The 288,358-nt window shown below is 41.7% G+C and overlaps 2 protein-coding genes across 6 annotated transcripts; both read right to left on the bottom strand.

The window, feature by feature from the left end:
• Positions 1-86,407: 86,407 nt before the first annotated feature.
• On the bottom strand, positions 86,408-200,458 carry ZWI (kinesin-like calmodulin-binding protein (ZWICHEL)). Of its 4 annotated transcripts, XM_086780739.1 has the most exons (25): positions 199,700-200,230; positions 199,242-199,558; positions 153,321-153,419; positions 152,889-152,961; positions 151,840-151,971; positions 151,479-151,717; positions 150,650-150,977; positions 149,913-150,012; positions 142,309-142,490; positions 142,049-142,164; positions 141,831-141,933; positions 141,554-141,706; positions 141,132-141,278; positions 140,833-141,042; positions 140,044-140,208; positions 139,788-139,934; positions 139,149-139,286; positions 132,171-132,365; positions 131,823-131,949; positions 131,427-131,629; positions 103,269-103,451; positions 103,071-103,166; positions 87,414-87,611; positions 87,061-87,332; positions 86,408-86,973 (listed from the first exon to the last, which is right to left on the bottom strand). In XM_086780739.1, exons 2-25 carry the CDS (start codon positions 199,379-199,381, stop codon positions 86,799-86,801), a joined length of 3,921 nt encoding a protein of 1,306 aa, XP_086636865.1. In that variant the 5' UTR covers positions 199,382-199,558; positions 199,700-200,230; the 3' UTR covers positions 86,408-86,798. The 4 variants fall into 4 exon arrangements, with proteins under 4 accessions (XP_086636865.1, XP_086636867.1, XP_086636864.1 ...); XM_086780741.1 differs by lacking the exon at positions 153,321-153,419 and having other exon boundaries at positions 199,700-200,359; XM_086780738.1 differs by having other exon boundaries at positions 199,242-200,354.
• Positions 200,459-249,311: 48,853 nt separating this feature from the next.
• Positions 249,312-257,499, bottom strand: LOC147614199 (uncharacterized). 2 transcript variants are annotated; one of them, XM_086780736.1, is made up of 7 exons: positions 255,738-257,499; positions 255,045-255,153; positions 254,614-254,728; positions 253,682-254,521; positions 252,500-253,582; positions 251,494-252,391; positions 249,312-250,657 (listed from the first exon to the last, which is right to left on the bottom strand). In XM_086780736.1, exons 1-7 carry the CDS (start codon positions 255,943-255,945, stop codon positions 250,173-250,175), a joined length of 3,738 nt encoding a protein of 1,245 aa, XP_086636862.1. In that variant the 5' UTR covers positions 255,946-257,499; the 3' UTR covers positions 249,312-250,172. The 2 variants fall into 2 exon arrangements, with proteins under 2 accessions (XP_086636862.1, XP_086636861.1); XM_086780735.1 differs by having other exon boundaries at positions 251,494-253,582.
• Between the last annotated feature and the right edge of the window lie 30,859 nt (positions 257,500-288,358).

Below are 288,358 nucleotides of genomic sequence, written 5' to 3'. Positions count from 1 at the left end.
TATTTATAGAATACAAGAGAATTCTTATATTTGATATAAGATTTCTTTACACATTTATTTATGCATAAATTCTATTTAAGGAGATTAATACTTTCGAAGTAAAAATCAATCTTTTATGCATCTTTCTATGCATAAATTCATTTTAAATGAAAATGACACTTTTGAATTAAATTTCAATCTTTTATGCATTTTTCTATGCATAAATTCAATTTAGATGAGAATGACACTTTTGAATTAAAAATCAATCTTTATGCATCTTCTTATGCATAAATTCAATTTGGTAGGAATTACACTTTTAGAATAAAAGAATTTCTCTTATGCATCTAAGTTATGCAGCATAAAATCCATTTATGATGAAAAATCACACTTTTAGTATAAAAGAATATCTTTTATGCATACCTCTATGCATGAATTCCAATATGATAAAAGTAACACTTTTACAATAAAATAATCAACTTTTATGTATACCTCTATGCATGAAATTCAATTATGATAAAAGTAACACTTTTATATTAAAATAATAATCTTTTATGCATACCTCTATGCATGAAATCTAATTATGATAAAAGTAACACTTTTATGTTAAAATAATAATCTTTTATGCATACCTCTATGCATGAAAATCAATTATGCATAATATAAAAATCAATTTCTCTAGGATTACAATGAATATCTTTCAATTAATCTAGGATGATAATTCCTAGAATATGGTAGGAAGTCCTCTTTTTATGCTTTGAATGAAATTATTTTATGCGTAATTTTTATAAAAATTTTGCCATAGCTCCGCTGCTATGACTGATAAATCTCAATTTTTCTAAGGGATAAAGCTTATCATCAAGGAAATAATTAGAATGATCCCTAATTGGATCATTAATCCATAATGGATTGAATCATCAATATACATAAACTAAAAGCATAGAAAAAAGCCATTAATTTGGCCTCAAGCATAGATTAATCTTGGATTAAGGAAAAGCTTTATGAAAAGCTTCATTTGGATTGAGAATGGGTCATGAGTATGACCATTTCTTGAATGAGAGAGAGAATTTACATAAAAACCATTTGAATTAAGCATAAATGGAAATTTATGTAATTCTTAACTATCATTAATCAATTAACTTCAATAGCATTCATCAAATTATGTAACTCTTCACTACCATTCATCAATTAACTTCAATAGCATTCAAAAACCATTCCAATTAAGCTTCTGAAGCTTGAGAGGGGTTGAGAAGAGAGAAGCATTGAGAAATTATAGAAAAGATCAAAATTCACCATTTACCTTACAATTTGCTTGATTCTTTGTTCACGGTAGAGGCCCCCAACCAATCAATTGGTTAAGTATGTTGATGGATCCACCAATGGGGATTGAAGAAAGAGGGAAGCTCCAATTTCTTCAATTTGGAGAGAATTTTAGAGAATAGTAGAAATTAGCAATATTTCAGCATAACTCTAGTATAGTAAAATTCTTCTATATTTTTTTCAAAGGACTCATGTTCTATTTATAGGAGAGGGAAGCTCTAACCAAAGCTAACTGAATTCTAGAAATTTCCAAATTCAGTTTGGTTGAATTTGGACTAGATTTGGACCTAGTTTGGTTACTTTTTGATTCGGTTTGGTTCCATTTTGATTTGGTTTGGTTCAAGAGAGAGGAGAGATAAAAATATCACATTATTTTTGAGTTTAAAACTCATTCAAGCATGTGAAATATGCACCTCCTTTAAAGAACTCCCCTTCCTTACATATGTGTCAAAATGGAATCATTATACCCAAGATATCTCATATTTTTAATATTGCTCATAGTTTTTTACTAATAAACCTTGTACATTTTCAACTCTTCATCTTATGTGAGCATTTACTCATTTTTGGATACCCAAAATATCTTATATTTTTAATATTGCTCATAGTTTTTTACTACTAAACCTTGTACATTTTCAACTCTTCATCTTATGTGAGCATTTACTCATTTTTGGGTATCTTCTTTTACAAATTGGATTTATCTCCTCCCTACACATGGATTGATGCTATTGGCCCATAGGAACCTTAATTGGACCATAATCCAAAAATTTCTGAAAATCTAGACCCTTAGGCTAAGGTCCTTTATACCCATTTCCAATTAATTCCAATTGCACATTGGAAAGTTCTTTTTGAATTTCTGTTTTAGGGGAACTTATTTTAATAAGATGAGATAATTTTCTATCCAAAAATATTAAAAATCTGAATATTCTCTCTCTAGAATATTTTCTCTCTCTAGGTTAAAACAGTTAGAAACAAGGTCTTTTATATTTCTGAAGAGGGATTGATTACAGGGGAAGATGTTGGACATTTTGAGAGGCTGGGGAGGAATCTTACATTCTCTCCCACTTGAAAAACGCGAGATGCCCTCATCTCGCAAACTGGGGGTAATTTCGCAAGATGCACAAATATGAGACCGAGAGAAATTTTTTAATTAAGATTAACCACCAAGAAAAGTCTCAAAGAGAGCAAGACTCAAGACAAGAACAAAGATTTCAACTTTATTCATTCTTGGAACATATACAGTAAAGATAGAAGAACTCTTTACACTTCCATAAGCCCGTCCATCATATGGTCACAAAAGCAGCACTCACAAGCTGCACACGTATAAGGTAACTCATCTATGGGAATAATTCGGCTGGTTATTGCAGCACCTACCTCAGTGGTATGAGGTGATCTAACAAAAGGACCTCTAAGAGGCAAGCCAAAAACGGGATAAAGGCATATCTTCTGGTGAGGAAGAAGGCACGCTAGTAAGAAGACCTGCTCAGAAAATCCACCATGCCTTGATCTCATCACGCAGTAGTATCGGGGACCCAAACCCAAAGCTTCAATAACCATAGCCAAGTGGACATTGTTACGGAAGTGCTGTCGCCCCCACAGTGTTACCCTAGTTATATCTCGACAGGTCCACCATTTGGTCTGAGCTACAGAAGTTCCCAAGTGAGGGAAAAGTGAGCGCTCATACAGTTCTATAAAATCCTTCTTCACAGACTCGCTTGCATCTTGAAGGTGAGAAATCATCATGGATAAAACCAATTCCTGCTGCCGACCCATAAAGGAGATTAAGAAAGAAAGGAGATCGATGGAAGTAAGATTACTGTGAGTGACAAGTAAGCGTTACGACTTATATAAAGGAAGGAGCTAGCGTAACCTAGAAGCCAACGGGGTATCTTGCCACTGAAGTTTTACCATCTTTCCATGATTTGGTTTTGGCACATATTCCTATAGAAGGCTTCCATGAGATACATTATGAACTTTGAGATGAGGAGATAAAAGAAGCTCGTAGGCTAAGTCACCTACTTTCTTTGAATTCAGATAAGGCCCACAATATCTGGGGGATAATTTCTTATACTTCCTAAGAGATAAAGAACTTCTTTTGGGCCGTACTCGAATGAAAACCAAAACCTTGATATCCAAACACCGATTTTCACTTCTGAACTCATTGTTCTGAATCCCTAAAACAGGTGGGACTCCTGAGAAGTATTCTAGGGAAAGGGTCTTCCTTTTTTAAACAGAATCTTTCTTTTATTTTAGAGAGGGAATAATTATAAGATCAAAAAGGGAGATTCTTACTCCTGTATACCTCGAAGGCTGGAGAGGAATCTTACATTCTATCCCACTTAAAAAAGTGCGAGATGTCCTCATCTCGCAAGGTAGAGGACAACTCTTTTTCTTAAAATCCAATTTTATTCTGGGGTTCCTTATATTCTGGTCAACCCAACAGAATACTGGGATAAATATCCCTCATATAGAACTCATCATTAAATAACAATTCATTCAGATCATATCATTCATATCTTTAACATGATAATGGTCCATTAGACCGAAAAATTTCCTTTTGAACATTCCTCCACGGGAATTTCAGTCAAGCAAGTTCTCAATTTGTCATCCCTTAATTTGATCTACCGTGAGTGACAAGTGTTAACAGTAGCAATTTGACAGCACAATCCACTAATCTCATAGTGATTTGCTGAAATCATTATCATCATTCTAGTTATGAGTATCATCACAGGACTCGTCCCATTCATCCTCATTGAGGTTTCGCTCAGCTTATTATATTTCAACCAAATTTCAGGGATCAACATTTTTCAATCAGAATCCAAATCAATTCATGAGTTCTCAAACAGAATTAAAAATCATATCAACCACATTCGAAATCATCATCTGGATAGCATTAATGCTTATAATTTCAAGTCTTAGATTTACTCGTATATACTGCCGGTAAAGAGCTGCAGTTATACCCTCGGTATATACGGGTAGTCATGATACTTGGAACTATAAGGTAAATACCATCATGTCTAGGCCTCAAGCAAGTCAGGGTTCCATACAATTGCGGTACTTCCATTTGAAGAACCAATTACTAATTTACGAATTTTCAGTTTGAATATCAATTTGTATGAATTATATCACACAATTACAAACCTTTTGTGATTCTAGATAATTTTTTTAATATATTTAGCTTCTCGGTTGATCCTCATTAACCAAATGCTCTGATACCAACTGTGAGATCCCTATTCCCACCGCACAACGGATTTGGGGTACTAGCAGCGGAAGTAGCACTTCATGCGCGAGGCAGGGTCCCACACTCGGGGCCTCGTCCACAGATATCCGGACAAAAGACTAATCCGTCGGTTTTTTCAAACCGAACTCGGAAAAACTTCCCTTATCCGGAAAGCACGGGCGATTCCTCCAGGATAACTTTTTACTCTAACATAGTCAAGACCATTAGTGATCAAACTGATCCGACTGCACCTATAAAGATACTCGGTCAGATCAAGGAAGAACTTGTACTTGGATCATTGGGATCAACGCTTCTTTTCCCATCAAGAGGCACAGCCGTTGATTCCTATCCATAGAACAATTACTATCCGGGATTTACTTTATCTATCGTAGTAACAAAAATTGAGTCTCGATTTACGGATCCATCAGTCCAGCCTAACCCCATCCGATCCCATGGGTTAGCCAACCGCCCAACCACTGTAGTGATGGGATCCAATTTGGAATTTGGTTAGGTTTTGTCCCGGGTACCAAGGAAAAGAGTTCCAAGGCCTCTTAGCCGGAAGTTCATGCAAACATAAAACTAGCCACACCACTTACACACCCAATATGAAATTGCCTTTTTCTTAGCATCAGCTAACTTTAAAACAATCCTTTAATGAAACCATAGTACCACTGATCACAATCTTCCAATTTATCCTATTGATTCATAACTTCCCATCATTCCTTCATCAGAGTATCTATGGCATCATTGGCAACTAGAACGCTCACCACCTGTCCACTCAGGGGCCTTTTCAATAGTTCCTAGCCCATAATACTCGGCAATGTAATCACTTATAAAAATCAAGATGGACTCTCGTTGAAGATCAGCAAGATCAACCAACAGATCCATAAAAAGAGCCATGCACTCATCCATTGAAGACTAGCAAGGTCAATCAACCAGATCCATGCCCGGTTTCAGAAAACAACTCTTACTCCTTGTTCCAATATCTTCCTCGACACACGCGTGGGTATCCTAGGCGACCCAGAGCCCGAGCACCGTATGGTCAGCACCCTTTAGGATCCTTCGTAGGTGACCTAGCGCTTCACTCATAGGCCGCTTCCTTGGTCCCTCATCCACCATACCGGAAGCTCACCATTTTAATCGAACCGAGGCTGGTCAAGACCTCGGCCGACCTTGCTACGCGAGACGTCCTCCATTGACTCTCCGTCAGCAGTTGCAACTTTATCAGTTAGGTCTCCACGACCTTAATCACAAGACGGTCAAAATGCTTCCCCAGCATTCTTGACATAAAACAGCCATTTACAAACAGCATTTACAAACAGTTTACAAATATAATTTCTATATTAACTCTCATTTTTCCACATTATCCCTCATTAATCCACATTACTTATTCCACATTCCATTTATATATGTACTCATCCAATCACATCATTTTTCATCTCTTCACTTTAGATTCCTTCACATCACATATCATATATTCACATCCATATCCATATCCATACATCCACATCCACATTCACATCTATATATCCACATCTACATGCTTACCTCCGTTTTCACATTCTCATTTATACATCCAAATCCCATATCCACATTCATACATACACATCCATATCCACGTCCATACATCCACATCCACATGCATACATCCCACTATCACGTCCTCATTCATACATCCACATCCACATACATACATACATCCACATCCACATTCCACATGCATACATCCACTATCACGTCCTCATTCATACATCCACATCCACATACATACATACATCCACATTCCCATTCACATCTATACATCCACATCTACATCCACATACATACATACATCCACACATCTACATCCACATACATACATACATCCACATCCACATTCCACATTCACATCTATACAGCCACATCTACATCCACATTCACATCTATGCATATACATCTTCATGCATACATCCATTTTCACATTCATACATCCACACTCCCATCTCCACATCCACACATCCACATACATACATCCATTTCCACATTCCCATTCACATTTATTTATGCATAAATTCTATTTAAGGAGATTAATACTTTCGAAGTAAAAATCAATCTTTTATGCATCTTTCTATTCATAAATTCATTTTAAATGAAAATGACACTTTTGAATTAAATTTTAATCTTTTATGCATTTTCCTATGCATAAATTCAATTTAGATGAGAATGACACTTTTGAATTAAAAATCAATCTTTATGCATCTTCTTATGCATAAATTCAATTTGGTAGGAATTACACTTTTAGAATAAAAGAATTTCTCTTATGCATCTAAGTTATGCAGCATAAAATCCATTTATGATGAAAAATCACACTTTTAGTATAAAAGAATATCTTTTATGCATACCTCTATGCATGAATTCCAATATGATAAAAGTAACACTTTTACAATAAAATAATCAACTTTTATGTATACCTCTATGCATGAAATTCAATTATGATAAAAGTAACACTTTTATATTAAAATAATAATCTTTTATGCATACCTCTATGCATGAAATCTAATTATGATAAAAGTAACACTTTTATGTTAAAATAATAATCTTTTATGCATACCTCTATGCATGAAAATCAATTATGCATAATATAAAAATCAATTTCTCTAGGATTACAATGAATATCTTTCAATTAATCTAGGATGATAATTCCTAGAATATGGTAGGAAGTCCTCTTTTTATGCTTTGAATGAAATTATTTTATGCGTAATTTTTATAAAAATTTTGCCATAGCTCCGCTGCTATGACTGATAAATCTCAATTTTTCTAAGGGATAAAGCTTATCATCAAGGAAATAATTAGAATGATCCCTAATTGGATCATTAATCCATAATGGATTGAATCATCAATATACATAAACTAAAAGCATAGAAAAAAGCCATTAATTTGGCCTCAAGCATAGATTAATCTTGGATTAAGGAAAAGCTTTATGAAAGGCTTCATTTGGATTGAGAATGGGTCATGAGTATGACCATTTCTTGAATGAGAGAGAGAATTTACATAAAAACCATTTGAATTAAGCATAAATAGAAATTTATGTAATTCTTAACTATCATTAATCAATTAACTTCAATAGCATTCATCAAATTATGTAACTCTTCACTACCATTCATCAATTAACTTCAATAGCATTCAAAAACCATTCCAATTAAGCTTCTCAAGCTTGAGAGGGGTTGAGAAGAGAGAAGCATTGAGAAATTATAGAAAAGATCAAAATTCACCATTTACCTTACAATTTGCTTGATTCTTTGTTCACGGTAGAGGCCCCCAACCAATCAATTGGTTAAGTATGTTGATGGAGCCACCAATGGGGATTGAAGAAAGAGGGAAGCTCCAATTTCTTCAATTTGGAGAGAATTTTAGAGAATAGTAGAAATTAGCAATATTTCAGCATAACTCTAGTATAGTAAAATTCTTCTATATTTTTTTCAAAGGACTCATGTTCTATTTATAGGAGAGGGAAGCTCTAACCAAAGCTAACTGAATTCTAGAATTTTCCAAATTCAGTTTGGTTGAATTTGGACTAGATTTGGACCTAGTTTGCTTACTTTTTGATTCGGTTTGGTTCCATTTTGATTTGGTTTGGTTCAAGAGAGAGGAGAGATAAAAATATCACATTATTTTTGAGTTTTTATCTCCTCCCTACACATGGATTGATGCTATTGGCCCATAGGAACCTTAATTGGACCATAATCCAAAAATTTCTGAAAATCTAGACCCTTAGGCTAAGGTCCTTTATACCCATTTCCAATTAATTCCAATTGCACATTGGAAAGTTCTTTTTGAATTTCTGTTTTAGGGGAACTTATTTTAATAAGATGAGATAATTTTCTATCCAAAAATATTAAAAATCTGAATATTCTCTCTCTAGAATATTCTCTCTCTAGGTTAAAACAGTTAGAAACAAGGTCTTTTATATTTCTGAAGAGGGATTGATTACAGGGGAAGATGCTGGACATTTTGAGAGGCTAGGGAGGAATCTTACATTCTCTCCCACTTGAAAAACGCGAGATACCCTCATCTCGCAAACTGGGGGTAATTTCGCAAGATGCACAAATATGAGACCGAGAGAAATTTTTTAATTAAGATTAACCACCAAGAAAAGTCTCAAAGAGAGCAAGACTCAAGACAAGAACAAAGATTTCAACTTTATTCATTCTTGGAACATATACAGTAAAGATAGAAGAACTCTTTACACTTCCATAAGCCCGTCCATCATATGGTCACAAAAGCAGCACTCACAAGCTGCACACGTATAAGGTAACTCATCTATGGGAATAATTCGGCTGGTTATTGCAGCACCTACCTCAGTGGTATGAGGTGATCTAACAAAAGGACCTCTAAGAGGCAAGCCAAAAACGGGATAAAGGCATATCTTCTGGTGAGGAAGAAGGCACGCTAGTAAGAAGACCTGCTCAGAAAATCCACCATGCCTTGATCTCATCACGCAGTAGTATCGGGGACCCAAACCCAAAGCTTCAATAACCATAGCCAAGTGGACATTGTTACGGAAGTGCTGTCGCCCCCACAGTGTTACCCTAGTTATATCTCGACAGGTCCACCATTTGGTCTGAGCTACAGAAGTTCCCAAGTGAGGGAAAAGTGAGCGCTCATACAGTTCTATAAAATCCTTCTTCACAGACTCGCTTGCATCTTGAAGGTGAGAAATCATCATGGATAAAACCAATTCCTGCTGCCGACCCATAAAGGAGATTAAGAAAGAAAGGAGATCGATGGAAGTAAGATTACTGTGAGTGACAAGTAAGCGTTACGACTTATATAAAGGAAGGAGCTAGCGTAACCTAGAAGCCAACGGGGTATCTTGCCACTGAAGTTTTACCATCTTTCCATGATTTGGTTTTGGCACATATTCCTATAGAAGGCTTCCATGAGATACATTATGAACTTTGAGATGAGGAGATAAAAGAAGCTCGTAGGCTAAGTCACCTACTTTCTTTGAATTCAGATAAGGCCCACAATATCTGGGGGATAATTTCTTATACTTCCTAAGAGATAAAGAACTTCTTTTGGGCCGTACTCGAATGAAAACCAAAACCTTGATATCCAAACACCGATTTTCACTTCTGAACTCATTGTTCTGAATCCCTAAAACAGGTGGGACTCCTGAGAAGTATTCTAGGGAAAGGGTCTTCCTTTTTTAAACAGAATCTTTCTTTTATTTTAGAGAGGGAATAATTATAAGATCAAAAAGGGAGATTCTTACTCCTGTATACCTCGAAGGCTGGAGAGGAATCTTACATTCTATCCCACTTAAAAAAGTGCGAGATGTCCTCATCTCGCAAGGTAGAGGACAACTCTTTTTCTTAAAATCCAATTTTATTCTGGGGTTCCTTATATTCTGGTCAACCCAACAGAATACTGGGATAAATATCCCTCATATAGAACTCATCATTAAATAACAATTCATTCAGATCATATCATTCATATCTTTAACATGATAATGGTCCATTAGACCGAAAAATTTCCTTTTGAACATTCCTCCACGGGAATTTCAGTCAAGCAAGTTCTCAATTTGTCATCCCTTAATTTGATCTACCGTGAGTGACAAGTGTTAACAGTAGCAATTTGACAGCACAATCCACTAATCTCATAGTGATTTGCTGAAATCATTATCATCATTCTAGTTATGAGTATCATCACAGGACTCGTCCCATTCATCCTCATTGAGGTTTCGCTCAGCTTATTATATTTCAACCAAATTTCAGGGATCAACATTTTTCAATCAGAATCCAAATCAATTCATGAGTTCTCAAACAGAATTAAAAATCATATCAACCACATTCGAAATCATCATCTGGATAGCATTAATGCTTATAATTTCAAGTCTTAGATTTACTCGTATATACTGCCTGTAAAGAGCTGCAGTTATACCCTCGGTATATACGGGTAGTCATGATACTTGGAACTATAAGGTAAATACCATCATGTCTAGGCCTCAAGCAAGTCAGGGTTCCATACAATTGCGGTACTTCCATTTGAAGACCCAATTACTAATTTACGAATTTTCAGTTTGAATATCAATTTGTATGAATTATATCACACAATTACAAACCTTTTGTGATTCTAGATAATTTTTTTAATATATTTAGCTTCTCGGTTGATCCTCATTAACCAAATGCTCTGATACCAACTGTGAGATCCCTATTCCCACCGCACAACGGATTTGGGGTACTAGCAGCGGAAGTAGCACTTCATGCGCGAGGCAGGGTCCCACACTCGGGGCCTCGTCCACAGATATCTGGACAAAAGACTAATCCGTCGGTTTTTTCAAACCGAACTCGGAAAAACTTCCCTTATCCGGAAAGCACGGGCGATTCCTCCAGGATAACTTTTTACTCTAACATAGTCAAGACCATTAGTGATCAAACTGATCCGACTGCACCTATAAAGATACTCGGTCAGATCAAGGAAGAACTTGTACTTGGATCATTGGGATCAACGCTTTTTTTCCCATCAAGAGGCACAGCCGTTGATTCCTATCCATAGAATAATTACTATCCGGGATTTACTTTATCTATCGTAGTAACAAAAATTGAGTCTCGATTTACGGATCCATCAGTCCAGCCTAACCCCATCCGATCCCATGGGTTAGCCAACCGCCCAACCACTGTAGTGATGGGATCCAATTTGGAATTTGGTTAGGTTTTGTCCCGGGTACCAAGGAAAAGAGTTCCAAGGCCTCTTAGCCGGAAGTTCATGCAAACATAAAACTAGCCACACCACTTACACACCCAATATGAAATTGCCTTTTTCTTAGCATCAGCTAACTTTAAAACAATCCTTTAATGAAACCATAGTACCACTGATCACAATCTTCCAATTTATCCTGTTGATTCATAACTTCCCATCATTCCTTCATCAGAGTATCTATGGCATCATTGGCAACTAGAACGCTCACCACCTGTCCACTCAGGGGCCTTTTCAATCCTAGCCCATAATACTCGGCAATGTAATCACTTATAAAAATCAAGATGGACTCTCGTTGAAGATCAGCAAGATCAACCAACAGATCCATAAAAAGAGCCATGCACTCATCCATTGAAGACTAGCAAGGTCAATCAACCAGATCCATGCCCGGTTTCAGAAAACAACTCTTACTCCTTGTTCCAATATCTTCCTCGACGCACGCGTGGGTATCCTAGGCGACCCAGAGCCCGAGCACCGTATGGTCAGCACCCTTTAGGATCCTTCGCAGGTGACCTAGCGCTTCACTCATAGGCCGCTTCCTTGGTCCCTCATCCACCATACCGGAAGCTCACCATTTTAATCGAACCGAGGCTGGTCAAGACCTCGGCCAACCTTGCTACGCGAGACGTCCTCCATTGACTCTCCGTCAGCAGTTGCAACTTTATCAGTTAGGTCTCCACGACCTTAATCACAAGACGGTCAAAATGCTTCCCCAGCATTCTTGACATAAAACAGCCATTTACAAACAGCATTTACAAACAGTTTACAAATATAATTTCTATATTAACTCTCATTTTTTCACATTATCCCTCATTAATCCACATTACTTATTCCACATTCCATTTATATATGTAATCATCCAATCACATCATTTTTCATCTCTTCACTTTAGATTCCTTCACATCACATATCATATATTCACATCCATATCCATATCCATACATCCACATCCACATTCACATCTATATATCCACATCTACATGCTTACCTCCGTTTTCACATCCTCATTTATACATCCAAATCCCATATCCACATTCATACATACACATCCATATCCACGTCCATACATCCACATCCACATGCATACATCCACTATCACGTCCTCATTCATACATCCACATCCACATACATACATACATCCACATCCACATTCCACATGCATACATCCACTATCATGTCCTCATTCATACATCCACATCCACATACATACATACATCCACATTCCCATTCACATCTATACATCCACATCTACATCCACATACATACATACATCCACACATCTACATCCACATACATACATACATCCACATCCACATTCCACATTCACATCTATACAGCCACATCTACATCCACATTCACATCTATGCATATACATCTTCATGCATACATCCATTTTCACATTCATACATCCACACTCCCATCTCCACATCCACACATCCACATACATACATCCATTTCCACATTCCCATTCATATAACCCCATATGCCTTCACATCTAATCTTTTACATCACGTCCATTCTCGCCCTATTACAACCCATATACATCTTATCCTATCACATACACTTCTTACCTCATCCCATACACATCTTATCACATCTTAATTCATCTTATCACATCTTAATTCATCTTATCACCTCCTAACTTATTTCATAAGTATCTTATCACCTCTTATCACATCTTATACACCTCTTATCACATCCTATCACATCTCATATCTATTTATAGAATACAAGAGAATTCTTATATTTGATATAAGATTTCCATTCACATTTATTTATGCATAAATTCTATTTAAGGAGATTAATACTTTCGAAGTAAAAATCAATCTTTTATGCATCTTTCTATGCATAAATTCATTTTAAATGAAAATGACACTTTTGAATTAAATTTCAATCTTTTATGCATTTTCCTATGCATAAATTCAATTTAGATGAGAATGACACTTTTGAATTAAAAATCAATCTTTATGCATCTTCTTATGCATAAATTCAATTTGGTAGGAATTACACTTTTAGAATAAAAGAATTTCTCTTATGCATCTAAGTTATGCAGCATAAAATCCATTTATGATGAAAAATCACACTTTTAGTATAAAAGAATATCTTTTATGCATACCTCTATGCATGAATTCCAATATGATAAAAGTAACACTTTTACAATAAAATAATCAACTTTTATGTATACCTCTATGCATGAAATTCAATTATGATAAAAGTAACACTTTTATATTAAAATAATAATCTTTTATGCATACCTCTATGCATGAAATCTAATTATGATAAAAGTAACACTTTTATGTTAAAATAATAATCTTTTATGCATACCTCTATGCATGAAAATCAATTATGCATAATATAAAAATCAATTTCTCTAGGATTACAATGAATATCTTTCAATTAATCTAGGATGATAATTCCTAGAATATGGTAGGAAGTCCTCTTTTTATGCTTTGAATGAAATTATTTTATGCGTAATTTTTATAAAAATTTTGCCATAGCTCCGCTGCTATGACTGATAAATCTCAATTTTTCTAAGGGATAAAGCTTATCATCAAGGAAATAATTAGAATGATCCCTAATTGGATCATTAATCCATAATGGATTGAATCATCAATATACATAAACTAAAAGCATAGAAAAAAGCCATTAATTTGGCCTCAAGCATAGATTAATCTTGGATTAAGGAAAAGCTTTATGAAAGGCTTCATTTGGATTGAGAATGGGTCATGAGTATGACCATTTCTTGAATGAGAGAGAGAATTTACATAAAAACCATTTGAATTAAGCATAAATAGAAATTTATGTAATTCTTAACTATCATTAATCAATTAACTTCAATAGCATTCATCAAATTATGTAACTCTTCACTACCATTCATCAATTAACTTCAATAGCATTCAAAAACCATTCCAATTAAGCTTCTCAAGCTTGAGAGGGGTTGAGAAGAGAGAAGCATTGAGAAATTATAGAAAAGATCAAAATTCACCATTTACCTTACAATTTGCTTGATTCTTTGTTCACGGTAGAGGCCCCCAACCAATCAATTGGTTAAGTATGTTGATGGAGCCACCAATGGGGATTGAAGAAAGAGGGAAGCTCCAATTTCTTCAATTTGGAGAGAATTTTAGAGAATAGTAGAAATTAGCAATATTTCAGCATAACTCTAGTATAGTAAAATTCTTCTATATTTTTTTCAAAGGACTCATGTTCTATTTATAGGAGAGGGAAGCTCTAACCAAAGCTAACTGAATTCTAGAATTTTCCAAATTCAGTTTGGTTGAATTTGGACTAGATTTGGACCTAGTTTGGTTACTTTTTGATTCGGTTTGGTTCCATTTTGATTTGGTTTGGTTCAAGAGAGAGGAGAGATAAAAATATCACATTATTTTTGAGTTTTTATCTCCTCCCTACACATGGATTGATGCTATTGGCCCATAGGAACCTTAATTGGACCATAATCCAAAAATTTCTGAAAATCTAGACCCTTAGGCTAAGGTCCTTTATACCCATTTCCAATTAATTCCAATTGCACATTGGAAAGTTCTTTTTGAATTTCTGTTTTAGGGGAACTTATTTTAATAAGATGAGATAATTTTCTATCCAAAAATATTAAAAATCTGAATATTCTCTCTCTAGAATATTTTCTCTCTCTAGGTTAAAACAGTTAGAAACAAGGTCTTTTATATTTCTGAAGAGGGATTGATTACAGGAGAAGATGCTGGACATCTTGAGAGGCTGGGGAGGAATCTTACATTCTCTCCCACTTGAAAAACGCGAGATGCCCTCATCTCGCAAACTGGGGGTAATTTCGCAAGATGCACAAATATGAGACCGAGAGAAATTTTTTAATTAAGATTAACCACCAAGAAAAGTCTCAAAGAGAGCAAGACTCAAGACAAGAACAAAGATTTCAACTTTATTCATTCTTGGAACATATACAGTAAAGATAGAAGAACTCTTTACACTTCCATAAGCCCGTCCATCATATGGTCACAAAAGCAGCACTCACAAGCTGCACACGTATAAGGTAACTCATCTATGGGAATAATTCGGCTGGTTATTGCAGCACCTACCTCAGTGGTATGAGGTGATCTAACAAAAGGACCTCTAAGAGGCAAGCCAAAAACGGGATAAAGGCATATCTTCTGGTGAGGAAGAAGGCACGCTAGTAAGAAGACCTGCTCAGAAAATCCACCATGCCTTGATCTCATCACGCAGTAGTATCGGGGACCCAAACCCAAAGCTTCAATAACCATAGCCAAGTGGACATTGTTACGGAAGTGCTGTCGCCCCCACAGTGTTACCCTAGTTATATCTCGACAGGTCCACCATTTGGTCTGAGCTACAGAAGTTCCCAAGTGAGGGAAAAGTGAGCGCTCATACAGTTCTATAAAATCCTTCTTCACAGACTCGCTTGCATCTTGAAGGTGAGAAATCATCATGGATAAAACCAATTCCTGCTGCCGACCCATAAAGGAGATTAAGAAAGAAAGGAGATCGATGGAAGTAAGATTACTGTGAGTGACAAGTAAGCGTTACGACTTATATAAAGGAAGGAGCTAGCGTAACCTAGAAGCCAACGGGGTATCTTGCCACTGAAGTTTTACCATCTTTCCATGATTTGGTTTTGGCACATATTCCTATAGAAGGCTTCCATGAGATACATTATGAACTTTGAGATGAGGAGATAAAAGAAGCTCGTAGGCTAAGTCACCTACTTTCTTTGAATTCAGATAAGGCCCACAATATCTGGGGGATAATTTCTTATACTTCCTAAGAGATAAAGAACTTCTTTTGGGCCGTACTCGAATGAAAACCAAAACCTTGATATCCAAACACCGATTTTCACTTCTGAACTCATTGTTCTGAATCCCTAAAACAGGTGGGACTCCTGAGAAGTATTCTAGGGAAAGGGTCTTCCTTTTTTAAACAGAATCTTTCTTTTATTTTAGAGAGGGAATAATTATAAGATCAAAAAGGGAGATTCTTACTCCTGTATACCTCGAAGGCTGGAGAGGAATCTTACATTCTATCCCACTTAAAAAAGTGCGAGATGTCCTCATCTCGCAAGGTAGAGGACAACTCTTTTTCTTAAAATCCAATTTTATTCTGGGGTTCCTTATATTCTGGTCAACCCAACAGAATACTGGGATAAATATCCCTCATATAGAACTCATCATTAAATAACAATTCATTCAGATCATATCATTCATATCTTTAACATGATAATGGTCCATTAGACCGAAAAATTTCCTTTTGAACATTCCTCCACGGGAATTTCAGTCAAGCAAGTTCTCAATTTGTCATCCCTTAATTTGATCTACCGTGAGTGACAAGTGTTAACAGTAGCAATTTGACAGCACAATCCACTAATCTCATAGTGATTTGCTGAAATCATTATCATCATTCTAGTTATGAGTATCATCACAGGACTCGTCCCATTCATCCTCATTGAGGTTTCGCTCAGCTTATTATATTTCAACCAAATTTCAGGGATCAACATTTTTCAATCAGAATCCAAATCAATTCATGAGTTCTCAAACAGAATTAAAAATCATATCAACCACATTCGAAATCATCATCTGGATAGCATTAATGCTTATAATTTCAAGTCTTAGATTTACTCGTATATACTGCCGGTAAAGAGCTGCAGTTATACCCTCGGTATATACGGGTAGTCATGATACTTGGAACTATAAGGTAAATACCATCATGTCTAGGCCTCAAGCAAGTCAGGGTTCCATATAATTGCGGTACTTCCATTTGAAGACCCAATTACTAATTTACGAATTTTCAGTTTGAATATCAATTTGTATGAATTATATCACACAATTACAAACCTTTTGTGATTCTAGATAATTTTTTTAATATATTTAGCTTCTCGGTTGATCCTCATTAACCAAATGCTCTGATACCAACTGTGAGATCCCTATTCCCACCGCACAACGGATTTGGGGTACTAGCAGCGGAAGTAGCACTTCATGCGCGAGGCAGGGTCCCACACTCGGGGCCTCGTCCACAGATATCCGGACAAAAGACTAATCCGTCGGTTTTTTCAAACCGAACTCGGAAAAACTTCCCTTATCCGGAAAGCACGGGCGATTCCTCCAGGATAACTTTTTACTCTAACATAGTCAAGACCATTAGTGATCAAACTGATCCGACTGCACCTATAAAGATACTCGGTCAGATCAAGGAAGAACTTGTACTTGGATCATTGGGATCAACGCTTCTTTTCCCATCAAGAGGCACAGCCGTTGATTCCTATCCATAGAACAATTACTATCCGGGATTTACTTTATCTATCGTAGTAACAAAAATTGAGTCTCGATTTACGGATCCATCAGTCCAGCCTAACCCCATCCGATCCCATGGGTTAGCCAACCGCCCAACCACTGTAGTGATGGGATCCAATTTGGAATTTGGTTAGGTTTTGTCCCGGGTACCAAGGAAAAGAGTTCCAAGGCCTCTTAGCCGGAAGTTCATGCAAACATAAAACTAGCCACACCACTTACACACCCAATATGAAATTGCCTTTTTCTTAGCATCAGCTAACTTTAAAACAATCCTTTAATGAAACCATAGTACCACTGATCACAATCTTCCAATTTATCCTGTTGATTCATAACTTCCCATCATTCTTTCATCAGAGTATCTATGGCATCATTGGCAACTAGAACGCTCACCACCTGTCCACTCAGGGGCCTTTTCAATCCTAGCCCATAATACTCGGCAATGTAATCACTTATAAAAATCAAGATGGACTCTCGTTGAAGATCAGCAAGATCAACCAACAGATCCATAAAAAGAGCCATGCACTCATCCATTGAAGACTAGCAAGGTCAATCAACCAGATCCATGCCCGGTTTCAGAAAACAACTCTTACTCCTTGTTCCAATATCTTCCTCGACGCACGCGTGGGTATCCTAGGCGACCCAGAGCCCGAGCACCGTATGGTCAGCACCCTTTAGGATCCTTCGCAGGTGACCTAGCGCTTCACTCATAGGCCGCTTCCTTGGTCCCTCATCCACCATACCGGAAGCTCACCATTTTAATCGAACCGAGGCTGGTCAAGACCTCGGCCAACCTTGCTACGCGAGACGTCCTCCATTGACTCTCCGTCAGCAGTTGCAACTTTATCAGTTAGGTCTCCACGACCTTAATCACAAGACGGTCAAAATGCTTCCCCAGCATTCTTGACATAAAACAGCCATTTACAAACAGCATTTACAAACAGTTTACAAATATAATTTCTATATTAACTCTCATTTTTCCACATTATCCCTCATTAATCCACATTACTTATTCCACATTCCATTTATATATGTAATCATCCAATCACATCATTTTTCATCTCTTCACTTTAGATTCCTTCACATCACATATCATATATTCACATCCATATCCATATCCATACATCCACATCCACATTCACATCTATATATCCACATCTACATGCTTACCTCCGTTTTCACATCCTCATTTATACATCCAAATCCCATATCCACATTCATACATACACATCCATATCCACGTCCATACATCCACATCCACATGCATACATCCACTATCACGTCCTCATTCATACATCCACATCCACATACATACATACATCCACATCCACATTCCACATGCATACATCCACTATCACGTCCTCATTCATACATCCACATCCACATACATACATACATCCACATTCCCATTCACATCTATACATCCACATCTACATCCACATACATACATACATCCACACATCTACATCCACATACATACATACATCCACATCCACATTCCACATTCACATCTATACAGCCATATCTACATCCACATTCACATCTATGCATATACATCTTCATGCATACATCCATTTTCACATTCATACATCCACACTCCCATCTCCACATCCACACATCCACATACATACATCCATTTCCACATTCCCATTCATATAACCCCATATGCCTTCACATCTAATCTTTTACATCACGTCCATTCTCGCCCTATTACAACCCATATACATCTTATCCTATCACATACACTTCTTACCTCATCCCATACACATCTTATCACATCTTAATTCATCTTATCACATCTTAATTCATCTTATCACCTCCTAACTTATTTCATAAGTATCTTATCACCTCTTATCACATCTTATACACCTCTTATCACATCCTATCACATCTCATATCTATTTATAGAATACAAGAGAATTCTTATATTTGATATAAGATTTCTTTACACATTTATTTATGCATAAATTCTATTTAAGGAGATTAATACTTTCGAAGTAAAAATCAATCTTTTATGCATCTTTCTATGCATAAATTCATTTTAAATGAAAATGACACTTTTGAATTAAATTTCAATCTTTTATGCATTTTCCTATGCATAAATTCAATTTAGATGAGAATGACACTTTTGAATTAAAAATCAATCTTTATGCATCTTCTTATGCATAAATTCAATTTGGTAGGAATTACACTTTTAGAATAAAAGAATTTCTCTTATGCATCTAAGTTATGCAGCATAAAATCCATTTATGATGAAAAATCACACTTTTAGTATAAAAGAATATCTTTTATGCATACCTCTATGCATGAATTCCAATATGATAAAAGTAACACTTTTACAATAAAATAATCAACTTTTATGTATACCTCTATGCATGAAATTCAATTATGATAAAAGTAACACTTTTATATTAAAATAATAATCTTTTATGCATACCTCTATGCATGAAATCTAATTATGATAAAAGTAACACTTTTATGTTAAAATAATAATCTTTTATGCATACCTCTATGCATGAAAATCAATTATGCATAATATAAAAATCAATTTCTCTAGGATTACAATGAATATCTTTCAATTAATCTAGGATGATAATTCCTAGAATATGGTAGGAAGTCCTCTTTTTATGCTTTGAATGAAATTATTTTATGCGTAATTTTTATAAAAATTTTACCATAGCTCCGCTGCTATGACTGATAAATCTCAATTTTTCTAAGGGATAAAGCTTATCATCAAGGAAATAATTAGAATGATCCCTAATTGGATCATTAATCCATAATGGATTGAATCATCAATATACATAAACTAAAAGCATAGAAAAAAGCCATTAATTTGGCCTCAAGCATAGATTAATCTTGGATTAAGGAAAAGCTTTATGAAAAGCTTCATTTGGATTGAGAATGGGTCATGAGTATGACCATTTCTTGAATGAGAGAGAGAATTTACATAAAAACCATTTGAATTAAGCATAAATGGAAATTTATGTAATTCTTAACTATCATTAATCAATTAACTTCAATAGCATTCATCAAATTATGTAACTCTTCACTACCATTCATCAATTAACTTCAATAGCATTCAAAAACCATTCCAATTAAGCTTCTCAAGCTTGAGAGGGGTTGAGAAGAGAGAAGCATTGAGAAATTATAGAAAAGATCAAAATTCACCATTTACCTTACAATTTGCTTGATTCTTTGTTCACGGTAGAGGCCCCCAACCAATCAATTGGTTAAGTATGTTGATGGATCCACCAATGGGGATTGAAGAAAGAGGGAAGCTCCAATTTCTTCAATTTGGAGAGAATTTTAGAGAATAGTAGAAATTAGCAATATTTCAGCATAACTCTAGTATAGTAAAATTCTTCTATATTTTTTTCAAAGGACTCATGTTCTATTTATAGGAGAGGGAAGCTCTAACCAAAGCTAACTGAATTCTAGAATTTTCCAAATTCAGTTTGGTTGAATTTGGACTAGATTTGGACCTAGTTTGGTTACTTTTTGATTCGGTTTGGTTCCATTTTGATTTGGTTTGGTTCAAGAGAGAGGAGAGATAAAAATATCACATTATTTTTGAGTTTAAAACTCATTCAAGCATGTGAAATATGCACCTCCTTTAAAGAACTCCCCTTCCTTACATATGTGTCAAAATGGAATCATTATACCCAAGATATCTCATATTTTTAATATTGCTCATAGTTTTTTACTAATAAACCTTGTACATTTTCAACTCTTCATCTTATGTGAGCATTTACTCATTTTTGGATACCCAAAATATCTTATATTTTTAATATTGCTCATAGTTTTTTACTACTAAACCTTGTACATTTTCAACTCTTCATCTTATGTGAGCATTTACTCATTTTTGGGTATCTTCTTTTACAAATTGGATTTATCTCCTCCCTACACATGGATTGATGCTATTGGCCCATAGGAACCTTAATTGGACCATAATCCAAAAATTTCTGAAAATCTAGACCCTTAGGCTAAGGTCCTTTATACCCATTTCCAATTAATTCCAATTGCACATTGGAAAGTTCTTTTTGAATTTCTGTTTTAGGGGAACTTATTTTAATAAGATGAGATAATTTTCTATCCAAAAATATTAAAAATCTGAATATTCTCTCTCTAGAATATTTTCTCTCTCTAGGTTAAAACAGTTAGAAACAAGGTCTTTTATATTTCTGAAGAGGGATTGATTACAGGGGAAGATGCTGGACATTTTGAGAGGCTGGGGAGGAATCTTACATTCTCTCCCACTTGAAAAACGCGAGATGCCCTCATCTCGCAAACTGGGGGTAATTTCGCAAGATGCACAAATATGAGACCGAGAGAAATTTTTTAATTAAGATTAACCACCAAGAAAAGTCTCAAAGAGAGCAAGACTCAAGACAAGAACAAAGATTTCAACTTTATTCATTCTTGGAACATATACAGTAAAGATAGAAGAACTCTTTACACTTCCATAAGCCCGTCCATCATATGGTCACAAAAGCAGCACTCACAAGCTGCACACGTATAAGGTAACTCATCTATGGGAATAATTCGGCTGGTTATTGCAGCACCTACCTCAGTGGTATGAGGTGATCTAACAAAAGGACCTCTAAGAGGCAAGCCAAAAACGGGATAAAGGCATATCTTCTGGTGAGGAAGAAGGCACGCTAGTAAGAAGACCTGCTCAGAAAATCCACCATGCCTTGATCTCATCACGCAGTAGTATCGGGGACCCAAACCCAAAGCTTCAATAACCATAGCCAAGTGGACATTGTTACGGAAGTGCTGTCGCCCCCACAGTGTTACCCTAGTTATATCTCGACAGGTCCACCATTTGGTCTGAGCTACAGAAGTTCCCAAGTGAGGGAAAAGTGAGCGTTCATACAGTTCTATAAAATCCTTCTTCACAGACTCGCTTGCATCTTGAAGGTGAGAAATCATCATGGATAAAACCAATTCCTGCTGCCGAGCCATAAAGGAGATTAAGAAAGAAAGGAGATCGATGGAAGTAAGATTACTGTGAGTGACAAGTAAGCGTTACGACTTATATAAAGGAAGGAGCTAGCGTAACCTAGAAGCCAACGGGGTATCTTGCCACTGAAGTTTTACCATCTTTCCATGATTTGGTTTTGGCACATATTCCTATAGAAGGCTTCCATGAGATACATTATGAACTTTGAGATGAGGAGATAAAAGAAGCTCGTAGGCTAAGTCACCTACTTTCTTTGAATTCAGATAAGGCCCACAATATCTGGGGGATAATTTCTTATACTTCCTAAGAGATAAAGAACTTCTTTTGGGCCGTACTCGAATGAAAACCAAAACCTTGATATCCAAACACCGATTTTCACTTCTGAACTCATTGTTCTGAATCCCTAAAACAGGTGGGACTCCTGAGAAGTATTCTAGGGAAAGGGTCTTCCTTTTTTAAACAGAATCTTTCTTTTATTTTAGAGAGGGAATAATTATAAGATCAAAAAGGGAGATTCTTACTCCTGTATACCTCGAAGGCTGGAGAGGAATCTTACATTCTATCCCACTTAAAAAAGTGCGAGATGTCCTCATCTCGCAAGGTAGAGGACAACTCTTTTTCTTAAAATCCAATTTTATTCTGGGGTTCCTTATATTCTGGTCAACCCAACAGAATACTGGGATAAATATCCCTCATATAGAACTCATCATTAAATAACAATTCATTCAGATCATATCATTCATATCTTTAACATGATAATGGTCCATTAGACCGAAAAATTTCCTTTTGAACATTCCTCCACGGGAATTTCAGTCAAGCAAGTTCTCAATTTGTCATCCCTTAATTTGATCTACCATGAGTGACAAGTGTTAACAGTAGCAATTTGACAGCACAATCCACTAATCTCATAGTGATTTGCTGAAATCATTATCATCATTCTAGTTATGAGTATCATCACAGGACTCGTCCCATTCATCCTCATTGAGGTTTCGCTCAGCTTATTATATTTCAACCAAATTTCAGGGATCAACATTTTTCAATCAGAATCCAAATCAATTCATGAGTTCTCAAACAGAATTAAAAATCATATCAACCACATTCGAAATCATCATCTGGATAGCATTAATGCTTATAATTTCAAGTCTTAGATTTACTCGTATCATTACTGCCGGTAAAGAGCTGCAGTTATACCCTCGGTATATACGGGTAGTCATGATACTTGGAACTATAAGGTAAATACCATCATGTCTAGGCCTCAAGCAAGTCAGGGTTCCATACAATTGCGGTACTTCCATTTGAAGAACCAATTACTAATTTACGAATTTTCAGTTTGAATATCAATTTGTATGAATTATATCACACAATTACAAACCTTTTGTGATTCTAGATAATTTTTTTAATATATTTAGCTTCTCGGTTGATCCTCATTAACCAAATGCTCTGATACCAACTGTGAGATCCCTATTCCCACCGCACAACGGATTTAGGGTACTAGCAGCGGAAGTAGCACTTCATGCGCGAGGCAGGGTCCCACACTCGGGGCCTCGTCCACAGATATCCGGACAAAAGACTAATCCGTCGGTTTTTTCAAACCGAACTCGGAAAAACTTCCCTTATCCGGAAAGCACGGGCGATTCCTCCAGGATAACTTTTTACTCTAACATAGTTAAGACCATTAGTGATCAAACTGATCCGACTGCACCTATAAAGATACTCGGTCAGATCAAGGAAGAACTTGTACTTGGATCATTGGGATCAACGCTTTTTTTCCCATCAAGAGGCACAGCCGTTGATTCCTATCCATAGAACAATTACTATCCGAGATTTACTTTATCTATCGTAGTAACAAAAATTGAGTCTCGATTTACGGATCCATCAGTCCAGCCTAACCCCATCCGATCCCATGGGTTAGCCAACCGCCCAACCACTGTAGTGATGGGATCCAATTTGGAATTTGGTTAGGTTTTGTCCCGGGTACCAAGGAAAAGAGTTCCAAGGCCTCTTAGCCGGAAGTTCATGCAAACATAAAACTAGCCACACCACTTACACACCCAATATGAAATTGCCTTTTTCTTAGCATCAGCTAACTTTAAAACAATCCTTTAATGAAACCATAGTACCACTGATCACAATCTTCCAATTTATCCTATTGATTCATAACTTCCCATCATTCCTTCATCAGAGTATCTATGGCATCATTGGCAACTAGAACGCTCACCACCTGTCCACTCAGGGGCCTTTTCAATAGTTCCTAGCCCATAATACTCGGCAATGTAATCACTTATAAAAATCAAGATGGACTCTCGTTGAAGATCAGCAAGATCAACCAACAGATCCATAAAAAGAGCCATGCACTCATCCATTGAAGACTAGCAAGGTCAATCAACCAGATCCATGCCCGGTTTCAGAAAACAACTCTTACTCCTTGTTCCAATATCTTCCTCGACGCACGCGTGGGTATCCTAGGCGACCCAGAGCCCGAGCACCGTATGGTCAGCACCCTTTAGGATCCTTCGTAGGTGACCTAGCGCTTCACTCATAGGCCGCTTCCTTGGTCCCTCATCCACCATACCGGAAGCTCACCATTTTAATCGAACCGAGGCTGGTCAAGACCTCGGCCGACCTTGCTACGCGAGACGTCCTCCATTGACTCTCCGTCAGCAGTTGCAACTTTATCAGTTAGGTCTCCACGACCTTAATCACAAGACGGTCAAAATGCTTCCCCAGCATTCTTGACATAAAACAGCCATTTACAAACAGCATTTACAAACAGTTTACAAATATAATTTCTATATTAACTCTCATTTTTCCACATTATCCCTCATTAATCCACATTACTTATTCCACATTCCATTTATATATGTACTCATCCAATCACATCATTTTTCATCTCTTCACTTTAGATTCCTTCACATCACATATCATATATTCACATCCATATCCATATCCATACATCCACATCCACATTCACATCTATATATCCACATCTACATGCTTACCTCCGTTTTCACATCCTCATTTATACATCCAAATCCCATATCCACATTCATACATACACATCCATATCCACGTCCATACATCCACATCCACATGCATACATCCACTATCACGTCCTCATTCATACATCCACATCTACATACATACATACATCCACATCCACATTCCACATGCATACATCCACTATCACGTCCTCATTCATACATCCACATCCACATACATACATACATCCACATTCCCATTCACATCTATACATCCACATCTACATCCACATACATACATACATCCACACATCTACATCCACATACATACATACATCCACATCCACATTCCACATTCACATCTATACAGCCACATCTACATCCACATTCACATCTATGCATATACATCTTCATGCATACATCCATTTTCACATTCATACATCCACACTCCCATCTCCACATCCACACATCCACATACATACATCCATTTCCACATTCCCATTCACATTTATTTATGCATAAATTCTATTTAAGGAGATTAATACTTTCGAAGTAAAAATCAATCTTTTATGCATCTTTCTATGCATAAATTCATTTTAAATGAAAATGACACTTTTGAATTAAATTTCAATCTTTTATGCATTTTCCTATGCATAAATTCAATTTAGATGAGAATGACACTTTTGAATTAAAAATCAATCTTTATGCATCTTCTTATGCATAAATTCAATTTGGTAGGAATTACACTTTTAGAATAAAAGAATTTCTCTTATGCATCTAAGTTATGCAGCATAAAATCCATTTATGATGAAAAATCACACTTTTAGTATAAAAGAATATCTTTTATGCATACCTCTATGCATGAATTCCAATATGATAAAAGTAACACTTTTACAATAAAATAATCAACTTTTATGTATACCTCTATGCATGAAATTCAATTATGATAAAAGTAACACTTTTATATTAAAATAATAATCTTTTATGCATACCTCTATGCATGAAATCTAATTATGATAAAAGTAACACTTTTATGTTAAAATAATAATCTTTTATGCATACCTCTATGCATGAAAATCAATTATGCATAATATAAAAATCAATTTCTCTAGGATTACAATGAATATCTTTCAATTAATCTAGGATGATAATTCCTAGAATATGGTAGGAAGTCCTCTTTTTATGCTTTGAATGAAATTATTTTATGCGTAATTTTTATAAAAATTTTGCCATAGCTCCGCTGCTATGACTGATAAATCTCAATTTTTCTAAGGGATAAAGCTTATCATCAAGGAAATAATTAGAATGATCCCTAATTGGATCATTAATCCATAATGGATTGAATCATCAATATACATAAACTAAAAGCATAGAAAAAAGCCATTAATTTGGCCTCAAGCATAGATTAATCTTGGATTAAGGAAAAGCTTTATGAAAGGCTTCATTTGGATTGAGAATGGGTCATGAGTATGACCATTTCTTGAATGAGAGAGAGAATTTACATAAAAACCATTTGAATTAAGCATAAATGGAAATTTATGTAATTCTTAACTATCATTAATCAATTAACTTCAATAGCATTCATCAAATTATTTAACTCTTCACTACCATTCATCAATTAACTTCAATAGCATTCAAAAACCATTCCAATTAAGCTTCTCAAGCTTGAGAGGGGTTGAGAAGAGAGAAGCATTGAGAAATTATAGAAAAGATCAAAATTCACCATTTACCTTACAATTTGCTTGATTCTTTGTTCACGGTAGAGGCCCCCAACCAATCAATTGGTTAAGTATGTTGATGGAGCCACCAATGGGGATTGAAGAAAGAGGGAAGCTCCAATTTCTTCAATTTGGAGAGAATTTTAGAGAATAGTAGAAATTAGCAATATTTCAGCATAACTCTAGTATAGTAAAATTCTTCTATATTTTTTTCAAAGGACTCATGTTCTATTTATAGGAGAGGGAAGCTCTAACCAAAGCTAACTGAATTCTAGAATTTTCCAAATTCAGTTTGGTTGAATTTGGACTAGATTTGGACCTAGTTTGGTTACTTTTTGATTCGGTTTGGTTCCATTTTGATTTGGTTTGGTTCAAGAGAGAGGAGAGATAAAAATATCACATTATTTTTGAGTTTTTATCTCCTCCCTACACATGGATTGATGCTATTGGCCCATAGGAACCTTAATTGGACCATAATCCAAAAATTTCTGAAAATCTAGACCCTTAGGCTAAGGTCCTTTATACCCATTTCCAATTAATTCCAATTGCACATTGGAAAGTTCTTTTTGAATTTCTATTTTAGGGGAACTTATTTTAATAAGATGAGATAATTTTCTATCCAAAAATATTAAAAATCTGAATATTCTCTCTCTAGAATATTTTCTCTCTCTAGGTTAAAACAGTTAGAAACAAGGTCTTTTATATTTCTGAAGAGGGATTGATTACAGGGGAAGATGCTGGACATTTTGAGAGGCTAGGGAGGAATCTTACATTCTCTCCCACTTGAAAAACGCGAGATGCCCTCATCTCGCAAACTGGGGGTAATTTCGCAAGATGCACAAATATGAGACCGAGAGAAATTTTTTAATTAAGATTAACCACCAAGAAAAGTCTCAAAGAGAGCAAGACTCAAGACAAGAACAAAGATTTCAACTTTATTCATTCTTGGAACATATACAGTAAAGATAGAAGAACTCTTTACACTTCCATAAGCCCGTCCATCATATGGTCACAAAAGCAGCACTCACAAGCTGCACACGTATAAGGTAACTCATCTATGGGAATAATTCGGCTGGTTATTGCAGCACCTACCTCAGTGGTATGAGGTGATCTAACAAAAGGACCTCTAAGAGGCAAGCCAAAAACGGGATAAAGGCATATCTTCTGGTGAGGAAGAAGGCACGCTAGTAAGAAGACCTGCTCAGAAAATCCACCATGCCTTGATCTCATCACGCAGTAGTATCGGGGACCCAAACCCAAAGCTTCAATAACCATAGCCAAGTGGACATTGTTACGGAAGTGCTGTCGCCCCCACAGTGTTACCCTAGTTATATCTCGACAGGTCCACCATTTGGTCTGAGCTACAGAAGTTCCCAAGTGAGGGAAAAGTGAGCGCTCATACAGTTCTATAAAATCCTTCTTCACAGACTCGCTTGCATCTTGAAGGTGAGAAATCATCATGGATAAAACCAATTCCTGCTGCCGAGCCATAAAGGAGATTAAGAAAGAAAGGAGATCGATGGAAGTAAGATTACTGTGAGTGACAAGTAAGCGTTACGACTTATATAAAGGAAGGAGCTAGCGTAACCTAGAAGCCAACGGGGTATCTTGCCACTGAAGTTTTACCATCTTTCCATGATTTGGTTTTGGCACATATTCCTATAGAAGGCTTCCATGAGATACATTATGAACTTTGAGATGAGGAGATAAAAGAAGCTCGTAGGCTAAGTCACCTACTTTCTTTGAATTCAGATAAGGCCCACAATATCTGGGGGATAATTTCTTATACTTCCTAAGAGATAAAGAACTTCTTTTGGGCCGTACTCGAATGAAAACCAAAACCTTGATATCCAAACACCGATTTTCACTTCTGAACTCATTGTTCTGAATCCCTAAAACAGGTGGGACTCCTGAGAAGTATTCTAGGGAAAGGGTCTTCCTTTTTTAAACAGAATCTTTCTTTTATTTTAGAGAGGGAATAATTATAAGATCAAAAAGGGAGATTCTTACTCCTGTATACCTCGAAGGCTGGAGAGGAATCTTACATTCTATCCCACTTAAAAAAGTGCGAGATGTCCTCATCTCGCAAGGTAGAGGACAACTCTTTTTCTTAAAATCCAATTTTATTCTGGGGTTCCTTATATTCTGGTCAACCCAACAGAATACTGGGATAAATATCCCTCATATAGAACTCATCATTAAATAACAATTCATTCAGATCATATCATTCATATCTTTAACATGATAATGGTCCATTAGACCGAAAAATTTCCTTTTGAACATTCCTCCACGGGAATTTCAGTCAAGCAAGTTCTCAATTTGTCATCCCTTAATTTGATCTACCGTGAGTGACAAGTGTTAACAGTAGCAATTTGACAGCACAATCCACTAATCTCATAGTGATTTGCTGAAATCATTATCATCATTCTAGTTATGAGTATCATCACAGGACTCGTCCCATTCATCCTCATTGAGGTTTCGCTCAGCTTATTATATTTCAACCAAATTTCAGGGATCAACATTTTTCAATCAGAATCCAAATCAATTCATGAGTTCTCAAACAGAATTAAAAATCATATCAACCACATTCGAAATCATCATCTGGATAGCATTAATGCTTATAATTTCAAGTCTTAGATTTACTCGTATATACTGCCGGTAAAGAGCTGCAGTTATACCCTCGGTATATACGGGTAGTCATGATACTTGGAACTATAAGGTAAATACCATCATGTCTAGGCCTCAAGCAAGTCAGGGTTCCATACAATTGCGGTACTTCCATTTGAAGACCCAATTACTAATTTACGAATTTTCAGTTTGAATATCAATTTGTATGAATTATATCACACAATTACAAACCTTTTGTGATTCTAGATAATTTTTTTAATATATTTAGCTTCTCGGTTGATCCTCATTAACCAAATGCTCTGATACCAACTGTGAGATCCCTATTCCCACCGCACAACGGATTTGGGGTACTAGCAGCGGAAGTAGCACTTCATGCGCGAGGCAGGGTCCCACACTCGGGGCCTCGTCCACAGATATCCGGACAAAAGACTAATCCGTCGGTTTTTTCAAACCGAACTCGGAAAAACTTCCCTTATCCGGAAAGCACGGGCGATTCCTCCAGGATAACTTTTTACTCTAACATAGTCAAGACCATTAGTGATCAAACTGATCCGACTGCACCTATAAAGATACTCGGTCAGATCAAGGAAGAACTTGTACTTGGATCATTGGGATCAACGCTTTTTTTCCCATCAAGAGGCACAGCCGTTGATTCCTATCCATAGAACAATTACTATCCGGGATTTACTTTATCTATCGTAGTAACAAAAATTGAGTCTCGATTTACGGATCCATCAGTCCAGCCTAACCCCATCCGATCCCATGGGTTAGCCAACCGCCCAACCACTGTAGTGATGGGATCCAATTTGGAATTTGGTTAGGTTTTGTCCCGGGTACCAAGGAAAAGAGTTCCAAGGCCTCTTAGCCGGAAGTTCATGCAAACATAAAACTAGCCACACCACTTACACACCCAATATGAAATTGCCTTTTTCTTAGCATCAGCTAACTTTAAAACAATCCTTTAATGAAACCATAGTACCACTGATCACAATCTTCCAATTTATCCTGCTGATTCATAACTTCCCATCATTCCTTCATCAGAGTATCTATGGCATCATTGGCAACTAGAACGCTCACCACCTGTCCACTAAGGGGCCTTTTCAATAGTTCCTAGCCCATAATACTCGGCAATGTAATCACTTATAAAAATCAAGATGGACTCTCGTTGAAGATCAGCAAGATCAACCAACAGATCCATAAAAAGAGCCATGCACTCATCCATTGAAGACTAGCAAGGTCAATCAACCAGATCCATGCCCGGTTTCAGAAAACAACTCTTACTCCTTGTTCCAATATCTTCCTCGACGCACGCGTGGGTATCCTAGGCGACCCAGAGCCCGAGCACCGTATGGTCAGCACCCTTTACGATCCTTCGCAGGTGACCTAGCGCTTCACTCATAGGCCGCTTCCTTGGTCCCTCATCCACCATACCGGAAGCTCACCATTTTAATCGAACCGAGGCTGGTCAAGACCTCGGCCGACCTTGCTACGCGAGACGTCCTCCATTGACTCTCCGTCAGCAGTTGCAACTTTATCAGTTAGGTCTCCACGACCTTAATCACAAGACGGTCAAAATGCTTCCCCAGCATTCTTGACATAAAACAGCCATTTACAAACAGCATTTACAAACAGTTTACAAATATAATTTCTATATTAACTCTCATTTTTCCACATTATCCCTCATTAATCCACATTACTTATTCCACATTCCATTTATATATGTACTCATCCAATCACATCATTTTTCATCTCTTCACTTTAGATTCCTTCACATCACATATCATATATTCACATCCATATCCATATCCATACATCCACATCCACATTCACATCTATATATCCACATCTACATGCTTACCTCCGTTTTCACATCCTCATTTATACATCCAAATCCCATATCCACATTCATACATACACATCCATATCCACGTCCATACATCCACATCCACATGCATACATCCACTATCACGTCCTCATTCATACATCCACATCCACATACATACATACATCCACATCCACATTCCACATGCATACATCCACTATCACGTCCTCATTCATACATCCACATCCACATACATACATACATCCACATTCCCATTCACATCTATACATCCACATCTACATCCACATACATACATACATCCACACATCTACATCCACATACATACATACATCCACATCCACATTCCACATTCACATCTATACAGCCACATCTACATCCACATTCAAATCTATGCATATACATCTTCATGCATACATCCATTTTCACATTCATACATCCACACTCCCATCTCCACATCCACACATCCACATACATACATCCATTTCCACATTCCCATTCACATTTATTTATGCATAAATTCTATTTAAGGAGATTAATACTTTCGAAGTAAAAATCAATCTTTTATGCATCTTTCTATGCATAAATTCATTTTAAATGAAAATGACACTTTTGAATTAAATTTCAATCTTTTATGCATTTTCCTATGCATAAATTCAATTTAGATGAGAATGACACTTTTGAATTAAAAATCAATCTTTATGCATCTTCTTATGCTTAAATTCAATTTGGTAGGAATTACACTTTTAGAATAAAAGAATTTCTCTTATGCATCTAAGTTATGCAGCATAAAATCCATTTATGATGAAAAATCACACTTTTCGTATAAAGGAATATCTTTTATGCATACCTCTATGCATGAATTCCAATATGATAAAAGTAACACTTTTACAATAAAATAATCAACTTTTATGTATACCTCTATGCATGAAATTCAATTATGATAAAAGTAACACTTTTATATTAAAATAATAATCTTTTATGCATACCTCTATGCATGAAATCTAATTATGATAAAAGTAACACTTTTATGTTAAAATAATAATCTTTTATGCATACCTCTATGCATGAAAATCAATTATGCATAATATAAAAATCAATTTCTCTAGGATTACAATGAATATCGTTCAATTAATCTAGGACGATAATTCCTAGAATATGGTAGGAAGTCCTCTTTTTATGCTTTGAATGAAATTATTTTATGCGTAATTTTTATAAAAATTTTGCCATAGCTCCGCTGCTATGACTGATAAATCTCAATTTTTCTAAGGGATAAAGCTTATCATCAAGGAAATAATTAGAATGATCCCTAATTGGATCATTAATCCATAATGGATTGAATCATCAATATACATAAACTAAAAGCATAGAAAAAAGCCATTAATTTGGCCTCAAGCATAGATTAATCTTGGATTAAGGAAAAGCTTTATGAAAGGCTTCATTTGATTTGAGAATGGGTCATGAGTATGACCATTTCTTGAATGAGAGAGAGAATTTACATAAAAACCATTTGAATTAAGCATAAATGGAAATTTATGTAATTCTTAACTATCATTAATCAATTAACTTCAATAGCATTCATCAAATTATGTAACTCTTCACTACCATTCATCAATTAACTTCAATAGCATTCAAAAACCATTCCAATTAAGCTTCTCAAGCTTGAGAGGGGTTGAGAAGAGAGAAGCATTGAGAAATTATAGAAAAGATCAAAATTCACCATTTACCTTACAATTTGCTTGATTCTTTGTTCACGGTAGAGGCCCCCAACCAATCAATTGGTTAAGTATGTTGATGGAGCCACCAATGGGGATTGAAGAAAGAGGGAAGCTCCAATTTCTTCAATTTGGAGAGAATTTTAGAGAATAGTAGAAATTAGCAATATTTCAGCATAACTCTAGTATAGTAAAATTCTTCTATATTTTTTTCAAAGGACTCATGTTCTATTTATAGGAGAGGGAAGCTCTAACCAAAGCTAACTGAATTCTAGAATTTTCCAAATTCAGTTTGGTTGAATTTGGACTAGATTTGGACCTAGTTTGGTTACTTTTTGATTCGGTTTGGTTCCATTTTGATTTGGTTTGGTTCAAGAGAGAGGAGAGATAAAAATATCACATTATTTTTGAATTTTTATCTCCTCCCTACACATGGATTGATGCTATTGGCCCATAGGAACCTTAATTGGACCATAATCCAAAAATTTCTGAAAATCTAGACCCTTAGGCTAAGGTCCTTTATACCCATTTCCAATTAATTCCAATTGCACATTGGAAAGTTCTTTTTGAATTTCTGTTTTAGGGGAACTTATTTTAATAAGATGAGATAATTTTCTATCCAAAAATATTAAAAATCTGAATATTCTCTCTCTAGAATATTTTCTCTCTCTAGGTTAAAACAGTTAGAAACAAGGTCTTTTATATTTCTGAAGAGGGATTGATTACAGGGGAAGATGCTGGACATTTTGAGAGGCTAGGGAGGAATCTTACATTCTCTCCCACTTGAAAAACGCGAGATGCTCATCTCGCAAACTGGGGGTAATTTCGCAAGATGCACAAATATGAGACCGAGAGAAATTTTTTAATTAAGATTAACCACCAAGAAAAGTCTCAAAGAGAGCAAGACTCAAGACAAGAACAAAGATTTCAACTTTATTCATTCTTGGAACATATACAGTAAAGATAGAAGAACTCTTTACACTTCCATAAGCCCGTCCATCATATGGTCACAAAAGCAGCACTCACAAGCTGCACACGTATAAGGTAACTCATCTATGGGAATAATTCGGCTGGTTATTGCAGCACCTACCTCAGTGGTATGAGGTGATCTAACAAAAGGACCTCTAAGAGGCAAGCCAAAAACGGGATAAAGGCATATCTTCTGGTGAGGAAGAAGGCACGCTAGTAAGAAGACCTGCTCAGAAAATCCACCATGCCTTGATCTCATCACGCAGTAGTATCGGGGACCCAAACCCAAAGCTTCAATAACCATAGCCAAGTGGACATTGTTACGGAAGTGCTGTCGCCCCCACAGTGTTACCCTAGTTATATCTCGACAGGTCCACCATTTGGTCTGAGCTACAGAAGTTCCCAAGTGAGGGAAAAGTGAGCGCTCATACAGTTCTATAAAATCCTTCTTCACAGACTCGCTTGCATCTTGAAGGTGAGAAATCATCATGGATAAAACCAATTCCTGCTGCCGAGCCATAAAGGAGATTAAGAAAGAAAGGAGATCGATGGAAGTAAGATTACTGTGAGTGACAAGTAAGCGTTACGACTTATATAAAGGAAGGAGCTAGCGTAACCTAGAAGCCAACGGGGTATCTTGCCACTGAAGTTTTACCATCTTTCCATGATTTGGTTTTGGCACATATTCCTATAGAAGGCTTCCATGAGATACATTATGAACTTTGAGATGAGGAGATAAAAGAAGCTCGTAGGCTAAGTCACCTACTTTCTTTGAATTCAGATAAGGCCCACAATATCTGGGGGATAATTTCTTATACTTCCTAAGAGATAAAGAACTTCTTTTGGGCCGTACTCGAATGAAAACCAAAACCTTGATATCCAAACACCGATTTTCACTTCTGAACTCATTGTTCTGAATCCCTAAAACAGGTGGGACTCCTGAGAAGTATTCTAGGGAAAGGGTCTTCCTTTTTTAAACAGAATCTTTCTTTTATTTTAGAGAGGGAATAATTATAAGATCAAAAAGGGAGATTCTTACTCCTGTATACCTCGAAGGCTGGAGAGGAATCTTACATTCTATCCCACTTAAAAAAGTGCGAGATGTCCTCATCTCGCAAGGTAGAGGACAACTCTTTTTCTTAAAATCCAATTTTATTCTGGGGTTCCTTATATTCTGGTCAACCCAACAGAATACTGGGATAAATATCCCTCATATAGAACTCATCATTAAATAACAATTCATTCAGATCATATCATTCATATCTTTAACATGATAATGGTCCATTAGACCGAAAAATTTCCTTTTGAACATTCCTCCACGGGAATTTCAGTCAAGCAAGTTCTCAATTTGTCATCCCTTAATTTGATCTACCGTGAGTGACAAGTGTTAACAGTAGCAATTTGACAGCACAATCCACTAATCTCATAGTGATTTGCTGAAATCATTATCATCATTCTAGTTATGAGTATCATCACAGGACTCGTCCCATTCATCCTCATTGAGGTTTCGCTCAGCTTATTATATTTCAACCAAATTTCAGGGATCAACATTTTTCAATCAGAATCCAAATCAATTCATGAGTTCTCAAACAGAATTAAAAATCATATCAACCACATTCGAAATCATCATCTGGATAGCATTAATGCTTATAATTTCAAGTCTTAGATTTACTCGTATATACTGCCGGTAAAGAGCTGCAGTTATACCCTCGGTATATACGGGTAGTCATGATACTTGGAACTATAAGGTAAATACCATCATGTCTAGGCCTCAAGCAAGTCAGGGTTCCATACAATTGCGGTACTTCCATTTGAAGACCCAATTACTAATTTACGAATTTTCAGTTTGAATATCAATTTGTATGAATTATATCACACAATTACAAACCTTTTGTGATTCTAGATAATTTTTTTAATATATTTAGCTTCTCGGTTGATCCTCATTAACCAAATGCTCTGATACCAACTGTGAGATCCCTATTCCCACCGCACAACGGATTTGGGGTACTAGCAGCGGAAGTAGCACTTCATGCGCGAGGCAGGGTCCCACACTCGGGGCCTCGTCCACAGATATCCGGACAAAAGACTAATCCGTCGGTTTTTTCAAACCGAACTCGGAAAAACTTCCCTTATCCGGAAAGCACGGGCGATTCCTCCAGGATAACTTTTTACTCTAACATAGTCAAGACCATTAGTGATCAAACTGATCCGACTGCACCTATAAAGATACTCGGTCAGATCAAGGAAGAACTTGTACTTGGATCATTGGGATCAACGCTTTTTTTCCCATCAAGAGGCACAGCCGTTGATTCCTATCCATAGAACAATTACTATCCGGGATTTACTTTATCTATCGTAGTAACAAAAATTGAGTCTCGATTTACGGATCCATCAGTCCAGCCTAACCCCATCCGATCCCATGGGTTAGCCAACCGCCCAACCACTGTAGTGATGGGATCCAATTTGGAATTTGGTTAGGTTTTGTCCCGGGTACCAAGGAAAAGAGTTCCAAGGCCTCTTAGCCGGAAGTTCATGCAAACATAAAACTAGCCACACCACTTACACACCCAATATGAAATTGCCTTTTTCTTAGCATCAGCTAACTTTAAAACAATCCTTTAATGAAACCATAGTACCACTGATCACAATCTTCCAATTTATCCTGTTGATTCATAACTTCCCATCATTCCTTCATCAGAGTATCTATGGCATCATTGGCAACTAGAACGCTCACCACCTGTCCACTCAGGGGCCTTTTCAATAGTTCCTAGCCCATAATACTCGGCAATGTAATCACTTATAAAAATCAAGATGGACTCTCGTTGAAGATCAGCAAGATCAACCAACAGATCCATAAAAAGAGCCATGCACTCATCCATTGAAGACTAGCAAGGTCAATCAACCAGATCCATGCCCGGTTTCAGAAAACAACTCTTACTCCTTGTTCCAATATCTTCCTCGACGCACGCGTGGGTATCCTAGGCGACCCAGAGCCCGAGCACCGTATGGTCAGCACCCTTTAGGATCCTTCGCAGGTGACCTAGAGCTTCACTCATAGGCCGCTTCCTTGGTCCCTCATCCACCATACCGGAAGCTCACCATTTTAATCGAACCGAGGCTGGTCAAGACCTCGGCCGACCTTGCTACGCGAGACGTCCTCCATTGACTCTCCGTCAGCAGTTGCAACTTTATCAGTTAGGTCTCCACGACCTTAATCACAAGACGGTCAAAATGCTTCCCCAGCATTCTTGACATAAAACAGCCATTTACAAACAGCATTTACAAACAGTTTACAAATATAATTTCTATATTAACTCTCATTTTTCCACATTATCCCTCATTAATCCACATTACTTATTCCACATTCCATTTATATATGTACTCATCCAATCACATCATTTTTCATCTCTTCACTTTAGATTCCTTCACATCACATATCATATATTCACATCCATATCCATATCCATACATCCACATCCACATTCACATCTATATATCCACATCTACATGCTTACCTCCGTTTTCACATCCTCATTTATACATCCAAATCCCATATCCACATTCATACATACACATCCATATCCACGTCCATACATCCACATCCACATGCATACATCCACTATCACGTCCTCATTCATACATCCACATCCACATACATACATACATCCACATCCACATTCCACATGCATACATCCACTATCACGTCCTCATTCATACATCCACATCCACATACATACATACATCCACATTTCCATTCACATCTATACATCCACATACATACATACATCCACACATCTACATCCACATCCACATTCCACATTCACATCTATACAGCCACATCTACATCCACATTCACATCTATGCATATACATCTTCATGCATACATCCATTTTCACATTCATACATCCACACTCCCATCTCCACATCCACACATCCACATACATACATCCATTTTCACATTCCCATTCATATAACCCCATATGCCTTCACATCTAATCTTTTACATCACATCCATTCTCGCCCTATTACAACCCATATACATCTTATCCTATCACATACACTTCTTACCTCATCCCATACACATCTTATCACATCTTAATTCATCTTATCACATCTTAATTCATCTTATCACCTCCTAACTTATTTCATAAGTATCTTATCACCTCTTATCACATCTTATACACCTCTTATCACATCCTATCACATCTCATATCTATTTATAGAATACAAGAGAATTCTTATATTTGATATAAGATTTCTTTACACATTTATTTATGCATAAATTCTATTTAAGGAGATTAATACTTTCGAAGTAAAAATCAATCTTTTATGCATCTTTCTATGCATAAATTCATTTTAAATGAAAATGACACTTTTGAATTAAATTTCAATCTTTTATGCATTTTCCTATGCATAAATTCAATTTAGATGAGAATGACACTTTTGAATTAAAAATCAATCTTTATGCATCTTCTTATGCATAAATTCAATTTGGTAGGAATTACACTTTTAGAATAAAAGAATTTCTCTTATGCATCTAAGTTATGTAGCATAAAATCCATTTATGATGAAAAATCATACTTTTAGTATAAAAGAATATCTTTTATGCATACCTCTATGCATGAATTCCAATATGATAAAAGTAACACTTTTACAATAAAATAATCAACTTTTATGTATACCTCTATGCATGAAATTCAATTATGATAAAAGTAACACTTTTATATTAAAATAATAATCTTTTATGCATACCTCTATGCATGAAATCTAATTATGATAAAAGTAACACTTTTATGTTAAAATAATAATCTTTTATGCATACCTCTATGCATGAAAATCAATTATGCATAATATAAAAATCAATTTCTCTAGGATTACAATGAATATCTTTCAATTAATCTAGGATGATAATTCCTAGAATATGGTAGGAAGTCCTCTTTTTATGCTTTGAATGAAATTATTTTATGCGTAATTTTTATAAAAATTTTACCATAGCTCCGCTGCTATGACTGATAAATCTCAATTTTTCTAAGGGATAAAGCTTATCATCAAGGAAATAATTAGAATGATCCCTAATTGGATCATTAATCCATAATGGATTGAATCATCAATATACATAAACTAAAAGCATAGAAAAAAGCCATTAATTTGGCCTCAAGCATAGATTAATCTTGGATTAAGGAAAAGCTTTATGAAAAGCTTCATTTGGATTGAGAATGGGTCATGAGTATGACCATTTCTTGAATGAGAGAGAGAATTTACATAAAAACCATTTGAATTAAGCATAAATGGAAATTTATGTAATTCTTAACTATCATTAATCAATTAACTTCAATAGCATTCATCAAATTATGTAACTCTTCACTACCATTCATCAATTAACTTCAATAGCATTCAAAAACCATTCCAATTAAGCTTCTCAAGCTTGAGAGGGGTTGAGAAGAGAGAAGCATTGAGAAATTATAGAAAAGATCAAAATTCACCATTTACCTTACAATTTGCTTGATTCTTTGTTCACGGTAGAGGCCCCCAACCAATCAATTGGTTAAGTATGTTGATGGATCCACCAATGGGGATTGAAGAAAGAGAGTTGGGCAAATCGAGGAGTTGCATCTTGTGTTTCATCAGGTATTATAGAACTCCAATTTCTTCAATTTGGAGAGAATTTTAGAGAATAGTAGAAATTAGCAATATTTCAGCATAACTCTAGTATAGTAAAATTCTTCTATATTTTTTTCAAAGGACTCATGTTCTATTTATAGGAGAGGGAAGCTCTAACCAAAGCTAACTGAATTCTAGAATTTTCCAAATTCAGTTTGGTTGAATTTGGACTAGATTTGGACCTAGTTTGGTTACTTTTTGATTCGGTTTGGTTCCATTTTGATTTGGTTTGGTTCAAGAGAGAGGAGAGATAAAAATATCACATTATTTTTGAGTTTAAAACTCATTCAAGCATGTGAAATATGCACCTCCTTTAAAGAACTCCCCTTCCTTACATATGTGTCAAAATGGAATCATTATACCCAAGATATCTCATATTTTTAATATTGCTCATAGTTTTTTACTAATAAACCTTGTACATTTTCAACTCTTCATCTTATGTGAGCATTTACTCATTTTTGGATACCCAAAATATCTTATATTTTTAATATTGCTCATAGTTTTTTACTACTAAACCTTGTACATTTTCAACTCTTCATCTTATGTGAGCATTTACTCATTTTTGGGTATCTTCTTTTACAAATTGGATTTATCTCCTCCCTACACATGGATTGATGCTATTGGCCCATAGGAACCTTAATTGGACCATAATCCAAAAATTTCTGAAAATCTAGACCCTTAGGCTAAGGTCCTTTATACCCATTTCCAATTAATTCCAATTGCACATTGGAAAGTTCTTTTTGAATTTCTGTTTTAGGGGAACTTATTTTAATAAGATGAGATAATTTTCTATCCAAAAATATTAAAAATCTGAATATTCTCTCTCTAGAATATTTTCTCTCTCTAGGTTAAAACAGTTAGAAACAAGGTCTTTTATATTTCTGAAGAGGGATTGATTACAGGGGAAGATGCTGGACATTTTGAGAGGCTGGGGAGGAATCTTACATTCTCTCCCACTTGAAAAACGCGAGATGCCCTCATCTCGCAAACTGGGGGTAATTTCGCAAGATGCACAAATATGAGACCGAGAGAAATTTTTTAATTAAGATTAACCACCAAGAAAAGTCTCAAAGAGAGCAAGACTCAAGACAAGAACAAAGATTTCAACTTTATTCATTCTTGGAACATATACAGTAAAGATAGAAGAACTCTTTACACTTCCATAAGCCCGTCCATCATATGGTCACAAAAGCAGCACTCACAAGCTGCACACGTATAAGGTAACTCATCTATGGGAATAATTCGGCTGGTTATTGCAGCACCTACCTCAGTGGTATGAGGTGATCTAACAAAAGGACCTCTAAGAGGCAAGCCAAAAACGGGATAAAGGCATATCTTCTGGTGAGGAAGAAGGCACGCTAGTAAGAAGACCTGCTCAGAAAATCCACCATGCCTTGATCTCATCACGCAGTAGTATCGGGGACCCAAACCCAAAGCTTCAATAACCATAGCCAAGTGGACATTGTTACGGAAGTGCTGTCGCCCCCACAGTGTTACCCTAGTTATATCTCGACAGGTCCACCATTTGGTCTGAGCTACAGAAGTTCCCAAGTGAGGGAAAAGTGAGCGCTCATACAGTTCTATAAAATCCTTCTTCACAGACTCGCTTGCATCTTGAAGGTGAGAAATCATCATGGATAAAACCAATTCCTGCTGCCGAGCCATAAAGGAGATTAAGAAAGAAAGGAGATCGATGGAAGTAAGATTACTGTGAGTGACAAGTAAGCGTTACGACTTATATAAAGGAAGGAGCTAGCGTAACCTAGAAGCCAACGGGGTATCTTGCCACTGAAGTTTTACCATCTTTCCATGATTTGGTTTTGGCACATATTCCTATAGAAGGCTTCCATGAGATACATTATGAACTTTGAGATGAGGAGATAAAAGAAGCTCGTAGGCTAAGTCACCTACTTTCTTTGAATTCAGATAAGGCCCACAATATCTGGGGGATAATTTCTTATACTTCCTAAGAGATAAAGAACTTCTTTTGGGCCGTACTCGAATGAAAACCAAAACCTTGATATCCAAACACCGATTTTCACTTCTGAACTCATTGTTCTGAATCCCTAAAACAGGTGGGACTCCTGAGAAGTATTCTAGGGAAAGGGTCTTCCTTTTTTAAACAGAATCTTTCTTTTATTTTAGAGAGGGAATAATTATAAGATCAAAAAGGGAGATTCTTACTCCTGTATACCTCGAAGGCTGGAGAGGAATCTTACATTCTATCCCACTTAAAAAAGTGCGAGATGTCCTCATCTCGCAAGGTAGAGGACAACTCTTTTTCTTAAAATCCAATTTTATTCTGGGGTTCCTTATATTCTGGTCAACCCAACAGAATACTGGGATAAATATCCCTCATATAGAACTCATCATTAAATAACAATTCATTCAGATCATATCATTCATATCTTTAACATGATAATGGTCCATTAGACCGAAAAATTTCCTTTTGAACATTCCTCCACGGGAATTTCAGTCAAGCAAGTTCTCAATTTGTCATCCCTTAATTTGATCTACCGTGAGTGACAAGTGTTAACAGTAGCAATTTGACAGCACAATCCACTAATCTCATAGTGATTTGCTGAAATCATTATCATCATTCTAGTTATGAGTATCATCACAGGACTCGTCCCATTCATCCTCATTGAGGTTTCGCTCAGCTTATTATATTTCAACCAAATTTCAGGGATCAACATTTTTCAATCAGAATCCAAATCAATTCATGAGTTCTCAAACAGAATTAAAAATCATATCAACCACATTCGAAATCATCATCTGGATAGCATTAATGCTTATAATTTCAAGTCTTAGATTTACTCGTATATACTGCCGGTAAAGAGCTGCAGTTATACCCTCGGTATATACGGGTAGTCATGATACTTGGAACTATAAGGTAAATACCATCATGTCTAGGCCTCAAGCAAGTCAGGGTTCCATACAATTGCGGTACTTCCATTTGAAGACCCAATTACTAATTTACGAATTTTCAGTTTGAATATCAATTTGTATGAATTATATCACACAATTACAAACCTTTTGTGATTCTAGATAATTTTTTTAATATATTTAGCTTCTCGGTTGATCCTCATTAACCAAATGCTCTGATACCAACTGTGAGATCCCTATTCCCACCGCACAACGGATTTGGGGTACTAGTAGCGGAAGTAGCACTTCATGCACGAGGCAGGGTCCCACACTCGGGGCCTCGTCCACAGATATCCGGACAAAAGACTAATCCGTCGATTTTTTCAAACCGAACTCGGAAAAACTTCCCTTATCCGGAAAGCACGGGCGATTCCTCCAGGATAACTTTTTACTCTAACATAGTCAAGACCATTAGTGATCAAACTGATCCGACTGCACCTATAAAGATACTCGGTCAGATCAAGGAAGAACTTGTACTTGGATCATTGGGATCAACGCTTTTTTTCCCATCAAGAGGCACAGCCGTTGATTCCTATCCATAGAACAATTACTATCCGGGATTTACTTTATCTATCGTAGTAACAAAAATTGAGTCTCGATTTACGGATCCATCAGTCCAGCCTAACCCCATCCGATCCCATGGGTTAGCCAACCGCCCAACCACTGTAGTGATGGGATCCAATTTGGAATTTGGTTAGGTTTTGTCCCGGGTACCAAGGAAAAGAGTTCCAAGGCCTCTTAGCCGGAAGTTCATGCAAACATAAAACTAGCCACACCACTTACACACCCAATATGAAATTGCCTTTTTCTTAGCATCAGCTAACTTTAAAACAATCCTTTAATGAAACCATAGTACCACTGATCACAATCTTCCAATTTATCCTGCTGATTCATAACTTCCCATCATTCCTTCATCAGAGTATCTATGGCATCATTGGCAACTAGAACGCTCACCACCTGTCCACTAAGGGGCCTTTTCAATAGTTCCTAGCCCATAATACTCGGCAATGTAATCACTTATAAAAATCAAGATGGACTCTCGTTGAAGATCAGCAAGATCAACCAACAGATCCATAAAAAGAGCCATGCACTCATCCATTGAAGACTAGCAAGGTCAATCAACCAGATCCATGCCCGGTTTCAGAAAACAACTCTTACTCCTTGTTCCAATATCTTCCTCGACGCACGCGTGGGTATCCTAGGCGACCCAGAGCCCGAGCACCGTATGGTCAGCACCCTTTACGATCCTTCGCAGGTGACCTAGCGCTTCACTCATAGGCCGCTTCCTTGGTCCCTCATCCACCATACCGGAAGCTCACCATTTTAATCGAACCGAGGCTGGTCAAGACCTCGGCCGACCTTGCTACGCGAGACGTCCTCCATTGACTCTCCGTCAGCAGTTGCAACTTTATCAGTTAGGTCTCCACGACCTTAATCACAAGACGGTCAAAATGCTTCCCCAGCATTCTTGACATAAAACAGCCATTTACAAACAGCATTTACAAACAGTTTACAAATATAATTTCTATATTAACTCTCATTTTTCCACATTATCCCTCATTAATCCACATTACTTATTCCACATTCCATTTATATATGTACTCATCCAATCACATCATTTTTCATCTCTTCACTTTAGATTCCTTCACATCACATATCATATATTCACATCCATATCCATATCCATACATCCACATCCACATTCACATCTATATATCCACATCTACATGCTTACCTCCGTTTTCACATCCTCATTTATACATCCAAATCCCATATCCACATTCATACATACACATCCATATCCACGTCCATACATCCACATCCACATGCATACATCCACTATCACGTCCTCATTCATACATCCACATCCACATACATACATACATCCACATCCACATTCCACATGCATACATCCACTATCACGTCCTCATTCATACATCCACATCCACATACATACATACATCCACATTCCCATTCACATCTATACATCCACATCTACATCCACATACATACATACATCCACACATCTACATCCACATACATACATACATCCACATCCACATTCCACATTCACATCTATACAGCCACATCTACATCCACATTCAAATCTATGCATATACATCTTCATGCATACATCCATTTTCACATTCATACATCCACACTCCCATCTCCACATCCACACATCCACATACATACATCCATTTCCACATTCCCATTCACATTTATTTATGCATAAATTCTATTTAAGGAGATTAATACTTTCGAAGTAAAAATCAATCTTTTATGCATCTTTCTATGCATAAATTCATTTTAAATGAAAATGACACTTTTGAATTAAATTTCAATCTTTTATGCATTTTCCTATGCATAAATTCAATTTAGATGAGAATGACACTTTTGAATTAAAAATCAATCTTTATGCATCTTCTTATGCTTAAATTCAATTTGGTAGGAATTACACTTTTAGAATAAAAGAATTTCTCTTATGCATCTAAGTTATGCAGCATAAAATCCATTTATGATGAAAAATCACACTTTTCGTATAAAGGAATATCTTTTATGCATACCTCTATGCATGAATTCCAATATGATAAAAGTAACACTTTTACAATAAAATAATCAACTTTTATGTATACCTCTATGCATGAAATTCAATTATGATAAAAGTAACACTTTTATATTAAAATAATAATCTTTTATGCATACCTCTATGCATGAAATCTAATTATGATAAAAGTAACACTTTTATGTTAAAATAATAATCTTTTATGCATACCTCTATGCATGAAAATCAATTATGCATAATATAAAAATCAATTTCTCTAGGATTACAATGAATATCTTTCAATTAATCTAGGACGATAATTCCTAGAATATGGTAGGAAGTCCTCTTTTTATGCTTTGAATGAAATTATTTTATGCGTAATTTTTATAAAAATTTTGCCATAGCTCCGCTGCTATGACTGATAAATCTCAATTTTTCTAAGGGATAAAGCTTATCATCAAGGAAATAATTAGAATGATCCCTAATTGGATCATTAATCCATAATGGATTGAATCATCAATATACATAAACTAAAAGCATAGAAAAAAGCCATTAATTTGGCCTCAAGCATAGATTAATCTTGGATTAAGGAAAAGCTTTATGAAAGGCTTCATTTGATTTGAGAATGGGTCATGAGTATGACCATTTCTTGAATGAGAGAGAGAATTTACATAAAAACCATTTGAATTAAGCATAAATGGAAATTTATGTAATTCTTAACTATCATTAATCAATTAACTTCAATAGCATTCATCAAATTATGTAACTCTTCACTACCATTCATCAATTAACTTCAATAGCATTCAAAAACCATTCCAATTAAGCTTCTCAAGCTTGAGAGGGGTTGAGAAGAGAGAAGCATTGAGAAATTATAGAAAAGATCAAAATTCACCATTTACCTTACAATTTGCTTGATTCTTTGTTCACGGTAGAGGCCCCCAACCAATCAATTGGTTAAGTATGTTGATGGAGCCACCAATGGGGATTGAAGAAAGAGGGAAGCTCCAATTTCTTCAATTTGGAGAGAATTTTAGAGAATAGTAGAAATTAGCAATATTTCAGCATAACTCTAGTATAGTAAAATTCTTCTATATTTTTTTCAAAGGACTCATGTTCTATTTATAGGAGAGGGAAGCTCTAACCAAAGCTAACTGAATTCTAGAATTTTCCAAATTCAGTTTGGTTGAATTTGGACTAGATTTGGACCTAGTTTGGTTACTTTTTGATTCGATTTGGTTCCATTTTGATTTGGTTTGGTTCAAGAGAGAGGAGAGATAAAAATATCACATTATTTTTGAGTTTTTATCTCCTCCCTACACATGGATTGATGCTATTGGCCCATAGGAACCTTAATTGGACCATAATCCAAAAATTTCTGAAAATCTAGACCCTTAGGCTAAGGTCCTTTATACCCATTTCCAATTAATTCCAATTGCACATTGGAAAGTTCTTTTTGAATTTCTGTTTTAGGGGAACTTATTTTAATAAGATGAGATAATTTTCTATCCAAAAATATTAAAAATCTGAATATTCTCTCTCTAGAATATTTTCTCTCTCTAGGTTAAAACAGTTAGAAACAAGGTCTTTTATATTTCTGAAGAGGGATTGATTACAGGGGAAGATGCTGGACATTTTGAGAGGCTAGGGAGGAATCTTACATTCTCTCCCACTTGAAAAACGCGAGATGCCCTCATCTCGCAAACTGGGGGTAATTTCGCAAGATGCACAAATATGAGACCGAGAGAAATTTTTTAATTAAGATTAACCACCAAGAAAAGTCTCAAAGAGAGCAAGACTCAAGACAAGAACAAAGATTTCAACTTTATTCATTCTTGGAACATATACAGTAAAGATAGAAGAACTCTTTACACTTCCATAAGCCCGTCCATCATATGGTCACAAAAGCAGCACTCACAAGCTGCACACGTATAAGGTAACTCATCTATGGGAATAATTCGGCTGGTTATTGCAGCACCTACCTCAGTGGTATGAGGTGATCTAACAAAAGGACCTCTAAGAGGCAAGCCAAAAACGGGATAAAGGCATATCTTCTGGTGAGGAAGAAGGCACGCTAGTAAGAAGACCTGCTCAGAAAATCCACCATGCCTTGATCTCATCACGCAGTAGTATCGGGGACCCAAACCCAAAGCTTCAATAACCATAGCCAAGTGGACATTGTTACGGAAGTGCTGTCGCCCCCACAGTGTTACCCTAGTTATATCTCGACAGGTCCACCATTTGGTCTGAGCTACAGAAGTTCCCAAGTGAGGGAAAAGTGAGCGCTCATACAGTTCTATAAAATCCTTCTTCACAGACTCGCTTGCATCTTGAAGGTGAGAAATCATCATGGATAAAACCAATTCCTGCTGCCGAGCCATAAAGGAGATTAAGAAAGAAAGGAGATCGATGGAAGTAAGATTACTGTGAGTGACAAGTAAGCGTTACGACTTATATAAAGGAAGGAGCTAGCGTAACCTAGAAGCCAACGGGGTATCTTGCCACTGAAGTTTTACCATCTTTCCATGATTTGGTTTTGGCACATATTCCTATAGAAGGCTTCCATGAGATACATTATGAACTTTGAGATGAGGAGATAAAAGAAGCTCGTAGGCTAAGTCACCTACTTTCTTTGAATTCAGATAAGGCCCACAATATCTGGGGGATAATTTCTTATACTTCCTAAGAGATAAAGAACTTCTTTTGGGCCGTACTCGAATGAAAACCAAAACCTTGATATCCAAACACCGATTTTCACTTCTGAACTCATTGTTCTGAATCCCTAAAACAGGTGGGACTCCTGAGAAGTATTCTAGGGAAAGGGTCTTCCTTTTTTAAACAGAATCTTTCTTTTATTTTAGAGAGGGAATAATTATAAGATCAAAAAGGGAGATTCTTACTCCTGTATACCTCGAAGGCTGGAGAGGAATCTTACATTCTATCCCACTTAAAAAAGTGCGAGATGTCCTCATCTCGCAAGGTAGAGGACAACTCTTTTTCTTAAAATCCAATTTTATTCTGGGGTTCCTTATATTCTGGTCAACCCAACAGAATACTGGGATAAATATCCCTCATATAGAACTCATCATTAAATAACAATTCATTCAGATCATATCATTCATATCTTTAACATGATAATGGTCCATTAGACCGAAAAATTTCCTTTTGAACATTCCTCCACGGGAATTTCAGTCAAGCAAGTTCTCAATTTGTCATCCCTTAATTTGATCTACCGTGAGTGACAAGTGTTAACAGTAGCAATTTGACAGCACAATCCACTAATCTCATAGTGATTTGCTGAAATCATTATCATCATTCTAGTTATGAGTATCATCACAGGACTCGTCCCATTCATCCTCATTGAGGTTTCGCTCAGCTTATTATATTTCAACCAAATTTCAGGGATCAACATTTTTCAATCAGAATCCAAATCAATTCATGAGTTCTCAAACAGAATTAAAAATCATATCAACCACATTCGAAATCATCATCTGGATAGCATTAATGCTTATAATTTCAAGTCTTAGATTTACTCGTATATACTGCCGGTAAAGAGCTGCAGTTATACCCTCGGTATATACGGGTAGTCATGATACTTGGAACTATAAGGTAAATACCATCATGTCTAGGCCTCAAGCAAGTCAGGGTTCCATACAATTGCGGTACTTCCATTTGAAGACCCAATTACTAATTTACGAATTTTCAGTTTGAATATCAATTTGTATGAATTATATCACACAATTACAAACCTTTTGTGATTCTAGATAATTTTTTTAATATATTTAGCTTCTCGGTTGATCCTCATTAACCAAATGCTCTGATACCAACTGTGAGATCCCTATTCCCACCGCACAACGGATTTGGGGTACTAGCAGCGGAAGTAGCACTTCATGCGCGAGGCAGGGTCCCACACTCGGGGCCTCGTCCACAGATATCCGGACAAAAGACTAATCCGTCGGTTTTTTCAAACCGAACTCGGAAAAACTTCCCTTATCCGGAAAGCACGGGCGATTCCTCCAGGATAACTTTTTACTCTAACATAGTCAAGACCATTAGTGATCAAACTGATCCGACTGCACCTATAAAGATACTCGGTCAGATCAAGGAAGAACTTGTACTTGGATCATTGGGATCAACGCTTTTTTTCCCATCAAGAGGCACAGCCGTTGATTCCTATCCATAGAACAATTACTATCCGGGATTTACTTTATCTATCGTAGTAACAAAAATTGAGTCTCGATTTACGGATCCATCAGTCCAGCCTAACCCCATCCGATCCCATGGGTTAGCCAACCGCCCAACCACTGTAGTGATGGGATCCAATTTGGAATTTGGTTAGGTTTTGTCCCGGGTACCAAGGAAAAGAGTTCCAAGGCCTCTTAGCCGGAAGTTCATGCAAACATAAAACTAGCCACACCACTTACACACCCAATATGAAATTGCCTTTTTCTTAGCATCAGCTAACTTTAAAACAATCCTTTAATGAAACCATAGTACCACTGATCACAATCTTCCAATTTATCCTGTTGATTCATAACTTCCCATCATTCCTTCATCAGAGTATCTATGGCATCATTGGCAACTAGAACGCTCACCACCTGTCCACTCAGGGGCCTTTTCAATAGTTCCTAGCCCATAATACTCGGCAATGTAATCACTTATAAAAATCAAGATGGACTCTCGTTGAAGATCAGCAAGATCAACCAACAGATCCATAAAAAGAGCCATGCACTCATCCATTGAAGACTAGCAAGGTCAATCAACCAGATCCATGCCCGGTTTCAGAAAACAACTCTTACTCCTTGTTCCAATATCTTCCTCGACGCACGCGTGGGTATCCTAGGCGACCCAGAGCCCGAGCACCGTATGGTCAGCACCCTTTAGGATCCTTCGCAGGTGACCTAGAGCTTCACTCATAGGCCGCTTCCTTGGTCCCTCATCCACCATACCGGAAGCTCACCATTTTAATCGAACCGAGGCTGGTCAAGACCTCGGCCGACCTTGCTACGCGAGACGTCCTCCATTGACTCTCCGTCAGCAGTTGCAACTTTATCAGTTAGGTCTCCACGACCTTAATCACAAGACGGTCAAAATGCTTCCCCAGCATTCTTGACATAAAACAGCCATTTACAAACAGCATTTACAAACAGTTTACAAATATAATTTCTATATTAACTCTCATTTTTCCACATTATCCCTCATTAATCCACATTACTTATTCCACATTCCATTTATATATGTACTCATCCAATCACATCATTTTTCATCTCTTCACTTTAGATTCCTTCACATCACATATCATATATTCACATCCATATCCATATCCATACATCCACATCCACATTCACATCTATATATCCACATCTACATGCTTACCTCCGTTTTCACATCCTCATTTATACATCCAAATCCCATATCCACATTCATACATACACATCCATATCCACGTCCATACATCCACATCCACATGCATACATCCACTATCACGTCCTCATTCATACATCCACATCCACATACATACATACATCCACATCCACATTCCACATGCATACATCCACTATCACGTCCTCATTCATACATCCACATCCACATACATACATACATCCACATTTCCATTCACATCTATACATCCACATACATACATACATCCACACATCTACATCCACATCCACATTCCACATTCACATCTATACAGCCACATCTACATCCACATTCACATCTATGCATATACATCTTCATGCATACATCCATTTTCACATTCATACATCCACACTCCCATCTCCACATCCACACATCCACATACATACATCCATTTTCACATTCCCATTCATATAACCCCATATGCCTTCACATCTAATCTTTTACATCACATCCATTCTCGCCCTATTACAACCCATATACATCTTATCCTATCACATACACTTCTTACCTCATCCCATACACATCTTATCACATCTTAATTCATCTTATCACATCTTAATTCATCTTATCACCTCCTAACTTATTTCATAAGTATCTTATCACCTCTTATCACATCTTATACACCTCTTATCACATCCTATCACATCTCATATCTATTTATAGAATACAAGAGAATTCTTATATTTGATATAAGATTTCTTTACACATTTATTTATGCATAAATTCTATTTAAGGAGATTAATACTTTCGAAGTAAAAATCAATCTTTTATGCATCTTTCTATGCATAAATTCATTTTAAATGAAAATGACACTTTTGAATTAAATTTCAATCTTTTATGCATTTTCCTATGCATAAATTCAATTTAGATGAGAATGACACTTTTGAATTAAAAATCAATCTTTATGCATCTTCTTATGCATAAATTCAATTTGGTAGGAATTACACTTTTAGAATAAAAGAATTTCTCTTATGCATCTAAGTTATGCAGCATAAAATCCATTTATGATAAAAAATCATACTTTTAGTATAAAAGAATATCTTTTATGCATACCTCTATGCATGAATTCCAATATGATAAAAGTAACACTTTTACAATAAAATAATCAACTTTTATGTATACCTCTATGCATGAAATTCAATTATGATAAAAGTAACACTTTTATATTAAAATAATAATCTTTTATGCATACCTCTATGCATGAAATCTAATTATGATAAAAGTAACACTTTTATGTTAAAATAATAATCTTTTATGCATACCTCTATGCATGAAAATCAATTATGCATAATATAAAAATCAATTTCTCTAGGATTACAATGAATATCTTTCAATTAATCTAGGATGATAATTCCTAGAATATGGTAGGAAGTCCTCTTTTTATGCTTTGAATGAAATTATTTTATGCGTAATTTTTATAAAAATTTTACCATAGCTCCGCTGCTATGACTGATAAATCTCAATTTTTCTAAGGGATAAAGCTTATCATCAAGGAAATAATTAGAATGATCCCTAATTGGATCATTAATCCATAATGGATTGAATCATCAATATACATAAACTAAAAGCATAGAAAAAAGCCATTAATTTGGCCTCAAGCATAGATTAATCTTGGATTAAGGAAAAGCTTTATGAAAAGCTTCATTTGGATTGAGAATGGGTCATGAGTATGACCATTTCTTGAATGAGAGAGAGAATTTACATAAAAACCATTTGAATTAAGCATAAATGGAAATTTATGTAATTCTTAACTATCATTAATCAATTAACTTCAATAGCATTCATCAAATTATGTAACTCTTCACTACCATTCATCAATTAACTTCAATAGCATTCAAAAACCATTCCAATTAAGCTTCTCAAGCTTGAGAGGGGTTGAGAAGAGAGAAGCATTGAGAAATTATAGAAAAGATCAAAATTCACCATTTACCTTACAATTTGCTTGATTCTTTGTTCACGGTAGAGGCCCCCAACCAATCAATTGGTTAAGTATGTTGATGGATCCACCAATGGGGATTGAAGAAAGAGAGTTGGGCAAATCGAGGAGTTGCATCTTGTGTTTCATCAGGTATTATAGAACTCCAATTTCTTCAATTTGGAGAGAATTTTAGAGAATAGTAGAAATTAGCAATATTTCAGCATAACTCTAGTATAGTAAAATTCTTCTATATTTTTTTCAAAGGACTCATGTTCTATTTATAGGAGAGGGAAGCTCTAACCAAAGCTAACTGAATTCTAGAATTTTCCAAATTCAGTTTGGTTGAATTTGGACTAGATTTGGACCTAGTTTGGTTACTTTTTGATTCGGTTTGGTTCCATTTTGATTTGGTTTGGTTCAAGAGAGAGGAGAGATAAAAATATCACATTATTTTTGAGTTTAAAACTCATTCAAGCATGTGAAATATGCACCTCCTTTAAAGAACTCCCCTTCCTTACATATGTGTCAAAATGGAATCATTATACCCAAGATATCTCATATTTTTAATATTGCTCATAGTTTTTTACTAATAAACCTTGTACATTTTCAACTCTTCATCTTATGTGAGCATTTACTCATTTTTGGATACCCAAAATATCTTATATTTTTAATATTGCTCATAGTTTTTTACTACTAAACCTTGTACATTTTCAACTCTTCATCTTATGTGAGCATTTACTCATTTTTGGGTATCTTCTTTTACAAATTGGATTTATCTCCTCCCTACACATGGATTGATGCTATTGGCCCATAGGAACCTTAATTGGACCATAATCCAAAAATTTCTGAAAATCTAGACCCTTAGGCTAAGGTCCTTTATACCCATTTCCAATTAATTCCAATTGCACATTGGAAAGTTCTTTTTGAATTTCTGTTTTAGGGGAACTTATTTTAATAAGATGAGATAATTTTCTATCCAAAAATATTAAAAATCTGAATATTCTCTCTCTAGAATATTTTCTCTCTCTAGGTTAAAACAGTTAGAAACAAGGTCTTTTATATTTCTGAAGAGGGATTGATTACAGGGGAAGATGCTGGACATTTTGAGAGGCTGGGGAGGAATCTTACATTCTCTCCCACTTGAAAAACGCGAGATGCCCTCATCTCGCAAACTGGGGGTAATTTCGCAAGATGCACAAATATGAGACCGAGAGAAATTTTTTAATTAAGATTAACCACCAAGAAAAGTCTCAAAGAGAGCAAGACTCAAGACAAGAACAAAGATTTCAACTTTATTCATTCTTGGAACATATACAGTAAAGATAGAAGAACTCTTTACACTTCCATAAGCCCGTCCATCATATGGTCACAAAAGCAGCACTCACAAGCTGCACACGTATAAGGTAACTCATCTATGGGAATAATTCGGCTGGTTATTGCAGCACCTACCTCAGTGGTATGAGGTGATCTAACAAAAGGACCTCTAAGAGGCAAGCCAAAAACGGGATAAAGGCATATCTTCTGGTGAGGAAGAAGGCACGCTAGTAAGAAGACCTGCTCAGAAAATCCACCATGCCTTGATCTCATCACGCAGTAGTATCGGGGACCCAAACCCAAAGCTTCAATAACCATAGCCAAGTGGACATTGTTACGGAAGTGCTGTCGCCCCCACAGTGTTACCCTAGTTATATCTCGACAGGTCCACCATTTGGTCTGAGCTACAGAAGTTCCCAAGTGAGGGAAAAGTGAGCGCTCATACAGTTCTATAAAATCCTTCTTCACAGACTCGCTTGCATCTTGAAGGTGAGAAATCATCATGGATAAAACCAATTCCTGCTGCCAAGCCATAAAGGAGATTAAGTTAGAAAGGAGATCGATGGAAGTAAGATTACTGTGAGTGACAAGTAAGCGTTACGACTTATATAAAGGAAGGAGCTAGCGTAACCTAGAAGCCAACGGGGTATCTTGCCACTGAAGTTTTACCATCTTTCCATGATTTGGTTTTGGCACATATTCCTATAGAAGGCTTCCATGAGATACATTATGAACTTTGAGATGAGGAGATAAAAGAAGCTCGTAGGCTAAGTCACCTACTTTCTTTGAATTCAGATAAGGCCCACAATATCTGGGGGATAATTTCTTATACTTCCTAAGAGATAAAGAACTTCTTTTGGGCCGTACTCGAATGAAAACCAAAACCTTGATATCCAAACACCGATTTTCACTTCTGAACTCATTGTTCTGAATCCCTAAAACAGGTGGGACTCCTGAGAAGTATTCTAGGGAAAGGGTCTTCCTTTTTTAAACAGAATCTTTCTTTTATTTTAGAGAGGGAATAATTATAAGATCAAAAAGGGAGATTCTTACTCCTGTATACCTCGAAGGCTGGAGAGGAATCTTACATTCTATCCCACTTAAAAAAGTGCGAGATGTCCTCATCTCGCAAGGTAGAGGACAACTCTTTTTCTTAAAATCCAATTTTATTCTGGGGTTCCTTATATTCTGGTCAACCCAACAGAATACTGGGATAAATATCCCTCATATAGAACTCATCATTAAATAACAATTCATTCAGATCATGTAATTGAGCCACAAAAGTGCCTCAGGGTCTCATTTAGGCTATCAAAAGTGCCTTAGGGTCTCACAAAAGTGCCTCACGGTCTCATTTACGCTATCAAAAGTAGGAATACGTGACCATATTGAAACTTAGCACATATAGATGAGCTCCCCTAACAAAGTGCATCATATGGGAATTTTGTTTTACCCAAAAAGTGAAATTTTAAAACTAAAACTTTACTAAAAATAGTAAAAAGCCACAAAAGTGGTTGAAATATTCAATAGGACACTCTAATTAGAGGGCTTAAAAATGTTATCAACTTTGATTCTATCATCATTTTAAGTGGATACATACATTGTGTACATGTTGATATATTTTTCAATGGGATTTTTGGCATGTGTAAAAATTATTGGATTGGGTTTTAATAAGATATACAAACATTTAGCACTACTTGGTAGGTTCCACCTAGTTTATGACTATTGAAAAATATTATATTTGATTCATCCTTTGTGGCTTTATTTTTTTCAACTCCATATATGTGTTAAGAAGAGTTTCTTAAGAGGATTTTGTTTGAAACTCAATAACTTAAGAGATTTGAATTAAAAAAAACCTTCAAAAAGCCACAAAAGTGGATTTTTTAAAACAAGAATAGTATTAAGGAAGGAGATACAGTGCTGTTGTTCATTACAAAGATGGGATCACACCTAGGGAAGCTAAAAATGAGATGGACCGGACCATACCAAAACTTAAAGAAGTTTGGTACAAGAACATTTGAATTAGAAATTTTGGATTGCAAAAGACTATTGCCAAAGCCAGTCAGAGCTAAAGCTATACCATGGACTTAAAGAAGCTCAAGAAAGTGGAAGATCTACATTAAGAGGCAGTCTAATCCAGAAAGATGTGCTTATGATTAATTTGATCATGGGTGAAGAGGTTCTGGTGGTGATATGCTAAAGGAAATGTCTATAACTAAGTGAGCATAGGGAAAAAGGGTATGGAGATCTCATCAATAAATTATCACCCTTACCACCTCATGATTTTTTTAATTTTGTGTGCCTTTTCCAACAGGGAAAGATCCCACTCAAGCATGAGGAGCTTGGTGGCACTGCATGACAAGTCATTAAAAAGTGCACCCAAAGCCAATGGTGCGGCCTTTTGATTGTAACCCTTCTTGATGATATGTAGTAGCTCAAAAAAAAGGTAGGACACCATTGACTCCTATCATTCTTCAACAAAACCATTTGAGAAATGGGGAATAAACTTTATGTAAAGATTATTATTTAGAGATAGACGTTAAAGAGACACAAAAGGCTGATGCTAAGACTATAATTGCAAAGTTCTTATTTGAAAATTTGGGAATCAACTTTGTAGGATCCATTACCCACCCCTATAATAAAAAATATGCAATCATTGTGTAGAGATAGAAGTTAAGCGAGACACAAGGTTGATGCTAAGACTACAATTGCAAAATTCTTATATGAAAAATTGGGAATCAAGTTTGTAGGATCCGTTAGCCCTAGTACAAAAAAATATGTAATCATTGTAAAGATAAAAGGTAAAGTGACACACAAGAAGGCTAATGTTAAGGGCCAAAATCTTATATAACATCATTTCAAGGTTTATCTATTCACATCAAAATTAGTGTGAGTGACAAAGGATCTCATTTTATCAATGATATACAATTAGTCACTTGCTATCATTTTTGGTAGTGCTTCGAAAACCATCACCTTATTACCCACAAGAGAGAGAATGGAAGCTAAGAGCACTAATTAGACATTATGTGCTATTTTACAAAGACAATGTAATCAAGTAGATCATAATGGAAGCACAAGCTTACAAGTGCTTTATGTACTTATCACACTTCTTACAAAGTTGTAAGCGACCAAACACCCTTTTGATTGTCCTTGGGTCTTAAAGCAGTGATGCCACTAGAATATAAGTGCTTTATGTGATTCACACTTCATCAAGTCATTAATGTCACACTAGATGCTGGCTATTTCTATACATCTCTTGGAGTGGCTCTTACTGGCTCTAACACATACCCTGTGTGGAATATCTTTTCCACTAAGCTTGCGAAGGCGTCATAGGCTCTCAAGAAAAGGTCATTGGTGGTCTGCATCACATGAACTTTATTCAATTAAGAGGAAAACTGAAGAAACCATATGAGATTTAATCCTCTAAATAAAAAATCTAGATTCATGGTGTGAACCATGGGAGAAGTTGAAGGAAGCTCAATTGAAATGATGTTTTATGATGGGGCTAAATAAAAATGGCTTACACAATTTGATCCTAATATTAAATCCTTTTACTAATGTTGTGCAAAGAGGCTATCTGATTGGATAACAACATGTTGGATGATAACCTAGAAGTGGGGAATCCCTCAACCAAACAAGGGGTTGTAAATAAATTGATTTTGGAGCTCACCACACTCAATAGCTTTACACTGATTTTGATGGGAAGAGAGAAATACAGGAGCATAAAAAAGGAGCTAAATATCAACAGAATCTGAAACCTTTTCCACCTGGGGGCCTAAAATCAATGCTTTTATATTGCAATCATTGCAAACAAGGCCATGAAACCACACTTTGTCCTAAATTTTATGCGACCAAACCAAACCAATCACAAAGACAAGTCATGCAACAACCTTGTTTGATTGGTACATCATCTTTAACTCAGCGAAATACTATACAAATGAACCAACACAAAACACAAAACCCTCAAGCATTGGAAATACAAGAACTCACATTAGAAAATCTAGCACCCTTAGCCCATAATGAGACCAAACAAGGGGTAGAAAAATTTTAGGGGTGTGACAAGACCGTTATTCCAGTAGTTTTACTGTCATGGACCACACAAGCTAGTAGATTGTCCACCATGAAACACCCCATATCCAACAACTACTAACACTTTGAAACCCCTATGTGAGTAATTTTTTTTACACCCCTTTTTCAAAGATTGTCCAAAACAAAAAATAGCAATACCAAAACACAATAGAAGCTACACCACTTAAGATTGTTGGTGTGCATAGTGGATGGTTAACCACCGTACCATTAAATGTGTTAACATGATTGTAAACCAAGGTGTAAACCAAAAAAAAATCTACCAACATTGAAACTTAAAAATTGGTTGATGAAAACATTGTGACACATCAAAACAACAATCCAAAGCTGAAGGACGAATCCCAAAAATCAAAACAAAAACTAAATGGAGACAAATAATCCTTAACCAACCAAAAGCTCAAACAAAGAAAAGGGATCAGGAAACCAAACAAAACCAAGGACAAGAAAAAGGTGGAGGTCGAAACAAGCTCAAATGAGCATAGGAGAATCAACATAGTCTCACCAAAGGAACTCAAGTCATCTCTTGATGTCGAAACATTCGCTGCAAAGAAACATCAAAACTTTCATGTGAAACTACTAATGTTGATAGCAAAAAACAAGTTTCTTTTTTACTAGTAGCAAATAAAGAGACTAGGATGCAATTGCTACATTGAGGGACACAAACAAAAACCTAAAACAAAACTTTGTCTTGTGCCACCACATAAAAAAAGAAGGGATTAGAAGCATGTACACCCTTGCAACCAAATGAAGAAGAATTGCCTCCAACTAATAATTATGAGGGTGAAACATAGGATAGAATGTGAGAATGGTTGAATGGTGGAGTGAGTCACCTGTTGACTCCTTCCCATTGACTTTCTAAATTTTCACACTAGAGAAACAAGAACAAACGAAGAATTATCAATTTCCCTTTTAAAATGAGCCAGATTTGCCAAATGAAATTCAATCTATTGACTCCTCCCCATCAACTTTCCAAATGTTCACACTAGAGAAACAAGACCAAACGGAGGATTATCAATTTCTTTAAAAATGAGTCAAATTTACTAAATGAAATTCAACCCCCGAGAAAAGCAAACTAGAGAGAACTCAATTTGTTGTATGGAGGCAAAACAATGTCATTGGCTTATTGTGGTGATAAGCTGGAAACAAATAAAACTGAAAGTATCCACACAAATGAGACTTATTGTGGCTTATTGTATGGAGGCAGAACAATGTCATTGGCTTATTGTGGTGATAAGCTGGAAACAAATAAAACTGAAAGTATCCACACAAATGAGACTTATTGTGGCTTATTGTATGGAGGCAGAACAATGTCATTGGCTTATTGTGGTGATAAGATGGAAACAAATGAAACTAAAAGTATCCACACAAATGAGACTCAAATGTCAATACACCTAACGGAAAGGGGCAAACAACTTAATGTAGCTTTGTACACACTTAATGTTTTGGACTGAGATAGTGACCTTTGAACTCTTGATCCACCTTTCATGAATAATTGTAGGCTTAAAAGTTCCCTAGGAGAATTTGAGCTGAGAGCTGAAAATCAAATGAATGAATCTGAAAGTGAGTGGAAATCATTTACTGAAACATCTATGGTACCTCTTGAGGATCCAATCAACATTTGGCTAGATTTCCTAGAGGGAATAAAAAAAAGCAGTGATTAGCCTAGGGGGTAAAAACAAGTAGTGATTAGCCTCAACGTCACAATACTGTTTCGGCGGCGGGAAGAATTTGGGCATCTTTAGGAAAACCCATTCTCACCCTAGGCAAATGAATGTGCTAGATGCTGAAGGCCAAGACCTTTAAGTTTGGGGCTATCTCACATATAATTCTCACTGAGGATGATAACATCGAATGTGAATTTCAAGTTTCCCCTAAGTAGTTAGAGGAGATTGTCCTTGGTGTTGATTAGGTGGTCAACACCTAGTGCTCCATTAATTAAAGCAACCAAACTATCCTCTTGGAAACTCTTGAAATATCCTTTACATTGCTTCTATGACTATAGGAATATGGAGTTCAACCCCTTCAAATGTAAGATTTGTGTGTTAAACTATGTGTGCTGGAAGCAGATTATATCCTAGGAAGGGATTGGGCTACCTTGGTGTAAGCTATAGTAGACTTCGTTAGCCAAACATGTGCCATGAAGATTTCTAACAAAGAAGTGGTGGTGCCATTCTGTCACAAGGATGAAATAACACTTAACACTCTTTATGAACTTATTCAAAAAAGAGATGATAAGCCTCTACATCAGAAACCGCTCCTGCTGAAGACCCACCCTCTCTATCAAAGATCCTTTGTGATGGACTCTCTAAATGAGCCATATCCCCAAAGAAGTAACCAGTCCCAAATCTACATATTTGAAGTCCTCAAACTGCATATCTCCATGAATTCACTAAGGCTCAAAGTAAGGGCCACATCTTTTAAAGGAAGAGCCACCGAGGATATAGCCACTATGTCTCAAGAATCTCTCCTACAAGTGTCACCCAAGATATAGCCACTGTGTCTCAAGAACCTCTCCTACAAGTGTCACCCAAGATATAGCCACTGTGTCTCAACAAGAACCTCTCCTACAAGTGTCACCCAGGAGGCAGCAAAATCTCAACCACAAAACCTCATCTACAAAACAACTACTCCTAGAAATAACTCCTAATCGCCAATGGTTAAACCCATGTCTAATAAAGAACCCACGGATGAAAATTATACTACAAGGAAAAATCCTCAATTGACATCATCGATGAAAGAAAACACTCACACTAAGGGATCCTCATCATCAATAGCCCCTCTATTGCCAACTCCACAACCCTTGACCATAATAACTAAAGTTATCACACTGGGGCAACTGTGCATCAACAAAGGCAAAGCTATGATTGTGACCTCGTGATAACCCCTCTTGATAAGGTTCCTAAGTCTGTATAATAACAAAAGAGATCGAATTCACAATTGGATCTCGTAAAATTCAACACATAGCCTCTACCTCAATAACCCCTCCTTTATTGAAGACCCCAACCTCATCAATTTTTCCACAATCCATAACTAAAGCCTCTCCAACTCATATCAAAAGAGGTACAAAAGCTTTAATTCCAACGAGGAAAGCTCGTTCTCCACCACCAAGAAGACCATCAAGATTGTTGAGATATCGAGCTCGTCTAGTGAGGCGATGGACACTGATGACCCGCTTGGGGGATAGGCCCCACACTTACACCACTGGCATGGTTGGTGAGATCTTGGGTGATATGCGGCCAGTGGGATGACAGGCTGTGTGACAGCCATTCTAGAGACTGGAATAGTTATAGCGCCAGCTCATTTAGTCGAGTTCACACTATAGAGAACCCGTGTATGTATTGGTTGAGTACCTTTCATATTATTGTGTACTCTTATCTTGTATATGTTGTGTTGAGTGTTGAGTGAAGAAGAAGAAGATTTTCAGCCTCTTACCTTGTGTGTTCTCTATTAGGGTTTTGTGAGTGTGTGTGTGTGCTTGCAAGAGCTCAAGCTCTCTTCCCTCCTACATCTTTTCATGGTATCAGAGCCTGGTTCGTGCTAAGGGCTGAGCTGCAAGCAAGAGAACCACAGGAAGCGGTACGAGGGTAAGAGCTACAACTACTCTTCCCTATTTGTGTTGGTGACTACACCCTTGTCGGGAGCTCTACAGGAGGCACCGGCAACGATCTCTAATTGAGGAGCTTTCTTCGCGGGAGTAAAGCTATAGGGCAACTATACTGTCCTATTCGGACGACATTTTCTGGGCCGAAAACGCGTTTCGGGCGCGTCTGGACCTCCGTTTTTCAGAAAGTAGGCGATTTCGAGCACTGCGGGTAAGTTATCGATTCTTTGCAGAACTCTGTTTTAAGAACTGCAGGAAGACAGATTGACTGTGCAGACACTGTGGGTGCTGCAAAGAGGTCTACAGTTGCCATTGGGTGTATGTATGCACATTGAAGTCACTGGTTGTGACATTTGAGAGTACTACAGTACCGCTGTGCAGAAAATACAGCAGTTTGTGCAGAAAAACCAGAGTGCAGTTTCTGGTAAAATTGTGTGTTTGGCAAGATGTCAAATGATGGGATAACCCAGATTGTGGCTGAGAAGCTGGATAAGAATAACTTCCATGCTTGGAGGTTCAGGTTGACGAATTTCCTGATGGGAAAGGGCTATTGGGACTACATAGAAGGTGAGCATGAAGAGGCACCGGAGATACCGGATATAAATCCGACTGCTGCAGATGTGAAAGAGTTTAAAGACTGGAACCAAGGAGCCAGGAAAGTCATGTATTGGCTCTCCATTAGTATACAGGACACCATGATTGGGCACATTCAGGATGCCAAGTCCCCCAAGGAGGCGTGGGATACGTTGGTTAAACTCTATGCAACAAATAGCAAGGCACGCAAGATACAATTGAAGAATGAACTTCATACTGCGGAGAAAAAGAGCATGTCTGTGAATGACTATGCATTGAAGATAAAGGGTATTGTGGAATCCCTTGCATCTATTGGTGTGTCAGTAGATGATGATGATAAGGTGGAGGTCTGTCTACGTGGTCTCGGGCCACAATACAAGGCGTTCAAGACGTCTATTCAGACTCGGGAAAACATTTCCAACTTTACAGATTTGGTGTCTATGCTGATTATCGAAGAGAAGAGCTTGGGTGAAGACCAACAGTCTTCACAAAACAAAAACAGTTCAGAAGCAACAGGCCTTCTACACGAGTTCAGGAAGAGGACGAGGTAGAGGTGGCCATGGCCGAGGTAGAGGAGGCCGTGGATGCGGTCAAGGAGGTGGCCGAACAGGTAATCAGAATTATGGCCAGCAGCAGCAGCAACAACAGTCCCAGAATCAACAACAACAACAACAACACGCAAGTGGAAGAGGCAAATTCAGAGGCAGGGGGAGTCAAAGAGGACGTGAAAATTGGCAAAAGCAATATAATGATGCACGTGAATGCTATTATTGTGGTAAGCCTGGACATGTGCAGGTAGAATGTTATAAGAAGCAGGCTGACATGCAAAATGGGAAAGTGCAGCAAAACAACTATGCATCCTCAAGCAGAAATAATGAGGTAATGAAAGGTTGTTTGTTATGCAACATGTCATGAATGCCATGTCTGAAAATGTTGATGCAGCACAAAAAGATAATGTATGGTATGTGGATTCAGGTGCTTCGAACCACATGACAAGTCATGGGGAGTGGTTCAAGGAGATGAAAAACCCGGAAAGACCAGGTTTTGTGGAAACAGGGGATGACACTGCTCATCCAATTGCCCATGTTGGAGATGTGCCATTGTCTATGCAGGATGGCAAAGTGAAGTACCTTGCAGATGTACTTCATGTACCGAACATAACAAAGAATCTGGTTTTAGTTGGCCAGATGATTGAGCAGGGTTTGTAGGTTTGGTTTAACCCTGATGGTTGTTATGTTGAAGATTTTAAAGACAAGTGCAGGTTGGTTGCAAAAGGCAACAGAGTGGGCAGAATGTTTACGTTGAATGTAGACATGCCTGAAATGAGTGCTGCGATGTTTGCAAATGGTTCAGGGATTGTTGCAGACACAGACATTTGGCATAAAAGGATTGGACATGTGAATGTGCAGAGATTGAAGTCTATGCAGTCTAAAGGAATTGTGATAGGGCTGCCAAAATTTAAAGTGGAAGGTATGCAGAAAATATGTGAAGCATGCCAATTTGGGAAGCAAACAAAGCATGTGTTTCCACGTAATAGATATGTGAGCAGAAATGCACTAGATGTTGTGCATTCAGATGTATAGGGTCCTACGAAGACCATATCTATGGGAGGCTGCAGGTATTATGTGACTTTCATTGATGACCACACAAGGAAAGTGTGGGTATATTTCATGAAGGAGAAGAGTGAGGTGTTCACTCACTTTCAGAATTTCAGAGTTTTGGTTGAAAAGCAAACAGGGAAATATGTAAAGTGCCTAAGGTCAGATGGAGGGGGAGAGTACTTCTCCAATGAGTTCTCTGAATATTTGAAGAAGAATGGTATTCGGAGACAGTTTACATGCAGATACACTCCGCAGCAAAATGGAGTTGCTGAGTAGAAAAACAGGCACATTGCTAAGATTGCGCAAGCATTGATGGAAGAGAAGAATATGCCGCATTGCTATTGGGATGAGGCTATTTCTACAGCTGTATACATCATGAACAGGACTCCAACTGTAGCCATACATGATGTAACTCCAGAGGAGAGGTTTACTGGCAGAAAACCAGATTTGTCTCATCTGAAAGTCTTTGGATGCACTGCATATGTGCATGTGCCAGATGAGCTGAGAATTAAGCTGGATCCGAAAGCTGAAAAATGTGTGTTTATTGGATATTCCCTTGAGCAAAAGGGATACAGGTGTTATAACCCTGCTACACGTGAGTTGAGGGTAAGCAGGGATGTTGTTTTTTATGAGATGAGCAGCTGGTATGCTGCTGAAAAAGAAGCTGTTGGGGCTGATGTGAGTGGAAGTGTGGTTGCACAGAATGCAGGTCAGCAATCACAGTCTTTGAGTGGACCAGGAGAATCCTCATCTAGTGGGTCTGTTGATAGACCATGGAGTGGCAGGCTGCGTCATAATACCAGCCCTGCAAATGTGATTACTACATCACGTAAAGGAAAAGAGAAAGTGGTTGAGCCCCTTGGTATGCCTGACATTTTTGCAGGGCATTCTCATGTTGATGGAGAGTCTAGTGGCTCAGATATGAGCCTTGATGAGGAGCTTGGGATCCCAGCTATGAGAACACCTGGTGTAAAGAAGGCTATGGAAGCTATGAATGAAAAGCTGCGAAGATCAGGGAGAGTGAAGAACACTGTGCAGCAGAGATTTACATATGATGGTTATGTGGCACATCACTATGCATATATGGCAAAGGTTGTGCAGGTTGTAGAGCCCACATGCATTGATGAGGCTGTTGGAAATGTGTGTTGGGAGAAAGCTATGGATGAGGAGATGGATGCACTATATGGAAATGAAACTTGGGATTTAGTGCAATTGCCTGAAGGCAAGAAAGCCATTGGATGCAAGTGGGTGTACAAAGTTAAACATAACAGTGATGGAAGCATAAACAGGTACAAGGCTAGATTGGTAGCCAAAGGATATGCGCAGACATATGGCATTGATTATGAGGAAACTTTCAGCCCATTTGCCAAGATGGCAACAGTGAGAGTTGTGATAGCAGTGGCTGCGTCAAAGCAATGGTCTTTACATCAGATGGATGTAAAGAATGCATTCTTGCATGGGGATTTGCAAGAAGAGGTGTATATGTTGCAGCCACCTGGATATGAGGATGTAAGTCACCCCGAGCATGTTTGCAGGTTGAAGAAAGCCTTGTATGGCTTAAAACAAGCACCAAGAGCATGGTTTGACAAGATTTCTGAATATCTTGTCACTATTGGCTTTCATGTAGCCAATGCAGATTTCTCATTGTATGTGAGACATGGTGATAGAGGGGTTGTGCTTGTTGTCATCTATGTAGATGACTTGATCATTACGGGGGACCTTGATGCAGAGATCTTTGATGTAAAGATCTTGCTTAGACAGAAGTTCGAGATGAAGGATCTGGGGGAGCTTAGATATTTCTTGGGCATTGAGGTGATTAGGTCACCATATGGTATTGGATTATTGCAGAGACAGTATGGCTTGGACATGTTGTCCAAGTATGGTATGACAGGCTGTAAGCCTATTTCTGTGCCATTGGATCAGAATGGCAAGTTGAGTGCAGATTCAGGAGAGATCTTGGAGGATCCTACTATGTACAGACGCATAGTAGGAAGTTTGATCTACATGACGATCACCAGACCAGATTTGAGCTATGCTGTTGGGTTGGTGAGTCAGTTTATGCAGGTTCCACGGAAACCGCATTTGGATGCAGTGAGACGCATACTGAGGTATGTGAGGTCTACTTTGCATTGTGGACTATTCTATGAGACTGGGACAGAGATATGTGTACATGGGTACACAGATGCTGATTGGGCTGGTAGTATCTCAGATAGAAGATCTACCAGTGGATTCATGTTTTCTTTGGGGAGTGCTGCTGTGACTTGGAGTAGCAAGAAGCAGCCTACGGTTGCTCTATCGAGTACAGAGGCCGAGTACAGAGGAGCTGCTATGGCAGCATGTGAGGTAGCTTGGTTGAGAAAGCTACTTGCAGATTTGGGTCTATCAGTGGATAGACAAGTTGTCATTTTTTGTGACAACATTAGTAGTATACAGTTGGCGAGGAACCCAGTCTTTCATGCTCGTACGAAGCACATAGAGGTTCACTACCACTTCGTCAGAGAGAAGGTCTTGGCAGGAGACCTTGACCTTGTTTATGTCAGCACAGAGGATCAGGTAGCTAACATCTTCACCAAAGCATTGGGTACAGAGAAGCTCCGCAGATTCAGGGCTTCACTTGGTGTACATGAGATGCAGTTGAGCTCGAGGGGGAGTGTTGAGATATCGAGCTCGTCTAGTGAGGCGGTGGACATTGATGACCCGCCTGGGGGATAGGCCCCACACTTACACCACTAGCATGGTTGGTGAGATCTTGGGTGATATGCGGCCAGTGGGATGACAGGCTGTGTGACAGCCATTCTAGAGACTGGCATAGTTATAGCGCCAGCTCATTTAGTCGGGTTCACACTATAGAGAACCCGTGTATGTATTGGTTGAGTACCTTTCATATTATTGTGTACTCTTATCTTGTATATGTTGTGTTGAGTGTTGAGTGAAGAAGAAGAAGATTTTCAGCCTCTTACCTTGTGTGTTCTCTATTAGGGTTTTGTGAGTGTGTGTGTGTGCTTGCAAGAGCTCAAGCTCTCTTCCCTCCTGCATCTTTTCAAATATATTTCTAAAGCATCAAAAGGTGGGTGGAAAAGCAACTGCCTGAAGCACAAGGATTCTATGAGGGTAGCAATCCTATTTGGCTACCTAGTCAAACTAAGCTACATTCACAAAGATAAATTCAAAGGCTCAAAAAAGAGAAGCAAATAAAGCAACCTCAAGCATGGCATTCACAACAATTACACAAGAAAATGCCAGTATAGGAAGTGTGGATTCCATAGGTAATAATGCAAGCCCAAGGCTATCATGAACATGCAACCCAAGTTTGGATCCCAAAAAGGCGAACCATGCTCCCAAAGAAGAGAAGGTATGCACCCAAGAAGAAGTATGCACCAAAAAGGAAAACTCATCAATCAAGGTACAATGCTCAAAATCAAAGAATTCATCAAATGTGGATACCCCCACAAATCTCCTTCAGGCTCAAGGATATTATGATGGTAATAACCTCATATGGGTACCTAAAGCTATCTTACAAAATCAATCTTCATCATCAATTTTAGCTACCCAATATGTGCAAAAGTGTTATATGGTTTAGAGATCAAAGCAACCAGAGACCCACCCCATGGAGGAGGACTCTACTTGCCTACTCAAGGATGACTTTCCCATCACTTTATCCAATGAAGGGATCCAATTAGAGATGTCCCCATAGATCATCTACATGGACCCACTTATGATCCCTAATCAGGCCTCAAGGAAGTCATCAAAATTGATTGTTGCCATCATAAATATGCTTGCCAAACCATCAAAATAAAGAAAAACACAACACCATTTGTTGTGACTTTCCTAAAATTCACGCTTGTGATTCCAAAAATGACATCACTTCAAAAGCATTCATTGGTCAAGGGAGGAGTGTAAGATGTCTCACAATGATTTGCACATCACCACAAGTCAATATCATTGTATTTTAGTAAGTTCATCGTGATTCTTTTTCATCATCATGATTCTTCAACAACAATCACGCCTGTGATTACTTCACCTGCAAAATCATGGTTGCAAGGACATGTCCAAATACACTCAAATCATGATCAAGGCTTGACAAATGCATTCCATATGCATATTCCACATTCATTTGTTGTGTCACATTAATTCTCACGGTCATGATTTCTCCAAGAATCACACCCATGACTCCTCAGAATCACGCCAATAAATCTTCATTCAAATGTTCAATTGCACAATATTTTGGCATTCTACACTCTTAAAGTCATCTCCTCTTAGTTTACATGCACATTTATCACCATAAATTTTCCAAGAATCACGCCCTTGATTTTTATCTTTGCATAATCACACTCATTTAAAAATGCATGCAAGCCATGTCAAATAGGTGTTTCTACTCATGGGCTAATGCATATCAATCACTATTAAGTGCAAGCATGTGTTTTCCATCACCGTAATTCTTTACAATCACGATCATGATTTCTAACACGTGCAAAATCATAGAGGCTAATTGTGCAACCACATGACCACAATGTTTTCTCATTATGTTTTCACTCCTACAAACCATCCTTTTGCAATTTTATAGAAATTTCACCACCATGATTCTCAAAATCTTACCTATGGTTCATAAAGAAGAATAGTCTTCAGCTGCCCAATCATCATTGTCTACTACAATCAATAGAAGTAGCTATTCAATGAGCAAACCTTTACTCACCCATTTGTGGAAACCTCATCATCTCGACATATTATAGGTATATCTATAGATGGGGGGACCATGGTGGGTGTATGCCTGACCTATGGTATGACCCATCACTTGGAATTCCTTAAAGTTTAGCCTCGTTATTTTACAGCAGCCAATGATCTTGTCCAAATAGCCTCTGCCCCTTTACAACAAATGGCTCCACAACCTCACAAGTCGACTAAATCCTTTCAATACTCTCCAAATATTTTCACTGCAAAGCTCCAACAAGAGCTTAAGGACTCACCCCTTTTGTGCTTCATTTTGTATTCAGCTTGACCAATGGTCAAAGAGAACCTAATTGTTGTTAATAGATAAAAAGAACATGGGAAGTAAAGCAAGTTAGGTCACTACAAAATCCTGTGACAATCTACAAAGGGACACATTAAACTACAAATATGTGCCCATAAGGGTTGCTTGTCAATGTTCCTCCAGACCTCTACCTCTCTTCTTCCATTGCTACTAATAGCCATAGAATTCTCGCTAATCTCGATAAATATTGTAACCTTGCATATGATTGCCAAGACAAATAAAATAACAATAAAATTTGAAGCAATCATAATGGCCCCCACCCTAACTAGGATACCCTAACTAGGATCCCATCTTCTATTAACATTTTCATTCACTAACTAGCTTCTTTATCCCTCTAGAGGATCAAAGACATGCACCATTTACTTCTCACATGAAGCATACATCTACCCCTCGACAAAGTCTTCAATCCGATCATGATCGACATCAGGAGAAGGGGGGAATGTTAATCTATTTTATGGTTAACAAGGTTGCAACACCCAATTGTATACCAAAGCATGAGTAATCTATATCAAATTTGAAGGATGGGTACACCAAACTGAGACATAAACAAGCCATGAAGCAATGGAGTCTAAATTTCAAACTTGGACGAGCAATGCTTAATAAAGGTCCGATGGGATAATTAATGGCATTTCCCACTCCAAGAGCATGTGGTGATGATGAGTTAAGATATGCTCCTTAGTGTTGTAATGCATGAATGTATGTATTATGAGATGAAGCAATGTACAACAATAGGCTAAATAAAAGCTTTGGGTGCCTGCTTTGGCCACAGTTTAAGTGTGTGTAAACACTTATGGCCATGTATATAAGGCAATTTCTCTCATAATGCAGGTACACTCTCCTCCCATTGTGCAATTTAGCATTCCCTCTTGCTAAACCTCTCTCTAATCTTCTCTCTAATACATTCTAATGAGTGTCTTTAGCAGGGTTAGTGAGATTATAGTTGATATGCCACCAGTGGTTGATATGCCACCAGGGTTAGTGAGATTATGGTTGATATGCCACCAGTGGATAATAGGTTATGTGACAGCCATATTTGGATTACTACAATATATCATAGTTATAGCGCTAGCTTATATAGTCAGGTTCACACTATGGATCGAGACTGTTTGTATGTTATAGTAGGAGAGCAATTTCCCTTATAGAATGTACTCTTATCTCTTTAGTTTATGGTTGTAAAGAAGAGAAGAAGCTAGAAGAAAATTCAGCCATTCATCTCTCACTTGTGTCTTACACACATGAATTACAATGAAGTACCTCGTACCTTTACCTTGATGTCCCATACCACCAAGAGGTATGACTCCAATCCAGCAGCATGTAGCTGTAGTGTGAATGGTAGGTGAGAAGATACAATCCTCTACACAAGAGAACATAACATATCCTAGCCTCCATGATCCCCCTTGAGTGTGCCCCATGCCCCTATTATATAGGAGGGCCCTCAATTGACTCTTGACTCTCCATTTCCCATGTGTGACCCTAACCTCAACCCTTAAGGTTAGCCCTAACCCATGCTCCACTAGAGCTTGTTCCCATGCTCCCATGCTCACAAGCCTAATGTGGGTTAGCCTCCTAGCATATGCACATATAATGTGCACATAACATACTTCCCTTCTCTCAAAACATTGCACTCTTGCAATGAAAAGAAAGAAATATACGCTGAACATTCTCAACCGACTCCCAAGTCGAATCCTCTATTTCTCTATCTTTCCACCCAATTTCCATGAATTCAAGTACATTTTCAAGTTTATGTGGAATATAGAATAAATCTTTGACTTTAATGAGTTCCTGAGGAGTAACTGTGTTATCCTCACCTCCCAGTTTCTCTTTCAATCTACTGATATGAAAGATTGGATGAACTCTAACATGTAGAGGTAGTTTTAGTTCATACGCAACTGTGCCAATCTGATGTATAACTTGAAATGGACCACAATATCTAGGAGATAATTTCGAGCATTTTCCTGTTGGAAAAACATTGACATTAAAAAAAACTCTGAGGAATAGTTTTGTGAAACCTCTAAGCCATAGTTTTTCATTAAAGAGAAAATCCTATTGTAAAATAATTATGATAACACCTACTCAAGACCATATATTATTCTATTTATGTTGTTTTGAGACAGATGCTTTTATTTTTGGTGAGACTATGTTACTACAAAGCACTTCATGTACGTATTCAGTCATCTACTAATTCCAAGTTTTGATGTTTTTTTGCATAGTGTTTTACTCTTCTCCTTTCCTCTAAATAAGCTAGTTATATCAGATTATTCATCTCCTAAAAGGAGTGCCAAATTTTACAATATTTGTTCCTCAAAATTGTATAAGAATTGTATTTGTCTACTAAGGAGTGCCAAATTTTACAATATTTGTTCCTTAAAATTGTATAAGAATTGTAAAGTTTTAGTAAAATTTGAAATAATTAGGTCTATTTATTGCCACAAAAACCAATGTGGTACTTGGGAACTCGTGGGAATTTGTTGTTTCAACCTCTTCAATTCAGTGTGGGAGATTCCGATTTTTCCCTCCATCCAATTGAAAAGTGCATCCACCGAATCTTGTGGAACCTGTTTTGTTTCTTGTGAGTGCACGTCTTCTTTTCCCTTATCCACAACTTTGTTCAGCTTTTCTCCTTAGTGGATGACATTGGCAATGTCGCACTTTTCTGTTCACTTGGTTGAACATGCTTCTTTCTCCAGACCAAATTTTGTACCGTCTTACTACTTAATTTAACTGGGAATTGTTCCTGTTTATGTTTATGGTCCTTTTCGGTTCTCCTGAAGGTGCATGCAGTATTGGATCTTGGGTTGAACTTGGGTACCCATACTGTTGTATTGCCTTAATAATAGCCTTGTGCAGCTAGTATATCCATTCAAACCCATTGCTTTTGAATACTTCGAGGATGGCGGTTCTGTTTGGAATACCGCTTCTTGTCTTTGGTTAACTCTCTTGGTTCCATGCCTATAGCCTAATTTTTTTGCTTTAATCCCCATGAGACCTTGTTTGTATCATAGTATCCTTGTGGTTGAAGTTGGGCTTAGGAAACCCACTGTTGACATACTAGACACTTTTGCTGTTGTTTTTGTGGTTCTCTTGTATGGAGGTGAGGTTGTGAGGTGGACGCATTCTCTGGTATGACCACTGCTTTTTGTGGCATTGGTGGTTCCATGTCACCTGTCATTGCCTGTTTTCCTTTGTTTAAGGGGCTCCATAATGGCACACTAACGATATCCTTGCCATCATTGAGTTGCGACGCTGCCCTCTCTTCCCATTGGATATGATAATTACTGGAGTAGATCCAGGATCGTCCAAGAATCATCTCTTCTTCCATGGTTCCTATAGGCATGAAAAATACCTTTTTCACCAAGGGGTTATTTAGAAATATTAACATTTAAAAACCCCAAAGCTTTTGTAGTTGATGCATGCACACCTCGGACTTGTGCATTTGTGAATTCGAGGTGAGGTTTGTCTAGAGCTACCCATGTTTCATAGGAGATCAAGTTATGACTTGATCCCATATCAATTAATGCAATGCTCTTGACGTGATTCTCTTTCGTAGAAACTTTTACACTGAGATGTGTTGACTCAATGTCCAAATCATCCTCATCAAGAAGGGTGAGTGAAGCCATGTTCACATGCAACATTTTCCCGTGGAATCTCTGTTTGGCCTTGGCTTCCCTTGCCTTGGCTTCTTCTTGAGCTTGTTTGATTTTTTCTTTGGCCAACTCTTTCTTTTGTTTTAGTAGATGCTCTTGTGTGAGCATCTCCTGGGTCAGTGTTGGTCGATAATACTTCTTGAGTTTACTCCCATTGATGTATCCTTCCATTTTTACTCCCTCGATGGTTTCAATTCAGGCCGACACTTGAGGGGTGATTTCAGAGACTCTAAAAGGTCGGAACCCGCTGTATTTGAGTTTCTTTTTCTTGGTGCTTCTGACACCATACATAAGGACAAGATCCCCCGTTTCTAGTTCCTTGTGTTTCAGGTTATGGTCAAACCAACGCTTTCTCCGCAATTTCTCAACCATAAGCCCATGTGATACAATTAGCCGAGTTTCATCAAGTTTTTCTAAATCACTCAATCTCTTGGCCAAAGCATTTCGGTAAGGCTCTCCTGTACTGCAATTCGCAGGCTTGGAACTAAGTACTCCATAGGCATCACCGCATCAACGCCATAAGTAGACGGAAGGGAGTATATCCCATCGCTACCTTATACGATGTAGATACGCCCATAGAGCTGCAGTGCATTGAGCTTGGCTAGCTCGTCCATGGAAGCAGATGTAGAAGCTACCATCAGGACCAGAGGAATAGTTGGAGGAGTCAAAGACATGCCGAGGATAAGTGGAGACGAAGAGGTACTGCACTCCGCCATGAGGCAAGAATTCTCCACTTGTGTATCTCTATCTTGGAGGGTGCCTTGGGGTGGAAAGGTCTCTCTCATCTTCATCGTTGTTTTTATAGGGAGTTCTCAAAACACCCATTGTTACGGCATGTAGTTTCCAGGATCTTGGTGTAGCTGAGCAACCAAAACTTTAGATCTTGCGTGACAAGTTGGGCCACTGACTCCCCCGTCTTCATGGAGAGTTGGTTGAGCTCTTGAGTAATGAGGTCGAAGTATTTTCTAGGCCGAAAGGCAGCCAAGAATTGTAACCTGAGGGTGGCCCAATCCGGGAAGTGGTTGACGAGAAATTGACTGTACCACCGGTCGACACTTTCTTCCAGCATTGTCGGGAGCAAGACCAAGCGTGCATCATCTCGGTTGAGACCTCTTGAGTCACACATAGTGAGGAACCATTGCACATGATCTTCTGCATCTTCAGTGATGGTACCTTTGAAGGTTGGTAATTTAACTTGCACGTGGCGGTTAAGGACAGTAGCCAATGGCTCTAGCTCTGGAGCTGCCATAGGGTTAGAAGAGGAAGATGCTGAGGGAAGAGTAAGGGAACGAGGAAGAACCCTGCAATGACTAGTTCGAAGAGGAGAATGAAGGGGTGAATCACCTCCAAAAGCTCTAGTCTTCAAGGGCATACACAACACTCCTCTCACCATGAACAGAAATCACCAAAAAGATAAAGAAATTTTTTTTGAGACTATCCTTGACCTCTAGGAGAGTCCCATCGTGATCGCCAAATTTTGTCTTAAGCTGTGGATGACTCCGTCGGTCCTCTTCGCTAGGGAACTCACGGACTACTGACACAAACACTAGGATTGGGGAAAAGGGAGCATGGATCCTCTCAGAGAAGTATACCCGCCAAGGATGAGTCAACCTCACTGGTGGCTAGACATGCAAGACCTATGCTCTACATTGTCTACCATGATCTCCAACCACCACCTAGCACCGTAGTATCCCTACAGGCCTCTCACTTACACCACACCCACCACTGATCACTCACTCCCTCACTCACACAAAGAGATAGACAAAACACCACAAGAGGACAACACTGACAGAGAATGTGCTCCATGCCTTAAGGTGCTATAGTAAATGTGATAAAAGAGAGAGAGAGTGTGTCCTCAACTGCCAAAATGTGCTACAATGAATGTCCTACAAGAGAGTGTTTGTCTGCTGCCGAGAGAGTGCTCCCCTTATCTCCTCGGGTGTCCTCCTTCTCGAAGTCCCAACCCTCATCATGTAGTGTAGAGGGGATATCTTCAGTCGAGAAAGAGAGATTAAGAGATCGAAAGAAATGATACAAGAGAGACTCTGCTCCAAAAGAGAATGTGCTCCCTGCCTCAACAAGGTGCTATAATAAATGTGATAAAAGAGAGAGAGTGTGTCCTCAACTACCAAAATGTGCTACAATGAATGTCCTACAAGAGAGTGTCTGTCCTACTACCGAGAGAGTGCTCCCCTTATCTCCTCGGGTGTCCTCCTTCTCAAAGTTCCAACCCTCATCATGTAGTGTAGAGGGGATATCTTCAGTCAATAAAGGGAGATGGTGCTCAAGAGGATCTTGAAGAGGGTGACGGGCGGTCGGAGATGTGGAAGGGCACCGGCAGTCAGAGATGTTAAAGGGGCATCGGTGGTGACGACCGTCGGAGCCGAAGGGGTGTTACATTCATGAGTGCCATCGGAGTTGGCCATGCACGTCGGAGCCGAAGGGGTGTTACATTCATGAGTGCCATGCACGTCGGAGATGTCAAAGGGCACTAGCGGTGATGGTAGTCGGAGCTATCGAAGGGCATCGGTGGTCGGAGTGGTCAGAGGGCACCTCTGGTGATGATGGTTGGAGGGCATCGACAATGACGGCGGTCGAAGATGTCGAAGGGGCAGCACTAGTGGTCAAAGATGTCAAAGGGCACCAGCAGTCGGAGATGTTGAAGGGGCATTGGCGGTGACAGCGGTCGAAGTCGTCGGAGGGTACCAGCGGTCGGAGGGCATCAGCGGCGTCAGAGCGGTCAAAGATGTCAGAGGTGATGGTGGGAAGCTCTTGGTGTGGAGTGTGGAGGACCTGGCTTCCCATCCACAAGATTGAATACAAATGAAACAAACCTCGTACCCATTTGTTGGGGAACGGATACCTCTTGTAATTCTTCCGTGTTTATTGCCACAGAAACTAATGTGGTACTTGGGAACTCATGGAAATTTGTTGTTTCAACCGCTTCAATTCAGTGTGGGAGCTTCTGATTTTTCCCTCCATCCAATTGAAAAGTGAATCCACTGAATCTTGTGGAAGCTGTTTTGTTTCTTGTTGTGAGTGCACGTCTTCCTTTCCCTTATCCACAACTTTGTTAAGCTTTTTCTCCTTGGTGGATGACATTGGCAATGTCGCACTTTGCTCACTTGGTTGAATAGGCTTCTTTCTCCAGAACAAATTTTGTATCGTCTTATTACTTAATTTAACTGGGAATTGGTCTTATTTATGTTTATGGTCCTTTTTCCGGTTCTCCTGAAGGTGCATGCAATATTGGATCTTCGATTGAACTTGGGTACCCATACTAATGTATTGCCTTGATAATAGCCTTGTGTAGCTAGTATATCCTTTCGAACCCATTGCTTTTGAATACTTCGAGGATGGCGGTTCTTCTTGGAATATTGCTTCTTATCTTTGGTAAACTTTCTTGGTTCCATGCCTGTAGCCTGAATTTTTGCTTTAATCCCCATGAGACCTTGTTTATATCATAGTATCATTGTGGTTGAAGTTGGGCTTTGGGAACCCACTACTGACGTACTAGACACTTTTGCTGCTGTTTTTGCGGTTCTCTTATATGGAGGTGAGGTTGTGACGTGGATGCTTTCTCTAGTATGACCACTGCTTTCTTTGGCGTCGATGGTTCCATGTCACCTGTCATGCCTATTTTCCTTTGTTTAAGGGGCTCCATAATGTCACATTGAGGGTATCCTTGCCATCATTGAGTTGTGCTACCCTCTTTTCCCATTGGATATGACAATTATTGGCGCAGATCCAGGATTGTCGTCCAAGAATCATCTCTTCTTCCATAGTTCCTGTAGGCATGATAAATACCTTTCCCACCAAGGGGTTATTTCTGATAGAAATATTAACATTAAAAAACCCCACAGTTTTTGTAGTTGATACATGCACACCTCGCACTTGTGCATTTGTGGTATTCGAGGAGGTGAGGTTTGTCTAGAGCTACCCATGTTTCATAAGAGATCAATTGTCAAACTAACACTTTCTCTGCAATTTCTCGACCATAAGCTCATGTGATGCAATTAGCTGAGTTTCATCAAGTTTTTCTAAATCAATCAATCTCTCGGCCAAAGCATTTTCGATAAGGCTCTCCTGTACTGCAATTCGTAGGCTTGGAACTAAGTACTCCATAGGCATTACCACATCAACGCCATAAGCTAGACGGAAGGGAGTATATCCTGTCACTACCTTATACGATGTACGATACGCCCATAGAGCTACAGTCAACTTATGTTCCCAATCTGTGCGATTGGCTTCTAATGTTTTAGTCAAGATGGTACATAAAATCTTGTTTGTGCTCTTTGCCTGACCATTTTCTTGTGGATAATAAGGTGATGAATTTCGATGGACTACAAGGAATTCGGCAAGTAAATGTTCAATCACCTCATTAATGAAATGCGAACCCCAATCATAGACTAATTCAAGTGGACAGCCAAATCTAGAAATGATCTGTTCATATATAAGAACTTGGTCGTGGTTCGTGCATCAGCTCGCTTAGAGGCTCTTACCTCTGCCCACTTTATGAAATAATATGTGTCCACAATTACATATCAGGCGACGGATGCACTGCTAGACTAATGGGTCCAACAAAATCAATCTCCCACTTCTCAAAGGGTTGTCTTACAATCACAGGAGTGAGCGGAATCCTGTCTCTTTGTTGTGGAATAGCAAATCTCTAACACTTCTCGCATTTTCAAACTCTATAGTATCCCTGAATAACGTAGGCCACCGCAGTCCCGCTTGAAGCACTTTGTGACTGTAAGTTCTAGCGAAGTGTCCTACGGCTATTCCTAAGTGTGCTTCTTCTAGTATTGTGACAAATTCATCTTCTCACACACGTCTTCTTAAAACATCATCCTTTCCTAAGTGTGCTTCTTCTAGTATTGTGACAAATTCATCTTCTCACACACATCTTCTTAAAACATCATCCTTTCCTAGCTTATATAATTCTCCACCAATCAATTGATAAGGTGCGGTTAGCTTAATAAGCCGACACATTTTATCCTTATTCAATGGTCGTTCTTGGTGGAAAGCTAGATAGTTAGATATTTCCTCACTCCACTCAGGCACCATGTCAGGTTTGAATAGATAAGCATCTGGAAGGTCGTCATCAATACTAGTTGCACATTCTCCATTCAGAATTCTAGACATGTGATCGGCCAACACATGTTGTGTCCCTTTTCTTACTGTGATCGTAAAGTCGAATTCCAAGAGTAAAAGTAACCAGCGTGTGATTCTTCCCCTAGTGCAAGACTTGTTCACCAAATATAATAGGGCCTGATGGTCCACATAGAATACAAATTGGTTGGCCAGTAAGTAATGTCGCTATTTCTTTACAGCATAAACCATGGCCGGTTACCCTTCACGCTCCGTGGTAGTGTAATTTATCTTTGCATTGTTTAGTTGATGAGACTGGTAAAGCAAATTGGGTAATCCGATTTGAATTCCCTAGGCTGTGCTACCAATACACAACCTATTGAGAAGTTTGATGCATCAATGTGCATGTGGAATATAAGATCCCATTTGGCTGGTCTCAATATAAGTGAATTGGCTAGTGCTTTCTTAAACTTATCGTATGCTTCTTGGATTTCCTCAGTCCATTCAACAAAGACGATAAGTAGTCTATACAATGGTCTGGCAATTTCAGCATAGAAAATGATAAAGCGATGATAATACCCAAAATGGCCCATAAACCTCTATACACCTTTGTAATTAGTGGGTGGGGGTCATTCCAAGATCAGTTTTACCTTGCTCTCTCATCCATGGAAATACCATTTTTAGACACAATGTGCCCTAAGATTTACACCATGTTTAACCTAGAATTGACATTTCAAAGGGTTTAAGGATATACGATATAATCGATATCGATTAAACACCTTTCTCAAGCAAGTCAAATGTTCAGTCCAGCGTGAGTGTGCACACAGATCATCAATGAATACCTCCACCCACTTTTGCAAGTAGTCCTTGAAGGCTGTGCACATCAATCATTGTTGGAAGGTTGCTGGGGCTATTGGTGAGGCCAAAAGGCATAACCTTATAAGCATATGTTCCCCACATCGTGTTGAAGGCTATTTTGTCATGGTCTTCTGGTGCTATGGACACCTGATTATAGCCTGAAAACTCGTTTAAGAAGCTGTAAGCTTCTTCACTTGCTACCCACTCCAACACATGTTCGGTATATGGAAGTGGGTAGTGGTTTTCCTGGTGGTTGCATTAACCTTTTTGAGATCAACACATACCCTTAATTTTCCATTCTTCTTCAGCACAATCACGATTGGTGAGAGCCAATCTATGTGCTCAACCTCATAGATGAAATTTGCAGCGATAAGTTTGTCAATTTCCTCCTTTACAATCGCTGCATATTTCAGATTCATTTGGTACGGCTGCCTGGATGGCCTTATCCTTCCATGATCAAAATCGTGTGTTATACCACTTCGGGTGTGGTACACCCTTCATCTCTGTGTATCTCTAGGCAAAGAAATCCTTGAATTCCTTGAGGAGAGCTATGAGTTCGTCTTCCTCACCTATAGTTAAGTCCTTAGCAATATAGACCGGTTTGGTTTCCTATCCTGGCTTTACAATATCATTTTCCTTAACTTTGGCTAGACCGTCGTATGACGTGGACAAACCATCTTCCTTTACTCTTATAGCTGTTAATTGGACCACTTTTCGTTCGTCAATTGTGTATGTTTTGAAATGGTTCGGCACTGAAAGTAGGTCTGGCTTATCTTTTCAGCCTCTTTTTTTTGTCTGAGCCATAGCCTTCTTAGCCTCGCACTCAGCTTCCACGCCAGGGCCTTATTTTGTTTTGCCTTGCTTTCATGAGTTTAGGCATTTTTTACTCTTGAGGTATAATTTTCTCCTCTTGTTTTCCTTCTAGGGATATCTTACTCAACTCTTCACCCCAATTCTTAGAAAACTCCTCATGCACCTTAGTGACCTCGAGATATCTCAGCCACCACTGGCGTCCGTGGGTTTACTTCATACCAAGGCATTTTGTTGAGAGATATACCTCTTTTGTTTTCGCCATCTTCTGAGACGTTGGGTACTGGTGCAGCCTTATGACCCATACCCTTCTATGCTAGAGGCTTAATCCTCTATATCTTCTTCTCTTGGTTACACATTTAACATGCACACTAAGGTGGTAGGAACATTCCCTAATTTAACATATTGGGTTCCTCCTCTGGGTTGCAACACATCTATAGTGGCAAGCACATGCATCCAGTTTTCACTGAAATCTAGAGATGGAAGCGATGCGTACATTGATGCCTCTTCCTCTTCCCTTGAATTCTCCTCCATTGGTTGGCAGACTTGTAGGGACATGTTTCACTCAATGTGGTGACCGAATAATTCCCAAACAATTGCCCTTCCATTGGGTGTGCCTTCCATGTTTGTAGAGAAATCTTTAGAATCTGCGAATCTTTTCAAACATACACCTGATCTAACACCTAATCATACACCAATTTGGCTTCCCTCATGAAAGGTCTGCCCAAGATAATGTCGTATGAATCCGGTTAGCATAGAAAGTCCATTACAACAAATGTATGATGGTAATGGAATGAAAAGAGCTTAAGTCTAACATTTTTCAATAGCCCCATAGGTCTTAAAGATGTCTTGTCTGCCATTTTAACAATTAGATCTACTCTTTCCAAATTTGGTTTACTAGTTTTTCCAACATCGTTTTGTAATGATGCTCACCCTTGATCCTCTATCCAGGATAGCCACCAGTGCTTGGTATCCGTTATGATAGATTGGGATTGTAGCATTTGTGTCATCACTCTCATAATATTGGCCCAATTGATTAAAAGGTATTTTGACGAATCTAGGAGTTCTCACCTCCACATGCTCTAGGTTTTCCTCTGCTAGAGGTGATTGAGTCTCCTCTTAGTGGACATTGGTTTTAATCTTCCCTCTACCCAATCCTTTATGTCTGCCCACAATGCCGGAGTATTGCGTAACAATGGCCCTAGTGGCATTTTAACGGTGGTGGATAGTATGGCTGCAAGACTGCCTATGTCTCTTGGCTCCCTGGCAAGTGAGAGCTCCTTCCATGTGTTTTGTCGCGCATGTACCCACCCCTAGGGAATGAATGATGGACAAACTTGCTCTACTTCCTCAAACATTCTTGCTATGAATTGAGTGTGTGAGTCCCTCCCTTAGACTCTTCTAGAATTGGAGTAGGCACATTTAATTTCCTTTTCTTTATCAGCTCATTTCTTGTATACATTGTATCCCTAGCCCTGTTAGCCCTTAATTTAGCTTCATGATTTCGTTGGCACTCCTCAACCAGGGCCTTAGCTTCTTCAAGCTTCCTACCATAGAAATTCTAGTCCCTCCTAGAAACACATTCACAAGAGAAAAAGCAAGAACAAAACTCAACATGTATTGGGAAACATACCAGTTTGTCACAATGGGTGCAATCCTCTCTTCTTTTAGAGAGCTCTACGTTGTCGTGCTCCTCCCGACGATCGGTTATCACACTAGCTCAATTGTAGTCCATCGGGTAGCCACATACTCCTTGCTCTCACACCTATGCTAGCTACACAAGCATAATGATAGTAGAGAAGCAAGAGAAAGACTCAATTTCATAATGGGAGAGTGTGTTGTATTATGAAAGAAACTGATTTATATGCAAAGGCATAAGTGTTCACACTACACTTAAATTTTGGTTCGGTCGGGTGCGTCCAAGGCTCATAAGATTAATCTCATAATACATCCGTGAAGTACATTCATAGGCAATTCATCCTAGCTTACTACTACCATATGCTCCTGGATGTGGGAATCTCCATTAGTATTCCGTTGGACCACTACAAGCGCCCATCTATGTTGTAGATTTGGATATCATACATTCGTACGAGATTCATCCTACCTTACTACCACACGCTATTGGAGTGGGAATCTCCATAAGTATTGCATTGGACCATTATGAGCACCCGTCTAAGTTTTAGATTTAGACACCATTTCTTCAAATCTTACTAGTACATCATTTTGGTGTGTTCGTCATTTTTGTAGATTATTAGTGGCTCCTCTTAATTTTGATCCAACTATTGATGATCAATTAGAAGACTTTATTGTAGGGAGATTGAGAAGCTTATTATTCTTAATATTGAGAGAATGCTCAATGGTCATTGTTCGTCCCCCCACATAAGAAATAGACAAGACTTGTTAGCAAATGAAGCAGTTAGTGATTGTTGGTGGCGGGAGTACCTAAACAAGGTGAAGACCTCTACAAGCGATTGCTTTTTTTGTGAGCTCTTGTTTTGTGTGTTTTTGAGTTTTTGCTCACTCCCCTTTTTTGGCAATCACAAGCAAGGTTACAATGATTTATTGTTGAGGTTAGCAAGGGATCTAAGTTTGGCTAGAAATGGAGAAGAAGAGATGAGAGGTCCAAAGGAACGTAAATACAAGTATAGATATTTTGACCCATTTTGAGAAAGGGTACCATTTTGGCATTAACATCTTACACCACTAATATTCTACATCAAAGAGCAAAGATGGACACACCGAAAGGATATACAACAGTGTCCAAATCTATAACTTGGATGGGCACCTAGCAACAGAATACTTAGGGTGAATCACACTCCAAGATCATGTGGCAGTAAGCTAGGATGAATCCTTAGTGAATGTACATGCATGTATAATGAGATCAAGCATTTTATAAGCAATAGGCCACTTATGAGCCTTGGGCATACGGTCAACCATAGTTTAAGTGTGTGTGAAGATGTATGGCCTTGTATATTAGTCAATCTCTCCAAAATACGACACACTCTCTCATTGTGCACCCATTGTGCAATTAAGTCTTGCTCTCGCTTCTCTACTCTATCCTTATGCTTGTGTAGTCTACCATAGGTATGTATGGATCTCTCTAAAAAAAGAAGACAGGGATACATCTATTACTACACATTTGTAAGTCCCCCCATGACATATTGGGTTTCGTTCTTGCTTTCTCTTGTGAATGTGTTTTTGGGAGAGAGCATATCATGCCATAACATTTTTGGTGCAGTTGCTAAGGAGGAGTGCCATTGTGCTTCTATTATTTTGCTTCTTGTTTTGTTCTCTGAAGTATTCCATAGCCCAATGTGGTGAGTCATGTGCTCACTCCCTGCATATTGGAAAGGTGTGTGAGGAAGAAGAAGAGAAAAAGAAAAGAAAATTGTTTTCCAGCATGTATTTAGATCTATTGGGAATGCATTTATTTAGTTGGTTTTTGTTCTCGAAGCATGCTAGGAACTAGCTAGGTGCATTTCGAATGCATAGTTAGATACATTAATCATGCCGTGATTACATGGCTACCAATAGAGGGTTTATCTAAAAATTAGTGTTTTTCACGCCGTGAAAAGATGCAATCCAAAAATCACAGTTTTTCACGTTTGTGAAAAAGAGTTTTTCATATCTGATTTGTTTATCGTACGGCCAATTCACGATGTTCAAGTTTTTCACGTACAACAAGTATGAGTGTTTCGCGGTTGTAAATAAATTTTCCACACTGTTAAGAAACTAAAGCTAAGGTCATGAAAGGGTAATAAAGAGCTTGGAAATGTGGGGAGAATCTTTAGAGAAGTGGGAAAATACCCTCACTTTGAGACCTCAGAAGCTAAGGTCATGAAAGGGTAATAAATTTCTTGAAGAAGTGGGGAGAAGCTTTGGAGAAGTGGGAAAATACTCTCCAAGAGTACGACTTTGAGATCTGAATTGGAGGTGGAAAATACTCTCCAGAAGTGTGACTTTGAGATCTAAATACTCTCCAGAAGTGTTTCACTTTAAAAAAAGGCTATTTGCATGCAAATTAGTCTCTTGTCCTACCAAGCCAACACAAAAGAACCAAAAACATCTAAAAACTTAAAAAATCCAAATGAATTAGAAAACCCAAAAAACATTTGAACAAATTATAAGTTTCGAAAAATCAAACAAATTATAAGTTCCAAAAAAATCAAACAAATTATAAGTTCCAAAAAAAAATCAAACAAAACAAAAAATATAAACCCAAAACAGTATCAACTTGTTGGAAATTATATACACCAACTCATCAAGAAGCATTCTCGGCATAATGCAAGTCATGGCCAACCCAGATCAGACTTAACACTCAACAACCCTTTCAACCCCTAGATGCTAAGGAGTCTAAAAAGGGGGGTTACACAAGGAATAAATAGTGCTCTAAACTCAAGAGGACATGCACGTGGTGCCTAAGCGAGTCATTCGAGAACCATAACTATCAAGATTTCCCACTTGTGGACAAAATGTGGTGTGTACATTTCCAAACCCAAACCCACATTGTTAGTATCTTCAGCCAGTATATATTATTATGATTATTGCAAAATTATGGGTCATGACACATCTCAGTTGTGCAACAACAATACAAATGTTACCTCAAACCCCATACACACAACAAGTTTCCTTGTCCCAAACCAGAATAATCCAAGGGGTAAAAACTAAATGCTTCTATTATTGTGGATCCCACAAGGTTAAAGGTTGCCCTAGTACTTAAATATTTATAGTACTTGCTGGACAACTTACAACCCCTATGTAAATGATGTGCCATCGATCACATGTTCATAGACTGCCCAAGGAGAGTTTCTTTATTACAAGCTATAGGCCCGTAATACTTAAAAATCAATATCTCAAATATGCAAGCTATCATGTTCATATGAATGATGTGCCATCGATCATATGTTCATAGGCTACCCGAGGAGAGTTACTTTATTTCAAGCTACCTCATAATACTCAACACTCAATATTGTAAGTATGCATAACAAATAGTAGTCCATGGTTTTAGTGAATGTGCTACTTGCAAGCGAAAAAAATTCAAAAAATCTCCAAAAAGGACTCTATACAATGTGTAAAAGAAATCGGCTAACAATAGACATCCAAAAAAGACCCACATGCTCATAAAGAACTAAGAAAACATAAATGACAGGGTTAAGGCACCTCAAGAGGACAAGGGAAAGATGCATGTAGAAGACCCAACTCTAAAAGATGTAAAGGCTACACATCCACCTCAAAATGTTTCCGTAAAACCGCAAAACCCACATGCAACGCTTGTTACAAGTGTTCAAAAGAAAGTTTGTTCTCATCTCGCATGGGCAAGAACAATGGGAACATGGTAATACAAAGGAGAATTAGAAGATGAAACGATGTCCAACCACCTCACTCAGTGCCCCTAATAGTCCAATCTAGACACTAAAACCTAACCCATCACCCCAAGATGAGAACATTCTTATCAAGGGCCACAAGCAGCAAGACATTCTTCAACAACAAGCAGAAACCATGCTTAGGATTGTTAAATGTCTAACTAGATCACCTCTTATGATTGAACACATAATCTCAAATCCATAAAGGCAACCCAAACATAAAAGAAGAGGATTTCCCTTTTAAGAGGAAGAAGTACTATTTACCAACGCCAATCCTTTGAAACATGGGTAATAGTCGCAAGAAGAATCTATGGATGAGGATTTCTATGGATTCATTGTAAGATCTAGAAAGTCTAGAGGTGTTGCTACACCTAATTATAGATCTGTATTGAGAGATAAACTCTTACCGTGCAAAGCTGATGCTAGAGTTTCTAGCTTTGCACCCCCTACAATCTAATCGTGCCTTGTACCAAGACCTAAAAAGCTACATAGAATCTAATTGTGCCTTGTACCAAGACCTAAAAAGCTACATAGAAGGTTATTCTAATACCACATGTGAACCTTCAAAGGATTCACAAGCATATCAAATCTCCATTATAAACTTCTTTAGTTCATAAGAGAAGGCCACAACTAACACCTAATCGTGGTGGTGCTAGAGGGAGTAGATAGGTGAAGGAAGGTACACTAGACATGGCACTTTCTAGATCTTCAGAAGTGTTAATATATATTTCTTTCTCATGTTTGTGTTGGCACATTTTTTTGCATGACCTCACTCATAAGCAAGATACGCTCTTTCTTTTTTCCTTTCTCTTACTCTTTTGTCATTCTTATTTTTCCTTAATTGCAAAAGGTTTTTAGGACTACAAAAGCTATTATGTTATTTTCAATGGTTTCAAATAAGCTTCCAAGGTTTTCTTTTGTTTTTTGCAAATAGCTACCTAGTTGAGTTTTACTCTCTTTTTTTTAAATCTTTGCCTAAATTGCAATCTTAGTGTGACATTTTGTATGTATTTGTAGGGGCCATATGAGTGACTCTTTGTCCACGGATGTGGACAAAGAGGTGTTATTGTCAAATCCACAACAAAGTAAGCAACCATAACAACTTGCATATATGAAGCTAGGAGAGAACCAATGAGATGCACAGGCATCCACATAGTGATTAATGCACTCTAGTCTGCAATGTCGATTTGCCATCTTGGACTAAGTGCAAGTCTTTCACACTATATTACACAGACCATGGGTGAGTACATGCTTGGGGAAGGAACAAAGCATTCTTTCACACTACATGACACAGACCATGGCTGAGTGGATGCAATGGTGCTGCATGCTTTGGGAAGGAAAACAGCCACAGATTGGGACCCCTAACATCTCATGAATGAGCAGATGCCAAGGAGAAATTTAAGCAAACCTCACAGCCACCAGGTGGGGTGCCAAAGTAGCTTTTGGATGCTCAAAGGACAAAAGCTGATCAAAGACCAATTCTTGTTGGGTGACCTAACAGATCCAAGAGCAGGTGAAGGCACAAAGAAACCACAAAGTTATCACGCGACCTGATGGAAGCCGGGAGACATAAAAACATCAACCTGAAAAGCAAGCTAATCCCCCCCTTAAGTATATATTGCTGAACACAAGTGGCATGATTCTGATATTGCCATCCAATTTTTAACGTGTCACAGCAGTCTGTAAAGTCAGTATGTATAGAGAGAACTACATATTTGAGCTTGTGCCTCCAAATGGGCACCATGAAGCATACACCAATTCTACAATAGAGGGCCACAAGCAATAATTGAAAGGCTTGATAAAAAGGTGGGAGAACAAATGCTTGAGATCTGCATGGGCTTGGAAATTGGAGCAAAGTGGTAAAATAAGCACCCCCCGAGCCTGAATACTTGACGAAAATGTACATTTGATCCACGATGCGACACATTTACAAAAACAGTCTTCATGTTGTGATACGTGTAGTAACCTCAATGTGCTCCGCGTCCTCCATCGCGATATATGCATGTACCTCATGCTTTTTCCTTTACATGACGCTCATCCTGAATGTCCTCAAGGTCTTCATCTTCAGGCCTTTTGCCTGCCTGCTCCTTCCAATAAGCAACTAGCTTCTTTAGCCGTACTACCTCCTTCGACGATACATTCTTGGTAGCATCATTGGTGATGGCTCGCACACGGGATGCATACCTGAAGCATTCAAGTCAAGCAGGTGAACACCTATATTTGGGATTCATTTGGGGAAGAATTTTAATATTAATATCAGGGAAACCCTACCCAAGAGAGTTGTATGTCTCATCAAGGTTCGACTCCGCCGGAGAGATGTTTACGAACATTAGCGTCTTTGCGTTACCACCGAGCGAGTCACTCATCAACATTGTGAGCTTGTGGTTCCGGTATGGAATGTGTTGCTCCTCTGTTGCCAAGGCGCTAATCACATCACCGAGTGCGGATAGTGACTTGTTGATGCTTTGAGCTTCCTTCAATTGTTCTCCACTTGAGCCTGACTTCTTGATCCGCTCAGAACCAGCCAAATCAACAAAACTAAGCTGCACAAAACAGTGGCTCCCATGAGCAAAGATACTCAAAAGGAGATCGGTGTGTCTATGTAATGCAATGAGAAGACTTACCTTTCCTTTCACTTGAACTTGTGTTTGAAGGTTTGTGCTCTCGATGATTATAGAAAGAACCAGATGGGAACGTGAACTTTCAGCATTCATCTGGGTGCCTGAAATGTGCCGTCTGTCTAGTCCTTTCATAACAATTGCTTCAAGTTCATCCAATGTAGAAACTGGAACTACAGTACAGTTTTCAACCAGAACCATGCCCTGCAGGAAGTTTTCTGTTATAACAAAAATTTCACTTGCAAATTAAACACCCCTACCCCTCCTCTCCCCCCCAACAAAACAAAAAAACAAAAAATCCAAGGCTTCACAGAAAATTAGAGTTCTTTAATTGTCTCTTAGTGGCTTTTTTTTGTTTTTCTTAGACCCAAGAAAAAGCCGTGTAATAATCATAGAGAAGATAGAGGCAGGGCGCCCCTGGAGGGGTAGAGAGAGAGAGAGAGAGAGAGAGAGAGAGAAAGTTAAATTAAGTCTTCAAAAGGCCCAAAAGGTCTATGAGACCAAAATGACGTGTACACAGTGTCCATGAAATCTCGTCATGGACGAAATAAGAAAAAGCAACAGTAAACTAAAACTGAAAACTGAAAGCTAAGATCTCAGACTCTGAGATTATACAAGATGAAAAAATCTAGATCCCATTATGCAAGGTATAGGTTACAATAAGTGATGGGATATGGGAGTGCTGAATAAAAACAGTTGATCAACCATGTATATATCAGGCAAGGGCCCATCCAGGATATCCATCATGGGTGATCCAAGAAGGCTAGAGACATCGATAGTCTTCTGTGAGGATGAGGCTGCTCAATAGCGGGCCAGGATCTCCTAAATCCGGGGCTGATGAGCTGGGGGTGGTCTGGGTCTGAGGGGACGAGGGCATATAGCTCTCTGCAGTGTGTGCGCCTGATCTGATGTGACTCCCATGGTGGTATAGGCTCCCGTATTCATTGTGGTGGGCTCTCGTGCCTCCCTATCCACCCCTCTAGGCATAGTTGTCAGGTACAATACTGCACGATACGATACCGTACGGGAAAATACGGTACGATATAAATTTTTTTCTTATCGTACGATAAGATACGGTGTTTTAAAAAAATACTTATAAACTTAGGTATTTCCAATTTCGAGATATGGAGTATTTTAAAAAGGAGGGAAGCATCATAATACAAAGGAAGCTCAAACAACCATAGACAAGCAAAAACAAGACCATTACCCCCCAAAAAGAATATTTTTTTTAAGAAAAACAATTTTTTAAAGAAAAAAAAATTCGTACCGTACGATATGATGTTGTACTATGCCGTAAAGAAACAACTATGCCTCTAGGCTAGAAAAAATTGGTGATGGTAAGCTGTGAGGAGGGCTGTTGGGGGCAAGGATATCTGAGTAGTGACTCTCTGTGTTGGGTGAGTTCTAGTAGGAAGAGTCCAAGGCACCTTTGATCTGGGTACTCCATGATCCAGGATAAGGGTCCAAAGCCCTCTCTCAATAGACAGTGAAACCTCCCTCTGATCTCATAGTAGACTAGGCACTGGCAAACATAGTGCTCCTACGACTCAACCCCCGTCAAATAGAGTCTACATGTCTTGTCCTCTCTGGGTATCCGCTCAGCTTTGTCAATCTCTATCCTTAAGTCTATGGGATGATACCCTAAGCTGGCCAATGGCTACCTCATAGCGTTGGACATGAAGGCATCGAGATAACTTGAGTTATCTTGGTCTCTGTATGAAACCATCTGCTGTGAATCTTAGGAACTGATCTCTGTAGCACTGCATCTTGGTAGGCAATGGCCTACCAGTGTGATCAATGTGTTACATGTGTATAGCCCCAGTCGATCATATCAGATCACCCAGTTCCTATCCTCATGTGAAAGCCTAATGTATGGGGAATTTGGATCATACTGAAATGGAGGGAGCTGATCCATCTGTAATCCATGTGCCTGAAACCACGTGAGTATTGTGGCATACCAAGATGCAATTCGAGGGAGTAGAAGTGGATCCATCTCCCTCACCCTCTACATATAAGTGACTATCTGGAACATGGCGTCCATCAACATAGGGGCTGCAACAAACTCTGCTTGGATGATCTCGTGGGGAACAGATGGCTTGCTCCGTATCATTCATGATAGCATCATGATCTGAGGACGCTCTATGCGTTGCCAATCTTCCGAGGATAAATCTGTGAAAATGTGCCTAGAAACACTGCTCTCGAATAAGGCTAGAGCTGCATATCCTCTAGTGAGTCTATCCTCTACTGCCTGTCTCATAGAGAATCGTGGACTCGTGAAGGTAGCTCAAAGATAGACATATGAGTGCACCACCTCAGCCCTGCTACCCATGTAAGTGATCTGTGTACGGCCTGCAATTGGGTAGAAGGTGTGGAATACAATAACCTTGGTTTTCGCAAGGTTGACTAAGAGCCCCCTTTGTGTTCAAAAATCCTATAAAGTATCCATGTGCTTCTGTAGCCCCTCCTCAAAATCTGCAATGAGCACAATATCATCAGCATATAAAAGGATGGAAACAAGAATACCACCTAGAAAAGCTCCTCTGCCTCCGGTTCTGTCAATGAAATCTGAGATCTTATCTATGTAAAGTCCAAAGAGGGTCGGAGATAGCGGGCATCCTTGTTTCACTCCGATGATGCTAGAGACCTCACATAGTCCTCTAGGGCATCTCACCCTGCCAATAAGTGACTCATATAAGGCAATGATAGCCTACATCATGTCAAACGGGGGACAAGCCCGAGGCACTATATCAAAAGCTTTGCGGAAGTCCACAAAACAGCAGTATAGTCGGCGGCCATCAGCTTTGGCCTGCTCAATGATAGCCTGAAGCGTGAATATGTGATCCAACGTGGAGACCGTCCTCCTAAATCCTGCCTGCCCCGGTGCCCTCTCTGCCAGTGTGCTAAGCTCAGACTCAAGTATAGATCCATAGAGCTTTGCGAAGATATGGCCGATCATGATGGTTCAGTAGTTATTAGGATCCAAGGGGTCTCCCACCTTATGGATAGGCGCACTAATGTGTGAAGACCAACTGGGAGGGAAGCCCTCTAAGAGGGCCCTATTAAACATATGGGCTGGGAGGGGTGCCAAGGTGTCGTGTGCATAAGAGAGATGCTCAGCCATAAGCCCCTAGTGATCTTGTGATCAGCCATTCTGAAGCCTACGTATAGCCTTCACTCCTGTGAAGAAGGTGGATGTGATGGGACATGAGTGAGGTGGATGTGGGAGGGGGAGGGGGGGTGGCTGGGGGGGTATGTGGTATAATGCATGTGCATATGAGTGCCATATGTGTGGGTCTATGATGGGGGTGGGTAAGCGGCATTCCCGGATCCTATGCCAAGCCTCGTAAGAATTCCCACTCAGGAAAGGCTGGTACAAGTCCTCGTGCTATTTACGACAATGTGCTCATTTCTTGCGGCAGCGAGTAAGGTGTTGGTTAGTCTGTTCAGCTTCACACTTCTGGATTTGGCCAGTAGCTACCTCATGCAAAAGACGTGTACGTGTGATACGGCATTCGTCGTCATACAAACAATTTTGAGGCATGGTACCTGTGCAAGCTTTGGCAATGGACCAAAGGGGGTGTGGAAAACTGTCGATGGCGGATGTGTGGATGATTGTTGTGAGCTGTGAGGTGAGGGTGGTGAGGGGTGCAGATGAATCTACATCCAAGAGGCGATGGTAGGGCTGATTTGCATAGATAAGATCACAATCATCGGTGAAATGGATCTGGGTGGAGTGTGAGATGGGCAGTGCATGTGCTGGGGTAGGTGGTGTGCAAATGAGGGCGAAGTCAGGGTAGCTGTGGTCGGCACCAATCGGGCATGGTGAGATTGTAAAGTCAAGTATCAACGAGGCTAGTTCTAGTGATCCCATAAGATAATCGACTATGCTGGTGCCCCCCTTGTGCGGAAAACTAGTAAGCCCTCTTGATGCAGGCCACCGTGCCATCTCATTATAGATAGCAAGGCTGTGGCATGAGCCAAGCTCTAGGCGGCATCTCCCATAAAAAGTGATGGCTCCATGGTCCTGTGAGATCCCCTGTAGCCCTATGCCATTATGGTCTATCACTTGCAACCTAATAGGGTCCTCAAAATCATATATCTGTATCTGCTCACTATTGTTCCTAGCATTGAAGTCCCCAAGTAAGAGGACCTTGCCTAGTCCCAAGAAGACACTGATATCCTCGGAGAGAGCTGTGTATGGAGACTCCCTCCGCTCCTATGGGGGATATTGTGAAGAATCCGGAATGAAATAGCATATTGCCACATAAATACATTTGGAGGTTGTAATCTGCAACCGAACCCACATGTAGCGGGCCTCCTCATCCCTCAACTATGCTAACATGTAAGTGTGTTCTGAATAAAACCGCTACTTCTCATCCCCTGACCCCTCTTGCTGTTCAGGTCTCCCCTTGGTAAGCTCGACTCCCATTGGTATCCTGATACATGTGGTAGTCCCTCTCCTAGCTCTGGTGCATCTCTGTGTAGAAGATGATGTCCCATCCTGTGAAAGTCTCCCTGAATCCCCCAATAATTGACCACAAAGTCCAATTGCAGTTTCAGACTGACATCCTCAGATGTGTGATCCCATAAACCCCATGTCCCTATTTGGGACGTCTATCTGTGATGATGACTTTGCCATCTATATAAACTACCCACTTTCCCACCTTACGAGCTTCAAGCACTTGCGGCATGCTCATTTTTCTATGCTCCTCCTATGTGGGTGTGAGGTCATTACCAAGATAAATTTTCTCACCTTTGAGGGCAGCTCTATGATCCAAGAATTCTTTCTGGCTGGTGGTGTCCTTCGGGCAGTCTCTTGTGAGTGGAACATCGGGTCATTAACACAGTGTTACGGTCTGCCCAGCCAAGAATTTGAGGAGTAGTGGGCAGGCATGTGTGGTGTCCTTACCTGCTCTCCATGCATCCATATATGGTGTGCCTTCAATGCCCATTTTCTGACATAGTATAGTGGTGTCTGCCTTGGCAGACTCTCCTTCTTACAGCCCAACCACCCACACATAAAATGCCTGAATCTCCCTTCTTTTATCCTCCTCAATCGTGTCATGAATAATAGTGGGCGTGTGTGGTGTCATGTGTCTCTTCGTGACCTCTGTCCACTCCTCAACTTCTTTCTTCACTACTACAGCCCACCCTTGTTCAATCTCCCTTTTGGTCTCCACAATGTCCTCCTAAAGCTTCACCTTGAGGTCTGAAACTTCAAAGAGGATGGAGATTTCTCCTTCTTCCTTCTTGCAGTCCTATATTTCTCCATTCAGCCTGGCAATCTCTTTCGCCATTCCATCTGAATGTCTAGCATGTTATTCTTTCATCTTGGCCATCTCCTCTCGTATTTCTGTCGTCTCCCGTTCGCGGTGATCTTCCTAAATAGTCAAAATTTCTTTCAGCAACCGTAGGCAGTCTCTGGTAAGCACACTACGTCCATTTGGTTCTGTAGTTGCATTGACCTAGGCATCAATGTAGTCGAGCATGTTTTTCAATTCCCCTTGCAATCCATCCCACCTGCTCGATTTGGCTCTTGCCTTTCTCAAGTTAGGCAAGGACACGGGTGAAGACGGGAGCCCGGCCCGATGAAGTAAGTGTTGGGTTTTATGCTGTGTATGCACCCAGGGGAGTGCTAGTGATCATCAGTAGGTTACTGGGGCACTTTTTACTTCAGTTAGTGGAGGTTTTTTCCCCTAGTTTAGCTTAGTTTCATTTATAAGTGGTTTGGTCCACCTGGCACAGTTTATGGCCGGACCATGTGAACACACTTTAGGTCACATCTTTTATATGTGGCTATTGTACTCCTTTTTATCATTATTAGTCCACATCTACCCACTCCTCTTAGAGTGTTCACACTATGGACCGCTTGTATATACTCTATTATGTGTGTTCCTGAGACACAGTTTGTATCCACCATCTTAAACTCTTTGCCAAGATCCTACTTGGCTTTTCATACCTCTTTGAACCTTAGCATGAGGAATGCTATTGAGCCCCTAAAGTATCAAGAACTTGTTGCTCTCTTGTTACAGGAAGGGCAAATCAGGAAGAACATGAACATGAACACAAGTGCTGAACAAGCATTTGTGACAGGTCAAAAAGGGAAAGGCAAGTCTCAGCCAAAGAGTTCAAATCAGAATTCAGGTGATGGTGGTTCATCTCACGATACCAAGAAAGGTGATGGACAGCCCAAGAAGAAGGGCAAATGCCATTACTGTAAGAAGCCAGGTCACTACATCACAGAGTGTAGGAAGAGGATTGCCAAAGAGAAGGAGGAGGAGTCTGGGATGTCTATAAAAGATACCTCTAAAGCTCCTCTAGAGACTGCTTCCTTTGTTGAAGATAGGGATTACTGTTTCTACACATGCAGTTATGATGCCTCTTGGTCTTCACAAGCACTCAGTGTGACTGAGCATGCATGTACTTGGTATTTTGATAGTGGTGCTTCAAAGCATATTACATCTCGCAGGGATTTGTTTTGTAATGTATGCCCTGCCCCTGTTGGCAAGTCCATTCAGTGTGCCAATAATGCTTCATATCCAGTTCGTGGCATTGGGGAGATTCAGCTCACAGCCATTGATGGCTCTATTCTTCGCCTTACAGATGCCTTATATGTACCAGGGATAAAGAAGAATCTGTTGTCCATTTCTTCTTTAGCACAGTGTGGTATGCAAGTCAACTTTGATGATGACAAATGCATGGTCAGAGACAAAGCTAATGCTTTGACCTTGATGCTTACTGGTACATTATGTCATGGACTCTATCAGTTGGATGCATTTCAGCCAGTGGATCAGTCTGCTTATCATGCATTCACTCTTACTCCAGCTATGGTTGATGCGGAGTTATGGCATGCTCTCATGGGGCATGTAAATTTTGGTAGTCTTATGCTTATGCAGCGACATAACATGTTGACAGACCTACCTCTTATGGAGAAGCCTCCAGATCACATATGTGAAGGATGTATTTTGGAAAAAATGCATCGGTTTTCCCTTCCACGTGATCAGGCTCTACGAGCAACTGCAAAGTTGTAGCTTATACACAGTGATCTTTGTGGTCCCATGCAGACGAAGTCATTAGGAGGTTGCGTCTATTTTGCTACATTTATTGATGACTTCTCTCGTATATGCTGGGTCTATCCGTTGACACGGAAATCACAAGTATATGATGCATTTTTGGCCTTTGTAGCATTTGCTGAAACAGAGTCAGGATGCAAGGTTAAGACCCTCCGTTCTGACCGAGGGGGGGAATATGTGTCACACATGTTGAATTCCTTTCTTGAGAGTAGAGGTATCAAGCATCAGTATACTACTACTTATACTCCACAACAAAATGGGGTTGCAGAAAGGAAGAATCGGTCACTCATGGAGATGGCCAGATGTATGTTAAAGGCAAAGAAGCTACCACATGTCTTTTGGGTGGAAGCTGTTATGTGTGCTTGTCATATTTTGAATCGATGTCCCACAAAGACATTGGTTTCCATTACTCCTTTTGAGGCTTGGCATGGCCGCAAGCCTTCGGTATCACACTTTCGTACTTTTGGGTGTCTTGCATATGCACACATACCCAAAGAGTTGAGGAGGAAGTTGGATGATAAAGCCACAAAATGTATTTTTGTTGGGTACATCCGTGAGAGCAAGGGCTACCGGTTATATGACCCACTATCCAAGAAGATATTCACTAGTCGGGATGTGATTTTTGATGAAAAATCAGAATTATCCATGGCTAGTTATGATGCAAATCAAGCTGAAAATGATGTGTTTGAAGGCCTACTACCTATGGAGTTTCATTCCTCAGTTGGTGATCCAACCCATGAGGGTGCAGGGCAGCCAGCTAATCATGAAGATGGTGCAGAAATTCAGCAGGATATTGAGCCAGAAGTTGAGCCAAATATGGGGCAACAGGCTCCACAGGTCAGACATATACCTAGATGGTATTTGAGGACATTACAGGACAGGCATCTAGATGCTCCTCTTGCTGGCCGTACTCGTAGGGAGACACGGACCAATGAGCATGCACACATCATGGATTTAAATATGGTTATGGCATCTAGTTTACAGGATGATGATGAGCCTGATTCATTTGTGGATGCACGAGACAATGTGCATTGGAACAAAGCCATGCAGGATGAACTTGATTCTATTAAAAAGAATTAAACATGGGATTTGGTTGATCTGCCCAAAGGCAAGAAAGCCATTGGTACTAAGTGGGTCTATAAGTTGAAAAGACATGCAGATGGATCCATTGACAGGTACAAAGCCCGTCTAGTTGCAAAGGGCTATGCACAGAAGAAGGGCATTGATTATGAGGAGACATTTGCTCCTACATCCCGTATGTCAACACTTAGGAGTGTCATTGCATTGGCTGCACATCGTGGTTGGGTTGATCATCAGTTGGACATCAAGACTGCTTTCCTACATGGGGACCTCGAGGAGGAAGTTTATGTACATCAGCCCATAGGTTTTGCAGAACATGGTCATGAAGGGAAAGTATGCAGGCTGAAAAAGGCCTTTGAAACAAGCTCCACGAGCTTGGTATGCAAAGATAGATGCTTTCCTGCTTACTCAAGGCTTTGTGAACAGTCCATCAGAAGCCACTTTGTATGTAAAGAAAGAAGAGAAAGATCTGCTGGTCATCAGTCTTTATGTAGATGATCTTTTGCTCATGGGATCAAAAAATGACAAAATTGCAGCTTTTAAAGAGATACTGCAAAACAGACATTTGCCATGTCTGATTTGGGGCTCGTACACTACTATTTGGGCATACAGTTTGTGCAGGATAACAGAGGCATTGGGTTGTTGCGATCTCGCTATGTTGCTAAACTTCTGGAGAAGTTCAAATTTCAGGATTGCAAGCCTATCAGCACTCCTATGGAGCCTGGGATGAAACTGTCACTACAAGATGACAGTATTTTATTTGATGCCACTATATATGCTCAGGCTGTTGGGTGCCTTATTTACTTGTGTACTACACAGCCAGATGTTCAGTATGCCGTATCTCAGTTGAGCAGATTCATGCACAGCCCGCGATTGTCACATTGGCAAGCTGTGAAGCGTATATTTCGGTATTTGCAGGGTACCTTGTCTCTTAGATTGCTTTATCCTGAGGGGGGTGACATGCGGCTATATGCTTACAGCGATTCAGATTGGGCTGGTGATTTTGATACCAGACATTCGACTAGTGGAAATTGTTTCTTTCTTGGCTCTTCATGTATTTCTTGGCTAAGCAAGAAACAGACCACAGTGGCCACTTCCTCTTGTGAGGAAGAGTACAGAGCAGCCTATACTACTACCGTTGAGTGTGTATGGCTGTGTCGTCTTATGACTGATGTGGATATTTCAGTGGAGGAGCCTACACCTATCTATACTGATAGTCAGAGTGCCATTGCCGTGGCCAGGAATCCTGTGTTTCATGCTCGCACGAAACACATTGAGATTCACTATCACTTTGTTCGGGAGAGTCTAGGCAGGTGATATCAGTCTGATTTACTGCCCTACAGATCAGAATGTGGCAGACATCTTCACCAAGGCACTACCACATCCGAAATTCGAAGCATTCCGCACTGCTTTGAATTTGTTTCCTTTTGGTGGATGATGTACAGTGATCACATATCACTCCAGGGGGGTTTGTTGGGTTTTATGCTGCGTATGCACCCAGGGGAGTGCTAGTGATCATCAGTAGGTTACTGGGGCACTTTTTACTTCAGTTAGTGGAGGTTTTTCCCCCCCAGTTTAGCTTAGTTTCATTTATAAGTGGTTTGGTCCACCTGGCACAGTTTATGGCCGGACCATGTGAACACACTTTAGGTCACATCTTTTATATGTGGCTTTTGTACTCCTTTTTATCATCATCATCATATGAGCAAACGTGTTCCTCTCTCTCTCACACACGCTTCCTATTGGTGTGCCTTCAAAAACCCTGACCCTAACCACTCTTCCCCACAGTTAAGGGTGGGAGTAGCTTTTGGTTGATGGTTCAACCATTAGTCCGGGCACGACACAGACAGCATGCCAAGGAACAGAGAGCAGCCGCGGAAATGGGAGGCGATGGCGTGGCGCAGGCGGTGGCGGACAGAGCAGGACAATGAGGCAGAAGCAGGGCAGTGGTGGAAACCAAAGGCAATGGCACAGCGTGCCTGTGTCAGAGGAGTATATTTCTAATCTAAAGCTGAGGGGTAGAGGGTCTGGATCTCCGAGGCGAGGCCGACTAGGTCACTGGAGCAACTATGCCTTCTCCCCACACCACGGGTCCATCAAATGCCCATAACATTGGGTAGTTCCCGGAAGAGATCAATAAAAGGGGACTCTAAGCTGTAATCAAAAGAGGGGGAGGCGATCCATCTAATGACCACATGAGGTGAACCTTCTCGTGGTGCAGAAGCCAGGAGGCGATCTCTATCTTGTGTAGATAGGTGGTGTATATAAGTAATAGTCTGAAAGAGACATCCTAGACCCTAGGTGAAGCTGCTCCAAACTCAGCCAGTATGATCTTGTGTAGCACCAAATGCTTAATCCTAGTCATACATGAGAACATCAATCCTTTTCCAATTCTCCTCATCAGCCAATAAAGAAGCTCCTTACATCCTGGTCAGTCTCACCAAGGTGTCAGAAAGCCAACTCTTGGTCTTAGAACTGAGCCCAAAAGCACTGTCTCTCCAAGCGGACCAGGGTAGCATATCCTCTTGTCAAGGGGCTTCAGCAGCTGGCCTCATAATGAGAATAGTGTGGAGGTTCAGGGTTAACAGTCCACCAGCTATGGAGGATGATGGACCTCCATGGTGTATGTGCAGAAGAGACAGGGAGTGTATGATGTACAAACTGAAAGCTGATGATTGCACAGTACAATGTAGTGCTTGTATTGATTGATATGAAGTTCACAAGTTACAATGCTTTTATAGGCAAAATGCCATCTCTCTCTACTCACTAGGGCAATGACACTTGGCTATACCAACGACATCACTGCTTACACACACAAATGTTAGGTATTACTGCTTACAGAGTTAGTCTGGAGTCTAGTCAAGTATCCTTAGTGGTGTGAACACATTAGGTGTGAACACCCTCTTATTTAGGGTCAAAAGATAAGGCCCTTGTGCCTATAAAAGCATTGTACATGGTGGTTGTTTTATCAATCATAATACAATCATTGTGTTGTGCAATCTTTTGCTTGATTGCTCCATCTCTCTCTCTCTCTCTCTCTCTCTCTCTCTCTCTCTCTCTCTCTCTCTGCGTTTTCAGAGCCCCGCCATCCCTCCCCCACCCTTGCATTTTCAGCCTCCCGCCATCTCTTTCTCTCTCCTCATAGCCCCCTCCCGCCACACTCTCTCTCTCTCTCTCTCTCTCTCTCTCTCTCTCTCTCTCTTTCCCTTCGCTGCGCTGGCTGTGTCTCTGTTCGTCACCCACTAGCCCCCTTCTGTTCGCTGCGCTGGCTGCCCTAGCCCCCTGCGCTGCTGTTCGCCGCCCACTAGCCCCCTTCCCTTCGCCGCCCACTGGCCCCCTGCGCTCCTTCTGTTCGCTGCGCTGGATGCCCCCTGCGCTGCTGTGTCTCTGTTTGCATCAGTAGCACTACTCTTCCCTTCCCTTCGCTGCGCTGGCTGCCCTAGCCCCCTCCGCTGCTGTGTCTCTGTTCGCCGCCCACTAGCCCCCTTCCTTTCGCTGCGGTGTCTCTGTTCGCATCAGTAGCACTACTCTTCCCTTCGCTACGCTGGCTGCCCTAGCCCCCTGCGCTGCTGTGTCTCTGTTCGCCGCCCACTAGCCCCCTTCCCTTCGCTGCGGTGTCTCTGTTCGCTATGCTGGCCCGCCTCCCTCCCCGCTAGGCGCTGTGCCCCGCTTTCCCCAACCACTCTTGCTCAGGCCCCCAAGGCAGCATGCGGAGTGGACGATGCACACCATTGTGCCGATTCACAAAACAGGGGATATGCTCGATCCGAGCAACTACAGGACGGTTATGGTTGGCCACGTGCTGGCCAAACTCTATGGTGCAGTGTTGGAGCAAGAGCTTAGCTTATATGCTGAGCGAGCAGGTTTACGCTCATCAGGGTAGGCAGGCTTCAGGAGAGCTTTCTCTACCACTGACCATGTATTCACTTTGAGATGTATGACTGATCAGGCCAGAGTGAGGAAGACAAAGCTCTAATGCTGCTTTGTGGATTTCCACAAGGCATTTGACACAGTACCACGAGAGAGGCTCTTTCAGCGCCTGCAGTCTCTTGGCATACCAGCAGATATGACATGGGGCATCTATGCATTATATGAGCAGGTTTTTGGGCGAGTCAGATGTCCAGGAGGTATGTCTGAGACTATTGCTAGCACCATTGGTGTGAAGCAAGGATGCCCACTTTCCCCCACGTTATTTGGGTTATACATTGATGAGGTGGCTAACTTCATTACACGGGGAGGCGGAGATGGAGTTGATTTAGCAGGTACCTCAGTACATATTATGCTTTATGCTGATGATATTGTATTAGTGTCTAAGTCTCCAGGTGGTCTACAGCAGCATCTACATGCACTCCATGATTTCTGCACACAGAGGGGTCTTACTGTGAACCTTGGAAAAACCAAGGTTATGGTCTTTCATCATACATCGAGACAGGGCAAGAGTCAGCTGACATTCACTCGCAGGATGCCAGGTGGAGGTGGTGACATCATACGTGTACCTAGGGGTTACCGCTTCACCATGGGTTCAGCAGCCAGAGCTAGATTGACACGGGGATATGCAGCATTGGCTATGCTAGAGAGATAGTGCCACCATGCGCATTTTCAGGAGCCCCGGACGAAGGGGTGACTATTTGACACATTAGTCACACCGGCATTGATGTATGGAGCAGCGGTATGGGCGCCAGGCCTTGCTACCCATTGGTGGACACAGATAGAGAGACCACAAGCCCTCATGATGGCACGCATGATACGCAGCAAACCGTCAGTACCTCATGACATTATCCGAGCAGAGTTTGCTGCGCCTCCTATGATGGTAGAGGCCATATTTCAGACTATATGCCTGCTAGACAGATTCAGAGAGATGCCACAGGACAGATTGTCATACAGAGCTTTTGAGGCATCTAGACAGCTGGCTGAGGCACGAGACAGAGGATCATGGTATGCACAGGTCACACATTGGTTCTCACAGCATGGCCTAGACATGGATCATCTACCACCATTCCAGTATGACAGGGATGCACCACATATCCGTCTCTCTCATAGTGAGAGGAACAGAGTATTGAGACAGGACCTATGGCATCTCTATACACGAGAGACATGGATATCGCCTACACAACCTCTTCCACCGAAGATGCTATACTACAGAGATCACTTCATGAGTATCACTGATGATGGAGAGGCCTAGATACTACAGTGATCACTTCATGAGTATCACTGATGATGGATTTATAGAGAGGCCTAGATACATGGAGGGCTTTTTACCACACGGCTCCCGAGTGGCTATTGGTCAGCTTAGAGTTTCATCACACCGATTGGAGATTGAGACTGGCAGAGCAGCACGGATCCCCCGAGAGGAGAGGGTATGCAGATTGTGCAGAGAGGAGGTGGAGAGTGAGGAGAATTATGTATGCAGATGCAGAGCATATACTGCCATCAGAGAGAGAGATCCCATTTTATTCAGAGAGCCACATTCCCTACGCCAGATCTTTGAGGCAGCAGACCAGCGCATACTAGGGAGATTCATTCTAGACATACAGCGCCACAGAGAGACATCATTACAGGCTCAAACAGCTCCAGAGGGGGGACGACAGACACAGATTACTACATTTTTTCAAAGATCCATCCCACTCCCAGCCCCTACACGGCAAGGAATTACTCTCCAGAGAGTAGAGACACTCACAGCCCGCAGGGGACAGAGGACACCTGGCTTTCGGACACCACACCTATACCAGAGAGAGATGACAGAGATCAAAGCTCAGTTTCACAGAGAGGGTGCGGAGCGACTGGCTCGCTTCAGAGCACACCCAGGCATGTTCTTCAGGGAGCTGTGGACACCCCCTTCATTGATGTATACCATTTTATACCCCCAGTATGGTACAGGATGGAGCTAGCTAGGTTGCATATCATGATTGTATACTCCATGCATATAGCTTTGCATTCTCCTAGTAGTAGAGCTCCATCCCCTCCCCCCACTCATTGTACTTATTGCACACCCAGATTCAGCTTTTTAGTTCAGTACTTTCTCATTTTGTTGGGATGACAGAGGATACCCCATACAGGTACACCGATTTGTCTCATAGGCCGAGTTCGGTCTTTTGGAAGACGTTAATAAAATCTTTCTTTCTTTCTTTCTTTCTTTCTCTCTCATCTTGGCACCATGGAAACCAATATGGTATCAAAGCATGGGTGAAGTCCTCTCAAGCTGCATTTTTTACATCACCCACATGAATTCCAGCATCACCCTCTCCTTCGCATTTTTTTCTTCGACTTTTCTTTCTGGTTTTGGGCCAAAAAAAACCTTTGAACTTTTCCCCCTTTAAGTTTAGACAAAACAGCATCTTGGCCAGGAAGTTTTTCCTTGTTTCGAAACATTTCGGCATAGAAATGTTTCATAGGCTTTGTAGGGAGCAAAACGAGTTTTTACGTTACAATGCATGCAACCCATGTGATGAAACATAGTGCTGCCCCATAGATATCTTTAAAGCAGGAGATAAGTGAGCCCCGAAGTATCCTGGCAATGAATCCCTACTCTATCAGCCTGACAAAATGGTATCTATTATATGGATTCATTCTGGATGGGAATGTCAGGATGAACCAACATCCTAGAGTAACCCAAGGTCATCTCTTATAATTATGCCTCACTCTCCTCTGATCAATACGGCTGCCTGTCATGGTGTATATTGAAAAGGTGGTAATGTATCCTTAGAAAGTCCATGAGATGTCATCCAATGTGCACTCTGTGCTTACTATCCCTCTGTGATACCCTGTGCAGCTAATTGCATAGAGGACGGAAGGGCATTCCATGGTAGTCTCTGTCTGCCCTCAACCGTGTCACCATGTGATGGATCCTCTGCATGTACATAATCAGCTAAAATGATGCATCTATGTACCCTGGGGAATCTGCAACTTGGCTAATATAATGTGATGTGGGAAGGAAGATTTACTGTGAAAAACTGTGAATAAAACGTGACAGCATCATAGAATGTAGTCTCTATTTGGCTCCACTCTAGCTGAGGAAGGTCCACATCCCAAAAGAATGTACCATACATCATTGCTGGCCTGAAAAGGGAATTAAATGGAGTGCCTTGGTTTGAACAACATTGTCACTCAAGACCAACCAACTATGCAACCACTTGCCAGCAGTGCAGAGTCGATTGATTTGTGTCCTCTGCCAGAACCTTGCTCATAAAAATCGTCCCCAACTCTAAATTGTAGTGCTTAGGCTCCCCACACAATTCAGGCTTCAAAAGATCCCTCACCTAAGTGTTTGTACCTGAACTCTTCAGTTCCAACCAACTATCCAACACATAGATATCATTCAGTGGTAAAGCAGCTCACCCTAATGCCCCATACCGCCAGAGTGGGTGCAGGGTGACACCTCGGTTATAACCTAGCCTCCTCAAATGTGATGTCCTAGTTATGACCGTATGGAAGTAACATAAGTCCATGCCTCATGTTATTATTAACCATGCTTATTCTTATCCATCCATATCAGAAAACGTGAACTAAATACCTTTGAATCCTTCTTGACCTCAAGCTTCTGGCGCTTTGCATTCTTAGGCAACAGTAAGTCCACAAGTGTGTCCTGATATAGTTCAATCATATAAGCCTGTAATATTTGATGAAACAAAACAAAAAATGAGTGGCTCATATTCTAAACTACAAAAAACAGAGTATAAATTGAAAAACTCGATCAAAGACCTCGATATACCTTCAATGAAAAAGAGAACTTATTGCCATCTCTTTTAAGAATGCTGAAAAGTTCTTGGGTGGCCCTTGGTGTGAGGCCTGGGTTACTTTCTGAGCCATAGATTGTGAAAGTTTTTCCAGAACCAGTTTGACCATAAGCAAATATGCAGACATTAAAACCATCAACCGCTGACTGCACCAGGTACTGAAAACAACTCAAAACAACACAGCCGATCCACATGATTTTAAGTATTTAAAAATGCGATGCTTTGCAAACATGTGGGTGCATGCATGCATGTGTCATGGTATGTGTGTGTGTGTGTGGGGGGGGTGGGGGGGGGCAGGGGGCGGGGGGCGGGGGGCGGGGTGTGTGTTGCGCAAGAGACTTGTGTTTTTGTGCGCACTTGAAAATTGTGGGGGGGGTGCGTGGCGGAGCGTTGGCGAGGAGAAGTCTCAAGCGAAGTCCTGTGTCATCTATGCCCTGTGCACGCGTCACACGCGTGCGCGTGTGTTCGTCACGTGTGTGTGTGTGTGTGTGTGTGTGCGCGCGCGCGCGCGCGCGCTTTTGTGTGGCTGTGAGGTGGTGTGTAGCGCCTTACCGTTCGAGAAGAAAGTTGGAGGATCGAAGGTCGATTTTCACAAATAGCCTAATTTTGTGATTCCATTTGCGTTATCATGCTTAGATAACCTATTTCACAAATTTTAAGTACCAAGGTGACCCTCTTTTGATGCAATTTATAGACGTTATAGAGCGATTTGTAGATGTTACACAAAAGGTACTTACAATCAGGCCGTTCGTGAAAATCAACCTCTCCTCCTGTAACTCACTTCTTTGAAGGATCTGAAACTTGATGCAAATCATCAAGTTTTGTGGTAAAGTTAATGTTTTGGAGTCAACAAGGCAGCACCGTGGGCAGCAAGACTACCAGCACTAGCAGCATCGAGCAACAACGAACAGCAGGTGGTCATGCAGCGAGCAGAGTATCTCAGCACTAGCAGCATTGAGCAGCAGCGAATAGCAGGTGGTCATGGAGCGAGCAGAGTATCTCAATTAAAACCAACTAAATAAGCAGCATTTGCCACGCGAGATGGGTGGGCTGAGTGAGCGGGTACAGCAGTTCTGCAGCAATCAACGTTTTTTTTTTCTAGTGACTGTACAGAGATGGGTTCTATTGAGTAGATTCATATGTGTATACGAGACACCACTATGATCCCAAGGAAACACACGTGAAACGAGCCAAACTTGCAGAGAATCCGGAAATTCAATTTCTATATGTTCTGCACAAAGATTATGAATTCGCACAAAACAAGTGGAGTAAAGCAAAACCGTCTGTGAAAGTGGTAATGCAGAGAGAAATCATAATGCCTAAAGTGAGAAAATTCCACAACAAGCTCCAATATTGTTTTTCCCAGGACATATGCCCTCAGCGAGAAATATTCGTCAATAGGTCAACAATCTTTTGGCTAAAGAATGTGTTGATGGAGTTTATTATGCAGCGAAAGGCTTCTCACAAATCCTGCTTAACTCAGTGTAGGCAAAGCAAAAGTTGCTTGAGATTGCACCTCTCTTTTACACCAGTCAAATGGTACATGTGCTGCCATGGGTGCCTACTGCTGACTATCAAAGGCTGCTGAAACATCAATGCCCAGTATGGGTTGAGGTGGTAGATTTTCCCACTGATCTACAAGATGCATTGCCGCAGATAGCTCAGACATTGGGGAAAGTAGTTTGTGCACCTACAATCATGGGCAATAGAAAAAAATTATGTGTGATGTGGGATACAGATCTGCCAACGTTCCCATGGGGGAAAAGCCATATGAATTAAACTAGTCTCCTTTTGCTGGGCCATGTTTTAAATGTCACAAGTTTGGGCATTTTGCATCTGGATGCCCAACACTCAAATTGCAACCCCCTCAGAACTCAATCCCTCCTCCATTGGTGCAGAAGCAACCAAAACTGCACGTGGTGAAAGCAAATGCAAAGCAAAGTATGGCGCAAAAATAAAGAGAAATCAGTGCAGAATAAAGGTAACGTGCAAAACAGACAAATCAACCAAAGAAAAGATGTTGATGGTTGATGCTCTAAAAACAGTGGTCTTAAAAAATAAGCCATTGATTGCAAGGCACTAGGATAAAACATCTATGGCCTCCACCTCGGGTGAATCAACCACATTTATATCCATGAATTGGTTGAACGCACTGAAGGGAGGGATAGAATACTTGCAACAACAAATGCATGGAGAGCTACAAAGAGATATGGTATTAGCAAATGATTACATGCAAGATGCATGATGGATATGACACCATGTAAATATGTAACATATAATGTACAGGGTTTGTCTAATCCAAATAAGTGGAGGTTGCTTTGGGATTATGTTGCTTCGGCAAATCCGGATGTGGTTTTCTCGCACAGGAACATAATCGACATGCTTTTGTTGAAAAAGTAGGTTGTTTTATATTTTATGCAGGAACTACTGATTATTTACGCACATGCATAACAATACGAGCAGCTTTGAGGCCAATGCTTGCCTATAATGATCCTTTTGGTAGATAAATTGTGCTGTAATGTATGCTGAATGAGCAGATGCATGAATTTCCAAGTGTATATGCACCTACGGCATCAGCTAAAAGGGCGGAACTCTGGACAAGGCCAGCTATCTATCCGTGGTTGACAAATACGTTTGTGTTGGGAGACTTCAATAACTCTCCATCAGTACAAGATAACACATATGGGAATTCACACATAATTGCAGTGGAAAAATTGGCCTAGCAAACATTTATCAAAGATATTGTAGCAATGGACATGTGGAATGTGAATTGTCTTGACAAAAGAGGATTCACATTTCAGCATAATGCTAAATCACAGTATCAAGCGAGGCTTGACAGATGCTATATGTTAAATGTTCACAATGGGGATCCGAGCCCTGCAAAGGCATGGGTGGATTATACATCACAATTATCTAATCATTATCCATTATGGGAGGGGATGCATTTTGAAATTGTTATGGACAATGCAATACTGCCATGTAAACGACTATGTATAGTCAATAACTCATACCTATCACATGATAATTATCAAGCGAAGGTATACAAAATCATTGCATTACTTAGAGAAGATGCCTGTTATGATCTGGACTCGGCAAGAAGGATGCAATCTATCATTATCGAATATGGCACATCGTATACGGGGCGGCAAAGAATGGAAATAAAGTAGATGTGCAAGCATTGCATGAGATTGCACAAACAAGGCAATTAAATCAGGAGGAAGAAGAAAAGCTTTTAAATGCACGATATATGACAGATTGCAACAATCAGAGGAAATTGAAAAAATGGCAAATACGAGCTAGGCAAAAGCCTCTACTAGATAAAGGCTGCTCGTCAGAACAGTTTTTCAAATGCTTGCATGCTAAGAGACAAAAGCAAACTGTGAAAAAGCCTAATGGTCAATGGACCTCCGACCAATAATGTAAATGATCTAGAAAGGTAATGTGTGGCACATTTTCAATCACTCTTTGCTACACCAAGGCATTTCTCACGAGAGGAGCTAAAAGCGAAAGCCAAGATGCTTATAACTATGACACCAATTCTTGATCAACAAGAAGCTGTACAGTCGGAATACCCTTTCATGAACATGGAATTGCAAACTTCTCTTGTCAGACTAGGTAAGTGGAAGTCACCAGGATCGGATTGGCATAGCATACTGTGGCCACGAGATATACTACCCCCAAGCCAAATTACTAGGCATTTGGGATACCCTTTGGGTTGGAACATATCTTTCAAAAAATCAATTGCATGGGTGCTCACAAAAGTCAAACAAAAGGTTGATACTAGCATTTGTCTACATGGCCTTTGCATGTCAGGCATAGTTGTTATGAGGTGCACCTCTAACAGTTCGAGGTGTACGAGGCATTCGATTACTTGATCGAGGAGTTCTCAAAAAAAAAAGTTGGTTTGAGTCTCTTGACTGCGGCTTTAAGGGCCCAAGGAAAGCCCCTCTCACACACTCTCTCTCTCCCTCTCTCATAAATTCTCTCCCTCCCTCCCTTAAGCCTTTCTTAAGAGCCAAACACACACACTAGGATGATGATGTTTTTTATACCCACTTTTGGAGCTATCTCTATACTCTACCATGTACTTTGTAGTTGGATCACGGTTTTGGATCCGTTACTACCTCAGCTCATAGACTTTAGAGCCTAGATAGCTTAGCCCCCATCATACCCTACTCAGGTTTATCCCAGTTCATTTCATTTTACTTTGTACCCTTGATGATGTATCCAGATGATGAAGATGTATTATTTTGGTCTCATAGGTCATTTTGGCCTTCAGCAGACGTTTAATACAGCTTTCTTTCTTTCACACACACACTCTTTCTCCCTCTCTCATGCACACCCTCCCTCTCCCTCCCTCAAGGCTCATACATACACACTCTAGTCTCTCCCTCCCAACTTTCACTATATATCTATCTATCACTATATATATACCTCTGATGCCTCTAACAACCTTGATATCAGGCTACAAACAGTACAATCCATCGAGATGGCTTATATACAGTTCTTCTTGCTGCTATTGATTTGGGACAAAACATCGATTGACATATTCATGTCATCGCCAATGGAGTTGTTATGGAAAGCTAGCTCTGATAAGAAGGCTTTGAGGTTATTGAGAATGGAGCATGTTTGCAGCCCTAAAATGCATGGAGGGCTGAATATCTTGAGTTTGCATTATCATGTACTCGCTCGGAAAAGTACCATGATAATAACTTTCGTAGAACAAGGACAACCATGGGCGCAGATGCTTGCTGCAATGTGTACGAGTTACAAGGTTGATTCGTTTGGACATTGGAATCTTTCCTACTGGGATATCTTGGTAGGTCAGGCACAAGGAAAAATCCCAGGCTATTGTCCCTACTCTTTCAGATTGCTCCAAGACTGAAAATCTGTGCTTGTACATTTGCATTGGGCACATAAGCCAATGCCTCCTAGAAACACACTAGTAGATGAAAATGTGCATTGGGCACAGCATTTGATACGCCATTGGCTGTGGCTGAGCCAAGAAATGCTTACTATTTAGCACAAAAAGGAATTCGCACAATCGGAGATGTCATATCGACTGAAGGCCGACCATTGTCATTTCCACAAGCACAATGACGATGGCAATTGGGAGCTCATTAGCGCCATGTATGGAGACTTGTCGTTGCGCAGTTAGCAAGACATGGGGATATGTCCAATATATCGGTTGGGCAAAAACAAGATCATTGGCTCCTAAAAAACACCCGACCAGGTTATATTATGCAGCTTCCTCTTTATGGCCTAACAACGGCAAGGGCATATAGATTACTGCTTCCACAGCCATGGATAAACGGACATGCAGATCAGGGGTGGCATATGAATAAATCATTAGGCTGGTGGAAAGGTAATTTGGGGAAGATATGGAAAAGAAAATTGCTTTTAAAACGAATTGCATTTAAAACATAAGGTTTTTTTATGGAGAGGTTTGCCATTTGGCCTCCGGGAAGTCATGGTGTGAACACCTCTACCCACGGGCACTTTTTACTCTAGCTGAACAGAGGTTTTTTCCCGTGGGAACACACCCTTGTGTGTGGGGCCTTGAACCTTAGAGTATTTAGTACTTTGTACTTTCATTCCACATTATCAAGTGTGTGTTGGGCCCTGAGCCTTATGAGTATTTAGTACTTTGTACTTTCATTCCACATTATCAAGTACATTTTCCAGCACGACACTCTCTCTCATGTTTTTTCACTGAGCGCAACTCTGTGTGTGTGTGTGTGTGTGTGTGTGTGTTTGTGCCTGTTTTCTTGTAGAGCTCCCCCACCATAGCCAACATTGGTACCAGAGCGACACATCATGTGCTCCTCATCTTCACGCACAGATTTAACACTCAGCTCGCATAGCAACTTCAGCTCGTTTCAGCTCTAACCTCCTGTTTTTAGGGTTTCAGCAGTTTCATGCAGTTGCCTGCCACCTGCAAACTGCAGTACAGCCTGTTTTTAGGGTTCTGAAAATTCTGTACCTGCTGTTTTTAGGGTTACTGCTGCTGCAAACTGCCATACATAGTGTGTTCGGCACTTTGCCCGCCTGCCTGCTGGTCGCCCTCCATAGCAGCCGCCCACGCAGCAGCTGCAACGAAGAACACCAGCGCCGCCTGCTCCAAGGGCTTCACCCAGCATTGAATGTGCAAACCCCCGAATCAATCTTTTGATTTGGTGATTTCCGCCAACGCCGCTTCCGCCACCGTTGCAGAGCCAAAATTTCAAACCAAAAATTTTTGCACATCTATATTCCTCCTCCTTTGCCGAGTCTCCCAAGCCGAAGCACACCTAAATCGGGGCCCATTTAGGCCATCAAATCCCCTCTGCAAATTTTCATCTTCTCCAAAAACAGAGCTGAATCGAGCCTTGGGTTAAATCCGGAATTCCTCATGCTCTCTCAGTGCACTCGGCATGGAAATACAACATTGCCACACCCATCTTTGGGGTCTATTTTGGTCATCAAGCCTCTATTCAGATAACTTTTCTATCCCTACACTCTGTCATCTCAATACATTTGTAGGTCTTTGTCATCAGTGAATCATTGGGCATCACTTTGAGTGGACATTAAGGGTTTGCAGTGCATTGTGCAGCGAGCTTGGGAAAGATTGTTAGTTACCATTGAGACATGGCTAATAATGATGTATTTCGGATGCTCTCTGCCGAGGACAAGCTTGATGGGACTAACTATCCCATGTGGGCATATATGATGAAGCGTGTACTGGTTGCAAAGAATTTGTGGATATATGTATCTCGTGCTGAGTTAAGGCATGCTGGTCCCACATCTGCAACTAGCACGTTAGTGGGATCCATTGTTGGAACGAGTGATTCTGGTTCCAATGGAAGTGCACCACCTACACCTGTTCCTTCTACACAAGAACGACTCAGATTGGATGCTAAAGATACACACGCTCATGCCTTAAATTGCTCTCTTGTGTAAACTGCAAGTCATTCCCCATATTCGTTCATGTACTTCTCCTAAAAGTGCATGGGATATACTTGCCTCTTTATATCAGATCCGCAATGAAGCTCGTGTAGCTCATCTCCGGAAAAAGCTTGACTTGGAGCATATGACTGGGTGATTCTATGGATGGATTTCTCACCCGTGTTAAGGATTTGCAAGCAGTTAATTAATATTGATGAGGTGAAACCTGGCAGTTCACTTGTCTCCACGGTTCTCAATGGTTTGCCTGAATCCTATCAAGGATTTGCTACCGCTCTTCGCCTCTTGACAAAGAGAAATACAGATTTGTACACACTTGATGATTTGGTAGCTCTCTTGTTACAAGAAGAGCAATACCGATCCAATCCGAACAGCATGATTGCTATAGATCACGCTTTTGCTGACTCCTATCATGACAAAGGAAAATCTGGGACTGGTTCTAGTGCTAAACCTAAAGGCACAACACAAACCCATTAGATCCTCCTAAGTCTAAAGAGGAGAAGATTGAGAAGAAGAAGAGATGCAACTATTGTTGGAAACCTAGTCATGTAATTGAGGAATGCAGGAAGTGTAAAGAAGAAGCACGTCTTGCTCCAGCTACAGGTGACAGTGCCGAGGAGGCAAATTTTGCACATGATGGTTATGCCCTAACAGTCACATGCAGTGATTTGCCTGCCTCTTCTTTGTCATTGTCGGATGCTGATTGGTATTTTGATTCAGGTGCTACAAAGCACATCACTACGTGCAAGTAGTTGTTTGCTACCTTTAGAGATGCACCATCAGGTGATATAGTTTTGTGTGCTAATAATGCATCATATGTCATTAAAGGCATTGGCAATGTGGAGTTGACGTCATGTAATGGGGACACATTTACTCTTACAGATACTTTGTATGTACCTGGAATTCGCAAGAATCTTATTTCTCTCCCAGCACTTGCAAAAGCTGGTCTCAAAATCCAATTTTCTGATCATTGCTGCTCCATTTATGACAAAACAAATTCTGATGTGCTTATACTCTCTAGTACATTGAGCAATGGCCTTTATAGGCTTGACATGTATGACAGGAGTAGTGATTCTCATGATGATGCTATGGTTGCTTCCACATTACAAGTTATGCATGACACTGAGCTATAGCATGCTCGGTTTGGTCACCTTAATTTCCCTTCTCTTATGCGTTTACAACGTCAATCTATGATTCATGAGTTGCCACCTTTGTAGCTCCCACACAAGCATGTATGCAAGGGATGTATATTGGAAAAGATGCATCGTCATTCCTTTCCAAAGGATGGCACTATGTAAGCTACTACGCAATTGCAGCTTGTACATAGTGATCTATGTGGCCCTATGAGGGCATCATCTTTTGCAGGACATCTGTACTTTATGACCTTCATTGAACGATTACACTCGTTTTTGTTGGGTGTATGGTTTGAAAGCTAAATCAGATGCATTTTCAGCTTTCCAACAGTTTCTCCATATGGCTGAAAACGCTTGCAGCCATAAGCTCAAGACATTGCGCACAGATCGCCCGGGGGGGGGGGGGGGGGGGGTGGAGGGGATATATTTGACACGTGTTTACAGCTTTTATGCAATCACGTGGTATTTCTCATCAATGTACTACTCATTATACACCACAACAAAATGGTGTGGCTGAGCGTCGTAATCATACATACACTTATGGAAATGGCCAGATGTATGCTTAAAGCAAGGATTTGCCATCTAGATTTTAGCTTGAGGTGGTCATTTGTGCTGACTATGTGTTGAATCATTATCCCATTAAAGCATTGAAGTCTATGATAGCCCATGAAGCTTGGAATGGCAGAATTCCTGTAATTACTCGTATATGTGTTTTTGGATGTCTGGCTTACATGCACGTACCAGCACAGCAGAGACATAAACTTGAAGCAAAAGCATTGAAATGTATTTTTGTGGGGTATAGCAGTGAGAGCAAGGGATACAAGCTTTATGTACCTTCCAGCAGGAAGATTATTGTGTCCAGAGATGTCATCTTTGATGAATATGCATCTCAACCCATGCTTTCATGTAGGCTACAACCATCAATTGATGCCCCACTTGTCTTTGATACATTGCTGCCATTATTTGGTACACGTGCTAAACTTGTTGAGCCTAATTTGGCTCCAAATCAGCCCCCTGTTGCTGCTGAAAATCAGCAAAATCAACAGCCCAACATTCCCCATATTGCTCCGGATCTGCCACACTTTGATCAGGATGCCATGGGTGATGCATTGGTTGAAGAGGTTGCAGCGATTCACGACACACAGAGAGTTCCCCGCTAGCTCATTGACACCTTGCATGACAACAAGCTGCCTACACTTATACCAGGTCATACACGCGCTGCCTCTCGACATGATCTCATTTTGTTCACACAGCCCTTGTTGCTACTACATGTGATGAGGAGCCACTTTCTCATTTTGATGCATTGGAGAATGATATTACAGCCATGTGTTCGGAGTTGGCCTCCATTGAAAAGAATGCTACATGGGAGTTATGTGGCTTGCCTGAAGGCAAGCACGCCATAGTCACAAAGTGGGTGTATAAATTGAAACGCAAGCCGGATGGCTCAATTGATCGCTATAAGGCGCGTTTAGTCGCCGAAGGGTATGCCCAGCGAGACTATGAGGAGACTTTTGTGTCTACTTCATGTATGGCTACCATACACACTATTGTTGCATTGGTTGCACATAAAGGTTGGAATGTGCATCAGTTGGATGTCAAAACTACTTTCCTGAATGGTGATTTACAAGAGGAGGTTTATGAATCACAACCTCCTAGCTTTGTTCAGAAAGGTGCAAAGCATTAAGTATGCAAATTGCGTAAAGCACTTTATGGCCTTAAACAGGCCCCTCGTGCTTGGTATCAAAAGATTCATGCATACTTGATCTCTCATATTTTTCACAATAGGCCTACTAAGAGTACTCTCTATGTTCGCAAACAAGGGGATGATTTCATAATCCTAAACCTTTACGTGGATGATTTATTAGTGATTGGCCCTAATGAGAAGCGAATTTCAACTTTCATAGCTGAATTACTGAATGCATTTGATGTTACAGACATGGACCTTTTGCATTGATATTTGGGTATTCAGTTTATACCAGTTGTGGGGGGCATCATGCTATCTCACAAAAGATACATTGAGCAACTCTTAGAAAGGTTCCAAAAGACAGATTGCAATCTTGCTTCCACTCCTATGAAATAAAGCTTACGACTATCACTTGAGGACTCTTCCAAGCCATTTGATGTTGCCACTTATCAACAGGCTGTGGGATGCCTTATTTACCTATGCACTACCCGTCTTAATATTTAGTATGCAACGTCACAATTGAGCAAATTTATGCATTGCCTTGGCACTAAGCAATGGCAAGCAGTGAAGCGTGTCTCTCGTTACCTTAAAGGCACTCAGGACTTTGCATTGTTTTATGGCAATGCATCTTCTTTATGCTTGGCCGCCTACACTGATAGTAACTGGGCACGATGTTATGACACTAGGGTGTCAACCAATGGTAATTGTTTCCTTCTTCGAAGTTCATGCATTTCATGGCTCAATAAGAGGCAGCTAACAATGGCCACTTCTAGTTGTGAGGCTGAAAACAGGGCACCATTCACAGCTACTCTAGAGTGTGTATGGCTCCGCCGTCTATTGGCAAATCTTGGTATTAGACAGCCGTCTTCTACCACCATTTTCACTGACAGCCAAAGTGTATTGGCAGTGGCGCTCATGCATGGACAAAGCACATTGAGGTGCATTATCATCATGTCAAGGAGAGGCTCCATGCAGGAGAGAGAGCCTTGACTTACATGCCTACACAGGCCAATGTGGCAGATGGGTTTACCAAGTCTCTTTCGAGAGAGAAGTTTGAAGCTTTCCCCAAAGCTTTAAACTTATTACCTCTACCAGGGTAGTCTGCTACACCTTGTACACATTCACACCATTTACTTCAAGGGGGTTTGTTGGCCTCTAGGAAATCCTGGTGTGAACACCTCTACCCGCGGGCACTTTTTACTCTGGCTGGACATAGGTTTTTTCCCGTGGGAACACATCCTTGTGTGTTGGGCCTTGAGCCTTAGAGTATTTAGTACTTTGTACTTTCATTCCACATTATTTAGTACATTTTCCAACATGACTCTCTCCCACATTTACGTGCTCCTTTCAAACATTCCCTCCCTCTACAATGGGAGGATCTGTAGATGACAAAATCAGCCAGCTTGATCATATCCTTAGGGATCTTATCAAGGACCAGAAGAAGACATTGGACAGCACCATCACCGCCATCAAGAAGGACTTATTGACGCGCATGGGAAAGCTGGAGGCCGAAGCAGAAATATGGAAGACCATGCAAGAGGAGTGGGAGAAGGAAAAGCTCGCCATGCAGGAGGAAATCAACCTTTTGAAGGACGAAGTGGCATCCTTACGCGATCGTCCACGGGAGGAAGGAGAGACTCTTGAGGTGGACAAAGAGGCAATCAAAGAAGAGATCACCAAAACCCTCACCCACACAATCGAGGAGAAAATGGAGGCGGCCCGCGAAGGATGGGTAGAAGTGATGAAGAAGAACATCAAAAAGGAGGTGCAAGAAGATGTACAAGTGATGAAGAAGAACATCAAGAAGGAGGTACAAGAAGATGTACACATGATGCAGTCTACTCTTGATGAAGAGAAGATGCGACGGACCCGGCGCCTAAACATCCGAGTCACAGGGATACCAGAGAGCACTGCCTCCACGCCCGAGATTGACGGGCGGAACCTATGTACCAAGCTGGGACTAAAGGAGGATGAGCCGCTCCCATTCACTAGAGTATGGAGGACAACCCCAAAGGACTCCACCAAAGGCAAGGCCTTAGTGCTACAGTTCCCGGACGACGAGAGTAAGATGAGCTTTATGAGAAGACGTGCTATCTTGAGGAGCTTGCCAGGGGACCCCATCTACTTCGATGATGACCTCACATGGATGCAGCTGGAGCACAGAAGATTATGCATGCCGAAGATCAAGGCGGCAGGCAAAGAAGGGAAGAAGGCACATTATAGGGATGGTCACATCTACATTGATGGGAAGAGGGTTGAATAGCGCCATCTGGCCTATGAGACACGGAGGAAACAACATGAAGACAAAGAGATACACATAGCAGTCTGGAACTATAATGGAGCCCTATGGACACATCCAGGGAGACTTGAGGAGGTGATGGAGGGCCGGGATATCATCTTGATGACAGAGACACATGAGAGCCCGGAGAGGGGCTTACCACGGGTTGAGGGTTATCAGTGGGAGTCAGCTCACCGACAGGGGATGAGACAAGCCACCTCCCGAGGTTCAAGAGGTATTGCAGTGCTTTTCAAACATGGGTTACATGAGCATGTTCGAGTCGTAGCACGAGACTCGGAGGCGAGATACATGTGGATTAGCTTACGCCTCTCGGAGACCAGATGGATTTATATCTCGGAGACCAGATTCCTTCAAAGGGGTCGCGGTTTGCCACCACCGAGGAGCCGGGTGGAGGAGAGGCTAGTGAGTCTCCATACTCTGTCTTATCTGAGGAGATCTTACACTATTCGACACTGGGAGAAGTCTTCTTGATGGGGGACTTCAATGCACGGACTCAGAGCAGACAGTGCGAGATCTATGACTTTGATGATCCCTTGAGACTAGAGCCGCTAGCTACAGAGGATACAGGGACCACACGGATCTCCGCTGACGGAGGAGCTGACAGCACTGGATATGGGCAACATTTGCTGGAGCTTGGGACCTGACACCATCTCGTTATTTATGACAGGATGACTCAGTGGCCAGATTCAGGTGGGTTGACTTGCTTTCCAGTGGGGGGTGGCAACAGTACTGTGGACTATGTGATGGGATTCCGGGAGGCAGCAGATATGGTGTCTCACTTTACCGTACCACCATGCCCCATTGGGGCGGATCATACATATCTATCCCTCACTTTTAGGAGCTTACTGGAGACCCACCCACCCATCATACAGCCACCACGCACTATTTTCCACTTCACTCAGGACCTAGCCGATGTGTATGACTATCATGTTCATGATCAGCTATTTGCCTTAGACCAATATCTCTCTTTTTTAACTATTAACCTTGTCCTTAGTCAACTCTTCATCTTATGTGAGTATTTACTCATTTTGGGGGATTTTTCCTTTTATTCTTCTATTTATCGCCTTCCTACATTTGGATAAATCGTATTGGTCCTTAGGAACCTTAATTTAAAATTTTTCGAAAATCTGGACCCCTAGGGTAAGACCTCTTGAACAGATTATACTTAATTTCTAATGCGCCTTCTTCTTGAAATCTTTTTGAACTTCTGTTTCAGGGGAACTTATTTTAATAAGATGAGAAATTTTTCTATCCAAAAATATTCAAAATCTGAATTACCACTCTCTAGAAGATTTTCTCTCTCTAGGCCTCTCCAAAACTGGTAGAAACAAGATCTTTTATATTCCTAAAGAGGGATTTGATTATAGGGGAAGATGCTGGACATCTTGAGAGACTGGGGAGGAATCTTACATTCTCTCCCACTTGAAAAACGCGAGATGCCCTCATCTCGTAAACTGGGGGTAATCCCCCAAGCACCCATGGCTATGCTCACCTCCCAGCTCTCACATGTACTGCACTCCGCAACTGCGAGGAGTTTCCCATACATATAGACAGGACAACCACCTACATCTGGGAGCATGCCCCAGAACCGATGGTATGATGATGAGTGCAGAAACCTTTACCGCAGTCTCCGAGTGCAGAGGGCTTGCGGGGAGATCACCCAGAGCAGGCAGGAGGATGCATACTCTCACCCGCCGTAAGCGGCGAGCTTATGAGGAGACTCAGTACTGGGACACATATCACATGCTCATGAGCAGAGATGCTGCTGCTGCTTGGAGGAGACTCAGAGAGCCCCGTCCTCCCACACCTATTACCAATCCTCAGACCTGGCAAACATATGCAAAGAGACTATGATGTGCCGCCTGCCGACTCCAACATGGACGGGCGACAGATCATACAGGATTACAGGGAGAGCATCTCATCTATGCTATTGATACATTGACACCATTTCTTGCTCATCTCTTCAACAGAGCTCTGTCAGAGGGGTTTCCGGCTGAGTGGACGATGCACACTATTGTGCCGATCCATAAAGCAGGAGATGTACTAGACCCTGGGAACTACAGGACCATCATGATTGGCCATATATTGGCCAAACTATACGGGGCAGTTTTGGAGGCAGAGCTGAGCACTCATGCAGAGGATGGGGGATTGAGAGCAGTAGGCCAGGCAGGCTTCTGACGAGCCTTCTCGACCATCGACCACATTTTTACATTGAGGTGCCTGATTGATCAGGCCAAGGCACGGAGGCAACGGCTCTATTGTTGCTTTGTGGATTTCCGCAAGGCATTTGATACTGTGCCCAGAGAGCGCCTCTTTCGACGACTACAGACACTAGGCATACCCTCAGACATGATGTGGGGCATATACAGGCTATATGAGCAGGTCTTTGGGAGAGTCCGATGCCCAAGAGACTTGTCCGACACAGTTGCTAGCACCATTGGTGTGAAGCAGGGGTGCCCGCTCTCCCCCACGCTCTTTGGGCTCTATATTGATGAGGTGGTCGACTACATCACACAGGGAGGAGGCTCTGGGGTTGAGCTATCAGGTATTACCGTCCACATTACGCTTTATGCTGATGACATCGTCTTGGTATCCGACACGCAGGTTGGGCTTCAAAGACACCTTGTGGCTCTTGATGACTTCTGCGCACAGCAGGGTCTCACAGTGAACCTTGGGAAAACCAAGGTTATGATCTTCCACACCTCACCCGCAGCCAGGAGCCACACTACTCTCACATTAGCAGGAGGGCGGGTCGAGGTGGTGAGCTCTTATGTTTACCTTGGCATCACATTTACTAGCTCAGCTGGACGCTTCTCCATGGCTCAAGCAGTCCGAGACAGAGTGACCCAGGGGTATGCAGCTCTTGCTGGCCTTGAGCGTCAGTGTCATCAGGCACATTCTCAGGAACCCCGCACGAAGGGGTGGCTCTTTGATACATTAGTGACACCAGCCTTGATGTATGCAGCAGCGGTTTGGGCACCAGGGCTTGCAGCCTCCACATGGGTACAGCTGGAGAGACCACAGATCTTGATGCTCTCGAGGATGATACGCAGCAAACCATCCGTCCCGCCCGACATTGTTCAAGCTGAGTTTGCTGCACCACCTATGGCAGTGGAGGCATTGTTCCAGACGATCTCCTTTATATACAGGATGAGGGAGATCCCACAGAGAGATTATCCCGCCGAGCTTTTGAGGCATCCAGACAGCTGGCCGAGGCTGGACACACTGGATCTTGGTATGCACAGATGCTCCAGTGGTTCTCACATCATGGGATAGACATTGAGCGGTTGCCACCTTTTCAGTATGATCAGTCTGCTCCACGGGTTACCTCTCTCTCAATGAGAGGAACATAGTGATGAGACAGGACATAGGGCAGCGCTACATACAGGAGACATGGACAGCACTAGAGAGCCCACTACCACCGAAGATGCTATATTACAAAGACCACTTTATGAGCATCTCAGGGGATGGGTTTATACAGCGACCACGATATATGGATGTATACATGCCACACAACTCTCGCGTTGCTATTGGACAGCTACGAGTCTCATCACATCAGCTAGAGATAGAGGCTGGGAGAGCGGCACGGGTTCCCAGAGCCAAGCGGATATGCAGATTGTGCCGCGAGGAGGTGGAGACTAAGGATCACTTTGTATGTAGATGTAGAGCCCACCAGGGGGTCAGAGATAGATATGCAGGATTGTTTGAGGAGCACTCTTCACTACATCAGTTGATGGAGGCCTCGGACCAGCGACAGCTTGGCAGAATACTACTAGAGCTTCATAGTTCTCGAGAGACTCCTCCAGACACCCGCTCCCACTAGGGGTGGGAGACAGTCCCAGCTCACAGATTTCTTGCAGAGAGCTATGCCAGTGCCAGCTGATGTACCACGTGGGGTGACCGCACAGAGAGCAGACGAATTGAGAGCCAGGAGGAGACCTAGACAGACTGGACACAGAGCACCCCGACTACGTCACCGAGAGATAGCAGCTATCCGGATGAGACCAGCTGGAGACACAGGAGAGCATAGCTCGCTTTCATTCAGACTCAGGGTACGTATTCACGCCACTCACAGCCTCAGCATAGGCGATGTATGATATCTTATATCCCTCTTATGGCACTGGATGGAGTTAGACATAGATCTGCATAGCATGCTTGTACTACCCCTTCAGCATATAGAGATGCATCTTGCCTTAGCACTCCATCCACATTCCCACCCCCCTTTATATTGTTTGTATATGGGCTCCACCGATCCATGATGATTCATGGTTGTATCCAGACACATGCACACTTTTTCTTTTCTTTCTTTTCCTTTTCTTTCTTTTTCTTTTCTTCCGATGACTGGAAGAACACAGTTGTATTATTTTTTGTCTCATAGGCCGACTTTGGCCTCTCGTAGACGTTAATATATCTTTCTTTCTTTCTTTCTTCTTTCTCTCTCATGTTTTTTCTTTGAGCTCGACTGTGTATGTTTGTCTCTCTGTGTGTTCTCTTGCATTTTGGATATGCAAATAAGATTCCTCGAGGTGACATTTGGGAAAATGTTTTTTATGTTTGGAAGAATACGCTCTTTTCTTTGGTTGGGCAAGATATTGGGATTTATGGACAACATGGATAGATCGTAATTGTGAGGTGTTTGCACAAACTCGGATCGACAAGTATATTTACTTCTGTCGACCATTAGGTCATTCATTGCATGATAGTTTTGAGCTGCAGCAGATTGCTCGACAAAACTATATAAAGTGTTTTTCCACTGTTTTTAGATGTACTTCAATAAGAGCCTCTCGCTTTGAGGGTTCTCCACTGTAAGATAAAATAGTGGTTTCAAAAAAATATATATATATATGTGTGTGTTGCCTAGATACAATTTTGGACACTATGGACTATATGGATTGCTCACAATCAGATGGTTATCCATTCTACTTCCATCAATCTTTACGACAATCTTGGCATGACAGCTATCAGCTACAATAGATTGATCAAGCTCAGTTTGAATTGCTTTTTCACTGTTTCTAGATGTATGTCATAGTGAAGATCTCTCTGGCTTCACTATGTACATTAATATAGACAATGTTTTAACCCCAAAAGAAAAATGTGTGTGTGTGTGTCAACAATTGACTATACATAGTCGTTTACATGGCATCCTTGCATTGTCCATAGCTATTTCAAAATGCATCCCTACCCATGATGGATAATGCTCCGATAATTGTGATGCATAAACCATCCAAACCTTCGCAGGGCTTGGATCCCCATTGTGCATGCACATTGAACACAAAGCATCTGTCAAGCCTCGCTTGATACTTTGATCTAGCATTATGCTGAAAAGTGAATCCTCTTTTGTCTGGACAATTCACATTCCACATATCTATTGCTACAGTGTCTCTAATAAAAGTCTGTCAAGTCACTTTTTCTGTTGCAATCATGTGTGAATTCCCACGTGCTATCTTGCACTGATGGAGAGTTATTAAAGTCCCCTAACACAAATGCATTTGTCAACCACAAATAGACAGCCAATCTTCTCCAAAGTTTTGCCCTTCTAGCTGGCGTTGTTGGTGCATATACACTCACATATTCATGCATTTGCCCATTTAGCATACATTGCAACAAAATGTATGTACCGAGGGATCCTCATAGGCGATCACCGGCCTCAAAGCTACCTGTATCATTATGCACGTGCTTGAGTAATCAGCAGTCCCCGCATAAAATATACTAAAACCTCTAAAATAGCCTACTTTTCCAGCAAAAACATGCTGATTATGTTCCTACAACCACGTCCGGATTTGCCGAAGCAACATAATCCCAGAGAAGCCTCCATTTATTTGGATAAAACAAACCCTGTACATTATATGTTACATATTTACATGGTGCCATGTCCATCATGGAACTTAAAATCATTTGCTAATTCCAGATCTCTATGTAGCTCTCCATGCATTTGTTGCAAGTCTTCCATCCCTCCCTTCACTTCATTCAACCAATTCATGGATGTACATGTGGCTAATTCACCTGAGGTGGAGACCATAAATGTTTTATCCCAGTGCCTCGCAATCAATGGCTTATTTTTTAAGGCCACTCTTTTTCGAGCATTTGGTGTTGCCCAACCATCAGCATCTTTTCTTTGGTTAATTTGTTTACTTTGCACATTGCTTTTATTTTTTGCTTGTTGCATTACTTTCCCTTTATTTTTTGCCATACTTTGTTTCGCATTTGCAATCACCGCATTTACCATTGGTATTTTTTCTGGCAGTTTTGGTTGCTCCTACACCGATGAGAGAGGAATTGAGTTCTCAGGGGGTTGCAATTTCCGTGTCGGCCGGGCATTCTGATGCAAAATGCCCAAACTTGTGACATTTAAAACACAACCCACCAAAAGGAGACCAATTTAATTCATATAGCTTTTCCCCCATGGGAACATCAGCAATCTCGATTTCAATGCTTTCTCGTGTTTGCACATCCATATCCCACGGGCCACAACACACAAAATTTGTTTCTATCGCCCATGCTTCTTGGTGCACACAATACTTTTCCCAATGTCTGAGCTATCTGCGACAGTGCATCTTGTAGATCAGTGGGGAAATCTACCACCTCAACCCATTCCGGACATTGATGCTTTGGCAGCCCTTGATGGTCAATAGCTCCTACCTATCATATGATACGTATCGATAAAAGGTGTATAGAATCATTGCATTACTTAGAGAAGATGCCTACTATGACCTAGACTTAGCATGGAGAAACTTTGCAAGAAGGATGCAATCAATCATTATAGAATATGGCAGATGGTATATGGGGCTGCAAACTTTTGTACGCATCCCTCATCATTTGTTCTTAGATGCAGAGCTTGATATTTGGAGATCTCATGATTTCTTACAGGCCTCGCAAAGCTTGGCCTTCGCTCTCTGTATGATCTCTCCCCAGTGATACAGCGCAAATATCGGCATAGGATTCGGCATTCATACAAAAGGAGCCGGATCTCTCATTTCTTTTGGTTATTTTTACATGGTGGTCTCCCCACCAATTAGTGGAGATCGGTTTTCAGTGTAGCACCTACCTACCCGAGATGTGTGGCAGATTCTGAGACTATACAGCATTGTTTATGGGGATGCAGCATGGCACAGCATATTTGGGGTTCTATAGCCCAACTTATGGGCAAATTGAGTGGCCGCGCCATGCATGTGACTTGGGGGGCAGTTGCTGGGCTTTCCTAGTCTGGTCCGTAGCTTTTTTACGAGGGCAGTGGTACAGACTCTGCTATTTTCATTTGTAGAGGTATTGCCCAGCATGGTTTATTGCAGGATGTCCCTCATTCTGATTATACACCCCCCAGACAGAGGATTGACACCAATTGGGAGATTGTTGCCAGGGCATGGCAGATCTCGAGAGCTAGATGCATGGAGGCCATTGAGGGTGTCCAAATTTTTGGGTCTCAGTGCATTAGTACTATATGGGGTGACATCATCCATACTCTCATGGCTACTTGGGCTCGTATTCACGGGTCCTCTCGTTCCACGCAGGCAAAGCGCGTTGTATTTATGCAGGAGTGGGACCATGGTATTTTCTTTTCCTCTAGTCCCACAGGTCTCTCATGGCATCATGATGCTCCTTAGTGGTTGAAATCACCTTACATATTGGGGTGATTGCATTCTACTCTCGCTTATAGCCGTGATTGTTGTATGCCTTTTTTCATACTTAATAGAAGTCTCTTTCTTGAAAAAAAAAAAAAAGGTCCGTGCACGCTCGTGCCATGGCTAATCTTTAGCATGAACATCATTAATCCATGATTAGTTAGCAGTTAAGTAGCATCAGCAGTACATCTTCATCGCATCATCAACACCATCTGCAGCAGCATATCATCATCGACATAATCATCATCATCATGCCTAGGAGGGCAGCAGACCCTGTCGGCAGGCAGCAAAGGGTCCCATGCAGTAGGCGGCGCGGCACGCAACAGCTTGCATGGCAGCCGATTTGGACAGCAATAAAGAGGGCACAGCAAATAGGATAATAAGCACATAATTAAAGGCAATTAAATGCCCATTTTCAGGTCCAAGCATCTGGCCGACTGCAACTATGCTGACCGACCAACTTCCTAGGATAAAATATAAGCTTCAGTCATTTCAGCAAGTCTCATCCATCATTCATTCATTATTAGCTCAGTAGAAGTCATGTAGAAGGGCGAGGGTCACCCCTATGGGGCTAAGTCATGTACAAGCAGTCATGTAACCTTTTTGTACCATATGAATAAAAGAAAACCCTGACACCTAATCTCTCTCTTCTTCTCTCTCCTCTGTCTTAATTATCTCAGTAATTAACATCAATGTTCTTAATCAAGCTTAGGGTTGTGGCTCAGTACAGCAAGGCTTCCGCGCATGCAACATTGGTATCAGAGCATTCAAACTCAGCCCACTAAGCAATTTCCCAAGGATGGTGCACAATTCCAATAGAAAGAATGCAGCAGGGTAGCAGATGGAGTGGTCTGCAATAGGCAAAGCCAGAGGAAGCATTCCCTGAGGGTAGGTACGCATACCTAGTACCTCGTTAAGCTCTCGGATCAGTCCAAAGGCCTAGCAGTAGGCGTGATCAATTTCAACAGGTGACCTAGACGATGTGTTGAGGGTAAGGGAAAAGCAGGACTGGTAACAACAGTGAACAAATGCTCAGTTCTTCAGCAAGACTTGGAAGTGGAGATCAGGAGTGAAGGTGTTCAGACAAAAAGATCAGTCAAAGTCAATTAAGTAGAAGTCAAAGTCAATAGCAATCCAAGGAGGAGGGATGATAGAGTGTCCACCTTGTCACCAAGCTTAGCAAAAGGGAATGTCACGTGCACGCCCGTGCCATGGCTAATCTTCAGCATGAACATTACTAATCCCTGATTAGTTAGCAGTTAAGTAGCATCAGCAGTACATCTTCATCGCATCATCATCAACACCATCTGCCAACAACATATCATCATCGACATAATCATCATCATCATGCCTAGGAGGGCAAGGGACTCTGTCGGTAGGCAAGAGAGGGTCCCATGCAGCAAGCGGCAAGCAACAGCTTGCATGGAAACCAATTTGGACAGCATTAAAGAGGGCACAGCACACAAGATAATAAATGCACCATTAAAGGCAATTAAATGCCCATTTTCAGGTCCAGGCATCTGGCCGACTGCAGCTATGCTTGCCGACCAACTTCCTAGGATAATATATAAACATCAGGCATTGTCAAGTCATTTCAGCAAGTCTCATCCATCATTCATTCATCATTAACTCAATAGAAGTCATGCAGAAGGGCCAAGGTCACCCCTATGGGGCTGACCATAGGCCTAAGTCATGTACAAGCAGTCATGGAACCTTTTTGTACCATATGAATAAATGAAAACCCTAACACCCAATCTCTCTCTTCTTCTCTCTCCATTGTCTTATTTATCTCAGTAATAAGCATCAATGTTCTTAATTAGGCTTAGGGCTATGGATCAACACAGCAAGGCTTCTGCGCATGCAACACTAAGAGACAAAAGCAAAGCATACATCGTGTGCAGAAGCCTGATGGTCAATGGACCAATGATGTAAATGATCTCGAAAGGGAATGCGTGGCACATTTCCAATCAGTCTTTGCTACACCAGGGCACTTCTCACAGGAAGAGTTGAAAGCGAAAGCCAACATGCTTATAAATGTGATGCCAATTCTTAATCAGCAAGAAGCTGCACACATAGAATCCCCTTTCACGAACACGAAATTGCTAAGTGCTCTTGCTAGACTGGGTAAGTGGAAGTCACCACGATGGGATGGATTCGCTATGGAATTCTTTCCACATTTTCGAGAGGAATTGGAAGACATTCTCTAGTTACAAGGAGTGATGCCTACTTCTTGGCAAGAGGGCCTTGTGAAATTGGCTCCGAAAAAGAATGCATGCCTAAATTTGGCTGATTGGAAACCTATCACTTTAATGCCAGTGATGTACAAATTGGTGACAAAGATGATCTCCAATAGAATAGCCAATGTTCTTAACAAAGAGCATCTTGCCCAATACGGGTTCATTCCTAGACGACAAATATCAGACAATATATGTAATGCTTATGTGGAAATGGAGTATGCCAAATATACTAGTCAAGGGGTGTTGCTACTGCAAGTAGACATTGCCAAAGCATTTGAAATAGTGTATCGGGACTCTATTGCTGCCACCATGAAACATTTAGGGTTTAGTCCGAAAATGACAGAAGTCATCTACGTGTTGTATGCACGCAGCACAACTAGATGTATTATTGGGAAAGTCACCCTGAACTTTGGGAAAATCGGTTAGGCAGGGCTTCCCACTAAGCACAATGTTGTATGCAATTGCCACTCATCCTCTACTAATGTATATGGATATTCTTACTCAGAAAGGAAAATTACATGGACTGGTGTAGCCAAACAGGTCATCAATGGTTGCATAGGCATATGCTGATTCCAAGTGATTTGTTTGGGATAGCAACGAGGCTGAAAATCAGCGTTAGAAAGTCAAACTTGCTACCACTAAAACAGGCGGATTGGGCATAGTATACTCTGGCTAGGAGATATACTATCCCCAGGCCAAATCACTAGGCATTTGGGATATCCTTTGGGTGGGAACATATCTTTCAAAGACACGATTGCATGGGTGCTCACAAAAGTCAAACAAAATGTTGATTACTGGCACTTGTCTACATGGCCTTTGCATGTCAGGCTACAAACAGTACAATCCATCATAATAGCTTACATACAGCTCTTGCCGTTCCTGATTTGGGACAAAAATCGCTTGACACATTCATGTCATCAACAATGGAACTATTCTGGAAAACAAGCATTAATAGGAAGGCTTTAAGCCTATGTATGTAACCCTAAAATGCATGGTGGGCTGAATTTCTTGAATATGCATTACCCTGTACTGGCTCAAAAAAGTACCATGATAATAACTTTCATGGAGCAAGGACAGCCATGGGTACCGATGCTGGCTGCAATGTGTGCGCGTTACAAGGTTGATCCTTTTGGGCACTGGAATCTCTCCCACTGGGATATCTTGGTAGGTCAGGTACAAGGAAAAATCCCAGGCTGCCCCTACTTTTCCAAATTGCTGCAAGACTTGAAGTCTGTGCTCGTACATTTGCATTGGGCACATAGGCCAGTGCCTCCTAGAAACACTCTTGTAGCTGAAAATGTGCATTGGAGCAAAGCATTTGATATGCCATTGGCAGTGGCTGAGCCAAAAAAAGCTTATTTTTTAGCACAAATGGGAATTTGCATAGTGGGAGATGTCATATCAACTGAAGGCAGACCATTATCGTTTCCACAAGCACGACGACGGTGGCAATTGGGAGCCCATTACCGCCTTGTATGGAGACTTGTTATTACTTAGCTCTAGTAGGACATGGGAATATGTCGTATATATCGGTTGGGCAATGACAGGATGATTGGCTGCTAAAGAACAGCGAAGTTTCCTCTTTGTAGACTGACAGAGGCAAGGGCATATAGATTACTGCTTCCACAGCCTTGGATAAAGGGACATGCAGATCAGGTGTGGCATATGAACAAGTCCTTAGGCTGGTGGAAAGGTGATCACAGTGGGAGATGTCATATCGACTGAAGGCAGACCATTATCATTTCCACAAGCGAAACGACGGTGGCAATTGGGAGCCCATTACCGCCTTGTATGGAGACTTGTTATTACTTAGCTCTAGCAGGACATGGGAATATGTCGTATATATCGGTTGGGCAATGACAGGATGATTGGCTGGTAAAGAACAGCGGAGTTTCCTCTTTGTAGACTGACAGAGGCAAGGGAATATAGATTACTGCTTCCACAGCCTTGGATAAAGGGACATGCAGATCGGGTGTGGCATATGAACAAGTCCTTGAAAGGTGATTTGGGAAAGATATGGCAAAGCAAATTGCCTTCAAAACACAAGGTTTTTCTATGGAGATGTCTCATGGCAACACTCCCGGTAGGAGAGTATTTGGCAAAGTGGAAAATTGCAGCTCCGTATTTATCCTTTGCTATGGGCATGCACTGACACAAGGGATTTTTTGAATAGTCTATTTTCGGATATGCGAGCAAGATTCCCTAGGGTGACATTTGGAAAAATGTTTTGGATATTTGGAAGATATCCTTGCAGACTGCAGGAATATGCTCTTTTCTTTGCTTGGACGAGATATTGGGCTATATGGACAATATGGCTGGATCGTAATTACGAGGTGTTTGCACAACCTTGAATCAACAGGTATGTATACTTCCGTCGATCATTATGTCACTCATTGCATGATAAATTTGAGCTGCAGTAGATTGATCAACAAAACTATGAAGTGTTTTTCCACTGCGTAAGGACTTTTTAGCAAAAAAGGCTGCATGGATAAGCCTACACCCACTTTAAAATGCAAAATTCCCATACAAATGATTTTGCCGAAGGTCTCGAAATTTTCAAAGGCAACAGTGATACTTTTCTTTCCTAGCACAAAGCCTTCTGCAAATGATTTGGCTCAATGGCTGAAAAATCTACTAGGAAGTTGCTTTGTTGAGGGTGTGTATTATGCTGCTAGGGGTTTTTTTGAGGTTATGTTATCTAACATGATGCATAAACAACAGCCCCTCTGTTCTATGGCACGCAGATGGTTCATGTGCTTCCTTGGACCTCCACCAGGATTATCAGACATTGGTTGAGCATGATTGCCTTGTATGGGTAGAAGTGGTGGAGTTTCTAGTAGTTTTTAGTGATGTTTTGCAACAACCTATTGACTCTATCCCTCCGCCTCCAATTGTCTTGGCAAATACAGTTACCCAAAAGCCTCCTACAGACTCGAGGCAAACCTGTACAACAATTGGACACTCGAGGCAAAGTTGTACAATAATTGAACACTCAACCTGAGTCAACTCAAAAATCCTCTTAACAAGGACAAAAATGTGCCAAATGTAGATGGATGGCAAACTACAAATGCACATAAAGTAGTCATTGTTAAACCTCGACCATTGCAATCTCATACATGGACAAAATCCACACCACCTCATGGTAGAGCTTCCACTTCTACAAATGATGAGGGGGAGGTTTTTGGGCTCAAGCGGTCAAAGGAGGAATGCTGAAATTGCAGGATTTGCAAAATGATATCGATATGGCCTGCACTTGACAGGCTCATATTGATATGAATCACATTTGGTTCTGCTCCCTTCATCATGATAATGAATGTCACAATAAAATGCATGTGATATAATGTACAAGGTTTGAATAATCCAAGAACTTGGAGACTATTTTGGGATTATGTATATAAAATGAAACCGGATATAGTGTCTTTGCAGGAACATAATCAGCATGCTCTAGCTCGGCAAACTGATTTCTTCCATGATTATGATAGATATTATGAAGGAATCAACACTTTTTTGGGGTTTCTATGCTTGTAAGACATGAATTACAGCCAATGGTAGCTCATAACGATCATGATGGTCGTCTTATCATTGTACAATGCATGCTGAATGGAATAGTTTATGAATTTGGATCAGTTTATGCTTCATCAATTTCAGCACGAAGAGCTAGACTCTAGCAAAAACTCTTATAGAACCCATGGTTGGCAAATGCATTTCTATGCAACAATTTTAATAACTCGCCATCGCCAAAACAACACTAGAGGTGTTTTGCATGTGATTGGAGCTGAAAAGGTGTCATGGAAAAATGCAAAGTGTAACTAAATGAATGGATATGTGGAAAGAAACATGTGCAAACAGGAAAGGCTTTACTTTCCATCATAGCTTTTATTGAATATCGTGCCAGATTGGATCGTTGGTACTCTTTGAATGCTGATCACTCTAATCCTATTACATGTCGTACGTGGGTTGATTATTCATTGGGACTCTCAAATATGCTCCTCTATGGATGGGTCTCTATTTTGGTACTCCTATTGCTGATGAGCAACTCCCAGTAAAGAGGCTATGTTTAATAAACAATAGCTATCTCACTCACCCTCTGTTTCAAAGGATACTGATGTTGCTTTGTATCATTTTGTTGTTTGCGAGGAGTTATAACTGATTATGGAAAATGGTACTTTGGGGAAGAAAGAGAAAGAATCCATGGATTGAAAAGACAATTGCAAGCTCTTGAAGAACTCGCCCATATGTGTATGTTATCCCCTCAAGAAGAAGTAAGAATGCTTGTGTAATGTCATTTATTGGCTATACTAAGATAGCACGGCAAGATGGATTGTCCTCTTCTTGACAATTGGGAAAATCAGTCAGGCAGGGATGCCCTTTGAGTGCCTTATTATATGCGATAGTGACTCATCCATTATTGCAATGGACTTCTACATGGGTTGCAATTGCCACATCGTCGTGTCTTGGTTGCTCGGGCTTATGCTAATGACTCCTTTTCAAAAGATAACCCGAATGATCTATCTATACTTATGCAAGCTCTCGAGGTATTTGGTGAGGTTGCAGGGCTATTTATAAACTTCAAGAAATTGAAATTGTTACCTATGAAGGAAGAAGACTGGCACAGTATTTTAATGGCCTGGGCAATCCCTGTTGGCACATATTTGGCAAAAAGAAAAATTCCTACTGCTAAATGTGTATGGTGCTCACGCTTGATTGAGACTATTCCACATTTGTTATGGAATTGCACAAATTCCAAGGAGTTCTTACATCACCTATCAACTTTTCGATCTTAGGCAGATTGGCAAGGAAATAGATAGAGAAAGCTCCTTTCTTTGCATGGACAAGATTTTGGACACATCGGTCACAATCCGCTAGTTTTCTAGTCGCCTCAAATTGACAACAAGTACTTCCGCCGTCAATCTTTATATGATTGTATTCAACTACAACAGCTAGACCAGTTGCATCTAGACTTGTTTTTTCACTGCTTTTAGTTGTACATTGTATAAGAAGTGCCCTCACCTTGGGGACTCCTCTTTTTTTTTCCTTTTTTCTTTTTTTTTTCCTTTTTTTCAAGTGGCCTTTGGCCCAAGATCCTCCCAAGTTACCAATTTTTCACCATACGTAGGCGGCCACCCGTAGGTGCTTATTTTTCCACCCCTTGGTGATGCCACCGAGGAAGCACCAAGGGGGGTTTTGAACCCAAGACCTCTTGGTCCTAGGCAAACACCTTCACCACTTGAGCTATCACCTCATTGGCTGGGGACTCTTCCCTTTATACATTAAAGAAATAGAAAGTGTGGTTTTACCCAAAAAAAAAAATGTCAGATTGACACCCAGGATTTCTTGCATAGTTTAATTGTGCATTTGACTACCAGATTTCCTGGTACACATTTCTCCAAGAACTTCTGAATCTTTAGCAGATATGAGAGGATGCTAGCAAGAATGGCTCCTTTTTTTGAATGAACAAGATTTTGGGATCTCTCGTCACTTTAGACTGCAAGCAATCGATTGGCTTTCCAGTCCATGGTCACAAGAAACGGCTGTTTCAGTCCCTAGAAACGCGTTTTTCCGTTTCAAGACCTCATCCGTTTCCATGGCCGTTTCTTGTTTCCCAAGTGATATTGTCACAAGAAACGGCCGTTTCCACCCCTAAAAACGCCCGTTTCCATTCCTCAAACGTTTCCTTTCCCGATTCTCGTTTCTGGTGACTATGTTCCAGTCACCCCCAATTGACTAGTGTTACTACTTCCGTTAATCATCGCAGCAATACTTATATGACTGCCATCAGCTTCAATAGCTAGATCAGATATAATCTAGATTTGTTTCTCCATTGTTTTTCGTATTGTGAATTAATTAGAAACACTCTCATGAGGGTGCTTCTCTCTGTACAGTAAGTAATAGAGTAATGGATTTACCAAAACAAAAAAAAGTGTGTGTGTGTGTGTCAGAGTGCATGCATGCATGTGTGTGCAAGCATGCTTGTGCAAGTGTGAGCACCATGTATGCAGGTGCACAGGTGTGTGTGTACGAGCATGTGTATGCATGCAGTTACATGTGCATGTGTGCATGAATAAGTATTACAAGAATTTCATAACCTCATGAGAGAGTAAGATACTTGAATGAGAGAATAGAAAAGTGAGAGAGCATTAAAATACAAAATAATAAAGATTGCAGAGAAGTACGATACAAATCCAGTTAGCATGTGTGTGTGTGCTGCGCTCTTAATACCTTTGTATCTTCAAAAATCTGTTCTTGTGTGCTGTATTCATCGAATACATGATCAAACTGAAACTGTTTGGGCTTATCATCCTTCCAAGGATGTTCTAAGGTGAACTCATCAGGCGCTGTAAGAACTAATTTCTGCTTTTCGTTTCTTTCTTTCTCACAGAGTGGTCTCCATCGAGCAAAAACTCTGATTTTTCCTTTCATATCTACAATAAAAACACACAATTACTTCAAAATTCAGGTGCAATACCAAAGGAGCAGATATATATATACAAGGCCATTCACCCTTTGTAAAGGGTAAATGGCCTGCCACTACAAGAGATGATGGTCATCACTCTTGCTGTATGCATACACAAGCTTTTTATGGATGGAGAGAAGGTAAGTTCCCATGCATGTTACCTTCCATCATGTTAAAATAACGCTTCCTTAGTATTTGCTCCTCCTTGTAAAGGACTTCAAGCCCTGCTAACTGATCAGCTTGTCTCTTCAGAATGGCAGCCGTCTGCTCGTTTTTCCTATCAATGTCCTGAGAAAAAATAACAAACAAACAATAAATTCAAGCAAAAACAATACTCAATTGTGAAAATTGTGGTTTCCTGAATAGTCAAAAAATAAAATTAAATGAAATTTATTTTTAAAAAACAATGTAAAACTAATCAAAACCATACTCAATCGTGAATCATGTAGTTTCCTGAGTAGTCAAAATTTTAAAATTAGATGTTTTTTTTTAAAAAGCATAAAACTAACCTCCTTCATTTCTCGAAGCTCCTCTAACTCCTTCATACTCCCTTGCAAGGCTTCGAGCTCAGAATTACGATGTGCTAATGCAGACCCTGCCAAGCTCAGTTCTTGAGTGCGATCTGTCAGCTTCTTCTCCAGATCAGTAAGGCGGCTTCTCAAAGTATCTCGCTCCTGTTCAAACTTCTTCTCTAGTGCTTTTGCCTGTTTCAAAACATAACTTTACTTAAAACTTTATAGCAGAAATGAGATCCTTCCATCAGTAAAAAGGAATGCATCAGACAAATCTGATAACAAATCTCTACGCAGGCAAAGGACTGAGAAGAGAGGGGCTCCTTCTATTTCTGGACACTCTAAGGAAGACAACATGTCCACATGTCTGGGTGTGTGTCCTTCAGAGTCCTATGGAGAAAATAGAAATTTCTGGGGAAAGGGCAGGCCATGTAAAACCACTCAAATCCAGAGTGGTGCTGTGACATCTCATTAAGGCAGGACATATATAGGGAACCACCCCCACAGAGGAACCGCCCAAATCGAGAGTGATGCTGTAATATCTCGTGAAGGCAGGAAGGTGACTTTCTTAAAGAAAAGGGTGGCTCTACAAGGCACCAAGATTTACATTGTTGTACAAGTATAGCATCACCCCGAATAGGGTGCGGGATCGATGAGACCACCATAGTGCTGATGTGAAAACCCTCTTTGGGTATGAACAACCCTTATTTGGTTTTGGTCAAAAGATACAGCTTGATGCCTAAAAAATCATGTACCAACTCGTCATGGCCTAGACCTCCATCTCTCTTTGCACATGCTCCACGCCTGGCACCATGAATGCTAACATGGTATCATAGCCACCTTAGCTATGTTTCATATGCCTTCAATGATGCGTTTTTTTTGCTGCCACCATCATCAATGCTGCATTTTTCTCTTGAGCTGTGTGTTTCTCATCCGCTGTCACAAACGGGGGCGTGGTTATACAGAATTTAATACTGAAATCACAAGACTTATCATCCTTTGATCACTGCCATATCCCACATACATAGCCATAACAATTGATTATACAATGTGGAAGTACCGAAAAGAAATGATACTGCACTAGGGACCAAAAGATGGGCTGGTCTCCCCCCCCCTTGAAGGATATGTATTGCCTTGAGTCAGAATTTTACAAGTACATAAAACGGGTGGATTGGCCCAGCCATACACCACCGTTTCTTCCAAAATGATTGAATATGAAAACAACTTACAAACGCTATACTTGCCTACAAGTAGCCCAGCTACAAATTAGCAATATGGTGCCCAACACCCTTCACCAAGATTGCCCAACAATCCGATTTCTTCAAATGTAACTTAACTTCAATAAAATCAACCACCTAATGGCTGAAAATCAGCCTTAGGAGAATGCCTAGCACTTCCCAAGGGTTCTCCCGCATAGAACTTATAGCAACAGGATCCAAGATGATTCTTCCACAGCTTCAATCTTGGGAATAGTCTTCTTCTTCTTCTTCTAGCTTGAATGGAGACTTTCAAGTCTAAAAATCAGAATTCAGCCAGCTTCTAAGTGTTTTGGGGAAATAAAAACACTATGGTATGGCTGGAAAACTACTCTAGAATAAGTGCATTAGATAGAGCAATAAACAAAGGCCAAGAAGTACTCTTGAATGAGGCTGGAAATCTGAATTTATAGAGTTCTATTCAGCCTAGAAGGCGGCGCCTAGATGAAGAGGAGGAGTGGAGGTTATTGCTCATGAAAAGATGTGGTAGGGAGAGGTTTGTGCAAGACTTTTGGATCAAAGAATGGCTATTAGCAAAGTAGCAACTTGTGTAGCTAAAAGAGGAGGAAAAGTTTACTTTTTATCTTTTTCTTTTGAGTCAACTAGCTTGCATGACTCTTTTGGAGAAAAGTGAGCTTGCATGCTTTACTTTTAAGAAAAGTAAGCTTGCATTGCACACTTTTAGATGCATGAAAAGATAAAGCATTGCATGATGCATGCATGTAGCTAAAAAAGCTTGTGTCACATGCATGAGGATTTTTGACTATGCATGTCGCATGCATGGGGGTTTCTGGCCATGCATGTCGCATGTATGGGGGTTTCTGACTATGCATGTCACATGCATGGAGGTTTCTCATCTTGGAGAAGAAGTTTATCAACAATACTTAGCTAGACTATCATGCATGCATGCATGTATGCATGCATAGAGATAGAAAACCCGCATACGAGTGGGCTGCCTTCAAATGTCAATTATTCCTGTACAAATCCATCAATACAAGTTGATTGAAGACAAGTTATGCAACATACTAACCCATGGGTGCAATCCAGGCGTCCCCAAATCCATGAGCTTCTCATGCAATAAAATACAAGCATTGTCCAAGCAAACAAAACAATACACGCAAATAAAAATAAGCCATGCACACAAATGTATGCATTTAAACACATATTTTGGAAGAAACCCATCTATTTATATGTACTTGATATTTACAAGGGCTATGGTATTTGGCTCTCCAAGATCCATCAAATATCCATGGCATTATATATTGCATTTGGTTCTCCAAGATCCATCAAATGCTTAACATGCTTCTATGCAGCCAGGATCTTGTAGATACAGCTAGCATACACATACATGGGAAGCTTAACCATAAACATTCCATGGCTACATGTAGTGTCCAACACCCATGTCCATGGATAATAGAGAATTTACAATATGAATCCCGAGAAATTAGGGAGTAGTTACATCAATGCAGCCATCTCTCATCATTCTAGCACGTCCAAGGTTGATACCAGTGCTTGAGGTAGCCCTCAACCATTCATACAAGCTACACAAAAGTCTATGTGTAGTCGACAGCGGCTATGAAGCAAAACGCAGGTCTAACAAGCATGTAGAAGCATAAACGCACATCACAAAGCTGTCCAGCACATGCTACATCAGAGGGACAGCATTCAACCCAAGACACCAGCTTTCTACAAGTCATATGGTCACTATTTTCAGGGTTTAGCAGCCCGCAAGCCCTAGGACAAGCAATGGGAGAAAAACGCACGCATCATGTGAAAGAGGACAAAGGGCAAGCAATTGGAGCAAAACGCAGGCAACATTGAAGCTTGTGGATCTGCAAGGCATGTGCAAAAGACAATCTGATTTATGGATTCTTAGAATCTATTTTGCAATCATGGAATTGGCTTTATTGCCTATATTCTCTTCTATATGGAGTTAGCTATTTATGCCTAATTTATGGTGATTTATGGATCTTATTATCAAGCTCAAAGGCAACCGATATGGGAAAATATCTTTTGGCTGGCATGGTGGGTTCATAACCCTCATGTCACAGGATCGAACCTAGAAAAGTAAAGCTAAGTATACTTTGAGTTTGCAAAGTTGGTGCTTTTGCTTCTTATTATCAAGTGCTTTTGATGTTCACTAACCCTTGTACACATGTACAAGGAGAATAGTGTGTTGTTGTTTGCCTTGAGATGGTTTCAAGGAAACATTGTTTATAGCTCTCTTCATTTGGATGGATTATGTTTTTGGCTCCCTTTACTTGGGATACATTAGACTTATGGAACTCATGACAACTCATGGATTGAGGATTTTCTATTGGCAGCCAAAATGCTTGTAAAACTAGTGGTGGCCGAAATGCCTCTAAACTATGTGTAGCAAAAATGTTTATGGAGTACCTAGACATCTATGCCTTGAGTGATTCTTATCTTATGTTACACACTTGAGCCCACCTCTCCTGTAATGTGTGTGGTCAAAGTACCAACACGGAGTGCAAGTGGTAGAGTGGACTTGACGCCTCATCTATGCCTTGAGTGATTCTTATCTTATGTTACACACTTGAGCCCACCTCTCCTGTAATGTGTGGTCAAAGTACCAACACGGAGTGCAAGTGGTAGAGTGGACTTGACGCCTCATTGGCACAGGACTTATGTCTACGCCAAGGGTCATGTGGACTGACACCTTGTTGGCACGGGACTATGTCTATGCTAAGTGTCAACACATTGGAATCTGGACTTGATGTCTGCGCCGCTCAGATCTAGTGGACGTTCTACATCTGCATACATGGTCAATCGGTCTTCTATTTCTCAGCCTGGTGTTTGCATGTGTAAGCATTAAATCTAGTGGAGAGTAGCATGCGTTTGAAAAGACAATAGGGATTGGGGAATGAGAGATTGCTCCTTCGAGTTGGTGGATACGACACCAACACTTATTTGTTTGGATTCGACTTGGAGTATGGACAGAGAGACATGATTAATGATAACTGGACTTATGGGACTGTTTTGTCTCGCCCATTTATTTGGTACATGGATTCTTTCAATTATATTGGATTTTTGAGACTGTCTCGTCTTGCCCACTTGATGGACATGATTATATCTTGGATATATGGCTTGGATCACACTCCTAAAATTTAGGAGAGTTGCTATTTTTGGCCCGACTGTGATCGACTTTCGTTCGCGTCATTATGTCTGGAATTGAGAAAATACCAAGAGTTGCCAAAGTACCTATGACAAATGGACTACCAGTTAGGGATATTTTTAGAAATGAAGTTTATGGAAGGACCCATCTCTTAGATTGGGACATGTGGCAAGAAAGTGGATCAAAGTGAGATAGGTGGCCTCACACTTGTCACTTCAACTCTTGTGTCACTCTCCACTTGTCATTTTCACTTTCCATTTTTTTACTCATGGGAGCCCCAAATCTATAAATTGGAGCCCCCTCTCTTCATTTGGAGAGGCTCTCTTACTGCAAACTAGCCTCTACTATGATGGTTGCTTGCATTCTTGTCTACAACACTTTATGGAGAGTTCCTACACTCCTTCACTCCCCTCAACAGAAGGTTTCTCTATTTCTATAGCTTCTTGATGATTGTACCGAGCTGTACCAGCTGATTTAAGTCCTATACCGGTTGCATTAAGTGATGTACCAGTTGATTTGAGGGTTGTATCTGTTGTACCATCCCATGTACGTTTTGTACTAGCTGAATGGAGGGCTATACCGGCAGATTTGAGAGTTGTATCTGATGTACCAGCCCATGTACTTGCTAGACTAGCTGAATGGAGAGTTGTTTGTGTTGTACCAGCCCATGTACTTGTTGTACCGGCTGAATGGAGGGTTGCACCTGCTGTTTCATATTCTCTAGCTCTATTGTTGCATGAAGACCCGTGGTTTTTGAGGAAGAATCAATACCCACACGAAGGTATATGGATTATATTGTTGGCTAAGCATTTCTACAGCTTGTGTACCGGCTGAATTTTATGGTTGCCTCGTGTTGGGCTGTGTTATGGCATTTGTATTTGGATAACCTAGCATCTCCCATGCCAAGGGAGGGAGAGGGGGAGGAGGGGGATTTGTTGGCCCATTATGGCCTCTATGCGTGTCAGTTGTGCACATCTCTCATTTACAGTTTTGTGGATTAAGTGGCATATGTTTAAGGATGTGGCCAATTTCAGTGTTTAATTGCATTAATGGTCAAGTGTTTTGCGAAACCCCTGGGCCTAGAAGGTACACAATCGTTTCTTCATGTCCTCCCTTTTCACAGAAGAAGTAATACCTCCTCTTTGGGCATTCGTCCCAAAGGGGCATACGGCACACCACAAGCCCTTCTTGGCTTCTTGTTGGGTCTTCAGTTCCTCAATATCCTTCCTGAGTTGTAGCAGAGTGCTTTCCTCACTTTGAGATTTCTAGCTCACTTTGAGTGCCTCCAGCTCCCGCTTCAATTGGGCCAGTGGATCAACTAGTGGTGTTGTCGTTGGATGTATAGAGCCCACATCACACTCAAACATGAGACGTACATTTTCTAGTTGGGATTCCAATAGGGTGGTTGGTGGTGGCCGACTCTCTCGAATCTTTTGCTGGGTGGTCCTGGGCAAGGCCTATGTCACCCATTGCACACCATGAAGTCGCCAAGGTAAGTCAGTAAGTGAGCCACTAGCATTGTGATCCATGTCGTTAGCTCTGACACACTCTCCCCTGATAGTAGTTGTAGTTTCCCTAGCTCCTGGAAAAGGCAGTCCTCATAGTTACCAGGATGGAAGGTGATGTCTGTTCCATGAGGGGTTTGGCCCACTTTCCACGATCATTGACTTCCTAGACCTGTATTGCCTAGGGCTCTTTGTGCTCAAGCTCCACAAACACATGGACACATTCTTGAGAGAGCTTAGGAGTCACCCGCCCCCTCCCTTGCCAGCCAACCATCACCAACTTCTTCCGGACCTAGTAGGAGGACACTCTCACAATGGATCCCATGGACCCACCTCGATCTATTGAGGACCCACCTCACCTGAGAGGAGTTACCTCGGACCACGCATGCACACTCCAGCGTACCTGGCATCCACAACCCCCGGACAACAGTCACTATCCACTCATCAGCTCCAGATCCAGGACATGCTCCACCGCCATCAAGCTACCTTTCCGCGTGACGTAACTGAGGGAGACCTCTCGGCCATACTCATTAGCCCCATGCTTGATATTTTCGAGAGTGGTATACCATCTATTGGGGGCTGATGCTCCTTTCATGTTTCATGTTCCTGGTATTCCATGATGAGATTTCCATGGACAGTTTTGTATCACTCCAGTGAGATAGTTTGTTTCGTTTCTATTTTATTTTCCATTCCATGATGAGATATGCCACGGACATTATTGTATCACTTTGGTCTCATAGGCCCATTGGGTCTTCAGTAGATGCTAGTTCAGTACTTTTTCATTTTGTTGGGATGACAGAGGATACCCCATACAGGTACACCGATTTGTCTCATAGGCCGAGTTCGGTCTTTTGGAAGACGTTAATAAAATCTTTCTTTCTCTCTCTCTCTCTCTCTCTCTCTCTCTCTCTCTCTCTCTCTCTCTCTTAATAAGCTTGCATGCATGTGGAGAAACTTTAGCTGCATAAATAGTATTTGCTTGATTTTTTCTTATATATTTAGCATACAATCTTGAATCCATGAAAACCAAGATACAAAACTTGACATATTATTCTAAAAGCCAAGCACACTTTCTTACTTCATCGCTTTTATTCTTTTCCAGGCGATTGACTTTTTGCTCGAGTAGCTGCTTGTCAATGGCTAGCTTTTTAGCGTTCTCCTCCAATGATCGAAGCTCATCCGTCCTTGCTTTTAGATCGTTCCGTAAAGCATTTATCTATGAATGCCAAAACCAAAAATTAATAAAATCGTCTTGATACGAGGCCAGCAAAAAAATTGCATTCAGAAATACATGCACCATCTTAGGCTGGGTACTGAACAGTCCCTACCACATAGGATAGGGTAGGTGGTTGGACGGGTAAGACTGCACGTACATCCCTGATGGGCAGTCAAGATGAGGCCATGCTGACAAGGGGGCTGCTCTGTACCCAGCCTTACTTTACTATTCAATACTTTCAAATTAATAATAATTCAAAGAACATTCCACTATAGAATCCATCGTACAATATCAAAACATTACACATGCCTGAATCATCATGTTGTGTGTCCAAACTGAGTTTCTTTTTTTTATGGGATGGGGGAAGGGGTGCAACTAAGCATAAGAAGACTCTGCAAACTTCAAGGACAATGTGTGACGCATTAACCTTACAATTTCTTCACTCAACCAGATCCATGACACCTTGACACAGAAAAAGCAAAGGCTGCATTGAATAATAACCTGTGCCTCCAGGTTACGAATCTGTGAAGCTTTATCCTTTTCTGCAGGTGGAAGGTCTCTATCTCGTCTACTTGATAGAGAACTGCGTGCAGACCCCGGTTTTTTTGCATACGCACTGTCAGCATCAATAACTCCTGTCTGCACCACCTACAAGTGTAGAGCAGCTAACATTTTAAAAAATAATAATTTCTATAACTGCAATAGGTATGACCTCATTGCTGATAAAATCTAAAAAATTAAGGTACAAGAATAATACTAGAAGGGCAGACTCTTTTTCCTCCAGTGTCTTGCGTAGCCTTTCCCGTTCTTCAGTAAGCTCAGTTATGGCTTTTTGCTCAGCACGAAGAGAGTCCTTGAGTCCTTCAAGTTCTTCTTGGACCTCCCTTTCCTTCTTCTCCTTCCCCCGTATTTCTTCTGCCAGCTGTCTTAAAGCATTAAGCAACTCTTAATATAGAAAAAACAAAACCTACAAGGAAAGAAAACCCGACAACAATAGCAAAGACAAGTGCAGAAATGGCAGTGGCATACACAGCCCATCCAGAACATAGTGTGGGAAACAAAAATTTGAAGGGGCTGAAACAGGGAAACATAGGATGATGCAAGCAATGGAGGTGCAAGGAGAAGGAGGGAAGGGAAAGGAATGGAGAGGAAATAAAGCATAAAAGTAAAGGAGATGAGCGGAGAGAAAATGAGATGGGCGGGAAGATAGAATCCCACTTGACCTAAACTGGACTTAAAATCTAGGGTGCATAGGGAAGCGATAGGTGTTGAGGGGAAACGTCTGTAAGAGCCACGAGGAAACAGCCAATACAAGGGGGAATGCGGGCTGTCCTGGAGATAGAAATAGGGAGACACGGAAGCGGCCAAAACATGTTTTGGGCATATGTCTCCCCCGAAACAGGAGCTTCAGCTTTTGAAGTGTTTTCCATAACTATGGTGTGATTGACTACTCTACAAAGCATGGAGCTGAGCTCAAGTCTTTGCACACAGGAATCCTCTCAATCTAATAAGAAGTTCGAGGGGTTCAAAAAACTGTAAATTTTACCTGATCAATTTTCTTCTGAGAGTCTTCTAGAAGCTTTGACATCTCTTGCACATGTTTTTCATAAACCTCCATACCAGGCGGCTTGCTATTAGCCGGAGTTGCATCCCCATTGTTAACTGCCGTAAGGTTTGCACCCACACGACTTCTAGAATACCGGCGCAGCATGACGTCATTTATGTGAGTCTGCAGAGCTACACAAATGTCTTCTCCCTGCAGTCAAGATACCAGACTGCTTGAGTTGACATGTAGAAATCAAGCCTTGAAAAGAATGAATTGACATAAATTTGTAGCAGTGAGACCTGTTTTGTTTCAAACTGGAACACATGAAGTACCCCTGCAACTCGCATTTTGAAGAAGACTGCTGTATTGCTGCTACCAAATTGCATTATGTCTCTCAGTTCTGCTGAATGGAGGTACTCCTTAGGGACTGGGCGAAAGAAGTGGACCTAGTAAACAGAGATACAAACCATTAATTGACATCTATCTTAGGGTCTTTACACAACATTGGGCTAAGCCCCGACCAGTGGGCAAGCTATGGAACAGTGCAACCACTTGTCCACAAGCAGCCTGCCCCCACCCCCCAACCACCACCACACCCCACCCAGCCACCCCCACACACACACATCGTCATGCTCTGACAGAAAAAGTGCGAACAGCTGATGGGTGTAAGAGGACTTGGTGAAAGAAAAAATGTATGCTAGCAGAATAAGTTCATGCATACCCCACGCTTGTTGATTCCTAAAATGATGCGTCCTGGCAGGAGACCAATAGGATCTTCAATTTTGCGAACATTGAAAAATACAGAATTCCCATAGGGAAGAGACCGCAATATTCGTAGTAGTTGCTGCCTTGCATCATCTTTGGACAAGTGTGCCTGCTCATAAACAAATGCACATGTGTCTGACTAAGCTTCCGTGTCCATGTAGCTTCACAGTCACCAAAACCATTCAGAATTTTGCTGTAAAGTAAGGAATTTGATCATAAAACATTAGCCATACCATAGCTCGATACCTTGACAGAATATCAGACTCCCAATCCTTTTTGGGTCGGGTGATGGTAAGTTGTTTTGGCATGTACTTTTCCAAGAGTACTGGCCATTCTCTACATAAGAACGAGATACATCATTGTGATTCTGAAACCTTGTGGTAGTAGCTTATAAGAAACCCTTTATTTAAGGAAAATAATACATGCTTTCATTCATTCTTAAATGACTCACAAGCTCATTTCTGGGTTATCAACACAGCCAATTTCCACTAGAATTTGCAAAGCCGCCAGTTGCGCTGCATCATCTTTTCCTACGGGATAGTTCCCAAGGAGGTAATCATACTGTGACTGCATTATAAAGTGTTTAGTGTAAGCCCCAGCATCTTCTTCAAAACAAGGCGAAACTACATATACCTACATACATGCATGCAGGGATCCATCCTTCCTTGCATACATACAAGTACACATACACAATTCACATATAGGTACAACCTGAACATATGTCAGTTGGATAAACATTGGTTCAGTTATGGCTTCATCGGCTTCTCGGAATAGCCTTTTCTTGAACAAAAGCTTGCACTGCAAGGCTTCACCTTTGTTCCGCTCTTTAAAAGCCTTAAAATCAGCAACAAGATCCCCAAGATATTTGTTTTCATCCAGGCTAATATGCTCATCTGCAACACCAAGTTATAGTTCTTTGAGAAAAACCATAAGGCGCAATTTGCAACTTAGCGACAGCTAAAATCACACATACATACACACTTTTTTTTTAGTGAAACCACTGCTTCATTGATAAAACGAATGTACAATCATAGCTGTCCCAGAGCAGGACAGCCAGGACTCAAATCAGAAACAGTGGGAAAACACCTCAAGTTGCGGAAAGGCAAGCTCTCGGAGATCATAAGAATCTCTACTGGTAAAGAGATCTACGGAAGAAAGGAAAAGGGTCTACATGAACGGCAAAAAAAAAAAAGCAACTGATTCCCGATGTGATAGATAGTCCAAAAAGCCCAGAATCTCATCCAATCCAAAAAGACTGCATAAGTGGGCAATGCACGAGAGAGTATCCCAAAAAGCCAAAACTGTCTCCCGAAAAGTCTCCCTGGAAATTGTGCACGTAGACCCGCTTGGGAGTGCGAGCAGAACCAGAGAAGATGAGGCACCATCTCATATGAGTGAGAGCATCGCCTACAAGAGGCTAAAGCAATGTGTCTATGTGCCAAGAGAATCCCGACTAGAAAAAAAACCATAATACATCAAACAATTTGCTCATCCATATCCTTCCCAAAGTAGCTCTCCACAAAGGCAAGGATTTAGACATCTTCCAAATATGATTCACATGCTCATGAATGAAAAAGGGAGAGGGGGGGGGGGGGGGGGGGGGGGGGGGTGCGCGCAAAAAGGAACTTATACACCCTAGAAACTGAGAGCTGATGAAAAGGAAGAGGTGTATATCCGGGAAGCCGCCTGTCAAAAAGCCAATCAGTAAGTCTGTCTTGCTCTTGAAGGTTAGGCACTACCTGCAATTGTTGCATCATTTCGATAATGATCCTCCAAATTGACATATGATGCAATCCCAAGTGACAATGTTGAACCGCTCGAGGAAATGAGAAAACCATACCATGATCATCAATAACATCCTATATGTGGCGAATTCCAAGCATGGATAGGTTATATGCCCTCCTTGGCTGAGACAATGCAAGAGGCACATCAAACACCCTACTCCAATGAATATTCTCCATAGCTAAAGAGTTACCCCGCTCGGGTGGCCATCCCGACCAATGTAAGTGGTGCAACAAAGCTTTCCAATCATGAATGAGAGCAGTAGCATAGGGAGAACCCGTGATCTTCCCATCAAAATGTCCAAAAACTATAATCTCTGGAAAACTAGCTGCCAGAAATGTCCAGAAAACTTGGAGTCGCTATTCTTGACTATATCAAAAGGCAATCCATATAACCTGCAAAGATGCTCAACAAACTATTGTGCCAATTCACATTTGTAGGTGAAAATCATGCCATCTTCGTCAATCTGTCTACCACCACCTAGATAGCATCATGTCCTCTAGTGATCCTGGCAAACCTACAATGAAGTCCATGGAAATACTCTCCCACTTACCTCATCGGATCTCTAGAGGATGTAACATACCTACAACCCTAAAATGTTCATCCTTATTCACTTGACATTTATGACACTTTACCACATATTCTTGAACATACGCCTTCATCTTAGGCCAGTAAAACGTTTGTTTTACCAAATCATAGTTTCGTTGTACCCCTGGATGACCCGTCGTAGGAGCATCATGACATTCATACAGGATTTTTTTACTAATCTCACTGTCATCCAATACATAAACCTTCTCATTCCTGAACAGCAATCCATTCCGGATAAGGAACTAACCACCTGCCACACTCACAGATAGTATGATCGTCTAAATCGGTGGAACCCCCTACCTGGATCTTCTGCCAATACTGACCAAAAACAATCATCGGTCTCATATAGCCCTGTCAAAGAGTCATAAAGGTCATCCCTAATCTCGGTGAAGCTCAAAGTGTTCACCTCCCTAGCTCTACTCAAGGCATCCGCCTCTCCATTCAGGCTGCCCTTCTAATACCTTATTTCCATATCAAAGTCTTGCACCGATACTTTATTTCCATATCAAAGTCTTGCACCAAGTTAGTCCACCGTGCCTTCCTCCCCCTCAACTCGGGTCTATTACAGATGTAGTTAATCAACTCATGGTCTGTCAGCACAACAAACTCGTGGTCTTCCTCCCATGTGCCTTCTTCCCCCTCAACTCAAGTCTATCACATATGTACTTAATCGACTCATGGTCGGTCAGCACAACAAACTTGGTTCCATAAAGATAATGTTGCTAAGTTTTCAGAGTGTGTACAACAGCATACAGCTCTTTCTCGTGAGCTCGTGAGTGTGCCATCTGACCTGGGCATCCTCAAGCTTCTTGCTTTCAAATGCCATAGGTCAATCATCCTAAAACAATGCCACACCTATCATGAAATCACTAGCATCTCTCTCATCTCCACAAATGGTCTACTAGGATCCGACAAGCCCAATACACATGCTTCTTTCACCTTAAGCATGAGAGCTCAAAAAGCCTCATCAAGCTTCTTGTTCCAAGAAATTGGGCTATTGGACTTACATCCTCTTCCCCGAAGGAGGTCTGTGGAAGGTACTGTTAACTATCAATAATCCCTCACCGACTTCTTAAGAAAGACAATAAATCTGAACTTGCTTTACGGTCTGAGGAATTGTTCAACTTTTTATAGTTGACACACATTCTCCGTCTTTTCTCCTCCTTGTGCTTCAAAAGTATCGATGCCCCCCAAGGAGATTTAATCTTACAAATGTCCCATCCTAAAATATTTCGACAATTGTCACGCAATCTTATCTTCTTCCAACTGGCTCATCCTACAAGGCGCAATGCTCCCAGGTTGAGACCCTCGAACTAAATCAGTGTTATGATCAACCGACCGTGCAACTCGGAAGAAAGACCATGAGATAGCTCAACTAGGAAAACATCGGCAAACTATACCCTAATTTTCTCTAAAGCCTGTGTCTCCCATACATAAAGATGAACTGAATTAAACTCACAATTAGCATCAGATTACATGGTATCTAGAACACATCGAAACATTTCTTAACTAAAATCCTTTACTATATTACAAAGTTCAACTGAGTTTACAAAAGTAGTGGATGGGACATCAAAAACACCCTGTACACAAATCTGAACATCTTCCATGACAAAAGATAGCTTATGACCCTTCCAGTCTATTTGTGCATTGTGTTTATGGAACCACTCTTTTTCTATAGTAACATATACTCCATCCAGATCCATAATCATGAAATCTAGTGGCTGCCAGTAGCTTTGTATGGTTATAGGATTGTGACACCCGTCGATCCCGAATTTGAGTGCCCAACAGCATGTCGACACAATCCTCATGACTTCCAACGTTACTCTTTCATACAAGTGCTGCAACCACCGTGCAAGTGGGTGCACTATTTGGGCCATGAAGTGCCCGCCTTTGAACGTGGAGTGTGATTCCTTGTGTAACCTACCACTAATTATTCCCCAATATTAGGATGTGCCAATGCAGCGTGCCACTGATCGCCAATATTAGAAACGTGCCACTCACTGGCTAATGGTGTGCAAGTGGTGGCTCTCCAAGGTAAGAGAAGCTTAGCAAGTTTAGAAGCTTACTTGGAGTGTAGTATATGGAGTTGAGCTCAAGGGAAGTGCTGAGATATCAAGCTCAACTAGTGCAAATATGAATGACACCTTTGCACTTATGCCATGGCATGGTCAGTGAGATTATGGTTGATATGCCGCTAGTGGTTTTCACGTTGTATGACAACCAATTTGGTTTACTAGAGTTATGGCGTAGTTATAGTGCCAACTTTTATAGTCAAGGTCACACTATGGACCTTGGATCATAACGACATCAGTAATTGAATAGATTTATATGTTTCCTTTGAGCGCTTCAATCTAAGAATTGTTGTTTTCTTATGGTCCATCTTATCGTATATAATGCATAAGTATTTTTCAGGATTCATTTGAGAGCTCAAACGCCATGCATAATACAAATTTCTGCAGCTAAGTTGTTGCAACATGTGGAGTTTTTGATGATGCATTAGCTTGTTCCTTTCCTCTTGGCACTTTATGGCTCCTAGTTGTTCTTTGATTCCACTACATGCAGCGTACTTTCAAAACTCACTTGTCTTGATAAGGCTCACATGCTTAAACTCTGTATTCCAAATCCTATTGAAAGTAGCGTCACTTGGGTGTGTCCACTCTGAACTTCTACACAACCTTGGCATTCATGAAGTTGTGAGTGAGTACTCCGAGGGTCAAAAATAATGTGTAGAGTTTTTCCCACGACTAACCCATACATCCGTATTAGGTCCGTAGGACTGAAAACTTTCATATTAAAGCTACAACCCTTGCAAGAACTATGATCTAAAACAATAGTGCAAGCACCGACCCTCCTTAATGTACTCAAGAGTCTGCTCCAATTTCTTTGATTTCTTCAAACTAGGGTCTCTCAAAGCTTGTGATTGACTCTAGGTCTCTGCATGAGTATGTGAAGTCTTCCCATCCTTAAACTTTCGTTTACGCTTGGATCCTACGTGATCTGTGTTAAAACACATGGATCTAGGCATCTATGGTGGATTAAGGTGTGTAGAAATGGATTAGCATCAACATCTTGAAATACAAGAAACGCAAGAAAAGAGATTAAGACTAATGACAAAGTTAATGATGAAACTAGAGTATAATGACAAGAGGTTTAGCAAAAAACTCACATAATAATCCATTAAGTAGAGTGCCTTTTTATAGGCTTCAGTACATCTCCATTAGCCATTAATTATGGCCCATAAGCTTAATCTTTTCTAGATTTGAGCACCATCTCCCTTTAAGTGAGCACCCATTCGGCATCCTTTCCCACTTCTTCTAGGCACCTAATTTTGGCCTCCACATGGGCTAGTCATTCCACATATTCCTCAACCTTTGGGTTCCCTTTTGACCCTTTGCCCTGTAGTCTATGACTTATGCAACTCATACAAGTGTTTGAGGGTCACATACCACTCCCCCTTGTTCCAAACATTTATCCCACGTCACTTGCTAGTTCAACATTTTTGTCAATGAGAGTGGTTGGGGTTTCTTTGGCTGTTTCTTCACCACAGTCTCATCACAAATCTTAGCATATCAAATGGCATCAACCAATGTTTTGCTTCGATTGTTCTTGATCTCGAGCTAATATCCATCAAACAATCCATCCACAAAGAATCCCGAAATAGTGATAGGATCAATGTGGGTTGCTCGCCTACAACTCTAAATTTATGTAGATATCATTCTTCATCTCCAAGTTTTTAAACTTGGAGACTATGCCGTACTTGTCCTCGGCTTGCAAGAACCCTTCCCAGAACACAGTCTCAAAGTCTACCACGTCGTGGCTTTCACTAGTAACTCTTTCCACCAGGTAAGGGCTTTTCCTATTAGGAACCCCTATACCATCTGTATCTTCTTATCCTCAAGGAAAGGATGGAACTCAAAATATAGGGCTCCGGAGTAAAAGAGGGTGATGTCTCAGCTCTCCCTGCTATCACCAAACTCGCCAATGTTCCTTGCAAAACAAAAATGGTGTTGGTAACGTTCAAAATCTGTTGCTCAAGCAAGGTCATCCTTGCATCGAAGTCTACTTTGGTGACCAAGTCATCAACCGTCACATTGTCATTCCAATGATCGTCATCAAGATGAACATTCTTGTCCATCGTTTTGTGCATAATCAGCCATGATAATCCCAAGCTGATCTACTGCTTCTCAAGGAAAATCTTGCATGTCGAGTGTAGAGATCAAGTGCTCCAAAAATCCTGCTCTTGGAAGCTGGCCGAGTTCTTTCAGCCCTCTTGACCAAGGAGATTCCCACTTTTGATGTGGAGAACTAACAAGCAAGCAACCACCCCCCACCCCCACCCCCTCTTTTATGCCTAAAGTGCAAGGGCTGTCTTGCTTTTGGTTTTTGCCCTAAAAACTAATGTGCTTTTTAGTTTTGTTAATAATAAAAAAAGAACATGTGCTTTTATTTAAGTTGGAGCTTTCTCTCTTTTAAAAGAAAACTCATCTAATATTTATAATTTAAAAAAAAGCACATGTGCTTTTTTAAGTTGGAGCTTTCTCTCTTTTAAAAGAAAACTCATCTAATATTCATAATGGAAAACAATTGCTTTTTCTCATTTAAAAAAAACGATGATGCTTTACACCTAAACCTACCGGCCCGTTTTTTTTCCCTGCGCATCCTGCTTTTTTCCCTTGTGCATGATACCTGGGCTTTTCCTGCACAGAGCTTCTGCCACCTCTGATGCCCTTAGCTGGGGGTTGGTGTGGCTCACTGCTCTGGCTGGACTAGGCTTGGCTACTTTGTTGGTTTGCCAGCCTAGCCAGGCTGTGGCCCACAGCCCGCCTACCTAGGGTAGCCAAGCTTTGCTGCCCTTAGGCAGCTGTGGCTGGTTGCCATGGCCTAGGCTTGCCCAGCCCCTTTGCTGCCCTTAGGCGGCTGTGGCTGGTTGCCATGGCCTAGGCTTGCCCAGCCCCTTTGCCTCAGCCACCTCCCCTTCTCAGACCATTTGCCAAGTAGTGCTTCCTCCAACCAATGGCACATACTAAAAGCGCTTCGCTTCACTCTTACACACAGCAGACACGCCTTGATGTCAACAAATCCTTGTACACCTTCAATAGAGCAATTAATTTTTGAGAAAAAGAGAAACGATGAGAAAAATACGTGGAAATCTCGACGTCTATGATGCCTAGACACGCATACCTCTTGAGCCTCTGCATAGGGTGGCTCTAATACCAAATGTGAACTCCTTCCCAAAATCTGCCCTAAAGGTAGTAGCTCACCTCCCAACTGGCCACGACCAGCATCCATGGATCTCCCCTGAGCCAAGGCTAGGGCTTCCTCCACAATCCCATAGGCCCATGTCTACTAACTCCGGCGTCCCATACCACCGAAGCCTGCCCATAGGCCTTCGACATGCCAACCTACGTACTCGCCATGTGCAAACATGAGCATGTCTGCTCTCCTGGTCCAAGCCAAACCTTTGCACAACTGTCGCATAATAACCCAAGGTCTCACTTATATAGTGATAACTATGCCATAAATAGTTAACTTGCTATAAATAATAGCCCAAGTTCTCACTTATATAGTGATAACTATGCCATAAATAGCTAACTTGCTATAAACAGCCATTAAGCTTGTTTTATCAATCCAAGAACCCTAGCCAAGCATCTGCCTGCTAATCCTTAATCTCAGGGGCCCCTAACCCCACTGGATTAGGTCCCTAGTCCATAGATTAGTGTCCAGGTACATAACACAAACATAGTAAAAGTTCACAATATGTGGCATCAGAAATTCAGCCAGTTACCACCCTACAGTGCTCACCTCCATTCCAAGATGGAAGGCATTTAACATGAAGTATGCCCACATGACACTTGAAGGAAGTTGAATAATACATACATGTAGTAAAGTCAATCCTTTAGAAAAAGATTAAGGAAAATCTTCAGACTTAAGGATTGAGACCTTACCATTTCCACCGTCAGCAGCCTTCGAATGCATTAGCATTTTCCTGCTCTCAAAAAGGCTAAAAGTACCATACGAAGAAAGCTTTATAAAACCAGCCAACACCTGAGAAAACAATAGAAGATGTCATTGACCAGGCTTCCACAAGCAGGAGGAACATATCCACCATGTGCTCTGATATGAAGATGATGGAGCTCTAAATGGGATAAACAAACAGTGACAGCGGTAAAGAGAAATGCATGTGGCATGAACACCACGCACTTTGATAAACCAAAAAGCATCCTGGTTCTGATATGATCAAGTATATTACTATGGGATGAACAAACAGTGACAGGGGTAAAGAGAAATGCATGTGGCATGAACACCACGCCCTTTGATAAAACAAAAAGCATCCTGGTTCTGATAGTCAAGCTCATATAATCATAGACCGCCCTTTTTCTCCAAAAGGAGGCTCAAGGTTTCTGAAAGAAGAGTCTGAAATATGCATTCAGTCATTAGCAGACGAGTCCATACAAAATCCTCTTTTTTTGCTTGCGTGTGTGCAAGCATTTTTGTGGTGTTGTCTCCCTTTTTTCTTTGTTCTTGTTCTTTTCTTTTCTTTTTCCTTTTTTTTGGTTTTTTTTTGGGGGGGGGGGGGGGGGGTTTGGGGCAGTGTGGTGGTTTGTTGTGTTGTGTGTGGTGGTTTTCACAAAGACTTCTATTATAAAACACTTGTAATGAAGTGAAAAGCTATCATCAATACCTCGACAGCCTCAGCTACCGTCGTGGTCATGTCGTACGAAATCTCCTCAAAACTCTCATCCAAGAAAAACACAATAGTGGTGAGCTTCCGCCCAGCTAAAAGTGCCTCGATTTCCTCTTGCGCTGGGATTGACCGTCTAGCACCAGCTTTGACAGACCTTTTTAAAGCGTTCCAAGTATTAAGAGCTAATGTTTTTACTTCAGGAGAACTGTCATGGGCGTACGCGACATCATGCACGTATTCAGAGAGATAAGCTGCAATTTCCTTTCCAGGAGGCATGGCAGAGGCACACAGGTACATCAGCTCCCATGCCCTTTGCAAAGAGGCCCTGCATTACAATCTATTGGCTGTGTAAACTGACTGTCAACAACAACCCTTCAAGAATTAAAAGGTAAAACTAACAGCAAAAACCACTGCCTGTTGTGTTTTTATTCCACAAATCAGGGTCTGCACAAATGTGGACTGAACAAAAGCTTTCTTATTCAAACCTGAAAAGTCTCTTCATGCCTCTTTTAACCAATTTTTAGTCATCCTAGTTTGTTTGAATTTCAATCAATAGATCCAACAGCTTAGCTAAAAATGTCTTGGGAGGTAAACATGACATATCTTGTGAGCATCCAAGGCCAAGGAAGACCATATTATTCAAAGAAATAAAAAAAGGAGGAGAAGGGGGAGGGAGGGTTTGTGTGGGGTCGATGAGAGAAAAAAAAATGACATAGCTTGAGACCATCATCAAAGGCCAAGGAAGAATATATTATTCAAAGAGAAAAAAAAAAGGGGGGGAGGGGGGGTTATACATGAAACATTTATACATCTAGAAAAAAATCACCTGTCAGGATTGTTGCGCGTTTGTTTCGAGATTTGTAACAGTAGCTCGTCTCGAAGCTCAACTCGTTTTAGAGCGTGTTTATACAGCTTCATTAGAAGCTCCATCTGTTCAGATGGGTTTACAGTAGCTGCCGATGATGTGGCATCAATGCCCATATACTTAAGGACAGCCTGAAAAAGCTTGACTGCCCGACTCATGAGGTCATTGCTCATCCGTAGCAAGGACGTCGGGATGGGCTCCTGGGAAAAAGGTGCCCATAAAGAAATGATTAAGCGAATACATACCATCAATCACAACACAAGTAGAAAAAATCACTAATTAGTAATTCTATTCACACAAGGAGTTGCAAGGAAGCCCATACACGCTGAAAGCAAAGCATGTCCTCCAGTGAATACTTGTCTCGACCTTGAGAAGCCACGGATGACTTCTTACCAAAAAAGCTACGCCGACCTCCTTGAAGCTGCTTTTGCATCGATCTAAGGAACGCGTCAATCTGCATGCGTGCAGACATAGATATCTTTGTTTAAAAACTGCATAAACTCAAAGCTCACAGAGCACAATGCCTGTGCATGAACCTTACATTACACATGTAAAATTTACATGGGCAACCATACCCACATTGTCTCACACGCTACGCAGCTATGATTAGCTTATGGACTTCTTTAAAAACCTGGATATGTCCTCTAATCCTTCCTAGGCTTTGAAATCACAAGTCAAACTTGCTGAGTCCATGATAAGGCATCTCTCCCCCCCCCCCCACACCCCCCCACACCCCCCCTAAAAAAAAAAAAAAGAATTTGGATTCAAAAGAGGAGTGTGCCACAATATGAGCTCACCCTCCCCCCAGACAGAATTACCAACACATAATGTTGTCAAAAACTTGAAAAACCATGGCCAGGCAGGGGTGTTTGCAGCCACCCTACCACAAGTTACAAAGCCATCTCTCTGAATGTCAAATACTATCTCTAATTCCATCAGCAGTTCCAATCTAGCAGCTCCTCAAGAAATAAGGCATGACTCATTTGAAAAAAATCAACACTCTCTTTCAAGCGATCACCCAGCTGCCAAGGTTATGAGTTAGATTTGGCTGATCAGGTAGCTGAATAGGGAGCCAACAAACAATCGGCACCCAGCACCACCATTCAAGGTTGCAAAGCAGGTGGGGACCAACAACTCAACATCTTACAATGGTCAGTAAGTCCAGTGTTTGTGGTGGGCATATCAATTGCTAGAAAGTTCACTTGTATCTTCCATCCCTCTTTCGCTTGGGCTCCTATATCGTTATTACTATCCAAAGAGGGAAGGAAGGGGGACGAGGGGAATGATGGCTGTCAGTCAATAACAGACCCGTTGTAGAACATGTTAATTGATGACCCATTATAATTCAGAAAATTGGAGAAACTTTCATACCTGCATTTTCTCCAAAATGGGAATGGCACCAATAAGCTCTGGAGGCAACGTCGCAGACAAGGTACTTGCCAATCTGCAGATAATAGTGGGTAAGAAAACTAAAAGAGTTGCCATCTAAAACTAGCCCGCCGACAGTGCATCCATGCCCCAAAGCTTGTGACCACATAATTATCCACTTGGACGTGCCCTTCTGGCATCATCTACTAGATTCAAATAACTCACTTTAATGGTTCACTGCTTGGAAACTCGTATGTACATAACAAAAGAAGTATATCGAACACCACAGAGGACAGATTCTCTGACTTATATCTCAAAGATTGACCCAAAAAGAAGAAGTTAATTTTCACCCAGTAACAGTTTCATATGTTGAAATTTTTTAATTTTATATTTGTTTATGTTTGGTAAATGCTTTCGGTGCCAATTCAACCATACCGTTCATCTGCCTCACGACTATCAGTGACCTCTTTGCCACCTTCATTCCCTATATTTTTTTTATCTTCCGAATGCTCTCCACTCTCAATATTTCCAATACTGTGAGCAAGAGGAATTAGTTTTTTTCCTCTCTCTCTCTCTCTCTCTCTCTCTCTCTCTCTCTCTCTCGTGATTGTCGATCTAGATTTCCATAATACAATTACTCCTTGTAATACTTTTGGTGTAATAGACCCTTTGGTCTTTTGTAGAACTTTATGTACTAAATGATACAAGAGTAGCACCAAATGGCAATCTCAAGGACCATTAGATCTCCTGGATCCTCGCGCACACAGCCAGCACTTGCACCACCACAACTTCTAGAAGTAACCTAGAATAGAGCACATCAGTTGCAGTGCACCAGGCACCCACACCCTTCTGGCTTAATGCAGCCCTCCATGCGGCAGCTCCAAATTTGAGAGATCCATGGCAACACAAATATGCCCCTCCATCGATACAGAGAGCTTATCTGAGGTCATTGAAAGAACACGGAGCGTAGAGCACCAAGCAAAACAGAGGCATAGCACGCGGAAGGCTAACAACCTGGCCAGGCCTCCCCAACCGAGCATCCCATGAGACCACCAATAAAGGTGGGGGATAATGGGAGACCAAAGGGCATTTTGCCCTATATAGAAGGGTTAAGTTGACCCCAACCCACTATGTGGGATAATAGATTGCCACATGGCAGCGTGAGAAGTGGAGGGCAAGAATCCATTCCAACACCCCCTTGGATGCGAAGCCCGAAGCCGAGCAGCAGGAGCCGACAAGGCTCTCATACCATGAAAGAACACGGAGCGTGGAGCACCAACCGAAACAAAGGCATAGCATGCGGAAGGCCAACAACCTAGCTGCCCCCCCCCCCCCCAACACACACACACACACCCCTAAACATCCCATGAGACCACCAATAAAGGTGGGGGATAAGGGGAGACCAAGGGGAATTTTGCCCTATATAGAGGGGTTAAGTTGACCACTATGTGAGATAATAAACTCCCACATGGCAGTGTGAGAAGCGGAGGGCAAGAATCCATTCCAAAAGTCATACATTCACCTATTTTGGATTAACGATGAGAATGTCTCTCTTATTATCTCATTTGCAAAAGGCTACCTTGTACTTTGAAGAGTTCACTTTGTACTAACATGATTACCGATATATGCGTAGCCAATCTCTTCAATATTCTTTCTTTTTTTTCATTTCCTTGACTCACTCATTCCATGGAGCTTTTGTAGCACTTGTTTGGTCTCATAGACCCTTTAAGTCTCCTTAATGTCACATGCATCCCCCACTTGGATGCCATGTTGACATATTTGTATAGTAGGTGCAAAATCTGGAGTGGTAACTAGCCCCTCTGTATATTTGGGGATTCTTGTATTAGGGGAAGTTTTGTAAGGTGGAAGCATCCATAGGCACTTCTGTTCTTCCTGTGCACTACTCCCAGAGTCTTGTGTTGGCTCATTCAAGTATACACCTTGTTTTTGGTATACTTCAACGATCGCACCTTCAATCTCGTCATATCCCAGTGCATTGTGTGCACATTCCGTAACTCTCTTCTTCTCGTATTTTCCCAAGTGACAACTGAAGATCGGCTTGATGGTCCTAGCTACTCATTATGGAGTTTCATGGTGAAGAATCTCTTAATTGCCAAGGGGCTATGGGAGATTGTTACGGGGCAAGAGCCTCGTCTTGTTGCACCAACTCCTAGCGCCTTGACATCAAGGGTGACTCAGACTGTGGCACAAGTTGTGTCAGGCATTACAGCACTGCCTCTTGGACCCACTGAAGACCAAAGACGGTGGGATGCCCGTGATGCTCAAGCAATGGCCATGATTGCTCTTTCAGTCAAGCGCTCAATTGTACCTCACGTCCGATCCTACAGCTCTGCAAGGGCTGCCTGGGTGGTCCTCAAGACCATGTTCCAGTCCCATAATGAAGCACAAGTCATGTACCTAATGCAAGAGTTGGACGACTTGACCATGAACGAAGGGGATTCCATTGCACATCATCTTACCAAGGTAACATACCTAAAAGAACAGCTGCTGAATATAGATGAGGTAGTTGATAACAGAAAATTGGTCACCACCATTCTTAACTCCTTACCTGAGTCCTATCAGAGTTTCCATACTTCTTTGAATCTCTCTATGAGAGGAGGAGGCAATCCTATATCCTTCGAGGAGTTGGTTGGATTACTTCGCCAAGAGAAGAAGACAAGGAAGAACAGATCCAGGGGTGATGCAAGCAAAGGAGACCAAGCCTACTTCTCTAGGGACAAAGGCAAAGTGGACTCGTCACAAGGTGACACCAAGAAGAAGAAAGAAAAGTGTCACTACTGCCACAAGCCAAGGCACTACATCGAAGAGTGTAAGAAGAGACTTGCAAAGTTGAAAGCTGATGAAGACTCTACAAACTCCGCTTCCTCTGCCTCCGACGACATGTCTACAAAGGAGAGTACCCATCAGCCGGAAGAAGTCTCCCCCGAAGAAGACCTTGCTCTTCCGACTACCGCAGACACCATAGCTCTACTCTTGGAGGCAACAACAGCACCACCTCCTCCTCCTCCAGCAACCCCCAACTACATCTCCCTCTTCTTTCAGATGGAACAACAAAGAAGAGAAGACGAGGTTCGACAGAGAAGAAAAAGCAGAAGCTGAAGCAAGAAAGCAACAAGAAAAAGCAGATAGACGAGACTATGAGGAAGCCCAACGCAAGATCCAAGAAGACCGGCGTCAAGCTGAACTTGCAGCTCAAGAGCACCAACGAAAGCTCGATCGAGAACGTATGTTACTCAAGCACCAAAGGGAAAAGGAGGCCATGCATCTTAGATATCAGCACCTCTCTTCAGTTTCCCCAGCCTTAGGTGCCACCAGCTAGCAGCCCGCGACATCGACTACTGTCATTCGAAGTCAATCAAATTTTCGTAAGTATGATGGTAAGTGTGATCATTTAGCAGTCAATCAGGTCATTCATCAATTTACTGCTCATTTTCCATTAGCTATTATTACAGATCCTCAGGATAGAGTCCACGTAGCGGCTCCCCACCTTACAGGTGAGGCAATCACTTGGTGGCAGCATTGGTCTAGTCTTCATACAGACTAGACTACAAGTGTCAGAGCTTTTAGCTAGGATACATTTGTTCATGACCTAAAGACCTGATTTCTCCCGCCCTAGTATATGACCGGCCTAGCAGATGAGTTATATGGACTCAGACAGAACGGGTCTCCAGTGATTCAGTTTTCCGAAAAGGTTATAGCTTTAGCACAACAATTAGGGTTATCTGAGCAAGCCAAGATGGATCAATTCATTCGTGGATTAGATCCCAACATCCGGTTCACAGTTCGCAACTTTGAACCCAATACATATGACTGGGCTTTGACTCTTGCTCAAAATGAAGAAATGAAAATGAACGGAGGCAAGCCCAAGCAGTCGTCACAGTCCAATACCAAACCCTAGCAGCAGCAATCTGCTGCGCAGCCAAGGAAAGGTAATGCATCTTCTAAAGATGCTAAGGACGGCAGTAATAGCTCTAGTTCAGGGGGTAAGAAGGATAAGGAATCCAAGCCTAAGAAAACCCTTGAGGAAAAGGCTAAAGCAGGCATCACTGGAGGCTATCTTCCTCCAGAGGATCAAAGGAAATACCACTCAGAAAACAGATGTTTTTTCTGTCATGGCATCGGGCATGGTAAGAAGGATTGCCACAAATGGCAAGCGGAGCAAGCCTCCAAAGCTCCTTCTACCACAGTTGCCATAGTATCTCCAGCTCCTCCAGCCCCACCTACTACCACAAATGCAGTTCAGCTCTCACCTTCTATGCATCTTATGCCATCCGTGGTATTTGATACTAGCGATACTGCACAGAAAAGCCTCATCCGAGCTTATGGCTCTACTACCAAGGGTCGGCAGTTTGTAGTCCTATTTGACATGGGTAGTTCTAAGGACGCCATCTCTCCCCAGTTGGGTAACAAGATGAGCTGCACATTAGTGCCATATCATTTGCATGTGGACGGATTCACACCTAGTCTCCACACCCAGTTGGGTAACAAGATGAGCTGCACATTAGTGCCATATCATTTGCATGTGGACGGATTCACACCTAGTCTCCACACCCACATATCTCAGAAGGCACAGCAGTTTGCCTTTGAAGTTCAAAAGGCCTCATTCCAACGAGATTTCATTGTCTCGCCTCTTCTAGGGTGTGACATGATCTTAGGAATCCAATGGTTTCGTCAATATGAGCCTATTCCCGATTGGAGGCAAGACACTTTTACTATCTGTAAAGGTTTTCCTGAGCCCGTCATGATTCGTGGGGATAGAAGCATTCTTGGCATCCCATTGATTTCGCACCTCCAGGCCCAATGAGCTATCCGCAGCACTACTTTATGTTCGTGCTCAGACAACCTCTACCTCATCGCTAGCACCTATCTCATCTTCAGTCCCACAATTAACAGACCTCTTGTCTAGACATCAAGACATTATGCTCAGGGACGATCTTCCACCCAGTCTCCCTCCATCACGACCTGAGGACCATCATATCGATTTGGTCCCTGGATCAGAACCTCCTAGCAAGTTCCCCTATCGTATGTCCAAGACTTTAGAGGGCGAGCTAGAAAGACAGTTATATGAGCTCCTCCGAGCCGGATTCGTTCGGCCTTCTTCCTCACCATTTGCTGCACCCATCCTGTTTGTCCAAAAGGACAAGTCTGCACACCTTTGTGTAGACTACAGGGCATTGAATAAACTCACCATTAAGAATAAGTTTCCTATGCCAAGGATTAAATACATTTTGGAGCGTTTAGACGGTGCAAAATTTTTCACTAAGATCGACCTCAAGAGTGGTTACCATCATGTCCGCATTTCGAAGCTGACATTCCAAAAACAGCTTTCCGAACAAAGCGTGGTCACTACGAGTTCGTAGTCATGCCTTTTGGGCTTACAAATGCACCCGCAACCTTCAATAAAATGATGTCCAGTATTTTCGCACTTCTCGTTGGTAAGTGTGTCTTCATCTTCTTCTTCTTTTTCCGAGAAAAGATCCTTTCATTAGTTATAAAAAAAAACGCCCGCTGGGCTACAAAAACTCTCCTGCTCATAAGAAGGCAGAGCAGAGATCCAATCAAGGCAGCTAGGGAGCCTCTCCCTAGGTGCAGAAAAGTACAATTATCAGTACAAATAGTTGGCTATATCATACAATAGGAGGGGGGGAAATCCAAACAGGTGGCCTGTAATGCCAGCGGGGGTACCCGCGTGTAGGGTATAGAAGGGGCTGCTGCGCTAAGTGGTGTGAAAGACCTGGTGCCGCAAGATCACCGCATCCGAGTCGCCCCGAAGCGGTTATACTGTCCTCACAGGGTGTGGATCAACTCCTGCCAAATCCCCCGAACAGTCTCTACTGGTGGCTCCAGTCTCCCCTCAAAGGCCCTGAAGCGCCGGGCTCTCCAAGTGAACCATATGGTGAGGCTGCTGAGGAACTCCCATCGTAGATCCCTCTCCTGTGTCCAGCTGGCGGACGAGAAATCCGGTGAAGGAACAAGGCGAGGCTGGCCCCTAATGAATCTGATGGCTTGGCTGTCTTGCTCCGTCTCGTATCCCAGAGCAGGCCCTGACGAAGTTACATACATGGCTTTGGAGGGACCTTATAATCTCCCCCACTTAAAAGATTGGGAGGGACCTTATACATACATGGCTTGGGAGGGACCTTATAATCTCCCCCACTTAAAAGATTGGAGATGTCCTCATCTCACGACCTGGGGTAGTATCTAAGTAAATCCTCCTGTCTGTTTCAAAGTGGCGTCCCCACTTGGTAGAAATCTTCTTTTATCTAAACATTGTTCCGAGTCCCTTATTTACCAAGCAGCGACACCCCACGTATACATGCCCTCTGGAGAGAGGGGGGCCAAAATGCGCAGCATCCTCAGCCAAATCTGCTGCGCCTGTGCACAATCCCATAGGCAGTGTCTCTGTGTCTCCAATGGGTGGCCGCATCGGACGCAGGCCGCCGGAAGACCACTGTAGACAAGCCAGGTGCCAATTGCAGAGCCCCTGTGGGCAACCAGCCACTGGAAAGTCGAGATCCTGCGTGCCTGTCGGCTAGCCCAGAGCCTCGTCCAAAAATCCTTCAGGAACTCCTGTGAGAGTCCCTGTAGCCTCCAATGCTCCAATGCAACTAGAGAGACCATCCTCCTCGCAGACAAAAAATGCCTCCCCAACCGAACAGTGTACTGGAAAAAGGTGATCTCTGTGGCCTCAGGGGACGCATAAGGGTCATGCCACTCGTACTCGCCAGGGTCCCACTGGAGCCGGGCCAAGGGGCGCGCAGCATATGCCCAAATGCGCCAATCGGAGTCCACATCTGCAGGGTCTGGATCAATATGCCACTTCCGGGAAGCGGCGGCCACTACCCGTATCCTCTGAAAGATGCACTCTGCAACCAAAGGCGACTCCGCCTCCACCCTCTAAAGTGTGCCCTCATCCTGGATCTCATAGTAGAGGCATCTACCATCCTCAGTGCAAGCTCTAACAGCAATCAGGATCTCCAACTGTGTAAAGGCTCCCATCCACCGTGGGGCCACTGACTCGAAAGGCGTGAACCACTACTCAGTGAGTGCCTCCTGAATGTCATCCCTCATAATCAGCCCCCCTCTGAAGTGACTCAACCTCTCCACCTGGATCTCCTTTGGGAGACTGCAGAAGGCCTGCCAGTCTCCAAAACTGTGTGCTGGGCCTGCCGCCGCCAATGGTCCCCAGGCTAGACGAGGCCGAGAACCCAGCATATGACCCTGCTCTATGCGTACCGCGGGGCTCCAGATGAGCGGCTGTCTGGCCTGCTCCTCATCACAAGTAGGAGGTCTCTGAGAAAGCTCCGGTCTCAGCAGCTCCCAAGCTCGCAAGATGCTCAAGGCAAATCTGTCCTCCCATCCTCTACTGAGGCCTGTCCTCCTCATCTCTATGAAGATCCATCGTATCTCTGCTGCCCAAGTGCCCCCTGCTGGGGGAGCCCTAGCCTGCAATCGTTGAAAAAGAAGCTCCTTCCAAGGCTCAGCGCCTGGAAGCAGCCCCCGAACAATAAGCTTCCCCAATAAGGCTCTACTCTGATCAACTGGATCTATAATGCCCAAGGCTCCAAGCCCCCCCTGGGCCAGCGGAAGAGTAATAACTGCCCAAGCTACCTTAGCCCGGGCCGACTGACCATCCCGCCCAGACCAAAGAAAGTTTCTGATCAGCCTCTGTACCTGGCTGATGCAAGAACTCCAGAAGATCCAGGAAGACGTGATGTACCACATAGTCGCTAAAAGCACCTGATTTGTCACCACCACCCTCCCAGCCAAGGATAGCCGAGCTGTACTCCAATACAAAAGCCTCTTCCGAATGCTCAGAAGAAGCGGGGCGATCTGCTGCTCAGGTGACAAATCAAGTCCAATCTGGCATCCCAAATACCGCACTGCTGTGCCAAGAGGAATCCATCTAAAACCCGGGTCTCGGCTCCATGCCGGAGCGGGAGCGCTACTGATCCAAAAGGCCACTGTCTTGCGCCAATTGATCAATGCTCCCGAAGCTGCACCAAAAACCTGTAGCGACTGCTCTGCCCTCTGAAGATTGGCCTTTTGGCCATGCAAAAACAATCTCGTGTCATCAGCAAACTCAGAATCGAGCAGGTCCTCACCCCGGACTGGGAGCTGGAGTCCTCTCAAGCCAACCTCCTCTGCTGTCAGATACATGCTCATAGCCTCAGCAAAGAAGAGAAAAAGAAACGGGGCGACAGGGCACCCCTGACGAACTGATCTGGTCAACTCAAAACTCGGCCCCCGTCCTCCTGCCATCAGCACCTGGCTACGAGCTGTGGAATATAGAGCCGCCACTCCTCGAATCCAGACTGGCTCAAAACCCAGGCGAAGCATAGTGCCCTCTAAGAAACCCCAATCGACTCTATCGTATGCCTTCTCAAAATCGAGAAGCATCACGACCAAGTCCTCACCGAGAAATCTAGCTCAGGCCGTCGCCTCCCAGAAGGTGAAAATGTTGTCAAGGATACTGCGCTCCTTGACGAATCCTGTCTGGGTAGCATGAATCAGCTCCCCAAGGAAGGGCTGGATCCTCAAACTCAAGGCCTTTGCCAGGACCTTGTAGACAGTATTGAGGATCGTAATAGGTCTCCAATGCCGAATATCATCTGACACTCCCTCCCCCTTGGGGATAAGAAAGATCAAGCCCTCTGAAAAGCTCTGTGGCATCACCCCAGTGTCCAAAACATACTGAAAGCCCCTGCGGAGGCCTGGCCCCAAAAGGTCCCAGTAGCGCATAAAAAAGGCAGGCGTCAATCCGTCCTCCCCAGGGAAACTATGGCGCGGAAGGACCCTCAAAGCCTCAACAAGCTCATCCTCTGAAAGAGGCTCACCCAGAACTGTGCGCATACGATCTGTGACCCTCCTCTGCACATGGACCCACACAGTCTGTCTGCAAGCATCACGTGCCTCCGTGGCTGGCTCCGCTGAAAGCAGGTCTCTATAGAACTCAGTGGCAATGGCTCTAATCTCCCCGGGCTCAGTGGCTAACGATCCATCCTGCCTCCTGAGCTGGCGTACTCCTGCTTGAGCACGGCGGGGTCCGGTAATCTCAAAGAACTCCCCAGTCACTCTATCACCAAGCTACGTCCACTGAGAGGCCTGTCGATGATAGTAGAACTCATGTCTCTGCTCCTCTGCCTCTCTAACCTCCTGGTGTGCCTGGCTCAGCTGGGACGCCACCCACTCACATATGGCTGCTGCTCCTGAAGGCGTTGGAGCGAAGCAAGGCTACGTCTCAAGCAATGCTCCCGCTCTCGTGTCTCTCCCAGCCGTGTCAAGGCTACAGCGTGCAAAAAAGAGCTGAGCTCGATGAGTCCCTGGGCACACTGGCCTGCTGCATCCAGGTCAAAGCTCTGGCTATCATGCCATATCCTCTCAATGTCCTCAGAAAGACTGGGATATGTAAATATCCTCTCTGGGATCCTCAACTGCAAGCTGGTCTCCCGTGTCCTCTCCTCAAGTGTCAAAATAACTGGCGCATGGTCTGAAAAAGAGGTGCCAGAGAGAATGCCAGTGGAGCCCCCATGCTCCCCGAACCTGTCGCCCACATAGAAGCGATCAATCCGTGAAAGATTAGTCCCTCCCTGCCCGCGATCCGACCGAGAAAAACTAAGACTGTCCTGAGAGCGGGAGCAAGCCTCATGCTGCCATGCATCAGTGATCCGCAGTGTCATGAAAATTTTCTCCCAAGCTGCAAGCTCCGTGCCGTGCACTGTAACATGACTGCCTCCCACCCTATCGGCCGGGTCCTCAAGCTGTTGAAGTCTCCCCCGGCACACCAATGTGCGGCCTCGGGCAATGCATCTGTAACAAGGGTCTAGAACTCTGCTCTGGCACTAGCATGGTTGGGCGCATAGACATTGAGCACGCCAAAGAGCTCATCGTGCATCCTCAGAATAACATACTGTGCTCTACCAGGCACAATGATCCCGCGATCCACAATGGCCTGCCGCCATACATCCGCAATGACCATACATACTCCTCCCTGCCCACCCAAGGGGCCAAACCCTACAGACCAAAATGTGTCCCATCTACCACGCATCACCGAACCATATCTTCGAATCCTGCTCTCACTCAAATGGTGCTCCTACATCATCAGAATATCAATACTGCCCCCAACCAGGCATCTCTGAAGCTCCTGCCTCAAGCAACCACGATAACGTACATAGTGTGCGCCGCCAAGGCCCTGTACATTCCATGAGATGATCCTCATGGAAGACCTGCTGAGGTGGAGGCTGTCTCAGCCGTACGACGGGCCTTCGCAAGCGGCTTGGATGGAGAATAGTCCCCATCCGAGCAGCTCCGAATCTGCCCACCCGGTGTGCTGCAAGAATCTCGGATCAGACGCCAGTGGCTGTGTCCCATGGCGACTGTCTCCCGCTCAGAGAGAGCAACCTCGTGTATGCATACATAACTAGGGTCGCGTGCTAGGTCTGCCACTATTTGAACCACCAAATGTCAAATCCCGGAGGCATCCACACTCCCGGTATCAAAGAAATGAGCCAGCTCTCAGAGTCGGCCTATCACGTCTGTCATCTCCAGATCGCTGGTGAGAAAACTCAACTGCCTGAGCCTTCAAAATGCTAAGAGCGAGATCCAGAGTCCACTCCCGGTCGCTAGTGCCATAGAGAGGAAAGGAGAAGGCCACCGCTGAATCAAGTACCTCCTCCCCTCGGGGCTGAGGTATCACCACATGAACTCTGATGGGTGCTGGCTCATGGGGGCCCTCCGCTCCAAAAAGCCGTGTGAAGGAGTAGTCAAACGCCTCCGAGCGTTGCCTAGTGTCGAGACTACTCAGCCGACTGCGGATAGAGGATATCCGTGAAGCCCGAATCAGCATGGTAGGTCTCCTCTGCGGTGCTCAGTGCCCGCCGGACTGCAGGTGAGCGCCAAGGTACTGCCAGGGCCTCCCGGGGAGTTGAGGCGAGCGGAGGGGGAGGAGGGGGGGGAGAAGGGGATGGGGAAGGAGCTGCTGACAAAACGGGAGCGGGAACGGGAGGAGGCGAAGGTGGAAGCGAGGCGGGAGGGGGGGACGGGGGAGGGGGGGTGGGGGCGAAGGAGGGGGTGCTCGCATCTCCTGATTCTCATTCTGCGCTGGGGTCTCCTCCTGGAGGGGAGCAAAGCTGTTCCTCACTGGAACCCAGTGATGCTGAGACTGTGACTGCTGCTGCATCGGTGTCTGGGCATGCTGTTGTGGCTGTCTCCCTCTACGGCGCCCCTGTCCAGGCTGCCAATCCGAGGTCTCTGTGGGCTGAGCAGGTGTCCCAGAGGCTGCCTGCCGAGCCGCATCTGTGGGCGGGCCATCGGGGGCCTGCTACTGCGGTGAAGGTCGGGGTCTCGTGCAAGGGCAGGCCTTGGTCAGGTGGCCGACCTGCCTGCATATAAAACGCTGGTTCGGGAGCCTCGAAAACTCCACTCTCTTATCGATCCACCCCCCCCCCTATCCTAGGTAGCTAAATGACCTTCGGAAGGGAGGAGATGTCAGGAACCAAAACTCTGACCGAAGGCAGGCCAGCTGCTCTAGCCACCACTGAAGCTGCTGTGGGGCTAGTCTCAAGCACCAAGCCCACCAATGCTCCTATCCTAGAAAGGAGCGGAAGGTACTCGAGTGGAGTCCAGGGAAGCAAACTGTGACATGGAATAGGCGCTCTCCCTGCTCGGCCGCTGCTGGGTCGAAGCCATGCTGCCAAGGTCTGAAGAAGGCCCGAGCGCCCCTGATGTCAAGGGGACTCATGGCTAGGACCTGGGCCACGCTCTGGGCTGTCTCGAACTCAATCTGGTAGTGTCCGCAGCCCAGTAACTGAACGTCCAGGATCTTGCCCACATCTACAAGAAGGCGGGCCTGTAGAAGATCCCGGATCTCCCCTCTGCTGGGGCGAGTGCCGACTATACGACAGATGGTGGAATGTGCCTGGAGGCGTTCCACCTCTGCGGCGAGGCTCGCTTCCTCTTCTGGCGAAAGAGAAAGACTGATGGGGGTATCCTCAGGGGCAGGCGAGGGGGCTACGGAAGAGTCCCTCTGAGGTGGGGCGGGAGGAACCTCCATCAGTGTCTGAAGCTTAGTCGAAGGCGAAGCGAAAACGGAGGGTCCTGCAAGAACCGAGCTGCTCAAAAGGCGGAGCGGGGAGGGGCGGAGGAGGAAAGGCAGAAGACAGAGGGGGAGGGGGGAGACAGAGGAGAAGGGGCTGAAAACAGAGGGGGGCGGAAGGCAGAGGTGGCGAAAGGCAGGGGGCGGAGGAAACGCGAAAAAGGGGGGGGGGGGGGGGAGGGGGCGGAGGCAGGCGGAGAGGGCGGGTCACGGAGGAAGGGGAGAGAGCAGGGGGGCGCGAAGTAGGCGGGGCAGGCGGGCAGGGGGCAGTGGGCGCGAAAGAGGAGAGGCGGGGGGGGGCGAGAAAACCCCAGGCAGGGGGAGCAGACGCGAGGGTGGAGAAGACAGGGCAGGCGGGGGGGAGCAGTCGCGAGGGCGGGGAGGGGGGTGTGCGAGCAGGCTGCAACGCGAGCAAGGGGGGGGGGGGGGGGGGGGGGGCGAAAGCTTCAGCGAGCGCCTGACGTGCCAAGTGTGTCTTCATCTTTCTTGATGACATACTTGTTGGGTAGGAGGGAAGCTAGCCTGCACACACACACACACACACAACCTCAAGCACAAAGAAACGTGAGAGTGCTGGAAAAGATGTACTCAATAATGATATGAAATGAAAGTACAAGTGAGTACTAAAAGGCCTAGGGCAAAGTGCCCAACACACATAAGTGTGTTCACACGGGAAAAAAACCTGTGTCCACTCACAGGGAAAAAGTGCCCATGAGTTAAGCTGGATTCACACCTGAACTAGCCGGGAGTGGACATGACCAACAAACCCCCCTCAAGTGAATGGTGTGAACGGGTAGCAGCAGGGTGATAAAGCTGTGAATGCTACCACAATAAGAGTGAACTGCAGTGCCAATGGAAAAAGCAAGCACAATATGACGGGGAAAAGGAGAATCCCCAATGTCATAGTGCTAATGCTAGAGCACAGTAGCATATAAATGCATCACCAGAAATGCATGGCAAAGATCATGTGGACATCAACTGCATCAAATCAAGAGGCATCGCATAATACCCCCCTGAAGGCAAGTACCAAATGCCGAGCTGAACTGCATGTAATGCACATCAATGCTCTGTAACTGCACCAGTGATAAGCATAAGAAGAGGTAGCATATATACGCATGTGTAAAGGCAACAGGATCCAAAAGTCATGCCTGTGAGACATGCAATTTAAGCTGCAAAAGTGAAACTCATCAATGGAGGATCCAATGAGGGAAAATCAGCAATGGTAGGACTAATAAAAGTAAAGTAAAAATTCAGCAATGGGAAAAGCTGAAAATGGGGAGAAAAAGTGGGGGCTCGAGGCGGGCATCAGCCAATGCTATGAGAGGATAGGTAAACTCTCAGCGATGCCATGATCAGTGGCATGTATGGCAAGTGTAAAGATGCATAATACCACAATGAATAATATACACGTGACATGTCAAAACCATGAGAGCAAGCCAACACTGGCCAAGTGTGTAGAAGGCACTCCCAGTAAACAACACATGTGAGAAAGTGACAATGTCAACACTATAGAAACAATTCCGCTGCAAGGGAAAACAGCATAAAAGGCATCTCCAGTAGACATCACATAAGAGAAAGCATCTAGCATAGACCAACATAAGGGTCAACAAGCATAAGTGACCATGAGGCATCACCAACTGCATGTGGGCAAGTAAAATCCCCCCTGAAATACATCTGCCAGACAATGCCTACCATGTAGTACAGACTATAAAGCATAGTCATCAAAAGCAATGGCATCAGAAGACATCTGTGCAGGCAATGAAGATGTAAGGGTCAAGGCTAACACGTGTAGCCAAATTGGCCTGATCTGCACCTGTAGAAGAAGATGCCATCTTCTTCTTTTGTTCACTCTCAATACGCTTCCTGCATTCCTCTATGGTGTGCCGTGTTTTCCTGCAATAGTTACAACGCTTTTTCTTTTCAGGCTTGTCCTCTGTCTTGGGAGGATATGATGGGCTAGGTTTAGGCCCAGATCTATTCCCATGAAAGGGAGCAGCCATTGCTGACTCAACAGACATCATGTTGTTCCTATTGGAACGAGATTGCTCTTCACTGAGCAAGAGAGTCACAAGGTTGTCAAAAGTGACCGCATTAGGTGCACTGCCAGCCAACAACCGCAAAGTGGTGCCAAATGTCTGATAAGAGTCGGGCAAGTTACGCAAAACTGTCTGAACAAGATAGCTATCTGTCAAGACCTCATCAATGTTAATGAGCTGCTCTCGTAGGTCCTTCACATGCGTAAGGTACTGATCGATAGAGTCAATTCAAGCATGCGATCAGTCTCAAGCTTGACCCGAAGGTAAGCAACACGAGCCTCATTGTGAATACAACGCCGCCAAGGTGTCCCAAGCACCCTTTGCAGTGGTGCAAGAACAAATGTGCGGAATGATATGCCTGCGGCACGAGAGAGCAATCAATGCATGGGCCTGAGCATCCCTAGCATCCCAAGTACACTGCTGCTGAGTAGGAGGAAGACGAGGAGGTGGACCTGCAGGAGGATAAGCGGGAATCACTTCACCTTCCACTGGGGCAGGTGCAAGAGGACGCCCCTCAATGCCATCCACATATAGCCATACATTCTTGGCAACCAAAACATGACGCATCATATAAGCCCACATAGGGTAGTTGTCCCCATAGAGCTTGTCCTCTTCAGATAGCATTCCAAAGAGGTCATTATTAATGTTAGCCACGATAACACAACAAATCTGTCACAAGTCACCAAGAGTAAGCAATGCCCAGCAAAACCATAAGAATGCGGGAGATAAATAGCACGATAACCAATGGACTGAAAGGGAACTCCTTCACCACGAGAAATACATATGCATGTCCCAAATCTGCAACTGTACTGCACGATGATGCAAATCTCTCAAAGTGTCCACAATGACATACATATACTGCAGCAAACCACAAATGTATACATGTGCCATGAATAACACAATCAGCTGACACCTATAAAAGCTGCAAGTGCTCAAATCCTAGCAAATCAAATGTAAATTGGTCGAATGCTCCAAAAATGGGCTCAATGTAGAAAAGCGCTAATTTTCAGGCATCCAGTTAGACCAAATCTGAATCGGATCTGCACCTGTACATCTGCTAATGCGATTGTCACCTGTACCAAATGCTGCAATGCCCAAAAATTGGGGGAAATGCCCCAATGCCAACCAAATGTGCCTATAATACCCAAAAAATTGGGGGAAATGTCCCAATGCCAACCAAAGCTGCCTGTAATACCCAAAAAATTGTGGGAAATGCCCTAATGCCAACCAAATGTGCCTGTAATACCCAAAATTGCCTGCAAATAGTGCCAATTTCTACAAAATAGTGTCAATTTTAGCAAAATAGTGCCAATTTCTGCAAAATGCCCAAATTTCTAGTGCAAATATGCACCAAATCTGCTCAAATCAATGCCAATGTGTGCCAATTTTGCAATTGCAGGCTCAATTGTAAAAAGCCCCAAATTTGAATAGGCAATGTGTGAATTTCAAGTCAAACCTTGCAAATCTGGAATTTGAAGTTGCTTTGGGTAGTGCAGAGCAGGTACAGTTGAACCAGAGCAGGTACAATCGTACGGCACAGGTGCAAGTACGATCGTACAACGGTACTAGGCGGAGGTACGGGGCACAGTACAAGGCGTCGTATGGCGACGCAGCAGGTGACTGCCCATGAGGGCGACGGCAGAGGCGGCGGTGCACAGGGCGGAAGGCGGCGGCGGCAGTGGGGCGACGGCGATGGCGTTGACAGCAAACAGGCGAAGGGCGCCCAGATCTTGAGGCGCAAGACGCAGATCTAGCAATGGGTGGCGCAAATCTGGCAATGGGCGGCGCAGATCTGATCGCTACAATCGACGGCGGCGCACGCAGGGGCGACAGCACACAGGGGCGGAGGCGGCGGCGGCGGCGTGCAACTGAGGGCAGTGACGACGGTCGAGGGCAGTACAATACTATGGCGACAACGGCTGAGGGCAGCGACGGGGATATAGTACGGCGTACAGACAGAGCAGCGGCAGCGTGCAGATGAGGGCGGCGACCTGCAAAGGCAGCTGAGGGCGGCGATAGGGTGCCTACAGGGCGGCTGAAGGCAAAACCCTAACCCTAATCTAATGCAGCAAAACCCTAATGCCCTTATGTGTGCAATAGGCTCAGGCTCTAAAGGGCAGCAGCGGGCAAACCCTAATGCTAACCCTAACCAAGCTCTGATACCAATGTTGGGTAGGAGGGAAGCTAGCCTGCACACACTTTTTTTTTTGGTAATATCCAGTGCAGTATATTTATATGCTCATAAATTTACATGATGGGAGGTCTCCGAAATGGAGAGTGTCCCAAAGATCAGAAACATAAAAAGAAAAGCTCTATGCAAGAAGCATCCATATCACCCTCATGGCAGGCATCATATAAGGATTGCCGCAACGAGGCTCGGAAAGATTCATATGACTCGTGAATCTGCCGACCCAAGTATGCCAAATTATGCTCACTCCAGATTGTCCAAAGAGCCCAATAACTCACCCAAGAGAGAAATAGTGAGTATTGAGACAAAGCCCTCATAAATCTGCCAAAGAGCCAGAAATGTTTCCCAAATCTGTGACTCGGGAAATGGAGCCGAAGATAATCTGAAATTCTCCTGAGGAGGATCCTAGAACACGGGCAATGCCAAAGCAAATGAAGAACAGTCTCTGAAGGAGCCTGACATCTTAAACATGTGGATGGTGCAATGCGACGTTTAGCAAGTGTGACCCCCACTGACAATGTGCCTGACATACATCTCCAAAGAAAAAGTCTTTGTTTCAATGGCATTTTACACTTCCATAACATCTCGAGATTCTTCCGCCACCATGAGAGGGGCTTCCTTATATGCCACAGAGAATTAGCATGTTGCTGAATCCATGGAGCAGGCTGAAGAAGCCTGTAAGCTTTGATGGAGGTTAAGGCAGGAAGAGGAACAGGATGAGTGCATGTAGCAGAGGGTTGCAATTGCCAATCCATAAGCCTGCCTATGTCAGCCACAGGAGGAACAGGTAGAAAAGGATGTAATAAATCAGCAATTTTCTTCCATATAGACCTATGATGCATTCCCAATGCATAGGAAGCAGTGGCCTGAGGAAAAGATAAGACATAGCCCTGATCATCTACCACATCATGTATGTATCTAATTCCCAATTTCATGAGATTGTATGCCCGAACAGGTTCCTGTAAAGCAAGTGGAATGTCAAAGATGGCACTCCAATGAATACTTTCTTTCCTCATTGAGTTTGTCCTCGAGCAATTATCAGGAGCCCATTTGACCTTAGAAAGTACTTGTTTCCAATCAAGTATCAGAGCAGTAGAGAAAGGACAGCCAGGTATCTTCCCTACAAATCTCCCAATGACAACCTCCCAATGATCAGTAATCCAATGACCATAAGCAGAAGTCCTCATGTTGACACACATAGATGCTAGCATACAAGTCCATGGCTGTTGTTGGCGGAAAAAAGTATGCAGCATAGTCGCCTTCCTTGCAAGTACATGATATCTTATATTAAGTCTGCCATGCATCCTAGGAGAGCACACCATTTCCATCTTCATCAGTCTCAATGCTTTCACAGCAGTTTTTGTCCTCCATAAAATCTCCATAGCTTGAGACATAAAGGCTGAAATATCCCTGGAGAACCAATGCAGCAAAGGCAAGTAGAACTGGACATAGGACATTACAATGGACTGTACTATTCTGAGCCTGACATGAAGAGGCCAAGTAGAAATCTTCCAGTATTCCAGTTTATGTTGAAGTCTTTGGAAGATCCATTTTAGCTGCTGCTTCCTGGTGATATGCCATCCTATGGGATATCCCAAATGCCTCACTACATCTTTGGAATGCACCACCTGACCCGGCCAAAGAATAGAATGCCAGTCACGTTGTTTCAGGGGAAGTAATTTAGATTTGTCAAAATTGACATGCAATCCCGCTGCCAAGCCATACAATGAAAGAGTGGTCATAAGCATTTGAACTTCCCAGGAAGAATTCTGTGGCATAATAGCTAGCCTGCACACACACACACACACAACCTCAAGCACAGAGAAATGTGAGTGCTGGAAAAGATATACTCAATAATGATATGAAATGAAAGTACAAGTGAGTACTAAAAGGCCTAGGGCAACACACATAAGTGTGTTCACACAAGGAAAAAAACCTGTGTCTAGTCACGAGGAAAAAGTGCCCATGAGTAAGCTGGATTCACACCTGAACTAGCCGGGAGTGGACATGACCAACGATACTTGTATTCTCAGCCACTGCGGAGTAGCATGAGAAAGATGTGGAGAAAGTCTTGCAACTTTTGCGAGATAATGGGCTCTACATAAACGCCAAAAAGTCTATCTTCGGCATTAAAGAGGTTCAATACATGGACTATATTATCGGTTCCGATGGGATTCGATTGGATCCCTCAAAGGTTCAAGAGACCTTGGATTGGGACATCCCTCAGACCACCCAAGAGATCCGTTCTTTCGTAAGTCTTTGTCAAGCCTATAGCACCCATGCTTACCAGTTTTCCAACCTGGCAGCGCCTCTCACCGACTTGCTCAAGGGGGTAAAGACTCGTAAACAAAAAGTCTCAGTCACAGGCAAGGCGCTTGATGCATTTCGTGCACTCTAGAAAGCTGCCTCAGAAGCGCATGTTTTGAAGTTAGCATCTTGGGATGAACCTTTTGTCAGAATATGCAACGGAGACGAAGACAAAATCTGAAAACACAAGAGCAAGTGCACTACAAAAAAACACAGCAATAGAGAGGGAGAGAGAGAGAGGCATGTAACTCTACTATATACACTAGGAATCCCGAAATACTGAATACAAACAGTGTGGGGGCAAGGGGCCATTTTATATGGCCCCTATGATCCAGTCGGCCAGTAGAAGAGGCAACCAACAACACCCTGAATGGTCCACGACCTGCTGCAGCCCCAGTCGGCCAACTTCTATCAGTCGGCTAGCACACATGTCAAGACGTCCAGCTACAGAGAGAGGCGGGGAGCAGCAGGAGCAGTCGGCCATCACCTGGATCTATCCAAGAGCCACAAGACAGCCTCCCACACCTGGAAAAAATAGGAAAAAATATGGAGAGTGGGGAAAAATGAGAAAACACCTAAATCGGGCGGGCACACCCACAACAGAGGCCCTGGTGTAAATATGCAGATAGGAGATGACTGCTAACACCCCCTCTCAGCTCCTGGATATGGAACCAACCCCAGTGAGCTGGAGTGCCGCCAGAGCAAAGCCTGAGATAGAGACTTCGTGAAGAGGTCCACCGCACTGTCCTCCGTCGAACAGAACTCTAGCAAGATGTCATCAGCAACGATCTTTCACGAACAAAATGCCTCTGGATGATCGTGGGTTTCACCAGTGGAAACCCAATCCTACCAAGTAACCTTTGCAACCTCACCACCTCGTAAGCAGCACCACAAGCAGCCCGGTACTCTGCCTCTGTCGACGACAAGGCAATAGATGGCTACCTCTTACTGTTCCTGAACCAAGGGAAAAACTGTAGCTTGATGTGAATCTCCTCGTGTCTGGATCTCCTCCCCAATCTAAGTCACTCCATGCGTGGAGTCTGACTCCATCCATCAATCCCCCTCCTGTGTAAAAGAGTCCAAGATCCTTCGCATGCTGCAAAGACCACAAGATACGCAATCCTGTCTCCCAAAGAGTCCTCTGCAAACATGAGCTCAACAGCCTCATCAGGAAGCTCTCGTCCAATCTGGTATGCATCAACCAAATCAATGAACCATTCTGCTTCCGAGTCAAGGAGGCATCATACTGCTCACAAGAATCAACACCTATTACAGTGGGATGCCAAGTCCTAGAAACCTCTTGAAGACCACTCAAGGCCTTCGGAAATCTGTAACCAACCCCCTCTGAATCCGGAACCACAAAGCCTAAAGAATGTGCAACATCCACCTCCACCTCCACCTGCAAGTAATCAACTACCACCTGCCTGGCTTTCCAATAGGTCCCTTGTGGAAAGAACTTCCTCATCTACAGGAGTTTCTTTGTCCCGAATACTACGAGACATCAGAGCATAGGTCACCTGTAAAGTTTCCTCTGACTGACGAACACAAGAACTACCAACATCTATACTAGAAAGTTCCTGCCAACCGCTGCCATCATCTGGCAAGCCATCCACCATCTGGTCCGGGAGAGCCTGCACCTGCAGTGTATCCACACTTTAGTGGCCATTACCAAACTGCCACTCATCACAAAACTGAGGACCTGGGAGAGAGAGTGCTGAAAGTTTGTTGTAAAGCTTTTATAGCTTTATTAACATGATTAAGACTTAATTAATGAACATAAGACAAACACTGCAGGAAAGACTAAGTTGTTTGCATTGAGACAGAGGCCTTTCTTAAATAGAGGCCGAAAGGGTACAAGTGAAGAGACACATCCTTGGGAAGGGGTGTGGCTCTTGAATCAATGGTTATGTACTTTGGACTTAGGGGTGTGTCTTTTAATGAATAGACATATCCTTTGATAGTGACCCATGTGTAAGGGTGTAGCCCTTCACAGGTGTCCTTTCAGTTAATAAGAGATTAAGGAGTAATTAAGGAGAGATTAAGAGAGTTAGTCACAATCGTGACATTCCCTCCCACTTAAAATAAGACTCCGGCTAAGAAGAGATGGTTGTCTTTGAAAGAATTCCCGAAGAAGTTCTGGATATTTCTGTAAGTCTTCAACACTTTGCCAAGTAGAGTCGGAATCATCAAGATCTCTCCATTTAACCAAAAATTCTGTAGGGAGCTTATGTCGTGTTTCTTTCTGTCTGACATCAAGGATTGTCTCTGGAATTAAGAGTATGTGTTCATCTTCGATTTCTGGAACATAATCCAAAATATCTAAAACCGGAAAATCACCGTCCACAAACTTCTTGATCCAAGAAATATGGAAAGTTGGATGAATTCTACCCCAAGAAGGTGGTAACTCCAACTTATAACTGAGAGATGAGTTCTTCTTAATAATACGAAAGGGTCCATAATATCTTGGGAAGAAATAGTTCTATACGAGAATATCATGATTTTATAAAAATACTCTTCTTCCATTAATCCAATTCAATGTAACGACGATGCTTATTAGCTGTGCGCTAATATTGCTCTTGGACGCTGACCATCTTATACTTAATCTGTAATAAAATATCTTGCATTTCCTGAATGAGTTGGTCTGCTAAAGCCACTTTATGTTGAAGAACAAAGTTGGCAGGAACAAGGGGAGTATGGCCATAAGCTGCTTAAAAAGGTGTCATTCCAATAGCTGAATGATAAGAATTATTATAAGCAAATTCCACCAAAGGTAAATATTCTTCCCATGAAGCTAATCGAGACTGAACATAATGATGCAGCATTTCTTCCAGAATCTGATTAACTCGTTCCGTTTGTCCATCTATCTGTGGATGATAAGCAGAGCTAAAGAGTAAATTTGTACCAAGAGACTTGAATATCGAAGTCCAAAAATGTCCTATAAACTTTGGATCTCGATCAGAAACTATAGATTTTGGCAATCCATGAAGTTTGAAGATATACTGTATGAACAGTACTCCAATATCTGAAGCCTGGGCTGCTTTCTTGCATGGAATGAAATGTGCCATTTTAGAAAATCTGTCAACCACCACAAGAATCTGTGTATTGCCTTTAGAAGAACGTGGCAATGACGTGAGAAAATCCAAACTAATACTTTCCCAGCGTTCATTGGGAACTGGAAGTGGTTGAAGAAGACCAGCTGGAACTTGTCTGCTAGCTTTCATACGTTGGTACGAGAGACATGCTGTAACAAACTTAATAACATCTTGCTTCATTTGAGACTAATAGTATGTAGCTGTCAAAAGACGATATGTCTTATTGATACCTAGGTGTGCAGCATAAGTGACCTCGTGATGTTCTTTCACCAATACTCTTCGAACATGAGTATCATGAGATACACAAATACGATCCTGATAATATAATAAACCATCCACTATTGTATATGCTCCATAAATCTGTAAGTCGGAAGGAATTGCATTCTGAGAATTGAGAATTCGAAATGCATTTCCAAAATCACGATCTTTTGAATAACGGTACTTGAAACTTTGAGGTATATCCATTTCAACTGTAGAAATAGCCAAGACCGAAGCTGGCGGTATACGACTGAGGGCATCCGCAACCACATTGGTAAGACCAAGAACATACTCAATTGTCATATAAAAATTGGCTAGAAATTCGACCCAACGCGCTTGCCTAGCATTCATAACTGGCTGCGTGAAGATATATTTCAAAGAATGATGATCTGTTTTCACCACTGAATCCGCACCAAGGAGATAATGTTTCCATGCACGATAGGCATGAACAATAGCTAAAAATTCCTTGTCATATACTGGGTATCTTACTTGAATTGCAGAGTGCTTATGACTGTCAAACGCAATAGCACGTCCTTGTTGCATCAAGACGGCACCAGTGGCAATATCAGAAGCATCCGTGTAAGCATCAAAGGGGAGAGTAGGGTCAGGAATAGCCATGACAGGAGTTGTTGTCAAAGCTGTCTTAGTCCATTTGAATGCAGGAGCGGACTTTAGAAGTTCTGTGAGAGGAGCGGAAAATCGATGAACCTTTGTGTGATAGAAGTTGGCAAGTCCCAAGAAAAAACAAACATCATGGATGTTTGTGGAAGTTGGCCAATTGAAAATAACCTGTATTTTTTTTGGATCCACGAAAATACCGTCTGCTGAAACAACATGTCCAAGGTACTCCAAGGATGTCTTGAAGAATTCACTTTTGCCTGGATTAATATAAAGAGCATTGTCACGAAGCACCTGGAAAACGATCTTAAGATGTGCCTTGTGTTCTTCCATATTACGACTGAACACCAGGATGTCGTCAAGATAGATAATGACGAACTTGTCCAGAAAAGGACGAAAAAGATCATTCATCAGACTTGTAAATAATGCAAGGGCATTGGTTAACCCGAATGGCATGACCAGGTACTCGTAATGACCATATTTTGTGGAAAAGCTGTCTTATATTCATCACCTTCGTGAATGCAAATCTGATGATATCCAGACTTAAGATCAATTTTGGAGAAGATCTTTGCATGGAGCAATTGATCAAACAATTCATCAATGCGCGGAAGAGGATACTTATTCTTGATAGTCAACTTATTAAGGGCACGATAGTCGATGCAAAGGCGCATAGACTTATCCTTCTTTTTCACCAAAAGTACTGGAGCTCCAAAAGGGCTTTTGCTTGGTCGAATATGTCCTTTCTCCAAAAGTTCAGTAAGTTGTCGCTGTATCTCCTAAGATTCCGTAAAAGAAACTCGATATGGAGCACGAGTAGGTGGAGCACTACTGGAAGGATATCAATAGCATGGTTGACTGGTCGCCGAGGTGGGAGAACCGCAAGAAGCTCCTGAGAAAAAAGATCCAAGTATGGAGCAAAGAAAGGTTGCCTGAGGTACATCACCTTTGTATCTCTGTCATCGAGAGGATCGTTGGTTGAATAGACCATTAAAAGTGCTGAGGAACAACCACTCTTGCGGACCCACTGTTTCACTTGAAGAGCTGAAAGGGTTGGTGTAGAAGGTTGGTCTCTGATTCCTTGGAGTGCCATAAGCATATCATTTTGAGCAAATTGTATGGAATGGTTCCAGAAACTGATCAGGGGATCATATTGATACAACCATTCTTGACCAAGGATCATATCATAATGTGCCAAATTCATGACTTGGAAATCCAATTTGTCACGATAGTGCTGAATTCGAAAGGAGAGGTGTTTGGCAACGGTGTTACACAAGGATGTGGAACCATCGGCAAGCTCTTCTTCATAAACAACAGCACTTGGAGAAGTCCGAATCTTCAATCTCTGAGTCAAGGTGGTTCCCACAAAGTTATGAGAACACCCACTGTCAATGAACACCTGAATAGGGTGACTGGAAATAGAGCCTTGAAGAACCAAAACCTGAGTAGACCGCTGGGGCAACGGTGAAGAGGCAGCTTGTGCTGTGGCAATAGCGGTAATCAATGAAGCATGTGCAATAGCATGGTGATTAACTGCACGCTTTCCTTTGTCAGCAACTAGGGGTTTCTCCTCGGAAGTGGAGGGATCAGCATTAGAATTCTGTCGATGGGTTGGTCTTTTGGGACACTCAAACCAACGATGAGGTCCATTACAAATTGTGCACAATCCTGTCTTTTATTGATCCCGTCCAGAAGGAACAATGAAAGGACGAGGATTGCGAGATTGGTCACATCCTTGGTCCCGTCCACGATCCGAACTGCGTGGTTGGAAGGATTGAGAACGTCGGGACCGAAAAGAGGACGATCCTTCTGATCGGCGAGGGTGTTGAGAATTATTCCATTGGGGATTAGGCCGGGTGGTGGTAGAAGTGCCAGAAGATTCTCTGCGACTATCTTGGGTCATACGAGATCCATTGGCTTTCTGAAAGGCATTAGCTCGACCGAAAGAGACCGAATTTCGAGAATTAATGTTTGCAACGTGCTCGGCGTATCGTATGGCATCGGCAAGATCGACAGAGTTATATATCTGAACATCGGCACGTAGTGTGGGGTTAAGACCTTCAATGGAGGCATGAAGTTCGTCCGCTGGGGACAAAGAGTTAAGCTCCAGCATCAAGTTGGTGAACTGGGAGATATAAGAGACCAAGGAACCAGTTTGGTCCAAATGGCGTTAAGCGAGTACGGGCTTGGAAATCCGCATTGGCAGGTATGAATTGCTTACGGAGGACCCGCTCAAATTTTTCCCACGTTGTAACTGATTTTCCGACGTGCTGTCGTCATTGCCACCACAATAAAGCAGTGTCTTTGAGGAGGGATACCGCAAAAATCACCTTTTTGGAATCAGAAAGGGTCATGGTTTCAAAGTATAACCGCAGTTTGTAGAGCCATTGGTCTAAGATGCGCTTATTGCACTGACCACCATAAGAGTCAGGGGGTTTAATTTCCAATTTCTTTGTTTTACTGGCTTGTAAAAGATGATAAAGAGTTTTAAGGTCATCGCCTTCTACCTCGGAAAGAATGACGTCTGCGTCTGCTGGTACTATTGTTGTTCAAACATCTGTTGCTGGTACGGAACTCGTGTAGGAGTGGCGATCCGTGTGGAGCTGCTCGATCTGCGAAGCCAAGGATGCCATAGACTCCTGGAGTTGCTGTTGGAACTGCTGCTGAAGTTGCTACAAAGCTGGCTGCCATTCCGGAGGGGCTGGTATGTCAACAGGTTCTGCCATGAGAGAAGATGTTGATGTAGAGGCTTCAAGGTGACGAGGCTCTGGGGGTTTTTGCTGTTGATGATGCCGCTGGGCTCTAGTAAGAACCATCGGCTAGAGGGTGCGGCATCTGGAAATCCCGAGAGGAGAGGCTACTCACTGGTCAAGCGGCTATAGACCATCCAGTGTAGTAAGGGCAATTCTCTGGGACTGGGCTCGCACGAGAGTCTGCTACTGGAGAAGAAGGTACAAGGGTAGGGGCAGGTACTGGTGACAAGGGTGTATATTCTGGTGTAGAGGGGCGCACCGTGAATGAAGATGGATAAACGTCCTTAGAATAGGTGCAATATTCATGAAAAATAATGCTACACTCGGGGAGGATAGCGCCCAGATAAGGATGACGCCTAAGTATAAAACAGTAATGGTCCAGATCCTGTGCAGAAGTACAAACACGGATCACCCACACGTCAAATTCTCGGAGGTGAGAAGTCGGTGTGGCTATCTGAATACGGTAATGAGTGGGCTAGAAAAAGGGGGGCACTCTCATTGGAACAGGGGCTGAGACCGCAAGAGAAACACAGGTAGGAGAGGGCACTATGGACTGAGAGGGTGTATCCTGTAAATAACTGAAATCATAGGTTTCCTCTGCCATAAGCCATCAGAGAAGAGGGTAATGTGTGTCCACGTGATCTGAGAGGTGCTCTTAAACCCGTAAAAAGTGATATTGGCTCTGGATGGGTGGAGAGCCCGCAAAAGAATGAAGTAGCGGGTTTCTGATATTCTAATACTCCACATTATGTGATATTTTTATGCCCAAGAAAATGGAAAAATCACACCTGAAGGAGGTTGCCATAATAAATATTGTTGCTGTAGGATAAGCACCGAGGAGATGGTGGCCGGCAATTCAACAGAAATCAGCAACTGCAAGTGGCTGATCCAACGTTGATCAACGGGCAGCCGACCTGGAGGAAAAGCCACGAAGAAGGGATGTGCCGATTCAAAGGAGGGGTGCCTGTCCATGAAAGGGTGCCGGCTGAAAGGTAACCCTCTTGATTGAAGGCTTTTTTTGTTTTGTCTTGCCTCTATTCAAGAGTGTCGTGCATATGGCTGGCCCAAACTTAATCAACAAAAATTGAGAGTTGGGGGCTGAATTTGATGGGACATTCTCTCCTACTCTTGCATTCAACACTCGCTACATCCAATTTTAGGGTTTGGGTGGACTGATTTTAGAATTAGGGTTAGGACTGATTTTAGGATTAGGGTTTGGGCATGTCACAAGGCGGAAAAAGTTTGCTCTGATACCACTGTAAAGCTTTTATAGCTTTATTAACATGATTAAGACTTAATTAATGAACATAAGACAAATACTGCAAGAAAGACTAAGTTGTTTGCATTGAGACAGAGGCCTTTCTTAAATAGAGGCCGAAAGGGTACAAGTGAAGAGACACATCCTTGGGAAGGGGTGTGGCTCTTGAATGTGTCCTTTGAGTTAATAAGAGATTAAGGAGTAATTAAGGAGAGATTAAGAGAGTTAGTCACAATCGTGACATTTGTAAACTCCATTCTCCACTCCGCCTTCCCAAACTACCTGGCCTGTTGCTTTGTCCCAGAGAGCAACAAAATGCTCATCAAACTCCACCCGTACGCCAGTCTTGCAAACCTGATGCACTGACAACAGATGAACACCAAGTGATGAAATATACAACACCTAGGAGGAATACTTCTCCCCTTTGCCATCGGGAACTATCTCCAACCTGCCCTGACTGTGAACTAGGATAGTGGATGTATCCCCAGTAAGAATGTGACCAGAATACTTGCAGAGATCCTGTAAAGCCGAACGGGAAGGAGTCATGTGCCTAGAAGCACCACTGTGTAGAATCCACTCCCGAGTATCCGTAGCGGAGAGTCCTCCAACCTCCTCCCTGCCCAAAGAAAATGAAACATCGGTCTCCATCACCTCTAGGTGCACAAAAGCAAGTCTTCACGGTTGCTGCTGAAGATTCTGCACCCTTCTCGATGCTCCGCTTGGGACACTGCCTCCAATAGTGGCCTTTCTCACCACAGTCATTACAGGTCCTCTCTGCCTTGAGTTTCTCGCAGTCTAAGTCGTACATCTTCTCAGAAGACTTCTCCGATAAAGCCTTCCCTTTGCCCTTGTTGTTTCGGCCTTTCGACCGTTGGCCAATTAAGGCCTCCGAACCTCCACCCTATGGAGGGTTCGTGAATCTTTCCTCCTGGTCCAAGACCATGGGCACAAGCTCCTCCCATGTGATGGTGCTGAGCCTGCCACTGGTAATCAAAGAAGAGTAAAATGCTGAGTACTGAGAGGGCAAATGCGACAGCAACGTGATGGCCATATCCTCCGATGATATCTCTTTCCCAACCTGGAGAACTTCTTGCTGAAGAGCCTGCAGCTTGTTGATGTGCTCCCGCATCATCGACGACTTTGCAGGATTCATCATCCGCATCTGTACTTCCAAGGAGATCCTCTTCATGGGCAATACCCTATTATAGAGAGGAGCCAAATGCTGCCATATACCTCTGGCCAGCGTCATATGATTGATTACCTGCAGTGTGCAGTTGAGGAAAATGAAAGAACGGACCCTGGCATTGACACGATCCCACAATTGTGCCTGTGCCTATGCCTCTGCCTCGCGTTCCTTCCGAATCGAGGGTAACTCCCCTTCCTCTAACTCCGGTCGTGGACCCCCAACAACAATGAAATCAGCAAGGTCACTAGACTCCAAAACAGATTCCATCATTACCTTCCATATGCCGTAGTTGTTCCCGTCAACTAACGGTCCACTGGGAACGTGGGGAGTGTCGGGATCTTCACATGCTTCTCAGCCATCTCAAGTAAATCTGCCATTGCAGGGGTGTAACTGAAAAGGGTGGGTGGGTGGAAAAATAAAGAACTTAAACCTACAAGTGTCTGTCCAGCAACTCAGCCCGCCTTCCTCTTGTTTCTCCTCTTCCCGAACGGTCCAAAACAGTCCACCAATCAGCAACAAAACAGCCCCCCTCTTGCTCACACAGTTCCCAAGATTTATCAAGAGCCTAGAGCTCTGATACCATGTCAGAATATGTAGCAGAGATGAAGACAAAATCTGAAAACACAAGAGCAAGTGCACTGCAAAAAAACACAGCAATAGAGAGGGAGAGAGAGAGAGGCGTGTAACTCTACTATATACACTAGGAATCCCGAAATACTAAATACAAACAGTGTGGGGGCAAGGGGCCATTTTATATGGCCCCTATGATCCAGTCGGCCAGTAGAAGGGGCAGCTAACAGCACCCTGAATGGTCCACGACCTGCTGCAGCCCGAATCGGCCAGCACACATGTCAAGTCGGCCAACTATAGAGAGAGGCGGGGAGTAGCAGGAGCAGTCGGCCATCACCTGGATCAATCCAAGAGCCATAGGACAGCCTCCCACACCTGGAAAAAATAGGGAAAAATATGGAGAGTGGGGAAAAATGAGAAAACACCTAAATCGGGCGGGCACACCCACAACAAAGCCCTAGTGTAAATATACAGACAGGAGATGACTGCTAACATCTTTTGAGGTCATTACCAATGCAAGCAATGTAGCCATAGGTGCAGTTCTCCAGCAAGAAGACAATAGACCCGTGGCCTACTACAGTCGAAAGTTGGATGTCACCGAAAAGAATTATTCAGTTTATGACAAAGAGCTTTTGGGTGTGATCACAGTGCTCAAACATTGGAAGCCTTTCCTTTATGGACAGGTCTTCACAGTCAAAACAAACCACCAAGCACTTAAGTGGCTTCAAACCATGCCAAGTGCCAAGTGGAGTGATCCGCAAGCCAGATGGAGTTAGCTCTTCCAACATTTTGGAGGAATGATCGAGTACATCCCTGGTAAGCATAACCCAATCGCAGATGCTCTTAGTCGAAAGGCCAACATCCAGGCAGTGTAGGAGTCTACCATTCTCGAAATCACGGGGAAAGACTTAGATAGCATGAAAGACCAATATGTCAACTCCCTTGAATTTGGTACTCAATACAATTTGGCCCTCACTTCCGAACCTGGCCATTATTCAGTGCACAACGGTTGGTTGTTCTTCAAGAACCGCCTCTGTGTCATTCGGGACAAGTGAGCAGCTCTTCTCCATGATGCCCATGACTCCTTGGTTGGAGGACATAGAGGTATCAACAGTACCCTCGAGAAATTAGAACGATCCTTTTATCGACCAAAAATGAGGCGTGATGTATATTCACATGTTCAAGCTTGTAAGATTTGTCAAAAAGTTAAGGTTCCACATACAAAGAAGGCTGGGTTACTTCAGCCTTTGCCTATCCCCGACGGACCTTTCATCAATATTTCTTTGGACTTTGTAGGGCCTCTACCAGCATCCACCGGATCCCATAACACTCAGTGTTTTACCATTGTGGATCGCTTCAGTAAGTTCTGCATGCTCATCCCATGCAATTTACCTCGCATTTTTTGGAGGGCATTATTCTAAAACTTTGGAACTAAGTTACAGTTGTCTAATGCATTCCATCCATAGACAGACGACTAGACAGAAATTTATAACCAGTTGGCCTTTGATGTTCTCAAGTCATATTGTCATGACTAGCAGTCCAAATGGGAACATTATCTTCCATTGGTCCAAGCTATCTTGAACGATACCAGTATCGGACGGACTCCGTATGAGGCAGCCTTTGGTCGCCGTTCTCTTCAAGATTGGTGTCTCCATCTCTTGAGGCTAACAAAAGGCTAACAAAACGATGGAAGCATTTTCCGAAATCATTGAGTCAGTTAAGGACCTCTTGACCAAAGCACAGGAAGCTTATAGCATACAAGCAAATAAGTCTAGACGAGATGTCCACTTCAAGGAAGGGGATTGGGTCTATCTGCGCATCATGAAACAGAGATTGAAACAAGAATTTATGCACATCATAGTGCAACAAGGGGAACAGATACGGGCGTGCACGGCTTTTATACAGACCTTGGAGACAAGGATACCTCTTCAAGAAACCTCGACACCCATCACCCCCCCCCCTTCGCGGTCTCCTCCATCAGTTCATCACCAGGATCCCTTCCCAGACCCCTGCGTCGGCTATCTTCCTTGTGGAGTTAACACAATAATCCTGTGCATCACATGATTTGCAGGTACGAGAGATAGAGATTCGAACACAGGCAGCAACCCACACTAGCACTAAGGAGGATCAACGTCGACACACGGAGCACAAGCGATACCTTGCAGCTCTCAACGCAAGGACAGTCCCGCGACTTCTTCGACTCACCTTCATGAGAAAGTGAATTTTAGTAAGTATAACGGTAAACTTGATCCCAAAACTTTGTATTTTCGGACTGATGTTTGAAGCCTATTTTGTTGCTATTAGGAAGTCAGACATAGAGAAGGTGGCGGTAGCTAGTTGCTACATTGAAGGGGAAGCTATCTCTTAGTGGACTCATTGGGCCCAAGCCAATTCCAATTATGGAGTTGCTACCTGTGAGTGGGACCAATTTGTCACTGACCTCAAGAAGCGATTTCTACCGCCTCATTATCTAGAGGATGAGTATTAGGGATTGCGCCAAAACGTGCAACCAGTCCTCCACTTTGCAAATAAAGTCACTCACCTAGCTTTACAAATACAAAAATCAAATGAGGACAAACGAGGTCAATTCCTCTACGGTTTAGACATGCAAATCCAGTGGGATGTGCGCATGTTTGAGCCACAGATGTTTGATCGGGCACTTTCGCTTGCGCAAAGTGCCGAGATGAAATACGACGACCGAAGACCATCCCAGAGTAGCCAAGGCAACCACGCCGACTGGTGGCAAGGGCTTGAACCAAATCCAATCAAGGTCTAATCCCCAGAGCCTCTAGCTCCAAGAACTCAAACGATGGACCTCGCCTTACTCCAAACCAAAAGACTCTAGCCAGCAAGACAAGTGGTAAGCTCAATCCCAAAGAGGACGAACAATTCAAGGAGGGGCGATCTTTCTTTTGTCATACAAAAGGACATACTTCCAAGGCATGCCCTAAAAAGACCCCTGCACAAACCACTACCCCAGCCTCAACTACTTCTGTGGTGAGCCAACCTCCCACATTGACCCTCTAGGTTATCGCTAGTTCTTCAACTCCCACTCCTATGGTTGGCGCCATTGTTAGCCAGGAAGCTCGAAGATAAGCAGAAGAGCAACCACGACCAGGAGTATGAGCCAAATGAATTGCTCAAGACATTTGGCTACATAGGTGGCCAGAGAATTGTTGTCTTGTTTGACAATGGCAGTATAGAGGACGTGGTCACGGAATAGGCCGCTCGACGAGCTTGTTTCTCATTGACCTCAGTAGATAAGAAAGTGAGGAATTTAGCACAGGCATGACAACGAGAATCAAGTTTGAAGCTCGTCGTGCTAAATTAGTCATTCATGGCACAGAATTTGTGCGCGATTTCACAAGGCCCTCCATGACTGGTTCTTCCAGAAGATTTTACTTCATGATAGCTTACGTCCTAAGCTTCCCCCATCTAGACCGGAGGACCACAAAATTGAACTCCTCCCAGGTTCCAAACCCCCAAGTAAGTTTCCATATCACCTGAGCAAGGCCATGGAGACGGAGTTGGACCGACAACTCCACAAATTACTCTTTGTGTAGATTATCGAGCGCTCAACGAGCTAACGATCAAGAGCAAGTTCCCTATGCCTCGAATTGATTACATCTTAGAAAGGCTAAATGGAGCTAAGGTGTTGACCTCAAAAGTGGGTACCATCAGACGCACAATGAGCCGGACGGCCGGCCCCTCCCTCAAATAATGTATATTGATCTTGGGAGAATCAAGTACATAGTGTCATGGGCAAGTCTGACCAGATTTCCATACCAATGCATATAAATACAATATTGCAAACAATATGGTTGTCGGTGAAGATCTTTAACTCACACTACCCTCTCAAGTGCCCATGTTCCCTACCATCAACTCTCTATTGTTCCATCCACACATGGTAGAAACAATCTTCAAGAGAGCATGTAGTGTCACGTACACACCTTAATCCGGTGCCACGTAGACATGATTATTCCTTACAGCCACCTTAAGGGCAACGTTATAGGTCGTCCTTACAGCCGCCTTAAGGGCAACGTTATAGGTCGTATATGGGCAGTTTGGAATCAATTTGGTGGCCCTATAGGTGCCCGGAGGTGCCTAGGACATGCACCAATGGTTGGAACATATTATGGGCACAATATGAACACATTTTATGACATTTTTGATGACTTTTTATATGGCCTGAAAAGTGAAAACCGACCTGATTACGACTTGCTATCACTTTCCTATATAAAGGCAGGTCATGGGTCATTCATAATCATTCAAAGACACAGATTGCAGAGCCAAGACCAAGGATATACAGTCTAACAGTTTGGATCAACCAAGTACATCTCCAAACCAGCATTTTCCATTAACGCACAGTGAAGGACAGTAAGCATAAGTTCATTCATAGCATTCATAGTCTAGATCTACATTGGATCTATGACAATCATTGTAATTACTCATTCATTCAATAATATATAGTAGGAGTAGGTTAGGTAAAGAGACTCTCTCTTCTCCTTCTCTCTACTTCTCTATGTCATGAGCGTGTGATTAGTGTTAATCTTTATTGCTTTGCATTAATCATCATTAAGCACGATCCTGCATAGTAGTCATGCAATACGTAGGACAAGAGAACACTACACAGGGTATGTGAACACGGCGTCCTGCTCCTCCCGCTTGCTACTTGCTTCCATAATTGCAAGTAGAGTCAATGTCAACGGAAGTCTTCAATTTGTCGCAATCCTTTACGACAAAAGTCTCCAAGTGGTTGTAGGGAACCCTCGAAAAGCTTCCCTAAGATTCAACTCGTCAATCTAGGATATGTCAGGCATCAGCTACGTAGGTCATTCCTCAGCCATAGTGAGTCAGTTAGTCAATCAAGTCCCTTAACCCACTTGGAGAGAATCATTCATGCATGTAGAGTAAGTAGAAACCTTAGGGTTTGCATTAGAAATCACTCTGCATATTGCATATCATTCCTTCATTGCACATAGACCATTGCAGAAGCCTTGAAATAGCATCTGGTATTTTTAGGATATTTATTAGCATTTATCTAGCATTTTTTCCATATTTTTAGCATTTAATACCATTATCTATCATGAACAAGTCGTGTATTGCACTTTGTGTTCCAGTCAACCAACATTAAATGTCAACCGACCAGCCCATAGATAGTATAAATAGCTTTGCTTTCGCATCATTCCATCCATCATCTCATAATTCAGCAATCAAGCATCAAGCATTGGAGCCTTCAGCCTAAGGAGCATCAACGATTGACCATTCAGCATATAGCCATCAGCGTTTTCAGCCAGCGTTTCATCCTACAGCATCTACGCGTGTGCACTCAGCCTCCATCAACAAAACGCATCAGTTCCCAGCATTCAGCCCATCAGAAGACTTGCGTTATCTGCATAGAAGCAGTTTTCAGCATACATATCATCATCGTTTTGCTACAGCACTTCGGTGAAGGTAGCCCGCATTCATTCATTCATTTCAGCCTTCATACATAGCTTAGAACAGTCCCAAACAGTCCCTACCTCAGCCTTAGATTTGCAGCCTTCCCTCATTCCATTGGGAAGAGTGCATAGGCTTGAGATCGGTCATTATTGGTGCTTCTACAGCCGTGTACAGTTCAACCTGACTCTTGGTCCTCCGAGATCTTGCGTTTGGCTTATCGTCAGTCCAAAGTCATTCTCTTCAAAGTAATAAAGCAAATACTATTCCAGTAATGGGATAGGGGGCCTTTCAGTGGGTAATTCGGTACCCAATCTGGTGTACAATTTCTATCTCCATCTCTCTAAATCTCTTAAAGTTTGAAGTCATAAAAGTGGATTGCTAAACTCGCGAAACTCAGGATACAGAAGGCGGTGTGAGACTTGTGTGACAGGATCCTTAATTACAAATGCTTCCGCTGCATGTTACAACTGCTGAATGTTCAAGCGAATCTATATATAGTATGTGGGCTGCTGGTCGGCCCAGTGGAAGGGGCAGTCGCCCAGCAGCAAGACCCAAAAAACAAGAATAAAATTAATAAATCCAATAAAATCCCCTTTTTAGGGCTAGATAAAATGCCATTATCACACACCCCCTCTCAGGCCAAAAAGGGGACCATGAGAGAAGATGAGAAAAAATGAAGGATGTCAGGGTCCCACACTAACACTCTAGTGTAGAAGGAATGTATCTGTTGGAAATAAGTGCTCACTAGGAGTACTTTTAGTCTTGGTCATCTCAGTGTATGCCACGTGGCACTCAGGGATTTATCCCATATGCACTCATGCTCTATCTTGTACTTCTCACCTATATATTGTAGGTGTCACATCAATGAAAGTATCAATCTTGTGTCTTGTCTACACTCATCTCAAGGTAACTCTTTGTCTTTCATTTATTCTTGTTTCATTTCTAGTTTTGCTCTTGCTTTCATATTTCCTACATGGTATCAGAGCAGGCTGCTCCTGCCCTGTGTTGCCCACCATAGCTTCAGCCCACCATCTCCCTAGCTGCTCTCAACTCTTGGGACCAGCCTATTCACATTCTGAACAGCTGCCCGCCGGCCTGAACTGTCTGTCCACTCCTACGCCCTGCGCCGGCCTGTTTCCCAGCTGCTGCGCACTCCTACGCCAGCCTGTTTTCAAGTTGCTGCTGCTGGCGCTTCATCCTCTACAGTCTGCGCATCACTTCATACCTGCAGCTACTGTCGGAGCAGCACTCGTACTGCTGTATTACACCTCTGCAGCAACCTACGTCTATCTGCTGGAGGCGGTGTTTCTTCATCTACAGGCTACGCATCATCTAAAGGCAATTCAGTTCTGCCATCGCTTCCTCTTGAAGAATCCACAAGATACTGTGCATTGTCTCCTTCAGTTTGCTGGTCAGTCCTTTTCTTATCCTCATATCTGCAAACTGCTAGTTCCTCATGCTTCGATGGGCTGTCACATGCTATGGCCCTGACAAGTGGTGAGAGAGCTGGCTTCTAAAAACAGTTTGGATCTCTTCTTTCATTCATTTTTGCAATCTTGTAAGGGAATAGACACTGCCCTTGCATTTTAGCAAGAGGTAAGACCTTCCCACATGGCCTCTTCTACTCATTCTCTCATGTCTATCGACAAATTCAATGGCTCCAACTTTCATACTTGGCAAATCAAAATCAAGTGCCATCTTATGAAAGAAGGTCTTTGGGACGTTGTTCACCATGCTGCTCCCGAAGATTCCGACATTGAGCAAGTTATCACTTATGCTCCCACTGCCAAGAATGACAAAGCCTATGCTATCATCCTGCTCGGTCTTGGAGATGATTACATTCATCACATCTCCGACATACAGTCTGCTTCTCGAGCATGGATCACTTTGGATACCCTTTTCGGACCCCGCTCTAAAAACTCTAAGATTGCACTTATGATCTCATCTTTGATCTATATATGCAGGAGGGAGCTACTATAGCCTCTCATGTCAATTATTTTCGCAGTCTTATGGTTCAGCTTGCATCAGTAAAGTCCACCATCTCCGAAGATATTGCTATTGCTGTGCTTCTCAAAAGCTTACTTGACATCTATGCTACTCTTGTCACTACCTTCAAGTATCACAATAATCCTACTCTTGAAGGTATCATCAATGCTCTCCAAGAAGAGGAAAGAACAAAACAACAAAAGGTAACTGACACTGCATTCTTAGCAAAGAAAGGAGGGGTGTCTCAGGATCTTTGTCTATCATGTCTTGTCTCTCAGTTTATCAGTCTTTATGTCTGTCTTCTATCTTCTCGTCTTGTCCATCTTGTCTTCTAGCTTGTCTCTCAATCCTTGTCTAGTCTCTCTGTCTTGGTCTTATCTTTTGTCATGTCATAGTCTTGTCTTTTTGTCTTCCTCCTAGTGTCCACTTAAGGAGGGTGTTGGAAATAAGTGCTCACTAGGAGTACTTTTAGTCTTGGTCATCTCAGTGTATGCCACGTGGCACTCAGGGATTTATCCCATATGCACTCATGCTCTATCTTGTACTTCTCACCTATATATTGTAGGTGTCACATCAATGAAAGTATCAATCTTGTGTCTTGTCTACACTCATCTCAAGGTAACTCTTTGTCTTTCATTTATTCTTGTTTCATTTCTAGTTTTGCTCTTGCTTTCATATTTCCTACAGTATCCCCCTCTAGAAGCAAAGTCTGATAAAGTCAGAGAGGGAGATCGTGAATGGCAAAGGTAGTGAAGGTGAGTTGATGTAGATGGGATGATCGTCTCCCAAAGTAAGATCTTGAATGGGGCTCTCCTCTCAGTAAGAAGTCCCATTCCCTGTGTGGTCCACATCAGAGTTTGGAGAAGATGGTGAAGATAAGCAGAGAGGGCTACTATCCTTGAAAGAAAGTGAAGGAAATAGAAAACACATATGTAGGCCCAGGTACAAGGCCTGTAAATGCTGGAAAGATGTTTATTGCTGAAAATTGAGCTGGAGGGAAGCCCGTAGGTGCTGTACAATGGTAAGATGCAGAAGCAACTGCTAATGACCTCAACAAGATGCAAAAGAATGAGATGAAATGGGGGAAAGAGGGGTCAGCCCTTATATACTCCCCCAGAGTGCTGGTCAGCCAACTGTAGCAAGCCGATAGCAGACCAATAGCATAAAATGCTAAAAAAATGCCTAAAATGGTACAAAAATGCTAAATAATATCTACTAAAATATGCCAATGCAGGGCCTCATAAAATGACCAGTACAAGCATGAAAAGGTGATGTAGACTCTCTGGAGATGATATAATCCAACACCTCCTCTTCAGCGCGCGAGAGGGGCGGTCCAATACCAACACGCTGAAGTAACACCTCCATAGTAGCTCTCGCAAGTGGTTTGGTGTGAAGAGATCAGCCACATTGTCCTTGGTAGAATAGTAGGCCAGTCGAAGAAGTCCCAACTCAATCTAGTCGCGTACAAAATGATAATGCACTTCAATATGCTTGGATCGTCCCCGTATCACAGGATTCTTAGCTAGAGCAACAGCACAAATGCTCCAAAATCTAATGAATCCAAAGTGCCTCAGTGGAAGAGAGAAGTAGGATTTATACTCAACCTCAGTGGAAGAAGCAGAAACAGTCCTTTGCTTTTGAGACTTCCAAGAAATCAATCCAAAACCAAGCATGAGCAATATCCAGATGTAGACCTTGAAGATAAGGAAGAACTCTCAAAGCTACCTGCCAATGAGACCTTCGAGCGGCTGATGAGAACTGGCTGAGGACACTCATAGCATAGAAGATGTCTGGACGGGTGTTGGCAAGGTAAAGCAATGAGCCAACAATCTGTGGTGTGGAATCCACCAAGGGTGTATCATCCTCCTTGGATAACTTGGCAGCATTGGGATCCATAGGACAAGAGAGAGGTGTACAATCTGACAACCCATAAAGTGAGAGCAGCTTCTTCACATATACTTCTGCTCAGAAATGAAGATACATTCATCTTTCTACCAAACCTCCAACCCAAGAAAATAATGTAGAAGACCAAGATCAGACATCTCAAATGTCTCTGAAAGCTTGGACTGAACCTGTGTGACCAACCTAGTATCTGAGCCAGAAAGAATGAGGTCATCAACATACAAAACAATGACACAAATATCTCCATCAGAAAGAAGCACATAGAGATTGTTATCAGCATATGCCCTCTCAAAGCCAAGAGATAACAAGAAGGCATCAATCTTCCGATACCAGGCACGAGGTGCCTGTTTGAGACCATAAAGAGCCTTCTGCAAAAGGTACACATGGGTGTCCTGTCCCTGAATCACAAAACCAGGAGGCTGCTCAACATAAACTTCCTCCTCTAAGTCTCCATTCAAAAAAGCAGATTTGACAACCATCTGGAACACGGGCCATCTGAAGTGTGCAACCAGAGCCAAAACAATCCTGATGGTGGTATACCTGGCTGTAGGAGCAAATGTCCCAAAGTCTTCACCTGCCTTCTAAGCATATCCTCGAGCAACAAGGCGGGCTTTGTACTTGTCCAAAGAACCATCTGCATGAAACTTGACTTTGAAAATCCATTTCACACCAATAACACGACAATGTAAAGGCCGTGGCACCAAAGACCAAGTGTTATTCCGGCCATCTTTACTTCCATGGCTTGCCACCACTACGGCTATGAAAGAGCCTCCTCTGGACTCTCAACCTCATCAATCACGTGTAGAGAACTCATGAGAGCATATTTATGAGATGTGGAAGCCCGAGATGAACGGTGAGGTCCAGGGGTGGTGGTAGAGATCTGGTTATGGAGCTGTGCATTAGTGAGACCAGAATCTCTAAAGAGTTGCTCAACCCACCGAGGTAGGCCAGCCTTCCACTCAAAGCGTGAAGAAGAAGATCCAGCTGCAATAGAGGACTCATCCGATGCTACTAGAAGTGATGATGAAGTAAGCACTGGCGAGGGTAATCCCAGAGTCAAAGCAAGACTCATAGAGGGACTGGAAGATGCAAAAGCTAGTGCAACAAGAACGGGAGGCTGTAAAGTAGCAATTGGCACCGGGGTTGCAGCAAGAGGAGGAGGAGGAGCTGGATGTGGAAGAGATATAAGATCACTAGCATCTGACGGGAATGGATCATCTAGAAAGTCGGAACTCGGAAGATGCATCAGATGGAGAGGAATCAATGCCAAACAAGCTCTCATCAAACCGAGCATCACGGGAAATGATGATGTCATCAACCTCCGGATCCCAAAAACGGTACCCTTTGGATCTTAGACTGTAGCCTGTGAGATCATCCTCTTTGACTTCGGTGTGAGCGTGGTCCTTTTCTTATCTGGGACATGCACATAAGCAGCACAACCGAAAACACAAAGGTGAGAAACAGAAGGCTTGTGTCCTATAAAAGCCTCCTCCAGAGTCATCCCCTCAACCTCTTTTGTGAGAGAGCGGTTAATGAGGTAAACTGAGGTAGCCACAGCTTCAACAGGAGGGAGACCTGCATGATGCAACAAAGCACAAGCCATCTCTTTGATGGTCCGGTTCTTTCGTTCGATAACTCCATTTTGCTGAGGAGTGTAAGGAACTGCAGTCTGTCGGCAAATGCCCTTCGAAGCAAGGAAGTCATCAAATGGTACAAACTCGCCACCATTATCAGTCCGGAGGAATGAAACTCTACCCCCAGACTGATTTTCCACCATCACGATCCAAGTCCTGAAATTGGCAAAAGCATCTGACTTGCAAGCCAAAAAACATACCCAGACTTTGCGAGTGAAGTCATCCACAAGAAGAAGAAAATATCAAGCCCCTCCAAGAGACTCAACCTCCATAGGTCCTGCAAGATCTGCGTGTATAAGCTCCAGTCTTCGGGTTGCTCGATGAGTGGCCTCCTCTGGAAATGCATCTCGATGATGCTTGCCCATCATGCAGGATGAGCAGATGTGAGAGAGACTTGAGCTGAGGTACAACCTGCTTAGAATGGAACTTCAGTAAGGCAGCAATGGGTACATGACCGAAGCGAGAATGCCACAGAGAAGTATCTGCCTCAAAAACCAAAGCCATCAAGGGAGAGAAAAGCTGATGATGGGAATCAATGTGAGGGATCTAGGAAGAAAAATTGATGATCTTGTAGAGACCCCCACTATGGACTCCATTGGCAACAACCGAGAGAGTCTTCCTATCGATTACTTCGATGACCTCATCATCGAAGTACACACCAAGTCCCTTTTGAGAAGCGTTGTATACTAAAAACAGATTTTTGGAAATCCGTGGTACATGAAGAACATCATGTAAGGTGGCAAAGAAACCCAAAGAAACATTACCAACACTAGTGACAGGAAGTGAAGAGTTTCTCGTCTCGATGAGAACTGAAGAAGAGAGAGTCTGGTAGTCCTCCAAGATATGGGCCTGATTGGTCATATGGACAGAAGCACCACTATCACCAACCCATTCCACCGCTTCAGGTGTGTCACTAACCTCTTTCGGAGAAGTCATATCTGTGATCACGAGGAGTGAATCCTGTGAAGAAGTGGATGAATCTGTGAGTGCCATGTATGCAACTTTGACAAATCCCTCCTCTGAAACTTTGCCTTTTATCTTTGGTGTTGTCCTTGTCAGATGCTTTAGAAGCATCCTCGGATTTATACTTGGCTTTGGTTGCTCAAGAATCATCACGACGAGCAAAGCAACGAGACTCTGTATGACCTGATCTACCACAATAATCACATTCATTGCTTTTGTCCTTGGATTCCTTAGAATCTTGTTTACCCTTGCCTTTGCCTTTGTTTTTATTGTTGTTGTTGTTGGAGTTCCCTTTTCCGCCTTTGCCTTTTTCCTCATCAGAGGCAACAAAGACAGACTCTGACTTGGCTTTTCCGTGAATCATGCACTTGTCGTGGAGATAACTCACGACTTCGTCAAAAGGGAGGAGAGGATCACGGAAATAAATATTATCCCTGAAAGAATCAAAGGAAGTAGGCAACTTACCAAGAAGTTTATGGATGGGATTGTTGATGGTGCTTCCGTACTCCTCACGTTGTAGCTTGAAACGGGTGAACTCTCCAATCTTCCTTATTATAAGAAAGTGCAATTTATAACCTCATGGTAGTCATCCATAAGACAATAAACCATCAACTCCGTCATGTATAGTATGAACTAGATACTACGACATCCCTACTAACGTCATCAGTGCCCAATAGTGGGTGTAGAACTTGGTATCAATATATGCTCCCACACACACACACACCCCACGCACACACACAGCATACATTCATACAAAGGTCTATGTATTAAGTTTCTATCAGAGCTCCGGAGATACAGGCCAGACTCAACCATAATGAAGCCTAGCACCAAGGAACATAACAAATAGAAAGAATTATTACAACAAAAAGATAGTTGATAGGGCATATGCACCACTAAAGATAGAAAGAATTAACACAGTATCAACTGGCTGCAACTTGGACGAAAACTTCACAACGTGAGATTTGCATGTCCGCTAATACAGCATAAAGATATACCTAGATGAATCCAAGAACATGCCCAAATTCACCTTATAAGAAAGTGCAATTTATAACCTCCTGGTAGTCATCCATAAGACAATAAACCATCAACTCCATCATGCATAGTATGGACTAGATACTACGACATCCCCACTAACGTCATCAATGCCCAATAGTGGGTATATATCAATATATGCTCCCACACACAATGGGTGTACAAAGTCAAAAGGAAGTCTGATGGTACCGTTGACAGGTACAAAGCAAGACTTGTGGCTAAAGGCTATTCTCGGAAAAAGGGAATAGATTATGAGGAGACTTTTGCTCCTACTTCGAGGATGACTACAATCCGATCAGTGATTGCATTGGTTGCACATAAAGGATGGAAAGTGCATCAGTTGGACATCAAAACTGCATTCTTAAATGGGGATTTACAGGAGGAAGTATATTAAATCAGCCCATTGGTTTGGTAGTTCTTAGCGAGGAACATAAAGTATGCAGGTTACACAAAGCATTGTATGGGTTAAAGCAAGCTCCAAGAGCTTGGTATGATAAAATACATGCTCAACTAACCAGCCAAGGTTATGTGAATAGTCCAGCTAAAAGCACATTGTATGTGAAGAAAACAGGTGCCGATATTCTCATTGTCATCTTGTATATAGATGACATGCTCATAACAAGGACTAGCAAAGAACAAATTTCAGATTTCAAGGCTGATTTGAAAGCTGAATTTGATATGTCAGATTTGGGGCCTTTACACTACTATCTGGGCATACAGTTTATGCATAGAGATGATAGCATTGTTATGCAGCAAACTAAGTACATAAAAAGTTTGCTAAAAAGGTTTCACATGGAAGAATGTAAGCTAATTTCTACTCCAGTAGAACCAGGTGTATGGTTTACAATGCATGATATTGGTGAGCCTTTTGAGGCCGGCATTTACAGCCAGCCAGTGGGATGCCTCATTTACTTGTATGGTTTACAATGCATGATATTGGTGAGCCTTTTGAGGCCGGCATTTACAGCCAGCCAGCCAGCCAGCCAGTGGGATGCCTCATTTACTTGTATAACACGAAGCCTGACATATCTTTTGGGGTGTCTCTATTGAGCAAATTCATGCACAGCCCAGGCACAAAGCATTGGCAAGCAGTCGAACACATTTTCTGTTATCTTCAAGGTACCCTAGATCTTGGTTTGCTCTATCCCAGGGGGGGCAGCTTGCAACTTTATGCATACAGTGATTCAGATTGGACTGGCGATTATGATACCATGCAATCCACCAATGGGAATTGTTTTTTCTTGGCAGTTCATGCATACCTTGGTTGAGTACAAAGCAACCCACTGTTGCCACATCTACTTGCGAGGCTGAGTACAGGGCAAACAGCTTCAGTAGATTGTGTATGGTTGAGGAGATTATTGGCTGATCTTTGTGAGTGTCAACAAACACCCACCACCATTCTCACTGATAGCCAAAGTGCTATGGCCATGGCACAAAATCCCGTGTTTCATGCACGTACCAAGCACATTGAGATTCATTATTACTATGTCATAGAGAGATTACATGCAGAGGAGATCAATTTATCTTACTACCATACAAAGGATAACGTTGCAAATCTGTTCACAAAGGCTTTACCTCGCGAGAAGTTTGAAGCTTTCCGCAAAGCTTTGGGCTTACTCTCATACAAAGTGATCTGCTACCTTGTACAAGTTCACACTTACACTACAGGGGGGATTTGTAGGCATATGTGTTAAAAGGACGAAAGAACCAGATGTACGAGTGATCAAAGCAAATCAACACAACATGAAATGGGTGAGTGAGTGTATATATGATGGTGAGTGAAAATATGTACAAGAGACCCTCTGATGTGAGGAGACTTTGAATAGAAGACTAGTGCAGAAGCAAAGACGATGTCGGAGCTGAAGCACGGTCGATGACAAAGGCTCGCGTCGATGTGAGGCAAAGACACTGCGTAAGGTGGTCGGTGTCGAAGGCTCGCGTCGGTGGATGCAAAGGCACTCTGAGGTGGTAGTGGGCAGCGGAAGGTGAAGTGATACAGGCTCTGGTGACGGGGGTGCTCCGGTACCTAAGGGGTGATGAAGAGCAGAGAGAGTTGCCGTCCCGAGTGATGCAAGCTCCGGTGACGAGGGTGCTGCAATACCTAAGTGGTAGTGAGGAGCAAAGAGGGCTGATGTCCTGAGTGGTGCAAGCTCTGGTGACAAGGGTGCTACAATACCTGAGTGAGAGGTGAGGGCTGCCGTCCCGAGTGGTATCGATGGTGAAGATAAGCGGAGAGGGCTGCCATCCGATGATGTGAGATGGTGAGCAGAGAGGGCTGCTGTCCCGAGGTAAAGTGTAGAAGAAAAACGATGATGTACTGTAGCAGAGAGTGGGCTGCAGTCCCAAGGTAGACTGTAGAAGAAAAATGATGATGTACTCTATGTAGCAGAGAGGGCTGCTGTCCCCATGAACTGAAGATAAAACGCTGGTGTGCACTGTGTAGTAGAGAGGGTTGTTGTCCCCATGTATTGAAGATAAAACCATAGTCACAGGGGACGGAGGGGACGGACCCTTGGAACGGGGGGACGCCGTCCCGGGAACACTGTGGGACAGGGACGGACAGGGACGGACAGACGTCCCCAGTTGGGCATCGACAGCGTTCCGGGGACGGATCCAGGAGGGGACGGTTGTGGGGGACGGCTGCATGGGAACGCCGCAGGTTACTGTTTGGGCAATGGTCACATTTTTTACCTTTTTTTGGCTGTTTGGGAGGGGTTTTTCATGGGCCTTTAGCCTTGAGCCTTTGAGGCTTTGGGCCTTGGCCTCTCTCTTGCCTCCCTCCCTATAAGAAGACACACACACACACTCCCTCTCACACTTCAAGCTTTAGCTTCACACACACACACACACACTCTCTCTCCCTCAAATGGCAAGCCTCAAGAGCCAAGGTCTCAAGTTTCAAGCTCTCACACAAGCAAGCTGTAGCCTCTCAAGACACACTCTCTCCCCCTCACACACACACTCTCAAGCGTCACACACACACACACACGTCACACACACCCACCCACCCTCACACTCAACTTCTCCCTCAACTTTCAAGGCTCAAGCCTCACTCCCTCTCTCTCTCTCTCTCAAGCTATCAAGAGACAAGGAGGCATCCATCATCCATGGCATCCTCCTTGTGGTAGTGGCTCTTCAAGTTCCAACTACCTGTAGAAGGATGATGGGATGGACATGGAGGGATGAGGTCAATCACACCCCATCCCTCATGGAGGTGGTGCACAGCCATGGGCATGCAAGCTTTGCCCGTATAGGCGAGTGGGTGGTACTGACAAAGTAATTTTTAAGTGCCGTTCCTACCCTCGTCTCCCCGTTCCCTACATATGGCCGTCCCCCGTCCCGTTCCCGTCCCCCGTCCCTTGTGACTATGGATAAAACGCTGGTGTGCTCAATGTAGCAGTGAGGGCTGCTGTCCCCATGAACTGAAGATAAAACACTGGTGTGCACTGTGTGGCAGACAAGGCTGCTGTCCCATAAGCTGAGGTAAAATGCTGGTGATATGCTGATGTAAAACACTGATGATATGTTGATGTAAACGCTGATGATGCACTGATGTAAACGCAGATGATATGTAGCAAAGAGTGCTGCTGTCCCAATGATGTATTGATGTAAAACATTTGTGCTGGAGCTAACAGGCGAAGATGATGAGGCAGATGTAGTGTAGGCGCCGGCAACAGCAGCAGATGATGTGGTACCGGATATGTGCAATGATGTGGTACAAGATGCTGAATGGTCAAGCTAATCTATATATAGTAAGGGGGGCTGCTGGTCGGTCCAGCAAAAGGGCAGCCGGCCAGCAGCAAGACCTAAAAAACATGAAAAAAACCTTTAAAATCCCCTTTTTAGGGCTGGATAAAATGCCATTTTCAAAAAATATGCTCACTTATAGTAGTGCTACGTGTGAACAGGGCTTAACCAAGGGCACTTTTTTCCATTTGGTTTTTCCCCTTGGATATCAAGTGTGAAAGGACACTCTATCCATATAACTTTTGTACTTGGATATTATATGGATGTGACTCACATGCAAGTGTTGACTTGCATTTGTGATCAACCACACACTTTCTCTCTCTCTCTCTCTCTCTCTCTCTCTCTCTCTCTCTCTTTGTGTGAGCTTCCTATTTCTACAACTACCCCTAATCTGCAGGAAACCCTATTCTGTGTGTGAGTGTGTGAGTCCCAACACGACCTAAGGGAAGCCCATCTCCAAGGGGGAAGTGCTAGAAATTGTGGTGATGGACCATGCGTGTTTGAGGGGGAGCGCATGCACCGTGTTAATTTGGGCACATATGAAGGTCTAAAGAACCTTAAGAATTTTGTATAGTATGTGTCCAAAGGTTGAATTGGGTTGGGGACGTTGTTAAAGGTGCAAAAGTAGAGGAAATCTAGGATTGAGATATTCCGGAAAGGAACAAGTGATTGAGAGAATCAAGGGGAGAGGGGAGTGATTGTGGAGATTTGATGGAGATATTCACGAATAAGATTTTGGATCTAGAGAAGCTCCTTGAGAGCTATTAATTGATGTAGCCTAGTGCTTATTTCATTTGCCTTAATCCTCATGAGTACTAATCATTTTGTTTAATCAAGTATGACTTTGTCATTTGCTATGAACCACCTAGCCTTACAAATTTAAGTCAAGAGACAAAAATAGCACTGGTAAAAACCTTGAGAGGGCTGCTTCTAACTGTACTCTGTCAGATTTAGCCAAGGGAAGTGCTGGACGCTTTCAAATATCTGGACCTAAAAGTACCCTTCAAACAATAGATGGCAGCAATGTATGATGCATAGACTCGAGGCAAGAAAAGGCGCATACTAAGCATTCTGAGAACATATGTAAACAGGAAATGTATATATCTATGTCTCCTCGTTCAAACGAAGCCTTTAATTAACAAAGAGGTGGATCTAAATGCTGATGGATGAAATTAAAAAAGATAGGTTTGGTTTTGTTATGAGAGCATGATGCTGCATTACATAAAATTATAAAGCAATCTCCATTTCAAACCATAGAATGCAATAACTAACCGAGCAGAATCTATGCTGTCCTTGTCAGAATCGTCATCAGCCGCAACTGAAGAGCTGGGATGGACAGGGGTACCATTGTTGGAGAGGGAAGAGGACCTTCGAATCTTGTCAAACCCACCACCACTCTCTGTACCTTCCATCCTGGTGAAAATCTCAGCAACACTTCCTGTTCAAGCCTTGTGATAGGGCATTCAGATTTTCTTGCTGTTTTCTGCAGATTGCTATGCCAGGGGGGGGGGGGCTTCATAACCCAAAAAATTGGATCATACAGCTACATTCTGAGGTGCTTCTCGCATAGTTTGAAGGCCATCATGGTCCTGGAATGCCAGAGGACTGTTGACAATTATAAAGCGAGAATGGCATTTAAACATTAAAATAATGAAGCAATGGCCGGCCACTTGCAAAGAAGATGATGGCTCAATGTGTTTCACAATGTGTTTCTTGGCTTGATGAGTTACCCATTAACTGCCCAATTGGCAAGGATCCATCTCTGGTTGAATCTAACTATATTTGGACACACCGATTGCCTTTAACAAATATGATACACAGGAAGAATCTGTATTGTTGTGCATTCTAATCGCCCCAAACGGGCGGCCAAAATTTTCCAATTCCACGAGTGTCCAATGAACAAAATGCCAAATTAGATTATGGGCTGCAACCAACGGTGAAGAAAACCTAGGAAATCAATGGTGGGCTTGATCGAATTGGAAGAAATAGTAAAGACCCGAATCGTCCAAATGGGGGGGAGGGGGGTACTGTTGGAAATCTACAAAGGAACCCGGATCGTCCAAATGGGGGGGAGGGGGGTACTGTTGGAAATCTACAAAGGAACCCGGATCGGCGCGAGAGAGAGAGAGAGAGAAGGGGGAAGAGCGGGCGAGTTAAATGCACTACTTGTGTACCTTTTTAGACGCACAGAGAGAGAAAGAAAGAGAGAGAGAGAGAGAGAGGAGGAGGAGAGAGAGAGAGATGCTGATTCTGAGAAATGTAGAGCAAATTAGAGAGGAGGATCTGAAAAAAAAATACAAAACAACAGAGAGTCAACACCAAGATTGCCCTAAGTTTAGAGAAGAGCCCAATTCTTGTCGTCACGACCCCCACAGAACGAAGAGAAAGAGAAACAAAACTACCCCAGCATTACTAATAAGCTGAGAGATTTCAGACGAAGTGGACACGATGTCAAGAGAGATCCTACGCTGTCCGGCACTACTCCGGCCGCCCTAATAGTTGTTGTCTTCTTATATTTCATCAAAATGTACGTGGATCAATCAACTTCACGGACCTTGTAAGATTGGGTTCACATGTTTCCGTGAGCACGAGATGTCGCATTGCTATTCGATTGTCGCAAGCTTGGTGGTATTGAGATTCGAACTCGTGCCATCAGTGATGAAGGGAGCTGACAACACACCACTAGAGGACGCAAGGTCCCATTTGTTGTCATCAATGGGCCAGCTTTGTTTGGCATTTGAACAACGTGGTTGCTGTCCCACCAACGAAAAAATGAGGATACCAACTTTCAAAGGGGATAAGAAGGATCCAGATTCCAAACATTCATGTACAAACAAGCCTTTAAAAGGTGGGAAACAAGCACACAAAGGTTGGCAACTAATTTTATTTTTTTTTATTGAAGGTGGAAAAACAAGCACACAAAGGTTGGTAACTAGTTTTGTAGTGAGAGTATTAGTACTGAAATTACTTGCCCCCACCAGGGTAGATTCGAACCCACTTCCTCCACTTTGAGAGGTAGGGACGCCTAGGAGACTCACAAAATGCTTGTTTTGCCTTTTACTCAGACTAACACAAGGTTTCTTATTGGTTGTTCGTTTTCATAATGGGTAAATCTCTCACTTTTGAGAGGTAGGGACGCCTAGGAGACTCACAAAATGCTTGTTTTGCCTTTTACTCAGACTAACACAAGGTTTCTTATTGGTTGTTCATTTTCATAATGGGTAAATCTCTCACTGTTCAATGTTGCGAAGGCTGGAGCCATAGCACCCACTTCTCCCCTTGGGGAAGGGCTTTTAGGAAGGAATATACAGCCCCAAGCTTTCAATGTTCTCTTTAAATTAGTAAATGTTTTCCTTCTCTTAGGTTTAAAATGGGAGAGTGAATGCCCACAAGCATATACCCTAGTGGTGAAGGCTTAGCAAGGATCTAAGGTTGAATACGATAACCATGTGCTTGGAAATGCATGGGGAAGGTCCCTATAACATAAACAAAGCAAAATAAAAATGAGAAATGGTGTGCTCATAAGATACTAACAAACAATGAAGGCATGATATGTCAAAGATGAATGGGGTTGTAGAGTCATCGTTTGACAATGGACATGAAGGGATGCAAACACATGAAATCCCATACGATTAAAAATGGTTCTTCATTTCCAAGGAGGAGTGTTCAGTGTGCAATGTTGCATGGAAGGTCATCCCTTGTGCTAAGATTTGGTAATTTTAATGGGTTTTACATGTTTGTTACCTTGGCAAAACAACTACTTGTTGTAAGGATGGGAATTGCTTATTAGTGCAATCTTTCTAGTGCACTTGCGTGTCTCCTCCTCCTCATTAGTCTCTCCAACTTGGCATTGTCCAATGCTCTAACAGAAAGACATTAGGAGTGTTTGTTGACACTAGCTCTACTCTTCTTGCCTCCTTTGTCCTTACGAGCCAACCTTTATGTTTGTAGAGCTAGCGTCTGTTGACACTCTACTCTTCTTACCTCCGTTGTCCTTCACAAGCCAACCTTTATGTCTATAGAGCTAGTGTCTGACTCTACTCTTCTTGCCTCCTTTATCCTTTAGAGCCAACCTTTATGTCTTTGCATCCAAAGAATGAGTGACACCTTTAGTTCTCATTATATATGACTCGACAAAGAGAGTTAATTCCTTTCATCACGCACAGGCAATGAAAGTTGCCCTTAAAACTCATAGTATGTTGAGCATTGGAAGATGGTAGGTGTGGATGTCACACCTTGACCTGCTTTGATGTGCAGCCTATGTGATGACACCTAAAGCTAGCCATGGAGATCCTTTATGAGAGAATCTAGATTGATATTAGCGCTTACATGAAAAAGGCCTTCTCAACCCTCACATGAGGTACAAACAAATCATAACTCATCTTTCTTATCTCAACTTAAAAAAACATTGAGAATGAGCAAGGCAACTCATTTACACAAGAAAGCATAATTCAATCCACAATGAGAGAGAGAGAGAGAGAGAGGGGGGGGGGGGATATTATTGGAAGATAGTTGGAGAGAGCCTAACACACCCATGATCCCAACACATTAGGTAACTAGTTGTCGTAGGGTGATGTTCACACGTAGGCCAAGTTGCACTTCCAATTTGTAAGCTTACCGATTGAGTTTAATTGCCATACACCACAATATTGCTACTACCCTTAAAACTCCATCCCTCATTAAAACTTTCCTTCCCACACACCTCTCTTATAGCTTAAGGTATCTTCCTAAACTAAAAATATAATATTTTAATCCTTTCCCAACTAATAGCACACATTGTCATGTACAATTCATTCACCTTGTTTCTCCCTTCTACTAATAGAGAATAGAGGAAAGGGAGGCTATGTAGTGCTACATGGTTTCTCTCCATTTCCTCAAAAGGTAGATTACAAATGATTAGTCTGTGTAGTGATACAAAGCAACCACATATGCAAGAAAGCTTTAAAAGGCCATTCATAAATGAAAAATGTGAAGTTTGTTTATAATGTTGAGAGTACATAAGAAAGATAAATTCAACAAATTCAGCAAAAGATCACTTCTTCATGAATGAACGATGTGAAATTTTTCTTACAATTTTGAGAGTACATATACAATTTTTTTTAAATACTTCCTCTTCTCTAAAAGTAATTATGTAACTTGAAAAGTGCATATACGTATATTTTTGAAAGAGGTCCTGGCCTCTAAAAGTAACCACTCTAACTTGAAAAGTACATATACATAAATTTTTTAAAGAGCTACTAACCTCTTTAAAGAGCTACTAACCTCTTTAAATAACCGCTCACCGCTTTAAATAGCCGCTATACATATATTTTTAAAGGTGCTCACCTCTAAAAATAACCACTATGACTTAAAATGGATAAACTATCATTCTTTAGTAATTATTTTCTTACAAAACACACACACACACTCTCTCTCTCTCTCTCTCTCTCTCTCTCTCTCTCTCTCTCTCTCTCTCTCTCTCTCTACAAATAAGCTAAGACATACAATTTTCTTATAATCTAATTGCAAAATTCAAGCTAGCCATTATGATTTAAAAATTTATATATTTTATAATTTATGCTTTATAACATATATTGTAAGTATTTTAATTAATTATTATATATTATTCTTACTAGTAATTATATTTAGTCTTTACTTTGCATCTTATATTGAATTATAAATTTTTATTTATTAAAAGAGTGCCCTCATCAACCTATATCTTATACAACCTACTAATACTACCTATCCTACCTTTCATCCTTATATTCACTCTATACTAAATGATAAACATACACATAAATTCAAATCACAACCTACTAATACTACCTACTCTACCTTTCATCCTTATATTCACTCTATACTAAATGATAAACATACACATAAATTCAAATCACAACCCCTTATAACCTTATTAGACATTTAATTCCTTTAATTGTTATCATTTTACTCTCCAAACTCTTTTTTGAAAACCATCTCCTTACTCTTCTTATTAGCTTGCTACTTCATAAATTTTGGCATATTCATTAGCTACTTCTTATCAATAACAAAGCCTTGTGGATGGTATTGGTAAATCTTTTCCATAAATGACCGTAAATGGTGCTTATTTAGTGGTGGCTAAATGATCGTAAATGGTGCTTAAAGTGTCTAAATGAGGTGTATCCTTGTAGGAAATTTGTAAAATATGTAAGCATTTATCCAAAATATTACTATTGATCACTTTAGTTTGTCCATGGACTCTTGATGAAATGAGAAATCCAACTTAATGCCTAGAAGGCTCTCCAAAATTTGGTGCAAAATTTTGAGTCTTGGTCAAAATACTATGATTTTGGGCATGCCATGATGTACAAGATATGCTTAGTGACATGCTTGTGGAGCTACCAAGGTCTTCTTTACAAGGAATGAATTATGCTTACTTTCCACTATAGTCCAAATCATGTCATGTTTTACCAACTATAGTAGGCATGCAAGTGATGAAGTCCACTTAAATTTACTCTCATGGCTTGGTAGGTAGTGGTAAAGGCATTAAGAAACTTTGGGTCTTCCCTTCATACATTCTCAACAATAAATTTTGAATGCCCAATGATATTCTCTCAATGATCTTGTAAGGTACATGTCACGTCTCTAGATGTGAACAGGCCAATTGAAGGTTCTAATTACAAAAATTTGGATGTTGCTCGTAAAAGTTAGATCTTGTTTCAAATGTCCAAAAAGTTGGATCTTGCTCATAAAAAAGCTTCATAGCCTCATAAAAATTAGATGTTGTTTCAAACGTCCAAAAATTTGGATCTTGCTCATAAAAATTATTCATAGCCTCAAATGGTCAAATTTTATTTACAGAGATGTGTGAATGTGTGGGCCTTCTACTTAGAACATTAGAAAATAATATTCTCCTTACTTGGTTGATTTTAACTCATGAGCTTAAAACTTCAAATACATGATTCCAATTTGATGTGTTTGCTAGATATTAAAGGTTAGGTCAATAAATCTTCGGTGTTTTGTTGATCCACTATCATAAGAATTTTTGCTCCCATAAAATAATGTTTAGTCCTTAGATATGCAATCATATTTAACTCTTTGTCATAAGTACTATAATTACTATCATAGTTAACTCTTTGTCATAAGTACTACAATCATAATTAACTCTTTGTCATAGGTACTATAATTACAATCATAGTTAACCCTTTGTCATAGGTAATATAATTACAATCATAGTTAAGTATGTCATAATTACATCTCTTGTTACATTTTGATATTCAAGTTGCACCTCTTATAATTACAATTGTAGTTAAGTCTGTCATAATTACATCTGTTACATTTTGATATTCAAGTTGCAACTCTCATAAGCTATTGAATGGACTAGTAAAATTTGGTAGTTGCAACATTTGAGCATGTGTAAGAGCTTCTTTTGAAGCTTCAAAAAGAAGTGTCCAACCTTTAGTCCAATGAAAATGTTTTGCCTTTCTAAGGAGTTATGTCAAAGGATGTGTAATAACTACAATATTCTTGATGAATTTCCCATAGTAGATATCCCAAATCATGATTGTTATGAGGTTTAGTCCAAGTAAGAATACTTTTAATTTTCTTGGGTTTACATTGGTTGATGTAATGTGGCCTAAGTATTCAATTTGGTCTTGAAAGAAAGCACTCTTTTCAAGGTTGAGGTAAAGTTGGTTCTCTTTCAATATCAAGAATACTAGCTCTAAATGTTTCTTGTGCCTCTCTATATTCTTCTTGTGCTACTCTCCTTAATTCTTAGGCTCCTACAACAACCTTGCAAAATGTGTGAAAAGCATTTTCCAAGCTTTTTACAATCAATTTGTTTTGAGTCCTCACCATCTACCATGAGGGGAAGAAGTCCCTATTTACAAGAGGAAATCCATCATAGGTTTTAATAATAACTTTATCAACTCCTCTTTCAAAGTATGCATTCCCTTAAGGAAAATAATGGCACAATCAAACTTGTCCTAAAGACAATTTAAAGTCTCATTTTCTCCCCTCATCCTTAGAATGTGGAAGCTACATATAAAGGGCTACTTTTACTACCATGAAAAGGACCTTTGTTGACATCACTATATCAAGATCTATCATGGACACATTAGCCAATTTAAAGTTTCATTTGATCCCCTCATCCCCTTAGAATTTGGAAGCTACATATAGAAGGCCTCCTTGCTACCATGACAAGGACCTTTGACACCACTCTATTAGGATCTATCATGGACTCATTAGCCATATTAATGGCATACATTATGTTATCTAACTTTAGGCCCTCTTTAGGGCTAGCTTCTCATATGCTTCAAAACTCAAGATGTTTATATCCAATCCTACATCAATAATTATGCCATGGATAAGATTTCCCTTGATGTCTTGATTTTGGTGTAGTTATGCTAAGTGAAGAAGGCAAACAATGAGGCCACTTTTACCCCTTGTAGAGGCAACTACTAGTTTTGCAAGCTTAATTTTTAGCAAACCCTATGTTTCTTTTCTTGTTTGGTGTAACATTAAGAGCATAATCATCTTCACATAAGTGCATTTCACCTAGGTTTCTATATATGTGAATCCCCTTAAAACTTAGCAATGACTACTTGACATACTTGAAAATGCTGACTAGATTTCTTGGAAGAACATGCTTAGAGACAAATTTATTTAGTGTTTGGAAGCTATCTCCTCAAGTTTTACTCATGTATGTTCTTCTCACTAGGATTTTAGTGTTTTGAAAAGCTGTCTCCTCAAGTTTTATTCATGTATGTTATTCATCTCACTAGGATTTTAGTGTTTGGAAGCCGTCGTCTCAAGTTTTACTCATGTATGTTCTTCCTCACTAGGATTTTACCCTTACCCATCTCTCTCCTCAACCAATCCCCCTAAATTTTCTTCTTTGAGTTAAGATCATTATCTCATATCAACGTCTATATATTTACCAAGTTAGCTTGAGGGTTAGAAGATTACACTATGATATTTTCCATTTTTTACAGAAACTCTATGATTTTGGGACTTAGCTTGTTCAACCCTTAATGGCCAACTTTCGTCAATAGATGTCCTCGATATGCCCAAAGTATCTATAGTAATTCCAAGGGAAATCTAAATCGAAATGTCCTCTAATTACACATTTGCATCAATTGACTCCAAATTCTCACATAATTAACCTAATTAGAGTTATGAAAGCATGTTTACTTGTTTCTCTTATCTAGTTGCACAAACTTTGATTCTTTGCATGAATTAAAAGAGATCTGCTAAAATAATTAATAAAAGATATTCAATAATTTCTCCATTTTTATATATTCATTTGATAGCTTTTATTGTGAGATTTTTTCAACAATACTAATTTTAAATTAAGACATAATTTATAGCCTAAAAGAGAACTCGAACAAGTGAAGGGAGTATCCCTTAAATTTCTTAGCCATGTTATGATTCATGTGCTTTAAACCACATGACAATTCATGGTGAGTGGTTCAAGGAAATGAAGAGTTTTGAAAGACCAGGTTTTGTTGAAATAGGGGATGACACTGCTCATCTGATTGCCCATGTTGGAGATGTGCCATTGTCTATGCAGGATGGCAAGGTGAAGTACCTTGCAGATGTACTTCATGTTCTGAACATTACAAAGAATCTAGTTTCAGTTGTTCAGATGATTGAGCAGGGTTTGCAGGTCCGATTTAATCCTCATGGTTGTTATGTAAAAGGTAACATAGTGGGCAGAATGTTTACATTGAATGTAAATATGCCTGATATTTCTACAAGGCATTCTCTTGTTGATGGAGAGTCTAGTGGCTTGGAGATGAGATGAGGAGCTTGGGATTCTAGAGCAATGAGGACACCTGGTGTGAAGAAGGCTATGGAAGCCATGAATGCAAAGCTACGAAGATCTAGAAGAGTTAAAAACCCTCTACAGAGGTTGACTTATGATGGTTATGTGGCACATCATTATGCTTATACGGCAAAAGTTGTGCAGGTTATAGAACCCACATGTTTTGATGAGGCTATTTGAAATGTGTGTTGGGAGAAAGCTATGGATGAGGAGATGGATGCATTGTATGGAAATGAGACTTGGGATTTGGTGCCATTGCTTGAAGGCAAGAAAGCTATTAGTTGTAAGTGGGTGTATAAGGTGAAACATAACAGTGATGGTAGCATAAGCAAGTACAAGGCTAGATTGGTAGCTAAAGGATATGCGCAGACACATGGGATTGATTATGAGACATTTGCCCCGGTTGCAAAGATGGCAACTGTGAGAGTTGTGATTGCAGTGGCTGTAGCTAAAGGCTGGTTTTTACATCTGATGGATGTAAAAAATGTGTTCTTGCATGGTGACTTGCAAAAATAAGAGGTGTATATGGATCAACCACCAGGTTTTGAGGATACATGTCACCCAGAGTATGTATGTAAGCTTCGTAAGGCTTTGTATGGGCTCAAGCAATGGCATGATAAGATTGCTGTGAGTATCTGGTCACTATTGGTTTCATATGACAGATGCAGATCACTCTTTGTATGTGCGTAAGAGTGATAAAGGTATTATGATCATCACCATCTATGTAGATGATCTTATTGTTGGGGGTGACAACTTGGATGAGATTGAGCATGTGAAAAGTCTTCTCTCAAAAGAAAGTTTGAGATGAAGGATTTGGGAGATCTACATTACTTTTTGGGAATTGAGGTCATTCGCACACCTGATGGTATTTGGCTATGTCACAAAGATATTGTGTATTGGACATGTTGTCCAAGTATGGGATGGCTGATTGTAAGCCAATCTCAGTGCCATTAGACCAAAATGGCAAGCTTACGGATGCAGGTTATGTGTTAGAGGATCCCACTATGTATACGAAGATTGTGGGGAGTTTGATCTATGTCACGATCAATAGGCTAGATTTGAGTTATACTTTTGGCTTAGAGAGCCAGTTTATGTAGGTTTCGCGCAAACCACATCTTAACAGTGTGCGACGCACACTTCGGTATTTGAGGGTCACTGTTGAATATGCATTGTTTTATGCAGCAGGTGTACCATTGGAGCTATATGGGTACACAGATGTAGATTGGGCAGGTAGCATCTCAAACAAGAGATCTACCAGTGGATTTATGTTTTCATTTGGGAGTGGTGATGTGACATGGAGTAGCAAGAAGCAGCCCACAGTTGACTTGTTGAGTGCAGAGGAGCTACGGTGGTGGCAGCATATGAGGTAGCTTAGTTACGCAAGCTACTTTTGATTTGGGGTTGCACGTGGAGAGAAAGTTTGTCATATATTGTGACAATCTTAGCAGTATACAGTTGGCAAGGAACCTAGTTTTCCATGCGCGGACAAAACACATTGAGGTTCATTACCACTTTATCAGGGAGAGAGTCTTGGTATAGGCGACATTGACTTGGCCTACGTTAGCACATAGGATCAAGTCATTGACATCTTCATGAAGGCCTTGGGAGCTAAGAAGCTCTGCAGATTTCGAGATATACTTGGAGTTGAGCTTAAGGGGGAGTGTTGAGATGTCAAGCTCAACATGAGCTGACACTCACGAGGTGCCTGCATGACCGTTCGAAATTTACATCATTGGCGGGTTTGGTAGCTGGCACCGATATATCTTCACCAGAGATTCTACAGCTAGGCTACACCGACTATTCCACACCTATCCACTCCACTTAGCGTGTTCACATTATGGACCTCTTGTATATACTCTATTATGTGTGTTAGTCACTTTATCTTCTTTTTAGACCTCTTTTGTTGTGTTGAAGAAGAAGAAGAATTTTTAGCCTCTCACCTTGTGTGTTCTCTTATAGGGTTTGTGAGAGTGTGTGTGTGCTTGCAAGAGCTCAAGCTCTCTTCTCCCCTGCATATTTTCAATTCACAAGCCATATCTTATGGTATCACGTGAGTGTAAGGGAGGGGGTTTTTGGAATGGGGGGATTAAGATTATAAGTTAGGGGGTGAGGGGGATTTATGGTGGCGGGGGACAAGGGAGCAGGGGAGAATGAAAGTAGGGGTTTTGTTTCTTCTTGTAGTTTACAATATGTGATCTGGTGGTGTAGTTTCAAAACTTGATTAGTTTACTACTCTTTTAAAGCTAACCACACATGGAAAAATTTTTGGAGAGTACATGTAGGTCTTTGTGCTTCTAGTACTTACATCATTGCTACTTACATGGGCTGCAACTTTTCACATATATGTGTTTATGAGTTTCATGCACACAGGGGTTGACATTCCCTTTCTATAAAGTGAATTCCCTAGGCGCTATTATAGCAGGCACCTCGCACAGTAGCTACATATTTCCTTGGCTCCTCCCATAAAGGGGGTCGTTTACACCTTGCAATAGCAGTGGCCTCCTCCAACATTGATGGGGGACCCCTCACACACCTCTACATTTACCATCTCTTTAATACATGGAGAGGCCCCTCTCAAATGATCTATAGCACTCACCCCCACCTCCAACGAAGGGGGGGTTCACCCGTCAGAACAATGTTGCTCTCCTAAACAAGGGGCCCCCGTTATCTAGCCTTGTCTTTGATGTTGTCCCTCAACATGTAGATGGTTCTACCTTTCCAAAAAGCACTACCCATGTCTACTACTGTAGAGCATCCTATCAACACATATGTTGTGGCCACCCTTTTGGTGGATCAAACCCACACTCACCCAAACTTTCCTGCAACACCATTTCAATTGGTTTCTATTATTGTCAAGTCCTCAAGGCTTCAACGGGGTATGTAGTAACCCTTCTATTTACACTACAATCACCGAGGGAAACCTGCCTGGCTAAGTAAGAAATTTTAACATGTATTTATATATTCACACATGCATGCATGTATACATCTTGATGCATGTATACATCTTGATGAAAATATGTACCTACATCGCTGTGTCTCCCATGCACATTTTGTCACTAAGATGATCTTGAATGCATGAGTTATGCATTCTATGCAAGAAAAACTATAACACATCCGAGACAATCTTGAGATATAGACAGGTGGTGGACTATGCTCTAAAATCACTATTACAAATCTGATACGAGACATGACCAAATATCCACACACGCATTGTATGGGAAATCAAAAGCAAAAACACAAAAGCCAACAAACAGTATTGTACTAATAAACATAGCAACAAATAGACACTCTCACTCTTACATGTAATCGATTCCCAACTTATACATAGCTTAAAGACCATATGCACCACAAGGGGCTATACCAAGCACATAGAGATCAAATGGAGCCCATCTTTGCCAATGGATTACATGGAACGAACAAATCAAAGAAGAACAAAACCACAAATCACATGCAACCCATTCCAACCATATATAGAACATATATGTTGGCAATCGTGGAGGATGAAGTCTCTCCATAGTTGAGGAGGAAGAAGAAGAGAGAGCAAGTTGGGCACAACACAAGGTGATTGTATTATGAATGATATGTGAAAGATGAATGAACCACCAAGTATAATACCCTTTTATAGGCATTAAACCCTATATTTTGACTCTAACTAAGAGGTTGTTCACACCAAGTTGGCTATAAACCTAATGATCGGATTCCCATCTCCCTAATGTCACATGATATTTTGGTGTATTTATAAAACCCTCCCTCAACAAAATATCCATGGTGGCTACTATGACGCCAACGTTAGCTCTAGTTACTGCTTACAAAGCTATTTATGATGACCATCCAAGTGCCCGCCGTCGGTCTTACTCATGGGTGGTTTACAATGCCAGTCAATGAGGAGAGATGCCAGACATCTAGTTATGATTACATTTCACTTAGGATAGAGGGGTGACCATAGGTGGGTTTGCTTTAGGAAGCCACCTATGCCTTTTATAACATTAAGGCTATATTACAAACCCAAAAAAGTCTAAAAGATTCAGATTCTAGGGGACGACCCGGGCAAAGAACCCATGACTCAACATAAAATAGGAATTATACCCAAATTCTCACTTGATGATATCCGGATCTCGTAAATCAATTTTCGTAAATTACTTTGCCCCTTGGAGTTCTTGCATGTAGGAACCTACTTTGTAAATTCATAACATGTTTGGATTATAATGCTAGATATATCTCTACTTATAGAGGGAGAGTCCCCCCTTGACGACCAACATGCTGATGAAGATCTTCTTGATGTAGCTCATAATGTTAATATTGCTACTGATCTTCTTCATGTCGGTGTAGATCTTGATGTTGATGTAGCCCTTGGTCTTCTTCATCCTTGATTTCGTTTTGTAATGAAATCCAACAAAGATGGATCATATTCTCAATGTGTTCATAAAGCCTGACATAATGATGATGCATGTCCCTTTCAGATGATAATGCGTTGAAACTACTTAAAGAGGTATTAGGCTTATCAATGGCCAGTGTCTTGTCCTTTTAAAAATGATTTATGAGCATGGTAAATGTGGTAGCATGGTAGATGTGGTACATGAAGCATATAAGCTCAGAAATCCCATTGTTCTAAACAACGCTAATACAGATTTATAAGTGATTTTGGATTAACAAATTTATCACTTAAATCAAGGGGCAAATCTAATTTGATGCTTTACAGAGGTTTAATAGCACTTGAATGTGAGATATGAACCATTACTGGCCCTAAAAACCTCAGATGATTAGCATTAATCAAGGTATTGGTGAAAGTAATTTTCTGTTCATTAAGCAAAAAATACCTTAATTTGGAGTTCACTGTTGGAGGGGAAAATCAAGGGGCTTTTTCAATATGAAGCTTTGGGAAGCAATAGCAAGTCCCAAATGGTATGATTGAACCCTCAATGGTCCAAGAACACAAGGATTAGTGTCAATTAATCATTGATTAGAAGAGGAAATTTAATTTTTGTAGTGCAGAAGAAGGAACAAATTGGAGATTTCAATTGAAGCACCAAATGATGGGGCTTTTGTAAACTGAGCACATAACAAGTAATAGAAACTCCCAATGTCAATGGTTGACTATATAAGGAGCAATCAAAACTCTAATGGAAGGGAGTAGAGCTGCGTTTTTGTAAGGAAGAGGAGAAATGATAAAAATGGGTAATTTTTCACTAATCATGATTAGGGCATGTGATGATGGGCAAGGATTAAGCATGAATCATTTTGAGAAGCATGGCTCTGATACCATTTTGGCAATGACAAGTTTAACCATGGAGCTATGGATGATGAAATCTCTCCATGTGGTTGAGGAGGAAGAAGAAGAGAGAAAAGAGAGAGCAAGTTGGGCACAACACAAGGTGATTGTATTATGAATGATATGTGAGAGATGAATGATTAGATAAAAAAATCATGTGAACCATTTAGACCTTATAAATCACACATCAAATGCAATAATTGTAAAGAAGATCACATGGATCCCTTTCTAAACTTGCACTCCACATTGAGATGATATGCAGCATGGAAAGATCTTGTGCAACTCACTTTAGCTATGTACAGAGGCCATATAAACCATACAAACCATACCAGATGACACCAAGTATATAAAGATCTTAAGAGACTTATTTCAATCATGTATGGGGGCCATATAGAGTATATAAACCACACCAAGAGGACACTGAGCATGTAAAGTTCTTGATCAGCCCATTTCGACCATGTGCAGACCACATGGAACATGTAGAGCACAAAATTCTGGCCATGTGTAAACCACATGGAATATGCAGAGCACCATGAGAAGACTAAGCGTACAGAGATTGCATAGAGCCCATTCCAACCTCCTATACAAACCACATGGACTATACAAGGCACACTTGGAGATGAACTAACTATATGGAAATCATATGCAATGTGATCATATGCTTGTTATATGGACCATGTAGACCACATGAGGACAACCTTGATCACATAAAGATCATGTGCAGCCCATCACCATAGTGCACCGACCAAAAAGGCCATAAAGACTAGACATGGGCTATAGAGAACATACATAGCATGTATATAGAGATGACATAGGGCTCCAACCATGTATAGGATATATAGACCATATAAATAACACTAAGATAATAGTGAGCAAGTAAACACCTTGGGCAGCCCCTTCCGACCAACAAGAAGTGGGTTGTTTCAAATATATTCAAATCACATGCATTGTGTAGACCACATCGAGATGACATCAATCATGCCTAGATCTTGGCAAAATGTTTCGACAATGTGTAGACCACATGGACTATGCAGAGCACATCCTGAGAAGAGAGAGTATACAAAGATCACATAGAGAGTATAGACACCATGTGGACCAACAAGAAGTAGGTTGTTTCAAATATATTCAAATCACATGCATTGTGTAGACCACATCGAGATAACATCAATCATGCCTAGATCTTGGCAGAATGTTTCGACAATGTGTAGACCACATGGACTATGCAAAGCACATCCTGAGAAGAGAAAGTATACAAAGATCACATAGAGCCCACTCCACCCATGTACAAGACACAGACCACACCGAGATGACAACGAGCTCGGATAACCCATTCCAACCATGTATAAAGACTACATGGACCATGCAAAGCACACTGTAAGAAGACTTAGCATATAGATATTACATAGAGCCCATTCCAATTATATGCGGAGCACAAGGATTGTATATAGCAGGTGCAAAATCACAAACAATATTAGATTTGAGTTGCCCAAAGCAAAGAAAAATTTCTATTTTGCAAGCTCTCCATTGAAGCTTGATTGTGGTGAATGTATGAGGCAAATGGTTGCAAATCTGGCAAGATTCATGTATTTGGCAAATGGAAATGTGTTAGAAACTCATGTGCAAGCCCTATTGTGAATTTGGAGCAATTTTGATGCATTGAAGTGATTGGAAAAATACTGTTTTTGAAGCCCTCACAAAAATAGAGAATAGAGGTTCAATTTTGATGTAATTGGAGCCGGACTTTTGCAAAAATCAACAAAATTTGGTGGCTTGGGGGCATGCCTAGGAGTGTTGGGAACTCACATATAGCTTCAATAGCCACAACTAACTCTCCAAACCCCCCTAATAGTAGCCGGCACAGCTTGAAGGCCAGAAACAGGGCAGAATTGCATAGTTTTGCATAGTGGAGGCTAAATACTAGCTTGGTGGTTGATTAACCTCAAAATCTTCTTTGTTTTTCATCATGGTATTAGAGCTTGGTGCTCTCTATTAGTGTTTATGAGTGAGTGAGAGAAGAGGGAGAAGAAGCTGTGGAGCTTTCCATTGGAGCTCTAAAGCTTGGAGCACACTGATTTTCACTAAATCTGAGAGCTTGGCCTACCGGGTAAGGAATATTAAACATCCTTGAGCGGATTGCAGGTGCAAAAACACAAACAACATCAGATTTGAGTTGCCCAAAGCAAAGGAAAAATTTTTGTTTTGCAAGCTCTCCATTGAAGCTTGAGTGTGGTAAATGTATGAGGCAAATGGATGCAAATATGACAAAGAATCATGTATTTGGAAAATGGGAATGTGTTGGCAACTCATGTGCAAGCCCTACAATGAATTTGGAGCAAGTTTGATGCATTTAAGTGATTGGAAATTCACTGTTTTGAAGCTCTCACAAAAACAGAAAATAGAGGCCCATTGTTGATGCAATTGAAGCCGGTCTTTTGCAAAAATCAACACATTGGTGGATTGTGTGCATGCCTAGGAGTGTTGGGAACCTACATATGCCTTCAATCACCACAATAAACTAGCCAAATCTCTCCTACAGCAGGCGGCACAGCCTGAAGGCCAGAAACAGAGCAGAAAACGCATCACATAGCAAAGTGGAGGCCAAATTCAAGATTGGTGAATGATTAACTTCAAAATTTGCTTATCAATTTTGTGATACACACAGATGAGAAGGTTGCTTTGTGGTTGGTTGGAGAAATTATGCATTTTGGAGCTAATTAAACAGGTTATAAATAGTGATTAGTGAAACAGAGGGTCATTAATTAGCTAATTACATTCTCAACTTTTACAATTGGTCTGATTCCTTTTACTTGGAGTTAGTAGACATCATTGCTAAGCTAATGAATGCTTGGTCCCCCAATTTGGACAAGAATTGAAGAAATTAGAGCACTTTTCCTATTGGTTTTCCTGGTTTTTCTCAAAACAGAGAAGGGGATTTAATATTTTTGGTATGTATGCACCTTGGTTGGTGTTAATATGCAACATTGAGCTTGTTTAGGTGTCAATGCAAGTTATCCACACTTGATTGAACCACTACATTGCAATTTGAAGCCTTGGAATGCGTGCCAAAACAGGGTACTTTGGACTGCGTATGGCAGTTCAATTTGAATCATAGTGATTTTCTACATCAACAGTGAAGCTCATTGAGTACTTTGGAGTATTTGGAACACTTATTAGAGTGTGGTTGAGCCGAGGAAGGCTCATTTACAGAATTGGAAGTGTGTGAAAGGTGCATTTGTACATTGAGCAAATATGTAAGACAACCCAGTACAGATTGTGGGTGAGAAGTTGGATAGAAAGGACTTCCAGGCAAGGAAGTACATGATTAAAAGTTTTCTAAAAGGAAAAGGATTTTGGAACCTTGTTATAGGTGCAGAGCCAGAGCCAGAGAGCCAGAGAGCCAGAGCCAGAGCCAGATCTACCCCGACAAGCTACCCTGACAAGCTACACAACAACAAGTTGTAGCTCATAAACTTTGGTCAGAGAGAGCATACAAAGTTTTGCATTACTTGTCTATATGTATCTCAGATGCTATACTCATACATATACATGATGCTGAGAGTCCCAAGGATACATGGGATACTTTGGTAAAGTTGTTTGATGTAGATACTAGTGCTCGTAAGTCTCAGTTGAAATAACAAATTCATAATGTGAAGCGGAAAGGAAGGAGTATTCATGATTATGTACAAGAGATAAACAAGTATGCGGATGCATTGGTAACTATGAATATCCCCATGTCTGATGATTGCCTTGCGTGGTCTTGGCAAGGAGTACAAGACTTTTGATACATCTATCTCTATTTCGGAGTACAGGTTTACTAGATTTTGATGAGTTGGTTTCACTCTTGCTTGTTGAGGAAATCAAACTCAGTGACTCTTTTCATGATGCATCTACTAGCCATGATGATAATGACAGGAATTAGGCTTTCTATTCTCACAAAGGGGATTTAGAGACAGGGGGAGATTTGCATCACGAGGTCATGGTAATGGTCGTGGATGGCAGGATAGGTCACAACAACAGAAGTTTCAGCCTACATATGGTGCTAGATGTGGTCGTGGATATACACCTCAGAGAGGCAGAGGTAAGGCTCGTGGAAGAGGACATTGGCAAGGCCAACAAACATCTATGCAAAATGTGGAATGCCATTACTGTGGTCAGTTTGGTCATATGGCACGTGATTGTTACCGCAAACAAAATGATTTGAGAGGGGATAGAGCACAACATGGTGGACATTTTGCACAACATGGTGGAAATTTTGCATCAAGTAGTCATGATGGCAGTGCAAATCACTTGTTTGCCACCATGAAACATGTCATGGGATCTATGATGACAAATGGTGAAAGTGATGACACTTGGTATATGGACTCAGGAGCATCAAACCATATGACTTGTCATGGGTGGCGAATGATGTGAAAGGCCATGTGGAGACAGGTGATGATTCCCAGCATGCTATCACTCATGTTGGAAGTATACAATTGGTGATGCACAATGGTGAAACAAAGTCTGTGTTAGATGTCTTGTATGTGCCTTCTATTACAAAAAGTTTAGCCTTAGTTGATCAAATGGTTGAACAAGGTTTACAGGTTCGTTTCAACAACGAGCATGGTTGCTTTGTTGAGGATTTCAAAAATGTATGTACAGTCATTGCCAAAGGCAAGAAAGAAGGTAGGTTATTTAAGTTGGATGCTGGGATTCCTGAGTTGAAATCGGCCATGCTCTCTAAAAGCCGAAATGTGATACAGGACATTGACATGTGGCATAAAAGGATTGGACATGTGAACATACAAAGGTTAAAGAACATGCAAGCAAGAGGCATTGTTAGTAGGCTGCCTAGATTCAAGTATGACGGGAATATACATGTCTATGATGCTCGCCAGTTTGGAAAGCAAGCAAGGTTGCCATTTCCTAAAGAAGGCAACATGAGTAGAAGGCCATTTGAGATAGTTCATAGTGATGTATGGGGTCCTGCACAAAACCCATCCATTAAAGGCAGCTTGTATTATGTGATATTCTATGATGATTTCAGCAGAATGACTTGGATTTACTTTCTCAGACAGAAGAGTGAAGTGTTGGGAAAGTTTATGGACTTCAAAGCTTTTGCAGAGAAGCAATATGGCTCTTGGATAAAATGTTTGAGGAGGACAGATGGAGGTGGTGAATACACCTCACATGCTTTTGAGAATTTCTTGAGAAAGCATGGCATAAGAAGGCAGCTAACTTGCAGGTACACACCTCAGCAAAATGGTGTTGCTGAGAGGAAAAATAGAGTCATTGGTGATATGGCTAGGGCAATGCTCAACGAAAAGAGCATGCTAGACTATTATTTGGCAGAAGCGTGTACCACGGCGGTGTATGTACTTAATAAGACACCCACAGTTGCCATACATAGAAGTATGCTAGAGATGCGTCTTACAGGTTTTAGGCCAGACATTGGACACCTCAAAGTGTTTAGTATCATAGCTTATGTGCATGTGCCAGATGGAGAGGGAAGAAGTTGAATCCTAAGGCAGAAAAGTGCATTTTTGTTGGGTATGCACAGGATCGCAAGGCATATAAATGTTATAATCCACATACTAGGCAAGTGGTTATCTCATGAGATGTGGTGTTTGATGAACTTACTAGTTGGTACAAGGCAAAGGATGAGGGTGTCATTGATTCCATTGATGTTGATGTGCATGTGAACTTGCCACAAGCAAGTTCTTTTTCTACGTCTGGGCTAGTAGAGTCTGAGAGTAGCACTATACATCCATGGTTAGGATGCTTAGACATGAGAGTGTGAGCACTAGGAGTAGTGCTGTGGATAAAGGGAAAAAGAAGGTTGAAGGAATTGGCATTACAGGTTATGAGTCCTCAAGTTCAAAAAGTTTGGATGAAGAATTTGGCAAACCAGTTTTATGCACACCAGGTGCAAGGCAGGATAGATATGTGCCTCCACATGCTAGAGTGACACCTGGTGTTCAGAGTGATCCGCATGCATTGCGGAGATCCCAAAGGGTCAGGTATCCAGTTGACAGGTTGACATATCATGACTTTGCTATGCATTACGCATATATGACCTCTTTGGTGAAGCATGTGAAACCTACATGCTATACAGAAGCTATTGGGAAGCATGTATGAGAGAAGGCAATGGATGCTGAGATGGACACATTGGTTTATAATGAAACTTGGGATTTGGTTGCCTTACCACAAGGAAAAAATGTCATTGGTTTGCAAATGGGTTTATAAGGTAAAATGCAAATCAGATGGTTCCATTGAGCGCCATAAAGCACGGTTGGTAGCTAAGGGTTATGCACAAACCCAAGGCTTGGACTATGATGAAACATTTAGTCCAGTTGCAAAGATGGGAACAGTGAGAGCAGTCATTGTTATGGCTGCAGCAAATGGTTGGGAAATGCATCAAATGGATGTGAAAAATGCATATCTAAATGGTGATTTACAAGAAGAAGTTTATATGGCACAGCCAGAAGGATATGTACACCCGAGGTACCCCACTCATGTATGCAAATTAAAGAAAGCATTATATGGTTTGAAGTAAGCACCTTGTGCTTGGAGTGATAAGATAAGTCGATATCTTATCTCCCTTGGATTTTAGGTTTCTTCAGCAGATTCTTCACTCTATGTGAAGAAAACAGATCATGGGATTGTCTTGCTTGTCATTATGAGGATGACTTGATTGTCACAGGAGGTCATGCTACAGATGTTATGCATGTCAAGAAGGCATTGAATGGGTAGTTTAATATGAAAGACGGGTGAATTGAGATATTTTCTTGGGATTGAAGTGATCAAAGACCATGCAGGGACATGGTTAGTGCAATGCCAATATGCATTGGATATGTTGGCAAAATATGGGATGACATGGTGTAAGCCAATGAGTACACCTTTGGAACAAAATGTAAAACTGCGGGCTGATTTTGGTGAAGAGTTGGATGATCCATCTATGTATAGAAAGATGGTTGGAAGTCTTATTTACATGACTATCACACGACCAGATCTCAGCTATGCTGTGGGTCTAGTAAGCCAATTTATGCAAAGCCCCAGAAAACCTCATTTGGATGCAGTGAGATGCATTATGCGCTATGTAAAGACCAGTGCACATTATGGTCTTCTTTATGAGCATGGTAAAGGCTTGGATGTACACGGCTACACAGACGCAGATTGGGCAGGTAGTTCGTATGACAGGAGGTCTACTAGTGGTTATGCCTTTACATTTGGAAGTGCAGTGGTGAGTTGGAGCAGTAAGAAGCAACCTACTGTTGCTTTATCTAGTACAGAGGCTAAATACAGGGGTGCAGCCATTGCTACATGTGAAGGAGTATGGTTAAAGAGTCTCTTGGCTGATTTGGGTGAGTCTATTGCCAAGGTTGTCATTCATTGTGATAGCATGAGCAGCATACAGTTGGCCAAGAATCTAATTTTTCAAGCATGGACCAAACATATAGAGGTCCACTATCATTTTGTCAGAGAGAAAGTGTTGGATGGTACAGTGGATTTGCAGTATGTGAAGACTGAAGAGCAGGTGGCCGACATCTTTACAAAGCCATTTAGCAGGGAGAAGTTTGAGTACTTCCGTACTATGTTGGGAGTACATGGGATGAGCTTGAGGGGGAGTGTTGAGAGCTTTGATAGCCCAAGCTCATCTACATCTATGGTTGTACATCATGAGCTTGAGAGGGGCTGTTGAGATTCAAGCTCGATGTCAGCTTGTGCCAGTTGCACTATGTGCTGGCATGTTAGGTAGTAACATGTGTGAGACATAAATGACCGCATCCAGTTGGTAGTGTGTGGACATTAGCTAGGGTTAGCAGTGTGTAGACATTAGTTAGGGTTAGCAGTGTGTGGACACAATATATGCAGTGTGTTGTAGCTTATGGATTATGGCTTTATGCATTGTGTGAGAAGGGACATGGCTTCCCTCTATGGTTAGGGTTTGCTTAATACATTAGGGTTTGCTCCTGTGTGTGTGTCTCCTCTCCCTCTACCTATTTTTCATCATACTATACGTCCATGGCCAGGACGCTTAAGACATGAGAGTGTGAGCACTGGGAGTAGTGCTATGGATAAAGGGAAAAAGAAGGTTGAAGGAATAGCTAACATGAGAGGGTGCTTTGAATAAATTAGCAGTGTGATTGAGTGAGTATTCATTTTCTATCCTTGTTGTGTGTGACAGGGTATCTCGTTGGAAAAGAAGAAGCTAAAGGTGAATCTCCTGCTGTACTGCAAGTAAAGGGTTGAAAACTATTCTACAATTGAAACTCTCTAGCAAGTACGACTTCTTTTAGAGTATAATATTCCCAAGGAAACTTGCAATGTCAGGATTTGGAAGATGTTGTGTGTCCAAGATTCTACATGGGGCCAGATTTTGGAGTTGACCTGGTGAATAAAATGCATCCTAGTGGAGAGTTGGAAAAATTCTCTTTGCTCTTTGATCATGTTAAGAGAATACATGAATGGCACACAATCGCCTATCATGTGTACAACCCTTTTCTTCAATAGCTGCAAACAATCGCCATCAGTGAGTTTAAGATAGAAGACACAGAGGCACAGGTATTGGTTTGGACTCTTCTCAACGGAGTGATGGAGAAGGAAGGATTCCCTATAGTAGAGTTTCATGGCTTCATGGGAGATGAAGCAGTGCCAAACTAGAATGCTATTTGCATAGTTTTCAATGGAGGACTCCATAATGTCATGCATGGAAAAGAGCACCCTTGCTTGTGGCATTGGGAGGATAATCTCCATAAACATGCAAGAAAATGCATATCCCCTTAGGATCAGGAACAGTTCAAGATGAGAGCTAGACAATGGAAGAATGGTCCCACAAGGAGTCTGCAGAGAAGGAGCTAAGGTCACTAATTGAATGGCTCAATCATGGTTATGCAATTGAGGACAAAGTCCACATGCTGCAAACTTGGATTGTGTGGTGGCATGCTAGGGTGTAACATTGGGGAGAGCATATCCTTAAGGTAAGTATATATAAAACCTTTATCTATTTTTGCTTTTGATAATGGCTATTGAAAATTACTGGTGGTATTCCCTGGCTCCCTTGTTATTCCAGGCCATAGAAAATGATGATCAATACCTTGTTCCTAGGACCAACCTTGCTGAGTTTGTCCATGGAGCTTGTTTGGCCACAAACAATAGTGTCAAGTACATGTGCTTGTATGATGCTTTTCCAGGAGACATGATGGCGGCTATCTTACAAAGTGTCAAATGTTCCTCTTTCTCTTGAAGGGTAAGCACATTGGCACTAGGCCTGATGTGCAAAAGCTCATGCAAAGGAACACAATTTTGACAAAATAAAAGATCAATCAAGGGAATTTTATTGACCTTACCATCAACAAAGTTGTGGAGGAGATTGGAGTTGCAAGAGCTAGGGTGAAAGACCATGGGAATACCAAAACAACTAGGACGAAGAGGCCAAAGTCTTTGTCTACACTAGTCCATAATGATGATTGTTATAGGCCAGAATTTTAACAGGGGTTACCATGCTGATCAAGAAAAAAAATCAAACTCATGTTTGCATGGTGTTATGGGGGATGTGGGCTACAATGCAGATCTAATGTTGCAGCCAGAGGTAGATACTCATAGGACCAACTGGGTCATTAGATGCACCAACCCTGGGAGCAAAGTGTGATGCCAGGGTTACATTAGGGAGCTAGGGTCCAAGTGCAATAGGTTGAGTAATGACAAGGGAAGATCTAGAACAAAAGGAGCACTTGCACCCTCTATTTTTGGAAGAATAAAATTAGGTGACGAGAACCCAGAGACATAGGCAGCCTCACGACTGTACTATCCACTTGTGTGCAAATTCCATTGGGACAACTGCTACGCCAGTTCACCAACATTATGGGCAGACATGAAGGAATGGGTAGAAGGCCGGACTAAGGCTGGCCGACACTACAAAGGATGTTCTGTCACCTTTGGCAGAAAGAACCTTAAAACACACAAAAGGGAAAGAACAACCAGAGTCGTCAAGATACTAGTTAATCAAGTGGGACGTTATTACAAAAGTCACGACACTAATGCTACAATCCCAATTCATCATAACGGGTACCAGGCACTGGCTATCTTGGATGTTGGGGCAGGGGTTAGCATCATCACAATGGTGTTGGGAAAACTGGGGAGAACCTGATCTAATTGTTAAATGGTAAACGTAACATCTTCAAGGCCCATTGGGATTTTGGAGAATGTGAAACTCAAATTCTTTACGTTTTGCTACCATCATACATTTGTAGTAATGAACTTTTTGCACCAACTAGACTCATATGACATAATATTGGGAAGACTCTTCATGAGGGAGTCCGAATTGGTGCACGATTGGGCATTAGATCATGTGTATGTGCGTAGGGATTCACAAATTTTAAAGATAGATCTGAGAACGTGGAGAGCACACCTCATGGAAGGGCAATTGTTCGGTAATGATTCGGTCACAACTGAGCGGACCATATTCGTACAAATATGCCAGCCCATGGTGGAAAATTCCAAAGAGGAAGAGGAAACAGAAATGTATGCATCACTTCCTCCTCCGGATTTTAGTGAAAACTGGATGCATGTGCTAGCTACCATAGATGTGGTGCAGCCTAGAGGGACCCAATATGCGAAATTTGGAACTGGTCCCACTACCTTTGTCTTATGGTCAATCGAAAAACCATTGATGAGGAATTAAAAGAGGAGGCCTCTAGCATAGAAGGGACTGGATCATAAGGCCATACCAGCGCCCAACACCTTAGAAGATGGAGAAAGCAGAAACAATATATTGCTCGACGAAATGCCCTATTATAAAGAAAACCCACAGATGCCCAGTGGTTGAGATACCTCAAAGCCACTAAGGTACACGATGAGTTTTCTAAGGATTGGGGTGAGGAATTGAGTAAGATATCACTTGTTGAAGGGAAACATAAGGAGAAAGTCATCCTTTAAGAACCAGAATTGCCTAAGCTTATGAAAGCTGGGTGTCAAAAACGAAACAAAGCTTTGGCAAAAGCTGAGTAAGAGGCCAGGAAAGTCATGGCTAAAACAAAAAGTGAGAATGAGGATAAACTAGACTTGCTTTCAGTACCAGACCATTTCAAGACCTAGACTGTTGATGAACGGAAAGTGGTCCAACGATTGAGGGCAATAAGGGTTAAGGAAGATGGGATGTCTATATCATATGATGGCCTAGCTGAAGTCAATTTAGTTGATATTGCGGGACTAAGGGAGGAAGCCAAACCTATTTATATCACTAAGGACTTGACTTCGGCTGAAGAAAATGAGATCGTTACTCTCCTTAAGGAGCTTAAGGATTGTTTCGCTTGGAACTACAAGGAGATGAAGGGTGTACCACCTGAGGTGGTGCAACATACGATCCCAATCATGGAAGGATCAAGGCCAACTAGGTAAAAACCATACCAGATGAATCCTAAATATGCGGCAATTGTAAAGGAGAAAATCGATAAACTCATTGCTGTGGATTTCATCTATGAGATAGAACATACGGATTGGTTGTCACCAATTGTAATAGTGCCAAAAAAGAATGGGAAGCTTAGGGTATGTGTCAATCTTAAAAAGGTCAATGCAACTACTAGGAAAGACCATTATCCCATTGCCCTATACGGAACATGTTTTGGAGAGAGTGGCTGGTGAAGAAGCTTATAGCTTCTTGGACAAATTTTCAGGCTACAATCAGGTGTCTATAGTACCAGAAGATCAGCATAAGACAACTTTCAATACAATGTGGGGGACGTTTACATATAAAGTCATGCCCTTCAGTCTCACTAATGCCCTAGCAACGTTCCACAATGATTGATATGCACTGTCTTCAAAGACTACTTGCAGAAGTGGTTGGAGGTATTCATTGATGATCTATGTGTACACTCTCGATGGGCAGACCATCTGGCTTGCTTTAAGGAAGGTGTTTGAGCGATGTCAATTATATCGTATATCCCTAAACCCTTTAAAGTGCCAATTTTGGGTCAAACATTGTGTGATATTGGGACACATTGTCTCAAAGAACAGTATATCCACGGATGACAGTAAGGTCAAGTTGATCTTGGAACTGCCACCAAAGTATGATGAAAGTGATTCCAAGGATAACATCTTGGACAACCCCCAAAGTATGATGAAAGTGATTCCAAGGATAACACTCGGACAACCCCAAAAATTAGCAAAGTGGATCATGCTCCAACACAGGCAAGGCACTCTTTTACTCATGATTGATTAGTTTATTATTAAATAGTTGGAATACTAACGTAGATGATTTAGTTATGGGTCCATAGATGATTGGCAAGAGGTGAGGAGTTTTGTTATTAAATAGTTGGAATACTAACATAGATGAATTAGTTATGGGTCTAGATAAGCTCGGCAAGAGGTGGAGCACCAAATACACCATTTCAACATAATAATCCTCCTAATCTAGGTGTTTTGACACCAATCCAAATGAATTTTCTAGGTATGATTTTACTAAATAGTAATGACAATGTAATGTATATGTGTAGTTAATGTACTTACAAAATGTATGCTTTGTAGGAGTGTCTTGTCATATGCCGCCTATAGCAGTTCTCGATTTTCCAAGCATGTTGGAACTTCAAAGTTCTAGTTTCTCTACTATTTATAGAAACGTTGGCACTCACAGGTGTACTAATAATCAATTGTGCATCACATGTGTAATGATAGTAAATTTGTGTCTTTTATATCGTGCAATGACAATTAATGTGTAACTCTTCTCAACATGGTGTAGTAGGACATAATTTTGCAAAGGTGAGAGAATTTGTTGGGGATCCTTTCACGATATGCCATGTAATTTAGAACCAGGAGTGTCCAGAGAAGCTAGCACGTCTTTTTGATATGTTGATGAAAGAGGCAAATTGGACCTTTAATATTAAAGGTGTCAATATAAGTGCAGGATGTGATTATATTATAGTGAGGTTTCCTACAGGAGGTTCCAGTTATGGCTACCTCGATGACATTATCCGACCATGGGATCTCTGTACATATGAGTGATCAAGATGAATTTTTTAACATTAAGACCTTAGATGTTATTGTGTTTACATTGGGTACAAATTCTCATGTTTTATGTCTATGTCACATAGATGCTGAATTTTAGAATGTGATAGATTTCATCACTTTGCTTGAGAAAACAACACTTTCACTAAGAATTTTGGTATAAAGAAAAATAGCATCTCTTTCTTAATGTATTTAAAGTTAACATTAAAGATTAATAAATAAATAAAAATCTCATTATTTCTTTGTGGGGCTCCCAAGGGGAGAGGGCGGCATCTGGAGCAACCTCTCAAGACTCATTGATGTGCATGCACGTCTCTTGGGGGGGTGATATTTTGGCACTTTTGTTGAAGGAGACATTCTATCTGCCTTCTTGTAGTCCATGACGCCACAAATCCAATGCTTTAGTCAGATCACAATTTGGAGCTCGGTTGCTCAAGTTATAAGCAAAAAAACCCTAGGTGTGAATCACCTCTAAGAGGCTAAAATCCCTTACTATAGTCACCGCTAATGGGGGGAGGTGTTGTTAACCTATGAGATGGACATTGAGACGTACTATGTTTGACGTCATTAATTTAAATATTCTGAGTCATGGGCCGAGCTTGTCGGCACCATATGTTAAGGATGAAGGGATTGGGTGATCGCCGATGAGAGGTGCACCTTGAATATCAGTAGGATAAGGGTTAGGATCGGCCGACCATGTATGGGCGCCCAAGTGTGAACGGCCAAGTCACCTATAAGAGTCAAATGTAACCCTAAAATCCTCATTCTCATGTGTTGTGAATACAAGATTGCTCTTGCCTTATCTCCTTGGTTTCCTTCTCCTGCGTGTGTGTGTGTGAGAGAGAGAGAGATAGAGAGAGCGATTGAGCACTGTGTAGCGGCACGGCGGCGGAGAGGCAGTAGAGCAGCGACGGCGGCTCCTCCTTCACGGCTGCGACGTGGGAATCCTTCAAGGCGGTGGTTGAGCGGTGAGTGACACACCTTTTGCATTCTGTTTGAGCTTGCTTCCCTGGTTGCATGCTTGCAGCCATTCGTGGCTCGCATACGGTGTTCGGCAAGTCCCCAGCTATGACCTGTGCGGCAAAAGCGCACATTTTTGGCGCCGCTGCCGGGGAGTTGCCCTGCACCAAGCTCCAGTTTGCAGCTCGGGCTGTTGCGTGAAGTTTAATTTACACTGTAGGAAAGCGACTGTGTGTTTGTTGTTAAGGTGTTTCCGTGTTTTGCAATCTGTTTCTGCAATTTGTCTTCTGCATTTCTGTTATTTTTCCGCTCCACGTGTGGGCGTGCGTTCTGTTATCTGGTTTTCTATGTGTGAGGGAGGGATTTCTGAATCCCCAGACCTGTGCTGTGTGTGAACCGTGCCGCGGCCAAGGCTGAAACCTAGAAAGAAACCCTAGAAAACATATCTCAAAAAATAAAAATAATAAAGAAAAACCCCCAATTGACCCCGACCCGACCTCAACCCCGGTCTCGGTCTTTTGATATATATATATAAGAGAGTGAGCCTCCATAGCTTTCTTTCAAGTGAGAGCTTATGGGAAGTCGTGCCCTATATGTAGCCCACTCCCTAAGGAGTAAAGTGAGCATGTGGGATAAAGCCCTCACCCTTTCCTCCACAAGCAAATAGGCTTTTGCCCCTTCCCCCATAGGGAAACGGACTGTTTTAAGGACCACAGGAGCTCTGGATAGGCGAACACGGTGCTGTAAAGCACGCTAGGACCCTTTAAACGATACGCTCGTTTCGAGCTATCACACGTCCCAGTCCAAGTTCGACCGTAAGTAAGGGGGTCAAAAACAAGTTAAAAACAATCTAAAAACAAGTAAAAACAGGGTGCGAAACACCTAAGAAACCACTTGTGTGAGTTTCAAGGGTAGTTACCAACGCACGTAGGGTACCCACATCACATGCATCTACGTTCTGGTCGGGTGCTAGAGCCTGAACCACTAGAAAGCATTTCAGTTTACGCAGGCTCACACCATCCCTCCACGTGGCATCTTGGCCTTCGGCTGGAACCTAAGGGAGTGCAACCCAAGATCCACGAATAGTGGATAGTGACTCGTCCTCTGACTCAGAAGCCATGGAAGGGCACCCTACTAAGAACCCTGAGGAGACAAGCCAAAACATGCCAGTTTGGGCCCCATAACCCTAGATCTAGCATGTTTAGTCGTCTAATAGAGACCTTTAGTAGAGCTACACGCTCTGAACATGCGACAAGCAAAGTAAATAAGGAAGGAGGGGTAGTAGATTCGCCATTCACATCTTATGTAGACCCTACCCTCCCAAAGAGTGTCCATGTGGATATTCTACCCACTTCGTTTAATGAGGGCCCTACTGAGCTACCACCTTCCTATGCTCTTCCTAAAGTAGAGGTCCCTAGAAGCCAATCTATAAGAAGTGACATTGCGTCCACTTCAAGAGAACCGTTTGGCACACCAAGTCTGGATGGGATATTTCTCAATGAAAATTGGGAATATGATCTACACACTGAGACTCTAACTGACCTATACACGGGTTACACATACCATGTAGGTTGGTTAGAAGTCCTACGATCTACATCTAGCACCACTAATCTAGAGGAGCAACAACAAATGATATGTGAGGTTATTCATAGAATTATCCTAAAGGGGTAGTTTTTTGCAAAATCTTTAAATCCTTTTATTAATGCAAAATTAATAAAGAGGTAGTTTTTGCAAAATCTTTGAATCCTTTTATAATGAGGAAAAAAAGTGTGTAATTGGAAGTGGTGTTCTCTTAGAGTACAAGTGTTATAGGTGAGGACATGTGGTTCTCATGATGGTGAACCATGGCCATATCAATGTGTTCTCAAGTTCATTATATTACTATAGGAAGGACCATACAAGAATCGACATAACATGCATATGTAACTTTGATGCTTCTTTGGATTTCTCAAGTGGTTGTGTTCAAAATGTATGGAAAAAAAAATATATGAGGCACTTTGTCCTACTTAAAAAATGTTGGGGGGAGAAAAAATTGTTATGGTTTCTTTTGTGGTGTGTTTTGTAATGAATAAAGGACTTCAATACTTGTAAGGATGAGGTTTGGTGAGTTTGACCCATCTACCATGGCTCATAAATACAACAAGTTCTTCAAAATTTGGTTAGCATTAGAAATAATGTGTGTACAAAGGTTTTTTCTCAAAGGTTTATTTCCAAAGGTGAGAAATTGTGAGTGAATGACTCCAAAATTACCTTAAATTAAATTGGGAGTGAATGACTCCAAGATTACCTTAAATTAAATTAGTCTCTTATAGATATGGTTGAAATGGATGCTAATCCATTTTAGCGTTTTAACAGGAGTTGCCACTATGATTCTACATCAAATAGAAAAGAAAAGACACCAAAAGCATGTATGATCAATCTATGAGGCAACAATGTCCAAATCTACAACTTGGATGGGCACCCAAAAATGGTCCAATTGAATATTTATGGCAATTCTCGCTCCAAGAGTGTATTGCAACAAGCTAAAATGGATTCCCTATGAATTTACTCCATATAATTATTATGAGATTGTATATGCAGCAATAGGCCCCTCATGAGCCTTGGGCACCCGATTGGCCATAGTTTAAGTGTGTGTGAACATTTATGGCCTTGTATATAAGTCCCTTTCTCTCATAATGCAAGACACTCTCCCATTGTGTAATTGAGTCTCGATCTTGCTAAACTTCTTGCTAATTATCTTCTCTAATGCATGCTACTGAGTGTGTATGAGTGGTTTAAGGTGAGAGGAGGAACGAGAAACCGTAGTCTAGGGTGACGGTGTGATAGCAAAGGCATCAATAACCATAGACCATCATAGTCTTGTGTATTAAAACCAAAAACATGGATTAAAAACTTTTCTATAATAGTTCCTTTATTATGAGGGGAATCATGTATATAATCACCACTATAAGGATCTGCTGATATTACATGATCATATTTAAGAAAGTGATTGCAAGCCCCTATAACAATAACATCTTGATCCCTATAAATAACCCCATCATCTAAGAACATAAGGCTAGATAAACTCACCTCTCTATAGCATGAGAAATCTCCAAAGACTTATTCTTTGACCAAAGATCAAGAACCACCACACAATCACATTCTAGCCTATGTAAGTCAAAGTCAACTACATAACTCCATCCTACCATCTTCTTCATCACAATTACTCTCTTGATATTGATTAATAAAAAACCAATTACCTTGACTTTGATCATAAAATGATTAATAAACTTGGTGATGGCATTATCCTTACCCAAAGCTCCATGCATCTCCTCTTCACCACTAAAATTCACACTAGAGAGAGATCTATCAAATATCCAATTAATGAAGAACTCATGGGAATATTCCATAATATTCTCCACAGTAAAACTATTTGGCCCATCAATAAAATAGGAACACATACCTTGAGCACTTGATGCAATCTCCCCCTTGCCTCCTATACACATCCCTACCATTAGTCCCTCTTAGACCACAACTAAACTTGATGTGCATCTAGACCCTCCACTTGGAAACTCATCACCCTTGCTCTTATTAGTAATCCACATTGTAAGACACAAAGTACTTACCACTAATTAATTTTGAACAAGTGATTCCAAAAAAACCATTTAGATCTCGCTTTGAATAGGACAAAGCTCATCATTATCACATGCCTTCCTTCTTGTTTCAAATGGCTATAACACAGCCATAAACATTACCAATAGCACATCCCCTTTGAATGGATGAATTATATATTCAACATATAATTTAGAACCACCAATAATCTCTTTACAAGAAAATGGGCTAAAGGAATCAACAACACTTTCCTCCTCACAAGAATCACTGTTGAAAAGAAGATCAAGAAATTGGTAAGAAGTTCAACACTTACGCTCTAATTATCTTTGTATAAAAAGAGCATAAATCACTTAGATATTCTATATCTAATAAAATATCCAAATAAGATGCATAAAAATTAAATTAATATTTCAAATCTCTAGAGATAAACACCTAATCTTTCTTCACCTTATCTAGCCCGTCTTAGAACCACCATTGGGCCATGCCATCCAACTATAACTCTAAGTGAATTCCCCACTTAGCTTTGTCGAAGTCCCCAAGCTGACCACCAACCTCTCAAACTCCTTGATAAAAGATTCAATATCACCTAATGTGGCCCTATTCTCAAACACCAAAAAATCTAGCTAAATAATATTTAATGCAAATCCCTCATTCACATTAACACCTTTACCATATCTTTGCAAAAAGAATATTGAAAGATTTTTGAAATCTCACTAACAAAAGCTTAAAGGACTATCCAAAACTCACAAAAAATTTGGAATTCTCCCAAGGACTATCCAAACCTCACAAAAAAATAGAACTCTCCCAAGGAGGATCTCTAAAAATGTGACGGAGAAAGATCTAGCACTTGTCACAAAGGTTCAAGGAGGGTAAATTTGTGTGAAAGGATACATAAAAGGAGTTGTAAACATGAATATAACTTCCAACCACACTAGACACACACCATAAATGGTATTCTCATCACTTGTACACACCACAAATGATATGCTCTCACTAGTACACATGTGCTCTCCTTATGGATGACAATCAAAATCCCATGTAAACACACTTGAGTGGGAAATGATTCGGAACCATATTTATGTGCTACTAGATCCACACCACAAAGAATAGCCTAAGGTCATATGAACCCTAGTGAAATCTCCCCCTTAAATAAGTGTAACTCTCCTTAAAGAGAGGAAGCCAAGTTAGATTTATGTGTGGAGACCCATTAAAAAAATCTAACTTATGAAAATGCATGAGTAAAAGGCAAGCCCAATGTGAAATGCCACTTAGGGTATGTGAATGTTAAGGAAACCCTACCCTAACGTGTTGTGGTTTCCTATGCACCGAGCTCGAGCGTGGCTCAAGAGCTCCACCGTAGCCGCTTGTCGTCCCACTGTTCTCCCGCACTCGTTGTCACACCGAGGCGGTTGCTCTATTCCTATGGGTGATGCAAGCTCTCTCGCAAAGATCATGTGGGATCTCCACGGAAGAGGATCATGTTGGTTAGCCTAATCACTCCAGAACGAGAGAGAGAGAGAGAGAGAGAGAGAGAGAGAGAGAGAGAGAGAGAGAGAGAGAGAGAGAGAACAAGTGATTAGCACACCACACATGCTAGATTAGAGTTGCAAGAGAGGGAGAGAGAGAACACTCCACTTCTATCGCACAAATGGGAGAATGAGTTACAAACACGAGAAATTGGCTTTCATAGTTCTAAGCCTTGTCCCACTAGGCCGCTCGGGAGCAAGTGATCGGGGCTCCCAAAACATAGTTACAAGGCTTTTCTCTATGGTTTGGCCAACTAACCAAGATCCTCTTGTCTATCCTTTGAAGCTTAATACTTGGGAGCATCTTTAGGACGTTTCTCTCATCAAATGACAGGATTTACAATATAGTACGGGCACCCATTACATAAGTGTGCGGACATAGTTGTCGTAGGAATGTGTTCACCAATATTTGATTAACATACTCCCCTTCCTAAAGTCAATCGCGTCCTTGTGATCTCGATGAGAGGTGGTTTTACTCTGTTGGGGCAGGTTACATTGGGTTGTGGGGTTTCTCTCTCTTTATCTCTCAGAAAAGATGATCTGACTCCACTTCCTTAGGAGTCTCCATGAAGTTTGCCGATGTCGTTCCTTCTTCTCTGGGTTTGCTGTAGTAGCAGTCTCTTGCCATGTGTCCTAGCTTCCCACAGTTGTGGCAAGTGAAGGTATTTCCTCCTCCCCTGTCTCTTCCTCATTCTCATCCTCGTGAGAATCCTCCTCAGGTGAAGAATGCTTTTTCCTCTCTAGCTATTAAGTCCACCCCTTTCTGCTCTTTGACCTTGGTCTCTTGCTCTAGTAGAGCTCCTTCTATCTCATGCAGCTTCAATTCAGGTACATTCTTTAAGGTTGCCATAATGTTTTCATATTGTCCTTTGTCCACACTCTTCAGAAGCACTACTAGTGCCTCATCATCCTCTACCTTCTTACCAATGGCTGCCAGTTGTTGCTTAATGCTTTTGTATTTGTTCAAGTGTCTGATTAAAGGTTCACTTTCCTTCATATCAAGTTTGTAGAATTGTATTAGCAGATTTATCTTTGAATTTTTTGCTTGAGTGCCAAATAATTTATTGAGGTCATCCCATGCATCTTTTGCCCATTGTATCCCTATGATGTGGTGAATGATTTCATCATTTAAACTGAGTGCAATGAGGGTAAGGGCACTTATACAATAGACTGGAATTTAGGAGGTAACTTGAAGATAACAAAGCACCTGCTTGGGTCTCCACTATTAAGAAACTCATGGATCTAAGCATGGCTATGGTGGATCAAGGATAATCACAACCATAATGATAAGATTTATGACTTGATTAAAAGGTGATTAAAAAAGTAATTAAGCACTATAATGGGAGCATATCAGATAGACACAAAATCACACATAATCTCTTGCAATAATCAAGTTCCATACACCCATATTTATAGTCTTGGGAAGGACTCCAATCCATGTTTTTTGTGCACCCTAGTGCCAACCATGTGTTCATTAATGCTCGAACTACATGTGCAACCTTGTGCTTTCCATGTGTCACTTTTTGACCATTGACTTCACTTTTTACAGGTGACCATACAAATCAACCTTTGATATTAGACCCTTAGTCTATTCCTTTATCTAATGTGCATGCTTCTTCTCTTGTTCATGTGACTCACTCCCTACCTTTCTTGTGCTCCTTGGCACCACATATCTCAACACCCCCCCTTGGTGCCAAATCTTTACGCTACTCAAGGTGGTTGGATGTGGGGCTTACAAATTTCATTTGCCCCCCCTTAATTCTAACTTGGCTAGGTGACTCAGAGGCTCTTGTTTGGCTTGGAAACTCTCTAGCTCATAGGTTACTTGGAGGTGGTTTGTTTTTCACGCCCCCTGGATGCATCTTTGGCTACTCTCAGGTGGTCGAGTGCTACAACATTTCAAATGATTTTTGGCCTACTCATTTGGTGACCATTACAATGTTGGCTTGGGTAGTAAGATTTTTTATTTTATTTTTTTATGCTCGCTTACACATGCTTGATAGGTTTATTTTAGACCCACTTCCTCGCATACTCATGTGGTTGCGATTTTTTTTACAAAGGTTAAAAATGCTTGATGTTGATTTTGTTGATATAGATTCGCTTGGTCTTGTTCTTGGTCTTCATTTCTTTGCTTATTGCCTGCTGGCTCTGGTTTAGATCTTCGGGCTTGTCTTTGACACTTGGTATTGTTGTGGAGTCTTTGTTCGTGCAATGCAATTTTGATGTATGCGTCTCAATGGACATGAAAGGGTGATCTTACCTCGTGCTTGTAGCACGGGCAGTGTCTGAAATCCCTTAATGCAATACTTAAAGGCTCCTCATCTAATGAAGAAATTATCATGCTTTTGCCCTACTCACATTGTCATTATACTCATATGATTTGTCTTTAGCTAATCTTGCCATGCTTAAGCATAGTCTTGCTTCCTAATTCTTAATCCTTGCACTAATCATGTGCTCAATCCATCCTTGAACTCCCATATTTTCTAACATGGTATCAGAGCCAAGTTAGTCACCCTCAAGCTATGTGTAGTCCCTAATCTCATTTGCTAATCATCCCTCATTAATTAAGTCACTTTTACCTCTTCTCACCATAGCTCATCTGCACCCACAGCTGAACTTTGCCTTGCTGTGCACAAACCACTTCACCAATGATCAAGCCCTCTTAGGGGCTTCAAGCTAACTCCTAGGCGACCCTATACATGAAGGCACGAAGCAAAACGCAGCTCACAGTAGGCGAAATCATCGTCGCCATCATGAAGAGAAAAATCTGATTTTTTGCAAAAATTGAGTCAACCACTACAAATTGATCTAATTCCCCTTAGCCCCGGGGGTTTTCGGGCATGGCGAACACGCCTGTAGCATCAGATTTGGCTAAAAACGACTGCTTATAGCTCCTCCAGCACTGTGGCAACTACAGAAGGTACTTTGGTCAAAACAGAGATTAAGTAATGATTTCTTTAGTTAATCAAGTGTTTAGGGTGATGATTATCATGTGGACACATTGCTATTGAAGCATGTTGAAGCTTTTTTGAAAATGTTTAGTGAAAGGCATCCATTCTTTCACTCCAAGGTGGCCCAGTTTTTTGGTTTTTCAAAATAGTGAACTCAATCACTAATGAGTGATTAGTGGATATTAATCACTATTTTTTGTAAGCTCAACATGCCCTCTTCATGTGAGTCCAACAATGCAAAGTATGTTAAATATATTAAAGCCGTGAAGAAAGCCAAAGTCAAATCCATCAACAAAGTTCATGCCAAAAACAAACCCACTTCTTGGATTCCATCATCCTATCTTGAAGTATTACATTTATATGAGGAAGGCAACTTTGATTTCCCATGCATGTAATTTGTTTGAGTGAGTCGTTTTTTCAGCATGTCAGAACACAAGGATAAAGGGCTTACTAAGTTTGATGGCACTAATTTCTTTACTTGGTCAGTCAAGGCAAAATTCCTTCTCATAAAGAAGGGACTTTGGAATATTGTCAATGGTAAGAACAAATATCCAAATGGCAGAGACAAAGAAGATGAGAAAGCAGAATGGATAACTAAAGATAAAAATGCACTTGCCCTTCTAGTGCTGAGTATGGATGATAATTTCATTCATCATATTAGTGCATGCAACACCTCCAAAATAGCATGGGATACATTGGAGGAGTTATTTGGAGCCAAAGGGAAAGGCACCTTAATGAACCTCATGATAGAATTTTTTGGGATAATGATGCAAGCTGATGAAAGTTTCTCAACTCACCTCAATAAGGCTAAAAGCCTTCTCTCTCAGCTTGCCGGTGAAGGAGAAGTTCTAAAAGATGAAATAGTCATTGCTATTTTGCTTAAAAGTTTACCTTCCACTTACAGCACTTTGATCACCACTTTAAAGAATGTACCAGATCTAACCTTAAAAAAGGTAGAATCTTCTATCCTGGAAAAATAAAGAAAGATGGGCAAAGAAGGTCACTTCCAAGTTGACAATGCAATGGTAGTAAGCAAATCAAAAGTATCCTGCTCCCATTGTGGAAAGTCAGGACACAAAGTTGACACATGCAGGTTGAAGATGATATGCAGTTTTTGTGGTCTTAAAGGTCATTCAGAGAATTTTTGCTTTAAAAAGAAGGATAAAGCACACTTGGTTGAGGAAAAAGAAGTTTTGGCAAAGGAAGAAGAAGCAAATTTTGCTTCTATTGATTCTGATTGGGCTTTTTAAAAAAAGTCTTTTTTGATGTATGTTACCTCTGAGCACCATATGATGTAGCTCATGTAACTTTCTTAGTAGTAGTGGGACACTTTTGGATGGTTACCTCTGAGCACCACATGATGTAGCTCATGTAACTTTTTTAGTAGTAGTAGTGGGACTTTTGTAGGTTACCTCTGAGCACCACATGATGTAGCTCATGTAACGTTTTAGACATTTGCCTCCTGGGAGGGCAAATTCTCTTGGATAGTCCCATAGTTAGTGTTTGGAACATGGGAGGGTATTTTGGTATTCCTTCACACTTCTTGGCCATGTTGAGGTCCAGGGAGGGTATTGGAATTTATGGCCCCTTTACATGGCTTTAGTAGTGGACCTTAGTAGATTATTTCTCTAAGGTTTAGTAGCTTGGCTTTAGTAGTAGACCTTAGTAGATTATTTCTCTAAGGGTTAGTAGCTCCTTTTTGGATGGTCCTATTTTCAGCTTTTTATATGCCTTAGTGGAGAATCTCTACATCTTGCACTCTACTCTAGGCTTTGGGTGCTCGCTTCTAGGCAAGTGATAAGCATCTTGATTAGGATTAGATCCTAATCTCCTCCTTAATCCTTTTGTACTTCAGCCTATTTAAAGGCTCCTCATCTAATGAAGAAATTATCAAGCTTTTTCCCTACTCACATTGTCATTATACTCATATGATTTGTCTTTAGCTAATCTTGCCATGCTTAAGCATAGTCTTGCTTCCTAATTCTTAATCCTTGCTCTAATCATGTGCTCAATCCATCCTTGAACTCCCATGTTTTCTAACATCAACATCCACAAGGTGCTAACACCCCAAATCCTTGTCCATGGTGCATGAGAATGATGAGAGAAAAGAAATAGAAGAAGGTAGGAAGGAAGAGGAAGTTGGAGAATCAAGATGATGAGAACGACACAGTGGATGATGATGTTGGAAATTGGGTTGGTGGTGTCTTGTCTACTAGCACTCTAGCTGAGCCAAAAAAGCATTTGAGAGACCCCGAATGGAATCCTATTATTTCCTTAGAACTCAAGAATGTCCACTTTTGTACTTTGCATGCATTCATGCATGTGTTTGATTGTCTGCTCAAGTGCCACATTGATTATGCATTTACCATGCAAGGCAAGGAAAGACAACATGAAGCTCTTCAAAAAGTAGAGGAGCTACTCAACTCAATTGGATGCCATGGCGGCAATGTGCAGAATATTGTTAACAAGAAGACCTCTGGCATGAATCATGAAGTGGCACAATAGGTGTCCACCATGAATGGATATAAGGCAAGATGTTTTCTAGAGAAAAGGAAAGGACTCAAAGTCCTGGGACTTGTGGAAGGATTTGTGTAAATGTACAACGTTCGATTGCACCAACCCAAGCCTTGTAGTTCTATGTGAGAAGGTTTGGTTAGACTTCAATAAGATGGTTAAATTAATGACCAAAAGCAGGACGACTACAGAGGAGCACCAAAAATTTCAAGAAGAGCTTAAAAAATTTACAAAGGCCACGGTAAATACATGGGGTGATACCAACATTACACATTACATGGTAAACATGTAGAGTTTCTTTCTACTCACATCAATTTAAAATGATTATGAATAATAGCTTCTAAATTTGTCTTGTTTTCTTCTGCAGCACATTTTGTATGCTCATGGTGCATACTTCATGAATGAGGATGGTTCTCTTGACATATGGAGCACCCAAGGAATGGAAAAATCTCACTATCAAGCTAGAAGAGTATATTTTAAAAACACCCAACATGGAGGAGGGAAGACTCAAGGAAATGTTCAGTTGGTTTTACAGATATACTTTTGGGCAAAAACTATTCATGGAAAAGGCCCGTAGTACAAGTGATTTAACAAAGGCAACATGAAATCAAGCCAAAACGAGGAGATCACTGAAGTGGAAAGCTGGCATAGGACCAACACGTCATGTGGCATGGAGATCTTTAAGAAGACGAGAAGGAAGAATTTGGATTTAGTGTAACAAAATTTTGTATACCAAATAAATAAGAAATGCCATAACAAGTACACAATTTTGAATAAAGTTGTAAACATTTTTGCTTAATACAAACTTGCAATTAGAACTTAATCGTATCATTTCATTACATAAAAGATATAACAAAATATTTACAATGACAAAAGATAATTAATTTCTCTCGAGTCTCTTCTCTACTTCTTGCTCTTCCTCTTCAGTAGACATTTTTCCTCTATAGCGCAAAAACTTCTTGCAACTATAATCCTTGAGTGCATTTACATCTTCTAGTCCAGCACCTAGAGCATAACTAGCATAGCAAAGAAAGTATCCGGTTCTAGAAGGCCAAAATCCTATACTGTATCCAAAGATACGAATGGCAACACACTTCTCTATAAGCATGACCTTATGTGTATTGTAAGGGATAAAAGAATAGCCTGTATATCTAGATAGTGCCTTGAGTGTGAGAAGTGGAATTTTAGCATCACTAGAATATTTGTTGTGGTAGACAATAAATATTTCTTTGTTAATAGATGGGATGTAGTGTGCAAGAGCAGCATCTTGCCCAACTCTTGCACGGGAAGCACCTCCACATTCAAGGAAACCATCGGCATCATCAAGCTCTATCTACATTGATAAAGAACTTGGCTTTCACATAAACTCACTCAAGAACAAATAAATTACCTTTTGGTTCTCATCCTCTTCCAACTTGGATGCATCCCAAAGGTTGATGGAGCCTTCTTCATTTCCTTGATCAAGCTTGGGCAATGGCTCTCTTCCTATTTCAGTAATTCCCAAGTCCTCTTGAAGACTTTGAAATTCTAGCTCTGTGGGAAGAGAAGATTCAGTCTCCTTGGGTTTTTCAAACCACAATGACATGGCTGTAGGGGCTTTAATGAAGTTCTCTGTCACCTCGGTGTTAAACTTTAAAAACTCCTCTTTATGTTCATTCTCCACATCAAGTATACCTTTGGCAGCTTCATAACCATCTGCTATAATTACGAGGCAATAATCCGCCCTTAAATTATAAAGCTTTTGTATGTGGAAGAGAAGGATATAATTCTTGCCATTTATAAGAAAGGAGGGCAACCCAGGGATGACGAAGTTTGATTTTAAGTGCTCTCCATGCATAGATGATCCCTTATCAATAGCAGTGGATGCCTTAAACTCTGCCACATTGAACCCTGTGCTTAGAAGGCACTCCTCATCACTAGAAACTAGGTCCATAACCTCATCTTCAAATTCAATCTCTATGACGAATTATGCTTGTGAAACCTTTTGGCCCTTTTGAACTTCCACCTCATCCTTTCTGTAGTCCTCTTTATCTGAATATGAAGAAATAGATAAGCAACAAACCCAAAGTAGTACTCAAGAACCTTGCACTTTTTCTTGTGCAGAGGGTAGCTGTCAAGACAAGTCTTTATCCTCTTATCTTCTGAATGGGTATCCCACCTTCTTGACATGCTTTTCTTTTCAGATGAAGAGAGGGCAAAGCTGGACATGTGAACATAATGTGATGATCCCTCATTTATAATTTATGTACTTACCAATTCACTATATGCCTCCCACTCTTCCTCTAAAATAGAGCTTGCCAAGTCCTTAATAATATGTTCCAAACTAAAGGGCACATTGAATATTGGCTCAACATCTGGAAGACATTCAACGTGTCGAGCTCTCCTTAACAAATTAAGCTTGCCAAGTCCTTAATAATATGTTCCAAACTAAAGGGCACATTGAATATTGGCTCAACATCTGGAAGACATTTAACGTGCCTAGCTCTCCTTAACAAATTGAATAGATTTTCATTAGCACTAGTCTCATCTCTTATCTCTTCAAGTGTATCTAAATCTTCCACAGGATCATAACAATGAACCACTTGTTGCTCCTCCATGCTCGAATTGACTTCCATGACGTGAGGGAAGGGGGACCGAAAGGTAACCGAAATATGTTCCAAACTAAAGGGCACATTGAATATTGGCTCAACATCTGGAAGACATTTAAGGTGCCCAGCTCTCCTTAACAAATTGAATAGATTTTCATTAGCACTAGTCTCATCTCTTATCTCTTCAAGTGTATCTAAATCTTCCACAGGATCATAACAATGAACCACTTGTTGCTCCTCCATGCTCGAATTGACTTCCATGACGTGAGGGAAGGGGGACCGAAAGGTAACTGAAATACGTTATCGCGTGGTGAATTGACTTCTACGGCGTGAGGGAAGGGGGACCGAAAGGAACCAAAAATGGTTAGCGTGCGGTGAATTGACTTCTACGGCGTGAGGGAAGGGGGACCGAAAGGAACCAAAAACAGTTAGCGTGTGGTGAATTGACTTCCACGGTGCGAGGGAAGGGAGACCGAAAGGAACCGAAAATGGTTATCGCCTAGTGAATTGACTTCCATGGCGTAAGGAAAGGGGGACCGAAAGGAACCGAAAGAGGTTATTGTGCCATGAATGGAAAAAATATGAAATTTAAATAGGGCCGAGCATATATAGACATTTTTAGGGCTGATGTCATCAGTGTACGATGTAGGGCTAATGTCATCAAAGTGTATGTCGGTTTGCCACGTGTAGGGCTGACATCATCAAAGTGTACATCAAAATTGCCACGTGTAGGGCTTACATCATCAAAGTGTACATCTAAACACTATGTGTAGGACTGATGTCATCAAATTGTATGCCGAATTGCCACATGTAGGGCTTATGTCATCTTCATTATAATGACATCGCACTCTATAAAAAGGAAAAAATATTCAATTTTTTTGTCGGATTCCATTGACGGCGCAAGAGCCATCTTTCTGCATTTTTAAATTCAGCTTATCGCTCTGTGATGGCAGATGGTTTTTCCTCCTCGTTCCGTGGATGGCACACGATTTTTCCTCCTCACTCGGTGGGTAGCAGGCACCATTCCGTCGACGGCGCGATATAGATCATCATCTTAAATTGGTTTTAGCTTATTGCTCTGACGGCGGCGGTAGGCAGTTGGTTTTGAACTGTTTGGAGGACGGCAGGCATGGCTCGTACGAAGCAGACCGTGAAGATGGTATACCTTGATCCCTCCCTTCCAAAACGGCAAGATCCAAAACCTCAAACTTGTTGAGAAAACGTGGTGCTTATGCTAGATCAAGATGAGTGGAGGAGAGAGACCCACAAATACAAGAACAAATCTTGCTTATTAAGTTGCTTATTACAACTTGGCCCTTGCACACTACATAATGCCTTCTAGCTTTGCCTTTAAATAGGTGTTGCACTTGAAGATTCAGCTCCTCTCTTTGGCCTCTTTTCTTCATCAAGACAAGATTGAATGACTCCTTCAAGGATGGGATTCGGTATGTTCTTCAGGGTGGTGACTAAGGTGGTGACTAAGGTGGGGTACACATCCTTGACTGCTTTTAACAAAACAGCCACTGCATCATCTTCATCCATTCTTGCATTCACTGATGCAAGTTGAGCCATAAGGCTCTTCAAATGAGAGATAAAGGCTCTAATGTCGTCTGCCTCTTTGAGCTCCAAGCTGAAAATTCAATTTTAAGTGAGATCTTGGAATTCTTACCACGAGCTCCATAGAGCTTGTCAAGCTCATCCCATTTCTCCTTTGCAGTCGGAAGCTGGTCCACATGATGAATAAGAGCCTCATCAAGATGGAGCATGATGATGGCTTGTGCCCTCTCATCATCTTCAATATCTTCAGCCTTAGTTCGATCAATAACCTTAGTGCCGGAAATGAATGGCCAAAAACCTTTGGACATAATCTTATACTTGACAAGAACTTGCCAAGTGTGGAAGCCCTCTCCTGAGAACTTCTTAATTTGGGTGTTTTCCTTTGACATTGGGTATTGAAGGGAGATTACAAGAGTGTTAATGGGATGATTTATGAAGAAGAAAACCAGAAAATTTGTGATGTTTTGGCTTAAGTAGAAAGAGAATGGCTTATAAGAGTGCAACAACCCTTAATCCAACCAAGGATGTTGCATAAAAAGTGATTAAGTTGATGAAGCTTATGGTGCGGCACTTATGGTGTGTGCCCATCCTCAAATTTTGATGAAGATGTGCTTTATTAGTGTCAAAGAACACTTTCTTTGGTGATTTTGATCACCCATTAGTGTTTAAGAAACACTATTAGTGCTTAAGAGCACCTTTTTTAGTGTCAAATGACACTTTCATTGGTGATTAGGTGCACCATTTTATGTTTAAGCAAGGAGCTCTACATAAAGAAACCAAGGGTGCTCCTCAACAACAAGGCACTCCTAAAAGAGGTACTAAACCAAGGGTGCTCCGCACTCCTCAACAACAAAGGCACTCCTAAAAGAGGTACTAAACCAGGAAGTATCTCAAAGAAAACTGGTTCTATCAAGAAGCCACCTGAGGGTCCTCAAGTGGGTGCCAAGAAGGGTGTTGGCAAGAAAGCTAAGAAGGAACTCAAGTTTGCTTGGTAAGAATAACTAGAAGCAGTCAAAGGAAAAGAATGGCATGGAGACAAAGGAAAAGAAGGACATGGATACAAAGGAAAAGGACATGGTGGAGACAAAGGAGGAGACAGATCCAGAGGAGATGGAGACAAAACTAGAGGAGAAAAAATAGAAAGCTTCATTCCTCCCTATTTATCATTGTAAATATTTATAAATTTTCTTCTAATTTTATCATCTTTTTTGTAAATATTGAGAAGTCCTCTTCTCATTTTATCATGTTTTGTACTCATAACACATTTGATATTCAGACCTTAAATTTTTCAACATAGAAACATGTTGAGTTTGTAATGGGCTGGCTATGGTTTTGAGATATTGTGCCATAATTACCTTCAAATGTCATCTCATGACTCAAGTACATCTCTAAAAGAAAAATATTGGAACTCTAAAAGGACTTCATAAAAAAACTCCAAATATTGTAATTCCAAAAGGACTTCATAAAAAACTCCAAAGGCACAGCAATCACAAGACAAAACTTTTCATTAATGAATTACATAAGTAAATTTACAAAATTGGTTTGAGTGGAGCCCAAGAGTCAAATGCAAATATTATAATTCTAAACGGACTTCATAAAAAAACTCCAAAGTTTTCTTATTAAGTCATGCTTATACCATCACATTCCCAATCAGCATCTACCAAGGTCTTTGACTCCATTCGCATTCAAATCTTTCTATTCTTCACCTTGATTTCCCTACTTATATCCTCACTTCCCATGATATTAAGGTGCTCCCTAATATTTAGGAGGCTCTAATGCTTGCTTGCACTTACAATTTCTACCACACCATTGGGCAACCTAATGAATATGTCAAGAGGCAAAACAACTTGTTCATCCGCTTGCAATGGAACCCGACTAATGTTTTTCTTCATCCACCGTTCGTAATAAAAATGGATGTATAAGGTAGCATGAGCTTTAAGATACCAAAATGCAACACTGGAATCTACTATATTGCACTTGAATGTATCATCTTTATGCTGCCCCTCTACAATGTTCCACTACTCTCCAAGCAAGGCAACCATGTCATCTCGGGCCCGTAGGTCTAGCCGCAGTAAGGCTGGCTCCTGTCAATCCTTTCTCTAGCTTGAATAGAAGAAATCAGCCTCTTCGTTCTCGTCAAATGACCCGGCTTTCCCGGATTGACCGCTTGCCTGGTTACGCTTCCGTAGCTTCGTCAATTCCCGTCCCGGGTTGCTTTTCTTGTACGCTTTTGGTTCACCTAGTGGGCCTACCACTCCTCGCACGTGCGTCTTTTCTAGACAGTATTTTCCAGTAGTGCCATCCCACCCGACCTGAGGATTTGGTATGTCCCTTGCGGTTAGCCTACCCATCCCAACATGAAACAAGTGTAGGTTGAAACGAAACCCTAGGCCGGTTACATGTTCCACTGTGCCGAAATGCGGAGGGTGCTGGTCGTGATAGTCACCCTATAAGGTATGCACGTGCACTCTTGTGACGGGCACTCCAGGACCCGCCAATCACCTAGTACTTTCTTGCACACAAACATGGTGGGTGTTTGTGAGAAGGTGGGTGTTTGTGAGAAAGTAAATTGATTGAACATCTTAGCAAAAAGATGAATTGGGTATACCCAGCTGAGACCCACAAATGGAGATGGCTTTGTAAACTTCAAAGATCCTTGTATGTCACAAAGCATCTTTGATTTCATGACCATAATTGTCCAAGCATCAGGGGGGGTTGGCCATTCAACAGAAGAGAGGGGAGGAGATGTAATGATCTCTAGCTTACCAAACCCACTGTCATGCACATTGAAACCACATAGGAGTGCCGGTAAAAGAAGATCTTTTCCTTAATAAGGTCTGCACTAGTTTTACAAGAAAATAGTGCCTCACCAATGTCTGCATGGAGTGCTTGAAATATTCCGGTAAGGCTTCGTAATGGTTGCTCCTTTGCCAAGTTGGAAGGAAAAATATCTGCAACCCAAAAATAAGATCATTAAACATGAAAGATGTAGCTGTCGTAATATCACATGCCTTCTTCCTTCCCTGTGATACTTACAGTTGCATGGGAATTGAGTTTGTTGGCAAAGATGGATGTCTCGTGCCGTGTACACATGTTGTACAATGGCCACCAGGTCTCCATTGCTCGATTTTTTGAATCCCTGTAAATGACCCTTCCGATGAAGCTCTATCACATCTCATTTTGAACTCGGTGTGGACCAATAACAGTAGGCTGTAGGAAAACCCAAGCACCCTTGCAAAATTCCTCTCTCACCCAAGCACCATCATCATCCCTCTTGTTGTACAGCGAGATCTCCTCAATCTCATCTTTTGGTCTTCTTCGTGATGCGGCCATATCAATTGTGAAGCTATGAGATAGAGAAAGAGAAAGTGAAGATGCTATGCAAATTAGGGTTTCGAGCTTGATGGATATTGAAGAGATGGAAGAAGAAGGGAGGAAGGTTAATGAGAGTTTAATTTGGACATTCAAGAGGGAAAGCGGACTTGAAAATGAAATTTTTGACTATAATGAAATTTGAGATGGGGTTTTTTGGGGAAAAGTGATTGTTTTGGGGAATCTCAAAAATTTCAAGTTTTTAAGGATTTTTTGAGCCATGAGAATGGTGGGACCACACCTACCCTAATCCCCCTACTTTTTGAAAGGGACAAGTGTAATTATTAGTGGTGAAATCCTAGTCTCCCTCCCTACTTCCTAGTCCCCCTCCCTCCTGCCTAGTGTCCCTCCCTGAGACCAAATGTGCACAATCCTCTATTCCTATTGGTTCATTGCTAATTACTTTCATTAGCAAAAGGCCCAAAATATGTTCAAATGCCCCCTAATGTAAAAATTTGCAGAAGGGGGAATTCACAATTTTTAAGGAGCATATGATAGGAGCTTATCCAACCCAATCCACTTGCCATTAAGTTGAACCTTAGATTCTTTCACCATCTCTCTGAGCATCTGGTCTGGATTCTTTCACCACCTCTCTAAGCATCTTGGTCCAGATTCCTTCCTATTGAAGACATTTAGATAGGCTAGTTATGACTCTAGTCTTAGCATGAGTAGGCAAATGAAGAATCCCCAATCCTCCCACCTTTTTGGGCAAGCTAACTTTATCCCAAGCCAACCATGCAGATGTCTTCTTACCATCATTGCAATTTTTCCAAATGAAGTCTCTAATTGGGGCCATAATCTTTTTCCAATGACACTTTCTAAATTCTACCACAAGGCAAAGGAATATAATTTAGGCATTAAGAATTGTGTTAACAATAGCCACTCTATCACGAATGGAACCCTAATCCCTTCCCAATTTTTTAGCTTGTCCCATAACCTTTCAAATAGCCCGATTTTGTTCTCCTTACTAGTTACTTCAACCCCAAAAGACACCCCCAAGTTTTTGATGATTTGTCACTTCTTAATGATTTCACACCCTCATCTTTCAATGTCAAAGCTGTCCTCCTCAGTCAAACTAAGGAGGATCATCAGTTTGACTGATGATCCTGGATTTATGTATATTACATCTTGAACCAGAGACATTAGCAAAAAGTTGAACTAGCTACAAAGCATTTCTTACATTGTCATCATCAGATTTCAAAAATAGCAAAGAGTCATCAACAAAACATTTTTAAGCTTCAACCCTAATACTATCCCTCTCCCTCTAGCTTCTTCTAAAACCACTATCAAAGGATGAGAAACAATAGCAAAAAGCAAAGGGGCCAAAGGACAACCCTATCTCATAGACCCTCTGATCTCATAGACCCTCTGATCTCAAATCCCCCAACTAATCTCCCATTTAATAATAACTTAGAGTAACCTCTAGCAGTGAGAGTATAGATACATGTAGCTATCCTATTTGCAAAGCCCAGCTTCTCCATCACTCTTGCTACAAAGGACCAACAATGGACTCTGTTGCTCGTAGGCTTTCTCTAGATCCAATTGAAAGATTACACATTTTTGGCCAGTTCTCTGAGCCACTTCTTTGCCTATTATTGCTGAAAAGATACCCATGATGTTTATTGGAAATCAATCCTTAAGAGTATCCCAAAAAGCAATAAAGAATTCTATTGATAATCCATCCCACCCAAGGTATTTCTCCTTCCCAAGTTTATGGAGGGCCTCCCAATTCATCAATTTCAGCATCCCTCTCCAGTCACCTAGCTCTATCAGCTTGTATACCTTTATTGACCAAGTCTAGTATTCTATTTTCTCCCTGAAATCTTCTCTGGGAAACATCCTCCTTTAGATTCAAGGTAGCACCCATGAATTCCACCCATTTCCTAGAAATCTGATTAATATCCCCCAACTCCTGGCCTCTCTCATCTCTAACATGTCCTTGCAGTTCCCTGCTCTCTTTATCTTTGGCTAGCCCAAACAGATATCTAGCTGGTTTCCTCTTGTTATTGAAGGAGATCCACATGTCCCCCTTTTATCTCTTCTTAGCTAGCTTATCATCTTCACTCTTCAAATGAACCTGGCACTCCACATATTGATCAATCTCTATCCTGGAAAGACCTCCATTCTGCCTCTTCTTTTGTAAGGATTTCTGTAGATCCCCCCAGATTTCCTCTCCTATTTCTTCTGATGAGCCCTTAGTTTACCCACCCTTCTAATGATGCCTTTCACTTAGCAAATTTCCTCTAGGACCCCTTCCTCTCCCCCTTAGGACCCCTTCCTCTCCCCCTTACTCTTTAATCTGCTAATAGCCTCCTCTATAAGGGAAATGAATAAATCATCCTTAAGTAGAAGCTTATTCACCCTATCTTTCTTGCAGGAAACTCTCTAACCTTATCTTCCCCCCAGTTAACTAATTGCCACCCCTAAATCAAAGGCATATGATTTGATAGAACATAGGAGGTTTCCACTTTAGCTGAGAAGGTGTGAGGGACCCAAGAAGCTTGATGACTAAAAAAGACTCTATCCAGTCTTAAGGATGATCCAAAGTACTGAAGGCTAAAATAAGTATGCCCCAGATCAGAACCCCATGGCCCTAGTTCCCAGCCATCAATCAGCCCCATCTTGCATCCATTTTAGTTTGATTTTTCCTAGCCTCTCCTTTAACTTGCCTGAGATTATTTCCCCCCTTAGATCTATCTCTTACCCTAGTCCACCCTTGATCCTTACTTTCCCCTCCCTCCATAACCATCTTCCCTTTTATCCTCTTTATCAGCCTGCCTTTTACTAGTCCCAACTTTGCTCCCCCCCTTTGAAGCCTCCTCCTTCCTTCCTTCTTCATCGATTTCCACTTTATTTTCCAATCCATAGTTCCAGGATATGTGTTCAAAGCCATTGCATTTGAAACATGCTCCCGGGAAACTCCCAAATTTTAATTTCAACTCCATTTTTCCTAGCTCCCCTAAATCCATTTCCAGTGTTTTTGGTGTCTCCACCAATGTGTTCTAGATATACAAACTTTATTCGAGTGGCGACCATTATCATCATCTCTTGGCACAAATAATACTGGACCTAAAGTGATGGCCAAATCCCTCAATGCAGGCCTCAGCCAGGGCGGAAGACCCACGATATGAACCCACACCGAGCATGCTTCTTTGAGACTGATATTTACATCAAAGGCAGGGTTAAAAGGCATTGCATGCACCAATTTTGTGCCCATGAAGAGCGGGGCCCTTGCAAATAGGTCGACAGTCTGTCCTTTTATGAACAATACATTGAAAAGGCATTTCCCAAGATAAAAAACTTGAGACACAACTTTCTCATGAAAGATCTTGTCTTGTAGCCACTTCTCAATCTAAGCTTTGCTAGGCGGCTTCCTTGGGCAAAATAGAATCGCGCTACACATTGAAAACAAGCCAATCTACGTTTTGACCAACTTTGATGGGATATTAACATTTACCTTGCCAATACACAGGTTTTCTTGTCAATTTTGGGCATGCAGTCGTCGCGAGGAGATCCAACCTTGTTGTCGCTTCTTCACCTTCTTGCTCCTCACATTGTCTCTTCATCTACTCTTCTGATTCCTAATCCCCCCATCCACCATCTCCCGATTCTTCTAACTGATCCCAAGCTTCCACCAACTTCGAGATCCTATCAACTCGCCCACCTACATGCACAAGACACGTGCTAGCCACCACCTATTGTACCGCTACATGCACCAACACATGTGACTTAACTCCCCACGACCACCCCAATACGCGTCGTCATCTTGGAACCAAAACTTAAGGATTAAGATTCCCATAACACTATGGTGTGCTTCGATAAGCACATTAAATCTCTTTTAAATTTCTGTATTTCCCTTGTACTATACGATTTCAATTTGGCTTGCCTTCTAGTTGGGCTTTGTTGTAATGAGAGAGAAATACTAGGTGGAAAGAGGGACAAGCAATATTTCTCTAGTAACTTATTTGAAATTTGAACCATTTTTTCAAGACCTCGTCACAATTGTATTTTATACTTTGGGTTCCCCGTATACTGTTAGGAGGAGGAGGAGGAGGAGGAGGAGAGAGAGAGAGAGAGAGAAAGAGAGGGAGGAACACGTATACTGTAGGAGGAGGAGGAGGAGGGAGAGAGAGTGGGGGAGGGGGGGATGGTGAGGAGGAGGAGGAGGGGGGTGGGATGCGGAGGAGGAGGAGGGGGGAGGAGGGGGGCGGGGTTGGTTTCTTTTGTGTGGGGATGAAAGTCAGAAGTCTCCTTTTATTAAAATGAAAGCAGCTTCTTTCTTAGCGCTGGGTAATTTGCTGAAAAGAAATAATAATGGGTGACTGTTGACATACTGTACACAGGGTGATGCTGGCTGGAGTAATACACACAATCCCAAAAGCTTAATCACATCTGGGCGCTACAACAACAAAACAAAGGTGAGGCATGCAACCTTTCCTTCACAACATAAATAGTGCATTGTCCAAAAACCCTCCTTTTCCACAGTAGCACTACTCTGTATGCTAATGCATCCACAGTAGGTCTGATAAACCTTCCTTACCATGCTAGAGCAGCTAGAGCATTGACATTATATCCCTTAGCATGCTAGGACATTGGCATTATATCATAAAACCTGCCCTCCACATGCCAATCCCATTGACATAAGAACAAAAAACCTTTCCTTGGCCCACAGAGCACAAACACACCCGGTTTTGAGCCGCCCTGACATCACGGTCAATCCAGCAATCAAAGAAAAAAGATGAACACCTTCCTTCACATCATAATGCATGGATATTATGCCCAATAACCTCTTGTCAATAGGCCAAAAACCCTTCCCTTCATACAAAACTGGTCTTGCTGCTGCATACATATCAGGTCTGCAACCCTGCCCTTCACACGGCTTGCATAGCCCATTAGAGCTAGAAACCCTTACCTTCACATAGCAATGCAAAAACCCTAGGGTCAAAACCCTTGCCTATACATGATAGTACATCAGTATCATGCTGAAAACACTCCCCTTCACATGATAGTACATCAGCATCATGGCCAAAACCCTTGTCTTTACTTACAGTACATCAGCATCATGTTGAAAATGCACCCTTTACTGACTGTTTTTGGTAAAAAACCATCCCGTTTACATAATAGTGCATTGGCAATTGGAGTTTACTGTCAGTTTTATATGACTTTTCTCTTTGACAGCATCTGGGGAGGCCATTTCAGCCTCCATGCCCGCAGCACTTTTCTTCATTCCATCAATAGGAGTGGGATGCTGAGTGATTGCTACAGGAACATTGATGGTTTCCTCTTTGTGAGACCACTCGACAGAAGACTTGGCTTCCTTGTGCCTGCCTTTCCAGGTTCCTGTTTTTGTCACTTTTCCTCTTAAAGAGCTTATGTAATCTGCATTTGGAAATTGTCCTCTTACTTGATACCATAATGGTGTCGTGGCCACAGTCACAGCTGCAGCTTCTTCTTTCTCGGTTGCTATGGATGCTGCCTTGTACACCATGTCATGCACAATAGAACTGCAAAACAGTATTGTATTTGTAGCTTCCTCCATGGAAAAATTGTGCGTTGCAGGTTTCCACCCTGGGCTTGCACTGGTCCTTAGAGGGGACTCTGCATTTCAGATATACCACAGTTTTCTGTGAGTTATTATCGTAAATTTGGCAAGAGTGACTTTCATGCGAAAACTTTATGTCTACATGCATAAATGTTCCCCAGCATCAGCTAGATCAATCAAAGAGTTGGAATTAATGTCCAATTTCATTGGTTGAATGAATGTTTATTGATTATGTTAGTGTCTAGTGGCAGCAGCAGCAGCAGCTGCTCAGGCATATGGCTGACAGAAGGTCCCAGCAGATGGGGCTGCAGATGGTTCAACCAGCTGTATGCACCCCGTGTGGGCAGCCAACCTGCACAAACAATCTGGGCCACTTTGGCCAAGGCAAAGGGACACAGTGTGGGGGGACATTATAACCAGCATAGCTGCATGACATATTTCAAATGCCAATCATCTATAGTATTCCCCTTGCCCTTAATAAATGCATTCACTCATTTCTAGGTAGACTTCATTCCCACTCTGAGGCATTTGGGACAGGATTGGGAAAGAAAGATACTCCCTGCACAAGTGTGGATTTATTGCGAAGTTCCTCACTGTCTAAATCCATGTTTACAGACCTTTAGCATGCAGTGGCAGTACCAAATACCAGTTAGCTTGTGTCTCTAAATGCAAGAGACGACGACGACTCCTACAAACAACTTGATCTTGGCAGCAGTGGGGAGAGAGAGGATGAGACGAGAGGTCAGCCGAAAAGGAAGAACCTTGCAAGCAAAACAAAAGCGGCTTCTTGCCCTTAAAAGGTCCTGTGTCTGCTTATTCTGCTTATAATTACTCACAAACTCATGGTCAAACCACCACAGGAAAACAGCTGAAACGATTTCATTAATCTTACCTGTGAGATGAGGTTGCTGCTGATCCTCTCTAAGCATTGGTGAAACCATTTGCATAGCTATGTTCTCTTGGCCTTCACCGTGTGTATTTTTTGCAAGCGAGCTAATTTCTTGTGAGTTGACATGCATTGAAAGCAATTCAGGGCTGCTGAACTGCTGCATCTCATTTGAGCTTTGAGGGATCCCCTCTAAGGAGACCCAAGTTTTGATTGGTCCATTACCAAATGCTTTTTGCAGTTCCATATATTTGGGCTCAAAACCTTCAATTGGGATATCTGCAGAAGCTTTTTCAACCATAACTTTCTTAGGTAACTCATCTCCATCATCTATAGCATCCCTGGATTTCAGGTCAACTGGGATACCTATAGCAACATCATGCTGTTTGTCCTGTGCTTTTGAAAACAAGGCATCTGGGTTCACAGTTGCAGCAGTATAGAATCTATCTTCATCTCCCCCCGACAAAGTAGCTTCAGTACCCTCATGGTGTGACACGACTTTCTTTAGCTGTTCAAGAACTTCTTCCTCCAAGTTGATTGCAAGGCTATTTACTTGAGAGTTAGCTATTCGCTCCCCAAGCATAGTCTTCCCTGGATCAATATCACTCGCACTATCAACAAACAACAGCTTTCTAGGTGTCCCAGAGCCACTAGTTTCAGACCCTCTGATAAATACATCCTCCATAGTTTCCAGTATGTCAATGTTATATTCACGGCAACTGTCTTGTGAAGCCAGTTCAGGTTGATGGAGGAGGCCTTCTTGTCTTTGTGATCTTGGAGTGAACTCACCGGTGCTCATTTTCCCTGATGATTCGAGTCCATGGTAAGAACACTGGTCCCAATTCCCTTTGCTGCTTGCACCAGTAGTTAAAGGGCATTCAACTGCTTCCGGGTACACTGACATCTGTGTGCCACAATATATGTCAGGCTTGAGAGAGGAATCTACGCTTATGTTGACAAGATGCGATCTTTCTAACGAAAGTTCATCCACTAAGGGACTGATCCTGGTTACCTGCTTGGAAGACTTTGGCAACGTGCCAACCGGCAGATGCCCTCTCTCTGGTGAATCTGTGTTGTCCATCAATAAAGCAGGTTGGATTGACACTGATGGATCTACCACTTCTTTAGATTTCAAGCAGCCACCATATTCTGCATGACTAGAGGGTGTTTTATCTGTGGAAATATCCATTCTAAGGTTAATTGGTTGGCTTTGCTTACTATCAGAGCAGTTGGGCATGCTGGCTTGTCTTTGTGGAGACCAGGCGACTTGCTCATACCTGGCTTCATAACTTGCTTCTTGCAGCCTTTCTTGGTCTGAGTTGTATGGTTGGTTTGAGGTCTGACTCATATCGAGGGTCGGTACCTTAGGTATATCTGGAACAGAGTGAGACTTGTGCAGATCAATGGAGCCACAATCCTGCCATTGGGTGCCATTATACTGTATAGAGAGGTCCTCTTCAATGTCTACAAATGCCTGATCTGCAGTTTCTTGGCTGTGAGGTGAAGCAGTGACGTCCCTTTGATAATGTAAACCTGGAGAGTCACTATCCACAGAACCATATTCACGATCACTAATGGGAAACTTAGTTGTGAAAGAACAGTCGTCCCCTCCTTGTGCAGATTCTTTATGACTAGCTTGACTTCTCTCTATAAATGCTTCATGTTCAGGTGAATCAAGAGTATTTCCATTCCTGATTTTATCCATCTCACAACCATGGATTGCACCCATTGGGCTTGATGTGCTGTCGGTGACACTCTCATGCTCGAATTGATCCACATAATCATGCCTTTCAATATACTCTGGATCTATTGCACCATTTCTGTTGACCTTAATTTTACTGATTGCAGGTCCAGGAGACAAGCTCTTGTCCCATTTGCTCTCTATTTCTGTCTCCCCTTCATCGCTGCTCTCATCGCCAGGGAAGATCCTTACGCCCTGCTCTGAGCTTGCATTGCTGCTAGCTGTGATGGAAGGCTCTAAGATGGGACTTGCAGGCCTGTGCCGTGCAACTGGATGCCCAACATTATAAAACGAGGATGTAGGGGCACTGGACAGCAGAGGCCGAAACATGTTTTGTGAGATGGAGTGATGATCCTGCACAGATAAGCAGAATCTGAAATCATGCAAATAAAAGACTTAAGAAAATGCAATCCATGTGAAGAAAAAACACTGGGAAGAATGAAAGTAGCATACCACACGCCGCATGGATGGTTCCAGAGACTTCCTTGAGGAAGCATTGGAGAAGCCAAGTGTCTCTATGGAGGAGCTAGTTGACCTTATCTGCTGTTTTATGGCATTACTGTACCTGATACTTACGCCGTCATCAAACCTTCCACCTACTGTCTTAGTATCTCCAAGCGTAGGACTTGGACTTGCAGCATTGAAGTCAAGAAAAGTGGGTTCCAGGACCTCTGTGCCATCATCTGATGAAGAGATGACCGATCCTTTACTGCTCCAATGATCTTGACTGGTTGTGGAGCTGGAGACTCTTGAACCAGATGATGAGGAATTGCGCCACCGAGATCGACTGATGTCAATTGTCTCAGAGTAGGAGTGCCTGGCTTCTACATGGGTGCCTGGCCTTGAATGCAATGTTGTACCCCTAGAGCTTGGTCGGTCTGAAATCGAAGTGCGAAGGTTAGGAGGGGGTTCTGCAGAGAACCCAAGTTCAGACGGCTTCCACGCCTGCAGTTTTGGTGATACTGAAGCTCCTCTATTCCTTCCCTTTGAAGGATGGGCATTTCTCTCTGTGGAAGATGATCGCACACTTGGGGATGTGTTCAACCGTCTCAATCTTGGAGGCGAGGACCTTGTTGATGCCCTGTTCAAGGTAGTTGTTGACCTTGTCAGTGACTTTGTTGGAGTAGCAGGTCTAAGTGTTGGGCTTGAACTTATTCTTGAAGGGGAAGGTGCTTTTCCTCTCATAAGTGTGTTTGTGCTGCTTGTAGATGAGGCTATGCTTGTTGGTGTGCGAGGGCCAGGGCTTCTGGCCGAAACTCTGTTGTGCAGCTCTCTTGCACTTGGTCCTGAGAACTGGCAATTTGGCAAAACAGCACATTACATTCATCACACATTGTAAAGCTTACCTAGAAAGCCCAAGAAACAGCTCAAGCAAAACTGCTTACTCTTGAAACTTTTGAAGCAGAGTGAGTTTGAGTAAGAGCACTCCGTTCCACATGGGTCAGTGGAGAGTCTTTGTCCAATGATGGGAAAAGAGGGGTTCCTGGTGGAGTTAGAAGCCTGCATTAATCCAAACTTTCTCACTTAAGTTAGCATTCTACATACAATTTAACCAGTAATAATACACACTGGGAATATAACCTGCATGATAGTCAAGAGCATGGGAACTCTGCTTGCACACATAGGGAGAACCCTTTTACATGTTGATAAGGTTAGATCGTGTTGCTCACAAAGTGGGATGTAGTTGTAACAGTGGTGATCCATGTGTGACAGACATGCACTGTGATCAAATATGAGTACATGCATCCTGATGGAATGGGCCACTCGATGGGCATGAGAGGGGACAAGCAATCTTGTGAAATAGAAGGGTACCCACCAGTCATAATCATTTTTGTCTGAGTCAGTTGCGAGAAGATCATTGCCTTTCCAAGGGGGTGTTGATGAAGTAGAGATACGAAAACCAGTGAGTCCTCCAAATTTTGTTGCTACAAGAAGTTGGATCACAACATAATGGACTGGTTAGCACGAAATCTCTCTCTCTCTCTCTCTCTCTCTCTCTCTCCAATCCAGGCTACCCTGCAGATACCCCACTGGTTGCATTGCACCCCCAGAATTGGACTGCAACTAACCCACTATTTGCATTGCACTCAAGACATTGCACTACAGAAATAACCATTGCTGCAGACACTCCACCCCATCCACAATGTAAGACGCACAAAATTGGACTGAAATAAGCCACAAAACAACACTGCAATCTTCACAGCACACAAATAGCACTGCAGTATAATTCATGAACTTGTACTTGAAACCAACTACAAAACTGCCTGCATCAGACACAGGTGAACTGCAGAAAATGGGTTTTGAGAAAAAATCAGTGAATCTGATGAAATCAGCAGTTGAAGGCATAGAGTTTAGAGTCTTATGTAGGGCAGTCCAGGAAAATGTAGCCAATGGGGTGTGGGCATAATGCAGATGCAGATGGGTAGAGTAAATGGGTAGTGGGCAAAAAAATGCAGGCAAATCTATGATGATAAACTGTGTTATGCAGCCAATCCGATGATGAACTTACGCAGAGAAGCTTCAATGTCATCGGTGGAAGGGTGGAGGAAGTTCTTGCGCTCCCGGGTTCGCATGTCGTAGAAGAGGGCAAGGTCCTCGTCTCTGCTGCCGCTGCCACTGTCCCTGTCATTTAACCAGCCCTCATTGCTCCTTGTCCACTTCTGCTGCCTTCCACCACCTGTGGAGCGGCGAGGGCTTTGATTCCTCATTGCCTGCATCACCACCAGTAGCAAAAAAGCAAGGCTTCTCCTGCTGCTACTGCTACTACACAGGTAGCAATAACTGTCAGCTCACCAATTAAAGGCACAATCTGGGCCATTCCTGTATATTCTCCTGATGGCTGTCGCTAACACTTGCCTGTTGTTCTCTCCTTTCCTACTACAGTTTGAGCATATTCCCGTACAGTAGAGCTCACTGACCCCCTCCATAGCATATTCAAGGCAGGCTACAAGAAGCTTGCTTGCCAAAAGGCAGGCCACATCTGAAGCATCAGAGACCTTGCTTTCCAAAATGGAGGCTACAATTGGAGATAAAAAAGCTTGCTTTTGCACTGTGCAGGCCACAAGTGAGGATCAAAAAGCTTTCTTTTCTTGTAATTTGAGATCAATTGCTCGCTGTCTTGCAAGTCCAATTCTGTGCACTGCAGATGTTTGCAATTGGAAGGGTTTCCAGCCTCTGATTCTCTTTCTACTTCAGGTAATCTCTACTTATTTACTACAAAAGATGGGTACTTAGCTGCAAATCTCATCCATTCGGTTTTTTTTTTGGAGAGGGGGGGGGATGTGGTTAATAGCTTTCAAGTGGGATCACTTATTTTTCACTGTAATCTTGCAAAGCCCCTGCAGAGCAATTAATCCTGCAGATTAAGCACTGTGTTGTACACATGCTTTGGCAAAGCAAAGAGTGAAGACAAAATCAGGCTAAGAATTTTTGGCACACTGAGAGCGCTTCCGTCACTCTCAAGGTCCAAATTGAAGTCTTTTGTAATCCAAATTTACCACCAAAAAAATGCAATTTGGGACGGCTGAGTTGAGGCACTGTTGGGCCGGCAAAAACGGTAGAAATAAAAAGGGAGGCGACCCTACTGATAAGTTATGCAATAATCAAAGTGATTTATCCGCCCAAAACCGTCTTCTTCACAATTCCCCCGTCAATCTGTTAGCGCATCTTTTCATGTGCTACAGTTCTTCTTCTTCTTCTTCTTCTTAGAAATGGGCTGCTTTTGCTTTTCCTGTCTGATGCATTGCAGTGTGTGTGTGATGTGCGTGTGTGTGTGCGTGTGTGTGTGTGTGAGAGAGAGAGAGAGAGAGAGAGAGAGAGAGAGAGAGCATTCCTGTTCCTAATACTCTAGCAATGGGCAATAGTTGTTGCTATGTCTGCTGTTGCTTTTGCTTCTCCTCTCTCTTTGTTGTTGTTGGCAATGGCCTGCTTTCTGCCTTGGTGGCAATGATCTGGCTGCATCAGGCGTTGAATAACAGTGTCACCAACAAGATTACACCACCAAAGGAAGCTAATTTAAGCTAAGATTGGATTAGATCAGCTTAATCTTGTTGCATTCTGCAGTGTCTCTATCTAGAAACATCATCAAAAGCATGTAAAAGCTTTGCTTTGCTGAGAGCTCATTGGGTTGTTAATGTGCTCAAGGGAGACCCACCCAACAACTGATTGATGCATTTTTTTTGGCCCCATTAGAGAGCTGGTGAGGTGCTGAGGAAGGGTGGGGGTGGGGGTGGGGGTGGGGGTGGGGTGGGAATGGGGGGAGGGTATCCCCCATGCTTGAAGAAGCCACACACAAGCTTAAATTGGGGTCACTTGCAGGGAAAGCAAAATACTCAGAGCTTTTGTGTAGAGGTGACTGTTTGCTTTTGTGTGCGCGCGCGCGCGCTTGCGTTTTAGAAGTAAATACTGTGTAGAAGAGGCGCAATGCTGTGCGACAGGTAGAAAAAGCAAGCAAAATTGGGTTGAAATTTGCCAGCCAAATCCTATGAGGGTGAAATGCATGGGATAAGGATGGGAACGTGTGTGTGTGTGTGGGGGTCTGCGCGCGTGCGTGTGAGAGAGATAGAGAGAGAAAAAAGCAGCAGCATTTATGTCAACAGCTTTTTGCATCGGAAAATTCTGCGTCTCGTTATAATTGATTTTACCGCAAATTTTTAAGTGATAATAAGTTGGTTAATAAATATTTATTATGTTATCTTATTGCTAGCAAAAATAACTTATTGATTTTACCGCAAATTTTTAAGTGATAATAAGTTGGTTAATAAATATTTATTATGTTATCTTATTGCTAGCGAAAAATAAGGAAATGAGCAAGTGGTGCAAATAATAATAATAATTATTATTATTATAAACTTCAAATACCATACAAGCAATCAATGGCCGCTTTATTGGTTGGTCTCTATAAAAGCAAGCTATTTATTTATTAGTTTACTTTTCCCTTGGATCCCCTAAAGGCCAATTAATTAATGGGTTTTTCTTAGCACTATTTTTTGATGATTAGTGTGGCATATTTCTCTTAAAGCTATATTATTATACTAAGTTGAAGACCTTATTTGAACTTAGGGTAGCACATTAATTAATGGGATTATTGAATATGAAAAAATATGACACCATGATGCCTTAGGTCAAAAAGAGCTATCAATCAAATATATTCTTATACAGATAGATAAAGATTATGGATAATGGCATTGAGGTTTAAAAATAATTAGTGTGGATAAGTTGGCATTTCTCTTTATTGGCTTGAAAATTGACTACCCATCTTCAAGCAAATTGCTCCTTAACGGAATTCAACCGAAAAGCTGGTTAGATGGGTGATTGCAATCCATCGTTTTCATCAATCAAGCCCAGATTTCATCGAATTATTAAAAAAAAGAGATTTTGATTAGGTAATAAATCACGGCCATACTTGGGATTTTTAACTTCTTCTCAATTTATTTTATCAAGAAGTTTTATGTTGCATAATATATAAAACAGGGAAACAATGGTGGGGAAATTATCGTAACAAGCTTTCACACTTTAATCTAAATATATATAACCCAATCCTTAAAAAATTGAGATGGTATTTTCCCTTTTTCCAATTTGGCAATCCATCATAATCGCTAAATATACGGGCCCCATACGTTTTTTGCAATAATTAATTAGTTGAGGGCTAGTAGTTAAAAAAAAAACCTTATTGGGATCACGAATCTTCATGAAATCTCTAGCAAAAGGTCCCAACGCCGCTTCAATAATTTGGAGGGTTTGATGAAGCCTTAATTTGGAGGGTTTGATGAAGCCTTTAAAAAGCCCTTCGCCTCACATTCTCACATTTTCTAGTTGAGGCAAAGCCTGTGTGTGTGCGCATATGAGAGAGAGAGAGAGAGAGAGAGAGAGAGAGAGAGAGAGAGAGAGGAAACGATATATTAACGTCTTTAAAAGGCCAAAATGACCTATGAGACCAAAAAGGTTACAACAATTGGTGGATCTGATACAATGTCTGTGCAAGAAAAGCTAAAACAACTAAACAGCTAACTAAAACTGAAACAACAACTATGAGGAAAAGTAAGGTACTAGGAGCTCCTAATGGATAACATCTGGGAAGGAAAACTCGAGCAACAAAGGTAAGCATCATATACATCACTATCCAAAGATGTCTCTCATCGGTCGATGGCGGATATCCTGAATGTCCTCCATGGTGAGTACTCCGACTGGACGTCTCCCATGCCGTGCTAGTATGGTCCTGATCCTCTGTTGTAGTCTCTGTCGGTGTTGGGATAGGCCTCTCATCTCGGGTTGCCTGGACTGCCCCAGCTCTATAGCCCGATCAATCAGTGGACCTCTGATGCGGCTATACTCTGTTGTAGTCTTTGTCGGTGTTGGGATAGGCCTCTCATCTCGGGTTGCCTGGACTGCCCCAGCTCTATAGCCCGATCAATCAGTGGACCTCTGATGCGGCTATACTCTGGGGCTAGGTGCAATGCCTGCTGGCCTGATTGCTCAATCTCTGGTTGAAAGAAGTCTGTAATCTGCCTCTGTAGGTCTCTCCCTCTCTGATCCCCTCCCTCTCAAGAGACCCTCTCTATGTCTACGCAGCTCCAGCAGGTATAATCTGAGGCATCTCTGATCTTGGTATCTCATGACTCTAGAAAGTGGTCCGAAACCCTCTTTGAACAGGCAATGAAAACGGCCTCGTATCTCATAATATACTGGATAGTGACATATGTAATGTAACTCTGTCTCTGGCTCCATCTAGCACAGCTACTGACAAATCCTGGCCTCAGCTGGTACTCTTTTGAATCTGCCAGTCTCAATCTCTAGCTGGTGTGAGGATGTGCGCATCTAACCAATAGCACACCGTACCCCATGAGAAAGATGAGTATCCATGTAGCTGGGTCTAATCACAAACCCATCCTCCGTGAGCTGGAGAAGATGATCTCTATAGAAAGCCATCTTCGTACCAAGCTCGTGTGTCGGCTGTATCCATGTCCTCCTAGGTCCAGCTGAGTCAAGTCTTGCCATGTCCCTGCTAGCTGTGCTCCTCTGTCACCCTCCCACTCTACATAGTCCGAAACCTCATCCACATACATCCCAAATAAGATCCCAAATAAGGTGGGAGAAAGGGGGCAGCCCTGTTTCACCCCAATAGTTGAGTGAACCATCTCAGATATACCCTGAGTACTATGTACCTGCCCCACAACTATCGTCCACTGTACTAGCACCATGCCGATGTGGAAAGCTAGTGAAACTGCCCACTGTCGGGAATCTCTGTAGGCCATTCAGGATGGCCAATCCATGTGTAGTCCCCATGGCTATCAAATACCACCCATACACTGTATGTTCCTCATCCTGTGAGAGTCTAGATAGGCCCACATCCCTAACATCAAGCTCCCTCAACATCTCCTCTGAGGTATCATAAAATACTATCTGGTTATGGGCGGTCCTGGCATTGAAGTCCCCCAGGAGAATGATGTCACCATCCCTGGAGAACTCCCTAATGTCATCATCCAAAATAGAAAAGGGAGACTGCCCGCTAGGTGATGCATACACTGATGTACTAGGAGCAAAATAGCATATAGCAATGTAGAGATATCTGCCCGTCTCTGCCCTCAGTCTCTAACCCACATGTACCTAGCCTGCTCATCTCTACGGACTATGTGTATTAGTGGCTGTAGCTCCTCTCTAAACAATACTGCCACTCCTCCTGAGCCCCGTCCTCTATGCTCTGAACGAGTCTCCTGTCTACAAGCTGTCTCCCATCGATATCCACTAACATGTGGCATGGACTGTCCAGGAGCCTGATGCGTCTCACAGTAGAAGATGATGTCCCTCCCAGTGAAACTATCCTCAAAAGCCCCTACATCAAGGCGTAGAGATCCATTACGATTCCAAGTAGCAGCTTTGAATGTAGTCCCATAGGTCTCGCGCCGTCATGAAGAGCGCCTCTCCATAATCACCACTCTACCATCTCTATAGAAGGCCACTTTCCCTTTCTCTCGGGTTGCCCTTATCTCGGGCACAACTTCTTTCATGTGGGCAAGTTGCGAGAGTGTGAGGTCATCTCCAAGAAATATTCCCGTCTTCTTGAGTGAAGGACGTCTCTTCAAGAAGCCCTTCTTCGCTTCCATTGAGGGGAAACGAATGATAAGTGCTCTCTCCTTAGAAGATTCGCCACTACCTTCTCTCTTCTTTCCAACTCTCCATGCCTTTGTGTGTGTGGCTTCAATGCCCATCATAGAGAAGAGCTCCTTGGTTTCCCCTTCCGCATCATCATGGTCTTTTAGACCGGACACTCGCATGTAAGGCCCGAGTCTTCCTCCTTTGCTCCTCTTCAAGGGTCATGTTGATGATGGTGGGAGTGGGGATGGGTGGCGATTCTTTACCTTTCCCTTTCTTGGCGACACCGATCCATTTCTCCACCTCGTCCATCTTCTTTTGTGTCTTTGTGATCACCTCCATCCATGAAGATGTCTTCTCTTTATGTTGCTCCTCCTCCTCTCGAATGATCCTCATTTGTTCCTTGATGGTATTCAGCTCTTCAATAAAGGAGGGCGGAAATTTTCCATCCTCAAGCTTGCCTTTTGAAGTGGCTTCCAACTCCTTTTTAAGTGGCTTCCAGCTCCTTTTTGAAGTGGCTTCCAACTCCTTTTTGAGGGCTGAGATTTCAGCCGCTTGACTTTTAGCATGCAATTGGGCCTCCACTAGTTTCTCCTTTAAGAATGTTGAAATCTCAGCCTCTTGCTTGGATGTTCTCTCTTCGAGCTCTTGGATTTTGTCAAATCCCTTCTCGAGTTTGGAGAGGCGGTTTATGATTGCGGTAACGGAAGAGTCGACCATCTTCTTGTTTTCTTTGATAATTGTGTTGAGCTTGTCCTCCACCTTTACGAGCTTCTCTTTAACTCCGGTCTTGGCCATGACTTTTTGTAGAACTTCCCATAGCCAATGGACTGGAAATTAATCCATGACACCTGCACGCAGCGCGAAATAGTAGCAGAGGGAGGGGGGTTCAAGCCATGTAGGGAAAAGAGAAAGAAGAGATTCAGCAGAGAGAGAGTTATGTTGCTGCCTTGGGGGCCTAAGGAAGGTTGGGTGGGAAGAGCGACGGGCCAGCCCAGGCGGGAGAGAGGCAGGCGAACAACGAAGAGAGAGAGAGAGAGAGGGGGGGCGGCAGAAGCGAACAAAGGGAGAGAGGGGGCGGCGAGCAGGGGCGAACAGCGAGGGGGGCAAAGGGACGGGCCAGCCCAGGTGGGAGAGAGGCGGGCGAACAGCGAAGAGAGAGTGCTAGTACATCAAATGGCAGCCATGTGGCCATTTGTAAGGTAATTTTGGTAATATATCTTCTAATATGAAGAGAGAGAGAGAGAGAGAGAGAGAGAGAGAGAGAGAGAGAGAGAGAGAGAGAGAGAGAGAGAGAGAGAGAGAGAGAGAGAGAGAGAGGTGTGAATCCTGTGTGCACTTTGTTTTTTTTCCCGTGCAAATATATGTGTGAGAGGCACGTTCAATTCAGAAAGTTTCTTTTTTCCTGTGCAAATATGGGTCCCAAATGATCGATGCGGAAACGTTAGCGGCGGACGTGTAGCCTTCTATAAGAAACCTTTTATTAAAAAAATTTGATGGCTTGGTGCAGATTTGGCAAGTTTGGTGACAATTTGGCAACTTAAAAGGGGTTTTCCCAATAGGGCAAATAGCAATTGCAATGATTGCATGCAAAGGTGTTTCTTTCCCATGAGATGTGTGATTGAAATGACCAAGTTACATTTAAAAAATCCAACTATGCCGATTTTGGCACAATTAGGGATGGATGGCCAAGTTATATAAAATGCTAGAATGGCTCAATTAACTCCAATGTGGAAAAATATTGTTTACTACTAACTAGTAGGTAGTGTCACTAGTGTGCACTATTGAACGTTTATCCATAATTACATTTGGCCCTTTCTCTAAATAAAGCATCAAACAACAAATTTTAATTTTAATAAAATTTTGTATAATATTTTGATTAACCTAATTAAGGGAATAAGTAATTCGACTATTTAATTTGTATGAAGTGTATTCATGATTACATTTTGCTCTTTCTCTAAATTTAGATATAGTGTTTCTCGTAACTTAAATAAGACCATGTTTCCACCACACGAGTGCCCAACCAAGTAGCCACCTTTCTAGTTGGCTACTTAGTTTGTGGTTGCCCCTAGAAACCTCTCATTAGGAGGACACGAGTTTTCATGAAGTGAGATGATTTCTTTTACGGAGGCCTTCAGTTTTGGAAAAACTCCCGCCTTTCAAGGAGAAGACACAAGCCCCTTGATTAATACATCTGCCCTGCAACCAAAAAAAAAACATTAGGTGGAGCGTGCTACTTTGTGGTAGGAGGAAACACAAAGCTAGTTGCCACAACTGGATAACTAGAGGTTGGAGCAATAGAACTAGCAACCACCACCTACATTTTTTGGAGCTAGATTTTTATGCTTGGAACCATTGAGGGTCCACTGAGTTGAGAAAATTGGCACCTTCCTAGGGTGAAGCCATAGGGCCTAAGGATATTTGATGTTGTAGGGGACTAAGGGGAGTACTAAGATAGGATCAATGAATAGATAATATATGTGTCAATGTGTGTTTTTATTTTCTATTTTGAAAACAAGTTGTATATTACTATATTTGCAAGTAGTGTCCTACTAGAGCCCAAAAAAAAAAATGTACAAAACTGCACTGAAGACACTAAAAAACTCCGCCAACAAATTCCATGGCGAGCCAAGTATTATAGACATAGCTGCTACTGGAATGCTCATATTGCTCACATTGTTGAGGATGGACACAAAACAATTGTGTACTATGTAGTGATGGAAAGACATGCTAGATAAGGTAAGCTATTTCATTGTCAACATTCAGATCATACCTTTCGTGAGTAGAGCCAATTTCCAATTTTGCCAAAAAGGACAGAGTTGAGCATTTGTGAAGAAAGTGAAGCATGCACTTTTGCAAGGGCCACCATCTTCAATGCATTCCTTATTAAATGCTTGGGGCTGCGTTAAACTTTCCCTTAGTCTTGTCATCTTACTTCTATTATGAGAGAGAGAGAGAGAGAGAGAGAGAGAGAGAGAGAGAGAGAGAGAGAGAGAGAGAGAGAGAGAGAGAGAGGAGAAATCATAATCAAACATCCACCTAGTACTCGGCATTCATATCATAATAAATATCTTGATGTCGAAACCTAGATAAAGACTAACCATCGTTAAATTTTCAGTTACACGAAGAGAGAGGGGTGAGAGAGTCGAGCCACATGCGAGGCGAGCGGTCTTGGGGATTGGTGTGAAGTGTCCTTTCCACATGAGTCCTTGCATGCTTCTGTACGTCGATGGGTGGTTGACAAGATGGTGGTTGTATGCGTGGCTGAGATGTCCAGTTTATGGCACCATGGGGATGAAGATGCTTCGAGCGGGTGTGGGGATTGGGAAGTTGACAACGAAGGAGAGATGAAGCGTCGCAGAGAGGAGGCTGAGTTTGAGTTTGTAAGGAAGAAGAACGTGCCTGACTTGGTTAAATGAGAGACTGTGTTCCCACTCAAAAGACAAGAATTTATGCTTGAGGATTAATCCAGAGTTAGTCCAAAATCAAGTAGGGCTCTTCTCCATGTGTAGCGTGATCGTTTTCTGCCCAAGCAACATGGGTTCATAAAGGGTAGATCAATATATGGCAACATCTTTGCAACTTTGCTAGGAAGAGATGTGGCTCTTAAAGCTCAATAGAAATACATTATGCTACTTGATCTAGAAAAGGCTTATGATAGGGTTCATTGGTCTTTTGTAGCAAGAATTATGGAGAGGCTTGGATTTGGGACTAAAATGGCAACTTGTATATACACTTTGTCTTGGGGAGGGTACTCCAAGGTGTTACTGAATGGGAGAATAGTGGGGGGGGTTTGAGATTAACAGGTCTGTTAGACAAGGTTGTCCTTTAGCTCCCCTCTTGTTTGCTATAGCCTCTCACCCTCTGGTGGTGTCACTAGAGAATTCTTGTAGAGATGGGAGCATCTTAGGGTTGAAGTTAAGATATAGTGAGGAGTTAGTTATACAGTGCTTTGCTGATGACTCTTTGTTGTTTTTGAGAGCTAAGAACAACAATATAAGATTGGCCTTCGGCATTGTATAGGAGTTTGCACTAGCTTCAGGATCCAGATGTAATATCCAGAAATCCAAAACTATTAGCTTGACAGAAGAAAATGACTTTGATTTGTAGAGATGGGGGTGTGAGGTGGTGCATAAGGAACAAATTGTTAGATTACTGGGAATTCCTTTTGGAGTTGGTGTCACTAACAAATAGATGACTGAGTGGGCTATTAATAGGTTTTTAGAGAAGTTGAGGAAATGGGAAGGTATTAGAGTTCCCTTTCATAACAAGATTGATATTTGTAATGCTCTGTTGAATGCTTGCATAATGTTTTTATGCCTAATGTTGGATTTTGGAAAGTGCCACTGGAAAAAGATAATAGGCTCTATTAGATTTCTTATGGAGGAATGGCAGAGTATCCAAAAGGGTCCCAGCTTGGTTGGCTTGGGACAAACTGTCAGTCCTTAAGGGGGTTGGGGGCATTGGCATTTTACCTATGCCCACTCATTGTCTTGCAAGGAGTGCCTTGTTGTTGCCTAAATGCTTGCTGCAGATTGAATCCTAGTCCATAATGGTTAGGGAACTAGTTGAATTATCTGAGGTGTATGCTAAAGGTAGATGGCTGGACTTGGGTTGGAAAGATAAATTGTTTTCTTACGCTCCTCTTAAACTTACAAATTTTGCATTCTGCAAGATGTTATGTAAAAGATGGAAAGATTGTGTGTGCTTGATGGCTTGGGATGGGGGATGTAGAGTGAATGGAAATTCTATGCTCAGCTTGGGGATCTAGTGGACACATAAATTCAACCCTCCCTTGGGTGCACTTGACATTACCTCTGCTAAGAAGATGAACAATAAAGGATTAAAATGTCTGAATGATTGTTAGGACTGGTTTGTGGTTGGTTGGGTGGAAAGACTCGGACCATCTTATTAGGGATTTCCATTTGTCTAGTAGAGAGAGATATTTGTTTAGAGTGGGTGGTGTTCTATTGCTGTTGACGAGACATGATGGATTAAGGACTAGTCTTGGTTCAATGGGGTTAAGCTAGTAAATGGTAAAGCCATAGACCTTTATGCTGTAATGAGATGTGGTGAAGGCAATGTAGACTATTGCAATAAGATCTGGAGAGTGAGATGGAGTTCTGATGTTTGGAAGAAGAGATGGGGGAAGCTGTGGGAGAGTCAGATCCCTAGGAGATTTTTAGTGTTTCTATGGAGGATTGGCATGTGGGTCCTTCCTATTGGCTGCAAATTGCTTCAAAAAAATATCTCTAGTGGATGCTACCCCAAGTGCAAGTCTGCTTTAGAGGATGGCAAACATGCTTTTTGGGAGTGTCTAGCCATCAAAGGTGTATGGGCTAGGATTGCTAAATGGGTTAAGCAATGTTTGACAATCCAGGCTTTCTGGGGGGACTAGATTCTTGGGAAATGGTCCTTCAATGATGAAAATGCAAGGTCACTGTTTAACATAATTAGAGCTTGTTGTTTGTGGGAAGTTTCAAGCACTAGGAATGCTATTGTGTTTCATAAGGTCTCCTTTGTTGGCATTGATGCGACATATGTAATGCATAAATGTGTTTGTATGTGCTAGTCTATTTGTAATTTGAATAATCTAAGAGGAGATGGGCTGGATCAACTTCTACTAAATCTGCAAAGGAGCATTACCTGATTTCTGCCTCACTCTGGGTGGTACCTCAAGCATACTGGGGGGGTTCCTAACCCTTGACTTATAGGAGAGCTTGTGTAAAGCTTGAAATTGCAGACTGCCCAGATTTGGGCCCAGAACCAAGAGATGGTACCTAAAGGAAAAATAGATTGATTATACCTTTGTTGCATTCATAGAGAACCCAGTGGGAACCAAAGCCACAGTCAAAGTTTGGTCGAAGAAGGGGGGTAGTTTGGAAAAACAATCTCCAAGGGACTGCACCACAGAAGCTATGATGGAAGCATGCATTTTGCTGGGCTATCAGATATCTTGGGAGCAGTCTAGCTTTCTATTAGAGGATGAGAGATGGTATTTGCTTTGTAAACTTTTAAATGAAGTAAAAGGTGAAAAATAGAGGACTGTAGTGAGGAAGTTTCAGATGTATATGTCCTGAAGTGTGTTGTTTGTTTTTCTCAGCATAATTATATAAATACCTACTATATGGATCCCAAAAAAAATTCAGTTACACATGGGCACAAAAAAAAAGGATAACCACATACGTTTGTTGACATCAACATACAAGAGACGTAAATTCCCACACATAGTTCTAGAAAGAAATAAAAGTGTCTAGTACTCGGCATCTATATCATAAATAACCCGATGTTGATACCTAGATAAAAGTGTCTAGTACTCGACATCTATATCATAAATAACCCGATGTCGAAACCTAGATAAAAACTAACCATAGTCAACTTTTTAGTTGGTCACGGGCGTGTAGAAAAAAGATAACCGCATAAATTTGTTGACATTTTCATATAGAATATGCAAATTCCCACACATAGTTCTAGAAGGAAATAAAAGTATCTACCACTATTGAGATTTGAAATTAACAATGAATGGGAAAAATGTATCAAAAATAGATAAAAGACAATCGTCACCTCAGTTTCACAAATGGAGTCCTACAGGTATTACGAACATTCAAAATTTCAAAAAATAAAGAGAAACAAATTCTAACCACCATTTACAACATATCACATGCAATATATTCTTAATTTGATATGAAGAATATATGAAAAAATATATATTTAAAAAAAATTATCCAATTATATTCCCTTCATATTGTTTTGTTTTTCGAGCCGGGGTCAGAGACAAGCATGCTTATATTCCCTTGATACTAACACATTTGATATATGAGCTTTTGAATGAACCAAACCTGACACTCCTTACAATGTCCTCCTAAAGGCAAGACCAAAAAAGCAAATATAATATATCTTTGTTTATGAAAGCCTTAAAATTATATTAAAAGTTTTTTGTAACCGAATGGTGCCTTGCTTAGACTTTCTTGAGGTGCTTTTTTTCTTCTTTTACTTTTAAATTATATATATATATATATATATGTTTTAAATTTCCTAAAAAAGTTGGAATTAAAACTTAATTCAGAGGAAAAAGACGAAGTAGAATTGGACGCCACGTGGAAATTGCATGTGAAGTCAAAAATGCCATTGCACTTTCCACAACCATAAAAGAGGTAGGGCTGGCGTTCACATTTGTCCGGACGTGAGGACACGAGAGAGCTAATAGACGTCCGGACAGTGGGTACATAGGGCAGGAATCCAGATGCCTGACAATAACCTGGGACCACCTTAAAACGCGACTGTTGTGTTTTCCGCTTTATTGCAGGTGGTTAATTTTGATAAATCGTGGAATTAAATGCCCTAATTTTTGTTTTGGGTGGGTTTTTTTATTGTTAAGAAAGGGTTGGTGCCCTGTGCTGTGTGTCCCCTCTGACTTCTGTGTGTGTGTGTGTGTGTAAAAGGGTGGGCACTGGGCAGGTTTTCCAAACTATCACTCTCAGGAAAGTGGTCTCCGCTTTTCTTTGTGCAGCAATCTCTCTGAGTAGGCTTGACAGACAGAGAGAGTCCAAAACACTGACACAGAGAGAAGAGGGGGGTGTGTGTGTACATATACTACATAGATGTGTACACATATATATACTGCATGTTATACTATAGAGATGTGTACACACATGTTATATGTGTGTACACATCTATATAGTACATATGTATGTGTGTACACACCTATATGCATGTGTGTGTACACAGTCCATATACATATCCTATATATGCATTTGTATATATAAAGAGAGAGAGTGTGTGTATGTGTGTGGGGTCGTACATTTAGATGGATATGTGTACATGCAAATTCATGTATGTATGTCCCTACGACGCATGCACATGTAAGTAAATGTATACATCATACATGTATATGTACATCCTCCCTCTCTCTGTGTCTGTCTGTCTCTTTTTCTCTCTCTCTCCCTCAATCAATCAATAATCTTCTTGTATAATGTCTATGTGACTCTGATGTATATTCTACTTTTACTCTCTTTTCCTCCTACCCTGCTTCAGCTTGCTGTGTTGCATTCTCTCTACCTAGGCTGCACAGAGCAGAGCTTGTGCCTTTTTTCACTGTGCATGCTAGCTCTCTTCTGCCCGAGGCTTTCCTCTTCTCAAAACATCAACCTGCAAGAATGTCTTCTCCTCCCCACCTGTTCCTTCCCTGCACCCAACACCAACCTCCTCCTATCCCAAATCCTAACCCCCAAAAACTCTCACTTTTTGCTCACCCCCTTTTATCCCATCATTTTTTATTGTTTGTATATTAACACCAATGTCAATTGTACCATCACATATGCCTTTCACTTGCTTTTCTTTACCATCATCTAGTTTATGCAAGACCTCCCTACCATCATCTTTTTTTTACAGAATTCAAGTCTCCCCATGGGCTCTGACCGGATCCGGATCCGGATCCGGGGTTCGACCTCGGGTTATCTAGCATACATAGGAAGACTTACCATCATCTTGTGTGTGGGTTATGCATGTATATACGAGTAGTACACCCTCAGGAATAGACAAGATTGCCCATCCAAGTCTTGTGTGGTCATGATGGGTCCCTCTAGCAGGCAAGGATCTTATGTGTAACCAGCCCATCACCATGTGTGTTGCTGTTTATTATACAATGTGTGTACAAATGGGTAGTGCAGGACATATCCCTTGCTTATTGTGTGTGGCTGCTTGCTTACTATGCAAAAGTATACAAATGGGCAGTGCAGCATGTGTGTACACTCTAGCACATATCCTTTGCTTATTGTGTGTGGCTGTACAATGTTGATCTAAGTGTTAAAAGAGTAGCATGTGTACACTGTAGCACATATCCTTTTCTTAGTAAGAACTACGCACATCAAATCACAATTCAATGTGTTTAACTGTGAAAATCCATACATACTGGCACACCCTCACCTGCCTTTCTGAAGGCCTGGCTTTTGCAGGCTAGGAGAGAATCTATCTAATTTGGCAATTTTAAGAGGGTGCATGTTTTCTCAAGAGGATATATTAACCTGTGGTCTATGTTATTGGATTTTGCTGAAAAACTATGGTTCCCAATGGGGGCCTCTCTCTCTCTCTCTCTCTCTCTCTCTCTCTCTCTATATATATATATATATATATAGGGTTGAAGTCTCTTGCGTCGATTGGTCTCTCTAGATCAATAAAGTCGACCATATATATATATATATGGGGTTCAAGTCTCTCCGTCGATTGGTCTCTCTAGATCAATAAAGTAGATGTTAAGTGGCGCTCTCTCTCTCTCTCTATATATATATATGTGTGGGGGTCTCTCTCTCTCTCTCTATATATATATATACACACACACACATTATGATTATAATATAATGCATTGTCCCTCTTTTCCTTTGCACCCATGCACATGCTGAGCTCTTCTTTTCATGCAGAAGAGCACGTTACCCCCCCCTTCCACCTATCATTACTTGTGTGTGCACTTTGCAAACGTAGCCCCTCTCAAAAGCTGCAAACACCCACATGAGCAAAGCTGCAATGATGCGGTTGATGTATATCTTTCTTCTCCTATCTTTCAACGTTACTACCCAATTATTATACATTTCTAAGAAAATGTATCCCAAAAGTTGGGTGCTTTTTAAGCTACTTAGGTTAGTGTGCCCTCAACTCCTACAAATGACCCCCATTGCCTTGTATCTAGAAAGCTGGGTTGCTTTTAAAGCTACTTGGCCTATTGTGCCCACATAAAGCCTTCCTTACTTCACAACACAATTATGTTAAGACAATGCTTCTTTAAAATGGCTCTCTTTGCTTCTGAGCTACTAAGGTGGGTGCTTTATAAGCTACTAATGGCTTTCTTTTGAGCTACTCAAGTGGGTGCTTTATAAGCTACTAATGACTTCCTTTTGAGCTACTCAGGTGGGTGCTTTATAAGCTACATGGGTTAGAGTGCCCAAAAAATGGCTTGCTCTCGAGTCTCAACTTGAGGTTTTAGAGGGCTCCTCATATACATGTGCATATGCATGTGCAAAAATGGATGACTTATCTACCCCTTCAAGCTAGGAGTGGACAAGGCCCCAAGAAATGCATGTGCAAGTTTGGGTTGATTAATGCATGTCCTTCTCTTATAAATTATACTTAAGCAAAGATTCTTAGTTTGACTCTTAAATACATGTACCTTCCTCTCAAGCAATCCTTTTTACCCTATCATTTTGTGATTATTACTCTAAACAAATGGTTCTTCCATCCCTCCCTCCTTTGATGAATTGTTTATGTCAAGTCTAAACCCTTTAATCGAGTCTAGAAAATTACATTGTCGCCTTCATCTTTAGTTTCCATGGGGATCCATGCATTCGTGAATCTCTTTCTTGTTTTTACAAGAGAGAGCCCTTCATCCCTCCCCCTTTTCATGACTTGTTAAGTCAAATCTTTGACGTCTAAAAAAGGTAAACCATCTCTATCTTACAGTTGTTTGTTTTTACAAAAGGAGCAATATAACTTCGAAACCTCTTCTTCATGTTGACCATAAAAGATTTAAAGAACTTCCTCAATGCACCTTACTTTAACATATCATCTCTTGACGTGAGTATCTTTTGGGGTTTCTCCATATCCTCCACAATCATCAGAACCCAAGCTTTTTTTAAAATTATAATCTATCCTATGTATGTCATAATGTTTTTTCATGGTCCAATCATACTTTCACCAATAAAACACACAAAGACCACCTAAATGTCTTGCACATGCTTTTAAGTATCACTAAACAACCATTGAGCATAGTACTATTTTATGAGAAAAGAATTTACTTAATTTGTGATCTATAAGCTTGTTTTAAGAGAGGTCCATCAAGAAAAACTCAATTGCCTTGCTTTCAAAATCCCCCTCCCTCTCTCTCTCTCTCTCTCTCTCTCTCTCTCTCTCTCTCTCTCTCTCAACCTTTATTATGCTTTTTTTCCCAATTAAAGAGACTTGGGTTTATTAGCTAGACAAATATTGCAACTTTCCTTTTGACTCAAGATATGGAAATCTTAATCAATTATAAATCCACTTTGAGCAAGTTAAAATATCATAATTAATTTTTTTAAAATACAATGTTGCTTATATCGCTCTACAAGTTATTGTTATGCAATCATTTCTTGTTTTGTGGATTTTATTTTTTAAATATTCTCTACACCATTGATTATCAAATATTTATATATTTTTTTATAAATTTAATTTTCTTGGATAATGTACATGTTATTTTTGTTTTCTTCTTATGCCATCTATGAGCTCTAAATGCCTTCAAGGCATGCATCAATTTCAACAGGGATTGTAGAATTGCTTGTTTTGAAGCATCATGACTCAAAATGAATTAAGTGGGCCATTTATTTCATGAGGTTAGCCTCTCCACTAGCATTCAATTGTCAATTGTCAAGTCCAAGGAGCATGAGGCAAATAGGGAGTTTCTTGGGGTTGAGATTAATATGTGTGGCCATGACACCATCATGAACACTCGTGCATTGCATAATATGTTGGGATTCTCGTCTAGTTCAAAATACTAGTTTTTATGTTGCTAGAGAGTTTCTCAATATAAATGCATGGCATTGGTGCACATGGTGTGTAGATTTCAGTATAGAGATGTAGATCCTTATTTCTACATGTGATGATAGAGGTGTACAAGAGCACACCCTCTTGCATAACAACTTATTTGATACACAAATGTGGAAGATGGCCTTCTTTTTCAACACTTGGAGAAAGAGGAACATGGCCCACACATTTTTTTAAAATACACAACTTCGAGATGATTTCTTAAATTGAAAAGACCGTTGGGGGTGAAACTACAAACTATGGACTATAGTTCAAGGGTCTTACCTATTGAAAACCTTTCATATGTACTCCATGAAAATAATTTAACTCTTGGGTACACTTTAGATATAATGCAATTCAAGTTCCTAGTTTTTACCTCTTATGTGGTTTGCATGGGTACACCTTAGATATAATGCACCTTAATTTCCTCGTTTTCACCTCTTATGTGGTTTGCATGGTTACACCTTAGATATAATGAACCTTAATTGCCTAGTTTTTGCCCCTTATGTGGTTTGCATGGGTACACCTTAGATATAATGCACCTTAATTGCCTAGTTTTCACCTCTTATGTGGTTTGCATGGGTACCTTAGATATAATGCACCTTAATTGCCTAGTTTTTAGCTCTTATGTGGTTTGCATGGGCCTTGATGTTTACAAGCCTTTTGTAAGCTTTCTACATGCTCCACTCTTTATGCATTGTTAACTTCATTAAAATGAGAGTTATTATCATTAGGATTCATATCATTGTTAACTTTGTTAAAATGAGAGTTATTATAATTGGGACTCATATCATTGTTAACTTCGTTAAAATGAGAGTTATTATCATTGGGACTCATATCATTGTTAACTTCATTAAAATGAGAGTTATTATCATTGGGACTAGTGAGGAACTCATATCATGGGATAAGAACTCAACTTGACCGATAGGCCCTTATGGCAACCATCCCTAGACTCCAACATCCCTACCCTTCCCAACCCACCACCACCACCACCTTGTTCTCCCACCTTCCACACCCACTCCATGCATTTCCACTTGTACTTACTATTTCCATGCCTTGCACAATCCTTTTATCTCCATCATCCCAAGTGCGAGCCTGGAGGGCATGCACGCACACACACAAAGATTGTGTTATATGGCCTATAAGACCCAATCATACAAGTACACGTCTTTACAAAGTTGGTAAATTGACAAAGGTAAATTGACAAAATCCCTAATTTCTAGCCATGTGTGGACATAATTCCATGTAAGTAGTTCTCTATGATGTAGCGCTTCCTTGATAAAGGTAGCAATGGATTGTTCTTTTGCTTTTATTTGTGAAATCTTTAGATAACATATCCTTACATGTGTAGATAGTAGTAAAAGTTGTGCAATCTAAAAACACATGCTTCTCCTTCTCCTATACCCCTATGGAGCATAGACTCTCAAGACTCAAATATGTCATGCGATCCCTCAAGTGTGTGAGAATCATGTGCAAATAGTTGTAAAAGCTAGGAATTCTGAAAGTACATGTTGGTCTTCCTCCCAACCTCATTGAAGCATACCTTGTATGGCATGTCTACCTACGACTTAGATTTTCCATATCATCATTTGATCCCACACTTCAAATGATGAAAATCTAATGAGATGGTAGCAAGTGTGGACACTGGTTTATTGTATGCTGCTCATGTTGTCACAATAAATGATAATTTCCCTATCCATGGGCTCATCCGTATTTGCAAGTAGCTTCTAAAATAAAGCTACCTCACATGTTGTCATAACAATTCCCATACTCACTAGGTTCAGACTCACATGACTAGGAAATAAGAAGAAACATGGATGCTCTTTTGGCACTAATGAGACCTACCAAGGGATTGAGGCAGGAAACATAGTATAGTCATCCTAGCATAAGACCTGCCAAGGGATTGAGGGTAGAATGTCAAATGCCTTCCATTTTTTGTCCTGCAGAACTTGAGAGAGATTGTGAGTTTCAAATGAATATTGGCATCCAGCAAAGCTTGGGAGTCACGGTCACCCTCGCTCTCCTAAGCTTCTATAAAAGTAACCTTTCTCTTTTTAAAAAGCCTTTTAAGTATTTTACCCTCGAATAAAGATAGATACCTTTGGCTTAACCTTGGAGAAAAACGCTTTGCTTTGGTTTTAATTGTTAGAAGATTCCCAAAGAGAAACCATGGAAGACTTGGAGCTAGCATTTATGACAATATTATCTAAGATGAGTGTCAAGCAGAGCTTGCTAATTGAACTCTATTGATTAAAGCAGCTCTTCAAACACTAAACATTGAGATACTGCATAAATCATCTTAATAACTTGAACAACATGTGTCCTATACTGAGGAAAACCAAACCAAACTAGGTTGATTGCATTGTTCTTAGAAGGATTATGGAGAAGCAAGAAACTACATAATATGTTGGATGCCGTAGACCTTGATGATAATTGCACTTGCATAACATCGATAAACAGTCTAAGGTCAGAGTCATTGAAAAATCAAGCCTAGCATTAAAAGGCATGATTCAAAAAGGCCCGAGGCACCCAAGAGTGCCAAAGACATATCAAACACTATGATTAAAGGACCTAAAGGAGTACTCAAAGCTGCTTTGAGGGAGTCCTTCCATTCTCATTTATCTCCTGGACAAGAAATGGTATGGTGTGCTATTTGTAGAAGCAACCAACACAACTCATGAATGTCTAGTTCTAAGAGCTAAGTAAATTAGTGGTGTGGCTATTGTAGGAGATACGAAATCAACCAACTACTACCACGCCCAAAAAATGATGAGAATGACTGGAGTGCCAGCATTGGGGAACCCCCACAACTATTAGCTTTGCTAGTGCCACTTCCTAGTGATGCAGAAGTAGCTTACTTAACTAGGAACTCAATCATCATTTAAGCATAAGTGGGAATTACTTCTTCACTCCATTAACCTTGACTTGGACTTAACCTTTATGCCTACCACATTTCGCATAGGTGACTTGACTTGATAATTATGCTTAACTCTCCAGCACATGCAACTTGATTGTAAAGACATTATGAATGACTCATCATGCAGTGCTTAGGATTTACACTTGGGCATCTTTTGAACTTTTGAAACATGACTCCTTAAAGTCTTTTATGCCCTTGGCCTCTAGCGACTTGACATTTCACTAGGTTGTCTGTTGGTCTTTTCTTTCTTCTTTATGTCGCTATTGGGTAAGCAACAACTTCTTTTATCATGTGATTCGACATGTAGCAACATTATCCTCTTTATAAACAAGGTTTTTCCCCATGAAACAATTGAAGACTTAATGGTCTTGGGGCTACTTTAGGGTGAAGTTTTCTTACCAACAAACCGACAAATTTGATGGGATCTGAGGATTTTTCTTCAAGTTGGAAGTTGAAGGGAGATCTTAAATTTGTCTTTGGAGTTGTTCCCTTTCTCTCGTAGTCCATAGTTCCTCTACCTTTTCCTTGCCTTTGTTGGTTCATTTAGGTACCCATATTTTCTTTGGCTTGGCTATGAAAAGATGCAGGGGAGAAGAGAGCTTGAGCTCTTGCAAGCACACGCACACTGACAAAACCCTAAAAGAGAACACACAATGTGAGAGGCTAAAAATCTTCTTTATCTTCACACAACACTCAACACACCATATACAAAGATAAGAGTACACACATATGAAAAGGTACTCAACCAAATACATACTAGGGTTCTTTATAGTGTGAACCCAACTAAATGAGCTGGTGCTATAGCTATGCCAGTCTCTAGAATGGCTGTCACACAGCCTGTCATCCCAATGGCCGCATATCACCCATGATCTCACCAGCCATGCCAGTGGCGTAAGTGTGGGGCCTATCCCCACACTTACAGGCGGGGGTCATAAGTGTCCACCGCCTCACTAGTAGATGAGCTCGATATCTCAATACTCTCCCTCGGGCTCAACTTCATCTCATGTACACCAAGCGAAGCCCTGAATCTGCAGAGCTTCTCTGTACCCACAATGCTTTGGTGAAGATGTCAGCGACCTGATCCTGTGTGCTGACATAAACAAGGTCAATGTCTCCTACCAAAACCTTCTCTCTGACAAAATGGTAGTGGACCTCTATATGCTTCGTGCGAGCATGAAAAACTGGGTTCCTGGCCAACTGTATACTGCTAATGTTGTCACAGAAAATGACAACTTGTCTATCCACTGATAGACCCAAATCTGCAAGTAGCTTTCTCAAAACCAAGCTGCTACCTCACATGAATGTGCCATAGTAGCACCTCTGTACTCGGTCTCTGTAGTACTGGATAGAGCAACCGTAGGCTGCTTCTTGCTGCTCCAAGTCACAACAGCACTCCCCAAAGAAAACATGAAGCCACTAGTAGATCTTCTATCTGAGATACTACCATCCCAATCAGCATCTGTGTACCCATGTACACATATCTCTGTCCCAGTTTCATAAAATAGTCCACAATGCAAAGTAGACCTCACATACCTTAGTATGCGTCTCAATGCATCCAAATGTGGCTTCCAAGGAACCTGCATAAACTGACTCACCAACCCAACAACATAGCTCAAATCTGGCCTGGTGATCGTCATGTGGATCAAGCTTCCTACGATGCGCCTATACATAGTAGGATCCTCCAAAATCTCTCCTAAATCTACACTTAACTTGCCATTCTGATCCAATGGCACTGAGATAGGCTTACAGCCTGTCATACCATACTTGGACAACATGTCTAAGCCATACTGTCTCTGCAGTAATCCAATACCATGTGGTGACCTAATCACCTCAATGCCCAAGAAATATCTGAGCTCCCCCAGATCCTTCATCTCAAACTTCTGTCTAAGCAAGATCTTTACATCAAAGATCTCTGCATCATGGTCCCCCGTAATGATCAGGTCATCTACATAGATGACAACAAGCACAACCCCCCCTTCTATCACTGTGTCTCACATACAACGAGAAATCTGCATTGGGCTACATGAAAGCCAATAGTGACAAGATATTCAGAAATCTTGTCAGACCATGCTCTTGGTGCTTGTTTTAAGCCATACAAGGCTTTCTTCAACCTGCAAACATGCTCGGGGTGACTCACATCCTCATAACCAGGTGGCTGCAACATATACACCTCTTCCTGCAAATCCCCATGCAAGAATGCATTCTTTACATCCATCTGATGTAAAGACCATTGCTTTGACGCAGCCATGCTATCACAACTCTCACTGTTGCCATCTTGGCAACTCGGCTGAAAGTTTCCTCATAATCAATGCTATATGTCTGCGCATATCCTTTGGCTACCAATCTAGCCTTGTACCTGCTTATGCTTCCATCACTGTTATGTTTTACTTTATACACCCACTTGCATCCAATGGCTTTCTTGCCTTCAGGCAATTGCACTGAATCCCAAGTCTCATTTCCATATAGTGCATCCATCTCCTCATCCATAGCTTTCTCCCCCAACACACATTTCCAACAGCCTCATCAATGCATGTGGGCTCTACAACCTGTACAACTTTTGCCATGTATGCATAGTGATGTGCCACATAACCATCTTAGGTAAATCTCTGCACAGGATTCTTCACTCTCCCAGATCTTCGCAGCTTTGCATTCATGGCTTCCATAGCTTTCTTTACACCAGGTGTTCTCATAGCTGGTATCCCAAGATCCTCATCAAGGCTCATCTCCGAGCCACTAGACTCTCCATCAACATGAGAATGCCCTGCAGAAATGTCAGGCATACTAAGGGGCTCAATCACTTTCTCTTTGCCTTTATGTGATGTACTAATCACATTTGCAGGACTAGTATTATTATGCAGCCTGCCACTCCATGGTCTATCAACTGAACCACTAGATGAGGACTCTCCTGGTCCACTCAAAGACTGTGATTGCTGATTTGTATTTTGTGCAACCACATTTCCACTCACATTAGTCCCAACAGATTCTTTTTTAGTAGCATACCACTTGCTCATCTCATCAAAAACAACATCCCTGCTGCTTACCCTCAACTCACGTGTAGTAGGGTTATAACACCTGTATCTTCGTAGGACCCCATACATCTGAATGCACAACATCTAGTGCATTTCTGCTCACATTTTTGTCACGTGGAAATATATGCTTTGTTTGCTTTCCAAATTGGTATGCTTCACATATTTTCTGCATACCTTCAACTTTAAACTTTGGTAGCTCTGTCACAATTCCTTTAGTCTGCATAGACTTCATTCTCTGCACATTCACATGCCCAATTCTTTTATGCCAAATGTCTGTGTCTGCAACAATTCCTGGACCATTTGCAAACATCGCAGCAGTCACTTCAGGCATGTTTACATTCAGTGTAAACATTTTGCCCACTCTGTTGCCTTTTGCAACCAACCTGCGCTTGTCTTTAAAGTCTTCAACATAACAACCATCAGGGTTAAACCAAACCTGCAAACCCTGCTCAATCATCTGGCCAACTGAAACTAGATTCTTTGTTATGTTCAGAACATGAAGTACATCTGTAAGGTACTTTACTTTGCCATCCTGCGCGCATAGATAATGGCACATCTCCACCCAACATGGGTACTTGGATGAGCAGTGTGAAAAGATGCAGGGGGGAAGAGAGCTTGAGCTCTTGCAAGCACACACACACACTCACAAAACCCTAATAGAGAACACACAAGGTGAGAGGCTGAAAATCTTCTTCTTCTCTACTCAACACTCAACACACCATATACAAGAATAAGAGTACACACAATATGAAAGGTACTCAACCAAATACATACACGGGTTCTCTATAGTGTGAACCCGACTAAATGAGCTGGCGCTATAACTATGCCAGTCTCTAGAGTGGCTGTCACACAGCCTGTCATCCCACTGGCTGCATATCTCCCATGATCTCACCAACCATGCCAGTGGTGTAAGTGTGGGGCCTATCCCCCAGGCGGGTCATCAGTGGCCACCGCCTCACTAGACGAGCTCGATATCTCAACACTCCCCCTCGAGCTCAACTCCATCTTATGTACACCAAGCGAAGCCCTGAATCTGCGGAGCTTCTCTGTACCCAATGCTTTGGTGAAGATGTCAGCTACCTGATCCTCTGTGCTGACATAAACAAGGTCAAGGTCTCCTGCCAAGACCTTCTCTCTGACGAAGTGGTAGTGGACCTCTATGTGCTTCGTACGAGCATGAAAGACTGGGTTCCTGGCCAACTGTATACTGCTCATGTTGTCAGAGAAAATGACAACTTGTCTATCCACTGATAGACCCAAATCTGCAAGTAGCTTTCTCAACCAAGCTACCTCACATGCTGCCATAGCAGCTCCTCTGTACTCGGCCTCTGTACTCGATAGAGCAACCGTAGGCTGCTTCTTGCTGCTCCAAGTCACAGCAGCACTCCCCAAAGAAAACATGAATCCACTGGTAGATCTTCTATCTGAGATACTACCAGCCCAATCAGCATCTGTGTACCCATGTACACATATCTCTGTCCCAGTCTCATAGAATAGTCCACAATGTAAAGTAGACTTCACATACCTCAGTATGCGTCTCACAGCATCCAAATGCGATTTTCGTGGAACCTGCATAAACTGACTCACCAACCCAACAGCATAGCTCAAATCTGGTCTGGTGATCGTCATGTAGATCAAACTTCCTACTATGCGTCTGTACATAGTAGGATCCTCCAAGATCTCTCCTGAATCTGCACTCAACTTGCCATTCTGATCCAATGGCACAGAAATAGGCTTACAGCCTGTCATACCATACTTGGACAACATGTCCAAGCCATACTGTCTCTGCAGTAATCCAATACCATGTGGTGACCTAATCACCTCAATGCCCAAGAAATATCTGAGCTCCCCCAGATCCTTCATCTCGAACTTCTGTCTAAGCAAGATCTTTACATCGAAGATCTCTGCATCATGGTCCCCCGTAATGATCAAGTCATCTACATAGATGACAACAAGCACAACTCCTCTATCACCATGTCTCACATACAATGAGAAATCTGCATTGGCTACATGAAAGCCAATAGTGACAAGATATTCAGAAATCTTGTTAGACCATGCTCTTGGTGCTTGCTTTAAGCCATGCAAGGCTTTCTTCAACCTGCAAACATGCTCGGGGTGACCCACATCCTCATAACCAGGTGGCTACAACATATACACCTCTTCTTGCAAATCCCCATGCAAGAATGCATTCTTTACATCCATCTGATGTAAAGACCATTGCTTTGATGCAGCCACTGCTATCACAACTCTCACCGTTGCCATCTTGGCAACTGGGCTGAAAGTTTCCTCATAATCAATCCCATATGTCTGCGCATATCCTTTGGCTACCAATCTAGCCTTGTACCTGTTTATGCTTCCATCACTGTTATGTTTAACTTTGTACACCCACTTGCATCCAATGGCTTTCTTGCCTTTAGGCAATTGCACTAAGTCCCAAGTTTCATTTCCATATAGTGCATCCATCTCCTCATCCATAGCTTTCTCCCAACACACATTTCCAATAGCCTCATCAATGCATGTGGGCTCAACAACCTGCACAACCTTTGCCATATATGCATAGTGATGTGCCACATAACCATCATAGGTAAATCTCTGCACAGGATTTCTCACTCTCCCAGATCTTCGCAGCTTCTCATTCATGGCTTCCATAGCCTTCTTTACACCAGGTGTTCTCATAGCTGGGATCCCAAGCTCCTCATCAAGGCTCATATCTGAGCCACTAGACTCTCCATCAACATGAGAATGCCCTGCAGAAATGTCAGGCATACCAAGGGGCTCAACCACTTTCTCTTTTCCTTTACGTGATGTAGTAATCACATTTGCAGGGCTGGTATTATGACGCAGCCTGCCACTCCATGGTCTATCAACAGACCCACTAGATGAGGACTCTCCTGGTCCACTCAAAGACTGTGATTGCTGACCTGCATTCTGTGCAACCACACTTCCACTCAAATCAGCCCCAACAGCTTCTTTTTCAGCAGCATACCAGCTGCTCATCTCTTCAAATACAACATCCCTGCTTACCCTCAACTCACGTGTAGCAGGGTTATAACACCTGTATCCCTTTTGCTCAAGGGAATATCTAATAAACACACATTTTTCAGCTTTTGGATCCAGCTTAGTTCTCAGCTCATCTGGCACATGCACATATGCAATGCATCCAAAGACTTTCAGATGAGACAAATCTGGTTTTCTACCAGTAAACCTCTCCTCTGGAGTTACATCATGTATGGCTGCAGTTGGGGTCCTGTTCATGATGTATACTGCTGTAGAAATAGCCTCGGCCCAATAGCAATGCGGCATATTCTTCTCTTCCATCAATGCTCGCGCAATCTCAGCAATGTGCCTGTTTTTCCGCTCAGCAACTCCATTTTGCTGCGGAGTGTATCTGCATGTAAACTGTCTCAGAATACCATTCTTCTTCAAGAATTCAGAGAACTCATTGGAGAAGTACTCTCCCCCTCCATCTGACCTTAGGCACTTTACATATTTCCCTGTTTGCTTTTCAACCAAAACTCTGAAATTCTGAAAGTGAGTGAACACCTCACTCTTCTCCTTCATGAAATATACCCACACTTTTCTTGTGTGGTCATCAATGAAAGTGACATAGTACCTGCAGCCTCCCATAGACACGGTCTTCGTAGGACCCCATACATCTGAATGCACAAGATCTAGTGCATTTCTGCTCACATATCTGTTACGTGGAAACACATGCTTTGTTTGCTTCCCAAATTGGCATGCTTCACATATTTTCTGCATACCTTCCACTTTAAATTTTGGCAGCCCTGTCACAATTCCTTTTGTCTGCATAGACTTCAATCTCAGCACATTTACATGTCCAATTCTTTTATGCCATATGTCTGTGTCTGCAACAACTCCTGAACCATTTGCAAACATCGCAACACTCATTTCAGGCATGTCTACATTCAACGTAAACATTCTGCCCACTCTGTTGCCTTTTGCAACCAACCTGCACTTGTCTTTGAAATCTTCAACATAACATCCATTAGGGTTAAACCGAACCTGCAAACCCTGCTCAATCATCTGGCCAACTGAAACCAGATTCTTTGTTATGTTCGGTACATGAAGTACATCTGCAAGGTACTTCACTTTGCCATCCTGCATAGACAATGGCACATCTCCAATGTGGGCAATTGGATGAGCAGTGTCATCCCCTGTTTCCACAAAACCTGGTCTTTTCGGATTTTTCATCTCCTTGAACCACTCCCCATGACTCGTCATATGGTTCGAAGCGCCTGAATCCACATACCATACATTATCTTTTTGTGCTGCATCAACATTTTCAGACATGGCATTCACAACATGCTGCATAACAAACAACCTTTCATTATCCTCATTATTTCTGCTTGAGGATGCATAGTTGTTTTGCTGCACTTTCCCATTTTGCATGTCAGCCTGCTTCTTATAACATTCTGACTGCACATGTCCAGGCTTACCACAATAATAGCATTCACGTGTATCATTATATTGCCTTTGCCAATTTCCACGGCCTCTTTGACTCCCCTTGCCTCTGAATTTGCCTCTTCCACCTGCGTGTTGTTGTTGTTGTTGATTCTGGGACTGTTGTTGTTGCTGCTGCTGCTGGCCATAATTCTGATTACCTGTTCAGCCACCTCCTTGACCGCGTCCACGGCCTCCTCTACCTCGTCCTCTTCCTGAACTCGTGTAGAAAGCCTGTTGCTCTGAACTGTTTTTACTTTGTGAAGACTGTTGGTCTTCACCCAAGTTCTTCTCTTCGATAATCAGCATAGACACCAAATCTGTAAAGTTGGGAATGTTTTCTCGAGTCTGAATAGACGTCTTGAACGCCTTGTATTGTGGCCCGAGACCACGTAGACAGACTTCCACCTTGTCATCATCATCTACTGACACACCAATAGATGCAAGGGATTCCACAATACCCTTTATCTTCAATGCATAGTCATTCACAGACATGCTCTTTTTCTCCACAGTATGAAGTTCATTCTTCAACTGTATCTTACGAGCCTTGGTATTTGTTTCATAAAGCTTTACCAAGGTGTCCCACGCCTCCTTGGGGGACTTGGCATCCTGAATGTGCCCAATCATGGTGTCCTGTATACTAATGGAAAGCCAATACATAACCTTCCTGGCTCCTTGGTTCCAGTCTTTAAACTCTTTCACATCTGCAGCAGTCGGATTTATATCCGGTATCTCCGGTGCCTCTTCATGCTCACCTTCTATGTAGTCCCAATAGCCTTTTCCCATCAGGAAATTCGTCAACCTGAACCTCCAAGCATGGAAGTTATTCTTGTCAAGCTTCTCAGCCACAATCTGTGTTATGCCATCATTAGACATCTTGCCAAACACACAATTTTACCAGAACCTGCACTCTGGTTTTTCCTGCACAAATGCTGTATTTTCTGCACAGCGGTACTGTAGTACTCTCAAATGTCACAACCAGTGACTTCAATGTGCATACATACACCCAATGGCAACTGTAGACCTCTTTGCAGCACCCACAGTGTCTGCACAGTCAATCTGTCTTCCTGCAGTTCTTAAAACAGAGTTCTGCAGAGAATCGATGACTTACCCGCAGTGCTCGAAATCGCCTGCTTTCTGAAAAACGGAGGTCCAGACGCGCCCGAAACACGTTTTTGGCCCGAAAATTTCAGTCCGAAGGACTTATTTCAATCCAAAGGACTGTATAGTTGCCCTATAGCTTTACTCCCGCGAAGAAAGCTCCTCAATCAGAGACCGTTTGCCGGTGCCTCCTGTAGAGCTCCCGACAAGGGTGTAGTCACCAACACAATAGAGAAGAGTAGTTGAAGCTCTTACCCTCGTACCACTTCCTGTGGTTCTCTTGCTTGCAACTCAGCCCTTAGCATGAACCAGGCTCTGATACCATGAAAAGATGCAGGGGGGAAGAGAGCTTGAGCTCTTGCAAGCACACACACACACTCACAAAACCCTAATAGAGAACACACAAGGTGAGAGGCTGAAAATCTTCTTCTTCTCTACTCAACACTCAACACACCATATACAAGAATAAGAGTACACACAATATGAAAGGTACTCAACCAAATACATACATGGGTTCTCTATAGTGTGAACCCGACTAAATGAGCTGGCGCTATAACTATGCCAGTCTCTAGAGTGGCTGTCACACAGCCTGTCATCCCACTGGCCGCATATCTCCCATGATCTCACCAACCATGCCAGTGGTGTAAGTGTGGGGCCTATCCCCCAGGCGGGTCATCAGTGGCCACCGCCTCACTAGACGAGCTCGATATCTCAACACAGTCTCATCCCCTGTTTCCACAAAACCTGGTCTTTCAAGGTTTTTCATCTCCTTGAACCACTCCCCATGACTTGTCATGTGGTTTGAAGCACCTGAATCAACGTACCATACATTATCTTTATGTGCTACTTCAACATTTTCAGACATGGCATTAACGACATGCTGCATAATAAACAACCTTTCATTATCCTCATTGTTTCTGCTCAAGGATGCATAGTTGTTTTGCTGCTGCAATTTTCCATTTTGCATGTCAGCCAGCTTCTTATAACAATCTGCCTGCACATGTCTAGGCTTACCCACAATAAAAGCATCCACGTGCATCATTATACTGCCTTTGCCAATTTCCATGACCTCTTTGACTCCCCCTGCCTCTGAATTGGCCTCTTCCAACTGCGTGTTGTTGTTGTTGTGAATTCTGGGACTATTGTTGTTGCTGCTTTACTGGCCATAGTTCTGATTACCTGTTCGGCCACCTCCTTGGCCGCGTCCACGACTTCCTCTACCTCGTCCTCTTCCTGAACTTGTGTAGGAGGCCTGTTGCTCTGAACTGTTTTTGTTTTGTGAAGACTGTTGGTCTTCACCCAAGCTCTTCTCTTCTATAATCAACATAGACACCAAATCTGTGAAATTGAGAATGTTTTTCCGAGTCTGAATAGACGTCTTGAATGCCTTGTATTGTGGCCCGAGACCACGTAGATAGACTTCCACCTTATTATCATCATCTACTAAAATGCCAGACACACAAATTTACCAAAAACAACACTCTGGTTTGTCCTGCACAAACTGCTGTATTTTCTGCACAGCGGTACTGTACTATACTCAAATGTCACAACAACCAGTGACCTCAATGTGCATACATACACCTAATGGCAACTGTTGACCTCCTTGCAGCACACACAATGTCTGCACAACCAATCTGTCTTCCTGCAGTTCTCAAAACAAAGTTCTGCATAGAATCGATGACTTACCCGTAGTGCTCGAAATCGCCTGCTTTCTGAAAAATAGAGGTTCTAACACGCCCAAAAAACGCTTTTTCAGCTCGAAAAATATTGTCCAATAGGACAGTATAGTTGCCCTATAGCTTTACTGCCGTAAATAAAGCTCCTCAATCAGAGATCATTTGCCGGTGCCTCCCGTAGAGCTCCCGACAAGAGTGTAGTCGCCAACACAAATAGGGAAGAGTAGTTGAAGCTCTTACCCTCGTATCGCTTCCTGTGCTTCTCTTGCTTTGCAGAGCAGCTCATCCCTTAGCATGAACCAGGCTCTGATACCATGAAAAGATGCAGGGGAGAAGAGAGCTTGATCTCTTGTAAGCACACACACACTCACAAAAACCTAAAAGAGAACAAACAAGGTGAGAGACTGAAAATCTTCTTCGTCTTCACACAATACTCAACACACCATATACAAAGATAAGAGTACACACATATGAAAAGGTACTCTACCAAATACATACTAGGGTTCTCTATAGTGTGAACCCAACTAAATGAGCTGCCGCTATAACTATGCCAGTCTCTAGAATGGCTGTCACATAGCCTGTCATCCCACTGGCCGCATATCATCCCATGATCTCACTAACCATGCCAGTGGTGTAAGTGATCCAAACATGCTCCGATGACCAAACTTTTTGAGCACGTGGGGGTGGGTCCTTTCCACATGCTTGCAAAGTTTGGTCAGCATCGGAGCATGTTTGGGTATGATGGCATGGGGAAGAGTGGGATTTTCCATGGCCTCTCAAGTACTAAGAGACTTGAAAAATCTGAACTGGGTGCTAATTGCTAATTGAAACAAGCTTCGATGCTGTGACCAAACTTTGCGAGCATGTGGGGGTGGGTGGGTCCCCTCCACATGCTCGCAAAGTTTGGTCAGCATGTGGGTCCCCCCCACATGCTCGCAAAGTTTGGTCAGCATCATCGGAGCATGTTTGGGTATGATGGCATGGGGAAGAGTGGTATTTTCCATGGCCTCTCAAGCACTAAGAGACTTGAAAAATCCACACTGGGCACTAATTGCTAATCCAAACATGCTCCGATATGCTAACCAAACTTTTCAAGCATGTGGCAGTGGGTCCCTTCTCACATGTTGACCACAATACAAGGTATGATCATGAGTTTTCTTTTAATGCCCATAGTATGATTGTGGTAGGCCGGTTCTACCATAGATTGGACTTCATTCAAGAAGTCTTGAGTTTCAGTAGTGGAGTGGGAGTTAGAGTCATTTCAGTTCTCTCATCTAGTGCTTGCTACAAGGCTCACTCTTGATTAAGTACAGAGCCGAAAATAGAGTAGCTCGATTAGCTCACATTCTTATGTACTTTGTTGATGTTTATATCTTATGAGTTATGTCTTTATTGAGGATCATTGCATTTTGGTTGATGTTAATGGTTTATGGATTTTTTTAAACACTTTGTCTTCCCCCCACATGCTCGCAAAGTTTGGTCCGCATATCGGAGCATGTTTCGGGTATGATGGCATGGAGAAGAGCAGGACTTTCCATGGCCTCTAGAGCACTAAGAGACTTGAAAAGTTTGCAATGGGCGCTAATTGCTAATCCAAACATACTTTGATATACTGACAAAACTTTGCAAGCATGTGGGAGTGTGTTCCGGACACGTGCTCCCAAAGTTTGGTTAGGATTGGAGCATGTTTGGGTGTGGTGGCATGGGGAAGAGCGGGATTTTCCATGTCCTCTTGAGCACTAAGAGACTTGAAAAATCCATATTGGGTGCTTATTTCTAATCCAAACATGCTCCGAATGTTGACTGAACATTGTGAGCATGTGGGAGTGGGTCCCCCCACATGCTCGCAAAGTTTGGTTAGCATCAGAGCATGCTTGGGTATGATCGCATGGGAAAGAACGGGATTTTCCATGGCCTTTTGAGCACTAAAAGACTTGAAAAATTCGCACTGGGTGCTAACTGCTAATCCAAACATGCTTCGATGTGCTAACAAAAGTTTGTGATGAGAATGTGAGGGTGGGTCCCCTCCACATTCTCGTAAAGTTTGGTCACTATCGGAGCGTTTTTGGGTACAATGGCATGGGAAAGAGCCGGATTTTCAATTGGTCTCTCGAGCACTAAGAGACCTAAAAAATCAGCACTGGGCGCTAATGGGCGCTAATCAAAACATGCTCTGATGTGCTGACCAAACTTTGCAAGCATGTGTGGTGGGTCTCCCCCACATTCTTGCAAAGTTTGGCCACCATCAGAGCATGTTTGCATACGATGGCATGGAGAAGAGCGGGATTTTCCATGGCCTCTTGAGCAATAA

The sequence above is a fragment of the Cibotium barometz genome, chromosome 42 (genome assembly GCF_041138505.1).
Source record: "Cibotium barometz isolate CiBa-2024 chromosome 42, ASM4113850v1, whole genome shotgun sequence".
NCBI classification, from domain to species: domain Eukaryota; kingdom Viridiplantae; phylum Streptophyta; class Polypodiopsida; order Cyatheales; family Cibotiaceae; genus Cibotium; species Cibotium barometz.
Note: the sequence above shows the minus strand (reverse complement) of the source record. Positions and strands in the feature narration are given on the sequence as shown.

Bases quoted from the DNA above. Each gene is read 5' to 3' on its own strand.
- ZWI (XM_086780738.1), bottom strand. From the start codon at position 199,381: ATGGAAGGTACAGAGAGTGGTGGTGGGTTTGACAAGATTCGAAGGTCC. The intron at 132,366-139,148 runs GTAAGAAAGTGT...GTTTTGAAACAG, and splicing joins AAAAGAATAAAAGCGATGAA to GCAAAAGCACTAGAGAAGAA. The intron at 103,167-103,268 runs GTATATCGAGGT...CAAATATTACAG, and splicing joins AGTTCTCTTTTTCATTGAAG to GCTTATATGATTGAACTATA.
- LOC147614199 (XM_086780735.1), bottom strand. From the start codon at position 255,945: ATGCAGGCAATGAGGAATCAAAGCCCTCGCCGCTCCACAGGTGGTGGA. The intron at 255,154-255,737 runs GTAAGTTCATCA...AACTTCTTGTAG, and splicing joins TGACATTGAAGCTTCTCTGC to CAACAAAATTTGGAGGACTC. The intron at 250,658-251,493 runs GTAAGATTAATG...TCTGAAATGCAG, and splicing joins GCAGCAACCTCATCTCACAG to AGTCCCCTCTAAGGACCAGT.